Consider the following 211,413-nt stretch of genomic DNA (forward strand, 5'->3'; position numbering starts at 1 on the left):
TGGATCTGGATATTACTAATCAACACGATGGAATCGTATGATTATACAGGTCATATTTTTGAAGTTTTAAATACAAGGATTTTAATTTGTTTCAAGGAGATTGGAGGAATCATTTACGGATCTGAAATGGAGGGGATTTGGTGTTTTTTGATCAACTGTGGTTTTGATAAAACATTTTTTGGGAAAATAGGGGATTTGCGATTCAATCAAGGGATTACGATTGAGATATTGGGTATTAATGGGGGAAAATATGGGCGTGGGGAGAGGGGAAACTGGATTAAGTATAAAAAGTCTTGGGGGTCTCCTCTTTGTTGCATCACATTGCTTAGTTCTTTCGCAATTTGCTATAACAAAAACCAAATCTTTTCTTTTTTCTGGATTATCATGACGCAGGGTCAGTTGCTGGGCACCAGTGGGGATGTGAGAGATGGAGAAGGCACGCGGAAAAGGATGAAGATTTCAGTGCCGCACTTTAACAACTCGGCTCTCATCAAAACCTATTCCAAAACCTTGATTGGCAGATGCATGAATCCTCCAGAACAGGAAATGAAGGCGTTGATACAGAATATTCCAAAGATATGGAAACTGGAGGATCGAGTGGTGGGGACAGATTTGGGTTTTGGCAAATTTCAGTTCGATTTTGAGACAGAGGAAGAAATTGAAACGGTGTTGAAACTGCAACCCTATCACTTTGACTACTGGATGCTCGCTCTGGCACGTTGGCAACCGAAGAAGACACAGCTCTTCCCATCAGAAATAACCTTTTGGGTTCGCGTTCTTGGCGTGCCGATGGAGTTTAAGACGTCCCCTACCTTTGAAAGTATTGGAGATGCGCTTGGACGAACGGTCTCTGTGAACTTGGATAATTCTAGAGTCCAAGTGGTGGTGGATGCTTTCCAACAATTATGTTTCGAGACCACAGTGGATTTTAAATGTGGAGAGTTTTATGAGGGTGAGGAAGTTGCGATATCCTTGAGGTAAGAGAAGCTCTTTGGATTCTGTCCAATTTGTTCAAGCTTGTGCCATAAGGAGGAGAAGTGCCCCCTTGCTAAGCCGGAGGTGAAGATGAGTCCTCCGAGAAAGAGGGAGACGGGTGAGGGTAATGGTGGATGGTTTGAAGTCGGGAAGCATGATGATAGAGCTAGGAGTTACAAAGGAGTGGTTATTAATGGAAATCAGGGTCATCAGCATAGAGAGAGAGATAACAGGGATTACTATGGAAAAGGAAAAGGCAAGGTTGTCGAAGAGAATGATTCTAAATGGGTGAAGGTGGCCGAGAAAGGGAATAAAGGAGCATTTCACAATCGTGGAAACTATAGAGGAGATGGCCATGGTTCTCGTCAGAGGAGTTCACGAAGAGAAGAATCAAGGATGACTGGTCAAGATGGACGCTCGAAGGCGGCTGTAGGACACACAGGAGATCAACGGTCTCAGCGTGGCTCACGTGTAGAGGCACAGGAGGAGGGTACGATAACGAATGCTGAGGGGACTGATAAGCATTTACCTTCCCAAAATTTTCAAGAGGAATTGGCTCGAACTCAAGCGGCAGGAACAGAGGTTGTTTCGGACCCTATGGATGCGGAAAATGGGCTCCAAGACGTTCAGAGTTTGGTAGAAAACACTACTGCTCTGGAAGAGGACAGGGTAATGGATATGGATGAGATAAAAGCGGTTTTTCTTGAGCATGGTATCGACATGGATGCAGCAGATGATCTTCAGGATGGTTCTGATGGGGAATTTGAGAAAGCAGTATTGGAGTTAGAACAAGAGAATGGTGAAAATGTTCACATAGAGGAAGAATTGGCCACTGGTGACGAGGAGAAACTGACGGAGGATGGAGAACTGGCGAAGAGACAAGGGACTCGTAAGAGGCTGTTCAAGACAACGATAGGCACAGCTGCAAGCACTAAGCTGAGGAGTGCAAGTGCGATGGTGTCTCCACGTAAACGAGGTGCAAGCAAACCAGGAGCACGCCATGGAGAAATGGGTAAGCAAATGGAGATTAAGGGTACCTCAAACCCTAAGACGGGACCTTAGAAACCGTGATTTTTATGGATCAAATCTTCGAGTTGGATTCGAGCAAGCAGGGCTTGACTTTTGTTTTCGGTTTTTACGTTTTCATAATCAGTTCTTTGATTTTTTCGGTTTCAGTGTTGTTTGGAAATAAGGGCATTGCGGTTGTAGTGTGTTCCTTATCCTTATGGTTTTCAGTTATGGTTAATCAATGGAATAATTTTTCTGTTTTGATTCGATGGCAATTTGGTCTCTTGGATTTAAAGGGTTTGACACTATTTTGGATATTTATATGTATGGGATGTTGGAATGGGTTCGCAGAGATGTTAATGGGGAAACTAGCTCTCTGGTTGGTCTCATTAAACCAATCACAGAGAGCGGATTTGCACATAGAGATCGTGTGTACGATGGGTGGCAAAATGGAGACGGGCGCTGTTAGGAGCTTCATAGGTCATAGTGTGATCGAGAGGTTAACTAGAACTTTCATTTTGATATTCTATGTTCACGACCATCAAAACTCAAGGAGCAGAGGTTGTTGGGATTGGTTATATGGATGGAGAAGGAAACAGAGATCATGGTTTTCGATTATAGTAAGAATTGTAGATGATTTGAGTGGTGGAATTGGTATGTATGTGATTATATCGATGGAGCTTTGGTGGTATAGGAAACGTGTTTACCTTTATCGTTTGTAATTCCATAATACTGTGCAAACTTTTGGCAGGGTATAATATAGAGATTGTTTTATTACTATGGTTATGTTTAGGGATACGGATTAATTTGGAATGGAGGTCATGTGAGGTTACTGTACTGATCAGTGCAAAGATTGGTCTGGTTTTCATCATATTGATAGAAGCAAGGGCTCAGTTTTTTCTATTGTTACAGGTTCGTTTAGTTTCTGTGTCTTTTGTAAAGGAAAAAAGTGGTAGGTATGAGAAGAATGTACGGTCAAAATTATGTTGGAGCTCAAGGGAATGGATTGTGGAATTAGGGTATCATTACACCCGTCGATCTTGCTCTTCGGGGCAAATGAAGAACAAATTTTTTAAATGCGAATAATAAGTTGGAATTACCAAGGAATGGGTAGTAAGTGGACTATAAGCTATTTGAGTGAGATAAAACATAAACATAAGCCGGATTTTCTATTTTTAGCAGAAACAAAGCAGGGACCAGAGTTTGTCCAAAAGTTTCAAGGGCACTTTGGTTATGATAATTTGGTCACAGTGGACCCAGTGGGAAGAAGTGGAGGATTAGCGCTTTACTACAATAGTGAGTATCAAGTTAAAGTATTATATTCTAGTAACCGAATGATTGATGTGGAAGCGGAGGCTCTAGGCAAAAAGGTTTATCTTACTTTTGTATACGGGGATCCAGTTCAAGACATGAGGGAGCAAGTGTGGGAGCGTTTAACTAGGTATGGTCTGGCGCGTTCTGAACCCTGGTTCATTATTGGCGATCTAAATGAGATTACTGGAAATCATGAAAAAGATGGAGGATCTTTAAGAAGTGCGGATTCATTCATCCCTTTTAATAACATGATACGAAATAGTGGTTTATTAGAATTCCCGGCTCGGGGAAATAAAATGTCATGGCAGGGGAGAAGAGGAAAAGGGAAAGGGGCGGTGATGGTTCGATTTCGATTGGATCGTGCCCTAGCAAATGAAGAGTGGCATACGTTATTTCCCTGCTCTTTTATAGAGTATCTGGGGATGGTGGCTTCTGATCATCGGCCAGTGGTGGCTTATCTAGAGGATAAAGTTCACCGAAGGAAACGACAATTTCGGTTTGATAAGAGATGGATTGGACAAGCGGGTCTCCTGGATTCGATTACAATGGGTTGGGCAGAACCCAACGATGGAAGAATAGACGGGAATACGGTGGGTATTGTGGAAAGAATTAGTAATTGTCGCCATGAGATTGCTAAATGGCGGAAGAATAATCCACCTTATGGAAAAGATAAAATAAATGAGTTGCAACAAGCACTGGAAGAAGTACAAACAGACAATACCAGGTCACAAGAGGATATTATGGAGGTGTCCCGGAAATTACAGGATGCATACAAGGATGAAGAAGATTATTGGCACCAGAAAAGCAGGAACATGTGGTGCTCATCTGGGGATCTTAACACAAAATTTTATCACGCTTTAACTAAGCAAAGACGGGTTAGAAATAGAATTGTTGGCTTACATGATGTTGATGGGAATTGGATTACAAAGGATAATGGTGTGGAAAAGGTGGCTATAAATTGTTTTGAAGATCTTTTTAGTACGACCTCTCCATCGGAGTTTGATAGTTTTTTGGCAGAGGTTACACCGGGAATTACTCCTCAGATGAATCAACGTTTGTTGAGGCTTGCGACGGAGGAGGAGGTTAGAGAGGCGTTGTTCATGATGCATCCAGAGAAGGCACCAGGACCGGACGGCATGACCGCCCTCTTTTTCCAACACTCCTGGCATATAATTAAGAATGATTTGGTGGAAATGGTCAACAATTTTTTGGTTTCGGGGGAAATGGATGCAAGATTAAATATTACTAATATTTGTCTGATTCCAAAAACGGAGAGACCGACAAGGATGACGGAATTGAGACCAATCAGCCTATGTAATGTGGGATATAAAATTATTTCGAAGGTTTTGTGCCAGCGATTGAAAATTTATCTTCCCTTACTTATATCCGAAACTCAGTCGGCATTTGGGGCAGGAAGGTTAATATCGGATAATATTCTCATTGCTCAGGAAATATTTCATGGACTGCGGACTAATAAGGCATGTCAAGGAAAGTATATGGCAATTAAAACGGATATGAGCAAAACATATGATAGAGTGGAATGAGACTTTATTAAGGCTTTATTAGTGAAAATGGGCTTTGATATACATTGGATCAAATTGATGATGGAATGTATTTCCTCGGTCCAATATAGGGTTCTTATAAATGGTCAACCACGTGGCCTTATTGTTCCAAATAGGGGCTTACGTCAAGGTGATCCTTTATCACCATATTTATTTATTCTCTGCACTGAGGCTTTGATTGCAAATATAAAAAAGGCAGAGAGGGGAAAACAACTGACGGGAATGAAAGTGGCTAGAGCTTGCCCATTGATATCTCATTTGCTTTTTGCGGATGATAGTCTCTTCTTTTGTAAAGCTCACACTGAAGAGCGTCAAAGCATTCTTAGGATTTTGAAGGAATATGAGGCAGTTTCTGGGCAGCTAATAAATTTTGAGAAGTCTTCAATTCAATTTGGACATAAGATTGAGGAACCCGTTAGACAGGAATTAAGAGATATTTTGGGTATTCAGAATCATGGAGGAATGGGATCCTATCTGGGTCTACCAGAAAATTTGGGAGGATCAAAGATCCAAGTTTTTAGCTTTGTCCAAGATCGTTTAAATAAAAGAGTTAATGGGTGGACTTTCAAGTTTTTTACAAAAGGCAGAAAGGAAGTGATTATTAAATCAGTGATTACGGCATTACCAAATCATACTATGTCTTGCTATCGTTTACCTAAGGCAACTGTGAAAAAATTGACGAGTGCGGTATCACAATTCTGGTGGAGTCCAGGGGGAAGTACACGAGGCATGCACTGGAAATCATGGGACAAAGTATGTGTGGCTAAGGATGAAGGAGGTTTGGTGTTCAAAGACATCACTGATTTCAACACAGCGATGCTTGGTAAACAGTTATGGCGTCTGATAGAGAGGCCAAACACTTTATTCTCTCGCGTCTTCAAAGGTCGGTATTTCAGAAATGCTTCACCTTTGGAACCGATCCGTTCATATTCTTCGTCATATGGCTGGCGGAGTATTGTCTCAGCTAGATCTCTGGTAAGCAAAGGACTAATCAAACGGGTGGGATCTGGTTCTTCTATTTCAGTATGGAATGATCCATGGCTCCCAACCACTCGCCCGAGACCAGCAAATAAAAATCAACACAATTTATATTCGGACCTTACAGTGGAGTCTCTCATTGACTATAACTCACACAATTGGAATTCACAGGCAATTCGGGCTTTGGTAGATCCACAGGATGCGAAACTTATAGAAAGTATACCACTAAGCAGGACTCGGAGGATAGATAGGGATGGATGACATTTCACAAAGTCTGGAAAATATACGGTCAAATCAGGATACCAGGTAGAATGGCTCTATCCAGATAGGGAAAGACCACCATTATTAATTGGACCCACAGTGGATGCTCTGAAGGCTAACTGCTGGAAAATACGTTGCCCACCAAAGTTAAAACATTTTCTATGGCAACTTGTGACAGGATGTATAGCAGTAAAGAAAAATTTACATGCACGGGGAATACAAGGGGATATTTCTTGTGGAAGATGTGGAGCTCAGGAAGAGTCTATTAACCATGTGTTCTTTGAGTGTCCTCCAGCAATGCAGGTTTGGGTTCTTTCGAAGATACCATCAAATCCAGCTATCTTTCCGACAAGTGCTCTCTTCACAAACATCGATCATCTGTTCTGGAGAGTGGTTCCTTAAATGGAAGATCATCAGTTTGCATGGATACTATGATATATTTGGAAAGCTAGGAATAATAAAGTTTTCAGTGATCTGGACATTGATTCTTTGGATACGCTTAAACTGACAGAAACAGAATCAACTTTGTGGGCTGAGGCACAAATATTGAATGAGCAGAGGGCTACCCCACCAATAGTAGCCACGATTATGCCCTCAATCCCAGGAAGATGGTGTTTTGCGGATGGCTCATGGAAAGAGGGGGATTCTTTTTCAGGACAAGGTTGGTATAGTACTTTAGAAGGATTTGATGGTTTGTTGGGGGCAAGGAATGTTAGGGCTAGTCTCTCTCCCCTTCATGCGGAGATGAAAGCGCTACTCTGGGCAATGGTATGCATGAGGAATTTACGTCAATTTCAGGTTACGTTTGCAACGGATTGTTCTCAATTGGTGAAGATGGTTTCAACACCAGAGGAATGGCCTACTTTTGCAAATTATTTGGATGATATCAAGATCCTGCAAGAGAGTTTTACCCGATCAGAGATTATCTATGTACCCCGAACGCAAAATACAAAGGCGGATAGACTAGCACGCAGTGTTAGGAAGCAGCCGTCTTTCGTCGTTCACATGGATGCAGATCACCCAGTTTGGTTTACAGAGTCAGTATGAGTCTGTAAAAGTCGATGACAAAAAAAAAAAAAATACCACTCTCTTATTTTGAGGCTCTCTTTATTCTCTTTTGTTTTGTTTATGATACAGTACAAAAAGAATATTGATAGTTTCAAACAAAATAGGCGGATGAGAACAAAAATATATAGCAGTAAGATAATTGGTATTGTTTTACCAAAGATATGTTGGTAATACAATAGATAGCGATTAAAAATACTAATGGCTCAGCAATAGATTTAACTGTGAAATAGTCATATAAATAATGTTAACAAAGTTTGCAAATCTTGTAGTGCTTCTTTGTAAAACAGATTTGTTGAAACCGTTTACGGTTTACCCCTTGATTCAGTATTAATTACTGTCGCCATGTACATATGTAGATTTTTTTATCTAGTCATATGATGTGATGGCAATTTGATGAAGTTAAAAAAAAAAAAATTTAATGAAGTCCCAATACTCAATCTGTGATAATAAACGAATCATTTGATCCAGAGGGAGAAAGTTTCACATTACACAAATCAATCTGTCACAAGACAGAGGATACGGCAACGAAGATGTGAGAGAGAGAGAAGATCAATGGTCCCTTTGGGGAAATTTTGTTGGGAAGAAACAAAAAAAGACGAGTCATGAAAAGTACATTGTGTTGGACATAGCTCCATATGTACTGACACTTAAGTTGACATGTTTCATAATACACACATCTCTGTCTTGTTGCTTCCAGAGGACCAGAAGTGTTTTACTTCCTTGGAGATTGTGATCCATATGCCGCATACGTAACCCATCTCTCTATCGTTTATCTTTTGGGATCTCGATCTTTTGTTATATGCAAGCATGTGTATAAATAAATAAATAAAATATATGTATATATACGAGAGTGATCCTTTACGTTAAAACTCTTTACAAATTGACTATTTCCCCCAAAATGTGTTTCTGTGGATGCAATTAATTAGGGCTTATTTGATGTGCACCAGATGAAACCGACACGGAATTCTATAGTTACTAATCTTTTTACATTAAACGGCCAGCCTTAACGTTTTTGGGGGCTCAGGCAATTTTTTTCTCAAATGATATCTCACTACAAGAAAACACGCCGAATTCTGACGGAGATTCCGACGGACTTCAATGTCGTCGGACGTTTATGACGAATTTTCGATCAATTTCCGACGAAAACAAAAAATTTGAAGTCGTCGGAATTCCGTCGGCCATTTCCGACGAATATCCGAGGAAACATGGCTCGTCGGAATTTTCCGACGACTTTTCGATGGCATTCCGATAAAACATATAACCGTTGTAGTCGTCAGAAATTCGTCGGAATATACCGACGAACTTCCGACGACATTCCGATTAACAGATATAACCGTTACCGTCGTCGGTATTCCGTCGGAATTTTCCGACGAATTTCCGACGAACCATGTGACCGTTGCCGACAAATAAATATGACCGTTTTATAGCCGTTTGAGATTGGAAAATACCGACGGTATTCCGACAGACTGCTTTACATCCGTCGGAATTCCGTCGGAAAGACATCCTTCAGATGCGAAGGCTTGGAAACATTTCCAGTCAACATATCCAGAATTTGCGGAAGAGAGAAGAAATGTTTATCTTGGATTATCCACTGATATATGAGTTGCAACAACTATGGGCGCATGGTTTTGAGACATACGATGTTTCGTGCAAAAAAAACTTTCAGATGCGAGCATTAGTTATGTGGACAATAAGTGACTTTCCAGCATATGGTATGTTATCTGGATGGACAACACATGGGAGGCTATCATGTCCATATTGTCAAGATGACACAGATGCTTTCCAACTAAAGAACGGAAGGAAAACGTGTTGGTTTGACTGTCACAGACGATTTCTACCACCTGATCATCCATACCGTAGGAGTAAGACTTCGTTTACGAAGAACAAGCATGTGTTTGATGGTCCACCTGAGGAAGTTAGTGGGAAAGATTTGTTGAAGCAGTTTAGGTATTTTGATGCAGAAAGGACGCCAGATGTAGGTGGACATGAAAACATTCGAGTCAGTACGGTTGGAGAGCTACATAACTGGCACAAAAAGAGTATTTTCTGGGATCTGCTATATTGGGAGAGTCATCAATTGCGGCATAATTTAGATGTCATGCATATTGAAAAGAACTTCTTCGACAATCTGATGAACACAGTCCTTAACATCCAAGGTAAAACGAATGATAATTTGAAGTCAAAGTTGGATTTAGTCGATATCTGTGATTGTTCTGAACTTCACATTGATGAGAACGGTACGGCCTCTTTTCCCATTTATCGGCTGGATGGTGCTAGAAAAGAAGATTTCTTTGATTGGATTACAGATAAAGTAAAATTTCCTAACGGATATGCATCAAGGGGAACTGCGTTGATAGAAGCGAAGGAAAGTTTACTGGCTTGAAGAGTCATGATTGTCATGTAATTATGCAGCGCCTCCTTCCGTTTTCTTTTTCAGCATTATTGCCACGTAATGTTCATGAAGCAATTGCAGGTATCTTATATTTTTACAATTTAATTTATTTTTATATTTATGAATTATGCTTATATAAACTTAATACTTATGAAAATTATGTCTTTTATCTATGTAGGGATAAATGTTTTCTTCCGCGACTTATGCAACAGAGTAGTGACTGAAGAGAGTATTAATAATTTGAAGACAAACGCACCAGTCAGCATGTGCAACCTTGAGAAGATATTTCCTCCATCATTCTTTGATGTAATGGAACATCTTGCTATTCATCTCACAAGAGAATTGGAACTTGGTGGTCCTGTGCAATACAGATGAATGTATATTTTTGAGCGTTATATGCATCATCTGAAGAAGATGGTCAAAAATCAAAGCAGGGTGGAAGGATCTATAGTGGCACAGGTGATCAATGAAGAAACTGCAATATTTGCTGAAAATTATTTTCCTCCAGAAGTGCATACAAAACACCGAAGACCTGCTCGGCATGATGACAGAGGGGAGAGAGAGCAACATATCATGTTACTGTCCCAAACATGTTCAAGGAAATAGGACGACTTAGTGGAAAATTCACGAAGCGGAGACTTACGGACACTGAGCACGCTCATTTGCAAACATATTTGTTCACCAACTGTGAAGATGTTCTACAATATGAGATGTAAAAATATTTATTCATTTATTGTTAGATTAATATTCAATAAATTTATTTCATATTGATAATATTTTTGTATATAGTGTATATATGGCGGAGTTGCATATGACTCACAGGCATGCAACAGAAGATGAGCTTCAACAACTTAGAGATAACGGATTTGTTGCGTGGCTTAGTAGTTATGTGAGTCATATATCATATTACCCTATGCAAATGAGTAGTTTCAATTTAATATAAACTAATTAACTTTTCAATCATATATGTTTTTAATTTATAGGTGAATGATGGTTTGACCAGAGGTTTTGTGTTCGATGATTGGATACGCGAATTTGTGCAGGGACCAAACTATGTGGTCAAATCATATCCAAAATTTTGTATGCGAGGATATGCATTCACAAGGAAAAGTCATTCTAAGACAACATATGATGCTGGTGTTTCATTTTCTTCCGGTGACGATGTCTACTACGACAACATAAAAGAAATATTGGAAATCCAATTTCCTGGAATGGTTGGATTGCGTTGTGTAGTATTCTATTGTGATTGGTATGACACCACCCCAGATAGAGGAGTGAAGATTGATGCATTTGGTGTTACATCAGTTCATTCGCGGCGGAAACTTCAATATTATGATCCATTCATTCTTGGTTCGCAAGCTGATCAGGTATGTCAATCTATTCATAATTTTTTACCAATATAATTAATTAATGTTATATATTTTACTAATACTTGTATAATTGATATGTATAGGTGTGCTACATCAGTTACCCTCGGGTGACGTACAGGTACGATCCATGGATTACTGTAACGAAAATCAACCCAAGAGGACGAGTGGATGGAACTTCTGATGATGATGAACCATTGCAACCAGAGTCTACCAGCAACGCCCAGGCAGTTGAAGATTTGGCAAATGTTGAACTCGTTGAGAATTTGACTGTATTTGGACTTGATGCTGTTGTATATTCGGAGCCAGAAGCTGAGGTTGGGGAGTTTGATGAAGATTCAGAAGATTCTGATTAGTTTTTTTTTTATTGGTCCGTCGGAAATCTCTCGCAAAATACCGACGACATAGCGACGACAAAGGGTTTCATTGAAGTTTGGAAATATCCTCGGTAATTCGTCGGAATATACCGACGACATTCCGACGAACTAGACAAGTTCGTCGGAATGTCGTCGGTATATTCCGACGAATTACCGAGGACATGTGTTTCTAAAAAATTTCAAACATAAAATCTATAAATTTAGATGCCAAAACTATGAAAATAACACATAATAAGTGTTTAGTATAGTATTAGATCGCAACCGTTCAAATATAACAACTCATTAAAATATTTATGTATGCATATCGTTGTTTTCATAACATCTCATCTTAACACTCATATACTTATACAATCATATTCATCTAATCTTACACTACAAAAAATGTTGCTGTGTAAAATCGTGTTATAAAAACATTTTTATTGTTAAATCTTTATGCAAATACTATATATATTATCAAAGATTTGGATTTTGCATTTAGAAACTTGTAATCAACACCCTAAACACTAAGTCGTTGGAATTCCGTCGGAAAAGGTCGTCAGTATTCCGTCGGAATATACTGACGGACACCAATTCCGTCGGAATTTCAATTTACCCGGGAAAAGCAAACCGCGTGAAAATTTTCGTGAACCACCAATTGGTATATATTTAATTATCCTGACAGAATACTGACGAACCTGTGTCCGTCGGAAACGTTAAATATAATTACCCTTCTTCTTCCTTCTTCGTTATTTCCGCCTCCGCCTCTCTCTCAATCCTCTCCGCGATTTCTCTCCCTTTCACGGCGATTCCGACCATTCTCGAGCTCCCATAACCGGTGAATCCTCTTATCACCCTCATATCTCTTCCCCAAACCCCAAATCATGTAAGAATCATCCCAACCTTGTTTTATCTCAATTGTTTAGGGTTTTGGAAGTTAGATCTCGGATTTTAGGTTGTTTGATTGAAAATTTTAGGATTGAATGGATAGTTTAGGATATATAAGTTAGGATTTTGTTTGGATTGTTGTTTTAGTTTTTTTTTGGAATTATTTTGTGTTTTTGTTAAAATTCAAAATGTTTTACTATTTTTATAACATTTTTTATTTTTAAAAACGTTTTTCAAGTTTCCAGTAATAAATCATGTATAATAAAAAATTTTAAAATTTTTATAACTTTTTATAAGTTTCCAATAATAAATTATGTATAATAAAATGTTTAATAGTTTTTTTTAAAACGTTTATAAAACCTTTTGTAAATATATAAATGAAAACATTAAAAATAGAAATGATTTGAAAAGATTTTTGATGTATTAATTTTTTTTTTAGGTCCGAGGATGAACCCCGCCCCGCAGCCCGTCTTCGACGTAGTTCGGTGAGCAGTTCCCATGCATCTGGATCGTCTCACGAACAAAACTCGATTCCCGCATATATTCTCGCTCCAGCTCCCGCTGCCTCTCCCGCGGCTGCTCAACAGGATCCGGGGGTCATGCCAGTTGAACTATTGGTTCAACAACCGCGTCGAGAGCATCTCCCGGTTCTCCAACCCAACCCACGACGAGGACATAGCACTTGGTTAGTATTTTTTTTATTTGTAGCATTATGTTTTTTTCCATTAATTAACTTGTTAAATTGTATTTTTTTAAAAGGTTCACCAAGTCGAGAAATTGCATTAGCAGGAGCATCAACCAGAAGATGTACTCCATGCTCGGTTTTGGATATTCAAAGTGGAGTGTGATCCCTTCCGACGAACGAGAGTTGTGGTTTCGTCAGTTTGTGGTAGTAACTCTTCATTTTTTTAAAGTATTTACATTTTTTTTAAATATATTTACTTATTAAATTATGTTTGTTTTGTAGCAAGATTTCAACTGGCACTCCGATCTCACGGAAACAGTCCGTAAGAAATTCAACGAAAAGGCCATGGACTCTTATACGAAGCAGATGAACGCGTGGAAGACAGTTTGGCAGAAGAACAAGAGGCCACGGTTCATCAATGGGACGGTGTGGGAGCAGTTGATAGCTCATTGGTAGAAGGAAGAAACTGCAGAGACGTCTTCTAGGAACTCCAAGAACCGGAAGAGCGATCGTGGCGGGAAAGGTATGTATGTGCACAACCTCGGCGCTTGCTCTATGTCTACTAAGGAGGATGAACTTGTAAGTTTTTTATTATTATTTATCTTTATATTTTTTAAATAAATATTTTATATATTCCTTGGCTAATAATGGCGGTTTGTTAGATCGAAGCAAATGACGGTAATCCCGTTGATCGTCTCCAACTCATTAAGGTGGCTCACACTAACAAGAAGATGGGTCAAATTCAGGACCTCGTGATCAAAGGTGTCGTTGATTTGGTGGAAGCTGAAATAGCATCTCAATCTCAGCCTCTCTCTGATGACGGCTATTCTACTTCAACCAACTTGTCCCTATTGCAAATAAATGAGATGGTTGAAAAGGTAATTTTTTTATTATTATATTTTTTTATAATGTCGATTACTAACTTGTCCCTATTTAATAACTTTAAATATTTTTGTAGGCGGTTCCTAAAAGGAAAGGAGGTCGTTTAGTTGGGTTGGCCCACCGTGCTTCTTCATATCCGGCATCTTCTTCGCAAGCTCCGTATGCCGATCCCATGATTCTCTCGGAGCTACATGACAAAGATGAACAGATTGAGGCATTGGAGGAGCAGAACACCACTATCCTTTCTGAGAATGCCACTATCCATTCGGAGAATGCCACTATCCTTGCTGAGCTGGCATCCCAGAAGAAGTTCAACGCCGAGATAATGCAGAAGGTAGATCGTTTGATGTCTTCGAGTTCTTAGTTTTTCTGCTTTTTAAAACTTTCTGAATGTTTTTTTTTTCTATTTCGGTTTGTATGAATTTTAAACTTTCTGAATGTTTTTTTTCTATTTCGGTTTGTATGAATTTAAATTCTATAATATTATTAGTTTTAAATTTCAGATTTTATTTATTTATTTATTAATTTTTAATATAAAAAAAATATATAAAAATGCAAAATTAATTCGTATTTAAAATTGATATATTCCGAAGAATTGAGGGCGTCGGACTATACCGACGGACTATGGTTCGTTGGAAAATACCGACGGAGAAGGTTCCTCAAAAAATTCCGACGAACCATTGTCCGTCGGTATCTTCCGACGAACAATAGTCCGTCGGTATTTTCCGAGGAACGTGCTCCGTCGGTATATAATTTTTCTGATGAACTCTGGTCTCGTGTGTCCGCATCGGAATATCATCAGAAGTTCGTCAGAATGACGTTTCTCGGTATTCGTCAGAAAGTTGTCGGAAGGTCTGACGAAATTCCGACGAATACTTTTTTTCCGACAAAATGATACCGACGAATTGGTTCGTCAGAAATTCGTCGGAATCGGTCTATTCCGACAAATTTCTGACGATTTCGGCCATCAGAATCCCCCTGTTTTCTATATAAGATTTTTGTATCTTTATAAAGAAATTAAAAAAAAAAACTGGTAGATATCATGATTTTGTTTATAATTAAAGTCTAAAATCCAAATTAAAATATAGCGAAAAGGATATATAACCAATCAAACTCCATATATATATATACATTTATGTAAACAATTATAACCCTGACTAATGCATTGTATATAATATATGAACCTAGCTTTCCCGGTTAAGATAAAACTAATGTATCAGAAATATAACTTTAAGAGCCAACATATTAAGGAAAAAAAAAGAGCCAACATATTATACGATTTAACATGCATGTTTTTGAAAAGAAAACCTAGATGATGGGAAAGCTGAAAATAAAAGGACTAACGTCAAGATCTTCAATCTACACAAGCTTTATGCTTGTAAAATATTTGTCTGATTGATAGTTCTTGACTTTAGGATACACTCACAGAATACACTATTTAGTGGTTTTGGTTGAATATAGAAAGACTCATATGAAGAGATCACTACTAGAAACCAGAAACCAAGGGTGGATGTTTCCTGTACACTCAGAAATCAAAGCACTCACCTGAGTTATGAAGTATATATGTTTTAGCATTCAATATTCAACATTTCGAAACAGATTGCCAAGATTTGATAGTGGTAAATGATGATTCAAAATCCAAGTGCATGACACAGTTTTTCAACGGAGTTAAAAAAAAAGCTGAAATACTAAGAGGACATTTTTAAGACTTCACCAATTAAATACATATTTTTGCAGATGATTATACAGTGTATATCTTAGCTAAGAGCTCTAGATCTTTTCAAAATAAATTATATTTCATTGATTATTTTATTTTATCCTCATTATGAATATTATAGTTATTGACGTTAAAAATCCAAAATATAATAGCTTTTAGGTTTAAGTATCCTCCAAGTGTAGTAATGAATTCTAAATCAAATAGTACTCATTCCTAAACTTTGAAAACTTCATGAATACACAGTTTGCGCTATTGATGGAAGTGTTAGATGTTGGTAGTATTTTGGAAAATAAAATATAAAAGTTGGAATAACTCCAAAATTGTAATAAAATTATTTGATTTGACATTATATGTATATTTTCATTTCAAAAATTAGTTTTTAAAATATATATTATTTTATGTAAAATTTCAACATCATTTATTTTTTGACCTTATGATTTTTTTGGTTTTCTTATTTAATATATTTTAAAACTAAAAACAACATGGTTAATGATTACTTTGGTTTTATTTTCGAGCTAGCCTATCGGGTTTAGAGCATCTCCAAAAGCAACTACAAAACTTCAAATATAAAGTTTTGCATGCTCCAAAAGCAATTTTAAAACTTCAAATTTTGAAGTTCTTTACTTTTGAGTCCTTATCCAATTATATGTTTTCAAATTATCGTACTAACTTTTATAATTATCATTCTACTACTTATAATTTTTATCTTAAATAAAAATATATTAATTATAATAAATCGAAATATTGTACAAAACAATATTACAATACACATTTAATACAAATTATAAAGCGAAAATACAAAAAGATAAAATTATATGAAAACAAAAATTTTACATCAACTAACAAAAGTACAAGATTTTAACAATTTTCAGCTTGTAATCTGTAAATAAAAATAAAAAGACTCGGATATTATTTTAGAATGCATGTAATATGTTATTAAAATGTATTATCTTACTTATTAATAAAGTGTATGATAATTTTATTATATATTTTATTGTTAAATAAAAGTTTTATGAGTTTTGTTAACTTTTATCAATAAGAAGGACTATAGTGTAATATATTAAACTTTTGAAGTTAGTTTTTTGGAGAAAAACACTCCCAAATTTCAAATTTGAAGTTTTGCCAACTTTATTTATGAAGTTGCTTTTGAAGATGCTCTTAGTGATTCTCGGTAAAGAGAAACATGTGACCACTTTCCAAATATAGGATCATGTTTATTTGGGAAAAGAGACGAGTAATTTTGTTAGATGAGTTAGATTCGTATGCTCCATGTCGCATCTCCTTCAACGCTACTGCCATCGTCACTTCTCGTTTCTATGGTTCTAAGCTATATCATTTAAATCTCCTCCTCTTAGTGACCGTCAGATCTATTGTGCAAGAGTGTGGTTTCGCCAGATTTGCTCGTTACATTCTCACCGTTGCGTCTCCATCACACTGCACCGTCTCAAGCGACGGTTCTTCACATTGCCGGATCTGTGGCCCTCCCGATCTCCTCGTCGCTGGAACTATTATTGTGCAAGAGTGTGGATTCGCCAGATTTACTAACTTCATCACCGCTGCGCTTCCATCACATTACGCCGTCTCAAATATCGACGGTTCTTCACAAAGTCAACTATGCGACCTTCAAACCGGAGCTGTTGTTATCTTTAACGGATGTTCTCAGATTTCTTGCTCATGCCTTACCTCTACTCATCGAATCTTCACTGGCGTGTTGAGACCCTTGCTCGTCAGAACCAGGATCTCATCGTCTGCAGAAGCATTAGCGACGAGTTGTCGGCTAGTTCCACGCATGAATTCGCTATCGTCTCTATCTCGAGTCAGACTCTTGTCTTCGTCGCCTCCCCTCCACATCCCACTGCAACGTGACCTAAACTCAGCATCTCCTGACCCTGTCAACTGCTATATTTTAGAGGCTGTACCGTTGACGACTCTGTGTGTAGTCCTATTCTGACAGCATCTCCACACCTCACTGCAACGTCGGGAGATCCAGTCATCTCCAGAGACAGTTTTCAGCTGCTCTCAATTCAACGTTGAATTTGACTTCATCGCGTTCCTTCGAATGCAGGCTCGGGTATTACAAGTGAAGCTTCTCCATGGATCTCTTCTCTTTTCAGCCATCTCTATCCTTTGTCATGTTTTGCTTATTCTCGCATTTCACTTACCGTCGAGTTATGTAATCGCCCATCGGGATTTTAGTTTTTAATATAATCAGTTGTTCAAAAAAAAAAGATAGTAAATTCACAACTTGTCATGTGTGATCTTCTTGGTCATTTCGTATGGATATTTCTATCTTTTCATCTTTCTATTTTACAAAATCGGGGAACTATATGAAGGAAGGAAGAAAACACCTCTCGGCAATTCATCATTGTGTGTGAACCTTTTATGAATATATGTTGGCCGTTCATTGTCTCTTGTTTTTCAGTTTTTCTTTGTAATCTTATATTGAGATATTTTATACTCTTTTAATCAACAATTTTCTTGGTCCCCTTTTATCTCTAGCGTCTTCTTTATATTTCGAGACATATTTATAAATATATCCAGTTCATATCATGCTTTCATTCTTTAAAAAGAAATAAGAATTAAAGGTGATTAAAGGTTATCGATTCTTTTTAATGTTGAGACTACTTTGGTTGTGGTCTAACTAAGGCAATCAAGACCTTGAAAATTATTGTAAGTGATTAGCTATATAATGATATAACCAAGTGGTGGTAGCTTAGTGCTAATTTCCTGGGGTTTGGTGTGTATCCACACCAGTTCTAGGTTCGAATCTCACCGGAAACTAAATTATCATTACTTGGCCAGTCTGAGATTGGATTTCGGTCCAAGTGGTTTACATGGTGTATCCTAACACATGATCAGTCTACTCCTGGTATTAGTCGGAAGGTATTCCAAACTCGGGTCCGGCAGTGTAGTAACCAATCCATTCTGTAGAACTAAGTGCGTTCCTCCCGGGGCCGACCGGATCAGCTGTAGGGTATATAAAAAAAAGCTATATAATGATATTGACAAATCTTTTCTATCTAGGACACCTAAGTAATAGATACATTGCATGCTTAACTTCGGATCTGATAAGATATACAGACAAAACCCCTGAATTTATTTATTGGTAAAAAAGAGACTGTGGTGGATCATATTCTTTACTTTTTGTTCAACGGTAGATCATATTCACGTTCCATAAAAAACCTACATAGTCGCAGATCACTGGTTTCTTTTTAATCATTTAGCCTAAGGAATTGATATATACAAATATAAACTGATGGATCGAATTTTAAAGTTGAAAAAAAAAAACGGATTGTCTCTTTGTTTGTGGGGGTCCTCATTGAACTGCAAAATCTGATGAGAAAAAAAAAACTGAATAAGTTTGATAACACTAAGGTGGGGATCTTTTCTTCCTTTACCACTCTAAACCTATCTCTTCTATCTCCCCTGTCTCACTTCCCTTCTCTCAAATCATATTTCTATATATCTCCTCCGGGACATGCAGTGTCCACTGAGTCAACTTTGATTAACAGTAAACTAAATAAAACAAAATAAGCAATGTTGAGTACATTGGATATTTAGCAAGTCATGCTAGATTGATGGCTCGTTACAACAAAATCTATTACCTTAGGGTGGAGGGTCTAATTAAGTAGATCCACTGACTTTCTTCTTTAAATGCTAGACAAAACTAATTCGCTTTTCAACCGAAAATACAAGTCTGTGATACAAAAAAAATCACCAAGCTGATTATATATCTAACTTCCTTAGAGATTCTTTGATACCATTTATTTAAGTATAAAGGGTATAAAAGATCATGAGAAACTCGACGTTGGTGGTCGAGTGGTGTGAGGCGGCTCGCAATGGTCCTAAGGGCCGCGAGTTCGAACCTCCCCCTCAGATATACCTCTACGTCGGGCCATCCGGGCCCACCCTGCTACTTCTGGGGTGGAAATGACGTGGCTGCTGCGGATCTCGAGGGATGTCTGGGCCCCGGCCTGGGACCCTCGGTTAACAAAAAAAAAAAAAAAAAAAAAATCATGAGAAATCCAAATTTTAACTTAACCTTGACATCTAGGAAACCCTAGAGTTGAAAAGACTACAAGTAAAAGGATATTATGTGTTTCAATTATTATCATGAATTGTGTGGCTCTTACTCTCCAAATATGTATATAACAGGCTTTTATTTATGTAAAAAAAAGAGGCTTTTATTTAAAAATTTCTCATTGACAAAAAAAATTAAAATTTTCTGTCTCTCTAGTGGGGTGAGAAAATTACAGATAGGGTTAGTTCTGAATGGGGTCACCCAGTACCATTCCACATACACAGTTTGTCTCATGTGTTTGGTTTCGTATGGGCGCCATGGACTCACGTGAACCTCTAAATTAATTATACATATATTTTCTAATTTTTTATATATTTTCTATTCTCTACAGTTTTTTTTTTGACAAAATTCTCTACAGTTTAATAACGATATTTCTATTAATCAGTTCAAATATTACCTTTTATCTAGTGTCTAACACTATCAAAAATAATATAAAAGATCATAACCTTTTCACAATGTTTTTAAACCCGACCCGGACACTGAACCGCACGACTTACCGGGTTGCTAGGTCACCGGGTCGATCACGGGTTAATAAATAACTCAATTTTATTATAATATAATATGCTAGCTATGAAAATATATAAAAACTAAAGGTTAATATTTTCTAAATGTTTTTTAAAACATAAAATAATAGTTTGGATATGTAAATATTTTATGTTTAAAAAGTATTTAGAAAATACTTAACTTTAGTTTTTTTTTTGTATTTGACATGCAAAATATCAAAAAAGAGTTTAGACTATTTAAATTTTTTTGTAACAAATTAAGAGTTATGACATCTAAAAAAATCAAGATATAAAATTCATAAATATTTAAATGTCTAATGTGAATAATAAAAGAAACTTCAAATTCAAAATAAACCAAAAGTAGAAGATCATTGTAATAAATTGTCAATAACGGAAATAAACTAACACCAAATCACATCAACTAATTTTGTTTTTCTATACCATTGTTTACTTTATTTTCTTCAGCTGGCATAGTGAAATCTTCATCAAAATCTAAAAATCACAAATGTAAAACTGAAAAGGGAAAACCTCTTATTTTTTTGTCAGCACCGAACTTCTTAATTGAAAACTTAAAATATAAAACATAATCTAAAAACTAAAAAAGAAGTAAAAATTATTTATTGGTTCAACCGGTATCGGGTTCCGGGTTTTAGTGGGTTTTTGCGGATTCTTAAATATTGGGTTTTTCACAAAACCCAAACCAGATTTTTTCTAGATCCCCGAGTTTACCGGTTCACCCGCATGTCCGGGTCGGGTTTCAAAACACTTTTCATCTTTGGATTGGACATCAGAAAACATATTGGATTGACCAATATCGTTACATAAATATTTACATATTTATGTTATTATTACTCTTATTATTTTTTTTGTCTTAATGTTATTATTCTTCTTTTTACTTGTTGTCATATTTGTAAATAAATAAATATATATATATATATATATATATCATATTAAATTCAATATTAAGTCTAACCTGGACCAACATTTGTTGTGGGTACTATACAATCGGACTGGTCCGATTCTAGAAATTTAAAACAGTAAATTTATCAATGTGTTCGAAAATTCACTGTACAAGTTGATGTATACAGACATAACAAATTTAACTCTAGACTCACATATATATATATAAGCCATAAGCCATAAGCCAAATGTATAATATGTATAATTTGTCCCCAAAAAAATGTAATATGTATAAAAGAAAACATGTGTGTTTGGCTCGTGTCTCATCCCATGGACTTTAAAAGGGGTCAAACATTGTATAACTTGGAATCTTTTTCCCGTCTACCATCTCTCTCAGTCTCTCAGTCTCGTATCTAAGATCACTTTCTTTCTCTGTGTGTTTTATCATCTCTCTTTCTCATCAATGGGTTCAGATTTTCATTACTCCATAGATCTAAACGAAGATCAAAACCATCACGAACAGCCCTTTTTGTATCCTTTTGGATCATCTTCGTCTATTCTTCATAATCAGCAGCAGCATCAGCACCATAATCATCAAGTTCCCTCTAATTCTTCATCATCCATTTCGTCTCTATCCTCTTACCTCCCTTTCTTGATCAACTCTCAAGAAGATCATTATGTTGCGTACAACAATACCTGTCATGATGATCATCTCCATCTATCTCAACCCCTCAAGGTATACAAACACATATGTATAGGTGTTTATAATTACTTATCAAACTTAATTGTGTCTATAAATGCTTTTCTTGGATGATATATATTTTTTTTTTCGCTTAGTTGTTGAAATTATATCTGAAGAAGTATCATTCATACAACGGATTTAAGGTTTTTAATTTGTATTGAGAAAATATGCACAAAATAAATTTCAATTAACACATAAGGGGGACTCTTGTAAAGCTATATAATCATTATTTTTTGTTAATAACCTTGATCATTGATATATATCAGGCCAAGATGTTTAACGGTGGATCATCATCATCTTACGATCACACGGTGCCAAAGAAGGAGAGAAGACTGAAACTAACGATAAGGAAAAAAGATCATCACGATGACCAAACCGATTTTCCTCATCAAAACCCGACAAAACTCAACTCAGGCTCGGACAAGTGGTTGATGTCCCCAAAGATGCGGTTGATCAAGAAAACAATCACCAACAATAAACAGCGAATTGATCACACTAACAGTAATGATAATAATCATAAAGAAGATCACTATCCTTTAGATAAGACTACTTTCAAAGAAGATCACGATGAAGAACTCAAGAAAGTCTCGACCAGGACGACTACGGCAGTGACCACAGAGAAGCGCTGCAATACTATTAACGAGACTGGTTATGGTAATAACAACGGTGTGATTAGGGTTTGTTCGGATTGTAACACCACCAAGACTCCTCTTTGGCGAAGTGGGCCTCGAGGTCCCAAGGTAAATTTAATTCGATTTTTCTTGATACTATATATCTTATATAATATAAATATATATATTACCTTAATTCAGTTTGTAAAAGACTTAATTAGATATGTGATTTATTCAAGTCTAATGCATTTTTTTTACTTAGTGACGCTTTTATCCGTAATGTGAAATTAATAAATTTCAATTGTTTCATCAACTACAATTCACACATTAATTTTCACCTTTTCTATTAGTCTCTTTGTAACGCGTGTGGCATAAGACAAAGAAAGGCAAGGCGGGCCGCAATGGCTGCAGCCGTAGCTGCGGGAGACGACCAAGAGGTGGTGGCGAGGCTGCAACAATTACCGGTGAAAAAGAAGTTGCAAAACAAGAGAAAACGATCTAATGGAGGTGACAAATACAATCTCTCTTCCCCGGTGGTGGCAAAGACAAAAAAGTGCAAGTTGAAAGAAGAAGAGGATGACGCCGCAATAGTTGCCGGAGATTCAGAGATCAGCAAATCAACAACTTCCTCTGGATCCTCAGTTTTGTCGAACAAATTTTGCTTCGATGATTTGACTATAATGTTGAGCAAAAGCTCAGCTTATCAACAAGTGTTCCCACAAGATGAGAAGGAAGCTGCTATATTGCTCATGGCTCTGTCGTATGGAATGGTTCATGGTTGATCAGATAATTACAACATTTTCAGATTACAAAAAGAGGTTTATTTATATAGTCATATATACCATATATAGTAATCATAATAATGTTAAATTTTTGGAGTGGTTAATGTGGCTTTTGCTGCTGGTCTAATATGAGCAAAAAAACATTTTATAATAAGTGAGTGAGATTTTAGTATTTATATGTTTTGGAAGATTTTGGTTTAGGGGCTATGTTGTGCTTTTTTCCCCAATGAAGCATTACCCACCCGATAATGTGGGTGTTCTTTTTTCTTTTTTGGTAAAAGGCCTTGGGTGTTCTTGTTTTTTTTTTGAACAAATGGGTGTTCTTGTTTATCTACATCTTTATATTGTGTTACGTGATTTGAGAAATAATATATAATCAGTGAAGAATATATTTATCTTTATAAATATATACATGTCATCAAGATGAATCATAAATTGATGACTGGCTTTATATGTGACATAACTAATATTCATTCAATTTTCTTAAGTAAGATCAAAATCATTTTTGATAATATTTAGAATTTATGAATGGATGAGGGAAAATTTGGTTGATAGAACATATGAATGTGTGATATAGGAGAAGATCATGTGAGTAGAAGATAATGCGTTTGTGTTGCATATTAAGGTGACGACATATCAAGTTAAAAGAGGTCGCCCACATATTTTATTATACTTCTCATTTTCATAAAATGATTTTTACTAATTTATTTTCGCTGTTTTATAAAACATATGTGGGTTGACCAAATTCAAAAGAAGTACTCTATATTTTTTGTTCCTTTCTCGTGTTTAGGTTTATTTTATGCTACATTACGTAAGGCCACTGACTCTCGGGTGTACTTTGCCATGTTGATCGTGTCTGTACATTTTGTCATTAGCCGTCAACAAATATCAAACTTATCCTTTAACACCTTAACGCTTACATGTTCTTAAAATCATTTCCTGAAAAATACAAATGACCAAGTATTGGTAATCTGATCGTGAGAGGAAAAACTTGGGACAAAGTGTAAATCCGTCGATTCTAGATTCGAGTCCTACAAAAATCTAAGTTGTTATACTTAGCTAGACGAAGATGGAACCATGTATTAGACCATATTATAAAATCCGGTACCATACTTGTTAAGTTGTTATCGTACTGCTTTTCCATATATTAGTTAGGCTTCGGTCTATATACCATATTAAAGAAAAATGCAGACCCTTTTTTTGCTAACTATTAGTTTAGCCTAGTAATTTTAATTAATTCAGTGACTAATCTATTTTTCTCACTGTAAATAGTCTTTTATTTGAAAAAATATTTTTTATATGGTTGATAAATTATTAGTTCAACATATGACAAAAATCATCTACCAAAATATGCACTTTTTAAAAGGTTGAATGATAGTTAAGGAGATAAACTGAAAGATAGTTAAGAAGCGCCCCTAAGTCAATGTATAAGACAAGATATAAGACATATAATTAAATTAACTAAAAAATAAAATAAAACAAGATATAAGACATATAATTAAATTAACTAAAAAATAAATTTAAAACATATATACGAATTAATCTATATATTTAGTTTAACTTGAAACAAAATTTATAACACTAATAATATATATTTCTGGTTTAGATAATTTAGTTCAATCAAAATTTCAAGAGATAATTTGGGAAGGTGATCTATAAAATACAACATATAAGCCATTTTTATTAGGGTAATCATAATAGGATAAGAAGTTATTGTAGGCCATCAAATAGATGAGATTTTGAAGAAAAAAATTGAAAAAATGATGCAAAGACAATTTATATACAAGTATTTTATAGATGCATAACCAGTTTTACTAATTAAGTTAATAATGTGTGGCTTCAAAAATGACAAATATATATATAGAGTTAAATTACTTCTACCCACCCATATTTCTTCTTCTATAATAAAGACTAGGTGTTTTCCTGCACCATGTGCAGAAATACAAAATTTAAAATTTAATCATATTTAAAAAAAATTATTAATTTTTAGATTTTAGATTTTATTATTTGCTTACAATAGTTTAATTTTAAATTTAATTTAATTATATGTAAAAATTAAGATAAAATATTTTTTCTTTAATTTTAATTTTAATTTTAATTTTAATTTAATTATATATATGGATATATATTTTAAAATTATAATCTTGAAAATATCATTTATCTATTTCTTTTGGTTAAAATATATTAAATCAAATTCTATTAAATTAAGAAAAAAAAATTGTTAGGTATATAATTATCAAAACATAAAACTAAATAATATTTCTAAATCTTTTGATATTAAAAAGAAACTAATGGTAATGAGATTAGAAAAATTACAATTTTTTTACAAAAAACTGCATAAATTTTTGAAGATTTGTGTAAGTAATAAAATTATAAAAACAGAATTAAATAATATTTCAAAAATTACAAAATATTATTATATTTATTTCTACTATTATATTAATGATGATTTATGAGTTATTACCATATTATACAAAACTTATCAAAGAATATAAAACAATATTAAATGTAAATATACATGTCACAATTAGCGTCAAACCATGTCATCATTGTTAATATGTCATATCATCATTTTTCTTTCAAAATCAATACGATGATGACAAATGAAAAATCATTTTCAAATAACGTTTAAGAAATTGCTATTTTTTTATTTACAGAGAAAGAAGTAGCATTTTTTTATTTTTACTGTATTTAAAATTTGCTACTTTAGAAAAATACACCGGAGCATATGTCACCTCTATTAAAGAATTCTTTTATTTTAGTGGAAAAAAATCATTGGGAATGGTCTAAGTATATTATTTGTTTTGTTGTTTAGATATTTGTTATCAAAGTCTTCAAAAATACTTTTTGATTAAGATTCTACAGATACTTTTTGACAGGATACAACACTTCAGATAACGGGACAGATTCATACTGAATCTTGCAAAGATGTGGGGGAGAAAATTAAGGGGCAGTCACAACCAGTAGACATGAAGATAAGCTCTGAGGATATGAAGAAGACACTGTGTGGAGATTACACAGAGAGATGTGATGATTTAGCATTGTTTATGGTGGTTTTGCAGGCTTAGTGTTATTAACATGGCAATGAACTTAGAAGGTTTGTGTTCTGCCGAAAGTGAAGCCTTGTATTTTGTTCAATTTTATTTTTTGTTACAGAAGGAACTTAAAGTAGGTTCCTAATGCTATAAGCTTTCTATGATATTTATTTACTTTTTTTTTTGTTCAAATTTTCTTACTTCCTTGATACATTCTGCAGATGCGCCAAATCTGCATTTGAGATTGTATGTAGGATGGATACTTTAAAAAATAAAACTCGAGTAGCAAGGCACGTCAGTGGATATTGTAAGCATATATAAACATATTATGTAAACTTTCCCCACAATTTATAAGAAAAGATTCGTACGATATTTTGAACTGATTCCTCTTCAGAGGTTAAACATACTGAATTGTCAGAATCTAGTACGAACTAGAAGATTATGGTGGAATTATTCAAAGAAAAACACAGCAAATCCATATAAAACAACCACCATAGAAAGCAAATAGAGAATTATAGGAACTTCAAATCAAAAACAAACTTATTTCTCACCTTTTTGTTCATCTGAAAACAAGCTTACAAGTGAATGACCATCCAGAAAGTTTCACTAATTCGTTGCTCATATGGTTTTTGAGAATCCTACGCCTTCTGATATCTGGATTTGAGATCAACGGATAGATCGTTACAGTCTTCAATATCCCAGCATTTCTTAGGATGTAACTCGCTAATTTTTTCTCATCTTCTGTTCCTTCATAACCTCTCCACTCGAACGTTTCAAGATGAGAAGCAAAACATACAGGAACAGAACTAGGTTCTTTCCATCTAACCGTGGGATCTCTAGTCCCAAAAAGATGTTTCTGATGAAGCTTGAGAATGCATAGTTTAGGTGAACTTAACAAAACCTTCTCAAGAACATTCCACCATTCTTGTTGACATGTGCATATCTCCAAACGAACGAGTTGATTAAAGAATACATTAACCCGCAGAATCTACAAAAAGACAGAACATATAATCTATATCAGTAAACCTGTAGTTAACCGCAATCTTTGTTTTAGATTAGTATGAAACATCACCTTTGAAGTGACTACACATAACGAAAGGCGTTTCGCTGTTACAATAGCTGTCAGAAGCTTCTCGGTATCGATATAACTTGCATTAACATCTGCTTCTATGAGCTCTTCCATCTTCTCCTCAGAAAAAGAAACGTTTCTCCAGTGATCTTCAACGTTCAAGTATTTCAAAGAAGGTGCATTAACGTTCAACCTCATGAGATGACTTTCACAATTATCAGGACATCTAAGAACTGTCAATCTCAGCAAACAACGTACCGCAATAGATAGAGTTTTCGTGGGCTTATTATCACTCGAACATCTGTCCAAAAACAAATCTTCGAGACTCGGTAAACTAGATAAGAGATTAGAGAGAGATGCATCGCTGGAATACTTCACACATCGAAGCTGCAAGACTTTGAGGGATTGTAATGGGATGATCTGGTTACCATAACCATCTTCAAGACTACAACATTCAATTCTCAAGATCACAAGCGTTTGAAGATGGTAGATTCCCTTCTTTATTTGTAGAGCAACGGGATTAATAATACTGATGAAGTTAAGTTCGCGCACTTGTAGCTTGGCTAGTAGACATCCTCTGAGGAAAACTCCAGAACTAGTTTGTGTTGGAACAATTCTGATATAAAAGCTCTCTAACACCGAAGACTCGAGTAACTCCAGTGTCTTGTTAATGAATACTAAAAACTGAGATTCAGATTTGTGAAAGGTGTAATCATGGTAGAGAGTTGGCAACTTTTTCCAGAGATTTCGCCATCTTTTGGACAAGAGTTGAGCATCAAACGCAGTTTTTGTGTGAACGAATGACATAATACGCAAGAGTAAATCATCAGGCAACTCACTGATTATGTCCATAACTTAGCAGATCCTTCTCTTTGATTTCACAAACTTCTTCTGCTGGTAATCATCTTTAAACGCAATTGATTTTGTGAAAGATTTTGGATTTTTTTATTATATAAACGGTAATGTTCTTTGTAAACTCATATGATCTCATGATTTTAATTCCAGTCAGATATTTTACTAAAACAGTATGCTTACCATTAATTTTGTAAATCATAAAATATTGGAATATTCTTTTTAGTTAGATTTGCTTTTTCTCTGTACTTTACTTATTACTAGGGGGGTGTCCGCGCTTCGCGCGGAATATTGTTTTATTGTTGTTAAAAGTATGATTTTTTGGATAATGTAATTATGTGATCACTTTTATTTGTTAAGAATGTTATTTGGTGTTTTTATTGTGTTATGTAGTAGTAATAGTGATATGTTAATATATTTTGTCTTTGTTTTTTTAACAATGTGTTTTGTCTGTATAGTATTTGTTAGCAGTGAAGTGAGCCTCTAATATAAAAATATATTGAATTTCAATAACTTTGCATTTATGCATTTGTTGATTCTAAGATATACGGTTTCAGCGTCAAAATTTTCTTTTAATTTTTTTTTATATTTTTGAACATTATAACTTTCAAGATGTTTTCGTTTTTTTCCCATATTTTTACATTGAGCCTTCAACATCTATGTATTTTCTTTACGTTTCTGGTATGCGGTGTTTCTCATCATCACCAAAAAAGACTCACCTCATGCTCTTGTTCTTTATCGCCTTCTTCACCTTGAGATTTCTGGTATTTATTGTAGATCGGGTTTAGGAGTTTCCAGTTGTGCGGTTGTTTTTCGCATCATTTTAGGCTACTCCATGCAATATTGGATGCTCCTCTTCTTCCTTAGATTTTAGCTGATGTTAGGAACTGCATCTCTTTGGGTTGAGTCAGAGTTTAGTCGTCTTTGAAGTTGTTTTCCTCGTCGTTGGCTTACCATTGTTACTCCCCTCTCGTCTTGGTTTTCAAGATATGGTTTTTGGTGATCTGACTTCTATAGCTCGAGGACGGCTCCACGATTTGATGATTTCGTTTTGTCTACCCTTCCAGCTATGTTCTTTCATCTCGTTGCAGCTTTCAACCCTGCTTGCGTCTCTGTGACTCTCTCTCTCTTTCGCCATGTTTGCCACTCTAGGTTTGGATAGTGTTCTCCTCTGAGTATGCTCTGTAGATTTGGAAGATTGTTTCTGGTCTCAAGTCTGGACTCATGTTTCTCGGGGGTTGGCTTCATTTCTCCCTCACTCATGTTGTTCTCTTCTTCCCTTAGTATAAATGTGTGATATTAGACTCTTGGAGCTTTGGTCCCTTCTATCCAGAATTTTGTGGTTCTTCCCCGGCATAGGCGTCTTGTTTGTGCTTGTTTAGTTTGTGAGATGCTTCTTACCTCTTAGCTGGTGGTTGTGCTTATCGTTTGTTATGTATGTCTCTTCCTGCTTCGTGGTGATTTTGGCCTTCTGTTGATTATTCTTACTCTAACCCGCTTTCTTGGTTCTTTGCATTGGTCCTTGATCACGCTCATTTGTGTTCGAGGGATTGCTTTATCTGAAGATTATATTTCTACATTTTACTGACTTTTGATTGTTCTGGCCAAGATACTCTATGATAAAGTGGGGTAAGTTAGTTTTCGTTCTCGATCGCCTTTGAGCTCTGGACCTTTATTGAGTTAGTGTTTCTTTGACATTTTTTTTCTCTGGGATTATGGTGGTTTTATGTTTAAATTATGTGTTCTGCTTTAGTTTGGTTAATATTAAGATAAATATATAGTTGTAAATGAAATAATAGAAAATAGTAAAAAATAATAAAATAACGAAAGTTTATGTTATTTTTAGCTGCGAATAAATTAAATATTTAAAGTACATTTATATTTTTTACTTATTTCTTTATTCGTTTTGCAATTTTTTGAACAATAAAATAGATTAAAATATATTAGCAAAATTCAAATGATGATGGTTAGTGTGAGAAGGATTAGATAATGTATAATTAGAAAATAGTGAACCAAATTGCAATAATCTAAAAGAAGAAGGATCTAAAATGTAAAAAGACAAAAAGATGACACGTGGCAGCAAACCCCCCTGCCACATGTCGGAAGAAGGGAAAAAGTCTACTTTATATATAAAGATTATCATGGATTTGCATACAATTTTAAAAGTGGATTTTACATATATATATATATATATTAATGTACTATGCCATGTATATTAATCCTCCAGCATTAATTACAACATGTTTTTGTAACCACATGTCATCACTAAGATAGTAGTGTACAAAAGAATATTATCAATTTTCCTTAAATAAAAGTTACGGAATTATCTAATATGATTAACATATACAATACATGACAATTAATGATTATGAATAATACATATTTGATAACAATTTTTGTATCCTCTTTGTTTTTTTTAATTTATATTATTAAAAAAAATTAAAATTACATTAAGCCTATAATAAAAAAAAATTCTTATATGTTGTATTTTGAATTTTTTAAAACGGCTATAAATTATAAAAATGGTAAAAGTCTCACATTGAAATTTTTGTGATCAATTATTAAACTTTTTTTTGTTCAAACAAGATACACATGATCGTAAATCATATGAATATGAAGTCTCATTAATAGATATTTGTATTATATATAATATATTAGTATCATTTAAATTAAATTACATACTATATAAAAATATATTTAAATATGTTAATTTCAAAATTTTCACTGAAAAATTATTGAGATCTTAATATTTTAATTTTGAAATTTGCACTGAAAAATCTTACATTAAAAGGTTTGTGATCAACGATATAAATTTTTGTTACGGCAAATATGCAAATGTTAATAAAATTATATTAATATGATGTGTCAATAATAAATATTTATATTAAAGTATACTATAAATATTTATGTTAATATCAGTAAAATTAAATTATATATCATCTCTATAATATTATTTGAGAAGTCAGTTTCATATGTGTCGCTCTCATGTTAACTCTCACGATAGTTGATTACACTGAGAGTTATTTAGTTTTTTATTATTTATTTTTTATTTAGTTTACTTTTTAAAAATTTCCAAAAAGACATATACATATAATAAAATAGGGAAACTTTTATAAAGTAAAAAAACGAATTAAAAACGAAAATATATGTATATAAAATATGATTTCATAAAAAAACGGAAAATTAACAAAATAGTAGTATTACATTAAAAATAAATTAAATAACATAAAACATACTTTTGAAGTAATAAAATACTTTCTTTATATCTCTATTTTCTTAGATGAAAAATATAAATTTGTATATAATGTGATTTCATTAAAAACAATTTACACAGATAATCTTAATATTAGAAAAAGTATTATTTCTTTTAAAACATAATTTTAAACAATACATAAAAATTCAAAGCAATATAAATATTTTTATATATCTGTCTATTTTCTTTGATGATTATATAAAATAATTAAGTAATATAAACTGATATATGTTTAATTAACTAAAAACAGTTTATAATTAGTATTATTGAAATTTTTTATTTATTTTTCATATATTTAGTTGACTATAATATCTTTCAATTACAGCAAAAATTATGAATAAATTATATTTTACTTATATAATATTATTTTCAAATAAAATCACAATTTTGTTTACTAATTATCTTAAGAGATATTAAAAAACTAATTTAAAAAAACAATAAACATCGTTTGATAAAATAGTTACAAAATAGTTTAATGAGGTAGATATATTATATTTTATCATTATTAAAGTTATTTTTTTCTTAATATTAAATTTGCTTTTAAATTTTATGTTTTAACGTTTATGGAACTTAATAGAACCATAATCAAAATATCAAAGCAAATCTGAATTCTCATTTTTAAAATTATTTAAAATAATTTTCAGTTTTCATTCAATAAATCAAAGTCAAAAAGTTATTTAGAATTTATAAAATATTTAATTATTGTAAATATTGATATGTGTTCATGAGCTTTCAAAAATGTATCAGCTACTTATGCATGTAACTTCCTATTGATCGTCGCTTTATTTTCTAAATTTTAAAAAAATATCAACATATAATTTGATAAATATTATGAAAATATATGTACATTTAAACGATAAATAAAATTGATTTGATTTGACTTAATTATAATAAAAAATAATTATTCTTCATTTTGAATTTGAAAGAATATATGTAACTCAATATACTCACAACATGAGTGACTCGGCTAATCCAACTTATATCTAAAATCATAGATTTAACTACGATAAGAATATATAATTTATAAGAATAGTAATTTATTTTATAAATATAAATCATAGGACAACTCAAAACATATTAAAATGAAAATAAAATATTAACTATTTTTTGAGTTGATCATTCGTCTAATACTTTTTTCTCTCTAATACCCTATATATCTAGCTATTATAACTGTTTGAATGAGAGATTTGAACTATTTATTATAAGGTTTTTGGTTTATCATTTAATAAATCAAACAGTTCTTAGTTTATAAATATTTTACATATACTAGAATGGTAAAATATTACATATATATTTTATTGGTATAATCTTAAGTAACTAAACCTCAAAAGCATGGGTTAATAAAATAAGTAATTTATTTTGTTGTTCTAGAATTAGATGATTTTTAGATCGAACGGGTGAATAAATACTAGAAAGACATTTACATTTCGAGTATGCACTCATATTCAATAATATTTTGATATATTAGATTTAAACACTAACCTGTGAATAGAATTTACCGATGATTTTCTTCAAAAATGTGATTCTTAAATATGTATCTGGAGTGGAATTAATTTTTACAGATTACCATCTTCTTAAATTAACACTTATGTAATTCACCGAATTCACATAAGAAGTTGATAAAAAAAAAAAGAAAACTCATATCAGTGAAACATAAACGAGAACGAAAGCACAATTTTATAGAGGTAGAAAATGAATCACTTATGAATAGTCAATAGTAAACAAATCGAAAGCAGAAAACATAATCGTCTTTCGTCATTTTACAATTGATGTTGCGTATGGACCATCATCAACAAGACAAACCTTAGACAAGTTAGCTTTGAGTAGCAAGGTGCGTCTACTATATTGCCATATCTAAAAGCATCTCGGTTCCTCTGTTCTTCAGAGAGATTTTCTGTTTTAATGCAGACTCTGGTTCAGATTCATAGTTGACCTCATGAAAAAATATTTGGTTGAGAGTTTTTTTTTGTTTAACATGTGATTTATTGGAAGCAGAACGGATACAAGAGTAATACAAAAACAACCAGAAGACATTGAAGCATAACACTCACAAGGGAGACAAGAGTAGAAGAGAAAATCAAAACTCTTCAAAAGACTGAAACACACGAAAATTACATGACTATATACCACTAAACACTGGAAAGAATGTTTGAGAATAACAGAGTACTCTGATGGAATCAAAGTGCTTACTGATATTTAGGGTTTTGAGCACAGAAACTTCTTTGTTTATGAGAAAACAGAGATTCTTGATTCTAGAATGAATAAAAATACTCTGTTTAATAATACTTTGTACTAACAGGTAAAGTCATGGAAATTCAAATCCATACAGTAAGAACAATGCATCATCAAATACCAAACGTTTTTTTAAGAAACATTATGAAAGTTGAATTACAATTTGACACGAGGTTGAAGGCTTAGACATAGATTCTAAGAGGAGTGTAATGAAAAGAACCGGAAGAAGATGTGATTGTGGTCTCAAGGAGAGTGGAACAGCTACTTGGAAATAGACGAGTATCTGTGGAATCAGAGTGTCTAAGAAGTTTAAGGTTCAACGTTTTAAGAACAGGATCTTCGTGTAATTGCAATGACATGCTAAAAACTAGTCAACTCCAATGGAACCATTGTTGAAAAAAAAAAAATCATCATACTCAAGCTTCTGCATCATCTTCAACAGGGATTTCCATCGTCACTTGTGGATATTGCATAGCTTAGCAAATCTCCAGACAACTGACTGCTCCAATCTGAATATGTAAACATCTTTAGATCAAGAGATAAGAACAAAGCAGAGCTTGATAAGTACAAGAAGAAACAGAATTAACTAAGATCTTCAGATTGCACTGAGGAATCTTGTCAGTAAAACATAGCCAAGTCGTTTTAAACTAAAATTTGGCGGGTTGAGCCAGGCCCTTGCAGAAGTGCAACGCATGGGCGACTCATGAAAGCCAAGATAGCAAGCTATCTTAATGGGTCTTCTCCCTTAAAAAATAGAGTTAATATCGTGTGGCCCGATGGACCACATATCAGATATTAAACTGATAAGAACAGATACTACACTTGATCTTAGCCAAAAGGCCGAGAAAGGTATGATTTGTCTAGTTGCTGGCTTCATTATTTATACCACTTATCATGCCTTCCATGTCTATTCTGTTAGCGATGTGGGACTTTTAAACAGTTATGACAAAACAAAACACTCTCTCTGTCTTAGTGAGTTAGCCAATTGTCCTGAGAGTAATTGGAAGAAAGAGGGAGTTGTCCATCGTCATATGTATCTTATACCTCCTGCAGCAACTATAGTTGATTAAATATTCCTCTGTTTGTTCGTTATTAATATTTTAGTGTTGTTACAAAATCATTTAGAAAAGGTCTCTCTATCTCAGTTTGAAGGTATGTAGTATAGACAATGCACAAGACAAAACTCAATATTCTCTTAGAACCAAAGAAGCTCCTCTGTGTTCTTTCTGTCAACAAGGAAAAGAACTTCCAACAATAATAAAGTAAAATTAAGTTTCATAACATAAGAACATTGCATCCTTAGACTCACTTCGAAATGTAGTTTCCGAGTGAGATTCACAGCAAAGATTCTAGGAACTGTTAAGACAACCAGTAAGTCGAATTATAAGCTGACATGAAGTTGAAGCCTTAGGCACAGATTCCAACTCCTTGATCCTCAGCAGCCGTTTCTCCCCGGAACGACCACCTGAATATACAGAGATCTCAGCGGTTTGTAAAGAACGATTTCTTTCTCTTTCTCTTCCTCTGTTCCTTTGTAACATTTCCATCCAAAAGTTTTAAGATGGAAGGACAAGCATTCAGGAACCGAGCTCGGATTAGAGAACAAAGGTGGTGGATCCTTGAACTCTTCGGCTTTACACCTCGTATGCGGAGAAACAGGCCATTTTATTCTCCAATGTATCTCCTGGAGCTTGAGAACTTGAAGTTTAGGGCAATGTTTGAGCAAATGCAGAAGCAGATTACGTGACATTTTTCCGTAAGTAGATAGTTTCAGATGACGAAGCCGCTGAGAAATTGTATCCGCAAGAAGCAGAACCTGGACGCCAAAACCTTACAAGGATTACCAAAAAGAGTGTTCTAAATAAAACAGGAGAGAGATACATGGCAAGTTTTAGACGTAGCAAATTTGTAACATCCCTCTTTTCCTCCAAATTTTATAAAATTATTATACATAAATCTTATAACCCCCAAAGTGTAAGAAGAAACATTTTATTAAAATTTACTATAAAATGTTTAGGGTCCTGTGAAAGATATGAGGGAGTTGCCTTGGTAGGATATAAATTTATGGAAAGAAACTCCACAGAAGTAAGAAATCTGAGAAGCTTGTCAGTTTGAGAATAATCAACATGGAGACTAGCCTCCACCATGTTGTGCAGATCCTCATAAAACTCGAAATTGCTACCGTTGATGCATACCTCTAAGTACTTCAAAGAAGGAGCATTTATCTTGAATCTAGACTTATTGCTAGGATAAGTGCGAACCGAAGTATAATCTTTTATCTCCAATCTCTCGAGAGAAGGGACCGATATGGTGAATAAAGAAGAGCAAGGGTGATCAAAACGGAAACCATAGCGGGGGTCAGTGGTAACGCTATCCAAGGAGAGATCGTTAAGAACAGGACAATCCGACATTAGCCTGCATAAATCTATTTCCCCACGGAACCTCACACGTGTGAGGTGCATACTTTTCAGGGACCGGGGGCTCATCTGTAAAACCATGGCATTCGATCGTGTGGAGTTTCAGGACCACGAGTTTTCGGAAGACTGTATTTGAGAAACTACTATGGAATTTAAGAGAACTCGAGTGTTCCCTCAGTTTGAGGGTTAGGGTTTGGAGAACTGGAGCTTCATGTAGTTTCAGTGACCTTATAAAATATTTTTTAAAGCTACTGGAACTAATTTTAGGACGAGAGTTTGCATCGTACTCAAGCTTTACATCTGCCCTGCCAATTTACGTCCAAGCCTGTTTATGTCCAAACCCATTTAATAATGTTCATTTAAAACCCCTTTAAACCAAGTCTATTTAAAGCCCGTTTATGTGAAGCTCATTTAATATTAAACTCATTTCAAACCCTTTTGAGCCCATTTACTTTAAAAAAAAATGAACGTGATCTATTTATAATTAAAGTAACATATTTCTCTCTTCTATGAAACCCGAGTGCAAAACATTACATTGTTTTGTTTCACCTAAAAATTCAAAGTTTACAAATGACAGCATAATTAAATTATAAAGTTCACACTTCACATCAAGTGTCCATAAATTACTATTTTCCTTCTTGAACAAGTAGGACCTGTCCATAATCAAAACAGAACCTATTATTACATATTCCATCAAACAAATTATAAACTGATTGAACATAACCAGAACACTATATACCATTATTCCATGAAACATATCAATCTTTTGATGTTGAAAATTCCACTCCAGAACTACTTGCTTTCTTTCCAACATCTTCATTTTCATCAAAGAGATCTTCAAAGGCACCTACAAAGTATAAAGAGAAACAGAGTTTATGAAGCGCCATTAGCTGCACAGTTTCAGAGTCCATCTCTGCAAAAAAATAAAGCAAAGTGAGTATTAATGCAACTTATATTCTTAAAATCATTCCACCTGAGAAAGCTAAATAAACAAACGAATAATAGGACATTTGTATCACGAAGCCAAACATATTTATTATTAGCAACAACAGACAGCAACACCATCACAAGTTAGTAATAAATAAATGTTTCCCTTAGTGATATAAAATTGGCTTAAGACATACAGACTCGTACACTTTAGTAATGGAAAATTATTTTTCTTTATGATTCTAACGACATACATGATATTACGTGTATACGCACACCAATTAACCTAATGTGCATACTACCACAATCGAATGGTATGTCGATGTACCACTTTAGGATCGAATCCACAGAGACCAATGATTACACTTTATTTCTATAGGATCAATATCAAGCTAAAACAATTCGGAGGTTTTAAAGTTGATTTCGTAACAAGCAAGTAAGAGATTGATTTAAGGTTTTTCAGATGATTAAGAATGCTAGTCTAGGGTGGTTTGATCGGATGTTAAACAAGTGTGAGCCAAACAATTATTCAAGTTCAATTAATAGTAAGTCTAGAACTCGAATTACTCAGGTTGAATCAACCCACTCTCGTGGTATTGATTCTTTTGCAAGTCGGTCTTGATGCCTAAACTCTCGTTTGGATCAAGACGCGCTAGCAAGCTTTAGAGATCAAGTCCGATATGTTCACAATACACCCTAATATCTACTCTCGCTGACTAGGGATGCAATACTCAATCATAACAAATCTAGCAACCTATTACACGGTTAATGAACAGGTTAAACCTAGGATCTAACATTAAGCGGACAGTTTAATGCAAGCATTAAGAATAGTTATGAATGAAGACAATCAAGGGATTCACTTATCTATGTTTAACTCACGGATCTAACACCCTAACACCCTAGACTAAGCAAGCGGATTACTCAGCCATGGACAGAGAAAACATAGAGATAACAGATGAAGAAAACATGTCTGAATCAATAATAAAAAGCAAAGAGGGTTTAGAAATCTTCTCCAAAGGATGTAGAGATTCTTCTCCCTTAACAAGAGTACAAGTTTTCTCTCTCTAAAATCTCTCTGAAAAAAAAATAGTGTAGAATGTGTAGAATAATAAGAAAAGATATATATGCAGGTCTGTGGCAGCCAAGGAGTAAAAAGGGGAAGCCCTAGGTAAAATCACGAAATATTTGGAAACTTCCTTAAAAATCTATGCCGCTGGAACAGGCACGCCAGACTGCTCCGCACGACTGTTCCGCGTGAAAATCACCAAATTGCACTCTTTCCTGCCTCTTTTCCTCCAACTGGTTTATTTCTCATCCAATGCAACTCCAAACCTGTAATGACTCGAAAGGGACTAGGAAGACTCGATAAAGACTTGAAAACCAATTAGAAGACATATATACAAGATGCCAAAAACACCATATATCAATTCCCCAGACTTAGATCCTTGTTTGTCCTCAAACAATGTCAAGTATCAAGAACATGGAGAAAGGTTTGAAAGTGTGGGAACTCTCCTATTCTCAGCAACCATACTTTAACCACGAATCTCTGAACCATATAAGCAGTAAAACTAGGATAACACACTCTTACCGGAACCCCACTGACTGCTGTTCAAAAACGGCTCCATACTCTACATCTCAAACCTGAAAAAGCAACACTATCGAGACAAAACTCCCTAGGCACTATTCAGGGTAGACGGGCTAGGTGTTAAACAGGCTATTTAATGGTGGAGTTAAAAGTGTTTAGGGGCTACCATTTCATTGAAGAGGATGCAGAATATCGCACAAAATGGCAAGAGAGGATAGATCCATTGATGTCCACAGCCTCTACTCGTTTTTGCTCTATCTGGCGCGACTGCTCCGTTTTGGATCACCCATCTGGATGATCAGATCATCTGCCTGCTCTCCAATCTTTCAACTTGGTACCTATTCTTTTGCTCGACCTTCCCCGTGGCTCATGTTTCTTTTCTTTCTTCCCCTTCTCCATCACCTTATTTTTTTTTTTTTTTGTTTTTGTTTTGTTTTTTGTTTTTGTGTTTTTTTTTTCTAGACGGATATGGTGATGTGACGAAGAATGAGGTAATACATGATGGTTCTGAGTGCCACTGGTGGTTCTGATTTCGCAACCATTCTGGTTCTCCACCCCTGCTCTTGCGCAGTTCATTGGTTATGGAGCGGTTACTCCATTAATCTGCTTGTTCTCCTTTCTGACTAAATTTCTGCAGCAGTAACGAGTAAGAGGCTGCGTTGATCCTTTCCTCTCCGACCTTTTTGCACATAACTGCACATATGACACTGAAAAACAAATGCATGAAGGTGGAATAAACGCTAAGGTGCAAGGTGGCAACTAGCTAAAGATGAGCTAGCCACTCAGGATCAGCAAGATGGATAAAAAGGATAAGAAGTCATGAGTGTGTTCTCGTTTCCCTGATCTAATGCCCATAACAAGAAGAATTTCAGTCAAGATTAGGTTCAAGTTAGGTGGAGTAGTCTACCCAGTGTAACCTGATCGGCTGAGAACTTCTGGAGAATCAAGTGAGATATGTCAGGGTGTTCCAGGTCCACATGTGTGTCGTTCGCCACCGCTAAGGTCACTGAATAAGATAACTAAAGCACGAGGTGGTTAGTGATCAACACGGAATAAGGTCCTAATTCCCACAAAGTTTTGATTGACTCGATCATAAAAACTGACTCAAATTGACTCAAAAGAAAAACAGAAGAAAGAAACGAGTTAGTAAACGACGAAAACCCTCCCCCAGACTTACTTCACACCGTCCCTGGTGTGAAAATAAATCAGAAAGAAGGTGAAAGAAAGAATAAACATTTTTTTGTTGAGATACTTATCTGAGTGGAGCGGATGCTCCATGAAAATTCTGGGTGTTCTATCGTCAGATGGTCGTCTGGAACAGCCGCTCTTTTCAAGGGGTAGGTTGTTCCGTTGCTGCAACCCATAATTTTTGAAGTATCTCAGGTTTTTCTGCTTTTTGACCTGAGACTCAATAAACTAAAACGAAAAATAAGCAAACAAAACAAAACCAAGTTATATTTACACTTACCAGTGGGTTGCCTCCCACCAAGTGCTTGGTTTAAGTCACTAGCTTGACTTGGTGATAGGGATCAGTCGGGTTGAGCATGAGGGCTTATTCCAAAACAAGCTCCACAATCAGACATGTTCAGCTTCAAAACTTTGCTCAACAACCCTTTCACAACAGCTTCTCCTTTCTCTTTCAGCTCATGTGTGTGAATTACTCTGACCTTAGAGAAAGGTTTAGAGGTACCCTTGCACTTTACCTCATACTCAATGGATTTCTCATCACACAACTGACGTATCAAAGTCATCATAGGGTCATCCTTGACCCTTTTCTTATGGACTTTTTCATTCACCTTTGCATTCCCACTGAGTTTCTTGGTATCCGTGTGAGGATCTCCATCCAGGACTTCTTTGATCTCACCCTTTTTACCAAGCTCCTTCTTAGGAACAATATCCAGTTGTTCTCCACTAACCACTGAGATGCAAGAGGCGTAGCGGATTTGTGATCTGGTTGGGAGAGCCTTGTAGAAAACCTTCTTGTTGATGTTGGAGAAGGAAACTCTCTTTTTAGGCATGTCGACGACTGCTCCAACTGTAGCCATAAATGACATTCCAAAGATCAAAGGCATCTCATGATCCTTGCTCATCTCAACAACCTGAAATTCGGTATGGAGAATACAGTTCCCAACTTGGACAGGAAGGTTGTGAATTGTGCCATAAGGGACTGTCATGGAAGAGTTTGCAAAAGCCAGTTTCACCTGAGAAGGCTCAATGTCCACAATGTTCAGCTCGTCTACAATCGCCCTTGAGACAAGGTTCACACTAGACCCAGAATCACAAAGAGCTTCCTTGAATTCCACTCCAACAATGGAACAAGGAAAAATAAACTTTCCAGGGTCATCAACCTTAGGCATTACCTTCAGCGATGGTGTCAGTGCTTCAGTAAATAGTGCCTTGATTTCCTCCTCAGATTCTCTGCAATTTTTGAAGAACATGTGCAGTGGCCTAATCTCCCAAGCATGTTCAAATGAGATATTTTGAAGAAGCCTTCTTGCCATCTTCATAGACCCAGCCAGCTGCTCTGCACTAATAGGATCCATCAGATGTTTAGGTGGAATTGGATATGGAACCTTAGGAACATAGACTCGCACTGGTAGAATCTCAATAGGTTCGTCGGGAGCAGTCACATTAGAGCTAGCAGGCTGCTCTGTTCTCTCTTCTGCGCCTGGAGCAGTCTCAGCAGACAGTTGCTCTGGTTCTTTTTCCCCAGATTTCTCACATCTCACCTCTGCTGCATTACAGTGCTCAACCCTAGGATTCATCGCACTCTTTCCAGTAAGCATACCCTGCTGCCTCTTAACACTCTCAGTTGTTTTGAACAAGTTGAACATCAATCCTCTTTATGTGGTTTCTCACAGTATCATACTTTGTATTCAGCTCGGTGAAAATGTTGTCCATCCTAGTGTTGATGTATGTAGAAACCTGATTCAATGCATTGCCCTGAATCTGCATACCGTGCAACAGTTGTTGCATCATCATACCCAGAACCTTCAGCTCATCTGGTTGATTGTTCCCAGTAGCTGGAACAGCTTGTCGATTGCTCTGCGATTGTCGCTGGTTCTGGTTCTGAATATGCACGGTCGTAGCTTGCTCCATGCTGAAGACGTGCCCTTGGTTATTTTTCAGTAGCTGATCAACCTTGGCAGTCAACTCATCTATCTTCTGGGTGTCGGAACTGTTCTCTTTCTTGGAGCGATCGCTCTCCTCGTTCATATTGGCTGAGGTAGCAGCCATGTTCTCAATCAGCTCAAACGCTCCATTAGTGGTCTGAGTCATGAAGTCTCTGTTGCTGGCAGAGTTCATAGCACTCTGAAATTCCCAGTCAACTCCATCATAGAAAATTTTTAAGAGGTAATCATCATCAAATCCATAGTGAGGACATTCTCTGCGATAGTCATTGAAGCGCTCCCATGCATCGCAGAAAGGCTCATCGATGAGCTGTCTGAAGGAGGTGATCTTGTTCCTCAATGCAGCTGTTCTCGCCTTAGAGTAGAAATGGTTGAGGAATGTTGATCGGACCTGTTCCCATGAAGTGAGAGAGCCGGTAGGGAGAGAGTTCAACCACCGTGCAGCTCTTCCATCTAGAGAGAATGAGAACAACGTGCACTTGATGTAGTCTGGTGGAACACCATTCGCGCGAGTAAAACTGCAGATTTTTTCGAAGTTCTCAATATGCTCCATTGGAATTTCTGTAGAGAGACCAGAGAACACCTTTCTCTATACTAGACCGATCAAAGCAGGCTTGATTTCGAATTCCTGCCTAGTGCAGGGTGGAGGAACTATGGCAGAACGAGTAGTATGGATGTTGCAAGGAAGGTTTCTCTGCCCGATTGAAGCAGTATGCGCCTGTTGTTCCTGCTGCTGCTGAGCAGCTTGTTCCTGCTGAGCAGCTTGTTCCTGCGCTTGAATGGTCTGCTGCAACTGTTGCATCTGCTGTTGCATGAGTGCCATTGCAGCAATAAGATCATCCTGATTGGCTTGATCACCCATAGTGGTGTCGGATTGCCCTGGTTGTTGACGATTTGTTCTTTCTAACCTTCCTAGCTCCTGGTTGGTAAATGTAACTAACACTCCTTGTGCGTTTCTCCGAGTATGTCTACTGGTTATGCACCTGAAAAATTAGCTGCAACAAAAAGGATAGAGCAAGTTAGAGGTCTTAGACTAAATAAATAACCGAAAAATAAAGGTAAAAAGATGGTCCCCGGCAATGGCGCCAAATTGATATTACGTGTATACGCATACCAATTAACCTAATGTGCACACTACCACAATCGAATGGTATGTCGATGTAGCACTTTAGGATCGAATCCACAGAGACCAATGATTACACTTTATTTCTATAGGATCAATATCAAGCTAAAACAATTTGGAGGTTTTAAAGTTGATTTCATAACAAGCAAGTAAGAGATTGATTTAAGGTTTTTCAGATGATTAAGAATGCTAGTCTAGGGTGGTTTGATCGGATGTTAAACAAGTGTGAGCCAAACAATTATTCAAGTTCAATTAAGAGTAAGTCTAGAACTCGGATTACTCAGGTTGAATCAACCCACTCTCGTGGTATTGATTCTTTTGCAAGTCGGTCTTGATGCCTAAACTCTCGTTTGGATCAAGACGCGCTAGCAAGCTTTAGAGATCAAGTCCGATATGTTCACAATACACCCTAATATCTACTCTCGCTGACTAGGGATGCAATGCTCAATCATAACAGATCTAGCAACCTATTACACGGTTAATGAACAGGTTAAACCTATGATCTAACATTAAGCGGCCAGTTTAATGCTAGAATTAAGAATAATTATGAATGAAGACAATCAAGGGATTCACTTATCTATGTTTAACTCACGGATCTAACACCCTAACACCCTAGACTAAGCAAGTGGATTACTCAGCCATGGACAGAGAAAACATAGAAATAACAGATGAAGAAAACATGTCTGAATCAATAATAAAAAGCAAGGGGTTTAGAAATCTTCTCCAAAGGATGTAGAGATTCTTCTCCCTTAACAAGAGTACAAGTTTTCTCTCTTTAAAATCTCTCTGAAAAAAAAATAGTGTAGAATGTGTAGAATAATAAGAAAAGATATATATGCAAGTATGTGGCGGCCAAGGAGTAAAAGGGGGAAGCCTTAGGTAAAATCCCGAAATATTTGGAAACTTCCTTAAAAATTTCTGCCGCTGGAACAGGCACGCAAGACTGCTCCGCACGACTGTTCCGCGTGAAAATCACTAAATCGCACTCTTTCCTGCCTCTTTTCCTCCAACTGGTTTATCTCCCATCCAATGCAACTCCAGACCTATAATGACTCGAAAAGGACTAGGAAGACTCGATAAAGACTTGAAAACCAATTAGAAAACATATATACAAGATGCCAAAAACACCATATATCAATACACATACATGTGTGACTTCGTTATAACTTGTAAGTCACAAAAATCAACAACTTGTAACAAAGAATTGAAACTTGATCGCAGTATAACAAGAGAGACAAAAGACCAAAATGGAAATGAATTAAAACACAAGCAACGACATCATGTTCAACGGACAAAAAAATGCAACTCTTGGAAAAAAAATCAGAAAGATGAGTTTACTGATGAGTTTACTATCTGTCTACCTTATCCTTTCTGATGAGTTTACTGCTTTTAACAGGGCTGGTGCTTGAAAAAATCTCTTGAAGAAGAGGCTAGGTGACCTGTAACACATTTAAAATGAGTATAGGAGTCAAAACATAAACTCAGAACTTCACCAAAGATGAAAATATGCCAATGATGAAAAAATAAAATTACAGAACAGAAAAGAAAGATCATTCATTTTCTTATCCCCAATTTAAAAATGCATCTCCAGAAGATAAATATAAGCTTTTTCAATGTCACTGACCCAGCAAAACAACAAACTACAAGCGTGCATGATCTAAAAACCCATAAGTTCCTAACTCGATGTAAAGACAAAGTAAGGACCCATTTTTAAACAAACCCACAAATTAATTGAACAGTCACGAAATCAGTCTGAAACAGCAATTTCAGTAATAATTTTTTTCTTAAAACGAACCTTGACTGTATCAAAGATGCGAGGAAGAGAGAGTGAAGAAGAAGAAGTAGAAGACACGAGATGAACGCCGAAAGACAAATCGAAACCCTAGAAGCTTCCCGATTCCAATCAGAAACTCATTTGGAGCAGTTTGATATTTTGGAAGGAGGCAAGGAGCCACGGAGGTGGAGAACGACGACAAATAAACATGTTAACGCCGAAAACGACGTAGCTTAGAGCAGAGGAAAAAATTAAACGGGCTAAACAGGTTGTCCAGTTATTTTTATCAAAACCCGTTTATTAAATGGACATATATGGACAAACCCAACTAAGCCCATTTAATATTGTTAAGTAAATGGACTTTATATAGACACAAAAATTAAACGGGCTTGGACGTAAATGGGCAAGACAAGCCCGTTTTAACATCCCTAAGCACTGGCATCATCTTCCACAGAGATTTCCATCGTTTAGAGAGTATGCTTGTATTCACTGCATTAGTTATAGGGACTAATGAGAGGATTCGTAAGAGCAAATCGTCAGGTAAATGACTGATCCTATTCGAGAATTTAACATCTTCGTGGATTCCTAATTTTGCAGCTTTCATCATCCACCCCCAAAAGAAAGAAGCTGAAACTAGTCTACAGATTGGAATGAGCAAGTCAGTTAAAAGGAGAGATAAAAACCCTAATCAGACTTGGTGACGCATGCAGATCATGAACCTTAATAAATTTCTTTTACTTTTTAATGTATCTAAAATGTGGGCTTGAAAGCCTGGAATCTAAAAAGAAAAATTTCCTATGATAGACCTAAAAAAGTTTTTGTCAAAAATATAGACTTTAAAAATAAAAAAGACTAAAATAGACTTAAATGTTTTATCAAAAGAAGTAAATATACACTTATACCCCTAGAATTAATTAATTTAGATATTAGGGTTTAGAGTTAAGGGGTGAGGTTTAGGGTTTAGGGTTTAAGGTTTAGGGTTTAGGGTTTAGGGTTTAGAGTTTAGGGTTTAGAGTTGAGGAGTGGGGTTTTAGGGATAGGATTTCAAATTTTAAAAAATAAAAAAAATTTAAAATTTTCAAAATAAAAAATGTTATTTTGGTCGTTTTAGTTTTTGAGGCCTATTTTTGTGACAAAAACTTAAAAAAGTATATTTGAGAGAATTGCCAATCTGAAAAAGTTACAATTTTACAGCATAAAATAGTTGGGAAGTAATGTGGAAAATTACTAAAACTAATATTCAACTTGCCAATTACTATCTCACCGATCTTAAAATATACCCATTTTTTAAATAGTATTTCACAATGTTCTAAAAATCGGTCTAATCGCCTATGCAAAAAATTGCGCCTCCTAGGCGACAAATCAGTTATAACCGAAACTATTTTCGTAAAATCTGATTTATGTAATTCAAAGCGATTTAAACTGTTATAAATCGGTTAAAAGCAATTTAAATCCGTTTAAATCAATGTAAATTAAACTGAATATCTTAAATGAAGCAATCATGTTAATTCAAATCCAGAAAATTTTCTAATTTCTTTTTTTATATATCTAATTTTTATAATTTATCAAGATAATTTTATAATTAAACCTAGAATTAAAATATCTGATATAGAAGTAAAAATTATAAAAATAAATTAATAATTCACTAACGCTTAGTTTCTTCCAATGCCTTGAATAATCCGTTTAGACGCTAGTACTCTCTAGTTACCATCTAGCTATTTTCATTTTTCAGAACATTGATGTCATTAAAAAGTGCTATAAAATTGGTAAAATGCATTTAATCTATTAAAATAGAAAAGTTTCTTGTTAATGTTTTTCTGCCAACAAATGATATTTCTTTTGCTCCCTTCGTGAAGTGATTAGTATTAGGAACTTTTAAAAGGCAATTGATTCTGTGAAAGAAAGTGGAATCGATACTATTGTTTAAGAAGTAATTTTGCTTATTTGTCATGTTCTCCATGGTTTTAGGTATATTTTTTTTTGTCATGTCATTAATCTATACTATTGTTTAAAAAGTGATTTTGCTTATTTGTCATTTTTTCCATAGTCTTAGGTAATTGTGAATGATGAGTCATCAATTTAAATTTATACTAATCGATTCAAATTTATACAATTATTTGAAACTTTATTAAATAAGCACATATAAGGATTATGATAGACTTATAAATATTTTGTTCAATCCAATCTTTAAAATCATATTTGTTATAAGAAGTGTACCATAATATACATTTAATTAGTGGAAACTCTTATCATATGCAAATACTATTTATGTGTTCATAATTTTATTATTGTTCTTCAGTCTTTCTCACAGAAAAATATATATACATGATGAGTTGGACGTCACTGTAATGATCAAAATTTTAAAGTTTTCATAAGTATAACACATATTATATAAATAATTAAATAAGTGGAAGTAAGAGTTAGAATATAATTTTCAAAAATATTATGCAATATATTATATTAGATATTCTTTTTAGAAAATATTTAATAATATTTTTATAAAACATGTGGCTTAATGTTTTAATATGTATTAGCTTATTTTAAATAGATAATTTATAGTTTGTTATAATGAAATAGTATTATATTTGATTACAATTTACATGATTTTCATCTTCATCAGAATATTAATCTGTAGTTATAAGACAAAAAAAATCATCTATATTCCGAAGTTTCTTCAAATTATCTGAATTATAGATATATTTGATTACAATCCTAATTCATAAACTTATATATTATATTTAATGTAAAAGGAAATAAACATACCAATATCTTGAGAATGTTTTGTGGGTTCTCTTATATTATATTTCAGAATGTCTTGAAATTAATATAATATTACTGATTAATTGTGTACACAACTAAACAATTCTTAGTAATCAATATTGATTAAAATTCCAAGATAAATTTATATTATATATCCAAGTATTATAACATAATATTTTCAAACTTAAAAATTAGATATATATTACAACTCATATATGGTAGTCAGTTTCAAAAACAAAACAAAAACTCATATGGTAGTTTCTTTTTATAATTTTTATTTTTTTCATAATTATGAGATACATGTGTTAAATGGTTGATATAATGAAATAAAATTTAATGCTATTCTTCCATTATAACCAATCAAAATTTCTCTATCGATTTTTTATCAACAAATTTGATTTATCAAAATTATTATAAATTTAAATATATACAAAACTTATTTACTGCAAGTGTATTTTAATAATATTATTTCGCGATATCGCGGGAAGTCATCTATTTTTAATTAAACAATAATGTTCTTTGTAAACTAATATGATTTCATTGTAAACTTGCGGTTAATCCTTCGGGTTAAAACCTGAGTGATCATCCATCATGACGAGTGTTTTAAAGATCCTAAGGTTATAAGAGAATCTAAGAGGAGTGTAATGAAATGAACCGGAATGACATCTCTGATTGTGGTCTCAAGGAGTGGAACGAATACTTGGAAATAAACGACTATATGTAGAATCAGAGTGTCTACGAAGTTTAAGAACAGAAGCTTCGTGTAAGTGCAAAGAAGTGCTACAAAAACTCGTCAAATTGTGGACATTGCATAGCTTACCGGAATTAGTGAAAGGATCAAGAGGGGCAAATCATCAGACAACTAACAGCTCCTATCTCAATATGTAAACATCTTTAGATCAAGAGATTAGATCAAAGCAGAGATTGGAAAGTGCAAAAAGAAACAAACAATAACACCCTTGAACTAGACTAAACATTAGAATGAGGAATCTTCAGTTAAGAGTTGCTGCCTTATGGAGGAGAGATAAACCCTAGTTAGACTTTTGTGAAAAACAATATTAGGCTTTTTAAGATACAGAGCAATGATAAAAACACTACAAGAAAACACGCTATATTCCGTCGGACGTTCCGATGGACAACAAAGTCGTCGGACGAATTTGACGATTTTTCGACGGCATTCCAACGAAACCAAAAAATACTACTTCGTCGGAAATTCGTCGGAATATACCGACGACTTTCCGACCAAAGAGTGTGCGTCGGTATATACCGACGCAATTCCGACGACATTCCGATTAAATATATAACCGTTACGTTCGTTGGAAATTCGTCGGTATATACCGACGACTTTCCGACGACCTTGCGATTAATAATATAACCGTCGCTGTCGTCGGAAGTTCATCGGCATATACCGACGAATTTCTGACGAATCTTTTGAACGTTGCCGACAAATATATATGACCGTTTTATAGCCGTTGAGATAGGAAAATACCGACGGAATTCCGACGGATATGACCGTTAGGGTCGTCGGAATTCCGTCGGAATGTCGTCGGACTGCCGTAAGCAATTTTATATAAATACAACCTCTCCTCATTCAACTCATTCACTCCTCATTCTCTCTTCACTCTCTCTAATCACAACAATTCCGAGAAAATCATGTCTTCAGGAGTTTATTATCGTTCGTGGATGGATAAAACTCATATGGATCCCAACACCAATTTACTTACGGAAGAATACGTTCAAGGGATTGGAGAATTCATGAAGCTTGTTGAACAGCAACCGGATGCAAAAACCGGTATGTTAAGATGTCCCTGCTCTACTTGCAATAATAATAGGATTATAAGAGAATTTGATGTTTGGACTCATTTGTATATGAGAGGATTTTCACGTAATTATAAAGTTTGGTATCTTCATGGGGAAACTGGTTATGAATATGGTAGTACTAGCGAACCTCAGCCTGTTAGCGAACCCCAGCCTGATATTAGGTTAGAAGAACCTAGATCGGATATAGATTATGGTGTAGGTACTGTGCAGATGGTACATGATCAATATAGAGGGAAGAACCAAATCCCGAATCTAGGAGATTTTTTGACATGTTGGATGCCGGAAAACAACCTTTGTATAAATTTGGATACCGAAACTATGAAAATAACACATAATAAGTGTTTAGTATAGTATTAGATCGTAACCGTTAAAATATAACAACTCATTAAAATATTTATGTATGTATATCATGGTTTTCATAACATCTCATCATAACACTCATATACTTATACAATCATATTCATCTAATCTTATACTTCAAAAATGTTTTTGTGAAAAATCGTGTTATGTAAACATTTTTATAGTTAAATCTTTATGCAAATACTATATATATTATCAAAGATTTGGATTTTGCATTTAGAAACTTGTGTTCAACCCCTAAACACTACGTCGTCGGAATTCCGTAGGAAAAACTCGTCAGTAATCCGTCGGAAAATACCGACGACTTTCCGACGGATTTAATATCCGACGAAATTCCGACGACATTACTAATTCCGTCGGAAATCCGTCGGAATATCAAATTACCCGGAAAAAAGAAACCGCGTGAAAATTTTCGCGAACATATATATTAAATGATTCCGACGAAATTCCGACGGATACGTGTCTGTCGGAATCATTAAAGATAAAAACCCTAGACATTTCCTTCTTCGTCATTTCCGCCTCTCTCTATAAACTCTCTCCAATTTCTCTCTCTTTGACGGCGACTCCGGCGATTTGCGAGCTCCCATCTCCGGCGATTCCTCTTCCCACCGTCAGATCTCTTCCCACCGTCAGATCTCTTCCCCACTCCACAAATCATGTAAGATTCTATAAAACCTTTGTGTATTTCAATTTTTTAGGGTTTAGGAAGTTAGATCTTAGGATTTAAGGTTGTTTGATTGAAAACTTTAAGATTGAATGGATAGTTTAGGATCTATTAGTTAGGATTGTTGTTTGGATTGTTGTTTTAATTTTTTTTGGATCGAAAATGTTTTTGTATTTTTAAAATTGGTTTTGGGGTTTCCAGTAATATATTATATATAATAAAACGTTTTTTTAAAGTTTTATATATATTTAACAACCTTTTCTATATTTATAAACGTTTTATAAATATTTTTTTTTTAGAAAAAACGATTTTATATTTTTTATATAGATAAAAACGATTTTATATTTTTTATATAGATAAAAACGTATATATATTTTTTATATATTTAACAACCTGTTCTATATTTATAAACATTTTTAAAAATATTTTTAATTTTTTATACATACATATATATATATATCATTTTTAGATGTAAAAATAATTTTTAATATATTTAACAACCATTTCTATATTTATAGTTTTTCTAAAACATTCATAATTTTTTATACATACATATATATATATATATATATATATCATTTTTAGATTTAAATATATAAATTAAAATATTTTAAATAGAAAATCATTTTTTAATTTATTTAACAATCTTTTGATGTATTAACATTTATTTTTTAGGTCCGAGGAAGCACGCCATCCGCATCCCGTCGTTCTGCACCCCGTGGCGGCCGAGGTAGTTCGGCAAGCAGTTCCCATCCATCGGGATCATCTCACGAACAAAACTCGGTTCCCGCATATGTTCCCGCTCCAGCTGCTCAGGAGGATCCGGGGGTCATGTCAGTTCAACAATTGGTTCAACAACCAGGTCGAGAGCATCTCCCGGTTTTCCATCCCAACCCACGACCGGGACATACAACTTGGTTAGTATTTTTATTTTATTTGTAGTGTTTTTTCACTACAAGAAAACACAGTTTTAGCAAGGAAATTTAACGAGGAAACTAATCGTCGTGAAATTACGTTGACTTAACGATGAAATTGCGAGGAAATAAAGTTTCCTCGTAACGGCCTTGTAAAATACCGAGTAAAGCGATTCCTCGTAAAATCGTCGTAAGTTGACGTGGTTATTCCGAGAAAAATGTGTTTCGTCGCAAATTCGTCGTAAGATTAGCATGATTTTTACGAGGAAATAACTTACGAGGAAAGAACGAGAAATCCACCAACTTAACACGTTTTTTTTGCAACCAACCTAATATTTCGTCGTAAATTCCTAGCAAAATTTAACTACCAGATTCGAAAATTTTCTATAAATATGGAGGTTTGAACATAATTTTAAGCACACCAACAAGAAAAAAAACGTGAAAAAAATGTCGGGCTTGGGAAATATTTTCGAGTTGCGGAGGTGGATGTATATGCATAGAGATGCTAACGGGAGAGTGACGAAAGAATATCTTGCTGGGTTGGAGCGTTTTATGCATCAAGCAGATTCTACACCGCTCGCCCAAGAAAGCGGTAAAATATTCTGTCCTTGTAGGAAATGTAACAATTCAAAGTTGGCAAATCGTGAAAATGTTTGGAAGCATTTAGTAAATAGAGGTTTCACGCCAAATTATTATATCTGGTTTCAACATGGAGAAGGTTATAGTTATGATCAGAATGAAGCTAGTAGTAGTAATAGCAACTTTCAAGAAGAACCGGTTGATCATCAATTGCATAATGCACATAGTTACCATCAGGAGGATCAGCCGATGGTAGATTATGATAGGGTTCATGATATGGTAACTGATGCATTCGTAGCTCATGATGATGAAGATGAAGAACCTAACATAGATTCAAAAAAGTTTTATGAAATGTTAGATGCGGCAAATCAACCACTTTACAGTGGTTGTAGAGAAGGTCTCTCTAAATTGTCATTGGCTGCTAGAATGATGAATATTAAAACTGATCACAATCTACCTGAAAGTTGCATGAACGAATGGGCAGATTTATTTAAAGAGTATTTGCCGGAAGACAATGAGTCTGCTGATTCTTATTATGAGATTCAGAAACTGGTTTATAGTCTTGGGTTGCCTTCGGAGATGATAGATGTTTGCATCGACAACTGCATGATCTACTGGGGAGATGATGAGAAGTTGGAAGAATGTCGATTCTGCAAGAAACCACGATTCAAGCCGCAAGGAAGGGGACGTAATAGGGTACCGTACCAAAGGATGTGGTACCTACCAATTACAGATAGATTGAAAAGATTGTACCAATCGGAGCAGACTGCTGGAAAGATGAGGTGGCATGCCGAGCATACTCAGACGGATGGTGAGATGACTCATCCATCAGATGCAAGAGCCTGGAAACATTTTAACAAAGTACATCCGAATTTCGCTAGCAATAGCCGGAATGTGTACCTCGGATTATGCACAGATGGATTTAGTCCATTTGGAATGTCAGGGAGACAATATTCATTGTGGCCAGTCTTTCTTACGCCATACAACCTGCCACCGGAGATGTGCATGCAACGGGAGTTTTTATTCTTGACCATATTAATACCCGGTCCGAAGCATCCAAAAAGGTCACTTGATGTTTTCCTACAACCACTGATAAAAGAGTTGAAGGATTTGTGGTCAACAGGGGTGAGGACGTATGACTGCTCAACGAAGAAGAATTTTACGATGCGAGCTATGCTTTTGTGGACCATAAGTGACTTTCCTGCCTATGGGATGTTGTCTGGATGGACTACACATGGGAGATTAGCTTGTCCATATTGTAATGGAACGACAGATGCATTTCAACTGAAGAATGGTAGAAAGACAAGTTGGTTCGATTGTCACCGTCGATTTCTTCCAGTTGGCCATCCGTACCGAAGAAACAAGAATTTGTTTAGGCACAAAAAGGTTGTGAGAGACACTCCTCCTCCATATCTAACTGGAGAACAAATTGAAGCGCAAATCGACTATCACGGAGCTAACGAAACAGTTCGCTGGGGTGGTAATTGGCATGTCCCTCGTAATATGCCTGATTCTTACGGTGTTCATCACAACTGGCACAAGAAGAGTATATTTTGGGAGTTACCATATTGGAAGGATCTTCTTCTGCGCCACAACCTTGATGTGATGCATATAGAGAAGAATTTCTTTGAGAACATCATGAATACAATATTGAATGTCCCAGGGAAGACAAAAGACAACATAAAATCGAGGTTGGACTTGCCGGATATTTGCTCAAGAAGTGAGTTACATATAAAAAGCAATGGCCAAGTTCCCGTTCCAATTTTTAGATTGTCTTCAGAAAAAAAGTCGGTTTTGTTCAATTGGGTGGCATCAGAAGTGAAGTTCCCTGATGGGTATGTTTCAAATCTTTCAAGATGTGTTGAAAAGGGTCAAAAGTTCTCCGGGATGAAGAGTCATGATTGTCATGTCTTTATGCAACGACTTCTGCCATTTGCATTTGCGGAGCTACTTCCAACAAACGTACATGAAGCACTTGCAGGTAGTTTACAATAGGACAATAATATTAAATTGGTTTAGTTTACAATAATAGTATTTGACTAACAATGTGTTTAATTGTTTTTGGAATAGGCATTGGAGCATTTTTCAGGGATTTGAGCACACGCACTCTTAAAGAAGAAGTCGTAGAACAGCTTCAGGAGAACATTCCTATCTTATTGTGCAACTTGGAGAAGATATTTCCTCCAGGCTTTTTTGACGTGATGGAGCATCTAGCTATCCACCTCCCATATGAGGCATTGCTTCGTGGACCGGTACATTACGGATGGATGTATCAGTACGAGCGAGCCATGAAATATTTGAAGGGAAAAGCAAAGAACCTCGCCAAAGTTGAAGGTTCTATAATTGCTGGAAGTTTGACAGAAGAAGTTTCTCACTTCACATCGTACTACTTTGCGTCAAAAGTACGTACCCGAAGAAGAGCTCCAAGAAGATATGATGATGGTGGCGTTGCGCCCACATATGCAGTTGTTGGTGTTCCAGAAATCTTTAGCCAGATTGGACGACTTGGTGGGAAATCAAAACAGGTTTGGTGGTCGAGTGAAGAAGACGCTCATAGTGCACACACCTATATTCTACTCAATTGCGAGGATCCATTGATGCGTTATTTTGAAAGGTAACTTAAATTGAGTATACATTATATAATTGAGAGAGATTAATTCATGTAAAATGTGATTTTACAGCATGTTTGTTTCACAAGTCGAAGAAACATTTCCTGGTATATCCACAAGTGACGTAGACAAAAGAAAAGATCAACACTTTGTTAAGTGGTTGAAGAATCAGGTATTAATCAAATACTTTTAAAATTTTCATACATGAATGATTTGTATTTCAACGTTCTTTTTATTTTTAAATAGGTTGATTATGACGACGATGCAGATTATCCTAAGTGGTTACACGAAGTAATTCAATCTCCACTTGTAAAGGTCACCACATCACAGATGTATTTCACACGAGGCTATACTTTTCACACATATGAGTATGGTAAACAGCGGGCAACCAGTAACTATGGAATTTGTGTGAAAGGAGAAACAGATTTCTACGGAATCTTGACGGAGATTATTGAAGTCGAATTCCCAGGGATATTGAAGCTAAAATGCGTCCTCTTCAAGTGTGAATGGTTCGACCCCGTCGTCAATAGAGGTGTTCGGTTGAACAAATTCGGTGTAGTAGATGTCAACGGTGGCCGGAGGTACAACAAATTCGAGCCCTTCATCTTAGCTTCACAAGCAGACCAAGTTAGCTTCCTTCCATACCCTCGGATGAGAGAGTCGGGTATAAATTGGTTAGCCGTGATCAAAGTTACACCTCGAGGACGAATCATCATAGGAGAAGAACCACCATTGCAAGAAGAACAAATAAATGAAGTTCATGAACCTGAACAAGAAATTGATGACATCCTTCTCATTGATCCGCATAATCACGAGTATGAAGATCTTACCGAAGATCCCACGGAGGAAGCTGTTGAAGACGAGTTTCATGAAAATGATGATGTTTCAAGTGATGACGAGAATGTCGATGAATCCGATTAATGTATTTGATATTTGTATGAGTTTGATTTATTATATATAATTAAAGATAATGGGAGTTTATTTATAAATAAGATATCGACATTAATTATAAGTAAAGGAATTGTGTTTTTATAATTTTCGGTTTGGATTAGAATGAATTGCTTGAGGTTAAAGGATAGAAGTGTTTGATATATGAAGTAGAAGATAAAGAAGATGTGGTTTGGGGTTTGGGGTTTCGTTTTAGGGGTTTAGAGACAGTCGTCGTACTTTCCACGTTACCTCACGGGAATTTTACGACGATTTATAATACATTACCTCGCATATTCCACGGTAACAGTAAACGTCGTAATAGCCTCGTGAACTTACGTGGAATAAGAGACGCTTTATAATTAAAAAAGCGGACCTCGCTTATTCCACGTAAGATCAAAACGTCGTAATAGCCTCGTGAACTTACGTGGAATGAGCGAGGTCCGCTTTTTTATTTTACTTTTCGTCGTTAATTCGTCGGTAAATATAAACCCTAAACTAAAATGAAACCCAAATCCCTAAACCCCAAATGTGCAAACCCTAAAACTCCCCATCCTACTTCATATAAACTAAAAAAAATTATTTTCTATTTTATATAAACCTAAAAAAAAAGAGAAGAAAGATATTGGAAACACGTATGACGAGATACGTAAGTGTAGCCCACATAAATCTACATCATTTGTATTCAAATATCTTCTTCTCTTTTTTTTTTTTTTAAACCTTTCATATTTGATTTGTATAGTGTGTTTGATTTGTTGTGTGATATGTCAAATTCAAAATTTGTAAAATAGTTTTTCAACGTATTAAACCTTTCAAATTCAAAAAAATATATATATTGAAGTTAAAGGGCTAGAAATATATGAAGTATAAGATAAGAAATATAAGAAAGATAGGGTTTGAGGTTTGGAGATAAGAAAGATAGGGTTTGAGGTTTGGGGTTTAAGATTTTAGGGGTTAGCAAAAAAAGCCTCGCTATTTGCACGTAATGTCGATGATAAAAACAAAAATCGTCGCAAGAACGACGTAAAATAAAACACGGGCCTCTGTATTTCCTCGCAAAAAAACACGGGCCTCTGTATTTCCTCGTTAATTTGTGTGGGCCTTGCGACGAAACGAAAGACGGGCCTCTGTCTTTCCTCGTCATTTTGCGACGAATCTTCGACGAAACCTAATCCTATATATAGGCGAAACCGCAGCCCTCTTCATTTCCTCTCTATTTCCTCTCTACAGCCTCTCTATTTCCTCTCGCCATGGTAAGTCTCTCATTCCTCTCTAAGTAGTTTAGGGAATTTAGATTAGGTGGTTAGTTTAGGGAATTTAGTTTAGGAAATTAGTTTAGAAAATTTAGGTTTCGTAATTTTATTAATTACGTAGTTAATACTGTTCATAATTTTTTTTTTACTCTTGATTTTAATTTAGAAATTTAAATTTTGCAGACTATTCGCAAGCACCAGCGTACTGCTCACTACTCGCAGATGTTCGGTCAACCGGGTAGTCGGTTAGACCCGCCTTCACTTCCCGGTTCTTCGGGTCAGTAGGAGACCGTCCCCGAGACTCAATCTTCTCAGAGAGTTTCGCCTTCTTCTACGGCATCGCCATCAGTTCCTCATGTGCCTCCTCCGATAGCTCCTCCTCCGATGCCAGCTCCTCATGTGCCTCCTCAGATGCCCGCCAATCAGGTTCATGCTGATTTGATGGTGCTACCGAGTTGTCCTTACTCTCAGTACACTGTTGAGGACATTCTCGGTTTTCCAGGCAGAGAAGGCTTACCGATCATAGACCCCGACCAACCTGACGGAACTCTCTGGTATGTATGTTACATTAATTTTTTAAAATTCATTTGTGACTTTAATAAATATTTAAAACTTTAAATTTGTTTTTTTTTTCAGGTTTGGGGTTGATAACTGCCTTGCAACAGAAGTAACCGAGACGATTAAAGGTTACTTCTCCATGCCACATCCCAACTGGAAATCCACTCCGATCTACATCAGAAGGACGTGGTTCAAGATTTACGCTGTAAGTTTTTACAATTTATTTCTGATTTATATTTTTTTAAATTTTATTTTTCTAAACTAATTATTAATATTTTTGTATTTTGCAGGAAAAAATTAATTGGTCCATGGGGGTCAATGAGAAGGTGCGGAAAGAGTTTATCGACAAGGCGAAGAAACGTTTGTTGGACACGGTCTCCAACTGGAAGGGTGACTGGATCGTGAAGGGCTATGAGCGGGGCAAACCCGCAACCATCACCACGGACGTGTGGGATGGCCTCATCCGTTATTGGAGGGATCCTGATGCCATGAGAGTCGCCCAGTCTTGCTCCGCCTCCCGTAACTCGGTAGATGAGCACGGCCACAGGGCGATGCAACATAGTACGGGCCAAAAGCTACACGCCCGCGTCCGTTTGGAAATGGTACGTAATTTAAATATTTAACTTTTTAATTTTTAATATATATATATATATAATAAAAACTTTCTCAACTGTTTTTAGGCCAAGGAGTTGGGACGTTTACCGACTCTTATGGAACTTTTCGATCGGACCCACAAGAACAAGGCGGGCGAATTTGTAGATGAGAAGTCTGAGAAGATCTACAACGATGTGGCAGCTCGTATTGACGAGCGTGAGACCCAGCTGGCGCAGGAGTCCGCCGACGGATCACCCGTCGTCTTATCCACAATAGAAGTGGATAGAATTTACGAGGAGGTAAATTTTATATAAATTTTTTATTAATTCCATTTTACTTTAAAATTTAAATTTTAATATATATTTTATTGTTTTTTAAGGTCGCTCGTAGGAAAAAGGGACGTGTGTTGGGGATTGGTTCCGTCAACGATGTTCCGAGAGCGACTTCCTCTTATGGCCAGAGACGGGATGATGAAGTCTCTGAGCTGCACGACGTGTTGGAGACGACACAACATCAGCTGTCGTCGACACAAAACGAGTTGGCCTCGAAAAAAACGTCGTTCACAGCTCGTATGAGTGGTCTCGAGAACTTCTTGGACGTCATAGCGGCCACAAATCCGGAATGGGAGGCCAGGTTCAGGACCATAAAACAACAAAACCCCATTCCAGGCGAGGCATCCGTGCAAGTCAACGAGGCAGATCTCTCGAGAAGGAGCGAGGAATTCTACGACGCGGCAATGCAGCATTAGTTTTTTTTTTTGTTATTGTATTTTAAAATTCAAAACTTATTTATATATTATATAATTTCATTTTGATTCGGCCAAAAAAAAATTTTCTATTCGATTTAATTTCAATTAAAATTTTATTAATAAATTAAATAAATATATTTTTTATTTTATTTTAATTTATAAATTCAGTAAATAGAAAACAAAGTAATTTTGTAGCTAATTCCCGATGTATTAACGAGGAAAATTAACGACAAAATCTCGAGGAACTATTAACGAGGATTTTACGTGGACTCGTTTTCGTATACTTTACGATTCTATTACGACGAATTACTTTCGTGTTATTTACGTTTTTATTACGACGAATATATTTAGAGGTTTTTGCGGGTCTTTTACGACGAATCCTTTTCGAGTTACTTACGAGGAAACACAACGACCGCATTACGTGGAAACCCCACGTGGTCTTTACGACGAAACCTTAATTCTTCTTTACGAGGAAAATATAACCTCGCTAATGAACAAGGAAATGGCGACGAATCTTCTCTTACGACAAACATATAACGACGAAACGCCTTTCATCGCCATTTCCTCGTAACCCTTCTTTTACGAGGAAATAACGAGGATTTTGGTCGTCGCTATACTTGTATTTTCTTGTAGTGTTTCATTAATTAACTTTCTAACATGCATTTTTTTTAAAGGTTCGACAAGTCGAGCAATGGCATTAGCAGGAGCATCAACAATATGATGTATTCCATGCTCCATACCGGATATTCGAAGTGGAGTGTGATTCCTCGCGAGGACCGGGAGTTGTGGTTTCGTCAGTAGTTTGCGGTAACTCTTCAGTTTTTTTTAAAGCATTTTTCAATTATATATATATATATATATATCTACTAATTAAATTATGTGTGTTTTGTAGCAAGAGTTCACTTGGGAGTCCGGTCTCACGGAAACAGTCCGTAAGAAATTCAACGAAAAGGCCATGGACTCTTATACGAAGCAGATCAACGCTTGGAAGACAGTATGGCAGAAGAACAAGAGGCCATGGTACATCAACGGGACGGTGTGGGAGCAGTTGATAGTCCATTGGGAGAAGGACGACACTGCAGCGACGTCTCTTAAGAACTCCAAGAACCGGAAGAGCGATCGTGGCGGGAAAGGTATGTATGTGCACAACCTCGGCGCTTGCTCTATGTCTTCTAAGGAGGATCAACTTGTAAGTTCTATTTTTTTTTTATCTTTATATTTATTTAAATAAATATTTTTATATATTCTTTGGCTAATGACTGTTTTTTAGATTGAAGCAAATGACGGTAATCCCGTTGATCGTCTTCAACTTATTAAGGAGGCTCACACTAACAAGAAGACGGGTCAAGTTCAGGAAGCCGTGATCAGATCCGTCGTTGACTTGGTGGAAACTCAAAAAGAAGATCTTCTATCTTCTCAGCCTCTCTCTGATGACGGCGATTCTACGGGAGCTTCAACCAACATGTTCTGATTGCAAATAAATGAGATGGTTGAAAAGGTAATTTTTTTATTAATATATTTATTTTATAATGTAGTTTACTAACTTTAAATTTTTTTGTAGGCGGTTCCTAAAAGGAAAGGAGGACGTTTAGTTGGGTTGGCCCGCCGTGCTTCTTTGTATCCGGCGTCTTCTTCGCAAGTTCCGTATACCGATCCCATGATTCTGGAGCAGCTACAGAACAAAGATGAACGGATTGTGGCATTGGAGGAGCAGAATGCCACTGTCCTTGCTCAGCTGGAATCCCAAAAGAAGACCAACGCCGAGATATTGAAAAAGCTAGATCGTTTGTTGCCTTAGGGTTCTTAGTTTTTTATGAATTTTAAAACTTGATGAATGTTTTCTTTTCTATTTAAGTTTCTATGAATTTAAATTCTATAATATTATTGGTTTTAAATTTCAGTGTATATATTAATTTTTAATATAAAAAAATATTTATAAATGCAAAATTTATTCATATTTAAAAATGGTATATTCTGACAAATCTGAGTCATCAGAATATACCGACAAACCGGTTCGTCGAAATATACTGACGAATCATAGTCGTCGGAATATACTGACAAGTACAGGTCGTCAGAATATACTGACGAGTACAGGTCGTCATAATATACTGACGAATCGGAGTCGTCGGAATATAGCGACAAGCAGGTTCGTCGGAATATTCCGACGACACAAATTCGTCAGTATATTCTGACGACCTAATTCGTCGGAATATAGTGTTTCCGGTGAATTCTGTTCTCGGAATATGTTATCGGAGGGTCGTCGGAAGTTCGTCAGAATGTGGTTTATCGGTATTCGTCAGAAAGTCGTCGGAAACTCTGACGAAATTCCGACAAATTTTTTTTCCGACGAAATGATACCGACGACCACTGTCGTCAGAAATTTGTCAGTATCCGCCTATTTCGACGAACTTCTAACGATTTTGTCCGTCAGTATCCGCCTGTTTTCTTGTAGTGAAATAAGCTATCACAACTTCTGATATAATTCACGTTCAAACTTAATTGGACAGTTTTCAACTCTTTGGTAAGATTTGTTTTCAGCCCATTGTAAGCTCGCATGCTCTTAAACTCCTGGTCGCAATTTCCAGTTCCTTAAACATCTGGTGTTTACGCACCAAGCTGACTGAGAAAGGATAGATAGTTGCACTCAGTAACAGCTTCGCATTTTTCAAAATATAAATCGCCACTTCTTTCTCAACTTTTGTGCCTTCATAGTCACTCCACTCGAAAGTTTTGAGATGTAACAACAAACATTCAGGAACATGCCTTGGTTGCATCCAACGAACATTACGATCCACAAGCACCCAATGCTTCTGCGATCAATAAATTTCACTATTAAAACCAGAGAAACCAAACATGATTGATTGAGAAATTAGGGTTTAGAGAAGAATAATAATGTACCAGGACAAGCTTGAGAGCTTGTAGTTTAGGAGAACGTTGGAGCAGACTCACAAGCATATCCGTCCAGCTATCTATACATGAACATAGCTCCAAACGCACTAGCTGAAACAAAACTGTACCAAAAGGATACTGAGCCTGCACATATAATATAACATGATATAAGCAAAGGAAACAATTTATTAAAAACTAGCTAATGATATAAAAGCTAGTAAGAACAAGTTACCTCTCCATCTAAGCATACATAAAGACGCCTGACAAAGGTAAAAGACTCCAGGACGTTGGCGTGGTAGGACATAGATTGAAGATTGGCCTCGACGAGTTTGGGAAGATTACCGATTAGTTTAAGTTCACCAAAGTAGTCCACAATGTCCAACTGCTTCAAAGACTGGGAATGTATCGCGAACAAATGATCATCAGGTGGGGACTCTCGCACCGTATTCCTAAAGGATAAACTCTGTAAGGAAGGCAAGTGCACGGTGAAAGTCGCCACATTGTCTCCGTGACAAGTCTCTACAACTAAATCATCAAGGATGGGACAGTTTGAAACAATCCTAGAGAAAGATCCATCGTCTGAGTACTTGACAGATAGAAGGCGCAACTTCGTGAGGGATGGAAAGCTTAACCGACAAGGAACTTCCGAAAGAATCACCCTACGGAGTTGTAAAGTCTCAAGTGTCTCGCATCTAAACAACCTACTCGGCAAGTTAACAAGACAATGATCATAACAGAAACTTATTTTCAAGTCACGCACAAAGCGATCGACTGCGATTCTAACCCATAAACCAATCTCCCAAGGGCTACATTCTGACGCGCTGTTGAGATGAAACCTTTCTAGGACAGCTGCTTTGTGTAATAGCAAAGTCCCTGACACAAACTGCGACAGGCTTCTGACATGGATTTCATTAATCTCTTCATCTTCCTCCTCTGAGAAATCCTCAAAGACAAGACTTGCCACCAGTGTCCAAAGAGACAGCCATCGTTTAGACAAAATGCTCGTAGCCACGGCACATTTGGTCGGGACAAAGGACAGTATCTTGATGAGTAAATCATCTGGCAATTGACTTAACCTATCCATAACAATGCTTTGCTTTTCTTTTTTTTTTTAATTTCACTTGCCAAATACTGCAACCAAAGACGAAAAGATAAAGCCTTCTCTACTTGAAACACGACAGGAAGGTTGTCGTGAAAACACAAAAGGGTATGGAGCAAATAGGTGGTCGAAGGAATATGAGATTAACCCTAATTCTTCGAGTGGTTAACGACACTGGATCATTGGATCCAACCTATCATCTTGTAGGCTTGTGAATATATTGAAAACCCTAGCTCCTTTATGCTGGGCCTTATTTCACCACTAAAATCATATTGGCTCGTTATAGCTCACTTGAACTTAAATCACATGGATGTGAACTTAAATCACATGGATGTGAGAATGGTATAAATCGATTAATAAAGGGACCTGAATATAAAATCTTATAAATCGAAGGACCAAAATTTAAACTGAGACTTGGCGAATTGAGCCAGATAGCAAGCTATTTTAATGGGCTTTCTCCTTTAAAAAATAGAGTTAATATCGTGTGACCCGATGTACCACATATCAGATATTAAACTAATAAGAACAGATACTACACTTGATCTTAGCCAAAAGGCCGAGAAAGGTATGAGTTGCCAAGTCTCCGTGCCTCTTCTTTTATACTACTCCTCATGCCTCACATGCTTGTTTCTTTAGCGATGTGGGACTTTTAGAGATTTAAGACAAAACGTAACACTCTATCTACATTAGCGGGTTTGTAACCGACAGTAACGTTAAGCCTAAAAGCCAAATCTTTGCGAGATTTAATTAGTTTTACAGATCGAAATAAAAGAGAGAGCCAGTTTCGCAGATTTTCCATTCTAGTCTTCTTTTTTTTTTCATTCTAGTCTTCAGTTTTCGAATAAGTTTTGCAGCAATCTTATATATAATAAATTACAAACTTCACTGATCACCTACACAAAGCTACAAACAAACTTGACTTGAATCTTTGTCTCATTAACAAACTTTTACATATAACAGAAACAATACTCATTAACAAGAAAGCTGTAAAAACTCTAAATAGTCTAGAAACTCCATGCCTTTCCCTGTGTAGCTTCTATATTGGACTCATGACAACGTCTCCTTCTAACATCCGCAACACCTTAGACAGAGAGACAAAGAAGATTAACATTCGAAAATTTTGATTAGTAAGTGTTTTTGAGGGATGAGATATGGCAGCAAACCTGAGACATTCGTGGCCTTGAGTTAGGGTCACGGCGAATGCAGAGGTAAGCACATAACGCCATACAGTAAACTTCTTGCTCAGAGTAACAATTCATTAAACGCGGATCAAGAAGCTCTTTAATGGCTTGCTTCTGCAACAGCGGTCTTGCCTGAAAACAAAACAAAACAAACATCAATATATCTTCCTTGTAAAGCATCAGAGCCTTTACAGACTGAAGCTTTGATGTTCATTTGGACTTTTTTACCCATTCGGTGAGACACTGTTGACCTTTAGGACGCTTAATGTCCATCGCTTTCCTTCCTGTGATAAGCTCAACTAACACAACCCCAAAAGAGTACACATCTGCTTTCTCTGTAATCTGTCCACTTTGTGTATATTCAGGTGCCAAGTACCTACAGAAAAAGAAACAGAACTTAAAGCTTCATTAACGTGTCCCACAAGTAAATCAAAAAGGTGATTATCTCAATGATTATGCCATAAACAGTACCCGAAAGTTCCAATTACTCTTGTCTCCACTCCTTTATCACCTTCTGGTTGCCATCTCGCTAGTCCAAAATCTCCAACCTATATATTTGTTATAAAGCTTCAAGCTTGGCACACACGCAAAAGAGCAGAAAAAGTTAAGATGATTATTATTACCAAAGGCTCAAAGTCATGAGTGAGGAGAATGTTATTAGGACGCATATCCCTATGAACAATGCAACCAACTCTACACTCTTCATGAAGGTATCTCAACCCACGAGCTGCTCCAACCGCAATCTTTTGCCGCGCTGACCATCCTAACGGCTCTTTCCCCAAACCTATAAAACTTTCCTTTATTAGAAACTTTTCAGAACAAGAAAAACAAGAATGTTGCTAGAAGTAGAAAGTTTTACCATAAAGATGAGAATGCAAAGAACCATTGCAGATATACTCATAAACCAGCAGTCTCTTCCCATCCTCCACACATAGTCCAATGAGCATTACAACATTCCGATGCTGTGCACAGCTCAAGACCTCAACTTCAGAGCAAAACTCTTTGTCACCTTGTGTGCTAGCAATCTTATACTGTTTCACAGCAATGATTTGACCACCTGGTAAAGTTCCTCTGTGAACCGAACCAAACCCGCCTTCAGCCAAGAAACTCCCTTTAGAGAAACCCTTTGTTGCTGTCTCAAGCTCGTCATAAGTGAACCATCTTGGAGGGTTTCCGAATTTAGGTGCCTTGTGTTGACATATGGAACACAGTGGAGGAGGTCCAGGAGCTGACTTTCTTGATAAGGAAACCACTTCCCTCACGCTTTTGTTTAAGCATGTATCGGATTTACGGACATCAGGTTCTTTCTTGGATGAACCGAGCCTTAGGACTGAAGAGAATCTTGATTTTCTTGGAGTTTCCGTATGAGGTCTTGTCAGATCATCACTGGGACTCAGGATATTAGATGTTTTCACAGGATGGGAAGATGAGGAGGCCATTGATATAGGACTCCAGTTTTCTCCATTTGAGCCAGTATCAGATTCAAAGAAACTCTTGTTTCCATCACTGACCCATGGGTTAAGGCCCTCAGAGACTTGAGAAGCAAGAAATGGTGAAGCTCTTGCATCAGAGCTAGATATAGATGAAGTCCCCATATCAGAACCTTCTTGGTCTGGACTTCTGGCTGGAGTCACAAAGGGTTCCCTCAACTTTTTTCTAGGTCTTGAGCTTCTCCGGGAGAGGATAGACTTTGTGGTTAGCCTGGAAATAGCTTCTAGATGCTCTGTATCTGCATTCTTCACCAAGTTGAGACGAATAACCTTTGGTTGTGACTTCTTGATTACAACAAGATTGCACTCAAGTTGGTCAATACAGCATTTCTTCTCATACTTCAGTCCCCTGTTTACAAATATTCAGAGTCAAAAACTAAATTACAACTCAAAAGCTATGCATTTGCATCACACATACATATATGTTATAGTCTTTACCTGTCTAGAACCACCCAGTTTGAGTTAGATTTCTTGGCCTCAGCAGCAATAACTCCATCAGGTGAAGCTAAAACAATTTTTATTCTGATATTTATCTACATAGTTAAATCAAATGAAACTCTTTATGAGTCAGATTAACCAAGGGGAGTCTTTTTTTTTTTTTTTTTTTTTTTTGAAACACCAAGGGGAGTTTTGGATCTTATAAAATCTACATGAATAGCGGCGAGTCATTTACCTTATCTGCATCATAAACATTGTGTAACTGGAACATCATCTGAGAACAAGACTCATGAATATCATCTTTTTGGTCTGCATTGGTTCCAGCAAGAAATCTTCCATGGCCTAATGCACAGTTGGTGGTAAGTCTCGAGAATCCCCACATATTTTTACCTGAAAGACCATTACAAGAAGATGAAATATTTAATTCTGCCTTTTCAAACAAAAGAGACAATGTTTGTCACCACTCAGGACCAAGAAGCTGCTCAAGCAACAAGACTGTGAATTAAAGACAATGATTGTGGTCTCAAGGAGAGTGGAACAGCTACTTGGAAATAGACGAGTATCTGTGGAATCAGAGTGTCTAAGAAGTTTAAGATTCAAGGTTTTAAGAACAGGATCTTCGTGTAAATGCAATGACATGCTAAAAACTAGTCAACTCCAATGGAACCATTGTTGAAACAAAAAAAAAAAATCATCATACTCAAGCTTCTGCATCATCTTCAACAGAGATTTCCATCGTCGCTTGTGGACATTGCATAGCTTAGCAAATCTCCAGACAACTGACTGCTCCAATCTGAATATGAAAACATCTTTAGATCAAGAGATAAGAACAAAGCAGAGCTTGATAAGTACAAGAAGAAACAGAATTAACTAAGATCTTCAGATTGCACTGAGGAATCTTGTCAGTAAAACATAGCCAAGTCGTTTTAAACTAAAATTTGACGGGTTGAGCCAGGCCCTTGCAGAAGTGCAACGCATGGACAACTCATGAAGGCCCAGATAGCAAGCTATCTTAATGAGTCTTCTCCCTTAAAAAAATAGAGTTAATATCGTGTGGCCCGATAGACCACATATCAGATATTAAACTGATAAGAACAGATACTACACTTGATCTTAGCCAAAAGGCCGAGAAAGGTATGATTTGTCTAGTTGCTGGCTTCATTATTTATACCACTTATCATGCCTTCCATGTCTATTCTGTTAGCGATGTGGGACTTTTAAACAGTTATGACAAAACAAAACACTCTCTCTGTCTTAGTGAGTTAGCCAATTGTCCTGAGAGTAATTGGAAGAAAGAGGGAGTTGTCCATCGTCATATGTATCTTATACCTCCTGCAGCAACTATAGTTGATTAAATATTCCTCTGTTTGTTTGTTAATAATATTTTAGTGTTGTTACAAAATCATTTAGAAAAGGTCTTTCTATCTCAGTTTGAAGGTATGTACTATAGACAATGCACAAGACAAAACTCAATATTCTCTTAGAACCAAAGAAGCTCATCTGTGTTCTTTCTGTCAACGAGGAAAAGAACTTCCAACAATAATAAAGTAAAATTAAGTTTCATAACATAAGAACATTGCATCCTTAGACTCACTTCGAAATGTAGTTTCCGAGTGAGATTCACAACAAAGATTCTAGGAACTGTTATAACAATTAGTAAGTCGAATTACAAGCTGACATGAAGTTGAAGCCTTAGGCACAGATTCCAACTCCTTGATTCTCAGCAGCTCTTTCTCCCCGAATCGATGACCTGATGAATATACAGAGATCTTAGCGGTTATCAAAACAAGGAGCATTCTGCAGGATGTAAAGAACGATTTCTTTCTCTTCCTCTGTTCCTCTGTAAGGAAGGCAAGTTCACGGTGAAAGTCGCCACATTGTCTCCGTGACAAGTCTCTACAACTAAATCATCGAGGATGGGACAGTTTGAAACAATCCTAGAGAAAGATTCATCGTCTGAGTACTTGACAGATAGAAGGCGCAACTTCGTGAGGGATGGAAAGCTTAACCGACAAGGAACTTCTGAAAGAATCACCCTACGGAGTTGTAAAGTCTCAAGTGTCTAGCATCTAAACAACCTACTCGGCAAGTTAACAAGGCAATGATCATAACAGAAACTTATTTTCAAGTCACGCACAAAGCGATCGACTGCGATTCTAACCCATAAACCAATCTCCCAAGCGCTACATTCTGACGTGCTGTTGAGATGAAACCTTTCTAGGACAGCTGCTTTGTGTAAATAGCAAAGTCCCTGACACAAACTGCGACAGGCTTCTGACATGGATTTCATTAATCTCTTCATCTTCCTCCTCTGAGAAATCCTCAAAGACAAGACTTGCCACCAGTGTCCAAAGAGACAGCCATCGTTTAGACAAAATGCTCGTAGCCACGGCACATTTGGTCGGGACAAAGGACAGTATCTTGATGAGTAAATCATCTGGCAATTGACTTAACCTATCCATAACAATGCTTTGCTTTTTTTTTTTTAATTTCCCTTGCCAAATACTGCAACCAAAGACGAAAAGATAAAACCTTCTCTACTTGAAACACGACAGGAAGGTCGTCGTGAAAACACAAAAGGGTATGGAGCAAATAGGTGGGACTTTAATCTACTTTGGGACAAAAGGATGAAAAAAAATCTGGCACCACCTAAAGTAATTTCCCATAGGAGGTTAATGACAATTTGCCCCATTAATGAAATCAATATGAACCCTTGGATCAGAATTCTATGGGATATAACGTGAGCCGTCGGATCATTAGAAGAAAAGGGATCAATATTTACAAGAATGTCATTAATGAAACTCTCCCTTAAGCCGTCGGATCTTCTGTCTTTGTTTTAATCCTGGCCTTCGGATCTCACATCCAAACTCTTCTCTCTCGCCTGGGTCCCACAGATGCATTAATCCTTTTTCTTCTTCTTCATTTCTCCTACAACCATACTCAACTACCACGGAAATTCATTCTCCTCACCAACAAAAGCTTTCTTCTTCAACTTTTCATCCACAAACCTTCACCTCTGTTTCTTGGGGATTTTCGACAGGTTAGGACACCGTGAAACAGGTCATGTACGTCGTCCTTAGTTCTGAAATCGGTTGATAAGTGTAAACTCTCTCCTTCTCTCTCTCTCTTCTGTTTCTCTCTCTCTCTCTCTCTCTCTCTCTCTCTCTCTCTCTCTCTCTCTCTCTCTCTCTCTCTCTCTCTCTCTCTCTCTCTTTATTGTTGTTTGTTTCAGTTTAGTCATATAAACTGTGTGTTAACCATATGAGTCAGATTATAAAGTTTAATATAATTTGGTTAAAGTATGAAGCAAGATATTGTAGAATAAATCGTTTTTGTCTATGGTACAATAGGTACAACTAGGTACAACTCTAGTAAAATGGAAAGTAGTAAAACTGGCAGATATTGTTCATCTGAAACATACCACTAGTAAACCTGGTAAAACTTGGAGTAACACATTGAATAGATAGTATTGGTACCACTCGTATAACTTATAGTATCATGTGCAAAGTTGACATAGTATAACTGGTCTTACTAGTATAACTGATAACTATTGTTACATGTAAACTAGTCTAATTGATAATATTAGTATAACTGAACTAACTAATAAATGATAATGTTGGTTTTTAGTCATTTTCAGGAACTATGGATAGTAATGGGTCTGTGGTGATACATTTTGAACATGGTGAAGAGCAACATATTTCTACACTAGTGATGAAAGGAAGGTATGCGGAGATTACTTATTCTCAGTTGGTTGATAGAATAGCCAAGAAAATGAAGATCGATGTAGTTGAGACGAAGCTTGAGTTGAGTTACTTTCCGCTGGTATTGAATAATAAGAGGCCTTGTTATATCTTGGATGATGAAGATGTTTTAGGATATTTAATGAAGGTAGATAAGAAAAACTGACGTAGTGTCTTGCGTGTGGAGCTTAAGGAAATCGTCGCAGAAAATCAGAGCAACGAGATGTTTTCTATGAATGAGGAAAATCCGAGTGATGCCAGAGCTAATGATGGCATGGTTGGAGTTGGAGAGTTGGAAATTGTTCCTCATATTCAGGAGAATGAGTTTGAGCATGAGAAAATCAGTGAATAGGGTGATGAAATGGATGATAGGGAGGAGTTGCCGGCTGTTACAGCAGTTGAACCTCCTGTTGTCAATTCAGAGTGGGATGATGGCATTGATATTAGTTTTCATCAAGAATTTGCGACTAGAGAAGAAGTGAGGGATTTATTGGACAAAGGTGTGCATTCCAATTGTTTTCAGGTTGATATAAAGAAGTTGAATCCTCGGGTTTACATATTGAAATGTCGTGGGGCTGGATGCAGATGGTATTTACGAGCTGCAAAGCTGAAGAACTCTGATTTTTTATCTATCAGAACGTATAGAAAGATGCATACGTGCTCTCGTGGAGATGCAAGTGTCATGAAGAAGAAGAAAAGAGGCACGCCAAGCTTGGTCGCATCAGTGGTGCACTCTGATTATCCTGGCAAATACAAGACTCCGGATCCAAAGACTCTCATAGATTTGGTGCAGAATAGACTGGGTGTTAAGGTTTCATATTCTACGGCTTTGAGAGAGAAAAATAAAGTTTTGAGTGATTTGCGTTGCAACCCGGAGGAGAGTTTTGCTAGGCTGCCATCTTACTTGCACATGTTACAAAAGATGAATCCTGATACCATTACACGATTAGAAGTGGATGAAAAGAACCAGTTTAAGTATATGTTCTTTGCGCTCGGAGCTTGCATCGAAGGGTTCAAGGCGATGAGGCAAGTGATAATAATGGATGGAACACACCTGAAGGGTGTGTACAAAGGAGTGCTTCTCATTGCCACTGCTCAGGATCCAGATCATCATCATTATCCCCTTGCTTTTGCGGTAGTAGATGGTGAGAAAAATGCAATCTGGGAGTGGTTTTTAACTATATTAAAAACTTTGATACCAGATGATCCTCAGCTTGTATTTTGTACTGATAGAAACCAAAGCATCATCAAGAAAGTACACGAGGTATACCCATTGGCGATCCATGGATATTGCAATTATCACTTGTCTAATAATGTCAGCGGAGCTTGCAGCAATGTTAACAAGAAAGGGGTTGCCAAAAAATTTAGAGATATTGCTGGTATTTACAGTGAGGTGGAGTTCAGAAAATGCTACAACGATTTCAGGAAAATGTATCCTCAAGCGGCCGAGTATCTAGATGACAGTGTTCATGAGACAAAATGGGCAAGATGTAAATTTCTGGGAGAAAGGTACAACATAGACATAACCAACACTGTTGAATCTATCAATGGTGTTTTGAAGGAACCAAGGAAATATGCGTTGTTGCCAATGCTTGATGTGATCGTGGAAAAGATAACAGAGTGGTTCAACAAATACCGTATATTATCTCTACGCGTACCAGAGAGGCAGATACTAATCCCACATGTCCATGGGATATTGCATCACATATATCCTACGGCTAAAAAGCTGAAGGTGACCGAGCTAAATACATTTGAAGGTCGCTACAATGTGCTTGGTGAGGATGGTCATGGTTATTTGGTTGATTTGAGCAACAAAACATGCTATTGTAGGTATTTTGATATTGATCGGTATCCTTGTGTGCATGCACTTGCTGCCATCATGGCGCGTTGAAAAATGGCTGAACATTATTGTTCTAGGTATTACTGGATGGAGCAGTGGACGTTGGCATATTACAGGACAATATATCCAGTGCCTCATCATTCAACATGGGAAAGTTCTAAAATTCCTGAAGAAATCCGATCTCAGGTTGTCTTCCCTCCGTATGTGGAGGAAAGAAAAGGAAGACTACAAGTTACTAGATTCTCGTCTGCCGGAGAATATCGGAGGAAGAGAAAGAAGAAGTTTCCACCATTGATTGGTGAAAACGAAGAAAGTGGCAGTGATTGCAGTGGCAGTGATAGCAATAGCGGTGGTAGTGACAGCAGTGACAGCAGTGGCAGCAAGGGAAATGGGGACGAGGGAGGTGACAACGAAGGAAATGATGAATGAGTCTTACTTGTTAACTTGTTATGGAACTTGCTTATGTGTTGTGGAACATATTTATGTGTTGTAGAATTTATTTATGCGTTGTGTTGTTTCAATCAGGTAAAACTTCATAAACATAACACTCATATTTATGTGTTGTCATACTGGTACAACTAGTAAAACTAAAATAGGTTATACTGGTATAACTAGTACAACTATGTCTAGTTTACTAAAATAGGTTCTACTGGTATAACTAGTACAACTATGCATATTCTGAAATTTAAATATTCTTTTGGGCTTTCCCTATTAATAAAACAATCAAATAGTCTAATTTTTAAGTGTTTGGATAGGTTTCTTTGTGTTTTGTATTGGAATTTTTTTCTTTTTTTTGGATTTCTAACTCCATCACAAAAGTTTGCTTGATCTACCTTATGCTTTTAAGGTTTGTTTACTTGTTTGTCCACATATTTTTTGTAAAACATATGTGACAAGTATTTTAACAATAGTGATGCTTTCATTGTATCCGGGCAAACAAATGTAAACATAAATAAATGGTACAACTTAGATAATGGTATTTTTTCTTTGGTACAACTAATATTTTCATGTTTCACTGCCAAAGTACAACTCTGTACAAACTAGTAAAACTGAATAACTAGTACAACTTTGTGCAAGACAGTATAACTAATAAACTAGTACAACTTTGTAGAAACCAGTATAACTAAATAACTAATACAACTTTGTGTGCATAATGTGTTTCAGATAAGTGGATTCCCAGATAAGTCCTACATGTTTTAATTCAACACTAGTTGTACTAGTTTTTCTAGTTGTACTAATTTTATATTTTTGGGCATAGTTGATGCATTTTTACTTGTTCTAGTTTCCCACCTGTAAATGCAACATATTCAACCACCAAATCAATTACACACATACAAGTTTGGATTTAGGTTTTAAAACACACACATACAAGTTTTAGGTTTTAAAACACACACATACAAGTTTGGATTTAGGTTTTAAAACAAACACATACAGGTTCCAAAAACAACAACATAGTTTAGCACTTCCCCAAATCAGTTTGGCGTAAAAGGAGACATCAATAAATGAGAACGCTTGGACACCCTCTTTGGCATCTCATCAACTCCAACCGAAGCTGCCTCCTCTAAAGCATCATCAACTCAAACCGAAGCTGTCTCCTCTAAAGAAACATCAACTCCAACCTCACCTTCCTTCTCCAAAGCATCATCATCATCTACAACCTCATTTGTCTTGTCCGCAGCAGCTTTTTCCGCAGGAGCCTTCTCAAATCTCTCTGCAGTGTCTGCCATAATTTGAAGTGTAGATTGCTCATCTCCATCATCATCAAATCTCTCTTCAGTATCTACATTGGACAAAAATATATCCTGACTTAGATCATCATCATTTAAAATATAATTTGAACTTATATGTTATCATGAATTACCTTGCATCAACTTCTCAGCCTCTGCCTCGATCTGTTTCTCACCATCTTTATCAGCTCCAAGTCTTCATAAATCCCTTCATCCATTATTTCATACAAAAGGTCTGCTTCATATCCTTGTGGTTCCAAAATACTGATAATCTCCTGAAATATGACCAACAACAAATTACACATTTAATTAACTATGAACTTGAAGAAAATGACATAAACAACACTTAAAAAATTATAAGCTTTTACCTTTGTGTTTCCTAACATCCGATAAATCATGTCAAGTAGAAATCATGTTGTTTCGGTCCTCTTGAACTTCCATTTGCACATTCTTGGACAACCATCAGGACAGTTTGGAACAGGCTCTATGAATCTATTTCTAAGGACACGGATACATTCAAATGCTAATATCTGCACATCATTTCACACAATCACATTAGTTATATTATAACAAATATGCTTATGAAAAATACAATTCATATACCTCCAAAGGGTTGATAAACCCAGGAAATACCCACTGTGCCTTCTCTGGGATCCCATCACGAAACTGATCCCTCACATGAAAAATCTCCTTCATGCAATCATCAAATGTGTAACGGCCCCATGGAAATTCGGTGCAAAACTCCAGATCTTCTGCTGCTAGGAGAATGAAATACTCAATGAAGTATCCTCCTTTTGACCTTCCTCTTAAAACTCTAGCCAAAAAGTAAAGAACCGCCATCCTCAGACGATCGCCACTACCATCAAACTTCATCTTCTGAAGTTTCTCTAAGACATCCGCTTCTGTCACTTGCAGACCCTTTTCCTTCCCATCCTTTGTCTTCTTTACCTTAAAATACTTTCTCGCAAACTTCATGCTCGCTATGCTCGGATAGTTTTCTGGATATGAGTGGCAGTATAAACCAGAGAGGAGACTATGTTCCCTGATGGAGTATCTAATTGGAACACCGTTTACCCCAAACCAAGCTTGTCGACCATTTCCTGTATGCATAGTACGAAGTAGCAACATCCACAATCCCATCACTTTTCTTGTTGGGGTACAATCCATGTGGAATATATGCTTGAACTGAGGATGATCCTGAAACCAACTCTTCTCTGAGGCCTCTAACTTTTTAATCGTCTTCAGAAAATCGTGTTGATGGCACCTTGAGGAGAGCTTGCAACCCTTTCCATAGTCGCTCGGTTTGAAGAAAAAACCAGCAGGTCTGGCAGCTTCTACGGTCATATCATCCCTCTCAACCTGAAAAACACAAACAAAATACACTGAATAAATAACTGAGTTATACAGCACAAAATCACTTAGTTGTACCAGTTACACTAATTAAATGAAAAATAATATTACTAGTTCTACCAGCAACCCTAGTTATACAACGACAACACCATCTCATTAAATAGTTATACAAAATACTTCTCTAGTTATACCAGTAAGACTACGTATAAGAAGCGTAGTTGTACCAGTTATATTACTTATAAAAAAAGTGGTTTTACTAGTTATCTTGAATCTGTTTACAACATATTATTACCTGTTGAACTAGTTTCATTCTTTTAGTTGTACTAGTGATTCAATACTAAGTTGTATTAGTTAGACTAATTATACTTTTCATAGTTATACCAGTTATATTAGTTATAAGAAGTGTGGTTGTACTAGTTATACTAGTTCCATTGATTCTGTTTTACGACATATTATTACCAGTTGAACTAGTTTCATTCTTTTAGTTGTACTAGTTATTCAATAATCATGTGTATTAGTTAAACTAATTATACTTTTGATAGTTGTGCGAGTTATATTATTTATAAGAAGTGTGGTTGTACTAGTTATACTAGTTCCATTGATTCTGTTTACAACATATTATTACCAGTTGAACTAGTTTTATTCTTTTAGTTGTACTAGTTACACTACTTATATAATTACTACATATTTCTTAGTTCAATGCTATCATAAATAATTCTAAAACCATTTTAAATTGACTTGTTTACCGTTCTTGGAGCGTCATTATCAACGACAACCTCGGGTGCGTTTGAATCTCTGTTGTTAGATCCAATCTCCTCACCGTTCTGCTTGTCTACACGATGTGAAGGACTCTTTGTGGAAGAGCCTGAGGTTACTCGAGGTTGTTGTTGATTCTCGGCCTCACTCGCTGCATGAGTTGGTGTTGGCGATTTTTGTGGCTGACTCGGAATCACTGGGTGTGGTGTACCCTCGCTATCGCCCTGAGAAGGCAATTATGCTGCTGGTATGGGGTCATGAACGCCTTGATGTTCCGGTGGAGATGCTGCGGTTTCTCTCACACGGTTCCGAGTCCTCTTGGATGGATTCGACGAGGACCCACCGTCCAGACCACTGTCTCGCTTCCTCTTCTTCTCTGGGGTTTCACTCCTCTTCGCCGCTTTTCTCTTTTTCTTAATGGCGGCTCTCCTTTTCGCTGCCGCTCCTTTTCTTCTTTTCACGTTGGCGTTCTTCTTCTTCTCCGACGCTTCCGCTTTTTCTTTCATCTTGGCGACCCGAGTTTTTGGCGACATTGCACACACGAAATTGGATACGAAATTGGAGATGGGGATTGTTGTTTAGAGATGATTGTGCTTGAATCTAAGTTTGATTAGAGATGGGAGTTTAAAATCGTGGTGGTTATGGGAGAGAGAGTTTGAAATCGTGAGTGGGGAAAGATGAAATTGGGAATATAGGGTTTTCAAGTTGGGTCGGGTCGGGTTAATGGGTTTCGGTGATTGGGTTTGTAAATAAGATGAAGTTTCTTGGTTACTTAGTCTTTTTCCCCTATTTTCGATTTTTTTTTTAATTTTTAAACAAAAATACACATGGGTCCATAATAGATTTTTTTGAACCCTTTTGTCTCTTCCCAACATTTGATCCAAATAGGTGGTCGAAGGAATATGAGATTAACCATAATTCTTCGAGGGGTTAACGACAGTGGATCATTGGATCCAACCTATCATCTTGTGGGCTTGTGAATATATTGAAAACCCTAACTCCATTATGATGGGTCTTATTTCACCACTAAAATCACATTGGCTCGTTATAGCTCACTTGAACTAAATCACATGGAGGTGAGAATGGTATAAATCGATTACCTGAATATAAAATCTTATAAGTTAAGGGACCAAAATTTAAACTGAGACTTGGCGGGTTGAGCCGACCCTTGCAATAGTGCAACGCATAGACGACTCGTGAAAGACCAGATAGCAAGCTATCTTAATGGGCTTTCTCCTTTAAAAAATAGAGTTAATATCGTGTGACCCGATGGATCACATATCAGATATTAAACTGATAAGAACAGATACTACACTTGATCTTAGCCAAAAGGCCGAGAAAGGTATGAGTTGCCAAGTCTCCGTGCCTCTTCTTTTATACTACTCCTCATGCCTCACATGCTTGTTTCTTTAGCGATGTGGGACTTTTAGAGATTTAAGACAAAACTTAACACTCTATCTACATTAGCGGGTTTGTAACCGACAGTAACGTTAAGCCTAAAAGCCAAATCTTTGCGAGATTTAATTAGTTTTACAGATCGAAATAAAAGAGAGAGCCAGTTTCGCAGATTTTCCATTCTAGTCTTCTTTTTTTTTTCCATTCTAGTCTTCAGTTTTCGAATAAGTTTTGCAGCAATCTTATATATAATAAATTACAAACTTCACTGATCACCTACACAAAGCTACAAACAAACTTGACTTGAATCTTTGTCTCATTAACAAACTTTTACATATAACAGAAACAATACTCATTAACAAGAAAGCTGTAAAAATTCTAAATAGTCTAGAAACTCCATGCCTTTCCCTGTGTAGCTTCTATATTGGACTCATGACAACGTCTCCTTCAAACATCCGCAACACCTTAGACAGAGAGACAAAGAAGATTAACATTCGAAAATTTTGATTAGTAAGTGTTTTTGAGGGATGAGATATGGCAGCAAACCTGAGACATTCGTGGCCTTGAGTTAGGGTCACGGCGAATGCAGAGGTAAGCACATAACGCCATACAGTAAACTTCTTGCTCAGAGTAACAATTCATTAAACGCGGATCAAGAAGCTCTTTAATGGCTTGCTTCTGCAACAGCGGTCTTGCCTGAAAACAAAACAAAACAAACATCAATATCTCTTCCTTGTAAAGCATCAGAGCCTTTACAGACTGAAGCTTTGATGTTCATTTGGACTTTTACCCATTCGGTGAGACACTGTTGACCTTTAGGACGCTTAATGTCCATCGCTTTCCTTCCTGTGATAAGCTCAACTAACACAACCCCAAAAGAGTACACATCTGCTTTCTCTGTAATCTGTCCACTTTGTGTATATTCAGGTGCCAAGTACCTACAGAAAAAGAAACAGAACTTAAAGCTTCATTAACGTGTCCCACAAGTAAATCAAAAAGGTGATTATCTCAATGATTATGCCATAAACAGTACCCGAAAGTTCCAATTACTCTTGTCTCCACTCCTTTATCACCTTCTGGTTGCCATCTCGCTAGTCCAAAATCTCCAACCTATATATTTGTTATAAAGCTTCAAGCTTGGCACACACGCAAAAGAGCAGAAAAAGTTAAGATGATTATTATTACCAAAGGCTCAAAGTCATGAGTGAGGAGAATGTTATTAGGACGCATATCCCTATGAACAATGCAACCAACTCTACACTCTTCATGAAGGTATCTCAACCCACGAGCTGCTCCAACCGCAATCTTTTGCCGCGCTGACCATCCTAACGGCTCTTTCCCCAAACCTATAAAACTTTCCTTTATTAGAAACTTTTCAGAACAAGAAAAACAAGAATGTTGCTAGAAGTAGAAAGTTTTACCATAAAGATGAGAATGCAAAGAACCATTGCAGATATACTCATAAACCAGCAGTCTCTTCCCATCCTCCACACATAGTCCAATGAGCATTACAACATTCCGATGCTGTGCACAGCTCAAGACCTCAACTTCAGAGCAAAACTCTTTGTCACCTTGTGTGCTAGCAATCTTATACTGTTTCACAGCAATGATTTGACCACCTGGTAAAGTTCCTCTGTGAACCGAACCAAACCCGCCTTCAGCCAAGAAACTCCCTTTAGAGAAACCCTTTGTTGCTGTCTCAAGCTCGTCATAAGTGAACCATCTTGGAGGGTTTCCGAATTTAGGTGCCTTGTGTTGACATATGGAACACAGTGGAGGAGGTCCAGGAGCTGACTTTCTTGATAAGGAAACCACTTCCCTCACGCTTTTGTTTAAGCATGTATCGGATTTACGGACATCAGGTTCTTTCTTGGATGAACCGAGCCTTAGGACTGAAGAGAATCTTGATTTTCTTGGAGTTTCTGTATGAGGTCTTGTCAGATCATCACTGGGACTCAGGATATTAGATGTTTTCACAGGATGGGAAGATGAGGAGGCCATTGATATAGGACTCCAGTTTTCTCCATTTGAGCCAGTATCAGATTCAAAGAAACTCTTGTTTCCATCACTGACCCATGGGTTAAGGCCCTCAGAGACTTGAGAAGCAAGAAATGGTGAAGCTCTTGCATCAGAGCTAGATATAGATGAAGTCCCCATATCAGAACCTTCTTGGTCTGGACTTCTGGCTGGAGTCACAAAGGGTTCCCTCAACTTTTTTCTAGGTCTTGAGCTTCTCCGGGAGAGGATAGACTTTGTGGTTAGCCTGGAAATAGCTTCTAGATGCTCTGTATCTGCATTCTTCACCAAGTTGAGACGAATAACCTTTGGTTGTGACTTCTTGATTACAACAAGATTGCACTCAAGTTGGTCAATACAGCATTTCTTCTCATACTTCAGTCCCCTGTTTACAAATATTCAGAGTCAAAAACTAAATTACAACTCAAAAGCTATGCATTTGCATCACACATACATATATGTTATAGTCTTTACCTGTCTAGAACCACCCAGTTTGAGTTAGATTTCTTGGCCTCAGCAGCAATAACTCCATCAGGTGAAGCTAAAACAATTTTTATTCTGATATTTATCTACATAGTTAAATCAAATGAAACTCTTTATGAGTCAGATTAACCAAGGGGAGTCTTTTTTTTTTTTTTTTTTTTTTTTGAAACACCAAGGGGAGTTTTGGATCTTATAAAATCTACATGAATAGCGGCGAGTCATTTACCTTATCTGCATCATAAACATTGTGTAACTGGAACATCATCTGAGAACAAGACTCATGAATATCATCTTTTTGGTCTGCATTGGTTCCAGCAAGAAATCTTCCATGGCCTAATGCACAGTTGGTGGTAAGTCTCGAGAATCCCCACATATTTTTACCTGAAAGACCATTACAAGAAGATGAAATATTTAATTCTGCCTTTTCAAACAAAAGAGACAATGTTTGTCACCACTCAGGACCAAGAAGCTGCTCAAGCAACAAGACTGTGAATTAAAGACAATGATTGTGGTCTCAAGGAGAGTGGAACAGCTACTTGGAAATAGACGAGTATCTGTGGAATCAGAGTGTCTAAGAAGTTTAAGATTCAAGGTTTTAAGAACAGGATCTTCGTGTAAATGCAATGACATGCTAAAAACTAGTCAACTCCAATGGAACCATTGTTGAAACAAAAAAAAAAAATCATCATACTCAAGCTTCTGCATCATCTTCAACAGAGATTTCCATCGTCGCTTGTGGACATTGCATAGCTTAGCAAATCTCCAGACAACTGACTGCTCCAATCTGAATATGAAAACATCTTTAGATCAAGAGATAAGAACAAAGCAGAGCTTGATAAGTACAAGAAGAAACAGAATTAACTAAGATCTTCAGATTGCACTGAGGAATCTTGTCAGTAAAACATAGCCAAGTCGTTTTAAACTAAAATTTGACGGGTTGAGCCAGGCCCTTGCAGAAGTGCAACGCATGGACAACTCATGAAGGCCCAGATAGCAAGCTATCTTAATGAGTCTTCTCCCTTAAAAAAATAGAGTTAATATCGTGTGGCCCGATAGACCACATATCAGATATTAAACTGATAAGAACAGATACTACACTTGATCTTAGCCAAAAGGCCGAGAAAGGTATGATTTGTCTAGTTGCTGGCTTCATTATTTATACCACTTATCATGCCTTCCATGTCTATTCTGTTAGCGATGTGGGACTTTTAAACAGTTATGACAAAACAAAACACTCTCTCTGTCTTAGTGAGTTAGCCAATTGTCCTGAGAGTAATTGGAAGAAAGAGGGAGTTGTCCATCGTCATATGTATCTTATACCTCCTGCAGCAACTATAGTTGATTAAATATTCCTCTGTTTGTTTGTTAATAATATTTTAGTGTTGTTACAAAATCATTTAGAAAAGGTCTTTCTATCTCAGTTTGAAGGTATGTACTATAGACAATGCACAAGACAAAACTCAATATTCTCTTAGAACCAAAGAAGCTCATCTGTGTTCTTTCTGTCAACGAGGAAAAGAACTTCCAACAATAATAAAGTAAAATTAAGTTTCATAACATAAGAACATTGCATCCTTAGACTCACTTCGAAATGTAGTTTCCGAGTGAGATTCACAACAAAGATTCTAGGAACTGTTATAACAATTAGTAAGTCGAATTACAAGCTGACATGAAGTTGAAGCCTTAGGCACAGATTCCAACTCCTTGATTCTCAGCAGCTCTTTCTCCCCGAATCGATGACCTGATGAATATACAGAGATCTTAGCGGTTATCAAAACAAGGAGCATTCTGCAGGATGTAAAGAACGATTTCTTTCTCTTCCTCTGTTCCTCTGTAAGGAAGGCAAGTTCACGGTGAAAGTCGCCACATTGTCTCCGTGACAAGTCTCTACAACTAAATCATCGAGGATGGGACAGTTTGAAACAATCCTAGAGAAAGATCCATCGTCTGAGTACTTGACAGATAGAAGGCGCAACTTCGTGAGGGATGGAAAGCTTAACCGACAAGGAACTTCTGAAAGAATCACCCTACGGAGTTGTAAAGTCTCAAGTGTCTAGCATCTAAACAACCTACTCGGCAAGTTAACAAGGCAATGATCATAACAGAAACTTATTTTCAAGTCACGCACAAAGCGATCGACTGCGATTCTAACCCATAAACCAATCTCCCAAGCGCTACATTCTGACGTGCTGTTGAGATGAAACCTTTCTAGGACAGCTGCTTTGTGTAAATAGCAAAGTCCCTGACACAAACTGCGACAGGCTTCTGACATGGATTTCATTAATCTCTTCATCTTCCTCCTCTGAGAAATCCTCAAAGACAAGACTTGCCACCAGTGTCCAAAGAGACAGCCATCGTTTAGACAAAATGCTCGTAGCCACGGCACATTTGGTCGGGACAAAGGACAGTATCTTGATGAGTAAATCATCTGGCAATTGACTTAACCTATCCATAACAATGCTTTGCTTTTTTTTTTTAATTTCCCTTGCCAAATACTGCAACCAAAGACGAAAAGATAAAACCTTCTCTACTTGAAACACGACAGGAAGGTCGTCGTGAAAACACAAAAGGGTATGGAGCAAATAGGTGGGACTTTAATCTACTATGGGACAAAAGGATGAAAAAAAATCTGGCACCACCTAAAGTAATTTCCCATAGGAGGTTAATGACAATTTGCCCCATTAATAAAATCAATATGAACCCTTGGATCAGAATTCTATGGGATATAACGTGAGCCGTCGGATCATTAGAAGAAAAAGGATCAATATTTACAAGAATGTCATTAATGAAACTCTCCCTTAAGCCGTCGGATCTTCTGTCTTTGTTTTAATCCTGGCCTTCGGATCTCACATCCAAACTCTTCTCTCTCGCCTGGGTCCCACAGATGCATTAATCCTTTTTCTTCTTCTTCATTTCTCCTACAACCATACTCAACTACCACGGAAATTCATTCTCCTCACCAACAAAAGCTTTCTTCTTCAACTTTTCATCCACAAACCTTCACCTCTGTTTCTTGGGGATTTTCGACAGGTTAGGACACCGTGAAACAGGTCATGTACGTCGTCCTTAGTTCTGAAATCGGTTGATAAGTGTAAACTCTCTCTCTCTCTCTCTCTCTCTCTCTCTCTCTCTCTCTCTCTCTCTCTCTCTCTCTCTCTCTCTCTCTCTCTTTATTGTTGTTTTTTTTTCAGTTTAGTCCTATAAACTGTGTGTTAACCATATGAGTCAGATTATGAAGTTTAATATAATTTGGTTAAAGTATGAAGCAAGATATTGTAGAATAAATCGTTTTTGTCTATGGTACAATAGGTACAACTAGGTACAACTCTAGTAAAATGGAAAGTAGTAAAACTGGCAGATATTGTTCATCTGAAACATACCACTAGTAAACCTGGTAAAACTTGGAGTAACACATTGAATAGATAGTATTGGTACCACTCGTATAACTTATAGTATCATGTGCAAAGTTGACATAGTATAACTGGTCTTACTAGTATAACTGATAACTATTGTTACATGTAAACTAGTCTAATTGATAATATTAGTATAACTGAACTAACTAATAAATGATAATGTTGGTTTTTAGTCATTTTCAGGAACTATGGATAGTAATGGGTCTGTGGTGATACATTTTGAACATGGTGAAGAGCAACATATTTCTACACTAGTGATGAAAGGAAGGTATGCGGAGATTACTTATTCTCAGTTGGTTGATAGAATAGCCAAGAAAATGAAGATCGATGTAGTTGAGACGAAGCTTGAGTTGAGTTACTTTCCGCTGGTATTGAATAATAAGAGGCCTTGTTATATCTTGGATGATGAAGATGTTTTAGGATATTTAATGAAGGTAGATAAGAAAAACTGACGTAGTGTCTTGCGTGTGGAGCTTAAGGAAATCGTCGCAGAAAATCAGAGCAACGAGATGTTTTCTATGAATGAGGAAAATCTGAGTGATGCCAGAGCTAATGATGGCATGGTTGGAGTTGGAGAGTTGGAAATTGTTCCTCATATTCAGGAGAATGAGTTTGAGCATGAGAAAATCAGTGAATTGGGTGATGAAATGGATGATAGGGAGGAGTTGCCGGCTGTTACAGCAGTTGAACCTCCTGTTGTCAATTCAGAGTGGGATGATGGCATTGATATTAGTTTTCATCAAGAATTTGCGACTAGAGAAGAAGTGAGGGATTTATTGGACAAAGGTGTGCATTCCAATTGTTTTCAGGTTGATATAAAGAAGTTGAATCCTCGGGTTTACATATTGAAATGTCGTGGGGCTGGATGCATATGGTATTTACGAGCTGCAAAGCTGAAGAACTCTGATTTTTTATCTATCAGAACGTATAGAAAGATGCATACGTGCTCTCGTGGAGATGCAAGTGTCATGAAGAAGAAGAAAAGAGGCACGCCAAGCTTGGTCGCATCAGTGGTGCACTCTGATTATCCCGGCAAATACAAGACTCCGGATCCAAAGACTCTCATAGATTTGGTGCAGAATAGACTGGGTGTTAAGGTTTCATATTCTACGGCTTTGAGAGGGAAAAATAAAGTTTTGAGTGATTTGCGTTGCAACCCGGAGGAGAGTTTTGCTAGGCTGCCATCTTACTTGCACATGTTACAAAAGATGAATCCTGATACCATTACACGATTAGAAGAGGATGAAAAGAACCAGTTTAAGTATATGTTCTTTGCGCTCGGAGCTTGCATCGAAGGGTTCAAGGCGATGAGGCAAGTGATAATAATGGATGGAACACACCTGAAGGGTGTGTACAAAGGAGTGCTTCTCATTGCCACTTCTCAGGATCCAGATCATCATCATTATCCCCTTGCTTTTGCGGTAGTAGATGGTGAGAAAAATGCAATCTGGGAGTGGTTTTTAACTATATTAAAAACTTTGATACCAGATGATCCTCAGCTTGTATTTTGTACTGATAGAAACCAAAGCATCATCAAGAAAGTACACGAGGTATACCCATTGGCGATCCATGGATATTGCAATTATCACTTGTCTAATAATGTCAGCGGAGCTTGCAGCAATGTTAACAAGAAAGGGGTTGCCAAAAAATTTAGAGATATTGCTGGTATTTACAGTGAGGTGGAGTTCAGAAAATGCTACAACGATTTCAGGAAAATGTATCCTCAAGCGGCCGAGTATCTAGATGACAGTGTTCATGAGACAAAATGGGCAAGATGTAAATTTCCGGGAGAAAGGTACAACATAGACACAACCAACACTGTTGAATCTATCAATGGTGTTTTGAAGGAACCAAGGAAATATGCGTTGTTGCCAATGCTTGATGTGATCGTGGAAAAGATAACAGAATGGTTCAACAAATACCGTATATTATCTCTACGCGTACCAGAGAGGCAGATACTAATCCCACATGTCCATGGGATATTGCATCACATATATCCTACGGCTAAAAAGCTGAAGGTGACCGAGCTAAATACATTTGAAGGTCGCTACAATGTGCTTGGTGAGGATGGTCATGGTTATTTGGTTGATTTGAGCAACAAAACATGCTATTGTAGGTATTTTGATATTGATCGGTATCCTTGTGTGCATGCACTTGCTGCCATCATGGCGCGTTGAAAAATGGCTGAACATTATTGTTCTAGGTATTACTGGATGGAGCAGTGGACGTTGGCATATTACAGGACAATATATCCAGTGCCTCATCATTCAACATGGGAAAGTTCTAAAATTCCTGAAGAAATCCGATCTCAGGTTGTCTTCCCTCCGTATGTGGAGGGAAAAAAAAGGAAGACTACAAGTTACTAGATTCCCGTCTGCCGGAGAATATCGGAGGAAGAGAAAGAAGAAGTTTCCACCATTGATTGGTGAAAACGAAGAAAGTGGCAGTGATTGCAGTGGCAGTGATAGCAATAGCGGTGGTAGTGACAGCAGTGACAGCAGTGGCAGCAAGGGAAATGGGGACGAGGGAGGTGACAACGAAGGAAATGATGAATGAGTCTTACTTGTTAACTTGTTATGGAACTTGCTTATGTGTTGTGGAACATATTTATGTGTTGTAGAATTTATTTATGCGTTGTGTTGTTTCAATCAGGTAAAACTTCATAAACATAACACTCATATTTATGTGTTGTCATACTGGTACAACTAGTAAAACTAAAATAGGTTATACTGGTATAACTAGTACAACTATGTCTAGTTTACTAAAATAGGTTCTACTGGTATAACTAGTACAACTATGCATATTCTGAAATTTAAATATTCTTTTGGGCTTTCCCTATTAATAAAACAATCAAATAGTCTAATTTTTAAGTGTTTGGATAGGTTTCTTTGTGTTTTGTATTGGAATTTTTTTTTTTTTTGGATTTTTAACTCCATCACAAAAGTTTGCTTGATCTACCTTATGCTTTTAAGGTTTGTTTACTTGTTTGTCCACATATTTTTTGTAAAACATATGTGACAAGTATTTTAACAATAGTGATGCTTTCATTGTATCCGGGCAAACAAATGTAAACATAAATAAATGGTACAACTTAGATAATGGTATTTTTTCTTTGGTACAACTAATATTTTCATGTTTCACTGCCAAAGTACAACTCTGTACAAACTAGTAAAACTGAATAACTAGTACATCTTTGTGCAGGACAGTATAACTAATAAACTAGTACAACTTTGTAGAAACCAGTATAACTAAATAACTAATACAACTTTGTGTGCATAATGTGTTTCAGATAAGTGGATTCCCAGATAAGTCCTACATGTTTTAATTCAACACTAGTTGTACTAGTTTTTCTAGTTGTACTAATTTTATATTTTTGGGCATAGTTGATGCATTTTTACTTGTTCTAGTTTCCCACCTGTAAATGCAACATATTCAACCACCAAATCAATTACACACATACAAGTTTGGATTTAGGTTTTAAAACACACACATACAAGTTTTTGGATTTAAAACACACACATACAAGTTTGGATTTAGGTTTTAAAACAAACACATACATGTTCCAAAAACAACAACATAGTTTAGCACTTCCCCAAATCAGTTTGGCGTAAAAGGAGACATCAACAAATGAGAACGCTTGGACACCCTCATTGGCATCTCATCAACTCCAACCGAAGCTGCCTCCTCTAAAGCATCATCAACTCAAACCGAAGCTGTCTCCTCTAAAGAAACATCAACTCCAACCTCACCTTCCTTCTCCAAAGCATCATCATCATCTGCAACTTCATTTGTCTTGTCCGCAGCAGTTTTTTCCGCAGCAGCCTTCTCAAATCTCTCTGCAGTGTCTGCCATAATTTGAAGTGTAGATTGCTCATCTCCATCATCATCAAATCTCTCTTCAGTATCTACATTGAACAAAAATATATCCTGACTTAGATCATCATCATTTAAAATATAATTTGAACTTATATGTTATCATGAATTACCTTGCATCAACTTCTCAGCCTCTGCCTCGATCTGTTTCTCACCATCTTTCTCAGCCTATGCCTCATCACCATCCTTCTCAGCCTCTGCCTCATCACCATCCTTGTCACCATTGTCCTCGCCCTCTTCATCACCCTCCTTATCACCATGCTTCTCAGTCTCTTCATCACCCTCCTTATCACCATGCATCTCAGTCTCTTCATCACCCTCCTTATCACCATGCATCTCAGCCTCTCCATCACCATCCTTATCTCTTCTTCTCCCTCCGGAAGCATATCCAGTTTCAGCTTCACCAAACTGGAATGGCCAACTTTCTCTCTGAATCTTGTCTTGTTCCAACTCCTTCACTCTTGCTGCTAGAAGACGAATTGTTTCATCTCTCAATGCAAATCCATCGTCCATTCTTTTGTTCAACTTCAACTCTAATTCTCTTAAACTCTCACGACCTGCCTCGCCCCCTGCCTCGCCCCCTGCCTTGCCTTCTGCTTGCTCTTGTTGCTCTCGGGTTCTCACATCCATCTCGAATAGATCCGGCCATAAAATTTTACTCCCTGGTTCTAGTAGGATCTTGTTCCAACTGTCAACAACTATGTCTGGCGTATCCGAATCATCTATCAGCTCCAAGTCTTCATAAATCCCTTCATCCATTATTTCATACAAAAGGTCTGCTTCATATCCTTGTGGTTCCAAAATACTGATAATCTCCTGAAATATGACCAACAACAAATTACACATTTAATTAACTATGAACTTGAAGAAAATGACATAAACAGCACTTAAAAAATTATAAGCTTTTACCTTTGTGTTTCCTAACATCCGATAAATCATGTCAAGTAGAAATCATGTTGTTCCGGTCCTCTTGAACTTCCATTTGCACATTCTCGGACAACCATCAGGACAGTTTGGAACAGGCTCTATGAATCTATTTCTAAGGACAGGGATACATTCAAATGCTAATATCTGCACATCATTTCACACAATCACATTAGTTATATTATAACAAATATGCTTATGAAAAATACAATTCATATACCTCCAAAGGGTTGATAAACCCAGGAAATACCCACTGTGCCTTCTCTGGGATCCCATCACGAAACTGATCCCTCACATGAAAAATCTCCTTCATGCAATCATCAAATGTGTAACGGCCCCATGGAAATTCGGTGCAAAACTCCAGATCTTCTGCTGCTAGGAGAATGAAATACTCAATGAAGTATCCTCCTTTTGACCTTCCTCTTAAAACTCTAGCCAAAAAGTAAAGAACCGCCATCCTCAGACGATCGCCACTACCATCAAACTTCATCTTCTGAAGTTTCTCTAAGACATCCGCTTCTGTCACTTGCAGACCCTTTTCCTTCCCATCCTTTGTCTTCTTTACCTTAAAATACTTTCTCGCAAACTTCATGCTCGCTATGCTCGGATAGTTTTCTGGATATGAGTGATAGTATAAACCAGAGAGGAGACTATGTTCCCTGATGGAGTATCTAATTGGAACACCGTTTACCTCAAACCAAGCTTGTCGACCATTTCCTGTATGCATAGTACGAAGTAGCAACATCCACAATCCCATCACTTTTCTTGTTGGGGTACAATCCATGTGGAATATATGCTTGAACTGAGGATGATCCTGAAACCAACTCTTCTCTGAGGCCTCTAACTTTTTAATCGTCTTCAGAAAATCGTGTTGATGGCACCTTGAGGAGAGCTTGCAACCCTTTCCATAGTCGCTCGGTTTGAAGAAAAAACCAGCAGGTCTGGCAGCTTCTACGGTCATATCATCCCTCTCAACCTGAAAAACACAAACAAAATACACTGAATAAATAACTGAGTTATACAGCACAAAATCACTTAGTTGTACCAGTTACACTAATTAAATGAAAAATAATATTACTAGTTCTACCAGCAACCCTAGTTATACAACGACAACAACATCTCATTAAATAGTTATACAAAATACTTCTCTAGTTATACCAGTAAGACTACGTATAAGAAGCGTAGTTGTACCAGTTATATTACTTATAAAAAAAGTGGTTTTACTAGTTATCTTGAATCTGTTTACAACATATTATTACCTGTTGAACTAGTTTCATTCTTTTAGTTGTACTAGTAATTCAATACTAAGTTGTATTAGTTAGACTAATTATACTTTTCATAGTTATACCAGTTATATTAGTTATAAGAAGTGTGGTTGTACTAGTTATACTAGTTCCATTGATTCTGTTTTACAACATATTATTACCAGTTGAACTAGTTTCATTCTTTTAGTTGTACTAGTTATTCAATATTCAGGTGTATTAGTTAAACTAATTATACTTTTGATAGTTGTGCGAGTTATATTATTTATAAGAAGTGTGGTTGTACTAGTTATACTAGTTCCATTGATTCTGTTTACAACATATTATTACCAGTTGAACTAGTTTTATTCTTTTAGTTGTACTAGTTACACTACTTATATAATTACTACATATTTCTTAGTTCAATGCTATCATAAATAATTCTAAAACCATTTTAAATTGACTTGTTTACCGTTCTTGGAGCGTCATTATCAACGACAACCTCGGGTGCGTTTGAATCTCTGTTGTTAGATCCAATCTCCTCACCGTTCTGCTTGTCTACACGATGTGAAGGACTCTTTGTGGAAGAGCCTGAGGTTACTCGAGGTTGTTGTTGATTCTCGGCCTCACTCGCTGCATGAGTTGGTGTTGGCGATTTTTGTGGCTGACTCGGAATCACTGGGCGTGGTGTACCCTCGCTATCGCCCTGAGAAGGCAATTCTGCTGCTGGTGTGGGGTCATGAACGCCTTGATGTTCCGGTGAAGATGCTGCAGTTTCTCTCACACGGTTCCGAGTCCTCTTGGATGGATTCGACGAGGACCCACCGTCCAGACCACTGTCTCGCTTCCTCTTCTTCTCTGGGGTTTCACTCCTCTTCGCCGGTTTTCTCTTTTTCTTAATGGCGGCTCTCCTTTTCGCTGCCGCTCCTTTTCTTCTTTTCACGTCGGCGTTCTTCTTCTTCTCCGACGCTTCCGCTTTTTCTTTCATCTTGGCGACCTGAGTTTTTGGCGACATTGCACACACGAAATTGGATACGAAATTGGAGATAGGGATTGTTGTTTAGAGATGATTGTGCTTGAATCTAAGTTTGATTAGAGATGGGAGTTTAAAATCGTGGTGGTTATGGGAGAGAGAGTTTGAAATCGTGAGTGGGGAAAGATGAAATTGGGAATATAGGGTTTTCATGTTGGGTCGGGTCGGGTTAATGGGTTTCGGTGATTGGGTTTGTAAATAAGATGAAGTTTCTTGGTTACTTAGTCTTTTTCCCTTATTTTCGATTTTTTTTTTAATTTTTAAACAAAAATACACATGGGTCCATAATAGATTTTTTTGAACTCTTTTGTCTCTTCCCAGCATTTGATCCAAATAGGTGGTCGAAGGAATATGAGATTAACCATAATTCTTCGAGGGGTTAACGACAGTGGATCATTGGATCCAACCTATCATCTTGTGGGCTTGTGAATATATTGAAAACCCTAACTCCATTATGCTGGGCCTTATTTCACCACTAAAATCACATTGGCTCGTTATAGCTCACTTGAACTAAATCACATGGAGGTGAGAATGGTATAAATTGATTACCTGAATATAAAATTTTATAAGTTAAGGGACCAAAATTTAAACTGAGACTTGGCGGGTTGAACCGACCCTTGCAATAGTGCAACGCAAGGACGACTCATGAAAGACCAGATAGCAAGCTATTTTAATGGGCTTTCTCCTTTAAAAAATAGAGTTAATATCGTGTGACCCGATAGACCACATATCAGATATTAAACTGATAAGAACAGATACTACACTTGATCTTAGCCAAAAGGCCGAGAAAGGTATGATTTGCCAAGTCTCCGTGCCTCTTCTTTTATACTACTCCTCATGCCTCACATGCTTGTTTCTTTAGCGATGTGGGAGTTTTAGAGATTTAAGACAAAACGTAACACTCTATCTACATTTGCGGGTTTGTAACCGACAGTAACGTTAAGCCTAAAAGCCAAATCTTTGCGAGATTTAATTAGTTTTACAGATCGAAATAAAAGAGAGAGCCAGTTTCGCAGATTTTCCATTCTAGTCTTCTTTTTTTTTCCATTCTAGTCTTCAGTTTTCGAATAAGTTTTGCAGCAATCTTATATATAATAAATTACAAACTTCACTGATCACCTACACAAAGCTACAAACAAACTTGACTTGAATCTTTGTCTCATTAACAAACTTTTACATATAACAGAAACAATACTCATTAACAAGAAAGCTGTAAAAACTCTAAATAGTCTAGAAACTCCATGCCTTTCCCTGTGTAGCTTCTATATTGGACTCATGACAACGTCTCCTTCTAACATCCGCAACACCTTAGACAGAGAGACAAAGAAGATTAACATTCGAAAATTTTGATTAGTAAGTGTTTTTGAGGGATGAGATATGGCAGCAAACCTGAGACATTCGTGGCCTTGAGTTAGGGTCACGGCGAATGCAGAGGTAAGCACATAACGCCATACAGTAAACTTCTTGCTCAGAGTAACAATTCATTAAACGCGGATCAAGAAGCTCTTTAATGGCTTGCTTCTGCAACAGCGGTCTTGCCTGAAAACAAAACAAAACAAACATCAATATATCTTCCTTGTAAAGCATCAGAGCCTTTACAGACTGAAGCTTTGATGTTCATTTGGACTTTTACCCATTCGGTGAGACACTGTTGACCTTTAGGACGCTTAATGTCCATCGCTTTCCTTCCTGTGATAAGCTCAACTAACACAACCCCAAAAGAGTACACATCTGCTTTCTCTGTAATCTGTCCACTTTGTGTATATTCAGGTGCCAAGTACCTACAGAAAAGAAACAGAACTTAAAGCTTCATTAACGTGTCCCACAAGTAAATCAAAAAGGTGATTATCTCAATGTTTATGCCATAAACAGTACCCGAAAGTTCCAATTACTCTTGTCTCCACTACTTTATCACCTTCTGGTTGCCATCTCGCTAGTCCAAAATCTCCAACCTATATATTTGTTATAATGTTTCAAGCTTGGCACACACGCAAAAGAGCAGAAAAAGTTAAGATGATTATTATTACCAAAGGCTCAAAGTCATGAGTGAGGAGTATGTTATTAGGACGCATATCCCTATGAACAATGCAACCAACTCTACACTCTTCATGAAGGTATCTCAACCCACAAGCACTACAAGAAAACAGCGGTATTCTAACGGACATTCCGACGGAAAATGAAATTCTCGGAATATCCCGAGAAATTTCTGAGGAAATTCCGAGGAAACACAAAATTTGGTTTCCTCGGAATTTCCTCGGAATATACCGATGGATTTCTGAGGAAATACTAATCCGTCGGAATATTCCTATGGAATACCAAGGAAAAACGTATTCCTCGGATAAAACCGATGAATTCCGAGGATATATTATAGCCGTTAGAGAGCCGTTGGGGGATTTTTAAAATTCCGAGGAAATTCCGACGAACTAGCCGTTGGCGTCAGAATTCCGTCGGAATTTCCTCGGGCTGTCGGTAGGATTTCAACTATAAATACAAGCACCTCTCTTCCTCTTCATTCACTCCATATCTTCATCCTCCCTCTTACTCTCTTTACACACGAATTTGATTCATAAAAAACATGTCTTATTCAAATTATTTTCGTTCTTGGATCGATCGACCTCATTTGGATCCGAACACGAGATTGCTTACGGAAGAATACCAACGAGGTATAACCGAATTCATGGGGTTAGTTCACCGACATCCGGAAGCAAAAACAGGTATGTTAAGATGTCCTTGCTCTAATTGTAAAAATAGAAAGGTTATTAAAGAGTGGGATGTTTGGACTCATTTATATTTGAGTGGGTTTACACGAAGTTACAAAATTTGGTATCATCATGGGGAAACAGATTATGAACAAGGTAGTACTAGCGAACCTCAGCCAGCGGTTAGATTAGAAGAACCAATTAGAACGGATGTAGATTGTGGTGTATGTACTGAGCAGATGGTAAATGATCATTTTAGAGGGGAAGATTTACCCAATGCACAAGCTAGGAGATTTTATGATATATTGGATGCTGGAAAGCAACCATTGTATGAAGGTTGCAGAGATGGTCATTCAGCTTTATCATCTGCTACAAGATTGATGGGCATTAAAACATATCATAATTTGGCTGAAGACTGTGTGGATGCGATTGCTGATTTTGTAAAATGTATTCTACCCGAGGATAATGTAGCTCCTGGTTCATACTACGAGGTTCAGAAACTCGTAGCTGGTCTTGGTTTATCGTATCAGGTAATAGATGTATGCAGCGACAACTGCATGAATTATTGGAGGGTGGATGAACAGCGGGTTACATGCAAATTTTGTGGAAAGCCTCGTTATAAAGATACGAGTGGAAGAGTTCCAGTGCCATATAAAAGGATGTGGTATTTGCCTTTGACGAAAATGTTGCAGAGGTTGTATCTGTCTGAACGCACAGCGCAACCAATGAGATGGCATGCGGAGCACTCAACAGATGGTGAGATCAGACATCCTTCAGATGCAAAAGCGTGGAAGCATTTCCAATCAAAGTATCCCGACTTTGCGTATGAGAGAAGAAATGTATACCTTGGATTATGTACTGATGGTTTCAGCCCGTTTGGCAAGAGTGGAAGACAGTATTCTCTATGGCCAGTCATTCTTACACCATACAACCTACCCCCAAACTTGTGCTTGCGATGAGAGTTTTTGTTTCTCTCGATTCTCGTTCCCGGACCAGAGCATCCTAAGAGATCACTTGATGTGTTTCTTCAGCCACTAATATATGAGTTGCAACAACTATGGGCTCAAGGTGCTGAAACATACGATGTTTCGTGTAAAGAAAACTTTCAAATGCGGGCAGTACTAATGTGGACAATAAGTGATTTTCCAGCATATGGTATGTTATCTGGATGGACAACGCATGGAAGGCTATCATGTCCATATTGTCAAGATAACACTGATGCTTTCCAACTAAAACACGGAAGGAAAACGTGTTGGTTTGACTGTCATAGGAGATTCCTACCACCTGATCATCCATATCGTAGGAGTAGGAATTTGTGTACGAAGAACAAGAGGGTGTTTGACAGTCCACCTCTGGAAATTTGTGGGAAAGATTTGAAGACACAACTAAGAGATTTTGGTGCAGAAAGGACGCCAGACGTCGGTGGACATGAGCGTTTTCCGGTAGATGCTGTTGGAGACCTACATAACTGGCACAAAAAAAGTATTTTCTGGGATCTGCCATACTGGGAGGATCATCTGCTAAGGCATAATTTAGATGTCATGCATATTGAGAAGAACTTTTTTGACAATCTCATGAACACGATCCTTAATGTTCAAGGTAAAACAAAGGATAATTTGAAGTCAAGACTGGATTTAGTCGATATATGTGCTCGTTCAGAACTTCATGTTGATGAGAATGGTAGGGCTCCTTTTCCCATATACCGACTTGATGCAGAGAGAAAAGATGCGTTCTTTGATTGGATTTCAAACGATGTGGAATTTCCAAACGGTTACGAATCTAATTTGCGTAACTGTATCGACAGAAAGGAAGGAAAGTTTACTGGCTTGGAAAGCCACGATTGCCATGTAATGATGCAGCGCCTCCTTCCGTTTGCCTTCAAGGAACTATTACCACGAAATGTTCATGAAGCAATTGCAGAGATAAGTGGTTTCTTCCGCGATTTATGCACGAGATCAGTGACTCTTGAAGGTATTGAAAATTTGAAGACTAACATAGCCGTGATTCAGTGCAACCTTGAGAAGATATTTCCTCCCTCATTTTTTGATGTTATGGAGCATCTTGTTATTCACCTGGCAAGAGAATTGGAACCTGGTGGTCCTGTGCAGTATAGATGGATGTATCTGTATGAGCGGTATATGTTCCATTTGAAGAAGATGGTGAAAAATTTAAGTAGGGTGGAAGGTTCTATAGTCGCACAGATGATCGATGAAGAAACTTCAAACTTTGCCGAGTACTACTTTCCAGAAGAAGTTCAGATCAAAAATAGAAGACCTGCTCGGCATGATGATAGAGGCGAACGGGCAACATATCATGTTACGGTTCCAGACATTTTCACAGACGTTGGACGACTTAGCGGAAAACCAAAGGACCGTCGACTTACTGAGCAGGAGTGCAGTAATTTGCAAACATATTTGCTCACCAACTGCGAAGATGTTCTTCAATATGAGAGGTAAATAAATTAGCTTACAAATTTTTATTTTAACAAGTTGAAATTTAAATCTTAATTAATTACATTATTGTCATCATATGTACAGGATTTTCATGGCAGAAAAACGGTTCGAATATAGATACGCCACAGAAGACGAGCTAGAAGAAATGAAGCAGAGAGAATTTTCTGGATGGATGTTTACTTATGTGAGTGCTTTAAACAAATTAAAATATCATTTATCACATATTTATACTAATTCACATTTATTGATATAACATATATATGTGCTATTAATATAGGTGTCTGCTGGTTTGGCCAGAGGTGAAACATTTGACGATTGGATACGCGAGATGGTCGTTGGACCAAAATTTGTTGTGAAGTCATATCCGAGGTTTTGTACTCGAGGATATGCATTCACAACTCAGAAGAGGAGACGTTCGTGTGCGACTTATGATGCTGGCGTTTGTTCTGCATCAGGAGATGATGTATACTACGGACACATACGTGAGATTTTGGAAATCAAGTATTTGGGCATGGTTGGATTGCGCTGTACTGTTTTCTATTGTGATTGGCACGACAACACTCTAGATCGAGGTGTGAGAACAGATGCATTTGGTGTTACATCAGTAAATTCGAGGCGAAAGCTGCAATATTATGATCCTTTCATTCTTGCTTCTCATGTCATTAAATGTTAATTATTTAGAATGATTCATCATCATGTGTATTAATTTATAATTTTACTAATAATTTTTTTTAATGTTACAGGTTTGTTATATCAAGTACCCCCGGGTAAGGAACAGAGATGATCCATGGGTTACTGTTACAAGACTCAACCCGAGAGGCCGAGTTCAGGGAAGTTCTGAGCTGGAAGACCCACTACAACCAAGCACATCCGGCAACTTAAGTGCAGCAGAAGATTTAGCTGGAGTTGGCCTTGTTGTCGATTTAACCGACTTCGGAGAGGAAGCCGTCGTTCACGTAGAGGATGAACCAGTGATTGGAGAGTTTCACCAAGATCCAGATTCAGATTCATCTGGTGATGATGACTCGGAAACAGACTAGCATCGTTTTTTTTTTTTTTAATAAACATTCCGACGGAATTCCGAGGAAGATAAGGTTTTCCTCGAAATTCCCTCGGAATATTCCGAGGAAATTCCGAGGAAATAGGGTTTTTAAACCGAAAACAACGTTTTGCGGTTTGAATAACACTTATATAGCCCTTATTAAGTGTCTTAGACTGATTATGAAGTCAAAAATTTGTTCCTTACCCTATAATAAACACTTTTCCGATTGTATGAACGAAATCCCCACAACATAAGAGAAACACTTATACACTTTAATGAACGGTAAAGGGAATACTTTCAATTCATTTTGAAATTTGTTATTTCATGGTTTATGATTATCTATACAAAGAATCCTCAATGGTATGCATTACAATTGTATAAGAAATGAAATACGGCAAAAAAATTGATGTTTTGAAACCCCAAACCCTATTTCCTCGGTATTTTCTCGGAGCATTCCGACGGAATTCCGAGGAAGATAAGGTTTTCCTCGGAATTCCCTCGGAATATTCCGAGGAAATAGGGTTTTTAAACCAAAAACAACGTTTTGCGGTTTGAATAACACTTATATAACCCTTATTAAGTGTCTTAGACTGATTATGAAGTCAAAAATTTGTTCCTTACCCTATAATAAACACTTTTCCGATTGTATGAACGAAATCCCCACAACATAAGAGAAACACTTATACACTTTAATGAACGGTAAAGGGAATACTTTCAATTTGTTTTGAAATTTGTTATTTTATGGTTTATGATCATCTATACAAAGAATCCTCAATGGTATGCATTACAATTGTATAAGAAATGAAATACGGCAAAAAAAATTGATGTTTTGAAACCCCAAACCCTATTTCCTCGGTATTTCCTCGGAACATTCCGAGGAAGATAAGGTTTTCCTCGGAATTCCCTCGGAATATTCCGAGGAAATTCCGAGGAAATAGGGTTTTTAAACCGAAAACAATGTTTTGCGGTTTGAATAACACTTATATAACCATTATTAAGTGTCTTAGACTAATTATGAAGTCAAAAATTTGTTCCTTACCCTATAATAAATACTTTTCCGATTGTATGAACGAAATCCCCACAACATAAGAGAAACACTTATACACTTTAATGAATGATAAAGGGAATACTTTCAATTCGTTTTGAAATTTGTTATTTCATGGTTTATGATCATCTATACAAAGAATCCTCAATGGTATGCATTACAATTGTATAAGAAATGAAATACGGCAAAAAAAAAAATTGATGTTTTGAAACCCCAAACACTAGTTCCTCGGTATTTCCTCGGAATAATCCGACGAAATTCCGACGGATATTTTAGTATCCGTCAGAATTTCCTCATAATATTTTCATTTAACCAGGCAAATATTTCGCGAAAATTGAAATTATAATTCCGACGGAATCCGTCGGACCCTAGGTTTTATAACCACAAGCCGCTTCTTCTTCCCCATTTCTCTCTTCTTCCTCTGCGCGGCTCCTCTCTCCTCTCCGGCGATTTCCCCCTGAATTCCGACGATATCTTCGGCGATCTCCCCCTTCTCTTACATAAATCATGTAAGGACCCTATCCCACTCTCTTAGGTTCTATTTGTTAGGTTTTTGTGTAGATTTGATAGATTTTTGTTAGGGTGATTGGTTAGGATTGTGATTTGGTTGTATAATAGGTTTAGAATTGTGATTTGGTTGAATAATTTGTTTTGTTGAATTGATTTAGAATTTTTTCATAATTTTTTTATTTTTTTCGTATTTATAAAATCGATTTTTGTATATAAATTCAATTTTTGTGTATAAATTCGATTTTTTTATTTTATAAAATGATTTTTGTATATAAATTCAATTTTTAGGATTTTACAAAACGTTTTTTTGTATATAAATTCGATTTTTTGGACTTTACAAAACATTTTTAAGATCTATAAAACTTTGTTTGTGATTAAAAACTATTATTTAGGATTTAAAATATATATATATATATATATATATATATATATATATATATTATAAATTTCTATATTTATCAAACATTTTTAATATCTATAAAAAAATTTTGTTGATTAAAAACTATTATTTGGGATATTTTTTTAAAAAAATATATATATATATATTTATATTATATAAATTTCTATATTTATTAAACATTTTTAATATCTATAAAACTTTTTGGGTGATTAAAAACTATTATTTGGGATTTTTTTTAAAAAAAATATATATATTTATATTATATAAATTTCTATATTTATTAAACATTTTTAATATCTATAAAACTTTTTGTGATTAAAAACTATTATTTGGGATTTAAAAAAAATTATATATATATTTATATTATATAAATTTCTATATTTATTAAAAAATTTTAATATCTATAAAACTTTTTTGTGATTAAAAACTATTATTTGGGATTTTTTTTTTAAATATATATATATATTTATATTATCTAAATTTCTATATTTATTAAACATTTTTAATATCTATAAAACTTTTTTTTGTGATTAAAAACTATTATTTGGTTTTTTTTTAAAAAAAATATTATATATATATTTATATTATATAAATTTCTATATTTATTAAACATTTTTAATATCTATAAAACTTTTTTTGGGATTAAAAACTATTATTTTGGATTTTTTTTTAAATAATTTATATATTTCTATATTTATTAAATATATTTTTTTTTAATTTACAGGTCTCATGATGATCAGACCCGGCATCGACAGTGTCGTGGTCGTGGTGGTACGGGGAGCCAGTCTCGGGATTCCAGCCATTTTCAGGATTCCTCTTCGCCCCACAGCTCCTACCATACATCTCCCTCTGCTGCACCCGCTCCTGCTCCTCTCGCTCCTGCTGCTGCAGCCGCTACTGCTCCTCCGGGTCCTCCGGGCGTGATGAGTGTTGCGGAGTTGGTTCGACAGTCTGGTCGTGACCATCTTCCCTATCTCACTCCGTATCCACATGGACGGGGTCAAACATGGTAATTAAACATATTTGTTTTCATTAAAATTTGATTCATTATTAAGCGTTTGTTCTTTTTATTAGGTTCAACCTATCCAGGAACGGGATCAGCGCATGGATCAACCGTATGATGTACTCGGCCCTCGACAAGGGACATCCGACTTTCACTCACTTCCCTACCGACAAGCAGCATCTGTGGTTTCGTCAGTTTGCGGTAAGTATTCTAATTTTTTACTTATATTTTTAATCTTTAATATAAATTTTCTACAAATTGTGTTTTTTTTTCAGCAAGAGTTCAACTGGAATTCCGATGAGACACTCTTTATCTATCACCACTTCGTCCATAAAGTTATGGACAACTACGGGAAGCAGATCCACGAGTGGAAGAAGAAGGGGGAAATCAATAAGGTTTGATTTAATTTATTAAACAATTTTTTAATTTATTAAACTATTTTTTAACTTATTAAACTATTTTCTTTTTTTTTTTTATTAAAAGGTCCCAAAGTCGATAAACAACACGGTCTGGACGGAGTTGTGTGCGCATTGGGATAAGGAAGAGATGAAAGAAACTTCTTCCACCAACTCCACCAACCGCAGGAGCGACCGTAAAGGGAAGGGCGTCTTCAAGCATAACTTGGGTGCTCAATCTATTGCCTCTCTGGGAGATCGCATGGTAAGTTCAGCCGCTTTTTCTTCAATTATTTAAGTGTTGAAATTTTATTTTTTGTCCATTTCTTCTAATTACTAATGTTTCTTTAATTTATGTTTTTTTCAAGGCGGAAGAAAATGATGGCGAGCCGGTTGATGATCTTGCCCTAATGAAGAGGGCGTATACCAACAAGAAGACCGGCCAGATTGATGACTGTCTTGTGAGGAAAGTGGTCAGCCTTGTCCAAACTCAGGTGCAAGACGAAGTGTCTCAGCTTCAAACCGAGGATGACGCTTCGACGGCTTCGACCAACTTGTCCTGGTTTCGAATCAACGAAATCGTTGAATCCGTAAGTTCTTTTTTTTTAAAGTTCAATTCATTTATTTCTTGATTTAAATTTGTAAATTTGCCTATTTTCTATTTCAGTCGGTTCCAAAGAAGAAGGGACGTTTGGTCGGTTTGGGTCGTCACACCCGGTCGGTTCCTCCTTCTTCTGCACCACCGCCTTTTGTTGATCCAGAAGTACTTACGGCTCAGTTGAAGGACAAGGATGATCGCATATCTTTGTTGGAGACCCAGATGGCGGCTCAACAGGCGGGCTATGAGGCACAAAGGAGGCTGAACCAGCAAATGATGGAGATGATGCAGAGGATGTACCCGAACGAGGTGTTCCCGGATGTGCCAGACCCGTAGTTTTTTTTTTCCAAAAACTCGGAATGTTTTATTTTTATTTGTGAAACTTTGAATATTTTCGAATTTTAATTTTAATTTTATATTTTCGAATTAAAATTTCAAAAATTTTATTTTTTTAAAAAAAATTAATTTTTTTTAAAAAAATTATTTTTTAAAAAAATTTCGAGGAACGGGGTCCGTCGGAATATACCGAGGGACATGTTCCTCGGAATATACCGAGGGACATGTTCCTTGGAATATACCGAGGGACATGTTCCTCGGTATATTCCGAGGAACATGTCCCTCGGTATATTCCGACGGACCCCGTTCCTCGGAATATACCGAGGGACATTTTTCTCGGAATATACCGAGGGAAATGTTCCTCGGAATATTCCGAGGGACACCGTTCCTCGGAATTTTCCGAGGGACACTTTCCTCGGAATTTTCCGAGGGACACTTTCCTCGGAATCTTCCGATGAAAATTCCGAGGAACATTTCGTCGGAACTTCCGAGGATTGGACCATCGGAAAATCCATCTAAATATCCCGAGGAAGCTCTCCCTCGGTATATTCCAAGGAGCTTTCCGACGAAAATGTGGTCCTCGGAAACTCCTCGGAAATTTGTTTCCTCGGAATTCCGTCGGAAAATTCCGACGGATTTCCGAGGAAAAATGAATTTCCGAGGAGTTATTTCCGAGGACTTGTTTCGTCGGTATGTCGTCGGAATAACGTTATTCCGTCGACATACCGACGATTTTTTCCCTCAGTATGTCGCTGTTTTCTTGTAGTGGAGCTGCTCCAACCACATTCTTTTGCCGCCCTGACCATCCTAACGGCTCTTTCCCCAAACCTATAAAACTTTCCTTTATTAGAAACTTTTCAGAACAAGAAAAACAAGAATGTTGCTAGAAGTAGAAAGTTTTACCATAAAGATGAGAATGCAAAGAACCATTGCAGATATACTCATAAACCAGCAGTCTCTTCCCATCCTCCACACATAGTCCAATGAGCATTACAACATTCCGATGCTGTGCACAGCTCAAGACCTCAACTTCAGAGCAAAACTCTTTGTCACCTTGTGTGCTAGCAATCTTATACTGTTTCACAGCAATGATTTGACCACCTGGTAAAGTTCCTCTGTGAACCGAACCAAACCCGCCTTCAGCCAAGAAACTCCCTTTAGAGAAACCCTTTGTTGCTCGTTATAGCTCACTTGAACTAAATCACATGGATGTGAGAATGGTATAAATCGATTAATAAAGGGACCTGAATATAAAATCTTATAAGTCAAGGGACCAAAAATTAAACTGAGAATTGGCGGGTTGAGCCAGCCCTTGCAATAGTGCAACGCATGGGCGACTCGTGAAAGACCAGATAGCAAGCTATCTTAATAGACCTTCTCCCTTAAAAAATAGAGTTAATATCGTGTGACCCGATGGACCACATATCAGATATTAAACTGATAAGAACAGATACTACACTTGATCTTAGCCAAAAGGCCGAGAAATGTATGATTTGTCTAGTTGCTGGCTTCATTATTTATACCACTTATCATGCCTTCCATGTCTATTCTGTTAGCGATGTGGGACTTTTAAACAGTTATGACAAAATAAAACACTCTCTCTGTCTTAGTGAGTTAGCCAATTGTCCTGAGAGTAATTGGAAGAAAGAGGGAGTTGTCCATCGTCATATGTATCTTATACCTCCTGCAGCAACTATAGTTGATTAAATATTCCTCTGTTTGTTCGTTAATAATATTTTAGTGTTGTTACAAAATCATTTAGAAAAGGTATCTCTATCTCAGTTTGAAGGTATGTAGTATAGACAATGCACAAGACAAAACTCAATATTCTCTTAGAACCAAAGAAGCTCCTCTGTGTTCTTTCTGTCAACAATGAAAAGAACTTCCAACAATAATAAAGTAAAATTAAGTTTCATAACATAAGAACATTGCATCCTTAGACTCACTTCGAAATGTAGTTTCCGAGTGAGATTCACAGCAAAGATTCTAGGAACTGTTAAGACAACCAGTAAGTCGAATTATAAGCTGACATGAAGTTGAAGCCTTAGGCACAGATTCCAACTCCTTGATCCTCAGCAGCCGTTTCTCCCCGGAACGACCACCTGAATATACAGAGATCTCAGCGGTTTGTAAAGAACGATTTCTTTCTCTTTCTCTTCCTCTGTTCCTTTGTAACATTTCCATCCAAAAGTTTTAAGATGGAAGGACAAGCATTCAGGAACCGAGCTCGGATTAGAGAACAAAGGTGGTGGATCCTTGAACTCTTCGGCTTTACACCTCGTATGCGGAGAAACAGGCCATTTTATTCTCCAATGTATCTCCTGGAGCTTGAGAACTTGTAGTTTAGGGCAATGTTTGAGCAAATGCAGAAGCAGATTACGTGACATTTTTCCGTAAGTAGATAGTTTCAGATGACGAAGCCGCTGAGAAATTGTATCCGCAAGAAGCAGAACCTGGACGCCAAAACATTACAAGGATTACCAAAAAAGTGTTCTAAATAAAACTGGAGAGAGATACATGGCAAGTTTTAGACATAGCAATTTGTAACATCCCTCTTTTCCTCCAAATTTTATAAAATTATTATACATAAATCTTATAACCCCCAAAGTGTAAGAAGAAACATTTTATTAAAATTTACTATAAAATGTTTAGGGTCCTGTGAAAGATATGAGGGAGTTACCTTGGTAGGATATAAATGTATGGAAAGAAACTCCACAGAAGTAAGAAATCTGAGAAGCTTGTCAGTTTGAGAATAATCAACATGGAGACTAGCCTCCACCAAGTTGTGCAGATCCTCATAAAACTCGAAATTGCTACCGTTGATGTATACCTCTAAGTACTTCAAAGAAGGAGCATTTATCTTGAATCTAGACTTATTGCTAGGATAAGTGCGAACCGAAGTATAATCTTTTATCTCCAATCTCTCGAGAGAAGGGACCGATATGGTGAATAAAGAAGAGCAAGGGTGATCAAAATGGAAACCATAGCGGGGGTCAGTGGTCAGGGCCGGCTTAGGCACAAGGGCAAGGGGGACGTGGGCCCAGGGCCCAATTTTTTTTTTGCATAGTTAGTGTTAAAATGGGGCCCGATTTTGAAGAAAAAATTAAGAAAAGAGGTCCAAAATTTTTAAAATCCATAATGTATATGTAAATTTTTTTTGAAATTTTTTTTTGCCCAAAGGCCAATAATTTACTTGAGCCGGCTCTGTCAGTGGTAACGCTATCCAAGGAGAGATCGTTAATAACAGGACAATCCGACATTAGCCTGCAGAAATCTATTTCCCCACGGAACCTCACACGTGTGAGGTGCATACTTTTCAGGGACCGGGGACTCATCGGTAAAACCATAGCCTTCGATGCTGTGGAGTTTCAGGACCACAATTTTTTGGAACACTGTATTTCGGATGAAGAGTGTTCCCTCAGTTTGAGGGTTTGGGTTTGGAGAACTGGAGCTTTGACCTCCTAAATTTTTTTAAAAGCTACTTGAGCTAATTTTAGGACGAGAGTTTGCACGTACTCAATATCAGCTTCCACAGAGATTTCCATTGTTTGGAAGTATGCTTGTATTCACTGCATTGGTTATGGGGACTAATGAGAGGATTAGTCAGAGCAACTCGTCAGGTAGATGACTGATCCTATCTGAGAATTTAACATCTTGGTGGATTCCTAATTTTGCAGCTTTCATTGCCCTCCCTCCTCCCCCCTCCCATTTGTTTTTTAGACCAAAAAAATATTAACTATGTCCTAATAGATTAATCTTACATGCTTTATGTTCCATTAAGCTAATTATTTTCAAAAAGGAAATAATGCCCTTAAATTTAATTCTAGATTCGAAATTACAATTAACAAAACAATTGTAAATATTAAAATATAATAAATAATTAAAGTAAAAGAAAACATTAAAAATCCTCAAATAAAAAAAAACTAAACCTACTATCCCACGATTTTTTTTTTCTGAAAAATTGATTTTTCGAAACTGATTATTCTTATCTGTAGAATACAATAAATCTGTAGAACTCGGTTTCTATAGGTTTTTATATTTATAGTAATGTGTAGATTTGATTTCTACAAGTTTTAGATTTACAGTAAATCTGTATAACTCATTTTCTACAAGTTTTTAGATTTATATTAATATGTAGATTTGATTTCTACATGTTTTAGATTTATAGTAATTTGTAGATTCCAATTTCTACAGATTTTAGAGCGATAGGTTAAGTGCGGAATGTGAATTTATAAATATTTTTAAGAGTACTATTATTTACGTAGATCACGTATTCTAAACATAGTAGATTCAATAAAAAAATAGATTTTATTTTATACTTTGTAGAATGTCAATTCTACTTTCTGTAGTATATAATTTGAAATTATGATTTAAACATTTTTAAATCTGAAAAAATACCACTAAGTTCTTTTTTTAACATTGAATCATTCATTGTAATATAAGTTCATGACTAAATTGGTTTTACATGAGTGCAGAAATACATACTGCGAAGAACACCAGTAAAAAAACAGAAAACAACAACTATTAGAAGCTTAGCTATGTTGATACCAGTAGGTACCATTCAAAGATAAACTGCGACCAACTTCAATCCATCCGGATTCGAGGATAATTGTCGAGGTAAAATGCAGTTGAATTGATAATCATCATATGAACTTAGGTAAAATATCACTAAGTTCATATGGCTAGTTGATCAAAAAAAAAAGTCCATATGGCTATTTCATCTGTAATTACTATTTTTTCAATTTTTTTTTACTTTGTAAAACTATTTATTTGATTTATTTTCGAAAATATTAAAGGACATTAGAGGCAAAAATGGTACAAAATAGAAATTAGGCTAATGGGATATGTTACCATTTTTTTACCTAAAAACAATTTTTTCCAAGAAGAAAAAGGTGAAATTATTCTAGAGCCATGTTCAAAAACTCGGCCAACTCGGCCGTACTGATTTGTGGTAATCGGCAAAACAAATAGTTCCTCTCAAAAATCTGTTTTTTTTTCATTTTTCACGTGAAATATCAATGGTTACTTACTAGATCTACCATACTTTGTTAATTTTAATGAAAAGAAAGGAAGAAAACGAAAAGAAAGCAAGAAAAACGATAAAGACCGTGAAGAAAGTCTTTGACGGCGAGATTTTAAGATTTGCAGACATTTTCTAGGGTAGAAGATAAGGGTAGTTGTGTCATTTACTTTTCATTAATGATAAAAATCAAAAAAAACCATTGGCTTTTACAGATGGAGGTATTGAACCCAGGTCCCAGCTTGTGAACGGAACAGCTAGTACCACTGGACTAAACGACACTTACTGAAATTTTAACAATAATGATATATTTATATCTACATAATTTATAAAATTACAAAAACTAATCCCCAATTAATCGTCGATTAATCTCCGATTTTTTAGTTACTCGCTAGGCCCAAGGTGCCCGCCCGACTCACGCCTAGCGAGATTTCGAACATGGGTCTAGAGATTGGAATGAGCAAGATCGTCAGTTAAAAAGGAGAAATAAAAACCCTACTTGGTGACGCAGATCATAAACCTTAATAAATTGCTTTTATTTTTTAATGTATCTATAATGTGGGCTCGAAAGCCTGGACTCTAAAAGTTATAATTTTACATAGTAAAATAATTGGGAAATAATGCGAAAAATAACCACAACGAATATTTAACTTGCCAATTACCACCTCACTGATCTTAAAATACACCCATTTTCGAAATAGTATTTCACCATATTTTTGAAATAGTATTTCACAATGTTCTAAAAATCGGTCTAAGCGCATATGCAGAAAATTGGCGCTTCCTAGGCGACAAACCAGTTATAGCCGAAACTATTTTCTTAAAATCTGATTTATGTAATTCAAAGCATGGCAAAGTGGATTATAATTGTTTTTGGCTTCCTACTCAGTCACAAGATACAGAGCAATGAAAAAAATAAGCTATCACAACTTCTGATATAATTTCACGTTCAAACTTAATTGGACAGTTTTCAACACTTTGGTAAGATTAGTTCTCAGCCCATTGTAAGCTCGCATGCTCTTAAACTTCTGGTTGCAATTTCCACTTCCTCAAACATCTGATGTTTGCGTACGAAGCTGACTGAGGAAGGATAGATAGTTGCACTCACTAACTGCTTCGCATTGTTCAAAATATAAACCGCCACTTCTTTCTCAACTTTTGTGGCCTTCATAGTCACTCCACTCAAAAGTTTTGAGATGTAACAACATACATTCAGGAACATGCCTTGGTTGCATCCAACGAACATTACGATCCACAAGAATCCAATGCTCCTCCGATCAATAAATTTCACTATTAAACTAGAGAAACCAAACATGATTTTTTTTTTGTCACAGAGAAACCAAACATGATTGATTTGAGAAATTGGGGGTTAGAGAATAATTAACGTACCAGGACAAGCTTGAGGGCTTGTAGTTTAGGAGAATGTTGGAGCACACTCACAAGCATATCCGTCCAGCTGTCTATACATGAACGTAGCTAACAAAACTGTACCACGAGGATACTGAGCATGTACATAATAATATAAGCAAAGGAAACAATGTATTAAAAAACAATTTATTAAAAACTAGCTAATGATATAAAAGCTAGTAAGAACAAGTTACCTCTCCATCTAAGCATACATAAAGACGCCTGACAAAGGTAAAAGACTCCAGGACGTTGGCGTGGTAGGACATAGATTGAAGATTGGCCTCGACGAGTTTGGGAAGATTACCGATTCGTTTAAGTTCACCAAAGTAGTCCACAATGTCCAACTGCTTCAAAGACTGGGAATGTATCACGACCAAATGATCATCAGGTGGGGACTCTCGCACCGTATTCCTAACGGATAAACTCTGTAAGGAAGGCAAGTTCACAGTGAAAGTCGCCACATTGTCTCTGTGACAAGTCTCTACAACTAAATCATCAAGGATGGGACAGTTTGAAACAATCCTAGAGAAAGATCCATCGTCTGAGTACTTGACAGATAGAAGGCGCAACTTCGTGAGGGATGGAAAGCTTAACCGACAAGGAACTTCCGAAAGAATCACCCTACGGAGTTGTAAAGTCTCAAGTGTCTCGCATCTAAACAACCTACTCGGCAAGTTAACAAGACAATGATCATAACAGAAACTTATTTTCAAGTCACGCACAAAGCGATCGACTGCGATTCTAACCCATAAACCAATCTCCCAAGGGCTACATTCTGTCGCGCTGTTGAGATGAACCCTTTCTAGGACAGCTGCTTTGTGTAATAGCAAAGTCCCTGACACAAACTGCGACAGGCTTCTGACATGGATTTCATTAATCTCTTCATTTTCCTCCTCTGAGAAATCCTCAAAGACAAGACCTGGCACCAGTGTCCAAAGAGACAGCCATCGTTTAGACAAAATGCTCGTAGCCACGGCACATTTGGTCGGGACAAAGGACAGTATCTTGATGAGTAAATCATCTGGCAATTGACTTAACCTATCCATAACAATGCTTTGCTTCTTTTTTTTTTTTAATTTCACTTGCCAAATACTGCAACCAAAGACGAAAAGATAAAGCCTTCTCTACTTGAAACACGACAGGAAGGTTGTCGTGAAAACACAAAAGAGTATGGAGCAAATAGGTGGTCGAAGGAATATGAGATTAACCCTAATTCTTCGGGTGGTTAACGATACTGGATCATTGGATCCAACCTATCATCTTGTGGGCTTGTGAATATATTGAAAATATGTTGGACCTTATTTCACCACTAAAATCACATCGGCTCGTTATAGCTCACTTGAACTTAAATCACATCTGAAAATGGGTAAATCGATTAATAAAGGTACCTGAATATAAAATCTTCTAAATAAAAGGACCAAAATTTAAACTGAGACTTGGCGGGTTGAGCCGACCCTTGCAATAGTGCAACGCATAGACGACTCGTGAAAGACCAGATAGCAAGCTATCTTAATGGGCTTTCTCCTTTAAAAAATAGAGTTAATATCGTGTGACCCGATGTACCACATATCAGATATTAAACTAATAAGAAAAGATACTACACTTGATCTTAGCCAAAAGGCCGAGAAAGGTATGAGTTGCCAAGTCTCCGTGCCTCTTCTTTTATACTACTCCTCATGCCTCACATGCTTGTTTCTTTAGCGATGTGGGACTTTTAGAGATTTAAGACAAAACGTAACACTCTATCTACATTAGCGGGTTTGTAACCGACAGTAACGTTAAGCCTAAAAGCCAAATCTTTGCGAGATTTAATTAGTTTTACAGATCGAAATAAAAGAGAGAGCCAGTTTCGCAGATTTTCCATTCTAGTCTTTTTTTTTTTTCATTCTAGTCTTCAGTTTTCGAATAAGTTTTGCAGCAATCTTATATATAATAAATTACAAACTTCACTGATCACCTACACAAAGCTACAAACAAACTTGACTTGAATCTTTGTCTCATTAACAAACTTTTACATATAACAGAAACAATACTCATTAACAAGAAAGCTGTAAAAACTCTAAATAGTCTAGAAACTCCATGCCTTTCCCTGTGTAGCTTCTATATTGGACTCATGACAACGTCTCCTTCTAACATCCGCAACACCTTAGACAGAGAGACAAAGAAGATTAACATTCGAAAATTTTGATTAGTAAGTGTTTTTGAGGGATGAGATATGGCAGCAAACCTGAGACATTCGTGGCCTTGAGTTAGGGTCACGGCGAATGCAGAGGTAAGCACATAACGCCATACAGTAAACTTCTTGCTCAGAGTAACAATTCATTAAACGCGGATCAAGAAGCTCTTTAATGGCTTGCTTCTGCAACAGCGGTCTTGCCTGAAAACAAAACAAAACAAACATCAATATATCTTCCTTGTAAAGCATCAGAGCCTTTACAGACTGAAGCTTTGATGTTCATTTGGACTTTTTTACCCATTCGGTGAGACACTGTTGACCTTTAGGACGCTTAATGTCCATCGCTTTCCTTCCTGTGATAAGCTCAACTAACACAACCCCAAAAGAGTACACATCTGCTTTCTCTGTAATCTGTCCACTTTGTGTATATTCAGGTGCCAAGTACCTACAGAAAAAGAAACAGAACTTAAAGCTTCATTAACGTGTCCCACAAGTAAATCAAAAAGGTGATTATCTCAATGATTATGCCATAAACAGTACCCGAAAGTTCCAATTACTCTTGTCTCCACTCCTTTATCACCTTCTGGTTGCCATCTCGCTAGTCCAAAATCTCCAACCTATATATTTGTTATAAAGCTTCAAGCTTGGCACACACGCAAAAGAGCAGAAAAAGTTAAGATGATTATTATTACCAAAGGCTCAAAGTCATGAGTGAGGAGAATGTTATTAGGACGCATATCCCTATGAACAATGCAACCAACTCTACACTCTTCATGAAGGTATCTCAACCCACGAGCTGCTCCAACCGCAATCTTTTGCCGCGCTGACCATCCTAACGGCTCTTTCCCCAAACCTATAAAACTTTCCTTTATTAGAAACTTTTCAGAACAAGAAAAACAAGAATGTTGCTAGAAGTAGAAAGTTTTACCATAAAGATGAGAATGCAAAGAACCATTGCAGATATACTCATAAACCAGCAGTCTCTTCCCATCCTCCACACATAGGCCAATGAGCATTACAACATTCCGATGCTGTGCACAGCTCAAGACCTCAACTTCAGAGCAAAACTCTTTGTCACCTTGTGTGCTAGCAATCTTATACTGTTTCACAGCAATGATTTGACCACCTGGTAAAGTTCCTCTGTGAACCGAACCAAACCCGCCTTCAGCCAAGAAACTCCCTTTAGAGAAACCCTTTGTTGCTCGTTATAGCTCACTTGAACTAAATCACATGGATGTGAGAATGGTATAAATCGATTAATAAAGGGACCTGAATAAAAAATCTTATAAGTCAAGGGACCAAAAATTAAACTGAGAATTGGCGGGTTGAGCCAGCCCTTGCAATAGTGCAACGCATGGGCGACTCGTGAAAGACCAAATAGCAAGCTATCTTAATGGACCTTCTCCCTTAAAAAATAGAGTTAATATCGTGTGACCCGATGGGCCACATATCAGATATTAAACTGATAAGAACAGATACTACACTTGATCTTAGCCAAAAGGCCGAGAAAGGTATGATTTGTCTAGTTGCTGGCTTCATTATTTATACCACTTATCATGTCTTCCATGTCTATTCTGTTAGCGATGTGGGACTTTTAAACAGTTATGACAAAACAAAACTCTCTCTCTGTCTTAGTGTTAGTGAGTTAGCCAATACTAGCTGTTTGTCAAATCACAGACAGACAGTTTGATAATCTTTTTGGCTTCTCGGAAACAGGTTTTTTCCTGAGAGTAATTGGAAGAAAGAGGGAGTTGTCCATCGTCATATGTATCTAATACCTCCTGCAGCAACTATAGTTGATTAAATCTTCTCTATTTGTTTGTTAATAATATTTTAGTGTTGTTACAAAATCATTTAGAAAAGGTCTCTCTATCTCAGTCTGATGGTATGGACTATAGACAATATACACAAGACAAAACTCAATATTCTCTTAGAACCAAAGACTCCTCTGTGTTCTTTCTGCCAACGAGGAAAAGAACTTTCAACAATAATAAAGTAAAATTAAGTTTCACAAAATAAGAACATTGCATCCTTAGACTCGCATCGAAATGTAGTTTTTGAGTGAGATTCACAACAAAGATTCTAGGAACTGTTAAGACAACCAGTAAGTCGCATTATAAGCTGACATGAAGTTGAAGCCTTAGGCACAGATTCCAACTCCTTGATCCTCAGCAGCCGTTTCTCCCCGGAACGACCACCTGAATATACAGAGATCTCAGCGGTTTGTAAAGAACGATTTCTTTCTCTTTCTCTTCCTCTGTTCCTTTGTAACATTTCCATCCAAAAGTTTTAAGATGGAAGGACAAGCATTCAGGAACCGAGCTCGGATTAGAGAACAAAGGTGGTGGATCCTTGAACTCTTCGGCTTTACACCTCGTATGCGGAGAAACAGGCCATTTTATTCTCCAATGTATCTCCTGGAGCTTGAGAACTTGTAGTTTAGGGCAATGTTTGAGCAAATGCAGAAGCAGATTACGTGACATTTTTCCGTAAGTAGATAGTTTCAGATGACGAAGCCGCTGAGAAATTGTATCCGCAAGAAGCAGAACCTGGACGCCAAAACATTACAAGGATTACCAAAAAGAGTGTTCTAAATAAAACTTGAGAGAGATACATGGCAAGTTTTAGACATAGCAAATTTGTAACATCCCTCTTTTCCTCCAAATTTTATAAAATTATTATACATAAATCTTATAACCCCCAAAGTGTAAGAAGAAACATTTTATTAAAATTTACTATAAAATGTTTAGGGTCCTGTGAAAGATATGAGGGAGTTACCTTGGTAGGATATAAATGTATGGAAAGAAACTCCACAGAAGTAAGAAATCTGAGAAGCTTGTCAGTTTGAGAATAATCAACATGGAGACTAGCCTCCACCAAGTTGTGCAGATCCTCATAAAACTCGAAATTGCTACCGTTGATGTATACCTCTAAGTACTTCAAAGAAGGAGCATTTATCTTGAATCTAGACTTATTGCTAGGATAAGTGCGAACCGAAGTATAATCTTTTATCTCCAATCTCTCGAGAGAAGGGACCGATATGGTGAATAAAGAAGAGCAAGGGTGATCAAAATGGAAACCATAGCGGGGGTTAGTGGTCAGGGCCGGCTTAGGCACAAGGGCAAGGGGAACGTGGGCCCAGGGCCCAAATTTTTTTTTGCATAGTTAGTGTTAAAATGGGGCCCAATTTTGAAGAAAAAATTAAGAAAAGGGGCCCAAAATTTTTAAAATCCATAATGTATATGTAATTTTTTTTTGAATTTTTTTTTGCCCAAAGGCCAATAATTTACTTGAGCCGGCCCTGTCAGTGGTAACGCTATCCAAGGAGAGATCGTTAAGAACAGGACAATCCGACATTAGCCTGCAGAAATCTATTTCCCCACGGAACCTCACACGTGTGAGGTGCATACTTTTCAGGGACCGGGGACTCATCTGTAAAACCATAGCCTTCGATGCTGTGGAGTTTCAGGACCACGAGTTTTCGGAACACTGTATTTCGGATGAAGAGTGTTCCCTCAGTTTGAGGGTTTGGGTTTGGAGAACTGGAGCTTTGACCTCCTAAATTTTTTTAAAAGCTACATGAGCTAATTTTAGGACGAGAGTTTGCACGTACTCAATATCAACTTCCACAGAGATTTCCATTGTTTGGAAGTATGCTTGTATTCACTGCATTGGTTATGGGGACTAATGAGAGGATTAGTAAGAGAACTCGTCAGGTAGATGACTGATCCTATCTGAGAATTTAACATCTTGGTGGATTCCTAATTTTGCAGCTTTCATTGCCCTCCCTCCTCCCCCCTCCCATTTGTTTTTTAGACCAAAAAAATATTAACTATGTCCTAATAGATTAATCTTACATGTTTTATGTTCCATTAAGCTAATTATTTTCAAAAAGGCAATAATGCCCTTAAATTTAATTCTAGATTCGAAATTACAATTAACAAAACAATTGTAAATATTAAAATATAATAAATAATTAAAGTAAAAGAAAACATTAAAAATCCTCAAATAAAAAAAAAAACTAAACCTACTGTCCCACGATTTTTTTTTTCTGAAAAATTGATTTTTCGAAACTGATTATTCTTATCTGTAGAATACAATAAATCTGTAGAACTCGGTTTCTATAGGTTTTTATATTTATAGTAATGTGTAGATTTGATTTCTACAAGTTTTAGATTTACAGTAAATCTGTATAACTCATTTTCTACAAGTTTTTAGATTTATATTAATATGTAGATTTCGATTTCTACATGTTTTAGAATTATAGTAATTTGTAGATTCCGATTTCTACAGATTTTAGAGCGATAGGTTAAGCGCGGAATGTGAATTTTAAATATTTTTAAGAGTGCTATTATTTACGTAGATCACGTATTCTAAACATAGTAGATTCAATAAAAAATAGGTTTTATTTTCTACTTTGTAGAATGTCAATTCTACTTTATGTAGTATATAATTTGAAGTTATGATTTAAACATTTTTAAATCTGGAAAAAATACCACTAAGTTCTTTTTTTAACACTGAATCATTCATTGTAATATAAATTCATGACTAAATTGGTTTTACATGAGTGCAGAAATACATACTGCAAAAAACACCAGTAAAAAACAGAAAACAACAACTATTAGAAGCTTAGCTATGTTGATACCAGTAGGTACCATTCAAAGATAAACTGCGACCAACTTCAATCCATCCGGATTCGAGGATAATTGTCGAGGTAAAATGCAGTTGAATTGATAATCATCATATGAACTTAGGTAAAATACCACTAAGTTCATATGGCTAGTTGATCAAAAAAAAAGTCCATATGGCTATTTCATCTGTAATTACTATTTTTTCAATTTTTTTTTACTTTGTAAAACTATTTATTTGATTTATTTGATTTATTTTCGAAAATATTAAAGGACATTAGAGGCAAAAATGGTACAAAATAGAAATTAGGCTAATGGGATATGTTACCATTTTTTACCTAAAAAACAATTTTTTCCAAGAAGAAAAAGGTGAAATTATTCTAGAGCCATGTTCAAAAACTCGGCCAACTCGGCCGTACTGATTTGTGGTAATCGGCAAAACAAATAGTTCCTCTCAAAAATCTGTTTTTTTTTTCATTTTTCACGTGAAATATCAATGGTTACTTACTAGATCTACCATACTTTGTTAATTTTAATGAAAAGAAAGCAAGAAAAACGATAAAGACCGTGAAGAAAGTCTTTGACGGCGAGATTTTAAGATTTGCAGACATTTTCTAGGGTAGAAGATAAGGGTAGTTGTGTTATTTACTTTTCATTAAGGATAAAAATAAAAAAAAAGCCATTGGCTTTTACAGATGGAGGTATTGAACCCAGGTCCCAGCTTGTGAACGGAACAGCTAGTACCACTGGACTAAACGACACTTACTGAAATTTTAACAATAATGATATATATATATATATCTACATAATTTATAAAATTACAAAAACTAATCCCCAATTAATCGTCGATTAATCTCCGATTTTTTAGTTACTCGCTAGGCCCAAGGTGCCCGCCCGACTCACGCCTAGCGAGATTTCGAACATGGGTCTAGAGATTGGAATGAGCAAGATCGTCAGTTAAAAAGGAGAAATAAAAACCCTACTTGGTGACGCAGATCATAAACCTTAATAAATTGCTTTTATTTTTTAATGTATCTATAATGTGGGCTCGAAAGCCTGGACTCTAAAAGTTATAATTTTACATAGTAAAATAATTGGGAAATAATGCGAAAAATAACCACAACGAATATTTAACTTGCCAATTACCACCTCACTGATCTTAAAATACACCCATTTTCGAAATAGTATTTCACCATATTTTTGAAATAGTATTTCACAATGTTCTAAAAATCGGTCTAAGCGCATATGCAGAAAATTGGCGCTTCCTAGGCGACAAACCAGTTATAGCCGAAACTATTTTCTTAAAATCTGATTTATGTAATTCAAAGCATGGCAAAGTGGATTATAATTGTTTTTGGCTTCCTACTCAGTCACAAGATACAGAGCAATGAAAAAAATAAGCTATCACAACTTCTGATATAATTTCACGTTCAAACTTAATTGGACAGTTTTCAACACTTTGGTAAGATTAGTTCTCAGCCCATTGTAAGCTCGCATGCTCTTAAACTTCTGGTTGCAATTTCCACTTCCTCAAACATCTGATGTTTGCGTACGAAGCTGACTGAGGAAGGATAGATAGTTGCACTCACTAACTGCTTCGCATTGTTCAAAATATAAACCGCCACTTCTTTCTCAACTTTTGTGGCCTTCATAGTCACTCCACTCAAAAGTTTTGAGATGTAACAACATACATTCAGGAACATGCCTTGGTTGCATCCAACGAACATTACGATCCACAAGAATCCAATGCTCCTCCGATCAATAAATTTCACTATTAAACTAGAGAAACCAAACATGATTTTTTTTTTGTCACAGAGAAACCAAACATGATTGATTTGAGAAATTGGGGGTTAGAGAATAATTAACGTACCAGGACAAGCTTGAGGGCTTGTAGTTTAGGAGAATGTTGGAGCACACTCACAAGCATATCCGTCCAGCTATCTATACATGAACGTAGCTAACAAAACTGTACCACGAGGATACTGAGCATGTACATAATAATATAAGCAAAGGAAACAATGTATTAAAAAAACAATTTATTAAAAACTAGGTAATGATATAAAAGCTAGTAAGAACAAGTTACCTCTCCATCTAAGCATACATAAAGACGCCTGACAAAGGTAAAAGACTCCAGGACGTTGGCGTGGTAGGACATAGATTGAAGATTGGCCTCGACGAGTTTGGGAAGATTACCGATTCGTTTAAGTTCACCAAAGTAGTCCACAATGTCCAACTGCTTCAAAGACTGGGAATGTATCACGAACAAATGATCATCAGGTGGGGACTCTCGCACCGTATTCCTAACGGATAAACTCTGTAAGGAAGGCAAGTTCACAGTGAAAGTCGCCACATTGTCTCTGTGACAAGTCTCTACAACTAAATCATCAAGGATGGGACAGTTTGAAACAATCCTAGAGAAAGATCCATCGTCTGAGTACTTGACAGATAGAAGGCGCAACTTCGTGAGGGATGGAAAGCTTAACCGACAAGGAACTTCCGAAAGAATCACCCTACGGAGTTGTAAAGTCTCAAGTGTCTCGCATCTAAACAACCTACTCGGCAAGTTAACAAGACAATGATCATAACAGAAACTTATTTTCAAGTCACGCACAAAGCGATCGACTGCGATTCTAACCCATAAACCAATCTCCCAAGGGCTACATTCTGTCGCGCTGTTGAGATGAACCCTTTCTAGGACAGCTGCTTTGTGTAATAGCAAAGTCCCTGACACAAACTGCGACAGGCTTCTGACATGGATTTCATTAATCTCTTCATTTTCCTCCTCTGAGAAATCCTCAAAGACAAGACCTGGCACCAGTGTCCAAAGAGACAGCCATCGTTTAGACAAAATGCTCGTAGCCACGGCACATTTGGTCGGGACAAAGGACAGTATCTTGATGAGTAAATCATCTGGCAATTGACTTAACCTATCCATAACAATGCTTTGCTTCTTTTTTTTTTTAATTTCACTTGCCAAATACTGCAACCAAAGACGAAAAGATAAAGCCTTCTCTACTTGAAACACGACAGGAAGGTTGTCGTGAAAACACAAAAGAGTATGGAGCAAATAGGTGGTCGAAGGAATATGAGATTAACCCTAATTCTTCGGGTGGTTAACGATACTGGATCATTGGATCCAACCTATCATCTTGTGGGTTTGTGAATATATTGAAAATATGTTGGACCTTATTTCACCACTAAAATCACATCGGCTCGTTATAGCTCACTTGAACTTAAATCACATGTGAAAATGGTTAAATCGATTAATAAAGGTACCTGAATATAAAATCTTATAAATAAAGGGACCAATATTTAAACTGAGACTTGGCGGGTTAAGCCAGCCCTTGCAATAGTGCAACGCATGGGCGACTCGTGAAAGCCCAGATAGCAAGTTATCTTAATAGACTTTCTCCCTTAAAAAATAGAGTTAATATCGTGTAACCCGATGGACCACATATCAGATATTAAACTGATAAGAACAAATACTACACTTGATCTTAGCCAAAAGGCCAAGAAAGGTATGATTTGCCAAATCTCCGTGCCTCTTCTTTTATACTACTCCTCATGCCTCACATGCTTGTTTCTTTAGCGATGTGGGACTTTTAGAGATTTAAGACAAAACGTAACACTCTATCTACGTTAGCGGGTTTGTAACCGACAGTAACGTTAAGCCTAAAAGCCAAATCTTTGCGAGATTTAATTAGTTTTACAGATCGAAATAAAAGAGAGAGCCAGTTTCGCAAATTTTCCATTCTAGTCTTCTTTTTTTTTCCATTCTAGTCTTCAGTTTTCCAATAAATTTTGCAGCAATCTTATCTTATTATATAAAGCTTGGTTACTCAAAATTGCTAATTAACATGACGATGACACATGTCAATTAAAAATTTAAGATGATGACATGTGTTAAAATCTATCATAATTAATAATATAAATATAATAAGATAATAACGCAAAAAAATTATTTAATAGTAATTTTCTTTTTTATTATATAAAGCTTGGTTCCTCAAAGTTGCTAATTAACATGACGATGATACATGTCAATTAAAAATTTAAGATGATGACATGTGTTAAAATCTATCATAATTAATAATATAAATATAATAAGATAATAACACAAAAGAATTATTTAATAGTAATTTTCCTTTTTAAATACTAAACAAAAATAATAATAGAAAAAAATTATTTGATGGTTTTTAGTTGACAATAATTTTCTTTTTCTAATTTTTTTTCCTTTTTACAATTCCGAAAAAAAAATATGTATAATAATTTACTTAATACTAATTTTTGTTTTGTAAAATCATTTTTTTAAATACTAAATAAAGATAACAGCAAAAGATAATTTGATAGTTTTTTTGTTGACAATAATTTCATTTTTCTAATTTTTTTCATTTTCACAATTCCTAAAAGAAAATATGTATAATAATTTACTTAATACTAATTTTCGTTTTCTAAAATAAAATAAAAATATAATTGTAAAAAGGAAAAAAAATTATAAAAATGAAATTATTTTGAACTAAAAACTATCAAATAATCTTTTGCTGTTATCTTTATTTAGTATCTTATTATATAAAATTTGGTTTTTCAAAGTTGTTAATTAACATGATCGTGACACATAGCAATTATATATTTAAGATTGTGACATGTGTTAATCTATATCATAATTAAAAATAGATATACTAAGATATTAACAAAAACGAATTTTATCAAAAATCTTATTATATATATTATTTAATTGTAATTTTCCTTTTTTTAAATCCTAATCAAAAGATAACTGGAAAATATTATTTGATTATAATTCTCCTTCTAATATTGTGACATGTGTTTAAATATATAAAAGATTAAAAATATATATAAGATACTAAGAACGAATTTTGAAAAAAACTACTTTTAAAAATTATTTAATAGTAAAAACGATTTTTTAAAAATAGTTAGTAGTAATGTTTTTAGAAATTTTCTTTTTTCAAAATCCTAAAAAATAGATTTGAAAACAATTTATTTAATATAATTTTTATTTTCTAAAATTTTAATGAAAATATAATTATAAAAGATTATATGAGCTTGGTTCTTCAAAATTGGTAATTAACATGATTGTGACACATGGTAGTTATATATTTAAAAATGTGATATATGTTAAACTATATCACAATCAAAAATATATATACTAAAATAATAAAAACGAGTTTTCTTAAAAATTAATTATAAATATTATTTAAGAGTCTTATTATTATTACTTTTATTATTATTATTGTTATTATTATTTTTCATTATAATGTTTGTTTTAAAAGATAGTAAAGATAGATAATTATAAAAGATTATTAATATGCAGAAAAACTAACTTTAAAATAATTAATATTACTTTTTCAAAAGCATAATTAAAAGAAAATTGTAAAAGTACTCTTGTTATTTTATTATAAGCAAATAACTTTCCTTTTTAATAGATAATTGTATGTTAAACAATTATGACAAAAAAAACTATAAATATTTCACATCTATATTTAGGTTTAAGCTTCCACATATTATTTTTACGAAAAGCAATAGTATTTACATGAAAAGTATTACTTATTATTATCCTTATTACATCTTATGATGCTAGCATAACTTTTAATTTTGTTGTTATTGTCGTACATGGGTATTTCTGTGCATATAATAAATATGTGTGTGTATGTATAAGACAAAATATATAAATAATTAAACAGAATTTTTCTATTAAAAATAAAATAGTTGTATAAAATTTTTAAAGAAATAAAATAATTAATTTCCTTTTTAAAAGTCTAAATAAAATAAAAACGTGAATTTAATCTTATTTTTCTTATAATTAACTAATTTTACTTTTTAATAATTTTGTGTTAAAAATTATAAACTAAAATTAACTTCAAATATTTCACGTGATATGATTGTGATAAGTGTCAATTAAAAAATTAGATTGTGAATGTGTTAGTAAACCTCCATTATGTGAAAATAACTTCTTCTTTTCCTAAAATCTTAAATAAAAGAGATTTCTAAAAGAAAATTCTTTTCTAATCTTAACCAATTAAGAATTTTTTTTTTAAATCGTGACTAGAGAGAATTGTAAAATTTTATTTAATAGTAATTTTTACTTCAAAGATTTAATGATAAACATGATACTAACAATTATTCAATTTACAAGAAAATTTGTAAAAATATTAATGATATTGAATTTTTTTTTTTTTTTGAAAATTGCAACTTTTAAATATAGTTAATATTAACTGAAAATAGTTATTTGATAGAATTGTTTTTTTAAATCCTAGACAAAATATAATAGTAAAAGATTATGTAATATTAATTTCCTTTTTTTAAAATCCTACAAAACTGTAAAAGAATATTAATATTTGTTTTCCTTTTTCATAAAAAAAATCCTAAACAAAAAAAAAATTGTATAATATTTTTTTAAGTCCTAACCAAAAAATAATTGTAAAACTTATTTGATATTATTTTTAAGAGAGTGTTTGATGATGAACATGATACTAAAATTATTTAATTAACAAAAGAAGTGTAAAATTAGTATTGATACGAATTGTAAAATAGCAATTTTAAAAATATTTATTAATAACTAAAAATAATTATTTGATAGCAATATAGTTTTTTATGAAATTCTAAATAAAAGATAATTGTAATAGGTTATATGACAGTAATTTACCTTTTCTAAAATTTTAAACAAAATTGTAAAAGAGTATTTAATATTTTTTTTTATTTTTTAATTGTAAAGAAAAAGAAGATTTATAAAATAGAATGTTTTATTTTTTAAAAAATCCTAGCAAAATAAAATTTTAAAGACTTATTTAATAAAACATTAAATTAATACATAAGAATATGTATAATGTTGTCATTGATTCGATTGGTGCATTTAACTTTCATTTTGTTTTTACTTTTCATTTCTTATTTCAGATTGTATTCAGTTTAAATGTTTATATATAGTATTTTCTCTAATCCTTAGTATAAAGTTTTAACAACTCATCTATGGACCATGATTTTTTTTTTTTTATTATAAAATACAAATATTAACTTGAATTTATGTGTGAAAATGTTTTAATTATAAAATAAATCTCAAACAACATATGCAAAAAACAATCATAATACTATAATAAAATGATTTATTATTTTATTGTTCTTATTAAATTAAAACATCAAACAAAAACCGGTTGCAACGCAACGGGCTCATATCTTGACTTGAATCTTTGTCTCATTAACAAACTTTTACATATAACAGAAACAATACTCATTAACAAGAAAGCTGTAAAAACTCTAAATAGTCTAGAAACTCCATGCCTTTCCCTGTGTAGCTTCTATATTGGACTCATGACAACGTCTCCTTCTAACATCCGCAACACCTTAGACAGAGAGACAAAGAAGATTAACATTCGAAAATTTTGATTAGTAAGTGTTTTTGAGGGATGAGATATGGCAGCAAACCTGAGACATTCGTGGCCTTGAGTTAGGGTCACGGCGAATGCAGAGGTAAGCACATAACGCCATACAGTAAACTTCTTGCTCAGAGTAACAATTCATTAAACGCGGATCAAGAAGCTCTTTAATGGCTTGCTTCTGCAACAGCGGTCTTGCCTGAAAACAAAACAAAACAAACATCAATATATCTTCCTTGTAAAGCATCAGAGCCTTTACAGACTGAAGCTTTGATGTTCATTTGGACTTTTTTACCCATTCGGTGAGACACTGTTGACCTTTAGGACGCTTAATGTCCATCGCTTTCCTTCCTGTGATAAGCTCAACTAACACAACCCCAAAAGAGTACACATCTGCTTTCTCTGTAATCTGTCCACTTTGTGTATATTCAGGTGCCAAGTACCTACAGAAAAAGAAACAGAACTTAAAGCTTCATTAACGTGTCCCACAAGTAAATCAAAAAGGTGATTATCTCAATGATTATGCCATAAACAGTACCCGAAAGTTCCAATTACTCTTGTCTCCACTCCTTTATCACCTTCTGGTTGCCATCTCGCTAGTCCAAAATCTCCAACCTATATATTTGTTATAAAGCTTCAAGCTTGGCACACACGCAAAAGAGCAGAAAAAGTTAAGATGATTATTATTACCAAAGGCTCAAAGTCATGAGTGAGGAGAATGTTATTAGGACGCATATCCCTATGAACAATGCAACCAACTCTACACTCTTCATGAAGGTATCTCAACCCACGAGCTGCTCCAACCGCAATCTTTTGCCGCGCTGACCATCCTAACGGCTCTTTCCCCAAACCTATAAAACTTTCCTTTATTAGAAACTTTTCAGAACAAGAAAAACAAGAATGTTGCTAGAAGTAGAAAGTTTTACCATAAAGATGAGAATGCAAAGAACCATTGCAGATATACTCATAAACCAGCAGTCTCTTCCCATCCTCCACACATAGTCCAATGAGCATTACAACATTCCGATGCTGTGCACAGCTCAAGACCTCAACTTCAGAGCAAAACTCTTTGTCACCTTGTGTGCTAGCAATCTTATACTGTTTCACAGCAATGATTTGACCACCTGGTAAAGTTCCTCTGTGAACCGAACCAAACCCGCCTTCAGCCAAGAAACTCCCTTTAGAGAAACCCTTTGTTGCTCGTTATAGCTCACTTGAACTAAATCACATGGATGTGAGAATGGTATAAATCGATTAATAAAGGGACCTGAATAAAAAATCTTATAAGTCAAGGGACCAAAAATTAAACTGAGAATTGGCGGGTTGAGCCAGCCCTTGCAATAGTGCAACGCATGGGCGACTCGTGAAAGACCAAATAGCAAGCTATCTTAATGGACCTTCTCCCTTAAAAATAGAGTTAATATCGTGTGACACGATGGGCCACATATCAGATATTAAACTGATAAGAACAGATACTACACTTGATCTTAGCCAAAAGGCCGAGAAAGGTATGATTTGTCTAGTTGCTGGCTTCATTATTTATACCACTTATCATGTCTTCCATGTCTATTCTGTTAGCGATGTGGGACTTTTAAACAGTTATGACAAAACAAAACTCTCTCTCTGTCTTAGTGTTAGTGAGTTAGCCAATACTAGCTGTTTGTCAAATCACAGACAGACAGTTTGATAATCTTTTTGGCTTCTCGGAAACAGGTTTTTTCCTGAGAGTAATTGGAAGAAAGAGGGAGTTTTCCATCGTCATATGTATCTAATACCTCCTGCAGCAACTATAGTTGATTAAATCTTCTCTATTTGTTTGTTAATAATATTTTAGTGTTGTTACAAAATCATTTAGAAAAGGTCTCTCTATCTCAGTCTGATGGTATGGACTATAGACAATATACACAAGACAAAACTCAATATTCTCTTAGAACCAAAGACTCCTCTGTGTTCTTTCTGCCAACGAGGAAAAGAACTTTCAACAATAATAAAGTAAAATTAAGTTTCACAAAATAAGAACATTGCATCCTTAGACTCGCATCGAAATGTAGTTTTTGAGTGAGATTCACAACAAAGATTCTAGGAACTGTTAAGACAACCAGTAAGTCGCATTATAAGCTGACATGAAGTTGAAGCCTTAGGCACAGATTCCAACTCCTTGATCCTCAGCAGCCGTTTCTCCCCGGAACGACCACCTGAATATACAGAGATCTCAGCGGTTTGTAAAGAACGATTTCTTTCTCTTTCTCTTCCTCTGTTCCTTTGTAACATTTCCATCCAAAAGTTTTAAGATGGAAGGACAAGCATTCAGGAACCGAGCTCGGATTAGAGAACAAAGGTGGTGGATCCTTGAACTCTTCGGCTTTACACCTCGTATGCGGAGAAACAGGCCATTTTATTCTCCAATGTATCTCCTGGAGCTTGAGAACTTGTAGTTTAGGGCAATGTTTGAGCAAATGCAGAAGCAGATTACGTGACATTTTTCCGTAAGTAGATAGTTTCAGATGACGAAGCCGCTGAGAAATTGTATCCGCAAGAAGCAGAACCTGGACGCCAAAACATTACAAGGATTACCAAAAAGAGTGTTCTAAAGAGAGATACATGGCAAGTTTTAGACATAGCAAATTTGTAACATCCCTCTTTTCCTCCAAATTTTATAAAATTATTATACATAAATCTTATAACACCCAAAGTGTAAGAAGAAACATTTTATTAAAATTTACTATAAAATGTTTAGGGTCCTGTGAAAGATATGAGGGAGTTACCGTGGTAGGATATAAATGTATGGAAAGAAACTCCACAGAAGTAAGAAATCTGAGAAGCTTGTCAGTTTGAGAATAATCAACATGGAGACTAGCCTCCACCAAGTTGTGCAGATCCTCATAAAACTCGAAATTGCTACCGTTGATGTATACCTCTAAGTACTTCAAAGAAGGAGCATTTATCTTGAATCTAGACTTATTGCTAGGATAAGTGCGAACCGAAGTATAATCTTTTATCTCCAATCTCTCGAGAGAAGGGACCGATATGGTGAATAAAGAAGAGCAAGGGTGATCAAAACGGAAACCATAGCGGGGGTCAGTGGTCAGGGCCGGCTTAGGCACAAGGGCAAGGGGGACGTGGGCCCAGGGCCCAAATTTTTTTTTGCATAGTTAGTGTTAAAATGGGGCCCAATTTTGAAGAAAAAATTAAGAAAAGGGGCCCAAAAATTTTAAAATCCATAATGTATATGTAATTTTTTTTTGAATTTTTTTTTTGCCCAAAGGCCAATAATTTACTTGAGCCGGCCCTGTCAGTGGTAACGCTATCCAAGGAGAGATCGTTAAGAACAGGACAATCCGACATTAGCCTGCAGAAATCTATTTCCCCACGGAACCTCACACGTGTGAGGTGCATACTTTTCAGGGACCGGGGACTCATCTGTAAAACCATAGCCTTCGATGCTGTGGAGTTTCAGGACCACGAGTTTTCGGAACACTGTATTTCGGATGAAGAGTGTTCCCTCAGTTTGAGGGTTTGGGTTTGGAGAACTGGAGCTTTGACCTCCTAAATTTTTTTAAAAGCTACATGAGCTAATTTTAGGACGAGAGTTTGCACGTACTCAATATCAGCTTCCACAGAGATTTCCATTGTTTGGAAGTATGCTTGTATTCACTGCATTGGTTATGGGGACTAATGAGAGGATTAGTAAGAGAACTCGTCAGGTAGATGACTGATCCTATCTGAGAATTTAACATCTTGGTGGATTCCTAATTTTGCAGCTTTCATTGCCCTCCCTCCTCCCCCCTCCCATTTGTTTTTTAGACCAAAAAAATATTAACTATGTCCTAACAGATTAATCTTACATGTTTTATGTTCCATTAAGCTAATTATTTTCAAAAAGGCAATAATGCCCTTAAATTTAATTGTAGATTCGAAATTACAATTATCAAAACAATTGTAAATATTAAAATATAATAAATAATTAAAGTAAAAGGAAACATTAAAAATCCTCAAATAAAAAAAAAAACTAAACCTACTGTCCCACGATTTTCTTTTTCTGAAAAATTAATTTTTCGAAACTGATTATTCTTATCTGTAGAATACAATAAATCTGTAGAACTCGGTTTCTATAGGTTTTTATATTTATAGTAATGTGTAGATTTGATTTCTACAAGTTTTAGATTTACAGTAAATCTGTATAACTCATTTTCTACAAGTTTTTAGATTTATATTAATATGTAGATTTCGATTTCTACATGTTTTAGATTTATAGTAATTTGTAGATTCTGATTTCTACAGATTTTAGAGCGATAGGTTAAGCGCGGAATGTGAATTTTAAATATTTTTAAGAGTGCTATTATTTACGTAGATCACGTATTCTAAACATAGTAGATTCAATAAAAAATAGGTTTTATTTTCTACTTTGTAGAATGTCAATTCTACTTTATGTAGTATATAATTTGAAGTTATGATTTAAACATTTTTAAATCTGGAAAAAATACCACTAAGTTCTTTTTTTAACACTGAATCATTCATTGTAATATAAGTTCATGACTAAATTGGTTTTGCATGAGTGCAGAAATACATACTGCAAAAAACACCAGTAAAAAACAGAAAACAACAACTATTAGAAGCTTAGCTATGTTGATACCAGTAGGTACCATTCAAAGATAAACTGCGACCAACTTCAATCCATCCGGATTCGAGGATAATTGTTGAGGTAAAATGCAGTTGAATTGATAATCATCATATGAACTTAGGTAAAATACCACTAAGTTCATATGGCTAGTTGATAAAAAAAAAGTCCATATGGCTATTTCATCTGTAATTACTATTTTTTCAATTTTTTTTTACTTTGTAAAACTATTTATTTGATTTATTTTCGAAAATATTAAAGGACATTAGAGGCAAAAATGATACAAAATAGAAATTAGGCTAATGGAATATGTTACCACTTTTTACCTAAAAAACAATTTTTCCAAGAAGAAAAAGGTGAAACTAGTCTAGAGCCATGTTCAAAAACTCGGCCAACTCGGCCGTACTGATTTGTGGTAATCGGCAAAACAAATAGTTCATCTCAAAAAACTGTTTTTTTTTTCATTTTTCACGTAAAATATCAATGGTTACTTACTAGATCTACCATACTTTGTTAATTTTAATGAAAAGAAAGCAAGAAAACGAAAAGAAAGCAAGAAAAACGATAAAGACAGTGAAGAAAGTTTGACGGCGAGATTTTAAGATTTGCAGACATTTTCTAGGGTAGAAGATAAGGGTAGTTGTGTCATTTACTTTTCATTAATGATAAAAATCAAAAAAAGCCAATGGCTTTTACAGATGGAGGTATTGAGCCCAGGTCCCAGCTTGTGAACGGAACAGCTAGTACCACTGGACTAAACGACACTTACTGAAATTTTAACAATAATGATATATATATCTACATAATTTATAAAATTACAAAAACTAATCCCCAATTAATCGTCGATTAATCTCCAATTTTTTAGTTACTCGCTAGGCCCAAAGTGCCCGCCCGACTCACGCCTAGCGAGATTTCGAACATGGGTCTAGAGATTGGAATGAGCAAGATCGTCAGTTAAAAAGGAGAAATAAAAACCCTACTTGGTGACGCAGATCATAAACCTTAATAAATTGCTTTTATTTTTTAATGTATCTAAAATGTGGGCTCGAAAGCCTGGACTCTAAAAGTTATAATTTTACATCGTAAAATAATTGGGAAATAATGCGAAAAATAACCACAACGAATATTTAACTTGCCAATTACTACCTCACTGATCTTAAAATACACCCATTTTCGAAATAGTATTTCACCATATTTTTGAAATAGTATTTCACAATGTTCTAAAAATCGGTCTAAGCGCATATGCAGAAAATCGGCACTTCCTAGGCGACAAACCAGTTATAGCCGAAATTATTTTCTTAAAATCTGATTTATGTAATTCAAAGCATGGCAAAGTGGATTATAATTGTTTTTGGCTTCCTACTCAGTCACGAGATACAAAGCAATGAGAAAAATAAGCTATCACAACTTCTGATATAATTTCACGTTCAAACTTAATTGGACAGTTTTCAACACTTTGGTAAGATTAGTTCTCATCCCATTGTAAGCTCGCATGCTCTTAAACTTCTGGTTGCAATTTCCACTTCCTCAAATATCTGATGTTTGCGTACGAAGCTGACTGAGGAAGGATAGATAGTTGCACTCACTAACTGCCTCGCATTGTTCAAAATATAAACCGCCACTTCTTTCTCAACTTTTGTGCCTTCATAGTCACTCCACTCAAAAGTTTTGAGATGTAACAACATACATTCAGGAACATGCCTTGGTTGCATCCAACGAACATTACGATCCACAAGAATCCAATGCTCCTGCGATCAATAAATTTCACTATTAAACTAGAGAAACCAAACATGATTTTTTTTTGTCACAGAGAAACCAAACATGATTGATTTGAGAAATTGGGGGTTAGAGAATAATTAATGTACAAGGACAAGCTTGAGGGCTTGTAGTTTAGGAAAATGTTGGAGCACACTCACAAGCATATCCGTCCAGCTATCTATACATGAACGTAGCTAACAAAACTGTACCACGAGGATACTGAGCATGTACATAATAATATAAGCAAAGGAAACAATGTATTAAAAAAACAATTTATTAAAAACTAGCTAATGATATAAAAGCTAGTAAGTGTTGAAACAATAAAGCCAATGGGCCTTATTAAAATGTGAATAACAAATGATATGCGTCTGAGCCCATCAGAAATGTTGAATAAATGAAATGGTGAAGTGGGGAAAGTCCCACATCAGCCAGGAGAACAAAGTTTGAGCTGTTTATATATGATCTCATGATATCATTGGTTAAACAGCTTGAAAGAGGAGAAGGCTCCCCAAGCGCGCGCCGCCGCCGCCGTCCGGCCAGCTCGGCTTGGGCTTGGGCGGAGGGCGGAGGGCCTCTGGCCCGATAAGAATTATTCTTTTTGGACCAAATTAAGCTCAATATTTTGCCATTTGTTTCGGGAAAAAACAGCATACAATTTTATTTCAAAACGACAAGTAGTTTGTCTAGAAAATAAAACGCCATGCATGTTATCCTCTCGAAAGTTTTAAAACGAGATAAGAGAGAGTCTTGAGGAAGAAGTTTTGGAACTCAACTTCCCTCGATCTCCGGGAGATTCTCGCCCACGTGCAGCAGCTGTTGCGGGAAGTGGGTCGTCTCTGTCTCTTTTCAATATCGCCTCTCATCTCCATTCATTTGGGAACTTTTTCACTGCAAAATACCAGCAAAAACACTCCTACGCGTAAGTCTACAGAGTGTTTCGTAGATTATTAGTTCGTAGAGCTTCTTCACGAGTGTCGCGTGATAACCTTACATGGTTTTATCATGGGACTCATATTCGTACAGATTTGTCGCACTAACGGAGCGAATATTAAGAGTTAAGGAAAGAGATTCGTCTCGACTCCATGGTTTCGTTTCCATTTCGGTTTGAATCGTCTATTTTTTCCTTAACATCGTATTTATATTATCGTTTGGGTCGAACCGGTTTTACGGCTTCTACAATCTTAACTCTTAATCCGCTTTCTATCTAAAGCGTTTTATCGGTTTGAAGAACGATCTATAAAAACGGGTCTTCGAAACATGTTTGTGATTTGCTTTCTAGCACTTCCGCGAAACGTTTGTAATTTTCTGATAAACGGTTTGCGTTTTGCTTTGTAGCACTACCGCAAAATTTTTATTCATATACGATTCATTCAAACCAGTTATGGTTTCATCCAAACGATGTTTGCGATTTGCGATGTGCTTATCTGCGAAACGTTTATATGTTCTTTTGAAAATGAGATTGCGATTTTCTTTATAGCTCTTCTGCGAAACGTTTCCTATTTATCTCATAACGCTTTGCGGATTGCTTTCTAGCATTATCGCGAACGTTTTTTGATACACTATCAAAACGAATCGTTTCCATAACCGCTTCCTTAAGCGAGTTTATGAAACATTCTAAGTCTATAAAAATGGTTTCTGCGAACGCTTTAAGCGAGTTTGCAAAACATTTTCTCAAAACTTACATCGATATGATTTTGTTCAAACACCAAAAATGAACATTGATTTTAGACTATTATTTTCTTTAAAATAATATGTTATTTGTCGAATGGAGTACTAATCCGTTTTTCATGTTTTCTCTACAGAAAAATGACAAACGATAACAACACCTCCATTGACACCACGGATGTCATTCAGACTCCACTCAACGCTGCAGTAACTGATGCAACTGGCGTGACAACCGCTGCGACAAACATCACAGCATCAACCGCTGCAGCAACAACGAGCACTATCCTCCCTGCGGGAAATGCTGCTGATGAAACCACTCGCCGTAGCCTATTCGGTGCTGGTCTTTATCAGACGGGTTCAGTATCAGCATCTGCAAGTGCTCCGGTGGCAGTTCAAACTCCTCCGGCTGTACCTAGCTTGTTCACTCAAGGACTGATGCCAGACAAGTTTGATGGCAAAGGCTTCAAAACGTGGCTGAAGAAGATGATGTTCTTTCTGACAACGAAGAAACTGGATAAGTTCATCCAGGAGGACAAGCCCCTGATTCCGTACGGGATTGATGATGTTCACAGTATTGCAACTGTTGACATATGGGTGCATTCCGACTTCATCTGCAATGGTTACATTTTGGGTCGTCTCATTGACCCAATATACCGTGTCTACTGTGAGATCCCCACGGTGAAAGAACTATGGAGATCACTGGACAAGAAGTACAGAGGTGAGGACACTGGCTGCCAGAAGTATGTGGTCTCAAAGTTCCACGACTTCAAGATGGTGGATTCAAAACCCATCATGGATCAGGTGGAAGCGCTTCAGCTCATTTGCCATGAAATCGCTGCTGAAGGAATGTCCATCTGTGAGACATTCACAACTCTCAGCTTCATTGAAAAGCTTCCTCCAAGCTATGCCGATTTCAAGAACTACTTGAAGCACAAGAAGAAGAAGATGGGGCTCGAGGAGCTCATCATGAGGCTTCAGATGGAATCCAGAAACCGAATTGCTGACAAGGTCACTGCTAAGGAGCACAGTGTCAACATGGCTGACCACAAAGGCAAAGGAAAGGCACACGCCCATTCTCCTGTCAAGCCTTCCAAAACTGTTGCAGCCCTGAAGGCTTCTGGAAAAAATTTCAAGAACAAAGGCATTGAAATCAATGCGAATGCGAATGTGGAGAAGTTCAGGGGAAAATGTCACTACTGCCACAAAGTGGGGCACAAGACTGTTGAGTGTCGCAAAAAGATCAAGGATGAGAAGGCTCAGACAAATCTCACTGAGGAGGATCTCGTTGCTGTGGTGACTGAAGCCAACATGGTTGAAAGCAACAACCCCAAGGAATGGTGGTATGACACTGGTGCAACCACCCACATTTGTACCGATAGGGCGATGTTCAGCACCTATGAGAAAAGCAAGACTCAGGAGAATCTCAAGATGGGAAACACCTCAGTCTCCAAGATTGAAGGACGCGGCAATGTGATTTTGAAGATGACATATGGACGTGAGGTCACTTTGACAAATGTGAAGCATGTGCCTGACATGAGGAAGAACCTGGTCTCGGGAACCTTGCTCAGAAAGAATGGATTCGCCACAAGTTTTGAGGCGGACAAGCTCGTGATTAAGAAGAATGGGATGTATTTGGGAAGAGGGTATGTTAAGGGTGGACTTGTCAAGTTGAATGTAATGACAGTCCTTCCAAAAGTTGTAGCTCCAAAAGTTTCAATGAATAAGAAAGATGCAGTTGCTTATTTGGTTGAGTCTTTTAATATATGGCATGAAAGATTAGACCATGTAAACTACAAATCTATACAAAGATTAATGAATTTAAATCTAATTCCTAAATGCAAAACAAGTAAACAAAAATGTGAAGTATGCGTACAGGCTAAGCTCACAAAAACGCCATCACCTCGTGTTGAAAGAACTAATAAACCTCTAGATTTAATTCACACCGATTTATGTGATTTAAAATACATACAAACTAGAGGTGGAAAAAGTACTTTGTGACATTCATAGATGACTGCACAAAATATTGTTATGTATATTTAAACTCGAGGTCGAAAATCAGCTTAAAACAACTATTAAAATAGTTAGAAGCAACAGAGGAGGCGAGTATGATGGTCCATTCAATGCATTCTGTAAAGAACATGGAATAATCCATCAAACTACAGTTCCTTACTCACCAGAATCAAATGGAGTTGCAGAACGCAAAAATCGAACTCTAAAAGAGATGATGAATGCAATGTTGCAGGAATCTGGGTTACCCCAGAACATGTGGGGGGGAAGCGTTGCTTACCACTAATTATATCCTCAACAAAATTTCACACAAAGTAACTGGCAAAACACCATATGAATTATGGAAAGGTAATTTACCTTCGTATAAATACCTCAAAGTGTGGGGGTGCTTGGCAAAAGTTGCGGTACCGCCACAAAAAAAGGTCACTATTGGACCTAAAACAGTGGATTGCATCTTCATCAGATATGCACATAATAGTAATGCTTATCGATTTCTGGTACATAAATCTGAAATATCATACCTTCATGAAAAAACAGTCATGGAATCAAGAAATGCATCTTTTTTCGAAAATATTTTTCCATATAAGGAAAAACAAGGTTCAAAACGAACTCGAGAAGAAAGAGACAATGACAAGAACTCAGAAACTGAGACAAACGTCGAGATTTCTATAAATGATATTTCATAAAATGGAGAAAAAGATGAACCTCGAAGGAGCAAAAGAGTTCGAAAAGAAAAATCTTTTGAAGAAGATTTCCTAATGGCATTTTTGAAGAAGATTTCCTAATCGCAGCCTTAAGAGACTTAGAAATCCATCAAATGGATGTAAAAACTGCTTTTCTAAATGGTGATTTAGATGAGGAAATTTACATGAAACAACCTGAAGATTTTATCATTCCCGGACAGGAAGACAAAGTATGTCGACTTGTAAAGTCACTTTATGGGCTGAAACAAGCTCCTAAACAATGGCACGAAAAATTTGACAATACAATGATGTCAAATGGTTTCAAAATAAATGAATGTGACAAATGCATATACTACAAAACAAGCAAAAATGCGTATATTTTGCTATGTCTATATGTAGATGATATGCTCATTATTGGAAGCAATAAAGACATTATCAATCAAACAAAGAACATGCTCAAAGGGACATTTGAGATGAAAGACTTGGGATTAGTATATGTAATTCTCGGGGTTAAAGTCATAAGAAATTTAAACGGAATTATCTTAACCCAATCTCATCATGCTCAAACAATATTAGAGAGATTTAAAAGTTACTCTAATAGTACGGCAAAAACTCCGTTAGATCCCCAAATGCACTTGACAAAGAATTCAGGTGAAGCGGTTTCACAAAACGAGTATGCACGTGTGATCAAAAGTACCTTGTACTTGACAAATTGTACTAGACCAGATCTGGCGCATACAGTAAACGTACTTAGTCGATATACAAGTAATCCAGGTCATACACACTGGAAAGCTATAACGAGGGTACTCAATTACTTGCGCTACACCAAAGATTTTGGGCTTCACTATGGTAAAGAACCAGCAGTTTTAGAGGGATACAGTGATGCTAACTGGATATCAGATTCGAAAAACTCAAAATCCACAAGTGGATATGTCTTTACACTAGGAGGAGCAACAATATCATGAAAATCTACCAAACAAACAGTGTTAGCCAGATCAACCATGGAGCCTGAGTTCATAGCCTTAGACAAAGCAGCAGAAGAAGCTGAATGACTTAGAAATTTTTTGGAAGATATTCCTATGTGGGAGAAACCTGTGCCAGCTATACGCATACATTGTGATAGTCAATCAGCTATAGCTCGGGCTGAGAATAATCTCTACAATGGTAAATCTCGTCACATCAAAAGACGACATAAAACCATTAGACAACTTATCTCAACTGGTGTAATCACAATAGATTACATCAAATCGGCTGACAGCCTAGCGGATCCATTTACTAAAGGTTTGTCACGAGATGTTGTTGCTAAATCATCAAAAGGAATGGGTTTAAAGCCTATAACGAATGAGGATGCTTGATTGCAACCCTACCTATCATGACTGGAGATCCCAAGACGTAGGTTCAAAGGGAAAACAAAATCAAGCAGAATCTAACCAAAGCACTTGAGACAAAGTAGTCTCTTCCCAGCTCCTAAGATGACAAAAGTGCTAACAAATGTGTGAAGGATAAGCATAAGCTTTTAATGATTCCATAGCTTCTAAGCGGAGTATTACTCAATACTTTTCATGGTCAATCACCTAATGAGTGTGAAATGGGGCCGTTTCTAGGAGAATGAATGCAAGGCTATATTCTCTAAGTTCACTCATGAAAACCAGGAATAGTTCAGGGCCACAATGAACACAATAGAGAACTAAGTTCTACGAGAAAATGAAGCTGTGTTATGCATGTTGTCTCGGTTTACATAAAACACCGGTTGGTTCAAGACATCATGTTCACCTTCTGGTAAAGTAAACCCGACAGATATTAACTACGAGTGGTTCAAGGCTTAAAAATGCCACCAACTCAAACACAATGATTTTTCGCAAACACTCTCGATAAGTCTGTCTAGTCTAGTCAGGATTAGAATAAGTATAGTTTTTTTTCTTTAGAGTCTATCGAGTCTGCATTTAGTCTGCATATGTTTAGAAGAGTAATTTCTATTCATATGGGGGATTGTTTGAACAATAAAGCTAATGAGCCTTATTAAAATGTGAATAACAAATGATATGGGTCTGAGCCCATCAGAAATGTTGAATAAATGAAATGGTGAAGTGGAGAAAGTCCCACATCGGCCAGGAGAACAAAGTATGAGCTGTTTATATATGATCTCATGAAATGATGGGTTAAACAGCTTGAGAGAGGAGAAGGCTCCCCGCGCGCGCGCCGCCGCCGCCGTCCGGCCGGCTCGGCTTGGGCTTGGGCTTGGGTGGAGGGCCTCTGGCCCGATAAGAATTATTCTTTTTGGACCAAATTAAACTCAACGTTTTTCCATTTATTTTGGGAAAAAACAGCATACAATTTTATTTTAAAACGACAAGTAGTTTGTCTAGAAAATAAAAACGCCATGCATGTTATCCTCTCGAAAATTTTAAAACGAGATAAGAGAGAGTCTTGAGGAAGAAGTTTCGGAACTCAACTTTCCTCGATCTTCGCGAGATTATCGCCCACGTGCAGCAGCTGTTGCCGGAAGTGGGTCGTCTCCGTCTCTTTTAAATATCGCCTCTCATCTCCATTCATTTGGGAACTTTTTCACTGCAAAATACCAGCAAAAACTCCTACGCGTAAGTCTAGAGAGTGTTTCGTAGATTATTAGTTCGTAGAGGTTCTTCACGAGTGCCGCGTGATAACCTTACTTGGTTTTATCCTGGGACTCCTATTCATACAGATCCGTCGCACAAACGGAGCGAATATTAAGAGTTAAGGAAAGAGATTTGTCTCGACTCCATGGTTCGTTTCCATTTCGGTTTGAATCGTCTATTTTTTCCTTAACATCGTATTTATATTATCGTTTTTGTTGAACCGGTTTTACGGCTTCTACAATCTTAACTCTTAATCCGCTTTCTATCTAAAGTGTTTTATCGGTTTGAAGAACGATCTATAAAAATGGGTCTTCGAAACGTGTTTGCGATTTACTTTCTAGCACTTCCGCGAAACGTTTGTAATTTTCTGATAAACGGTTTGCGTTTTGCTTTGTAGCACTACCGCAAAATGTTTATTCATATACGATTCATTCAAACCAGTTATGGTTTCATTCAAACGATGTTTGCGATTTGCGATGTGCTTATCCGCGAAACGTTTATATGTTCTTTTGAAAACGAGATTGCGATTTGCTTTATAGCTCTTCCGTGAAACGTTTCCTATTTATCTCATAACACTTTGCGGATTGCTTTCTAGCTTTATCGTGAACGTTTTTTGATACACTATCAAAACGAATCGTTTCCATAACCGCTTCCTTAAGCGAGTTTATGAAACATTCTAAGTCTATAAAAATGGTTTCTGCGAACACTTTAAGCGAGTTTGCAAAACGTTTTCTCAAGACTTATATCGATATGATTTGGTTCAAACACCAAAAATAAACATCGATTTTAGACTATTATTTTCTTTAAAATAATATGTTATTTGTTGAATGGAGTACTAATCCGTTTTTTCATGTTTTCTCTACAGAAAAATGACAAATGATAACAACACCCCCATTGACACCACGGATGTCATTCAGACTCCACTCAACGCTGCAGTAACTGATGCAACTGGCGTGACAACTGCTGCGACAAACATCACAGCATCAACCGCTGCAGCAACAACGAGCACTATCCTCCCTGCGGGAAATGCTGCTGATGAAACCACTCGCCGTAGCCTATTCGGTGCTGGTCTTTATCAGACGGGTTCAGTATCAGCATCTGCAAGTGCTCCGGTGGCAGTTCAAACTCCTCAGGCTGTACCTAGCTTGTTCACTCAAGGACTGATGCCAGACAAGTTTGATGGCAAAGAATTCAAAACCTGGCAGAAGAAGATGATGTTCTTTCTGACAACAATGAAACTGGATAAGTTCATCCAGGAGGACAAGCCCCTGATTCCGTACGGGATTGATAATGTTCACAGTCTTGCAACTGTTTACATATGGGTGCATTCTGACTTCATCTGCAAAGGTTACATTTTGGGTCGTCTCATTGACCCATTGTACCGTGTCCACTGTGAGATCCCCACGGCGAAAGAACTATGGAGATCACTGGACAAGAAGTACAGAGGTGAGGACGCTGGCTGAAGTATGTGGTCTCAAAGTTCCACGACTTCAAGATGGTGGATTCAAAACCCATCATGGATCAGGTGGAAGCGCTTCAGCTCATTTTCCATGAAATCCCTGCTGAAGGAATGTCCATCTGTGAGACATTCACAACTCTCAGCTTCATTGAAAAGCTTCCTCCAAGCTATGCCGATTTCAAGAACTACTTGAAGCACAAGAAGAAGAAGATGGGGCTCGAGGAGCTCATCATGAGGCTTCAGATGGAATCCAGAAACCGATTTGCTGACAAGGTCACTGCTAAGAAGCACAGTGTCAACATGGCTGAGCACAAAGGCAAAGGAAAGGCAAACGCCCATTCTCCTATCAAGCCTTCCAAAACTGCTGCAGCCCTGAAGGCTTCTGGAAAAAATTTTAAGAACAAAGGCATTGAAATCAATGCGAATGCGAATATGGAGAAGTTCAGGGGAAAATGTCACTACTGCCACAAAGTGGGGCACAAGACTGTTGAGTGTCGCAAAAATATCAAGGATGAGAAGGCTCAGGCAAATCTCACTGAGGAGGATCTCGTTGATGTGGTGACTGAAGCCAACATGGTTAAAAGCAACAACCCCAAGGAATGGTGGTATGACACTGGTGCAACCACCCACATTTGCACCGATAGGGCGATGTTCAGCACCTATGAGAAAAACAAGACTCAGGAGAAGCTCAAAATGGGAAACACTGCAGTCTCCAAGATTGAAGGACGTGGCAATGTGATTTTGAAGATGACATCTGGACGTGAGGTCACTTTGACAAATGTGAAGCATGTGCCTGACATGAGGAAGAACCTGGTCTCGGGAACCTTGCTCGGCAAGAATGGATTCTCCACAAGTTTTGAGGCGGACAAGCTCGTGATTAAGAAGAATGGGATGTATTTGGGAAGAGGGTATGTTAAGGGTGGACTTGTCAAGTTGAATGTAATGACAGTCCTTCCAAAAGTTGTAGCTCCAAAAGTTTCAATCAATAAGAAAGATGCAGTTGCTTATTTGGTTGAGTCTTTTAATATATGGCATGAAAGATTAGGCCATGTAAACTACAAATCTATACAAAGATTAATGAATTTAAATCTAATTCCTAAATGCAAAACAAGTAAACAAAAATGTGAAGTATGCGTACAGGCTAAGCTCACAAAAACGCCATCACCTCGTGTTGAAAGAACTAATAAACCTCTAGATTTAATTCACACCGATTTATGTGATTTAAAATACATACAAACTAGAGGTGGAAAAAGTACTTTGTGACATTCATAGATGACTGCACAAAATATTGTTATGTATATTTAAACTCGAGGTCGAAAATCAGCTTAAAACAACTATTAAAATAGTTAGAAGCAACAGAGGAGGCGAGTATGATGGTCCATTCAATGCATTCTGTAAAGAACATGGAATAATCCATCAAACTACAGCTCCTTACTCACCAGAATCTAATGGAGTTGCTGAACGCAAAAATCGAACTCTAAAAGAGATGATGAATGCAATGTTGCAGGAATCTGGGTTACCCCAGAACATGTGGGGGGAAGCGTTGCTTACCACTAATTATATCCTCAACAAAATTCCACACAAAGTAACTGGCAAAACACCATATGAATTATGGAAAGGTAATTTACCTTCGTATAAATACCTCAAAGTGTGGGGGTGCTTGGCAAAAGTTGCGGTACCGCCACCAAAAAGGTCACTATTGGACCTAAAACAGTGGATTGCATCTTCATCGGATATGCACATAATAGTAATGCTTATCGATTTCTGGTACATAAATCCGAAATATCAGACATTCATGAAAAAACAGTCATGGAATCAAGAAATGCATCTTTTTCGAAAATATTTTTCCATATAAGGAAAAACAAGGTTCAAAGCGAACTCGAGAAGAAAGAGACAATGACAAGAACTCAGAAACTGAGACAAACGTCGAGATTTCTATAAATGATATTTCAGAAAATGGAGAAAAAGATGAACCTCGAAGGAGCAAAAGAGCTCGGAAAGAAAAATCTTTTGGAGAAGATTTCCTAATGGCATTTTTTGTAGAAAATACTCTAAAAACTTTGGCAGAAGCCATGGCTTCACCAGAAGCTCCATTTTGGAATGAAGCTGTCAGGAGTGAATTTGATTCGATCATGCAAAATTATACTTATTACATAACAGATTTACCACCTGGCTGCAAAGCATTAGAGAATAAATGGATAATGACACGAAAACCTGGTGGAAAATACAATTCTAGGCTTGCTGTTCAAGGATTCAGACAAAAGGAAGGCCTTGACTATTTTGATACATATTCTCCAGTGATGAGAATAACATCAATAAGACTGATGATAGCAATCGCAGCCTTAAGAGACTTAGAAATCCATCAAATGGATGTAAAAACTGCTTTTCTAAATGGTGATTTAGAAGAGGAAATTTACATGAAACAACCTGAAGGTTTTGTCATTCCCGGACAGGAAGACAAAGTATGTCGACTTGTAAAGTCACTTTATGGGCTGAAACAAGCTCCTAAACAGTGGCACGAAAAATTTGACAATACAATGATGTCAAATGGTTTCAAAATAAATGAATGTGACAAATGCATATACTACAAAACAAACAAAAATGCGTATGTTTTGCTATGTCTATATGTAGATGATATGCTCATTATTGGAAGCAATAAAGACATTATCAATCAAACAAAGAACATGCTCAAAGGGACATTTGAGATGAAAGACTTGGGATTAGTAGATGTAATTCTCGGGGTTAAAGTCACAAGAAATTCAAACGGAATTATCTTAACCCAATCTCATTATGCTCAAACAATATTAGAGAGATTTAAAAATTACTCTAATAGTACGGCAAAAACTCCGTTAGATCCCCAAATGCACTTGACAAAGAATTCAGGTGAAGCGGTTTCACAAAACGAGTATGCACGTGTGATCGGAAGTCTCATGTACTTGACAAATTGTACTAAACCAGATCTGGTGCATGCAGTAAACGTACTTAGTCGATATACAAGTAATCAAGGCCATACACACTGGAAAGCTATAACGAGGGTACTCAATTACTTGCGCTACACCAAAGATTTTGGGCTTCACTATGGTAAAGAACCAGCAGTTTTAGAGGGATACAGTGATGCTAACTGGATAACAGATTCGAAAAACTCAAAATCCACAAGTGGATATGTCTTTACACTAGGAGGAACAGCAATATCATGGAAATCTACCAAACAAACAGTGTTAGCCAGATCAACCATGGAGTCTGAGTTCATAGTCTTAGACAAAGCAGCAGAAGAAGCTGAATGGCTTAGAAATTTTTTGGAAGATATTCCTATGTGGGAGAAACCTGTGCCAGCTATACGCATACATTGTGATAGTCAATCAGCTATAGCTCGGGCTGGGAATAATCTCTACAATGGTAAATCTCGTCACATCAGAAGACGACATAAAACCATTAGACAACTTATCTCAACTGGTGTAATCACAGTAGATTACATCAAATCGGCTTACAACCTAGCGGATCCATTTACTAAAGGTTTGTCACGAGATGTTGTTGCTAAATCATCAAAAGGAATGGGTTTAAAGCCTATAACGAATGAGGATGCTTGATTGCAACCCTACCTATCATGACTGGAGATCCCAAGACGTAGGTTCAAAAGGAAAACAAAATCAAGCAGAATCTAACCAAAGCACTTGAGACAAAGTAGTCTCTTCCCAGCTCCTAAGATGACAAAAGTGCTAACAAATGTGTGAAGGATAAGCATAAGCTTTTAATGATTCCATAGATTCTAAGCGGAGTATTACTCAATACTTTTCATGGTCAATCACCTAATGAGTGTGAAATGGGGCCGTTTCTAGGAGAATGAATGCAAGGCTATATTCTCTAAGTTCACTCATGAAAACCAGGAATAGTTCAGGGCCACAATGAACACAATAGAGAACTAAGTTCTATGAGAAAATGAAGCTGCGTTATGAATGTTGTCTCGGCTTACATAAAACACCGGTTGGTTCAAGACATCATGTTCACCTTCTGGTAAAGTAAACCCGACAGATATTAACTATGAGTGGTTCAACGCTTAAAAATGCCACCAACTCAAACACAGTGATTTTTCGCTAACACTCTCGATAAGTCTGTCTATTATAGTCAGGATTAGAATAAGTATAGTTTTTTTCTTTAGAGTCTATCGAGTCTGCATTTAGTCTGCATATGTTTAGAAGAGTCATTTCTATTCATGTGGGGATTGTTTGAACAATAAAGCCAATGGGCCTTATTAAAATGTGAATAACAAATTATATGGGTCTGAGCCCATCAGAAATGTTGAATAAATGAAATGGTGAAGTGGGGAAAGTCCCACATCGGGCAGGAGAACAAAGTTTGAGCTGTTTATATATGATCTCATGATATCATGGGTTAAACAGCTTGAGAGAGGAGAAGGCTCCCCACGCGCGCGCTGCCGCCGCCGTCCAGCTCGGCGTGGGCTTGGGCTTGGGCTTGGGTGGAGGGCCTCTGGCCCGATAAGAATTATTCTTTTTGGATCAAATTAAGCTCAACGTTTTGCCATTTATTTCGGGAAAAAACAGCATACAATTTTATTTAAAAACGACAAGTAGTTTGTCTAGAAAATAAAAACGTCATGCATGTTATCCTCTTGAAAGTTTTAAAACGAGATAAGAGAGAGTCTTGAGGAAGAAGTTTCGGAACTCAACTTCCCTCGATCTCCGCGAGATTATCGCCCACGTGCAGCAGCTGTTGCGGGAAGTGGGTCGTCTCCGTCTCTTTTAAATATTGTCTCTCATCTCCATTCATTTGGGAACTTTTTCACTGCAAAATACCAGCAAAAACTCCTACGCGTAAGTCTACAGAGCGTTTCGTAGACTATTAGTTCGTAGAGGTTCTTCACGAGTGCCGTGTGATAACCTTACATGGTTTTATCCTGGGACTCATATTCGTACAGATCCGTCGCACTAACGGAGCGAATATTAAGAGTTAAGGAAAGAGATTCGTCTCGACTCCATGGTTTCATTTCCATTTCGGTTCGAATCGTCTATTTTTTCCTTAACATCGTATTTATATTATCGTTTGTGTCGAACCGGTTTTACGGCTTCTACAGTAAGAACAAGTTACCTCTCCATCTAAGCATACATAAAGACGCCTGACAAAGGTAAAAGACTCCAGGACGTTGGCGTGGTAGGACATAGATTGAAGATTGGCCTCGTAGAGTTTGGGAAGATTACCGATTCGTTTAAGTTCACCAAAGTAGTCCACAATGTCCAACTGCTTCAAAGACTGGGAATGTATCACGAACAAATGATCATCAGGTGGGGACTCTCGGACCGTATTCCTAACGGATAAACTCTGTAAGGAAGGCAAGTTCACAGTGAAAGTCACCACATTGTCTCCGTGACAAGTCTCTACAACTAAATCATCGAGGATGGGACAGTTTGAAACAATCCTAGAGAAAGATCCATCGTCTGAGTACTTGACAGATAGAAGGCGCAACTTCGTGAGGGATGGAAAGCTTAACCGACAAGGAACTTCCGAAAGAATCACCCTACGGAGTTGTAAAGTCTCAAGTGTCTCGCATCTAAACAACCTACTCGGCAAGTTAACAAGACAATGATCATAACAGAAACTTATTTTCAAGTCACGCACAAAGCGATCAACTGCGATTCTAACCCATAAACCAATCTCCCGAGCGCTACATTCTGACGCGCTGTTGAGATGAAACCTTTCTAGGACAACTGCTTTGTGTAATAGCAAAGTCCCTGACACAAACTGTGACAGGCTTCTGACATGGATTTCATTAATCTCTTCATCTTCCTCCTCTGAGAAATCCTCAAAGACAAGACTTGCCACCAGTGTCCAAAGAGACAGCCATCGTTTAGACAAAATGCTCGTAGCCACGGCACATTTGGTCGGGACAAAGGACAGTATCTTAATGAGTAAATCATCTGGCAATTGACTTAACCTATCCATAACAATGCTTTGCTTTTCTTTTTTTTTTAATTTCACTTGCCAAATACTGCAACCAAAGACGAAAATATAAAGCCTTCTCTACTTGAAACACGACAGGAAGGTAGTCGTGAAAACACAAAAGGGTATGGAGCAAATAGGTGGTCGAAGGAATATGAGATTAACCCTAATTCTTCGAGGGGTTAACGACAGTGGATCATTGGATCCAACCTATCATCTTGTGGGCTTGTGAATATATTGAAAACCCTAACTCCATTATGTTGGGCCTTATTTCACCACTAAAATCACATTGGCTCGTTATAGCTCACTTGAACTAAATCACATGGAGGTGAGAATGGTATAAATCGATTACCTGAATATAAAATCTTATAAGTTAAGGGACCAAAATTTAAACTGAGACTTGGCGGGTTGAGCCGACCCTTGCAATAGTGCAACGCATAGACGACTCGTGAAAGACCAGATAGCAAGCTATCTTAATGGGCTTTCTCCTTTAAAAAATAGAGTTAATATCGTGTGGTCCGATAGACCACATATCAGATATTAAACTGATAAGAACAGATACTACACTTGATCTTAGCCAAAAGGCCGAGAAAGGTATGAGTTGCCAAGTCTCCGTGCCTCTTCTTTTATACTACTCCTCATGCCTCACATGCTTGTTTCTTTAGCGATGTGGGACTTTTAGAGATTTAAGACAAAACGTAACACTCTATCTACATTAGCGGGTTTGTAACCGACAGTAACGTTAAGCCTAAAAGCCAAATCTTTGCGAGATTTAATTAGTTTTACAGATCGAAATAAAAGAGAGAGCCAGTTTCGCAGATTTTCCATTCTAGTCTTCTTTTTTTTTTCCATTCTAGTCTTCAGTTTTCGAATAAGTTTTGCAGCAATCTTATATATAATAAATTACAAACTTCACTGATCACCTACACAAAGCTACAAACAAACTTGACTTGAATCTTTGTCTCATTAACAAACTTTTACATATAACAGAAACAATACTCATTAACAAGAAAGCTGTAAAAACTCTAAATAGTCTAGAAACTCCATGCCTTTCCCTGTGTAGCTTCTATATTGGACTCATGACAACGTCTCCTTCAAACATCCGCAACACCTTAGACAGAGAGACAAAGAAGATTAACATTCGAAAATTTTGATTAGTAAGTGTTTTTGAGGGGTGAGATATGGCAGCAAACCTGAGACATTCGTGGCCTTGAGTTAGGGTCACGGCGAATGCAGAGGTAAGCACATAACGCCATACAGTAAACTTCTTGCTCAGAGTAACAATTCATTAAACGCGGATCAAGAAGCTCTTTAATGGCTTGCTTCTGCAACAGCGGTCTTGCCTGAAAACAAAACAAAACAAACATCAATATCTCTTCCTTGTAAAGCATCAGAGCCTTTACAGACTGAAGCTTTGATGTTCATTTGGACTTTTTTACCCATTCGGTGAGACACTGTTGACCTTTAGGACGCTTAATGTCCATCGCTTTCCTTCCTGTGATAAGCTCAACTAACACAACCCCAAAAGAGTACACATCTGCTTTCTCTGTAATCTGTCCACTTTGTGTATATTCAGGTGCCAAGTACCTACAGAAAAAGAAACAGAACTTAAAGCTTCATTAACGTGTCCCACAAGTAAATCAAAAAGGTGATTATCTCAATGATTATGCCATAAACAGTACCCGAAAGTTCCAATTACTCTTGTCTCCACTCCTTTATCACCTTCTGGTTGCCATCTCGCTAGTCCAAAATCTCCAACCTATATATTTGTTATAAAGCTTCAAGCTTGGCACACACGCAAAAGAGCAGAAAAAGTTAAGATGATTATTATTACCAAAGGCTCAAAGTCATGAGTGAGGAGAATGTTATTAGGACGCATATCCCTATGAACAATGCAACCAACTCTACACTCTTCATGAAGGTATCTCAACCCACGAGCTGCTCCAACCGCAATCTTTTGCCGCGCTGACCATCCTAACGGCTCTTTCCCCAAACCTATAAAACTTTCCTTTATTAGAAACTTTTCAGAACAAGAAAAACAAGAATGTTGCTAGAAGTAGAAAGTTTTACCATAAAGATGAGAATGCAAAGAACCATTGCAGATATACTCATAAACCAGCAGTCTCTTCCCATCCTCCACACATAGTCCAATGAGCATTACAACATTCCGATGCTGTGCACAGCTCAAGACCTCAACTTCAGAGCAAAACTCTTTGTCACCTTGTGTGCTAGCAATCTTATACTGTTTCACAGCAATGATTTGACCACCTGGTAAAGTTCCTCTGTGAACCGAACCAAACCCGCCTTCAGCCAAGAAACTCCCTTTAGAGAAACCCTTTGTTGCTGTCTCAAGCTCGTCATAAGTGAACCATCTTGGAGGGTTTCCGAATTTAGGTGCCTTGTGTTGACATATGGAACACAGTGGAGGAGGTCCAGGAGCTGACTTTCTTGATAAGGAAACCACTTCCCTCACGCTTTTGTTTAAGCATGTATCGGATTTACGGACATCAGGTTCTTTCTTGGATGAACCGAGCCTTAGGACTGAAGAGAATCTTGATTTTCTTGGAGTTTCCGTATGAGGTCTTGTCAGATCATCACTGGGACTCAGGATATTAGATGTTTTCACAGGATGGGAAGATGAGGAGGCCATTGATATAGGACTCCAGTTTTCTCCATTTGAGCCAGTATCAGATTCAAAGAAACTCTTGTTTCCATCACTGACCCATGGGTTAAGGCCCTCAGAGACTTGAGAAGCAAGAAATGGTGAAGCTCTTGCATCAGAGCTAGATATAGATGAAGTCCCCATATCAGAACCTTCTTGGTCTGGACTTCTGGCTGGAGTCACAAAGGGTTCCCTCAACTTTTTTCTAGGTCTTGAGCTTCTCCGGGAGAGGATAGACTTTGTGGTTAGCCTGGAAATAGCTTCTAGATGCTCTGTATCTGCATTCTTCACCAAGTTGAGACGAATAACCTTTGGTTGTGACTTCTTGATTACAACAAGATTGCACTCAAGTTGGTCAATACAGCATTTCTTCTCATACTTCAGTCCCCTGTTTACAAATATTCAGAGTCAAAAACTAAATTACAACTCAAAAGCTATGCATTTGCATCACACATACATATATGTTATAGTCTTTACCTGTCTAGAACCACCCAGTTTGAGTTAGATTTCTTGGCCTCAGCAGCAATAACTCCATCAGGTGAAGCAAAAACAATTTTTATTCTGATATTTATCTACATAGTTAAATCAAATGAAACTCTTTATGAGTCAGATTAACCAAGGGGAGTCTTTTTTTTTTTTTTTTTTTTTTTGAAACACCAAGGGGAGTTTTGGATCTTATAAAATCTACATGAATAGCGGCGAGTCATTTACCTTATCTGCATCATAAACATTGTGTAACTGGAACATCATCTGAGAACAAGACTCATGAATATCATCTTTTTGGTCTGCATTGGTTCCAGCAAGAAATCTTCCATGGCCTAATGCACAGTTGGTGGTAAGTCTCGAGAATCCCCACATATTTTTACCTGAAAGACCATTACAAGAAGATGAAATATTTAATTCTGCCTTTTCAAACAAAAGAGACAATGTTTGTCACCACTCAGGACCAAGAAGCTGCTCAAGCAACAAGACTATGAATTAAAGACAAAGAAGAGAAGAGACAAAAAGAGATGAGTACTTGAATAATTGGAAGGAACAACAACAAGAAGCCTGATTCGATCTCCAGGTTGAACAACATGAGTCAAAGTCCATAGAAGAGCTGCTTTTGAGATTTCCTTTGAAGCTATAACAGCGACCATTACTTTCTTCCCCACTACAACACTTCTCTCTCTACAACCCTTATGCTTCATTCTCAAGACTAAGATATTCACAAACAAAGAAACTGAAAGAAACCCTAAACCTCCCCAAACTTCTTGTTCTTCGACCTTTGCAATTACACACACTTTTAGCACTTCCCACTTAATAAAAACCCTTTTTTTTTCCTGGAATGAGTAAGTAGAAGAGTCACGCAAGCCAAGATGCTTTGAGAAGTGAAGCTCAAAAATAAAATAAAAAAGTCAAGAAACTTATAAGTGTGTGAGATTCAGTGTCTCTAAAACCTATACTTTATGTAGAGAAACCCAAGAACAACAGATGCACAACACAACAGCACAAGAACCCCACACTTTCTCTTAATAGAGCCAAACTCTAAATTATATCTCTTTCACTCACACTCTCTATCTCTCTTTCAAAGCATTGGTTTGGTTTAGTTAGAACTTAGAAGACTTTAAGCTCCATGAAAATGGTGTGAGCATTGCGTTACTATAGAAAACAAGAAAACTCTATGCTCATCTTTTGCTGGTTGGTAGGCCAAAAGATATATGGACGATGTAAGTCCGATTTAGGATTTTCAACACTCTTTTCGTCTACAAGATCAGAGGAAGTTGGTAAGAGAAGAAATGAAATGCCCAAAAGGATGATTTAAAAATAAAAAATCTAAGTAAACAGGACAAATTAGAAGTATTTTGGATTCCTTCTTCATCTTTCTTTATTTTGCCACTGCAATTTTATTCCAGAAAGGACAAAAACGAATAAAGAAAGATTCACAAAGGACTCTGCTTTATTCTAATTAAAGAGAGTAAAAAGAATTCAAAGGATAATCCTTAATTCATTATCACACTTTTTTTCTTGAATTTTTAAAGATAAGACCGTTTGTTTCTTCATTGTCAAGTTATGGCCAAGTTTTCATCCTTTATGACAAAGAACATCGTAGACTCGGTTCTCGTCATTCATTCAAAAAATTATAATGAGAAAAGTAAAAGATGATTGATTATCATTATGGAGTTGAACGTTGCACTTGCATGCTTTTCATATATGTTGCTTTATATATTTCAGTGGAGAAAGTGAGAAAAGTAAGTATGGTAAAGAAAAAAAAGTATGGTAAAGATGATTTGTACTTTATTAAAACATGTTAAAGTGCTTCAATAAATCAACTCTAGTGATGTAATCGAATATATCATGTGATGTGTCATATCACTAGAAATGAATAAATATTTTGTGATTTATTTAAATTAATATATACTGATAATACTGTTACAAAAGTGAAATAATGGCAGCATGAAAGTAGACTAACCAATCAAATATTTGTTTTTTCATATGTTATAATTAAAGAAGAAGTCATTCACTTAAGTCATAATTTATTGTCACCAGGTTGATTGTAAATGAATTCGGCTATGGCGACAAGATAGAAGATTACAAGCAGACTAAACATGGTGTCTGTCTTGTGTTTTCCTCTCAAACCCTTTAGGGATCATATGATATCCACAGTTGAGTTAAGGGAACTGATCATGGATTAGTTGGAAGAAAAAAAAACTAAGCTCTGGTCATTTGCATTGGTCAACTTCTATTAAAAATTGTCACATTTAGACCTAACTAGACCATTCTGTCTTATTGTGTATATTACAAGTTAAAATGAGTTTGATTTCAGTCTTATCTATATACTATACAAAATTTATTATAAAAGCTGATCTCTGTGTTGTGTGATGTTTGTTGCTAAACTGGAACTGCATACACAGATTCTGATAGGACAGATAAAGAGTCCATGACATTTCCCGATCAATTTTATACGGGTCCTTATGAGCTTGGTGTAGTAGGAATGGGTGAAGACCAAGGTCGAGAGATTGTTCTTGCTGCATATGTAGGACAATAAGCAGGCTCTATTTGAGGACATATTCTGGAAACAAGTCTTGATCAATTAAGTATAGATGGGCCCAGGTATATATTTTCTCCTTTGGGTTATGCTAAAGAAGTATACAACTGTAATGCTACTCATGTGGTTGTTTCTATACCTCACTGTGATTATAAGATTAGAACTAAGAGCGAAGCTGAGGCAGCAGAAGCAGTGCTTTTGTGCACATATGACTACCGCTTCGAACAAAATAAATAACGGAAGCGACGCCATCTTTGATATACGATACAATACAAATTTATTATTGAAAAATGGATTACATAATATGCAGAGTCCAGTCACAAAACAGTTGTTACAATGTTACAACAACAAAACATTTTACATATACAAAAAAAATGAAGTAATGAAACAACATTATGTGTTATAAGGATGGCTTGATGAATATTCCTTCTTCCTCTTTTCCTCAAATCTCCTTAGTGTTTGTTCTATATATATATGTACAAAAGCCCTAAGATTCTCCCTCAGTAAAACTAGAACCAACGAATAAGTAGTTGCGCACGCACACACTTAAGCCGAGAGTCTGAGTTTTGATAGGCTTAAGCTTTAATCCCATGCTTTCAGGAGAGAGAAGCTCTCAGGTGAAATGCAACAAGGGGCTAAGAGGACTTCCCAGGGCTCGCTGCGAAACAAGATGGTCTATATAATCCATAACCCATAAAAAATGTTGGTTCCATAGGCCATTCTTAACTAAGCCTCTAATTTCATTAAGTTGGGCACAGTTATTACATTTACAGCTGGCCAGGTAAAAAAAACGGGGGGCGTTCCGATAATCGAGCTCGGGACCTCTCGCACCCAAAGCGAAAATCATACCACTAGACCAAACGCCCACATTGATTGATAACCTATACATATATATCCCTTATATATTAAAAGAGGAACATTGCAATTAATGCGTTCACACTAATATTGACACGTGTCGTTTAGAGAGATACTCTCACATATTTGTTTCCTTATTTTCCATCTTCTGGAGTATCTTGGCGTTTTTTTTGTGTGATCTTCTTAACGAGCTTTTGATTATAAACTAGCCTGAGGATTGAAACACTTTCTAAACAGTTTATAATTTTTTTCACACCTTCGAGGTTTCAACATATCTCATCAGACAGGTGATGACAATTTTTATAGACAAAAAGGATTATAAATTGCAAACTGAGATGAAAAGAACTGTGTTTTAAGACAAAATAGAGAAATTCAACACATCTGTTAGTCTACTGAATATAGAAGTCCCTTCTTCCTTCTTTGCATGGCCTACACGGCGATCCATCTAGGTTATTCTCGGCGAGGTTCTTAAGATGGGGACTTTAGTCGTGGACCAGCGTCACGCAAACTGAGATGAAAAGAACTGTGTTTCTCGACTGAACCTGTGAGAAATCCAACCCATCCGTTAGTCCATTACTGAAGTCTTGAAGAGGAGAAGAGAACCTATAAGTTTATGTTCATTAGATCAGCTTTGTGAGGCGACTTCTTTTGCATCTTTGTGCGTAGCTGTTGATTATTACTGTCAAAAATAGAACTCTTCTCCCATTGTTTCGTCAAACTTAGAATTATCGTTATTACAAACTACTGCAGCTCACGAACTCTTCTCCCCTTTCTTTCGTCAAGCTCACAAACACAAATGATAAAAATTTTATATTGCCAATGATAATAATTTTACGTTTGCATGGCTGGCCAGCACACTCTTACCTACCATACGTTCTTTTAAGCATACTGTTTATTCTTTATTATCACGTACAAATTAATGGAGGCGGTGCATGCGAAGGAAAAAGGGTCGAAGTCTTATGAGATCATGCATATTCTCAGTGACGTGCGAAGGCTATTAGGGGCCTAGGGCAAAAACAATTTATTTTATATCAAATATGCGTATTAATTATTTTTAATACGAACCAGAAAATAAATTTTTTTCTTATCTTATATTTTAAAATTATTTTTAAGAAAAATTAATCTTATGAAAATTAATGGCAAAAGTTATATTTTTGTTACAACTGAAAATTGTATATACAAACTCAAATTATATGCAGGAAAATGTTTTTGACATTCAAAATAAAAAAAATATACAATGAAATTAATATTCACAACAACTAAGCAGAAATGGTCATATTATTGAAAAGTATTAAGAGATAATTATAGTTTTATCATATTATCATATATTGATTATATGATTTATGAATATGGAGGCCCCAAAATGTACTAATGTGAGAGAGGACCTGGGGCCAATGCCCCAAAATTGATAAGGTGAGCACGGCTCTGCATATTCTGGAAAAGAGTTGATAATCGGTACAAAATATATAGGATAAACACACAGCTTTCAAACTAAACTAGAAGAGTCTCTTTTTTTTTTCTTGTGTTGTGCAGTTTGTTGTAGATGAATGGCTAAGAGAAACGTAAAAACAAAAAAAAAGTTATATTCATACGCAACTGTTATAAGTTCCAAGTTGGAACTTCTGATTGTGAGTTTACCGAATCGAACCGGTCGGTTCCGAGTTGGAACGTCTATTGAAATCAACGAAGATAAACCACGCTTATGTACGGTTATTTCAAGTTTACTATATGACGGTTGCCTATTTTGATAATATGCGTGATTGAGTTAATTATGAATAGGGGATTATTTGCATATATTTCAAAAACTTAGTTTATGGCAATAGACTTAAATCGTATAATCAGTTTTATCTTTATGCATTTTAATAAAATTGAGCTTTTTATTTATAAGACTTCTTCTACAATATTCTTCATCGTTAACCTCCAGCACTTTTGTGAATTCTCCAAACCAAAATAAGACTTTCGAATGATTCTTATATTTTAACGGAGTAAAATACAATAAAATCCAACATACAATCAAACTGATGTCTACATTTAACAGACTTTATGTCTTTTTATCTTGTAAATACCAAAAATAATAATCTCATCCCGCGCAAGGTGCAGGTTATCACCTAGTATTTATTAATCCACTAACTTTTAAACACCAATGTTGGTCTGGACCTAGCATTCTGCCACTGGCAATCATTGGAGCAATTGCATACCATATATTTCCTGTTCAGTAATAAAACCCGATAAACTGGATTATTATTCACTTAAAAGGCAAAAAAAAAGACAGAAACTAATTAACTACTTGTTTGAGTTTTTACCTGCTGCACCAGTAACCAGAGCCCTAATAGGTTCTTTCTCAATATTTAACAGATTGCACATATATATTTATCATTTTCCAAGACAAAGCAACACAAAACAATAGAACCAAAGTTTTCTGAATTACAAAAGTATAATCAACTTCTCAATTCCATTTTAAAATATATAACCAAGCAACGAATGGGCCCGGTGTTCATGATGTATATATGTTTCAAAAGTTTAATAAAGCTACGAAACAAGAAGAGGAAAAAAAAAGTATCTATGGAAAGCTTATAAGAGGACATAACCTGATATTTACACAACTTTGTCTTACGTAAGTCATACAAGAAAAACATGGCATCTCTGGAATGGACATTTTTCTTTGTTTTGTTTTGAAAGTTCAGTTCAATCCGGTTTGTCTTTGACTCGGTTAAATTATAGTTAGGCCTTTTATGGGCTATAAAATTCCGAATGACACAACAAGTAAGCCCACTAAAGCCCAAATAAATCATCTAGGTTTAATTTAGTGTTGAATATATATATATATGCTTACTTCTCCGCCGTCGTCGCCTTCTGTTATCTCGACGTTCTTCAAGCCCAAAGGTACTCTCTTTCCCTCTTCGTAGCTCGTTCATTGATCTACAATTGGACAGATCTGTGTAGCTTCTAGTAAGAGAGTCTAGTTTCTAAGTGTTCTTTGGTTATGGATAAACGCAGGTAAGAGTAGGACACAGACAAAGAGAAGATGTCTGAGAAAAAGGGAAGGAAAGAGGAAGTGGTGACCAGAGAGTACACCATCAACCTCCACAGACGCCTTCACAGCTGGTTAGCCTTCTTCTAAAACCTTAGTGTCTTCTAGCTACTTGATTGTTAAGTTTCATAGTGTTGTAATGAGATTGTGTCTCTTCCTTACAGATTATAGTAGGGCCCTTCTTAGACTTCTTGTAGGTTATTTAATTAGTGTTTTTAAGATTATCTTTTTTTTTTTTAAATGTAATTGAACTAGTAGGGAAATGTTGTTTACATTTCATTTCAATATTTACTTCATATTAAGACATATACTTAACCAATTGGTTTGATATCTAAAACCTTACCGGGCCTGTCTTAGCTGTTTGATCGTTCAGTTTCACATAGGGAAATGTTGTTTACATTTCATTTCAAGATTTACTTCATATTAAGACAGGAACTCAATAGCCGAAATTAAGATTAGGTCTTGCTTGCGTTATGAGATTTAAGGGCTTCTTCTAATGACTTTGTTTAACTTGTAACAGCACCTTTAAGAAGAAGGCACCAAAGGCCATCAAGGAGATCAGGAAGTTTGCAGAGAAAGCCATGGGGACAAAGGACGTTAGGGTGGACGTGAAGTTGAACAAGCAGATATGGAGCAGAGGTATCAGAGGTCCTCCAAGGAGGATTAGGGTCCGCGTTGCGCGTAAGAGAAACGACGATGAAGACGCCAAGGAAGAGTTTTTCTCACTTGTCACTGTTGCTGAGATCCCTGCTGAAGGACTCAGTGGACTTGGCACTAAGGTCATCGATGAAGAAGATTGAGAAGGGACTAGTCTGTCTCTTAGACAAGTTTTGTGGTTTTTTCTTTGAGTTTTCGATGTTTTCATTAAAAGAGTCTTCGTATTTTCTTTGTAGTTTGACGTTTCATTGCCGCAGTTTATTGGAAAGACTCGTTTTCTTCGTCGTCAAGACCTTGATATGAATCTGTTTATGTTCTTGTCTTCTGCGTTTTACTTGAATCTTGCTAATAATCAAAAGGTGTATCTGAGTTGGTTATGCAAGCAAATCTGCCTAGCATAGCTACGGTTTGAAATGAAATTATATACGATTTCTTATCAGATTAAATGCTAAGAATCTAGTTTATATGTGAAATGAGTTTTATGTTATCCAACATAAACATCACAAATGCTTAACTCTAGTAAGTTCCATGTCAGCTTTATTACCTTTGGAACGATGACATCCATAGCTGCCACTGTCTTTCCATCATAGCAAACCATAATGATTTGCAGTGAAAATTATATACGGCTTCTTATGAACATAAAAAAAAGAAGCTAAATGCTTACGAGTCTTGTATGGTTTATATCTGTGAACTAAATTGTACAAATGGACGTAGCCCTAAAACTAATTAACGTATTCTTATGACTTCGCTTTTAGTTTTTATAAAAAAGAGCAAAAACGTCGACAGCAGGATTCGAACCTGCGCGGGCAAAGCCCAATTGATTTCGAGTCAATCTCCTTAACCACTCGGACATATCGACCTGTGATGACCAGTAACGCCTTTACATTTTAAATACAAACCTAAAGCATCTTTGAAGCCCAGCCAAAAGTTTCCAACTAATGATGATTCTGTGCTACTGCTTACGTCGGCCCACGATTCACTAAAAACTAATCAACAATTCAAAACTATAATCCAGCATTCTCATTATCCGGTTTGTTTGTAAAATGATTCTTGCAACTGATGCCATCTGTACTCACTCACATGCGATGATGCAAACAAATATATAAAATAAACTCTTTTTTTACGCTCATTTATTATGATCTTATAATTATGATATGAGAAAGATTACATAGACGATTTGACAACCGACAATACTACATGTTTTATGAGGACTTACGCCTAACTGCATCATCTGAGCCGTCTTATGAAGATCCACGTCTGACCAGATTTACTTGCACCATGTTGAAGATCCCTTGTAAACATTTCTTTCGTAGTCTGCATAATTGTTTAATAAATCGTTCTCTCCGGGACTTGAAACTTGGATTTCCTGTAATCTGCAATAAATTCCACAGTCTGGGATTCGAACCCCAAACCTGGGTGTAGAAACCTTTAAACCTTAACCAGTAGGCTACGGTGCTTCCGGCAAATATATAAACTAGTAAGCAGACATTCCTCAAATGAAATCAAAACTCAAAACTGGAATAACTACTGATTTATTAACCGAAAATAGGATTTTTTGTTTTTATTACAATGGAACCATATAACAATGGAACCATGTTTCATATATGATAAATCTAAGGGTGATAATGTTATGATTTTTTTTTTGTCATCAGCATAAACAGACTCATAAAGACTCTGTGAACCAAACTGGAAGATGTTGGTCCATGTGAACGACGAAAGACGGCTGTTTCCTGGCACTACGTGCTAGGCTATCCGTCTTTGTATTTTGCGTTCTTGACACATGGATAATCTCTGATCGAGAAAAACTTTCCTTCAGGACTTTAATATCTTCTAAATAACTTGCAAAAGCTGGCCATTCTTCTGGTTCCGAAACCATCTTCACCAATTGAGAACAATCCGTTGCAAACGTAACCTGAAATTGACGTAAGTTCCTTATACATTCCATTGCCCAAAGTAATGCATCCATTTCCACATGGAGAGGAGATAGACTAGCCCGAACATTCCTTGCCCCCATCAGCCCATTAAAGCTTTCTAAAGTACTGAACCACTCATGTCCAGAGAAACCATCATTCTCTTTCCATGACCCATCTATGAAACACCATCGACCTTGGATTATCTGTAATGCCGGAACCTCTGCATGTGCCCCAGTCCTCTGTTCTTTTGCTATATCCGCTTCAGACCATAGTGTGGACTCTGTTTCTGCTACTTTAAGCGTATCTCTGGGATCCATATCAAGGTTACTAAAAACTTTGTTATTTCTTCCTTTCCCGATATACCATAAAATCCATGCAAACTGGTGATCCTCTAATTGCGGAGAAACTCTCCAGAAAAGATGATCCATATTTGTAAAAAGAGACCTTGTTGGGAAGATAGCTGGGTTTGACGGTATCTTTGAAAGCGCCCAAACCTGGAGTGCTAGAGGACATTCAAAAAACACATGGTTAATTGATTCCTCATCAGCTCCGCATCTTGCACAACATATATCACCAGTTATCCCTCGTGCTTTCAAATTCTTCTTGACTGCTACACATCCTGTTACCAATTGCCATAGAAAATGTTTAATCTTTGGTGGACAATGTACTTTCCAGCAGAAAGCCTTTAAGGCATCAACTGAAGGTCCAAACATCACTGGGGGTCGTTCTCTATCTGGATAAACTCGCTCTACCTGATATCCTGATCTGGCCGTATATTTACCATTGTTTGTGAAATGCCAACCATCTCTATCAACCCTCTGAACGCTATTCAAAGGTATACTTTCTATAATTTTCACATCTTGTGGGTCCACTAAAGCCCGAATTGCCTGCATGTTCCAATGTCGCGAAGTAGGATCAATTAGAGAATTCACTGTGAGGTCAGGGTACTGATTATGTTGATTTTTATTTGCTGGTCTCGGGCGAGTGGTTGGGAGCCAGAGATCATTCCATACTGATATAGAGGATCCTAATCCCACCCGTTTGATTAGTCATTTGCTAACCAGAGATCTAGCAGATGTGATACTCCGCCAGCCATATGACGGAGAGTATGAGCGAATCGGCTCCAGGGGTGATGCGTTCCTGTAATACCGACCTTTGAAAACACGAGAGAATAAAGTATTAGGTTTTTCAATCAAACGCCATAACTGTTTACCAAGCATTGCTGTGTTGAAATCAGTGATGTCTTTAAACCCCAATCCTCCTTCCTCCTTACTAACACAAACCTTGTCCCATGATTTCCAATGCATTCCTCTTGTACTTCCACCTGGACTCCACCAAAATTGCGCTACTGCATTTGTCAATTTCTTCGCGGTTGCCTTCGGTAATCTATAACAAGACATCACGTGATTTGGTAGTGCTGTAACTACTGATTTAACAATTACTTCTTTTCCTCCTTTCGTGAAAAATTTGAAAGTCCACCCGTTGACCCTTTTGTTAAGTCTATCTTGCACAAAGCTGAAAACCTGAATCTTTGAGCCCCCAAGATTCTCTGGTAATCCTAAATAAGTTCCCATTCCTCCAACATTATGAATCCCCAATATATCTCTTAATTCCTGTCTAACTGATTCCTCAATCTTGTGCCCAAATTGGATCGAAGACTTATCAAAATTAATGAGTTGACCTGATACCATCTCATATTCCTTCAAAATCCGGAGAATAGATTGACATTCTTCTCTTGTGCTTTGCAAAAGAATAGACTGTCATCCGAAAAAAGCAAATGAGAGATTGATGGGCATGCTCTGGCTACCTTTATGCCTGTCAGTTGTTTCTCACACTCTGCCTTTTTAATATTCACAATCAATGCCTCAGTACACAATATAAATAAATAAGGGGATAAAGGATCTCCTTGTCTTAATCCTCGCTGTGGGATAATGAGACCCCGTGGTTGGCCATTCAGTAAAACTCGATATTGAACTGATGATATACATTACATCATTAACTTAATCCAGTGAAGATCAAAGCCCATCTTTTCTAGTAAAGCCTGAATAAAGTCCCATTCTACTCGGTCATACGCTTTACTCATATCCGTTTTAATTGCCATATACTTTCCTTGACATGCCTTGTTAGCACGTAACCCATGAAACATCTCCTGGGCTATAAGAATATTATCAGTTATCAAACGCCCAGCCACAAAAGCCGATTGGGTTTCTGAAACGAGGGACGGAAGACACAATTTCAATCGCTGACACAAAACCTTCGATATAATTTTATACCCGACATTGCATAGGCTAATTGGCCGCAGCTCTGTCATCCTCGTTGGCCTCTCCGTTTTTGGAATCATACAGATATTGGTAATATTTAACCTTGGATCTATTTCTCCGGAAACCAAAAAATTGTTTACCATTTCTACTAAATCCTTCTTAATAATATGCCAAGAATGTTGGAAAAAGAGGGCTGTCATGCCGTCCGGGCCTGGTGCTTTTTCTGGATGCATCATAAATAAAGCCTCTTTAACCTCATTCTCAGTCGCTAGTCTCAGCAATTGTTGATTCATCTGAGGAGTGATCCCCATTGTTACCTCCGCGAGAAAACTTTCGAAATCTGAAGGTGAAGTGGTACTGAACAAATCCTGAAAATAGTCTACAACCACTTTTTCCACCATATTATTCTCTGTAATCCAATTCCCCACAGAATCGTGCAATCCAACGATCCTATTGCGAACTCTTCTTTGCTTAGTTAAGGCATGATAAAATTTTGTATTAAGATCCTCGGAAGAATACCACATATTCCTACTTTTCTGATGCCAATACTCTTCTTCATCCTTATATGCCTCTTGTAATTTCCTAGACACTTCCACTATATCCTCTTGCGATCTTGAATTATCTGATTGTACTTCTTCGAGAGCTTTCTGTAATTCATTAATTTTTTTCCTTTCCGTAAGGTGGATTATTTTTCCGCCATTTTGCAATTTCATGCCGATAATTGCTAATTTTTGCCACTATATCATCCTCTTTTTCGACACTATAATTAGACCAGCCCACTGAAATGGACTCCGTTAGGCCCTCTTGTCCAACCCATCTCTTAACAAAACGAAATTGCCCCCTCCTCCGGGGAACTTTATCCTCCAGGAACGCCACCACTGGCCTATGATCAGACGCAACCATCCCTAGATATTCTGTATAAGAGCATGGAAATAGAGTATGTCATTCCTCGTTTGCTAAGGCACGGTCCAAACGACATCTAACCATAAATGCCCCTTTTCCTTTTCCTCTTCGCCCTTGCCATGACATTTTGTTGCCACGGGCCGGAAACTCCAATAAGCCACTGTTTCATATCATATTATTAAAGGAAATAAATGAATCTGCACTTCTCAGGGCTCCTCCATCTTTTTCATGATTTCCAGTAATTTAATTTAAATCACCAATAATAAACCAAGATTCGGATCTTGAAAGTCCATACCGAGTTAATCTTTCCCAAACTTGATCCCTCAGTTGTTGAACCGGATCTCCATAATGTTAGAAAAACTCTTTTCCCCAAAGCCACAGCTTCGACATCTATCATCCAGTTACTTGTATAAAGAATCTGAATCTGATATTCATTATTATAATAAAGTGCTAATCCACCACTTCGTCCATTTGGATCCACTGTAACCAAATTATCATATCCCGAATGAAGTTGAAATCTTTGTACAAAGTCAAACTTCTGCTTTGTTTCTGATAAAAATAAAAAATCTGGTTTATGTTTATGCCATATCTCCCTCAAATAACTCATGGTCCATTTACTTCCCATTCCACGACAATTCCAACTTAAAACTTTCATAAAATAAAATTAAGGATTTGCACCCATGATATAAACCGCCAGATATAAAGAGATCCGGAGTTGCCCTTTTATCCAAAACATTCCCACTGCTATGCCAACACAAAACGTAATTTTGTTATAAAAATACAAACTACCACATACCCAGTATCCATTGACACTAACCATATCCTTTGCAAGCGTGTTGCTCAGACCAAAAATAAAAACTCCAAAACCAAAAACAGTTCCCGGAGATAAACAGGGCCGCTCTTCTTTTCTACTCCCAAAACGCTCGTACACTTGAAACCAGGAACTCGTCCCTTGCACTCGACGCACTCCTGAGTATGCATGGTGTAAAGAAACAAAGCATACTAATCCCAGTAATGTTAATGATATAGCCCAAACTCGCCTCCGATGATCAGTAACAATCCCATACCATACCAATAAAGTGAACCATAGATCTTGTTCTCGATAAGGAATCATAAAATTAAAAAAAAATTATCCCATACTCTCTGATATCTACAACTCTTAACATAAAGAGATACCACCAATGACTCACTAACAAGCCGTTTTTATTCCTTTTAGCAACCAAATTGAAAGGCCATTCCACAGCCCAAGATAACAGGAAACAACCAGAAAACAACAAAAAATTCAAGAAAAATCAAATACAAATGCTCAGCGAGCTTATTGAAGCTGTAAAAAAAACATTAACCGTAGCATGCCCAAGTAACTTCTCTGTCAATACACTTTGATTCATTTATATTATGTAAATGAGATGCACAAAACATCTTCCAAAAATTGATCAAATAACCAAACACTAGGATAGGACCTGCACCTTGCGCAGGGTGAGTTTATTTGTATATATTATCGATAGTTTTTTTTATATATTTGATCATTTTATTTGTATATATAAAATATTTTTGTTGTTATTATATAATTTCTTTCCGATGGATCGGATCAATTTTTATTAAAAATAATGGAACAAAACTATAATTAATACATCATGGGTTGATCGGATTGGACATTAAACAAATTATGACATAAAAACCTTATTTTTTCCATCGAACACATTCTTGAAAAAAAAGTGAACAGTATTGTTTTCACAGTTGAATTATTTTGACTTTTATCTTCCATATGATTTTGAAAGCTTTCAAATTAACCATCGAATTGATACATGTCATTTTAATGTTTTTAGTCGTATACTTAAGGAAAACTTACTTTTTGTAATTTAAAGTCATTTTAAAAAATTCAAAATATAACATATAAGAAAAAATCTAACATATAAGAAAAAAATAACATATAAGGTGTCCTCATTTTTTTATTTTAAAGTCATTTTAAGAAAAAAATATAACATATAAGGTTTCCTTATTTTTGTAACAAAATATAACATATAAGTAAAATCTAATTTTTTTTATTATATGGTTAATGTGATTGTTTATTTTTTTAATAATATAAAACTAAATAAAATGAAGAAAGATGCAAAAATTGTAATCAAATCTTTATTATTCATAATCATTAATTGCTATATATATGTAAATCATATTAAGTAATTTCGTAGCTTTTATGTAGGGAAAGAATACACACTTCTTATATTTTAGGTTAATATAATGTTCTCTAGTGGACATTAAACAAATTATGACATAAAAACCTTATTTTTTTCCTCGAACACATTCTTGAAAAAAGTGAATAGTATTGTTTTCACAGTTGAATTATTTTGACTTTTATCTTACATATGGTTTTGAAAGCTTTCAAATCAACCATCGAAATGATACATGTCATTTTAATGTTTTTGTTGTATACTTAAGGAAAACTTACATTTTTGTAATTTAAGATCGTTTTAAAAAATTCAAAATATAACATATAAGAAAAAATCTAACATATAAGAAAAATATAACATATAAGGTGTCCTCATTTTTGTATTTTAAAGTCTTTTTAAAAAAACATATAAGGTTTCCTCATTTTTGTAATTAAAGTTATTTTAAAAAATTCAAAATATATTATATAAGAAAAAATCTAATTATTTTATTATATGGTTAATGTGATTTTATTTTTTTTAATAATATAAAACTAAAAAAATGAAGAAGGAAGCAAAAATTGTTATCAAATCTTTATTATTCATAATCATTAATTGTCATATATATGTAAATCATATTAGGTAATTTTGTAGCCTTTATTTAAGGAAAGAATACACACTTCTTATATTTTAGTTTAATATAATGTTCTCTAGTGGACATTAAACAAATTATGACATAAAAATCTTATTTTTTCCATCGAACACATTCTTGAAAAAAGTGAACAGTATTGTTTCCACAGTTAAATTATTTTGACTTTTATCTTCCATATGGTTTTGAAAGCTTTCAAATCAACCATCGAATTGATACATGTCATTTTAATGTTTTTAGTTGTATACTTAAGGAAAACTTACATTTTTGTAATTTAAAGTCGTTTAAAAAAAATTCAAAATATAATATATAATAAAATTCTAACATATAAGAAAAATATAAAATATAAAGTGTCCTCATTTTTGTATTTTAAAGTCGTTTAAAAAAAATATATAACATATAAGTTTTCCTCATTTTTGTAATTTGAAGTCATTTTAAAAAATTCAAAATATAACATATAAGAAAAAATCTAATTTTTTTATTATATGGTTAATGTGATTGTTTAATTTTTTTAATAATATAAATTTAAACAAAAATGAAGAAGGATGCAAAAATTGTTATCAAATCTTTATTATTCATAATATTTAATTTCTATATATATGTAAATCATATTAGATCATTCCGTAGCTTTTATTTAAGGAAAGAATACACATTTCATATATTTTAGGTTAATATAAATGTTCTCTAGTGTTATATAATTATGAAATAATGTGACACTATTAGATTAAACTATACTTTAAATTAGATGCTCTAGAATTCTTTGAAATAGAATTTAGAAGGCATTTAGGGTGTCACCTAGGATTTGAGGTTTTTTTAAAGAGAAAAAGACAAAAATAGCACTAAATCAAGTTTTTGTTCCCAAACTAGCACTCAAGGTCAAAAGTCACAAAAATAGCACTTAATGTTTTATCAAAAGTCACAAACTTAAGGTTTAGAGTTAAAGGTTGGGGTTTAGGATTTAGGGTTTAGGGTTTAAGGTTTAGAGTTTAGGGTTTAGGGTTTAGATTTTAGGGTTTAGGGTTTAGGGTTTAGGGTTTATAGTTTAGGGTTTAGGGTTTATGGTTTATGGTTTATGGTTTAGAGTTTAGGGTTTAGGGTTTAGAGTTGAGAAATGAGGTTTTGGGGATATGATTTCAAATTTTGAAAAATAAAAAATTAAAATTTTTAAAGGATAAACTTAAAAAGGTGCTATTTTGGTCATTTTAGTTTTTGAGAGCTATTTTTGTGATATAAACTTAGAAAGATGATATTTTGGAGATTTGCTTTTTTTTAATTAATACAAAATAAAATAAAGTTTTAATTTTTGAAATGCTTCAAGAAAACATAGGGATACGTAAATTTATGATTGTTATGGGCCTTACACCCAATGGAAAGATTGAAGTATGGCTCGAGGCCCGAGAAGCTTCGTTGTCACGATATAAATACATATCATCATCACGAAAACCCTAGCTCTGAGATTAAGCACCCGTATCAGCTTATTGCAGCCGTCGGAAGAGAAAGCAGAGAAGCAAATCAACCATGGGTAATCCTCAGAAGCTTATACATTTCTGTACTACTGCATATTAGTGAAAGTCAAATCGATTGATCTGTGTTAGTGTTTGCTGATCTCAGGGAAAGTTCACGGATCTTTGGCACGTGCCGGTAAGGTGAGAGGACAGACACCAAAGGTAGCGAAGCAAGACAAGAAGAAGAAACCCAGAGGACGTGCCCACAAGCGTCTCCAGCACAACCGCCGTTTCGTCACCGCCGGTAATTTATCCGATCCTTGTTTAAATTATTGGCTAATTCAACATTTGTTTGTTGGATGTTTATAGATTTAGCTCTTTGCTTAGCATTACAATAAAAATGTCTAATTGCAACGCTTGTCTTTTATATAATGCGTTGATTAATGTTGGGTAATGGATGTGTTTTGCAGTTGTTGGTTTCGGTAAGAAGAGAGGACCCAACTCTTCTGAGAAGTAGACGAAGCTATTTTGTGCATTTCCCTTCGTATGTTTTAGTCATGTTTCTTTTGCACTTATATATGTTTTGATTCTATAATGCTATGAATTTGATTCTCAACTTCCAGCAGTAATAGTTTGATTTTGTCTGCAAGTTTACACCAACCATGGGGTTTTATAAATTAGTTATTGAATGATATGTTTCTATTCTACGGTAATGGAATCATACAAGAAACTGTGATTATGATGTTCTCTCGCCAACAAATGTATAATAGGCGATGCTTCCACAAATCTTTCTTCATCCAGCAATCTCTGACCATGCTCTTGAATTGCTTGTATAATTTCATGTCGTTCACATTTGGTTAGGAGCGGTTCTTTGCATTGGACCAGTTAACTGTTGCTTGCTTGGTAATAACCTAGATATATGAACAAGTTTTTGGTTTTTGGTTTTTTTTGTTTTTGTCAACATATTTTTATAAGGCTTTTGGGCCATGCAAGTTACAAGTAGATACAACCATCAAATATACAATCACGTGTATATTTGAAGCCCAAACTAACAAAAGATAAAGTCGAACCACATGTGTTCATCAATAATTTAACTTTAGAGCACCAAGGACACGTGTACAATTCTTAGTCGGGTCTCGATACTTCTGGCGTCGAAGCTTGAAGAACATCACCATCGGCTTCACCGGAGACCTGCCGGAATGGGTATCTTCAGAAATATCTTCGACTAGTTGAATCTACTTGACCGATTTTCCAATCCATGTTCGCCATCAATCCTGCTCGAATTTTCATCAAACTTGTTAGATGTAAGCTTCAGTGAATAGCTTCAGAGAGAAAAAAAAAAGCGAGGTCTTGCCAGAACGTTTCCGATGAAGAAAACTCTAGCTAATCTAAACCTGCATCTTCTCTCTACGCTTAATCAAACATCTTAATCTCCATCTCGCAAAGGATACTCCGCCAAAGTTTTAAACACGAAGATTAATACCTTATATGGGAAAGAAATCAAGCATGAGTAACAAGAAGATTGGAATCTTGCCAAATCAATCGGAATATAGATTTGTAAAAGGATAGAAAAATCGGATTCTGAGAAAAACACAGCAAAAAGTCGCCTAACGAAATGATAATCGCCAAAGCGAAGAACTAAATCGATCCTAAGATCGAAAATATATACAAACCAAAAAACAAAACAGAAATAAATGGTAACCGGCGGCAAATGTAAAGGATGGATTTGACCATCCCACAAGACCTGAGGAATAGAAAGGCCTGGCCTGGATTAGTTAGAGCGACGGCTCGATCGGTCGGCTCAAGAGTCAGGTCTCTCGGCTTGATTCTTGGGTACTTTTAGTCGATCATCATCGACTGAAGTACATCCAGCTCAGCGGCTGCTCGGACGCCTACGGGCTTCTCGGCCCAGCAGAGGAGGCCCACCAAGATGGTGTAAATTAGGTCAAGGACGAGGCATTAGGACGTCTATATAAGGGAAAGGGGAGACAACGAGAGAAGGATCCGAAATCACTGACTAAGACTTGGCGGCTAGATTAGGGTTTTCACCTTTTGCTTCATCTCGCCGTTAGTTGTACTTTTCCGGTAGCTCATCGAGCCACCGGCTTCCTTTCTGTCGCACTCTCTTCTTTTCCCTTGTAATCGATCGAACGTTGATATTTCCGACCATTAATAAGACGTCTTTGTTTAAACCCACATCTTATTTATTACCGTTTTCCGATTAAACAGTTGGCACCCACCGTGGGACCACTAGCAAAGTAACGTCAGAACTATGGTCGTTCGCAACGACAGCTCTTCATCAGGCGAGGAGCGCGAAGCTCTCGAGGTGACACCGGCTCCAGAGGTGACACCTACGCCTACACCAGTAACTCCACTTCCTCATCCTGCATCTATGGAAACTATCCTGGCACGCCTCGCCCTACAAGAAGCGGCGCAGAAGGCGGCAGTTGACCAAATCACAGCGATAGCAAAGATCCTTGCTCCTCTCGCTGCAAACGCCGAAGCTTCAACGGCGCAGTATCGTCGACACCTGTTCGCCACAGAACGAACCACCGACTTGGCACCTACGCGGGATAACGATAACCAAAGCGCCGGTAACGACACCAACGCGCACACCGCACGCGAACTAGCCGCGTTGAAACAGTCGGTCCTCGACATTAATTCGAAGATCCACCAGGTGACGACGTCTGCGCCCCAAATCGAGCATGTACTCGCGGAATCTCTTCGTACACCTTTCACGCAAAAGGTTACCGACGTGCGGCTACAGAAGATGGAGAAACTCCGTCTTCCAACCTTCAAAGGTCTCTCTGACCCTTCTACTCACGTCACATCTTTCAACATAGCGATGCGACACGCAAACCTGACCGACGAAGACAAAGACGTCGGCTTTTGCCAACTCTTCGTCGAAACCCTAGAAGGACCGGCCCTTACTTGGTTCACCGGCCTCAGAGAGAACTCCGTCGACTGTTTCCACGACCTCTCGACGGCTTTCCTTAAGAACTATATCATGTTCACCAACCAGGAAGCGACCGTGTCAGATTTGTGGAACCTCACTCACGCCAGCGACCAAAGTCTCTGTGACTTCATGGAGAAATTCAAAGCTATTGTCTCGAAGATCGAAATTCCCGACCATATCGCCGTCGAATCTTTGATGAATACCTTGCACGTCGACTCCACATTCCGCCAGGATCTCTACCGATATCCGACAAAATCTGTCTCCGACGCCACCGCTCGCTCGCACAACTTTATCCGCATGGAAGAAGACACCAGAGCAAAGTTCGCAAAAGAAGCAGCATCGAGACAACGATCCTCCCGAACTAACGACACCCGCCCCGAGCCTCGCCAGCACTCCTCCGGTGGAAATGCCACTCAGAAGCGAGGCTACGTTATCTCGGTTGATGATGAGGAATCTCCAAAATCAGCAGCCATCACGAGAGAGAAAGGCTGGAACCACTGGGATCGTGACTCCGCTCCGAAGCAATCAACCCCAACCGAACCAGCGAGTTCAAACTCCGAGGAGCCGAAAAAATGGTGACTCTACCACAAAAGGGATTCCCATGACACGAAGGAGTGCAAGGTCCTCATCGGGCAGTTTTTCGACGGGATCACTAATGGGACAATCCAAATGCCCACTTCTCCTACAACACCGAAAAACACTAAAAGCTGGAGTAAGAACAAGGAGAAGAAGGCACATAAGTCTCAAAAAAACACGGTCCCGAGCGAGGAAAGAGCAAGCCCTGAGCGCACTCCCATCAACAATGTCGGCCCCGCCAACGATTCGTCAGAAGACGAACACCCGCGTCGCCGGCGACGAGTGGAAGTCATACTCTCTTGCTCTTGCGCCTCCTCAGATGACGACGTCCCGACAGTGCAACCAGATCTGCGCGATAAATTGAACAGCAAGGATAAGCAGTCTCTCGCTCCCTCGAGAGCAGATAAAGACCTACGCAATCTATTAAAGCGAAAAAGCGCCACGAACGAAAACACAGGAACCACCGACCTCTGTGCGACCATCTCAAAATGCAACGCTCGGAGAGTCGGTCAAACTGGTGACCTTCGTGACCAGCTCAATTCGAAGGCCGACGACTTGCGAATCCAACTCAACCGTTCGAAAGGGTCCGATCTGCGACGACGTCTTGAGTCAAAAAAAAACAGCCCGCAGAAATCCCTACATTCGAGAAGACAACTGATGATTTGAGGAAGCAACTCGGATCAATGCGAGCTACCCGAGCCCCGCACATTAGTGTAATAATGGGCGGATCGCCACCTTGCGGTGACTCGGTTCGAGCCGTCAAAGATTACAAACGTCAAGCAACCACCTCTCAGAAGTGGCCTTCTCCAGTCGAAAATGATCACCAGATCACTTTTTCGGCACTAGACACCAAGGGCGTCCACATGCCACATAACGATCCTCTCCTCGTCGACCTTGACATCGGCGAATGTATGGTCGCAAAAGTCCTTATTGATACCGGCAGCTCAGTCGATCTCATCTTTCGCGACACGCTCGACAAAATGGGAGTCGATTTAAGGGATATGAAGCCTTCTTCTCGCACGCTCACAGGCTTCAACGGAGCCTCGGAGCAAATGATCGGGACAATTCGCCTTCCAGTTTACGCAGGTGGTATAACCCGGACCGTCAAGTTCTCCGTCATCCGCGCCAAAGCACCCTATAATGCCATACTCGGAACACCATGGCTGCATTCCATGAAAGCCGTCCCTTCGACTTATCATCAATGCATCAAGTTTCCCGGAAAAGACGGCAAAACTCAGACGATTCGGGGTGATCAACAAGCCGCAAGAGAACTGCTGATCGCAACTTTAAAGATGCAGCAACAAGCTTCCCTTGTCAACTCCGTCAGTAAACCACTCAACAAGATATACCCTCAGAAGGAGGAAGTTCGCGAAGTCGCAATTGATGAATCCGACCCGACGAAAATCATCCGAGTTGGCGTCCACCTGTCCGACGACGTATGTTCAAAGATCATCTCTTTCATCAAAGACAACGCCTCGACGTTCGCCTGGAAGACTTCCGACATGAAGGGAATCGACCCCGCAATTACCTCTCATGAACTGCACGTCGATCCAACATTCAAACCCATCCGACAGAAGCGACGAAAACTCGGTCCAGAACGATCTAAAGCTGTAAACGAAGAAGTCGACAGGCTCCTCGACGCGGGTTTCATAACCGAAGTTCGATACCCCAAATGGTTGGCCAACCTGGTTGTCGTCAAAAAGAAAAACGGCAAATGGCGCATATGCGTCGACTTCACGGACCTCAACAAGGCGTGCCCAAAGGACAGTTACCCACTCCCTCATATCGATCGTCTCGTCGAATCAACTGCTGGTAACGAACTCCTAACCTTCATGGACGCTTTCTCGGGATACAACCAGATCTTAATGCATCCCGACGACCACGAGAAGACGACATTCATCACCGACAGAGGGACCTACTGCTACAAGGTGATGCCTTTCGGGTTAAAGAATGCCGGCACGACTTATCAGTGACTCGTCAACCGAATGTTCGCTGATCAGCTAGGCAACACCATGGAAGTGTACATCGACGACATGTTAGTCAAATCGCTCAAGGCCGACGATCACCTAAACAACTTACGCGACTGCTTCAAGATCTTGAATGACTACGGAATGAAGCTCAACCCAGCCAAGTGTACCTTCGGTGTCACTTCGGGAGAATTCCTCGGCTACATTGTCACTCAACGAGGAATCGAGGCTAACCCCAAGCAGATCTCGGCGATCCTCGATCTTCCAAGCCCAAAGAACAGCCGCGAAGTACAGCGACTAACCGGACGCATAGCAGCTCTCAACAGGTTCACCTCGCGATCAACCGATAAGTGTCTTCCCTTTTACGAGCTACTAAGGGGCAACAAGAGGTTCGTCTGGGATGAAAAATGCGAAGAGGCGTTCAATCAACTCAAGCACTACCTCACAACCCCCCCACCCCCAGTACTATCAAAGCCAGAAGCCGGCGACACATTGTCTCTCTACATAGCCGTCACATCCTCCGCTGTCAGCAGCGTGCTCATTCGAGAGGATCGGGGAGAACAGAAACCAATCTTTTACACAAGTAAAAGAATGACTGAGCCAGAGACGAGATACCCAACACTCGAAAAGATGGCCTTAGCTGTCGTCACCTTGGCTAGGAAACTGCGACCCTACTTTCAGACACACACGATTGAAATGCTCTCCAACCAACCACTCCGAACGGTCATGCAGAATACCAACCAGTCAGGACGGTTGACTAAATGGGCGATGGAGCTGAGCGAACATGACATCGTGTACAAGAATCGCACAGCAGCAAAGTCACAGGTCCTTGCAGACTTCTTGATGGAGTTAACACCAGAGCTGGAGCAAGACCTCATCCTACCAAGTTTAAACTGGATCCTCCACGTCGACGGTTCATCCACGAGTAAAGGGTCGGGGGCAGGAGTGCAACTGCAATCACCAACAGGAGAACTCATCCGGCAGTCATTCGGTTTTGGTTTTTCGGCGCAAACAACGAAGCTGAGTACGAGTCCTTCATCGCAGGGCTCTGTCTCGCCAAGGCAGTAAAGGCCAAAAGAATCAGCGCTTACTGCGACTCTCAACTTGTTGTAAGCTAGTACCTCGGAGATTACGACGTCCGCAACGAAAGGATGGACGCCTACCTAAAACTCGTCTAAGACCTCACGCGAGACTTTGAGTTCTTCGAACTCACGAAGGTTCCTCGCGGAGAAAATGTCTGTACCGACGCCCTCGCTGCTCTAGGAAGCAAGCTACACGATCAAGTCAAGAGGACAATCCCAATCCATAAAATCGAGAAACCGAGCATCGACATGAAGGCGGAACAGACTGCAATCGCGACGGCGATTATCGAAGCGATGGACATCGACGAAGCAGAACCTCCTTCACAGGATGATCAGCCAACAGATTGGCGCAAGGAACTCATCGATTATCTCGCTGAAGGTTTATTACCCACCGAGAAATGGGACGCGCGGCGACTGAAGCGACGCAGTGCACACTACGTTGTCATGGACGGGGAACTACACCGATGGACCGCGACGAAGGTTCTACTCAAATGTATCTCCGGCGAAGAAACGAGACTAGTCATGGCCGAAACACATGAAGGAGCAGCAGGCAATCACTCGGGCGGACGAGCTCTTGCATTAAAAGTGAAGAATCTCGGATTCTACTGGCCAACAATGAACGCCGACTGCGAGAGACACATGCGCAAGTGCGACAAATGCCAGCGTCATGCTCCCACCTTACACAGCCCAACATAGATCCTTCATACCCTAACTGCTCCATACCCATTCATGCGATGTGGAATGGACATCATCGGTCCAATGCCGGCATCTCGCCAAAAGAAGTTCATCCTGGTCCTCACAGACTACTTCACCAAGTGGGTAGAAGCCGAAGCCTATGCCAGCATCACCGACAAGGAGGTACAAAACTTCATCTGGAAAAACATAATCTGCCGACACGGGCTCCCATACGAAATCATCATTTCAAGGGATTCTGCGACAGATGGCGCATTCGACTCAACATGTCGACCCCGAGAAACCCGCAGAGTAACGGCCAAGCTGAGTCGACGAACAAGACCATCATCGACGGTCTGAAGAAACGACTCGACTTAAAGAAGGGTTGCTGGGTGGATGAACTAGACGGTGTTCTGTGGTCCAACAGAACAACTCCTCGCGGAGCAACGAAGGCTACGCCCTTCTCAATGGCCTACGGCGTCGAAGCTATGGCTCCCGCAGAAGTGAATGTGACAAGTTTGCGCCGATCACGAATGCCACAAAACGTCGAACTCAACCGTGACATGCTGCTCGACGCACTCGACGACATCGAGGAAAAGCGCGACCAAGCACTACTCCGTATCCAAAATTACCAGCATCAAATCGAGAGCTACTACAACCAAAAGGTTAAGTCGCGTCCCCTCGAAATGGGCAATCTTTTTTTAAGAAAGGTCTTCGAAAATACTAAGGAGTGGAAAGCCGGCAAGCTTGGAGCCAACTGGGAAGGACCATACAAGATAGTCGAAGTCATCAAACCAGGAGTATACCGCCTCGAGACTTCAACAGGCGAAGCAGTACCGAGAGCTTGGAACTCCAAACATCTCCGCCTCTTCCATCCTTAGTCAAGACGAACACGTTACCGAGTAAATGCGCCACTAAGGCCACTTTTACTCGGTCTCCTTTTTTTTTTTTTTTTTTAAAAAGGGGGGGGGGCGAGAGAACGACCAACCGTCACATTCTCTCTCTAAAAAAAAAAACCGAGTAAATGCGCCTCAAAAGCCACTTTTACTCGCAATCTAAGGACTACGAATGGCTTGATTCCCACAAAGGGATATGTAGGCAGCCCAAAAGAAAAAGGGGTCCAGCCGAAATAAAAAAAAAAAAAAAAAAAAAACCTCCTCCCCGAGGAATCGATCTCCGAAGCAGACGATCACTTAAGCAATGCCGACATGAGCATGCCCCGGCCTCTCAAACAAGCGTATCGGTACTCGCATCCCACTTTGGATATGTCTTGATCAGACACGTATTCACGGGAGTCGACCGTGTTGCGATTTAAACCAAGCACGGCCGAGACAATGACTCCAACTCACCCCGTAATTTACTAAGTAAGGTTTGACCTACCGAACGCCCGAAAATTACGTTAGGGTCGATTTGGAACCGTCAATGTCGAGAACTCATAATTAACAACGAAACTCGAACGATGAACGATCGCGAGTCAAAGAAATCGACCGAGACAAAATCGTAACGAGCTCAACACTACGACGATTCGATATCTCGAATAATGTTTATACTAAACAAACAGTCACTTCAAATCTTGAGAAATCATGCATTTAATAGACAAGTACAATAAAAAGATAAACGGTTAATACGATTCGAAGAGTTGTAACAGAGGAAAAACAAAGTAGAAGCCTTGAAAGGCAAAAGTCTAAAAGGCAACAACATAAGTCCTCCGGGACTCAAAAGAAAACAACAAACAGAAAAGACTAAGCATCCCGATCGCTCTCGCGATCGTTGAGGACGGAGAGCTCCGAAGCCTTGACGCTTGACTCATGGGCAGCCGGAGAATCATGCACTTCACCTGATCTCGGGACGATCTCTGGATCGGCCAAATGACCTTCAAGAAGAAGTGTCGGGTCTTCGTGCCGCTCTTCAGTCGGATGAGTGAGCGAAACGTGAAGACTCGCTGCAATCTCCGGATCGATCAAGCCGGCGTTGGACCCATACGGATCAAGACTCGCCAAGATTCGAGCATCCACAAACTGAGAGTCCAGCACGAGAGGAGAAAACATGAGATCTTCCTCGGGTATCTCGCCCACCCTAAGCTTCTCGGCTTCCTCCTCGTACCTCTTCTCTTGCTCGGCGAATATCTCGATAGTAGCTTGCGAGATGTTGCTTCCAGCCCTCTTCAAAGCCTCAAGGCATTTCCTAGTTCCGAAGGCTTGGCTATGAAGCAACCGGGCCTCCTCATAGGGACCTCGTCGCTCTTCTCGGGAGCGAATCCTAGCGAAGCGACGATTAGCTTTCGCGGCCATCTCGGCCTCAACTCTTCCTCTTTCCCTCGTCACTTCCAGGATCCTGGAGTCTCTAAGGCGCCTCATCTCTCTTTCATGAGATGCAGCGAGCGAAACCTTCTCGCCCTCAAGTTCGGCGTTCTTCCACTCGAGCTCACAAACGACTCCTCGGGATACCTCCAACTCAGCTTTGAGCTCATCTCTTCGAGCAATGATGCGAGAAACCATCCCGTTAAGCCTCCCGACGTCAGCCCTCGACGCATTCAACTGGCGAGCAGAAGCTTCCTCTTTCTCCACGCACTCCTTCTTAGCCAGCTCGAGTTCGCCTAAAGCTCCCTTCAGGGCAGTGTCGTACTTGTCGATCACGACGTTCATCGCACTATCCCCCTAAACAAATGAGGAGATGAAAATTGTAAGGAAAAGTCAAAGAATGAAACATAAAAAAAAGAAAGGGACCGAGCCATTTACCAGCAGCGTGGCCCTCGCGGCTTCCTCATATTCACCTCCAAAGATGAGGTCCTTCACAGCGGGCAAAGGTTTCGCCCTCCCCCTTAATTGGCGAAGGAACTCCCCACACTTCTCGGGAAGGTACACTAGAGGGGCCGGTCCCTCGTAGTGAAACGAGACCTCGTCTGGAAAGTTGACTCCGGACACCCTCCTCAAGATAGCGGAGCCGCGAGAAGAAGTGCCGACCTGAACGACCCCTTCCCCAATGGGTACCGGGGTTCCCTCGCGAGAAGACGCCAGAATAGGAGGTCGCGCCTCATCGCCAACCTCGTCGTTACGTCTCCTGATCAAAAGCGGCGACTCTCCGCTGTCTTCTTCAGAACCATCCGGACGGGCGGCGTTAAGAGGAATGTCATATTCCTCCCTCTCACCAACTTCCACCGCATCGTCATGTTCTCCCGAGATTTCAGCCTCAGAAGCCTCCTCCTCAGGTTGAAGTTCTTCTTCTTGAACATCACCCTCCTCATTCTCAGTCGGGTCTTCGGGATTCTCCGACTGCTCGCCAGCAGACTTCTCTGTCCTCTTCTTCTTCTTCTTCTTCTTCTTCTTCTTCTTCTTCTTCTGGGGTTCGCCAGAAGGAGGAACGTCGTTCGCCTCCTCAGCGCTCCTCTCGACTTCCGAGCCGCCCCTCTTCCTTTTTTACCCTTCCCCGCGTTTCTAGCGTCAGAAGGGGGAACCTCACCAATGCGAGGAACCATCGTCGAAGGTCCTTCCTCGCTGGCCAGTCCCAGCTGGGCGGCTAACATCGCGCTCAAATCGGGAAGAGTTCCCATCCTCTTTGCTTCGGAGATTCGCTTCTGGATATCCTTTGGGAAGATGTCTAGTCGCTTGGTGCGAATAGGAAGAACGGTCGGAAGGTTAGATCTCCACTCTCCTGAAAACACAAGGCGGAAAAATCAGGGCGCGACAAATAAACTTTGCGATAAAAAAATAACCAGAAACGGCAAGGGAACGCACTTCGAGCGATCCGGTCCTTAAGCTCGCGAATCTTCTCGACGGTAATCTCGGACCAACGGTAGATCCGAAGCAAAGCGACGGCTTGAACGCTCTTCAGGAAATCCTCAGGATAGACTGGAGACGTGGGATGGCCAACTGCGAGCACAACAAAAGAAAGTTCCGTTAAGATCAACAAAATCAGACGTAGCTCGCGACTAGATATTCTACCACAAGAACGGTTCCACAGGACCCGATAGTCCTCTCGAGGAGGCTCCTCGAAAGGCGAGTCGTTGGACTTGATGAAGAAGTAGGAACGCTGCCAATTCTGCGTTTTGTTTGGATGACCGGCGCACACATTGCAGTTTGGTCGCATCTTCACCGAGTAGGTTCCGTCCTTCATATCGGTTATCGAGGTCATCTCCTCGATCGACCTGACGCTCATCGGCATGTCAATCTCCTCCGCTAGAACTGATAAGGTGACGGCTAGTCGCAGCGAGCCGTTCAGTAACTGAATAATCACGATATCTCGCCGCCTAGCGTACGCGGTGATCAGTCGCGGGATGGGGAACCAACAGCGAGTGTCATCCTGGAAATAAGATTTGTATACTGTCTGGTACCCGATCGGAGGAGACCAAGGCCTTTGCTCCTTCGAAGGAATAAGGACGGTCACGCCTGTAGCGTTCTTGGCCCGAAGAACCCTCTTCACGCTCCTCAGGGTCGACTTAGTCTCCTCCACACCGTCCCAATCTTGACCGGCCACGAAAGCAGGGCGCAATAAATCAGGATGTAGTCGCGGAAGCTCCTCGAAAATCCCTTCGGGATAGAAGGTCGTCGGAAACGACTCGGCTTCGGAGTCGTCGTCTTCCGAAGAATCGTCTTCCACTGCGCGAACCCTCAAAGTAATCGAGTCAACGGGCACTGTCCCACTCTGTCCGTCTCTTGCACACTCCATCGCATCCCCCATGACGACGTTCTCGCTCCCTTCCCTCGCAAGCCGTGTAGCATCTGCGACCAAAAGCCTCTGGGAGCGAGATAAATTAACTGTGTCCATCATCGCCTCGTGATGAGTCGACTCGAGATCCCCGATACAACCTCCGTTTGGACCCCTTGCTGGAGCTGATGCCGCCACAACTGAGTTCCCCTTTTTCTGCCTCGATGACCCCTGAGCCGACGACATGGTAGAACAAGGCGGCGAAGAACGCGTCAAATGAAGGCTATAACACTTAGAGAGATAAAAGAAGAAGAGAGAGAAAGTACCTTTGATCGCGGAGGAAACTTGAAGAAATGAGAGGGGATCCTCGTATTTATAAGGAAAAGAGAGGGGGGAACTCGAGGCATCATCATTAGGTCTTTTCGGGCCTAGATGGGCCTCAAAACTCTCCCCAAAAATCCAGCGGACCCTCGCGACGTTTCAACTTCTTGGTGCATTTAAAAGAGAAAAAGGGGGGGGGATTCGAGGTGTCGTCATTAAGCCTAAACGGGCCTAAATGGGGCTCGAAACTCTCCCAGATATCTAGCGAACCCTCGCGACGGCTCGGCTTCTCATCTAAATCGGGCGTCGGTCATCCTAAAATCAGAATAAACCAACGGTTAATCTAGATATGTCAATCGGGATCTGATTATCCGCGACTAATCGGCCTTCATGCGACACAACGATCAAAAGGAGCGATAAAGCTTCTACTGCTCGCTTCCGAGAAAACGACGCTGTGCGATTCATCGACCAACCGCTCCAACTTTCCGATAGGTCTTCTATTCCCTCAAACCTTCAAATTTTAGAATCCATCACGAGCCAGAAAGCACTTCACTCACTAATGGACTGGGGGGGGACTTACTGTAGAGGATGGATTTGACCATCCCACAAGGCCCGAGGAATAGAAAGGCCTGGCCTGGATTAGGTAGAGCGACGGCTCGATCGGTCGGCTCAAGAGTCAGGTCTCTCGGCTTGACTCTTGGGTACTTTTAGTCGATCATCATCGACTGAAGTACATCCAGCTCAGCGGCTGCTCGGACGCCTACGGGCTACTCGGCCCAGCAGAGGAGGCCCACCAAGATGGCGTAAATTAGGTCAAGGACGAGGCATCAGGACGTCTATATAAGAGAAAGGGGAGACAACGAGAGAAGGATCCGAAATCACTGACTATGACTTGGCGGCTAGATTAGGGTTTTCACCTTTTGCTTCATCTCGCCGTTAGTTGTACTTTTCCGGTAGCTCATCGAGCCACCGGCTTCCTTTCGGTCACACTCTCTTCTTTCCCCTTGTAATCGATCGAACGTTGATATTTCCGACCATTAATAAGACGTCTTTGTTTAAACCCACATCTTATTTATTACCATTTTCCGATTAAACAGCAAAGAGCCACCGGCCACCGAGGGAAATCGATCTTTACTTAAGACTTTCTTTTCTAGAGAGATGTTAGAGCAACTAGAGAGAGAAGAACAAGTTTTTGGTTTAGAGTAAAGAAACCTGAAAACCTAAGATAGTGCCAATCTTGATTCAGATCGCATTTTTTAGTCTTTTTTGAAGCTGAGAAAATTCCTTAAAAGACTTGGAGAGTTCCTCCTATTGTAACTGAATCAGGGATTACACTGAAGCCTGAAGGCATTGCCTCTCCGGAGCTTAGAATGAGCAAAGCCAAGAGCATAGGATGGGAGGAAGAAATTCTGATCAGCTGATGCGTCAGTGTCAGTCAATATAAATGAGAAAAGGCTCCACAACGCCCGATTATTTATAGGCCAAGTGTTTTTTTTTTAGGCCTATTAACATAAAACCGTTTTCACAATCCAAGTGAAGTCTCTAGCGCGATCAGCAGTCTACAGAATCTGAGACTAGGCTATTATTACAATACACCTTGTCTGCCTTCAGCCATGTTCCTAAATTATCGTGTTCTTCACATTGTTTCGAAATTGTCAAATACATGTACAATCAAAAGGAAAACTATATGTCCCTCTGTCCTAAATCTTGGACCAGATTTATCATATTTGGATTTTCTTGGTTCTAGAACAAGTAAAAGAAAGATCATATAATAGCTGATCCCGAATGAATGAATTGTATTATATGATCCAAGCATATAACAGATTTTTATGAAAAAACATCATTTATGAAAAAATTGAAGACAATGAACTTACTTATTGATTTTTTTTTTTTTGCTAAGAATATACGTTATGCATACAGCATATACTCAATTTTTACTATTATGGACATGTCCAAAATCTATAATATTAAAAGTTCCAAGAAAACTATACGTAAAAGTATAAATAGAAAAATATACAGATGTTATCAAATAGAGAGAACAGCAAATATCACAATCTTTTATATTAAAGGGTGGACGATCTATTTCCCCATGATAACTATCATATAATATTAGATCCCGAACTATGACCTCATTCTAAATCTCTATGAATTAAATGTTACAAACTTATTTCTCCATGAATCAATAGTTCAAAACTTAATTACACATAGACCACAGTTTAAATTGGTTTATTTGTTTAAATTGGGTTTCTCTTAATCAAACAACCTAAAATCAATTACACCAAACCAAAATCCAATTTTTATATATATTTTTTTACCAGCCCTCCATCTGTGATGTATCTTTGTTTTCTGATAAACAAAACAAAACCTTCTTCAGTTGTAAAAAAAAAATGCATAAACTTCCCACCTGAACCACAGTAATCCGTAAACCTTCTTATGTTTCTGTGATGTACTAAAATCTCTTTTGCAATTTTTTTTTTCAAAGAAACATCAAACTTATATTCTTCTTCCAATCAATATTGTCTCCTTCATCAAGGATATCCACCCATGCCTTTTCTTTGAGAGGCTTAAGTACCCAGAAACCAAATTCAACATTTAATTCATCAACATGTCGGTTAGATTAAACCCATATCGTCTTTTTCTCCAGAAACCATCAAATTCGTCCGCAGCATAAGCATATATACCAAAAAATGCGAGTCTCTCCTGCAGTATATTGACGGATTTACGATGGTGATGTCTACGTTTTTGATTAAACGACAATGGAGGAGGAGAAATTATAGCCTGGATTGAGGAGATGCTCAGAGACGATGAGTGAAGGGTCAGAGGAGGAGAAACGCCGCGAGAAACAGAGCTTATCGGCTTTAGGAAGACCAGTGACGGTATTGTGTACTAAGAAAGGTTTGGGATGACTCCAATACTGCTTTCGTTCTCACCAATAAATTGATCATGAGAGAAGATCAGTTTTTGGCCATGGCTAGGATTAACGACGTTGGTGAAAAAGGAGAAGGAAGGCTTCTGAAGAAGATGATAAATTTTTTAAGAAAAAAAAATTATATATAAAAATTGGCTTTTGGTTTGGTTTAATTGATTTTAAGCTTTTTGATTAGGAGTCAACCAATTAAAACCAATAAACCAATTTAAACCATGATCTATGGGTAATTAAGTTACAAATTATTGATTCATGGAGAAATAGGTTTGCAATTTTTATATTATGGGGATTTAGCATGAGGTTAAAGTTCGATGGGGATTTGATGCTATATGATAGTTATCGTGGGGAAATAGATGGTCGACCCTATATTAAAAGAGAAACTTTATCATTTAATACTTTAACACTATATTGGTTAAGGTTTCTGTATACGAATGTAATAAGTAATTGTGATTAGTTATGAATTAAGAAAATTGAGGTAAAAAATATCACACACAAAGTCGGCTCTCTAGTTAAGCCAAATATTATTTTTCTTTACGGAGTTTCATATCAGACTAAAAATTAGAAACATAATCAGATTGTAAAAAAAAAAATCAGAAATCAGAAATTTTTTAAAAGAAAAGAAAATTCGTGAAATCGATTGAAAAACAAAATTCAGGTGCTATGTGAAAAGATTCCATTATAAAAAAAATACAAATTACTGGTTTTAGACTACGCCAATTTTGCAGTATGCCCAAAAATATTGACACGATTCTCAACTATTTTTATTGGTATTTTAAAGTATAGTCCAATAATTATGTATGTTAAATAAACTGAGAGTATATGTTTTACATTTATTTTCTTTTGCTTATATTAGTAGAAGAAAGTAAGTCTGGGTAAAACATCTGGATCCAAAGAGCTGAACTAAACTAGATTTGAAAGCAATAATAAACACAAACTAAAACTGATTAATTACTCAGATGGACCTAAAAGTTTATATCCAGATAACCAGATCCGAATCTGATCCAAACTAAAATATTTCAGATACCAAACATATATAAATCAGAATTATATATTTAAATATGTTAATTATTTAAAATTTTATATCTATTAGATATTCAAAAATATCTAAAAATTATCAACATAGTCACAAGTAAATATCTAAAAATAACAGAAAATATTCAAAATACTGAAAATATTCATTTGTTCTCCATCCAAATATTTAAATTGAGCTAATTTTTATGTAAATTTAAATATTTAGTCTTACATTATTCAATTTTATGTTTTATATTATTTTATTTTAATATTAAGAATAATTGGATTTTTAAAAAAAAATACATAATTAAAATGGGTATCCAAAGTCAAATCCGAACGGAACTCACAATGATTCGAACTAAATTCAAATTAAAATTTGTAAATATCCAAATACGATTTAAATTTCTAACCCTAAAAATCTGAAATCCGAATAGATTAACTGAATCTGAATGGATATATGAATGTTTATCCTCAGAAAAAAAAACTATACAACAAATCCCTTAGTACGACATAAAATAAGTAATTTAATAAATTACTTCACTCCGCGCATATCACGGATTACTACCTAGTGGAAATTTTAAGAAATGTGAAAACTAAGAAATGATGGAATATTCTTCATTGCTAATTTAGAAAACATATATATGGCTCACAAAGCACCGTCTTGGCCGGCCTCCGTCTCCGGTAAGCAATGACTCACAAAGCATCGTCTTAGTCGGCTATCACTTTGAAATTCATCTTCATCTCCGATGGATTTCATATGTTTATATCCAGTTTTATCTGGGTTTGTAAAGTTTTTTCTTTGTTTCTATCCATCGTTTCTTAGATTTTCATTTGATTCCACTTTGCTAGGAATGATTTTTGAAAACTGAGATCTATTCCCATTCTGGGTTGTTCCATCTTCGAGCTTATTTTGATTTTTAAAGATGGCTTTTCAATAAGGTTTTCAGTTTTCTTTGGTTTATTGGATCTTGGTTGGTCGGAATCGATTCTCTCATAAACGATGTTACGGGTTGGCTACTGATTTCCTGTTTCTATGGTATCTGGCTTCTCTTTTCCTGAGTCTCATGTTCCCGGTGTGTCTGGCAATTCTCCGGTTAGACTTTCCGGCAACGTTTTTGAAATCGGTGAAGAAAGGGTTGTCCCTGCGCCACACGTCCATCTGCCGTATGCATGACGCGTTAGGCCATAAGCTGTCGAGCCTCTTTTTCCTTTAGGCTTTTATGTTGTTGGGCTTTGTGGTTTGCCCTAGTTTTCTTGTAAATTTAGGTCTACCTTGTTTTTTGGGCCTTTTTTTTTTCTTTGTACATTGCTAGTCTTTTGGTTTTTAATAAATTGAGATGGCAAAAATAAATATACAATAAACTCCTTAGTACGACATAAAATAAATAATTTAATAAATAATTTACTTCGCGCAAAGTACGGATTACTATTTAGTAAAAATATTGAGAAATGTGAAAACTAAGAAATGATGGAATATCCTTCTTTACTAATTTAGAAAACATATATATGGGTAGGGGTGTCAAATCCTTATAAGGACTTGACACATTGCCATCCTGTATAAGGAAGAGGATATAAATGTGTCAAAATACTGATTTCAGTTCAATTTGATGGACAGATCATCAATACCGTACTAAAATATCATAATGGTTTAACTTGATATATATTAGCAAATACTATTTTGTTTTGACATGTCATATTTATGTTGGTCAGATTTTTTCTTTAAAAGTATTTATGGATTTTGTCTTTTTGAGGGGAGGATAAATCTTGGTTGCTAAATAATTAGCGGTCAAATAAGACTTAGATTTCTCTCTAAATATAGAGGAAAGTACTTATCCTCTCCAAATCAATCACCATTAAAATACTCTTCTGTGTCTCCATCAAATCACACCTCTACCTAGACATTAATCCTCTCTCTATCTTTTAGTTTTCAATTCATCTTTTACTTTCTTTTTTTTTTTGTTGAAGATGATTATCCCTGTCGAAAACCCTGTTTTGGGTACATATATTTATCTTCATTCACTTCAAAAATCACGCGTTTTTTAAAGTGTCCATTAAATTAACAAAATAGGAGAAAAAAATAATTGTCATTTTTAATTAATTATGGGTTTACTTTATGTTTTTTTTTAACCAGTGCATGAAGATTTTAGGAAACAAAAGAAGACCGAAGAGTTACAACTGGACAACATAATTCCAACGTCGAAGACATCATCGGACGATGATGTGTTTTTGGCCCCTGAGGTGAACGCATTTGGTCGTCAGTTCAGGTTGTTTTAAGAGTTGTGTAATTTAATTAAACATTTTATCAAATTATAGTTTTTTTTTTTATCAATGTAAAATTTTGTAGAGACTACGCGGATGCGAACAACGAGAGGCAGAAGAGCGTCGAGGAGTTCTACAAAACACAACACACTAACCAAACTTTAGACTTTGTAAGATCTCTTTTATATTACAATTATAGTTTACGGTTTATTAGCTTTTTGTTTTGTCGGGTTAATGTATGTACGCTACATATAAAAGTGATCTGTGAACTATTGATGATAACTTTATGTTTAATATTCAAAATACGGTTATCATGTTTTTTTGCAGGTAAAGAAAATGAGACACGAGTATGGAAAACTGGACAAGATGGTGATGAACATTTGGGAATGTTGTGAACTTCTTAACGAAGTGGTGGACGAGAGTGATCCTGATCTTGATGAACCACAAATTCAGCATTTGCTTCAATCCGCCGAAGCAATCCGTAAAGATTATCCTAACGAAGATTGGCTTCATCTCACTGCCCTTATCCATGGTAATTAATCGTTAAGTATGGCAAGATACAATGCTTGTGGCTAGCCTATGGTTACAATTAGGCCTGGCATAAAGTCCGTAACCGAAATCCGAACCGAAACCGAACTGAAAAATTCAATCCATATCCGGTCCAAAATGTAAAAAGACCCGAATGGATCTTGTAGGGTGTTACAAAACATATCCGAACCCGAAGTGTTATTAACCGAACCATATCAGATAATCTGAAAAACCAAAAAATCGAAAAATCCGAAATAATATCCAAAGAAACCGATAAATATAAATATTTGAAACATAAATATGTACTTCAAATATTCAATTTCATAATTATTTTGATATGGTATCTAAAGATAAGTATTTTAATTTATATAATACCGTAAATACCCAATTATATATAAATAAGTATATATTTCCTATGTTGTAATTTTAAATTTTAGATTCTATGGGTTATCCGAACCGATCTGATAGAACCCGAATCCGAATGATATACAGTTACTTTATGAGTTTTAGGATGTTTTTCAAATTAGAACTGAAACCGATGTGTTATATCCGAACACGACCCATACTTACAAATTTACTAGAATGAGACCTATATGATGTGATACAAATTAGAACCAAAATCCGAAATACCCGACCCGAACTTCAACGTGTACCCGTACGCCCATCCCTAACAACTTAGAGATCATAATTTTTATAAATAAGAATCATATAAAATGCTAACATTGGAATGAATTTTCAGATCTTGGGAAGGTTCTGACTCTTCCACAGTTTGGAGGGCTTCCCCAGTGGGCTGTTGTTGGTAAGTCTAATTATTTGTGGTTTCTGATAAAAAAAAAGGAATATAGTTAATCATTAGTTTAATGTTTTCTTGATTGATTATTATCGAAATTATCAATTTTTAGTAATTAACTAATGGATGCCATACCAAAACTTGTAGGTGACACATTTCCTGTAGGGTGTGCATTTGATGAATCTAACATACACCACAAGGTACATAAAAATCTCAACATTTTGCTAATTAACTATTTTTTAATAAAACACATTTTTACTTAGAGTCTATTTTTTTCAATATTACTAAACAAGTGATCTTGAATTTAATATTCCTTCTTTTCATATAATCTGTTATAATTTTCAGTATTTTATGGAAAACCCTGATTTCAACGACCCAAATTACAAGACCAAAAACGGGATTTATTCTGAAGGGTGTGGACTAGAAAATGTTTTTATGTCATGGGGACATGATGACTACATGTATCTGGTAATATTTCCACTCATTACTGTAATTTATTAAATATAAATAAATGGTTTATAAAATCGCTAAGTACATGTTAATATAGGTGGCCAAGGAGAACGGGAGCACTTTGCCATCCGCGGGATTGTTTATCATCCGATACCATTCTTTTTACCGTAAGCATATATAATATACTTCATTAAGAAAACAATTAACAAACTAAACACTTAATTAGTAACATATTGGTTTATTAATTAGCGTTTATATATGTAGCATTGCACAAGGCTGGAGGTTACACTCACCTTATGGACGAGGAAGACAAAGATAATCTCAAATGGCTACATGTTTTCAAGTAACTTATTTTATTAAACAAAAATATATTTTAATCAAAAATATTTTGATTCTAATTGTCTTTTTTTTTCACAAAGTTTTTGATTATAATTTGTGTTTATAATACAGCAACTACGACTTATACAGCAAGAGCAAAGTACACGTCGATGTCGAGAAGGTTAAGCCATACTACATGTCTTTAATCAAGAAGGTGAGGAACTTTGCTTTCATCTCGTCTGAAGATGAATAATTAATATGATAACTTACTCTTTTTTTAATAATTTACTTTTAAATTAGGACAATTCTCTCAAATAATCTTTTTAATCATTTTTATTTTAAAAATCTTAATATTTATTTTTATTTTTTAATATTTAAAACTCTATCCCCAAAACTTAACCTCTTAACTCTAAACCCTAAGTTTAGATTAGTTAATCCTAGGGTAAAAATGTATTTTTACCTTTTAATAAAACTTATTTTAGTCATTTTTTCGTTGAATTCTATTTTTGTAAAAATAAATTAAAAATAGCTATCCTAAGAAATTTCTCTTTAAATTATTGTGATAATTTTAGTATATTGCCTTTTTATTTTCAAATTCAATAATATTTTGTTTTGGAATTTCAGTATTTCCCGGAGAATTTGAGGTGGTGAAACTGCAATAAGGCGTCCAAGATATAGAAAATAAAATGGTGTCCAGTTAATTTATCGTTTAAGTAAGCACTGGAAATCATTACTGCCCAGTTAATGAAGTTCTATTATTATTCCGTTGTCAAGCTAATGTATCCCGCCGTTATTATTATGAATAAAATTAATATTATCATTCTGTTTACAAGGTTTCGAGATGAAAGTGATCGTTTTTTTTTCGTTCGACTTTCTAGAGTGTTTGCTTATGGAGTTTAAGAAACATGCTCAAAGACAAGCCACTATCATCGTCAAGTTTGTCCTCCAAACATGATTGGTCTAGTCCATTTGTAGTAAAAGGAACTCCAAAATTTTCACCGCGATCTCTTCACCACCTATCACTGTCATATCAGCTATTGACCGCGACATAAGGAACCATCTCATCTCTTTTCTGGCGATGGACCTAACCTACTTATTCTTGTCTTTAAAATTCCTATGGGTATTTAAGGTAAGCTTTTCCTTTTTTGTAATAGGTAGTAACAATTGTATTGCACATCACACACACAAAAAGATTACTTCATTCATTCTTTCATAACCATATGACGTGGAAAGCCTTTTCAAAAAAAAAAATATGTGAAAAAAAGATATTACAAAACTAAACATCTAAATGAAACTAAAAAACATTAACAGAAGAAGCAAAACCGTCAGAACAAACAATTATTTCAATTTCGTTTCCAGAAAGCCCTGAATATATATATATATATATATATATATATATATGCCTGAAAGTTTTTTTCTTTCACTTAGTGATCTCTTTAGTCACCGGGGGAATATCCACAATTCCGTCAGGAAGTGGCGTCACCGGCAGCTCTTTCTTCTCCTCAGGTATATCCTTAGGGCCCAAGAAACTTGGCTGATTCGTAGAAGACAATAGCCTTGCCCACATTCTATCCGTAATCACCACATGGTTCTGTTTCTCTGTTATTCTCTGCAACAGAAAAAAATATCAAATCAGGACAACCCCGCAAAACCACGGTCTCTGTCATTTGATTAGTGTCAGTAACTTACGTAGTAAGGGATGTATGTCTGTCTTCCATTGACAAGACCACTTGTGTAGCCAGTGTATCCAGCCATTGCACCGTGAACCGCACTTTGAGCAAGAAGTGAACAGTAAACATTGTCTGATGCATTGCTTGGAACAGCTCGGATCATGTATGTAGGATCTAAAACCGAAAAAACGAGTTTAAGAGAAACGTAGATCCAAATAGTTTAAAGGCTTATGATTTTGTTACCTATGTATTTGAGATTCATCACCATCTTATTCTTCTTGAAATGATCCTAAAAGTAAAAACATTACATGAGTTTTCTGCAATCGTCTAAGAGAAAATTACAATCTTTCTTATGCCTGCGGGTTTTCTTCGGTTAGTTTGGTAGGTCGAAATCTTGCCGAAGTAAACCAAAAATAAATTTGGTCTGGTTTGGTGTTTAGTTAGTTCGCCTTCAATATTTTCTATCGATTGTTTTTTTGGTTTTTGGTTGAATTTTCGGTTTAAATTGAATAAAATTTCAAAAAAAAAAAGAGTTAAAATTTGCTTATTTCGGTTCGAACTTGGCTATTCAGTTCAAAATTTTGGTTAAAATTAGTATTAGTTTGGTAAAATTTTCTTTTTCTTTTTAAGAAAACTGAACTAAATAATTACCGAACAAAACCCTATTTTTATAATAGAATTGAACCAAAACCCAAACTTTTTGGTTCGGTTCGGCAGGTTTGGTTAATAACAGCAGGCCTAATCTTTCTATTTATTTTACCTTGATGCTTTGTGATAGCCACAAGCCAACATCTTTAAGAAGCTTGTTACCAGACGCATCCTCAAGAGTATTAGACTCCATTCTTTTAGACATCAAATCTTGTCCTGCTCCTTCAGCAAGAACAATCACCATGTGCCCATTCTCCTTAAGCCTTCTCTCTATAAACTCCAACAGCCCACCTTCCCCTTCAAGGTAAAACGGTGACTCCGGAATCAAACAGCAATCCACATCTCTGCTAGCTAATGTAGCATACATCGCTATGAACCCTGGTTTAGCCTTTTTAATCAGTAAAAACAGCTCTAAAAGTTTTTTTTTAAAACTGTAATGTTCAAAGAGAAAAAAACTTACCACTGTAACGACCCATAAGCTTAACAAAACCAATACCATTCTCATTACTCTCAGCTTCAACATGTGCTGCGTTGATAGCTCGCTGAGCTTCCTCCACAGCAGTATCAAACCCAAAAGATCTATCTATCACCGGTATATCGTTATCGATTGTCTTCGGGATTCCAACCACAGCAACTTTGAGTCCACGCCTTCTAATCTCCTCAAAGATTACTGAAGCTCCTCTCTGTGTTCCGTCTCCGCCAATAATGTAAACCTGATTGATTCCTCGGTCTAGGATGCTATCAACTATCTTCGCGGTATCATGTCCACCTCGAGAGGTCCCGAGGATTGTTCCTCCGCGTTTGTGGATGTCGTTTACGACTTTGGAGTCTAAGGGGATAGTGTTCTTGGCGTAGAATCCTCTGTATCCACCCTGTACTAATGAGAATCATTAGTACATTAGCCAAGAAGGGATTTAATATTTATGTTATGTATGTATCAGAAAGCTTACATCGATTCCGAGGATTCTGTTTACACTGTACATGCATGATAAGCTGCTGACGATTTCTCTAATGACGGTGTTGAGACCGGGACAGAGACCTCCACATGTGACAATGCAAGCGTGGACTTCGTCGGAGTCGAAGTAAACCTTTTGGCGTGGACCGGCGCGTCTGAAATGGATTCCTCTTGGACCATCCTTGTGCACTACAATCTTAATAACAAGAACAAAAAGAAAAAGAAAACATTTTTATTTTCAAAGTTTCTGAGTAAGACATAATCATTCTAAGTTCTAACACAATTCTTCAATTTACCTTCTCAGGAACACTATCATCTGCATCAACAAAGTATTGCCTGATAAAAACAAAAAAAACGAAAAAAAAACATGTAAACAAAACAAAAAGTATGAACATTTAAGCAATCAAAACGTTAAAAAAAAAAATACATACTTAACAACTGAGTAAGCTGGATTGTCTTGTAATGGATTCGGATATGTCTGCAAGTAACATAACACAGGAAGGAAAAAAACACCGTTAAACATACTTAAAGCTACGAAATATCACCATTTGATTCGAGCAAACCATGAACAGATCAAACATGATCAAATCCAAAGACAAAGATTCCTCATTTATTTTATTCAAAATTTCAAACAGAATCAGGCAGGAAGCAGAGATCAAGTGCTGCAACGTACAGGAAGATCAGGAAGATAATCAATGAGATGAGGAACGTCCTGTAGTATATAACCACCAGGACCATTGACGATCTTCGCCTTGTTTCTCTTCGGACTAGTCATAACGACAATCAAATCAGACAAACTCTCTGTCTCTCCACGAAGATGACAAAAGAGACTACTTTTGAATGGAGAAGGAGGAAAAACCGTCAGTACAACAAAAGGCAACCCATTTTTATACAAATCAAAAGAGGCAAGAGAGTGAGAGAAGAGCTTTTTTCGCTTTTAGGGGAATTTGATCAAACAGGTGGTGGGCATCAAAGGATCTTACAAGAGAATACAAAAAACATATTACATATGGGGTATGTATATGCAATTGGGAAGAGTATTCTAGTGTGTATCATAAGAGACCGGGTTCTTAGCGGAATATAAAAATCCGTATCTTAACTTTTAACTAAAAAAAAGTTAAGAACCGGCTCTTAAAACTCTTATTTAAGAGACATATTCTTATATTCCGCTAAGAACTCCACCCTTATAAACAAGAACCCCCACCCTTATAAAAGTTGGGCCTTGTATAACAAGTAATATAAGTTCACTTTGTTTAAAAAAAAAAATTCTGACAGTTTTTAAGCGAGAGAGAAAAAAGAATCTACATTATAATGAGCCAGCGTCTGTGGCTCGAACCCGGGTTACTGTGATATAAACACCAACATTTATATCACTAAACTAAATGATACTTTGTACATTAATTACTGAAACTAATATATATTATGAAGTATTTCTTATAGCGGATCCCACACATAACTGTAATGTTTCAATACTCACGTGTAACTTTGATCATCGAAACTTATTTAGTAAAATCCGCATTATGGTCCAATAAAACTTATAAGTGGGCTAAATCTCTTTTGTATGTATCTAGGATTTTTATAGTACTCTGTCTCCACCGATAAACCGAAGCGTTACCCTTTTAGCTTATCAAAAAAAAACTATGAAACTTTTCATCTTCACCTCTCTATATCTCCAACGATCAGTTATGGTACCGTTTCATCTCTGAAACGATCCGTCTCAGTATATATAATTCCTCAAACAAACCTTGAGACCCATATATCTTATTAAATTACTCCTAAATTGAACTGTCGCAGCTTTTAGCCAACCTTCGAAGATGTCAGCCTCCAGTGTTGTTGTTGCTTAATCGGTCGTTGTCCCCGCCACCTTTCTCCGCCTTGAACATAGTACCCAGGAAAAGGTATTGACAATTTGACTTTCTATGGAATACTATATACCATATTTGTTTAATCAATACTCAAGCTATCAGTTTTAATACTTTAAGCGTATGTTTCTCTGGGCAGAATTCCGAGATCCACGGTTCTATCCCAGTTCGTGTGAATCACTACCATCCATCGCTACGATAGGGGGTCGATCGTGAAAGTTGATTGATCGCTTTGAAGTTGTCCGATTAACTAATATGATGTAAACTCTGTTCTAAGGGCTATAATGGAAAGTTATTTGGTTGCTAGGACTAACAGAGGCTGCAAGGTTGGGTACGTCTCAGGCGGAGCTGAAGGGCGGTACAACTAGAGCGCCTATTGTCCGGTTTTTGTCGTGCCAACGTGCTATGGAACTTGAGCATTCCTAGGAGAATCCAGATAACTTCGAAACGTTGGCTGTCATTTTCAACAGGTACCACCAAGATGCAAAAAAATTTATGTTTGTGGTGTGGTTCGACTCAAGATTGAAACTTTTGCTGATGAAATAATGATTTTGTGGATGCATGTCAATTAGATTTACGAGGTTACAAACTGTAATTAGATTTACGAGGCTACAAACTGTTCACTGTACATTGGCAGAGAAAAAATGGCTATGTATGGTTCAGTTGTAACACTGGTGTGGTGCAATGGGGATGGACATGGTAACCAAAGGTGTGCATAATTTTATTGAGTTCCACAGCGATGATTCCCCTGACATGGATGTGATCGGAATCTCTGGCAAGTTCCTTTTGTATGTTATTGGTTTGATTTTAAAACAATGCATTTTAGCTTAGTGTCATCTTGAAACTTAAAAACTTGAAATTTAATGGTCAGATAACTTCTTCTCCGACATTAACAAACTTGTTGCGGTGAACTGCATCGAGGGACATGGCAGTAATTAAAAGAGAGATAGGGAACAAGGTGTTGAAAACGAGTGTGTCTGGCTTGGTGGAGCTCAATATACTCAAGAACCTCACCGTCTATGTTGTTGCAGGCTCTCTAGGTCGATTCAAATCTCATGCCAGCAACATAGTGTTTGATGTATCCATAGCTACTTGCCAAGATCCAGCCCAAAACATGGAGAGCTCTCAAATTGATGGAAGCCATTAATAGCAATCACCGTACCATCACTATCTCCACCATCACTGAAGATACCATCATAGAGAACCATGGCAAGGTTGTCTAATTTTACTTGTCATCACGTTCACGTATTTCAGGAGCACCGTGAGAACATTCTTCCAAGCAGTGAAGGTGACGTAGGATTGGCAGCATCATCGGGCCCGTCTGTTTTGGGAGACAAGGTCGATGAGGAATGTGCTGCAGCAGATCCTCCAGAGATTTCAGACGCTCAGAACAACCGCAAGCGCTGCCGTGAGTGATTGGAAATATCTATTATATTCCTATCAGCCCGTCAACGTCTTTTCTATGCATTTTTAAAAACTGCTATTATCTTTGTTTTCCATCATAAACTTTGGATATTTTTTCCCTTGCATGTTTTCTCTGTTCGGAGATTTTATTTCTATTTTGGATTATTAATGAAACGTCGACGGGTTCTAACTCATACAAGATTTGTCAGTGGTGTATTTTTTTGGTTTACCTATTTCTGACATTTTTTTTGTCCACCATAAACTATTTTTAACAAAGTCGAGTAAAACTCTAAAAATAAATAATTTTGCAACCGTATAATTTTATAATTTTTTCTAGAGTTATTAATTTTTTTAAAAACTAGTTTATTACAATTCTATATTTTTGAAATTAATTTAGGTAAAATAAGAAAATAATTTAATTTATTGTTCGATAAATTGTTTAATTTTTTGAATTCAAATTTTATATTTTGTTCCTTACACTATTTGTTTTATATACTAAAAACTACCTAAGTAAATACTAAACAACTTCATAAACTTTACCTTTTGAACATGAAAGCGGTAATAACGCTAATGATCGATCAAATCATTACGAAAATAATGCATATGAATTCGCCGGTCATTCTTATATCAACTTAATCTAACTGTGTGACTTCCAAATGTTATGTTCATCACCATTATATACAACACGGAAAAACAAAAATGGATAAAAATAAACGACAAAATCCCATATACAAAACTACAAAACGATCAATAATTTATCCGGCTTCGCGCTTGCGCGGAGACTATACCCCTAGTCTCTCAAAAAAGACAACTCCAGTTACATACGGAGTTGTTGTTGTCAATGTCAAACAACTATTCGCTGGTTACAAAGATGATATGGTTAATAAAAAAAAAGATGATATGGTATTTTTATTTCGAACAAAAAGAGTTTGACAAAATGCCTATAAGATGACAAACGTATAAAGTCATACTGACACGTGTCGTTCATGTATACCTCTATATATTTGCGTAAATGCTACTGCCACCTGAGCCTGGGCATAAAATCTAGAACCCAAAATCCGAACCGAACACGAACCGAAAAAACCCGACCCGTTATCCGACCTGAAACGTAAAAATACCCGAACGGGTCTTGTAGGGTGGTACAAAAAATATCCGAACCCGAAGTGTTATTAACAGAACCCGAACGGGTAACCCGAAAAATCTGAAATTAATAGTCAATATAAGTATTTTGAAATATATATAAATATTCCAATTATTAAATTTAATATTTGTGGTAATATTATATATAATAATAAATATTAAAATTCTAATAAATGCTTTAAGTACACAATTAGTTATAAATAAGTATTTTATAATTTGCTCATTAAAATAAAAAGTCTAATCTCTATAAGGCAATACATATTTTTTACAAATGATATTTTGTACAAATGATGTTTGTTTTCATGCTTGATTTAACATTTTATTGTTATTTTATCAATTTTATATGTGATAGATTAATTTTTATTTAATTTGGATGTTTTTCTTTATGTTTTACTTCAAAAATTTTGTTTTTTACTTTGGTTATATCCGAACCGAACCAATATAACCCGAATCCGTACGATATATGATTACTTTATGAGTTTTATGATGCAATACAATTTTGAACCGAACCTGAAGTGATATTATCTGAATCCGACCTGTACTAATAAAATTTTAGTATGAGGCCTAAAAAGCATAAACCCAAAAATCCGAAAACCTATAAAACCCGATCCTAATGCCAACAGTTATCCGAATGCCCAAGCCTACTGCCACCCACTCTCTTGACGCTATCTCTACAACATTCCGATCAACCACAGAAGACGAAGCAGAGCCGACTATGAAGACGATCATTTGATGTGAGACGTTGAAGGCAACCGCCTCACCGCCGCCGCAATTCTCGGCTAAGACGGTAGTGTCTGGGCTCATAGCTGATTCTTATTAGCTATGTGCGTTTGACTCGACGAGACTTTGTTGTTTCTGGTTCGATCTGTATTGAAAGCTGCAACCTTTTTGGGGCCTCGTGTTACGTGCTCGTGATCAGTTTAGTTCTTTAACTTGATTGGCTTCTCTAGTTGAAATTATTGATGGAACTTCTACAAGTATATAAATGTTGTTACCTCATGGGTTTAATTAGTGGTGTCCATTGGAAGATTTGAGAGAGATGCAGTAGAAGAAGTTATATACACAAAGTTTAAACAGAAAGTTGTGACTTTTGAAATGGAATCTTATGAGAAATTTTCTTTGATGGAATCTTATGAGAAATTTGATACTGCATTGTCTCCTTTTCTCTTACCCTTTTTACTATTGTTGTTGTTTAGTTGAAGCCTGAGGAGATCAGTGGCATCAACAATGACTTTGCGGAGCCTGGAACACTTGCCCCAATAGGATTGTTCATCGGTGGAACAAAGTACATGGTAATCCAAGGATAACCAAATGCTGTCATTCGAGGAAATAAGGTAATTTTTTCTGGTTGGTTCTATGAAGAAGCATTTTTTTTTCTTTTGTTTACAAGACGGTTGTTTTTTACGAACTGGTGTTGTGTTTTTAGGGAGCTGGGGGTGTTACCATCACGAAGACCATACAAGCCTTGGTGTTTGGTATCTTTGAAGAACCAATGGCTCCTGGACAGTGCAATATGGTCGTGGGACTATCTGATTGAATCGGGGCTCTGAAACTCAAGCTGCTGATAGAGAAACTATTTTATATTACCTCCTACCATGGGATGGATATTTGGGTTTGTATGATTCTAAAACCAACATGGTGTTGCGTTAATTTATGTCGGTTTGAATTTTTTTAATTGAATGAAAATGTGATACCATATATCAGATTGAAACTTTCGTGAATTGCAGTGAGGATAGATTCAGGTCACAAGATTTCATAACATATGTGATTGCGTTCAAGTCTTCAGATAGAAGCAATCGATAGATTGTTCTTAACCCTAAGTAGGCCTGGGCTTAATATACTGAAGCCGAAGTCCATAGTGTAACCCGCACCGAAGTATCGGTTTTGGATCGGTAGCGGACCCAAAGAAAATACCGATTGGACTTTAAAGCCCACAAATTTCGGCTATGGTCCGGTCCAGTTTCAAACCGAGATCAAGACTAGGTAACCGAAACATACCGAGCATTTATATTCCGAAAAAATTCCGAGGAACACATGTTTGGGGTTTCAAAACATAAATTTTTTGCCCTATATTATTTCTTATACAAGTGCAATGCATACCATTGAGGAATCTTTGTATAGATGATCATAAACTATGAAATAGCAAAATTTCAAAACGAATTGTAAGTATTCCCTTTACCGTTCATTAAAGTGTATAAGTGTTTCTCTTATGTTGTGGGGATTTCGTTCATACAATCGGAAAAGTGTTTATTATAGGGTAAGTAACAAATTTTTGACTTCATAATCAGTCTAAAACACTTAATAAGGGTTATATAAGTGTTATTCAAACCGCAAAACGTTGTTTTCGGTTTAAAAACCTTACTTCCTCGGAGTTTCCTCGGACTATTCCGAGGAAATTCCGAGGAACACTTGGATTTCCTCGGAAATTCTTCGGAATATTCCGAGGCTTTTCCGAGGAAACAGAAACCCTAAAAGAAAAGCCTTAAATCGTCGAAAAAGTCTCGGACTATTCCGAGGAAATTCCGAAGAAATCCCTAAATCCTATTATCCCTCGGAATTTCCTCGGTATTCTTATATTAAAAAAAAAAAGCGATGCTACTCTGTTTACGAGTCATCATCATCAGATGAATCTGAATTTGGATCTTGGTGAAACTCTCCAATCTCTTGTTCATCCTCTACGTGAACGACGGCTTCCTCTCCAAAGTCGGTTAAATCGAGTACAAGGCTAACTGCAGCTAAATCTTCTGTTGCAATTAAGTTACCGGATGTGCTTGGTTGTAATGGGTCTTCCAGCTCAGAACTTCCCTGAACTCGGCCTCTCGGGTTGAGTGATGTAACAATGACCTATGGATCATCTCTGTTCCTAACCCGGGGGTACTTGATATAACAAACCTGTAACATTTAAAAAATTATTTAATTTGTAAATAAGTGTTATTAATACACATGGTGATGAATCATTATGAATAATTGATATATGTATATTTAATTACCTGATCGGCTTGAGAAGCAAGAATGAAAGGATCATAATATTGCAACTTTCACCTCGAATGTACTGATGTAACACCAAATGCATCTGTTCTCACACCTCGATCTGGAGTGTTGTCGTACCAATCACAATAGAAAACAGTACAGCGCAATCCAACCATGCCCGGATACTTGATTTCCATAATCTCACGTATGTTTCCGTAGTATACATCATCTCTAGATGCAGAACAAACGCCAGCATCATAAGTCGTACTCGAACGTTTCCTCTTTTGAGTTGTGAATGCATATCCTCGAGTACAAAATCTCGGATATGACTTCACAACATACTCTGCTCCACGCACCATCTCGCGTATCCAATCGTCAAATGTTTCACCTCTGGTCATACCAGCAGACACCTATTAATAGCACATATATATGTTATATCATTATATGTGAATTAGTATAAATATGTGATAAATAATATTTTAATTTGTGTAAAGCACTAACATAAATAAGCATCCATCCAGAAAATTCTCTCTGCTTCAGTTCTTCAAGTTCCTCCTCTGTGGCGTATCTATATTCGAACCGCTTTTCTGCCATGAAAATCATGTACATATTTTGACAATAATATAATTAATTAAGATTCAAATTTCAACTTGTTAAAATAAAAATTTGTAAACTAATTTATTTACCTCTCATATTGAAGAACATCTTCGCAGTTGGTGAGCAAATATGTTTGCAAATGACTGCGCTCCTGCTCAGTAAGTCGACGGTCCTTTGGTTTTCCGCTAAGTCGTTCAACATCTGTGAAGATGTCTGGAACCGTAATATGATATGTTGCCCGTTCGCCTCTATCATCATGCCGAGCAGGTCTTCTTTTTTTGGTATGCACTTCTGCTGGAAAGTAGAACTCGGCAAAGTTTGAAGTTTCTGAATTTATCATCTGTGAGATTATAGAACCTTCCACCCTACTATAATTTTTCACCATCTTCTTCAAATGGTACATATACCGCTCATACAAATACATCCATCTATACTGCACAGGACCACCAAGTTCCAATTCTTTTGCCAGGTGAATAACAAGATGCTCCATAACATCAAAAAATGATGGAGGAAATATCTTCTCAAGGTTGCAGTGAACCACGGCTATGTTAGTCTTCAAATTTTCAATACCTTCAAGAGTCACTGATCTCGTGCATAAATCGCGGAAGAAAGCACTAATCCCTGCAGTTGCTTCATGAACATTCCGTGGTAATAGTTCCTTGAAGGCAAACGGAAGGAGGCGCTGCATCATTACATAGAAATCGTGACTCTTCAAGCCGATAAACTTTCCTTCCTTTCCGTCGACACAGTTACGCAAATTAGATGCGTAACCGTCTGGAAATTCCACATCGTTTGAAATCCAATAAAAGAACGCATCTTTTCCCTCTGCATCAAGTCGGTATATGGGAAAAGGAGCCCTACCATTCTCATCAACATGAAGTTCTGAACGAGCACATATATCGACTAAATCCAGTCTTGACTTCAAATTATCCTTTGTTTTACCTTGAACGCTAAGGATCGTGTTCATGAGATTGTCAAAAAAGTTCTTCTCAATATGCATGACATCTAAATTATGCCTCAGCAGATGATTTTTCCAGTATTGCAGATCCCAAAAAATACTCTTTTGTGCCAGTTATGTAGCTCTCCAACCGCACTGACTCGAATGTCTTCATGTCCACCTACATCTGGCGTCCTTTCTGCATCAAAATACCTAAACTGCTTCAACGAATCTTTCCCACTAACTTCCTCAAGTGGACCATCAAACACCTGCTTGTTCTTCGTAAACGAAGTCTTACTCCTGCGGTATGGATGATCAGGTGGTAGAAATCGTCTATGACAGTCAAACCAACACCTTTTCCTTCCGTTCTTTAGTTGGAAAGCATCTGTGTCATCTTGACAATATGGACATGATAGCCTTCCATGCGTTGTCCATCCAGATAACATACCATATGCTGGAAAATCACTTATTGTCCACATAAGTACTGCCCGCATTTGAAAGTTTTCTTTACATGAAACATCGTATGTTTCAGCACCTTGAGCCCATAGTTGTTGCAACTCATATATTAGTGGCTGAAGAAACACATCAAGTGATCTCTTAGGATGCTCTGGTCCGGAAACGAGAATGGAGAGAAACAAAAACTCTCTTCGCAAGCACATGTTTGGCGGTAACTTGTATGGTGTAAGAATGACTGGCCATAGAGAATACTGTCTTCCACTCTTGCCAAACGGGCTGAAACCATCAGTACATAATCCAAGGTAGACATTTCTTCTCTCATACGCAAAGTCGGAATATTTTGATTGGAAATGCTTCCACGCTTTTGCATCTGAAGGATGTCTAATCTCACCATTTGTTGAATGCTCCGCATGCCATCTCATTGGTTGCGCTGTGCGTTCAGACTGATACAACCTCTGCAACCTTTCCGTCAAAGGCAAATATCACATCCTTTTAAATGGCACTGGAACTCTTCCACTCGTATCTTTATAACGATCCTTTCCACAAAATTTACATGTAACCCGCTCTTCATCCACCCTCCAATAAATCATGCAGTTATCGCTGCATACATCTATTACCTGATACGATAAACCAAGACCAGCTAACAGTTTCTGAACCTCGTAGTATGAACCAGAGGCTACATTATCCTCAGGTAGAATACCTTTTACAAAATCAGCAATCGCATCCACACAGTCTTCAGCCAAATTATAATCTGTTTTAATGCCCATCAGTCTTGTTGCAGATGATAAAGCTGAATGACCATCTCTGCAATCTTCGAACAAGGGTTGCTTTCCAGCATCCAACATATCATAAAATCTCATAACTTCTGCATTGGGTAAATCTTCCCCTCTAAAATGATCATTTACCATCTGCTCAGTACCTACACCATAATCTACATCCATTCTAATTGGTTCTTCTAACCTAACCGCATGCTGAGGTTCGCTAGTACTACCATATTCATAATCAGTTTCTCCATGATGATACCAAATTTTGTAACTTCGTGTAAACCCATTCAAATATAGATGAGTCCAAACATCCCACTCTTTAATAATCTTTCTATTTTTACAATTAGAGCAAGTACATCTTAACATACCCGTTTCTGCTTCCGGTTGTCGTTGAATTAATCCCATGAATTCGTTTATACCTCGTTGGTATTCTTCCGTAAGCAATCTCGTGTTCGGATCCAAGTGAGGTCGATCGATCCAAGAACGATAATAATTTGAAGAAGACATACTTTTTCAATCAAATTCGTATGTAAATATAGTATGTGAGAGGATGAAGAAATGGAGTGAATAAAGAGGTTGGGGGGGGGTGCGAGTATTTATAGATGAAATGCTGCCGGCAATACCGAGGAAATTCCGACGGAATACCGACGGCAACGGCTCTTTCCTCGGAATTTCCTCGGAATTGTTAAAATCCCCAACGGCTCTCCAACGGCTATAATATATCCTCGGATATTCGTCGGTGTTTTCCGAGGAATATGCCTTCCTCGGTATTTCATCGGTATATTCCGAAGAAATTAAACCCAAATATTCCGAGGATCTCATTTTCCGTCAGAATGTCCGTCAGAATTACGATGTTTTCTTGTAGTGATGAAATTTACGAGTTTTATTTTTTGCTTAATTTAGGACATTTATGAGTTATGACCTAATACGACGATGTTTCGCTGACGGTTCTCATTACATACGTATAATATAAGAGTTTTTTCATAAAAACAACATCAACGGAGATACATATCAGCTAAGAATTGTATGACAATGCTTCTATCTCTATGGTATAATAATATTATGGAGGAAAGAGCATGAAGTGTGTAAAGCTAGGTTAGATTCCTTGGGATAGAAACTAAACATAATCTGGATGGCCAATTGTTGGAAGCACATAAAAAAATCAATCCTTAATATTAGAGTCACTAGACTTGATTGTTACTTGACAAATTACCGGAGCATAAGAACAACAATAACATGTCACCATTACAAATCTAGACAATCGGTATGACGGTATGACACATGCTTTTATTACAAGGAAATAACCAGATTCGTTTTTTTATAGTTTGAGCACAAAACGTATTTCCATGGTCTCGATTTTCTATTTCAGCTTTCATAATAAATAAAATTAAACTACATCTTCTTCTTAGAAAATTACAAAGACGTTTTTACCAAAAAAAATTACGAAGACGAGAATTCAAGCTATAAAAAATGTGAAACTCTTAGAAAAAAATGTATTAGTTATTCTTACTTTATATCTCGAAATATATCAAAGTGAAATAAAAAACCAAAAGAATAAATAGACACCATTACATTTTTTTTAATTGTGTGTTCTCTTAAAAAAAGAATGTTAATTAGTGGTTTTTTTCAACTCAAACTAACAAATTTAATAAAATTTACAATATGACATTAGAAAAAAAATTATATTTATTATGTTCAATTTATTATAATATTTCAAAAAATTTATAAAACTAAAATATATTGAATATAAAATAATAAATTTATTTTAAACTTATCCTTCCGTAGGGCGGACAGACTCCTAGTATAGAATATCGTAACCTAGGAGCGTAGAAGAGGTAGAATTAATGAGATGTAGAAAATATGTATCACGCAGGACATGTAGTTAATGCCTACTGATCACAGGGAAACCTACATTATTCTTACTTATTTTTTTATAAATTTTTACTTTTGAAAAACTTATACTTTCTTGCTTTTTATATGTTTTAAATATTTTTGTTATAATATTTATTCTAATTTTCCCAACAAAATACTTATTTTAAGTTATATTTTCCAATTAATTTTAAATCAGTTTTTCACTTTAAATTATGTCAAGTATGTATTACAGTTATTCTAATAATTAATATTAAAATAATTTATAAACTTTAAATTATATAAAATTTAATCGATTATACTTATAACACCAGTAAAATTATTTTCTGGGTTCGCCACTCATTAAAGAGAAGGAAGAATATATACTTACATTGGAGTTAAGCAGAACATATAAAAACGAGGTTATGTTCCCTGTAATCCCAAAGACGGTCGAAACTGAGATTGACATTTTCGAAACGAATTGAGTGAGTTTAAATCATGCAAAAAAAAATTCGATTCAAATATAATGTATCCATCTACTATTTATAGTGACCGAAATCAAAGTATTTAGAAAAGGAATAAAACTCTATCACGTATAAGTTCTGTTTGATAAACGGTTTTACGTGTACGTTATTAAAAGGGAGCACATATATATAAACTTTGTATTAAAAAAATTCAACATAAATATAAACATACAATGTGGTTTTAGCAAAACTCAACAAAAATAATGTTTTATTGAAAATAAAATAAAATACATTCTTTCGTAATATAGTAATACGTATACTGTTTTCCAAATCAAAATAATATATTTTTTTAAGTCCCACTTTCGTAATATATAAATTTATTTTACTACTATAATTAATAACTAGACCTCGATCTGCGCTACCGCGCGGATTTTTATTTTTATTTATTTTTATATAAATATTTTGTTTTCAATTCTAAATTGGTATATATTATAATATATGTGTGTCTATTAATTTTAAAAACATAATAAGTTTACCGTATATTTTTTTCATTTAATAGATTGTTTCAAATTTTCACATGTATTTGTATCTTTCTTCTATATATATATATTTTCGGATTATTATTTTACTATTAAAATCGTAACTATATATATAAAGATTAGTAAAACATTGTTTTATTGTCATATTCAAAAATATTGTAACATTTCACAAATTTAGAAAGCTTTTAAAAAATTAAACTTATCGCTTCATAGATTTATATTATCGAGTAAATAATTAAACATTTAGTTTTTGTTTAATTTTTAAAATAAATGATATAGTTTAAAATTTATTTTCATTGGTTTAAGGTAGTAAAGATTAATCATTGTTAGATAATATGATTTTTGTTATTTAAATTTTCATTTTATAATTTTAAAAGTTAACATCGACAAATATTTAAATAATTAACATATGGAAGTATAGTATTACAATATTAAATTATATCTATTTAATTTATACTGTCTATAAATTCAATGAATCATCTATTGTTTAAATCTAATTATTGATAGCCCGATAAAAATTTCTGGTTGGCCCAAAATTTAAATGATAAGATTAGAGATTAAATGTAACATGACTTTCTATGAATAGATCTATTAGGTCCATTCTTTAAAAAATCACACATGAATAAAGAATGTTACTTCTGTTTTAATATATAAGATGAAATAAATCTATGGAAATGTTAGAATTGTTAAGTTTCGTTGTGGTCATTCATTTTTAGTATAAATAGGTGATTTTTTATGCGCTCATGTGCATAAATAAATTTCTGTTAAAAACTAAAATATAAATTTTATTAATATTTATTTTATATAAATTTATGATAATTAATTAAAATAGTTATTTAAGAATTGTTGAGTTGCGATATTTTAACTACTCTTTTTTTATTAATTTTTATATTGATTGATGAAAGAATAATATTGGTTACAAATGGAAAGTTGGATCTAGATCAAAACTGAACTAAAAGAAAAAGACCGCATAATCAATATATCATCTCGAATACACCTCAAACCAGCGACGAAGCACACCTTCCAGCTGATGTTTTAACTACTCTATTTTGTAAAATATTCTATTTAGCTATAATAATTGTTTCAGAAATTCCAATTTTGTTTAAACTTGGTATAGGTTGTTAATCATGGATAAAACAAAGATTTAAAATAGACTATTTAGACTAACAAAAAATTGGTATGTTAAAAGAAAAACTTACCAACTAAGAAATTCTTGTTGATGTTTTGAGATATAATATAAGTAAAATCGGTATAATAATTTCCGCAGATATATTGGGAAAATTTCATAACCATCTATAGAAATCTTTCAATAACTAAATCTTAAAAGGCTGTGGACTGATTTTAAAATCACCAGTTTAGGAAACTAATTTTAAATGTCAAAATTGTTTTTCGATGAACAATATATAATTTTTATGAATATGTAAGATTCGAAGATATCCATGAAGATTTAAAATTGTGAGAATTAGTGGTTTATTTTTATAGATACGAAACATTCAAATAATTCTGAAAAAATGCATTTAAAAACAATTATAAAAATAAATTACATAAAACCTAAGATAAAATTTGGCTACAAATTAGAAATCTACAATTATAAACAGTCCAAAAATTATGAAAATGTCTTAAATCTGCTTTCCTTTATTTTATTAGAACTATATAGAAGCATTAAAATATTATTAAAATTGAAATTTATAATTAAATATAATTAAAAGAAAATTGCATAAAATTAAGATAAATTTTGTCTAGAAATAAGAAATTTATAATTATAAAATCAAAAGTAAATAATATTTACGAAAATTTATAAGAAAATAAAACAATTTTTTTTTTAAAATCTGATATTCTATATTTTTTTTATTAGAAAGAGAGATATTAGATATTTAATATCCTAAGAATGTTGATTTAAGTAACGGGATTTAGGAAAAAAATTAAAGAAAATATTTATAAAATTGGTATCTAATTAAATTAAATTTTAAATAGAAAAGTTGGTAATTTATTAAAGTGATTTTAAAAATAATTTATTAAAACAAAAAATAAAAATAGAAGAAGTATTTTAGCAATTAGGTATAGTAAAATCAATTCATTAATGATATATTTGTAATTAACAATTCTAATAATATTATAGAAATAGCATTTTAATAATAAATCTAATAAAATATGGCTTTTAATTTAATGATGTGAAAAGACCTATTACACTACAAGAAAACAGGCGGATACTGACGGACAAAATCGTAAGAAGTTCGTCGGAATTGGCGGATACTGACGAATTTCTGACGACAGTGGTCGTCGGTATCATTTTGTCGGAAAAAAAAATTCGTCAAAATTTCGTCAGAGTTTCCGACGACTTTCTGACGAATACCGATAAACCACATTCTGACGAAATTTCGACGACACTCCGATAACATATTCTGAGAACAGAATTCATCGGAAACACTATATTTCGACGAATTAGGTCGTCAGAATATACTGACGAATTAGAGTCGTCGAAATATAGTGACAAGCAGGTTAGTCTGAATATTCCGACAACACTAATTCGTCAGTATATTCTGACGACCTATACTCGTTGGTATATTCCGACGACTATGATTTGTCAGTATATTTCGACGAACCGGTTTGTCGGTATATTCTGACGACTCTGATTCGTCAGAATATACCATTTTTTGTATTAAAAATTAATATATACATAAAATCTGAAATTTAAAACTAATAATATTATAGAATTTAAATTCATAGAAACTTAAATAGAAAAAAAAATATTCATCAAGTTTTAAATTTCATAAAAAACTAAGAACCCTAAGGCAACAAACGATCTAGCTTTTCCAATATCTCGGCGTTGGTCTTCTTTTGGGATTCCAGCTGAGCAAGGATAGTGGCATTCTCAGAAAGAATAGTGACGTTCTGCTCCTCCAATGCCACAATCCGTTCATCTTTGTTCTGTAGCTGCTCTAGAATCATGAGATCGGTATACGGAACTTGCGAAGAAGACGTCGGATACGAAGAAGCACAGCGGGCCAACCCAACTAAACGTCCTTCTTTCCTTTTAGGAACCGCCTACAAAAATATTTAAAGCTAGTAAACTACATTATAAAATGAATATATTAATAAAAAAATTACCTTTTCGACCATCTCATTTATTTGCAATCGGAACATGTTGGTTGAAGCTCCCGTAGAATCGCCGTCATCAGAGAGAGGCTAAGAAGATAGAAGATCTTCTTTTTGAGTTTCCACCAAGTCAACGACGGATCTGATCACGGCGTCCTGAATTTGACCCGTCTTCTTGTTAGTGTGAGCCTCCTTAATAAGTTGAAGACGATCAACGGGAATACCGTCATTTGCTTCAATCTAAAAAATAGTCATTAGCCAAAGAATATATAAAAATATTTATTTAAATAAATATAAAGATAAAAAAAATAGAACTTACAAGTTGATCCTCCTTAGAAGACATAGAGCAAGCGCCGAGGTTGTGCACATACATACCTTTCCCGCCACGATCGCTCTTCCGGTTCTTGGAGTTCTTAAGAGACGTCGCTGCAGTGTCGTCCTTCTCCCAATGGACTATCAACTGCTCCCACACCGTCCCGTTGATGTACCGTGGCCTCTTGTTCTTCTGCCATACTGTCTTCCAAGAGTTGATCTGCTTCGTATAAGAGTCCATGGCCTTTTCGTTGAATTTCTGACGGACTGTTTCCGTGAGACCGGACTCCCAATTGAACTCTTGCTACAAAACACACATAATTTAATTAGTAGATATATATAAAAAAATTGGAAAATGCTTTAAAAAAAACTGAAGAGTTACCGCAAACTGACGAAACCACAACTCCCGGTCCTCGCCAGGAATCACACTCCACTTCGAATATCCGGTATGGAGCATGGAATACATCATATTGTTGATGCTTCTGCTAATGTCATTGCTCGACTTGTTGAACCTTTAAAAAAAATGCATGTTAGAAAGTTAATTAATGGAAAAACACTACAAATAAAATAAAAATACTAACCAAGTTGTATGTCCTGGTCGTGGGTTGGGATGGAGAACCGGGAGATGCTCTCGACCTGGTTGTTGAACCAATTGTTGAACTGACATGACCCCCGGATCCTCCTGAGCAGCTGGAGCGGGAATATATGGAGCGAGAGCGGGAGCGGGGACATATGCGGGAACCGAGTTTTGTTCGTGAGATGATCCCGATGGACGGGAACTGCTCGCCGAACTACCTCGGCCGCCACAGGGTGCAGAACGACGGGATGCGGAATGGCGTGCTTCCTCGGACCTAAAAAATAAATGTTAATACATCAAAAGATTGTTAAATATATTAAAAAATGATTTTCTATTTAAAATTTTTTAATTTATATATTTAAATCTAAAAATGATTTTTATATATGTATGTATAAAAAAAATTATAAATGTTTTAAAAAAACTATAAATATAGAAATGGTTGTTAAATATATTAAAAATTATTTTTACATCTAAAAATGATATATATATATATATATGTATGTATAAAAAAATTAAAAATATTTTTAAAAATGTTTATAAATATAGAACTGGTTGTTAAATATATATAAAAAATATATATACGTTTTTATCTATATAAGCAAATATAAAATTGTTTTATCTAAAAAAAAATATTTATAAAACGTTTATAAATATAGAAAAGGTTGTTAAATATATATAAAACTTTTAAAAAAACGTTTTATTATATATAATATATTACTTGAAACCCCAAAAATAATTTTAAAAATACAAAAACGTTTTCAATCCAAAAAAAATTAAAACAACAATCCAAACAACAATCCTAACTAATAGATCCTAAACTATCCATTCAATCTTAAAGTTTTCAATCAAACAACCTTAAATCCTAAGATCTAACTTCCTAAACCCTAAAAAATTGAAATACACAAAGGTTTTATAGAATCTTACATGATTTGTGGAGTGGGGGAAGAGATCTGACGGTGGGAAGAGGAATCGCCGGAAATGGGAGCTTGCAAATCGCCGGAGTCGCCGTCAAAGAGAGAGAAATCAGAGAGAGTTGAGAGAGAGAGGCGGAAATGACGAAGAAGGAAACCTCCAGGGTTTTTATCTTTAATGATTCCGACGGACACGTATCCGTCGAATGCCTGTGAGTCATACGCAACTCTGCCATATAAAAACTATATAAAAAGATATTATCAATATAAAATAAAATTATTTTATATTAATCAAAAAAATTAAATGAATAACTATTTTTACCTCTCATATTGTAGAACATCTTCACAGTTGGTGAGCAAATATGTTTGCAAATGAGCGTGCTCAGTCTCCGTAAGTCTCCGCTTCGTGGGTTTTCCACTAAGTCGTCCTATTTCCGTGACCATGCTTGGGACAGTAACATGATATGTTGCCCTCTACCCTCTGTCATCATGCCGAGCAGGTCTTCGGTTTTTTGTATGCACTTCTGATGGAAAATAGTTTTCAGCAAAGATTGCAGTTTCTTCATTGATCACCTGGGCGACTATAAATCCTTCCACCTTGCTTAAATTTTTGACCTTCTTCTTCAGATGATGCATATAACTCTCAAAAAGATACATCCATCGGTACTGCACAGGACCACTAAGTTCCAATTCTCTTGCGAGATGAATAGCAAGATGTTCCATTACATCAAAGAATGGTGGAGGAAATATCTTCTCGAGGTTGCACATGCTGACTGGTATGTTTGCCTTCAGATTACTAATACCCTCTGCAGTCACTGCTCTGGTGCATAAATCGCGAAAAAACACTTATACCTGCAATTACTTCATGAACATTACGTGGCAATAGTGCGGAAAAAGCAAACGGAAGGAGGCGCTGCATAATTATATGACAATCATGACTCTTCAAGCCAGTAAACTTTCCTTCGCTTCTATCAACGCAGTTTCGCAAATTTGATGAATAACCGTCTGGAAATTTTACTCTATCTGTAATCCAATCAAAGAACTCTTCTTTTCCAGTACCATCTAGCCGATAAATGGGAAAAGGGGCCGTACCGTTCTCATCAACGTGAAGTTTAGAACGATCACAAATATCGACTAAATCCAACCTTGACTTCAAATTATCCTTCGTTTTATCTTGGATGTTAAGGATTGTGTTCATCAGATTGTCGAAAAAGTTCTTCTCGATATGCATGACATCTAAATTATGCCGCAATAGATGATCCGCCCAATATGGCAGATCCCAGAAAATACTCTTTTTGTGCCAGTTATGTAGCTCTCCAACCGCATCGACTCGAATGTTTTCATGTCCACCTACGTCTGGCGTCCTCCCTGCACCAAAATCCCTCAACTGCTTCCACAATTTTTCCCCACTAACTTTCTCAAGTGGACCATCAAACACCTGCTTGTTCTTCTTAAACAAAGTCTTACTCCTACAGTATGGATGATCAGGTGGTAGAAATATTCTGTGACAGTCAAACCAACACGTTTTCCTTCCGTGCTTTAGTTGGAAAGCATCTGTGTCATCTTGACAATATGGAAATGATAGTCTCCCATGTGTTGTCCATCCGGATAACATACCATATGCTGGAAAGTCACTTATTGTCCACATAAGTACTGCCCGCATATAAAAATTTTCTTTTCACGAAACATTGTATGTCTCAAAACCATGCGCCCATAGTTGTTGCAACTCATATATCAGTGGTTGAAGAAACACGTCTAGTGATCTCTTAGGATGCTCTGGCCCGGGGACGAGAATTGAGAGGAACAAAAACTCTCGTCGCATGCACAAGCTTGGCGGTAAGTTGTACGGTGTCACAATAACTGGCCATAGAGAATACTGTCTTCCACTCTTTCCAAATGGGCTAAAACCATCAGTACATAATCCAAGATAAACATTTCTTCTCTCTTTCGTAAATTCTGGATATGTTGACTGGAAATGTTTCCAAGCCTTCGCATCTGAAGGATGTCTAATCTCACCATTTGTGGAATGCTCTGCATGCCATCTCATTGCTTTTGCTGTGCGCTCACACTGATACAACCTCTGCAATCTTTCCGTCAAAGGCAAATACTACATCCTTTTGAACGGGATCGGAACTCTTCCCCTCGTCTCCTGATAACGAGGTTTCCTACAAAATTTGCAGTTATCCCGTTCCTTATCCCCTCCCCAGTAGATCATGCAGTTGTCAATACATACATCTATCACTTTGTACAGTAGTTGAAGACCCGCAACAAGTTTCTGAACCTCGTAGTATGAACCCGGTGCAAGATTATCCTCAGGTAGAATACCTTTGACAAAATCAGTAATCGCATCCACACATTCTTCAGCCAAATTATAGTCTGTCTTAATACCCATCAATTTAGTTGCAGATGATAAGGGTGAATGACCATCTCTACAACCTTTATACAAAGGTTGTTTCCGGCATCCAACATGTCAAAAAATCTCCTAGATTCGGGATTTGGTTCTTCCCCTCTATAATGATCATGTACCATTTTCACAGTACCTACACCATAATCTATATCTGATCTAGGTTCTTCTAACCTAATATCAGGCTGAGGTTCGCTAACAGGCTGAGGTTCGCTAGTACTACCATATTCATAACCAGTTTCCCCATAAAGATACCAAACTTTATAATTACGTGAAAATCCTCTCATATACAAATGAGTCCAAACATCAAATTCTCTTATAATCCTATTATTATTGCAAGTAGAGCAGGGACATCTTAACATACCGGTTTTTGCATCCGGTTGCTGTTCAACAAGCTTCATGAATTCTCCAATCCCTTGACCGTATTCTTCAGAAAGTAAATTGGTGTTGGGATCCATATGAGGTTTATCCATCCACGAACGATAATAAACTCCTAAAGACATGATTTTCTCGGAATTGTTATGATTAGAGAGAGTGAAGAGAGAATGAGGAGTGAATGAGTTGAATGAGGAGTGAATGAGTTGAATGAGGAGAGGTTGTATTTATAGGAAATTGCTTACGGCAGTCCGACGACATTCCGACGGAATTCCGACGATCCTAACGGTCATATCCGTCGGAATTCCTATTTCAACGGCTATAAAATGGTCATATGTATTTGTCGGCAACGGTCAAAAGGTTCGTCAGAAATTCGTCGGTATATGCCGACGAACTTCCGATGACAGCGACGGTTATATTATTGATCGCAAGGTCGTCGGAAAGTCGTCAGTATATACCGACGAATTTCGGACGAACGTAACGGTTATATATTAAATCAGAATGTCGTCGGAATTGCGTCGGTATATACCGACGCTCACTCTTTGGTCGGAAAGTCGTCGGTATATTCCGACGAATTTCTGACGAAGTTGTATTTTTTGGTTTCGTCGGAATGCCGTCGGAAAATCGTCAAATTCGTCCGACGACTTTGTTGTCCGTCGGAACGTCCGTCGGAATATAGCGTGTTTTCTTGTAGTGTTATGGTGATGTCATTTTTGTTAATAACTTAGAACACTTCTTCTCGTGATTTCTGGATAGAGTATCTAAGAAAAAAATTATAAAATATAAAATGTATGAAAGAGAAGAGATGAAGGTCCTTGCAGGCGAACTTCTGGCACAAGTTTAAAAACGCCATATGACCACATGTCTTTTGCCTAATTGTATTTGCTTTAAAGCATAAAACAAAAATTAATCTTTAAATGAATACTGATCAAATAATAATATTTTTTTTTGTTTTGAGATATCTAGTTTGAATGTGAACCGGTAAGGTTGCTTTTATACATTTAATACTTTTATTAAAAATGCTCCTCAACTAATATATAGGGATAAATTTGGAGAGCTTTGTAAGTGTACATAATTATGTTTTCAGACTGTTTTACATTATATTTGATTTTGTCTTTGTTTTTCTGGAATGTAAACAGAAGAAAACTCTCTAGTCTTTCAGAGACACACTATCTCATAAGAGACACGGAACAAGGAAGAAAGAAGCTAAGAACCTCTCCTGTTTTCCAGAGACACACTCTAATCTAAGAGCTTACTCAAACACTAACTGACATATCTCTGAAACTCTGGACATTTTCTTCAACTCTTTACATTCGTCTCCGCACCTTGTCGAGAATGTAGCCATCTTTAGAAAAGTAGCGTTTCCTAGTATGTACGCAGCCACTTTCCTCTCTTGCTCTGTGCCATCATATTCTCTCCATTCCAAGATCTCAAGATGCTTCAGTAAACATTCTGGAACAACTGTTGGTTCGGTCCAGAGTTCCAACGGACGCTTGAAAGGAGCGCTACATTTCGACTTAAGCTTGATAGACTGAAGTCTTGGAGCGTCATTGAGTATAGAGCCAAGTAGTTTCGCCCATCTAGCAGAACACGTACATAGCTCTAGATGTTCGAGGAAGAAGAAGACAGTGCCGCTAGTATATGGAGTCTTTGACGTTGGAGAACAGAGAGACAGATGTTGGATGAAGGTAAGAGACCCTATAAAATTTTCAGATTGGTCACAAACAGCCTCAATATTTGCCGTGGTCACCTCGGGCATATATCCAAACATTAGAAAGTTACTGACGGTATCCTTAATGCTCAATCTCTCCAAATTAGGAGCATTTATAACAAACCCAGGAGCATCAGCGCGTTTCACCTTCGCGTTATTAATAGATAAGCTCTTGAGAGTAGGCACGGTGATATTGAATAACCACACATTGTCATCTCTGGTTCGGGTTATGACCAAGTCTTCAAGAGCCTTACAATTTTCTAAAAGCTTTACAACAGATTCATCACTCGAGAAGTTAACCGAAAAAAGGTGTAGGGTTTTGAGTGATGATGACAGACAAGATCTTGGTGGAAAAACAACCTCGAACATCTCGTAGGCACATTTGGTTTGATTTATAACCAAAGTTTCAAGAACCGGACAGCTACGTAAAAAACGTGTAACGGGATTTTTGCCGGAGAATATAACCGAGCAAAGGTGAAGACTTTTGAGTGATGATAAGAAGAACCGAAGTGGAGCAAACTCACTATCCACATGGTCCACATCATATCTGATTTGGTTTAAAACCAAATATTCAAGATGGGGGAAGATTTTTAAAAGATTTGCAACGGAATCACCAATCGAGAAGTTAACCGAGAAAAGGTGTAGACTTCTGAGAGATGGCAAACGAAAACCCCAAGGAACAGCCTCGATAAGTACGTCACGTAGTATCAACGATTTTAGGGTTGTGCATGTGCTCAAGCAACTCGGCAGTTCTAGGGTTCCACCAGACAAGTCGAATCTCAGCTTTCTCACGTTTCGGTTAACCGCGGTTTGAACCCAAAAGTCGATGTCTGAAGCCGAATGTTTCCGGGTAAGCTTGAGACGCAACCTCTGTAGAGCTGGAGCATCGTTAGACAAAAAAGATCCATAGAGAAACGTCATGACACTCTCCTCATCGTTATCTTCAAGCGTGACGTCCTGCGCAAGGTTCCAAGGATCCTCGTACCGTCTTGATATGAGACGTGTTGCAACGCTTTCTTTAAACGTCGGTAGCTTTGAGAGTATCGTCACGATCAGTTCATCTGGTAACTCGTTGAACCTCTCTTTCACCATATTTTTGTTTGTCCCGACGAATTTTAATGCTCTCACGAATTTTACGCAGCAGAGAGATGAAAACGAATCCTAGTTTTAGGGTTTAATATATATGAAGAAAAAAAAGCAAAAAAAATCAACAAAAATCTAATTTTTCAATCTTTCCTTTTTTTTTAATTTCAATATTTTGTTTTTCCTAATCCTAATTTATTAATTGCAAAAAAATTTCCATTTTATTTAGATACCTTTTCATTTATACTTGGATTCGGGCCATCAAGTTATTAATGCAGTTTATCTCCTATATTGTGATAAGATCTTTTAGCTAGATTTAAACTAAACACTACATTTATCAATTATAGCAATTAAAATTCGAAATAGTTTTACTCGCTCTATTTTTCTCTCTTGATAACAACCTTTTGGATCTTTTGATGAAACATTCGATTCTTGTTCATGATCTCAGAGTCATCCATTTATAAAAAAGTTCGAGGACAAGAATAATGATTTCGGTATACTTGTTGGCACTTTATAACCACTTGTTAACTACCTTAGATAAGTAGGCCATCTTCTTTTTTCTTCTTCTGCATTTGGTATACGATATGATAAGATACATGATGTGTGATGTCTCGAAAGATTATTATTACTTGACGATTAAAGTTGAATGAGATTTTATTATATGATCCTGTAACCTGGAGATGAAACAATATTTTAAATATATATGTTTTGATATTGAGCAACAATTGTTATGTTCTTCACATGTTATCGTAGTTTTCGTTTTGTCACATGGTGATATCTCTGTGTTATGATTCTTTAGTACTCTTTACTATGTGTTATTGGGGTAATAGAAAAACGAAGAAAACTAGAGTTCAACAATCATCAAAGAATCATACTACTGAGAATTAAATGTTGCTACTATCATAATACAATACTTGGAGGAGCTTTATAATTGTACACGATTATGTTTAACTTAGGTTAATATATATATATATGAAAAAGATAAATTCAACAAAATATTTTCTGGATATTCATGATTTTTCAAATCTTTCTTTTCAGTTTCCTAATCCAATCTTAATCCAAATCCTAATTTATTAATTGCAAATTTTTTTTCCTTTTTTATTCAGATACATTTATATTTATGTTTGGATTAGAATATCTTCAACCCATCTCTATTCTACTAGGTGTTTTGCAGTAAAATGTTTTTTTAAATCTAACTTATATTTAAAAATAAATTTTATTAAATATTATAAATTTTACTATTTTCTTACTAATATTTAATATAGATTTGATATATATTAAATCAATTTGTATAAAACTAATAAAAATAATATAAAATTGTATAATTATCAAATATTTAACCTAAACAATATTATAAAATTTGTAAATATATAAAACTAATAATCTTACGATAATATATTAAAATTTTTTAAAAAATGTAGAAATTTTTGAAAACTTTAGTAATACAAATTGTATAAGTATACAAAATAATAATATTTCGAAATTTGAAATGTTATATATGAATATATTTATTTTATAGATGGTGTATGAGCTATTACCATATTTTAAAAAAGTTTACCAAAAAAAAATATCAATATTAAATGTAATTATCCATGTCATATTTTTTCGGAAATCATGTCATCAATTTCAGTAGTCATGAAATTGATTGTAAAAAAGACATGTGGCAAAATCAATTCGTAAATATAGTCTAGGGTTTTTTTGGTGGTGGCGTCTTAGGGTGATGTTTTGTGTAGTCGGTGGGTACTCTGGTTTCTTACCACCTCTTCTTGAGCTAAAACCTCATTTAAAAGTTGCAAACATTTCATTTGCTAAAACATTTCAATAATTTCAAATTCAATTTTTTTTTACTCGCCACTCTCTTTTCTCCCTTGGTAACAACCTCTAGGATCTTTGATGAAACATTCGATTCTTGTTAAAGATCTCAGTCATCCATTCATGAAAAGTTTGAGGACAAGGATATTGATCTCGGGATACTTGTTGGCACTTTGGAACAACCACCTGTTAACTACCTTAGATAAGTAACTTCTCCTCTCTTCTTTTTCATTTGGTATATGATATGATAAGACACATGATGTGTAATGCATCTGAGTGTCTCAAACGATTGTTATTATTACTTGATCGAAATTAAATAAGATTTTATTATTATGTGATTGACGTCGTCTTCCTTAATATGCAATATACAGGGTTGAATATGTGATTAGATAGACTTATCTAGTCACCCAAAACAATGATATTTCATAAAGACCAAATCAAATGATAAGAATACATCAGTATATTATAGTCTTGACATGAGAACTTGAGAGATGCTATCTAAGGAGAACCATGCGGTGGAGGTGAGTCAAGTGACTCATGGAAACGCACGTGGGTCCAGACTTCAAAGACCCATTCCTGTATGTATTAGAATAGAAGTCAAATGATTATTTATTTACCAATAGAATTATGATTATTGATTGTGAAATTTTTTTACGTAATATAGTCTTTCACATTATTTTGATAACAAGCCTGAGAGTGTTACCGGAAACTAAAAGTTTAAAAAGAGGAAGACAAAAAAACCGAAACTTCTGGGAAAACCTAAAGATAATTTTAATCGATGGACAAGCCTAACGACTTGGCAACAAACAAAACCCATGAGCTTAGACCATCTCCATTAGGCCTGGGCATCCAGATTCTCGAGTCGGATTTGGATCAGGTTTTGTCGGATCCGGGTCCTAGAAATTTAGACTCTTATAAGTACCTATAATTTTTCAGGTCAATCGGGTCCGGGCCGGTTCGGATCTATAATTTCAATACCCGTAAAATACCCATAATTTTCAGGTATATTTCGGATCCGCGTCGGTTCGGATATTTAGGATCCGAAATAACCGAATTGAACCAAAAACTCTAAAAATACCCGAAGAACCGCAAATATACCCAAAAATTTATCCAAAATCAAACCCGAAAACCCAAAATATACCCGAATTATATTTTCTAAAAATTTAAAATTTTACCTGAAATCTACAATTATACCCGAAAACCCGAACCCAAAACTTTTAAAAAAATCTGAAATACCAAAAATATACCCAATCACCCAAATATATATAATTATTTACGGGTACTTCGGGTATCCGAACGGGTCTCGGGTAGGACCCGGACCCAAGTCGAGACCCGGATCCGAGCCGAGACCCGCGGGTCCAAAAAAAAAAGACCCAATAAGTATTTTAGCATGGACCCGGATCCGGACCCGAACATGTATTTTTAGGTCGGTTTCGGTTCGGGTCTTCTGGTCCGGGTAAAATGCTCAGGCCTAATCTCCATTATATTTTACTAATTTTTTTTAAAAAATAGAGAAATTCTGCAAGAATTTATTCCAATGTATTCATCTAAATAACATTATAGTAAAAATAGAGATTGATATTATTCTTTCAAATATAGAAGAAAAAATAGCAATTTCTATTTTAGAGGAAAAGATAAAGATGAATTAAGATAATTCAAATCCAAATGCTATTACAGAAACAATGAGCTACAGATGTTCTTAAACGCAAACACAAAACTCAAATTTCATGTTTACAAGTTTTCGAAAAATTTCCATCTATTTTATTATTCTATTTACAAATCCCTTTGTTCTGATTAGCTTCTTGAAATGCTTACGTAGATTATTTTTTTCAAACATGTA

General features: G+C 36.6%; 23 protein-coding genes, 1 long non-coding RNA gene, 14 other non-coding genes and 1 pseudogene across 39 annotated transcripts; 10 read left to right on the forward strand and 29 right to left on the reverse strand.

Annotated features, from left to right (window-relative positions):
• The first annotated feature begins 384 nt into the window (after window positions 1-384).
• On the forward strand, window positions 385-981 carry LOC106453850. The gene has a single exon (XM_022696398.1). The coding sequence runs from the start codon at window positions 385-387 to the stop codon at window positions 979-981; it is 597 nt and encodes a 198-aa protein (XP_022552119.1).
• A 20,199-nt stretch (window positions 982-21,180) lies between these two features.
• On the forward strand, window positions 21,181-23,458 carry LOC106442019 (GATA transcription factor 21-like). Its single transcript, XM_013883760.3, has 3 exons — window positions 21,181-21,670; window positions 21,943-22,416; window positions 22,638-23,458. The coding sequence occupies exons 1-3, from the start codon at window positions 21,398-21,400 to the stop codon at window positions 23,067-23,069; spliced, it is 1,179 nt and encodes a 392-aa protein (XP_013739214.2). The 5' UTR covers window positions 21,181-21,397; the 3' UTR covers window positions 23,070-23,458.
• A 3,026-nt stretch (window positions 23,459-26,484) lies between these two features.
• On the reverse strand, window positions 26,485-29,812 carry LOC106356580 (F-box/FBD/LRR-repeat protein At5g56420). The gene is made up of 2 exons (XM_048747120.1): window positions 27,177-29,812; window positions 26,485-27,092 (listed from the first exon to the last, which is right to left on the reverse strand). The coding sequence occupies exons 1-2, from the start codon at window positions 28,023-28,025 to the stop codon at window positions 26,664-26,666; spliced, it is 1,278 nt and encodes a 425-aa protein (XP_048603077.1). The 5' UTR covers window positions 28,026-29,812; the 3' UTR covers window positions 26,485-26,663.
• Window positions 29,813-34,167: 4,355 nt separating this feature from the next.
• On the reverse strand, window positions 34,168-34,363 carry LOC125582730. The gene has a single exon (XR_007320185.1). It is a non-coding gene; the product is annotated as a U2 spliceosomal RNA (small nuclear RNA).
• Window positions 34,364-34,945: 582 nt separating this feature from the next.
• Window positions 34,946-36,008, reverse strand: LOC106355394 (putative F-box/FBD/LRR-repeat protein At5g56810). Its single transcript, XM_048748685.1, has 2 exons — window positions 35,556-36,008; window positions 34,946-35,326 (listed from the first exon to the last, which is right to left on the reverse strand). Exons 1-2 carry the CDS (start codon window positions 36,006-36,008, stop codon window positions 34,946-34,948), a joined length of 834 nt encoding a protein of 277 aa, XP_048604642.1.
• A 403-nt stretch (window positions 36,009-36,411) lies between these two features.
• LOC106358564 lies at window positions 36,412-45,341 on the reverse strand. 2 transcript variants are annotated; one of them, XR_002655756.2, is made up of 4 exons: window positions 44,489-45,284; window positions 44,055-44,132; window positions 36,667-36,840; window positions 36,412-36,580 (listed from the first exon to the last, which is right to left on the reverse strand). XR_002655756.2 is itself a non-coding variant. In XM_048747121.1 (3 exons), the coding sequence occupies exon 3, from the start codon at window positions 41,271-41,273 to the stop codon at window positions 39,969-39,971; it is 1,305 nt and encodes a 434-aa protein (XP_048603078.1). In that variant the 5' UTR covers window positions 41,274-42,565; window positions 44,055-44,132; window positions 44,489-45,341; the 3' UTR covers window positions 37,811-39,968. The 2 variants fall into 2 exon arrangements, 1 of the variants encoding a protein (XP_048603078.1); XM_048747121.1 differs by lacking the exons at window positions 36,412-36,580; window positions 36,667-36,840 and adding an exon at window positions 37,811-42,565 and having other exon boundaries at window positions 44,489-45,341.
• Window positions 41,807-41,913, forward strand: LOC125582779. Its single transcript, XR_007320232.1, has one exon. It is a non-coding gene; the product is annotated as a small nucleolar RNA R71 (small nucleolar RNA).
• Window positions 45,342-61,230: 15,889 nt separating the features above from the next.
• Window positions 61,231-62,832, reverse strand: LOC125581518 (F-box/FBD/LRR-repeat protein At5g56420-like). Its single transcript, XM_048747127.1, has one exon. The coding sequence runs from the start codon at window positions 62,225-62,227 to the stop codon at window positions 61,358-61,360; it is 870 nt and encodes a 289-aa protein (XP_048603084.1). The 5' UTR covers window positions 62,228-62,832; the 3' UTR covers window positions 61,231-61,357.
• On the reverse strand, window positions 62,620-62,811 carry LOC125582820. Its single transcript, XR_007320270.1, has one exon. It is a non-coding gene; the product is annotated as a U2 spliceosomal RNA (small nuclear RNA).
• Window positions 62,833-63,076: 244 nt separating the features above from the next.
• LOC125581514 (inactive protein kinase SELMODRAFT_444075-like) lies at window positions 63,077-65,829 on the reverse strand. Its single transcript, XM_048747122.1, has 8 exons — window positions 65,587-65,829; window positions 65,352-65,446; window positions 64,283-65,262; window positions 64,047-64,207; window positions 63,895-63,971; window positions 63,652-63,799; window positions 63,406-63,555; window positions 63,077-63,323 (listed from the first exon to the last, which is right to left on the reverse strand). Exons 1-8 carry the CDS (start codon window positions 65,731-65,733, stop codon window positions 63,279-63,281), a joined length of 1,803 nt encoding a protein of 600 aa, XP_048603079.1. The 5' UTR covers window positions 65,734-65,829; the 3' UTR covers window positions 63,077-63,278.
• Window positions 65,830-66,292: 463 nt separating this feature from the next.
• On the reverse strand, window positions 66,293-66,489 carry LOC125582742. Its single transcript, XR_007320196.1, has one exon. It is a non-coding gene; the product is annotated as a U2 spliceosomal RNA (small nuclear RNA).
• A 1,458-nt stretch (window positions 66,490-67,947) lies between these two features.
• Window positions 67,948-76,236, forward strand: LOC125581517. Its single transcript, XM_048747125.1, has 2 exons — window positions 67,948-68,452; window positions 68,979-76,236. The coding sequence occupies exon 2, from the start codon at window positions 69,453-69,455 to the stop codon at window positions 70,980-70,982; it is 1,530 nt and encodes a 509-aa protein (XP_048603082.1). The 5' UTR covers window positions 67,948-68,452; window positions 68,979-69,452; the 3' UTR covers window positions 70,983-76,236.
• On the reverse strand, window positions 75,916-76,110 carry LOC125582664. The gene has a single exon (XR_007320120.1). It is a non-coding gene; the product is annotated as a U2 spliceosomal RNA (small nuclear RNA).
• Window positions 76,237-76,376: 140 nt separating the features above from the next.
• LOC125581515 (inactive protein kinase SELMODRAFT_444075-like) lies at window positions 76,377-79,131 on the reverse strand. The gene is made up of 8 exons (XM_048747123.1): window positions 78,885-79,131; window positions 78,650-78,744; window positions 77,581-78,560; window positions 77,345-77,505; window positions 77,193-77,269; window positions 76,950-77,097; window positions 76,706-76,855; window positions 76,377-76,623 (listed from the first exon to the last, which is right to left on the reverse strand). The coding sequence occupies exons 1-8, from the start codon at window positions 79,029-79,031 to the stop codon at window positions 76,579-76,581; spliced, it is 1,803 nt and encodes a 600-aa protein (XP_048603080.1). The 5' UTR covers window positions 79,032-79,131; the 3' UTR covers window positions 76,377-76,578.
• Window positions 79,132-79,302: 171 nt separating this feature from the next.
• On the forward strand, window positions 79,303-84,926 carry LOC125581516. The gene is made up of 2 exons (XM_048747124.1): window positions 79,303-81,749; window positions 82,245-84,926. The coding sequence occupies exon 2, from the start codon at window positions 82,581-82,583 to the stop codon at window positions 84,246-84,248; it is 1,668 nt and encodes a 555-aa protein (XP_048603081.1). The 5' UTR covers window positions 79,303-81,749; window positions 82,245-82,580; the 3' UTR covers window positions 84,249-84,926.
• LOC125582753 lies at window positions 79,591-79,787 on the reverse strand. Its single transcript, XR_007320207.1, has one exon. It is a non-coding gene; the product is annotated as a U2 spliceosomal RNA (small nuclear RNA).
• Window positions 84,927-89,742: 4,816 nt separating the features above from the next.
• LOC125582675 lies at window positions 89,743-89,937 on the reverse strand. Its single transcript, XR_007320131.1, has one exon. It is a non-coding gene; the product is annotated as a U2 spliceosomal RNA (small nuclear RNA).
• A 265-nt stretch (window positions 89,938-90,202) lies between these two features.
• Window positions 90,203-91,267, reverse strand: LOC125581519 (inactive protein kinase SELMODRAFT_444075-like). The gene is made up of 5 exons (XM_048747128.1): window positions 91,170-91,267; window positions 91,018-91,094; window positions 90,776-90,923; window positions 90,532-90,681; window positions 90,203-90,449 (listed from the first exon to the last, which is right to left on the reverse strand). Exons 1-5 carry the CDS (start codon window positions 91,212-91,214, stop codon window positions 90,405-90,407), a joined length of 465 nt encoding a protein of 154 aa, XP_048603085.1. The 5' UTR covers window positions 91,215-91,267; the 3' UTR covers window positions 90,203-90,404.
• A 9,651-nt stretch (window positions 91,268-100,918) lies between these two features.
• LOC125582719 lies at window positions 100,919-101,113 on the reverse strand. Its single transcript, XR_007320175.1, has one exon. It is a non-coding gene; the product is annotated as a U2 spliceosomal RNA (small nuclear RNA).
• Window positions 101,114-106,054: 4,941 nt separating this feature from the next.
• LOC106379833 (F-box/FBD/LRR-repeat protein At5g56420-like) lies at window positions 106,055-107,814 on the reverse strand. The gene is made up of 2 exons (XM_048748686.1): window positions 106,242-107,814; window positions 106,055-106,141 (listed from the first exon to the last, which is right to left on the reverse strand). Exons 1-2 carry the CDS (start codon window positions 107,091-107,093, stop codon window positions 106,055-106,057), a joined length of 939 nt encoding a protein of 312 aa, XP_048604643.1. The 5' UTR covers window positions 107,094-107,814.
• Window positions 107,487-107,681, reverse strand: LOC125582798. The gene has a single exon (XR_007320250.1). It is a non-coding gene; the product is annotated as a U2 spliceosomal RNA (small nuclear RNA).
• Window positions 107,815-107,945: 131 nt separating the features above from the next.
• Window positions 107,946-109,443, reverse strand: LOC125581520 (inactive protein kinase SELMODRAFT_444075-like). The gene is made up of 6 exons (XM_048747129.1): window positions 109,152-109,443; window positions 108,916-109,076; window positions 108,764-108,840; window positions 108,521-108,668; window positions 108,275-108,424; window positions 107,946-108,192 (listed from the first exon to the last, which is right to left on the reverse strand). The coding sequence occupies exons 1-6, from the start codon at window positions 109,237-109,239 to the stop codon at window positions 108,148-108,150; spliced, it is 669 nt and encodes a 222-aa protein (XP_048603086.1). The 5' UTR covers window positions 109,240-109,443; the 3' UTR covers window positions 107,946-108,147.
• Window positions 109,444-109,543: 100 nt separating this feature from the next.
• LOC125582641 lies at window positions 109,544-109,738 on the reverse strand. The gene has a single exon (XR_007320098.1). It is a non-coding gene; the product is annotated as a U2 spliceosomal RNA (small nuclear RNA).
• A 3,993-nt stretch (window positions 109,739-113,731) lies between these two features.
• On the reverse strand, window positions 113,732-116,604 carry LOC125581521 (annotated as a pseudogene).
• On the reverse strand, window positions 116,179-116,373 carry LOC125582787. Its single transcript, XR_007320239.1, has one exon. It is a non-coding gene; the product is annotated as a U2 spliceosomal RNA (small nuclear RNA).
• A 3,430-nt stretch (window positions 116,605-120,034) lies between the features above and the next one.
• On the reverse strand, window positions 120,035-121,449 carry LOC111203022 (inactive protein kinase SELMODRAFT_444075). The gene is made up of 6 exons (XM_022696400.2): window positions 121,160-121,449; window positions 120,924-121,084; window positions 120,772-120,848; window positions 120,529-120,676; window positions 120,283-120,432; window positions 120,035-120,200 (listed from the first exon to the last, which is right to left on the reverse strand). The coding sequence occupies exons 1-6, from the start codon at window positions 121,245-121,247 to the stop codon at window positions 120,156-120,158; spliced, it is 669 nt and encodes a 222-aa protein (XP_022552121.2). The 5' UTR covers window positions 121,248-121,449; the 3' UTR covers window positions 120,035-120,155.
• Window positions 121,450-121,551: 102 nt separating this feature from the next.
• LOC125582776 lies at window positions 121,552-121,745 on the reverse strand. Its single transcript, XR_007320229.1, has one exon. It is a non-coding gene; the product is annotated as a U2 spliceosomal RNA (small nuclear RNA).
• Window positions 121,746-122,398: 653 nt separating this feature from the next.
• Window positions 122,399-140,993, reverse strand: LOC111203023 (F-box/FBD/LRR-repeat protein At5g56420-like). Its single transcript, XM_048748687.1, has 2 exons — window positions 140,142-140,993; window positions 122,399-122,779 (listed from the first exon to the last, which is right to left on the reverse strand). The coding sequence occupies exons 1-2, from the start codon at window positions 140,991-140,993 to the stop codon at window positions 122,399-122,401; spliced, it is 1,233 nt and encodes a 410-aa protein (XP_048604644.1).
• A 400-nt stretch (window positions 140,994-141,393) lies between these two features.
• Window positions 141,394-141,588, reverse strand: LOC125582630. The gene has a single exon (XR_007320087.1). It is a non-coding gene; the product is annotated as a U2 spliceosomal RNA (small nuclear RNA).
• Window positions 141,589-141,854: 266 nt separating this feature from the next.
• On the reverse strand, window positions 141,855-145,559 carry LOC106429151 (inactive protein kinase SELMODRAFT_444075). The gene is made up of 9 exons (XM_048747130.1): window positions 144,671-145,559; window positions 144,364-144,518; window positions 144,130-144,224; window positions 143,061-144,040; window positions 142,825-142,985; window positions 142,673-142,749; window positions 142,430-142,577; window positions 142,184-142,333; window positions 141,855-142,101 (listed from the first exon to the last, which is right to left on the reverse strand). Exons 1-9 carry the CDS (start codon window positions 144,840-144,842, stop codon window positions 142,057-142,059), a joined length of 1,983 nt encoding a protein of 660 aa, XP_048603087.1. The 5' UTR covers window positions 144,843-145,559; the 3' UTR covers window positions 141,855-142,056.
• Window positions 145,560-150,152: 4,593 nt separating this feature from the next.
• On the forward strand, window positions 150,153-151,545 carry LOC106382116 (60S ribosomal protein L31-3). Its single transcript, XM_013822080.3, has 3 exons — window positions 150,153-150,418; window positions 150,533-150,640; window positions 151,087-151,545. Exons 2-3 carry the CDS (start codon window positions 150,561-150,563, stop codon window positions 151,364-151,366), a joined length of 360 nt encoding a protein of 119 aa, XP_013677534.1. The 5' UTR covers window positions 150,153-150,418; window positions 150,533-150,560; the 3' UTR covers window positions 151,367-151,545.
• Window positions 151,546-152,000: 455 nt separating this feature from the next.
• TRNAS-CGA lies at window positions 152,001-152,082 on the reverse strand. Its single transcript has one exon. It is a non-coding gene; the product is annotated as a tRNA-Ser (tRNA).
• An 8,383-nt stretch (window positions 152,083-160,465) lies between these two features.
• Window positions 160,466-161,230, forward strand: LOC106379834 (40S ribosomal protein S30). The gene is made up of 3 exons (XM_013819700.3): window positions 160,466-160,615; window positions 160,705-160,842; window positions 161,009-161,230. Exons 1-3 carry the CDS (start codon window positions 160,612-160,614, stop codon window positions 161,053-161,055), a joined length of 189 nt encoding a protein of 62 aa, XP_013675154.1. The 5' UTR covers window positions 160,466-160,611; the 3' UTR covers window positions 161,056-161,230.
• A 3,559-nt stretch (window positions 161,231-164,789) lies between these two features.
• LOC125582147 lies at window positions 164,790-166,043 on the forward strand. Its single transcript, XM_048748688.1, has 2 exons — window positions 164,790-165,745; window positions 165,839-166,043. The coding sequence occupies exons 1-2, from the start codon at window positions 164,790-164,792 to the stop codon at window positions 166,041-166,043; spliced, it is 1,161 nt and encodes a 386-aa protein (XP_048604645.1).
• Window positions 166,044-169,533: 3,490 nt separating this feature from the next.
• LOC106429152 (meiosis-specific protein ASY2-like) lies at window positions 169,534-172,681 on the reverse strand. Its single transcript, XM_013869893.2, has 5 exons — window positions 171,733-172,681; window positions 171,526-171,660; window positions 171,212-171,442; window positions 170,530-171,047; window positions 169,534-170,448 (listed from the first exon to the last, which is right to left on the reverse strand). The coding sequence occupies exons 1-5, from the start codon at window positions 172,679-172,681 to the stop codon at window positions 169,534-169,536; spliced, it is 2,748 nt and encodes a 915-aa protein (XP_013725347.2).
• Window positions 172,682-178,486: 5,805 nt separating this feature from the next.
• LOC106429180 (inositol oxygenase 5) lies at window positions 178,487-181,867 on the forward strand. Its single transcript, XM_013869918.3, has 11 exons — window positions 178,487-178,689; window positions 178,825-178,957; window positions 179,038-179,122; window positions 179,280-179,484; window positions 180,220-180,279; window positions 180,418-180,470; window positions 180,616-180,738; window positions 180,818-180,887; window positions 180,985-181,063; window positions 181,171-181,252; window positions 181,663-181,867. The coding sequence occupies exons 1-11, from the start codon at window positions 178,659-178,661 to the stop codon at window positions 181,687-181,689; spliced, it is 948 nt and encodes a 315-aa protein (XP_013725372.2). The 5' UTR covers window positions 178,487-178,658; the 3' UTR covers window positions 181,690-181,867.
• A 354-nt stretch (window positions 181,868-182,221) lies between these two features.
• Window positions 182,222-185,523, reverse strand: LOC106429174 (ATP-dependent 6-phosphofructokinase 7). Its single transcript, XM_013869912.3, has 9 exons — window positions 184,985-185,523; window positions 184,743-184,789; window positions 184,608-184,647; window positions 184,307-184,507; window positions 183,817-184,228; window positions 183,469-183,734; window positions 182,952-182,997; window positions 182,728-182,882; window positions 182,222-182,647 (listed from the first exon to the last, which is right to left on the reverse strand). Exons 1-9 carry the CDS (start codon window positions 185,084-185,086, stop codon window positions 182,459-182,461), a joined length of 1,458 nt encoding a protein of 485 aa, XP_013725366.1. The 5' UTR covers window positions 185,087-185,523; the 3' UTR covers window positions 182,222-182,458.
• A 3,823-nt stretch (window positions 185,524-189,346) lies between these two features.
• On the forward strand, window positions 189,347-190,438 carry LOC106429175. Its single transcript, XR_001285767.3, has 3 exons — window positions 189,347-189,635; window positions 189,914-190,051; window positions 190,144-190,438. It is a non-coding gene; the product is annotated as an uncharacterized LOC106429175 (long non-coding RNA).
• Window positions 190,439-205,227: 14,789 nt separating this feature from the next.
• On the reverse strand, window positions 205,228-209,001 carry LOC106429187 (putative FBD-associated F-box protein At5g56560). Its single transcript, XM_013869922.3, has one exon. The coding sequence runs from the start codon at window positions 207,768-207,770 to the stop codon at window positions 206,220-206,222; it is 1,551 nt and encodes a 516-aa protein (XP_013725376.1). The 5' UTR covers window positions 207,771-209,001; the 3' UTR covers window positions 205,228-206,219.
• Between the last annotated feature and the right edge of the window lie 2,412 nt (window positions 209,002-211,413).

The sequence above is a fragment of the Brassica napus genome, chromosome C2 (genome assembly GCF_020379485.1).
Source record: "Brassica napus cultivar Da-Ae chromosome C2, Da-Ae, whole genome shotgun sequence".
Lineage (NCBI taxonomy): Eukaryota > Viridiplantae > Streptophyta > Magnoliopsida > Brassicales > Brassicaceae > Brassica > Brassica napus.

Excerpts from the sequence above, each read along its gene's own strand:
- LOC106382116 (XM_013822080.3), top strand. The coding sequence starts at position 150,561 with ATGTCTGAGAAAAAGGGAAGGAAAGAGGAAGTGGTGACCAGAGAGTAC. Across the intron at positions 150,641-151,086 it reads CACAGACGCCTTCACAGCTG|CACCTTTAAGAAGAAGGCAC; the intron begins GTTAGCCTTCTT and ends AACTTGTAACAG.
- LOC106442019 (XM_013883760.3), top strand. The coding sequence starts at position 21,398 with ATGGGTTCAGATTTTCATTACTCCATAGATCTAAACGAAGATCAAAAC. Across the intron at positions 21,671-21,942 it reads ATCTATCTCAACCCCTCAAG|GCCAAGATGTTTAACGGTGG; the intron begins GTATACAAACAC and ends GATATATATCAG. Across the intron at positions 22,417-22,637 it reads GTGGGCCTCGAGGTCCCAAG|TCTCTTTGTAACGCGTGTGG; the intron begins GTAAATTTAATT and ends CTTTTCTATTAG.
- LOC106429151 (XM_048747130.1), bottom strand. The coding sequence starts at position 144,842 with ATGAAGCATAAGGGTTGTAGAGAGAGAAGTGTTGTAGTGGGGAAGAAA. Across the intron at positions 142,334-142,429 it reads AACAGTGTCTCACCGAATGG|GCAAGACCGCTGTTGCAGAA; the intron begins GTAAAAAAGTCC and ends TTTTGTTTTCAG. Across the intron at positions 142,102-142,183 it reads CAAGGCCACGAATGTCTCAG|GTGTTGCGGATGTTTGAAGG; the intron begins GTTTGCTGCCAT and ends TCTCTGTCTAAG.
- LOC125581517 (XM_048747125.1), top strand. The coding sequence starts at position 69,453 with ATGGATGATAGGGAGGAGTTGCCGGCTGTTACAGCAGTTGAACCTCCT.
- LOC125581516 (XM_048747124.1), top strand. The coding sequence starts at position 82,581 with ATGTTTTCTATGAATGAGGAAAATCTGAGTGATGCCAGAGCTAATGAT.
- LOC106356580 (XM_048747120.1), bottom strand. The coding sequence starts at position 28,025 with ATGGACATAATCAGTGAGTTGCCTGATGATTTACTCTTGCGTATTATG. Across the intron at positions 27,093-27,176 it reads TATGTGTAGTCACTTCAAAG|ATTCTGCGGGTTAATGTATT; the intron begins GTGATGTTTCAT and ends GTCTTTTTGTAG.
- LOC106429152 (XM_013869893.2), bottom strand. The coding sequence starts at position 172,681 with ATGTCGTCGGCTCAGGGGTCATCGAGGCAGAAAAAGGGGAACTCAGTT. Across the intron at positions 171,661-171,732 it reads CCTGTGGAACCGTTCTTGTG|TTGGCCATCCCACGTCTCCA; the intron begins GTAGAATATCTA and ends TTGTGCTCGCAG. Across the intron at positions 171,443-171,525 it reads TAAGGACCGGATCGCTCGAA|GAGAGTGGAGATCTAACCTT; the intron begins GTGCGTTCCCTT and ends TTGTGTTTTCAG.
- LOC125582147 (XM_048748688.1), top strand. The coding sequence starts at position 164,790 with ATGGGCGGATCGCCACCTTGCGGTGACTCGGTTCGAGCCGTCAAAGAT. Across the intron at positions 165,746-165,838 it reads GAAGTTCGATACCCCAAATG|TTACCCACTCCCTCATATCG; the intron begins GTTGGCCAACCT and ends CCCAAAGGACAG.
- LOC111203023 (XM_048748687.1), bottom strand. The coding sequence starts at position 140,993 with ATGGATAGGTTAAGTCAATTGCCAGATGATTTACTCATTAAGATACTG. Across the intron at positions 122,780-140,141 it reads ATGTATGCTTAGATGGAGAG|GTTCTGCTTCTTGCGGATAC; the intron begins GTAACTTGTTCT and ends TTTGGCGTCCAG.
- LOC125581514 (XM_048747122.1), bottom strand. The coding sequence starts at position 65,733 with ATGTGGGGATTCTCGAGACTTACCACCAACTGTGCATTAGGCCATGGA. Across the intron at positions 65,263-65,351 it reads AACTGGGTGGTTCTAGACAG|GGGACTGAAGTATGAGAAGA; the intron begins GTAAAGACTATA and ends ATTTGTAAACAG. Across the intron at positions 63,972-64,046 it reads CTCATGACTTTGAGCCTTTG|GTTGGAGATTTTGGACTAGC; the intron begins GTAATAATAATC and ends ACAAATATATAG.
- LOC106429174 (XM_013869912.3), bottom strand. The coding sequence starts at position 185,086 with ATGACTAGTCCGAAGAGAAACAAGGCGAAGATCGTCAATGGTCCTGGT. Across the intron at positions 184,508-184,607 it reads ATGATAGTGTTCCTGAGAAG|ATTGTAGTGCACAAGGATGG; the intron begins GTAAATTGAAGA and ends CTTGTTATTAAG. Across the intron at positions 183,735-183,816 it reads GCTTATGGGTCGTTACAGTG|GGTTCATAGCGATGTATGCT; the intron begins GTAAGTTTTTTT and ends AGGCTAAACCAG.
- LOC106379833 (XM_048748686.1), bottom strand. The coding sequence starts at position 107,093 with ATGGATAGGTTAAGTCAATTGCCAGATGATTTACTCATCAAGATACTG. Across the intron at positions 106,142-106,241 it reads ATGTATGCTTAGATGGAGAG|TATCCTCGTGGTACAGTTTT; the intron begins GTAACTTGTTCT and ends GTACATGCTCAG.
- LOC125581515 (XM_048747123.1), bottom strand. The coding sequence starts at position 79,031 with ATGTGGGGATTCTCGAGACTTACCACCAACTGTGCATTAGGCCATGGA. Across the intron at positions 77,506-77,580 it reads TTTGCATTCTCATCTTTATG|GTTTGGGGAAAGAGCCGTTA; the intron begins GTAAAACTTTCT and ends AAAGTTTTATAG. Across the intron at positions 76,856-76,949 it reads AACAGTGTCTCACCGAATGG|GCAAGACCGCTGTTGCAGAA; the intron begins GTAAAAGTCCAA and ends TTTTGTTTTCAG.
- LOC125581518 (XM_048747127.1), bottom strand. The coding sequence starts at position 62,227 with ATGGATAGGTTAAGTCAATTGCCAGATGATTTACTCATCAAGATACTG.
- LOC106379834 (XM_013819700.3), top strand. Across the intron at positions 160,843-161,008 it reads CCGCCGTTTCGTCACCGCCG|TTGTTGGTTTCGGTAAGAAG; the intron begins GTAATTTATCCG and ends TGTGTTTTGCAG.
- LOC125581519 (XM_048747128.1), bottom strand. The coding sequence starts at position 91,214 with ATGCGTCCTAATAACATACTCCTCACTCATGACTTTGAGCCTTTG. Across the intron at positions 90,682-90,775 it reads AACAGTGTCTCACCGAATGG|GCAAGACCGCTGTTGCAGAA; the intron begins GTAAAAGTCCAA and ends TTTTGTTTTCAG. Across the intron at positions 90,450-90,531 it reads CAAGGCCACGAATGTCTCAG|GTGTTGCGGATGTTAGAAGG; the intron begins GTTTGCTGCCAT and ends TCTCTGTCTAAG.
- LOC111203022 (XM_022696400.2), bottom strand. The coding sequence starts at position 121,247 with ATGCTCATTGGACTATGTGTGGAGGATGGGAAGAGACTGCTGGTTTAT. Across the intron at positions 120,433-120,528 it reads AACAGTGTCTCACCGAATGG|GCAAGACCGCTGTTGCAGAA; the intron begins GTAAAAAAGTCC and ends TTTTGTTTTCAG. Across the intron at positions 120,201-120,282 it reads CAAGGCCACGAATGTCTCAG|GTGTTGCGGATGTTAGAAGG; the intron begins GTTTGCTGCCAT and ends TCTCTGTCTAAG.
- LOC125581520 (XM_048747129.1), bottom strand. The coding sequence starts at position 109,239 with ATGCTCATTGGCCTATGTGTGGAGGATGGGAAGAGACTGCTGGTTTAT. Across the intron at positions 109,077-109,151 it reads TTTGCATTCTCATCTTTATG|GTTTGGGGAAAGAGCCGTTA; the intron begins GTAAAACTTTCT and ends AAAGTTTTATAG. Across the intron at positions 108,669-108,763 it reads AGAGTAATTGGAACTTTCGG|GTACTTGGCACCTGAATATA; the intron begins GTACTGTTTATG and ends CTTTTTCTGTAG.
- LOC106453850 (XM_022696398.1), top strand. The coding sequence starts at position 385 with ATGACGCAGGGTCAGTTGCTGGGCACCAGTGGGGATGTGAGAGATGGA.
- LOC106355394 (XM_048748685.1), bottom strand. The coding sequence starts at position 36,008 with ATGGTTTTACAGATGAGCCCCCGGTCCCTGAAAAGTATGCACCTCACA. Across the intron at positions 35,327-35,555 it reads TAAATTTATATCCTACCAAG|GTTCTGCTTCTTGCGGATAC; the intron begins GCAACTCCCTCA and ends TTTGGCGTCCAG.
- LOC106429180 (XM_013869918.3), top strand. The coding sequence starts at position 178,659 with ATGATTATCCCTGTCGAAAACCCTGTTTTGG. Across the intron at positions 180,471-180,615 it reads AATCTAACATACACCACAAG|TATTTTATGGAAAACCCTGA; the intron begins GTACATAAAAAT and ends TATAATTTTCAG. Across the intron at positions 180,888-180,984 it reads CCGATACCATTCTTTTTACC|CATTGCACAAGGCTGGAGGT; the intron begins GTAAGCATATAT and ends TTATATATGTAG.
- LOC106358564 (XM_048747121.1), bottom strand. The coding sequence starts at position 41,273 with ATGTTCAACTTGTTCAAAACAACTGAGAGTGTTAAGAGGCAGCAGGGT.
- LOC106429187 (XM_013869922.3), bottom strand. The coding sequence starts at position 207,770 with ATGGTGAAAGAGAGGTTCAACGAGTTACCAGATGAACTGATCGTGACG.